The following is a 288358-nucleotide window of genomic DNA, read 5'->3' as shown; positions in this document are numbered from 1 at the left end:
AACCTACCTAAGACAATTGGCCAAAAAATTAAAAAAAACTATGTTATATGCACCCCAAAATAGTACCAATCAAACCGTCATCTCATACTGAAAAAAATGAGTCCCGAAAATGTAAAAAAAACTATGGCTTTCAAAATATGGAGACACTAAAAAAAAACTTTTTTTCAAAAATGCTTTATTATGTAAAACTGAAACAAACAACTCGAAAAAGTAGTTATATTTGGTATTGTCGCTTCCGTAACAACCTGCTCTATAAAAATACCACATCATCTAACATGTTAGATGAACACTGTAAATAATAAAAAATAAAAACAGTGCCAAAACAGCAATAGTGTAACCAAAAATCATATGTACCCTAAAATAGTACCAACAAAACTGCCACCTTATACTGTAGTTTCCAAAATGGGGTCATTTTTTGGGAGTTTCTACTCAAGGGGTGCATCAGGAGGTTTTCAAATGTGACACGGCAGCTCCAAAAACCATATGGCGTTCTTTTCCTTCTGCGCCCTGCCGTGTGCACGTACAGCAGTTCACGACCACATATGGGGTGTTTCTGTAAACTACAGAATCAGGGTAATAAATGCAGTACGCCAGCCCTGCAGGATGAGCGAATGTGAGGTCACGGGGGTAGTTAACAAACCGAGGGTTGCTCTTGGTACTCACAGTTTTTATATACCCTGGGCAGGCGTACAGCCGTGATGGAGAGGTTGGTACATGGATCCTCTGGGGCACTCTCTGTGTATAGGGACCAGGCCAGGTGGTAGGTGAGGTGCCCTGGGTGTTGTAGGTTTAGTGTGCCGGTGGCAAGATCAATTAAAGTTCGTGATGCCAGTGCCGGTAACGGTGGCACACCGATTTGTTGTAGGAATAATTGAGGTATACAAGTTGCAGTGAACCAGAACTTCTTTTTACTGAACAGTTTAACTATATACAGTCCTCAGTTAGTTCCATATGCATAATGTTGAATACAGGCAGGCTTGACATAAATGGCAGGCAAAGTCTTTGCAAGATACTCAGAGGGAAAAACACTTACAGATCAGGCTGCACTTTCCTCAGATCCTGTCTGGCTTTCACCAAGGCCCGTATGCCCTATTGCTGACTTTATCCTTGGGTAGGGAAAACTTCCTCTGGTATATATCTTCTTGCTGTAAATATCCTTCTGCCCTTCAGCTTTCAATTTCGCTGGATAAAAGTGGCTCTGCTCTGTGCTTTTAAAGGTGCTAATTATCCTCAGGTGGTAACTTCTTCCCCTGGTGGCAAGCTAGGAGCCTGGGCTATCTAGCTGCATGTCAGAAGCTGCTCCTCAGCTCCTGCCTGGCTGAAGTGACTCTTGGCTTCTGAACACTCCACACCCTCTCTGGTCTGGACCTGACTATATATACTAGGGGGTTCCCTAGCTCCCTCTACTGCCTAGGAGGAGGAACTACACCCCTAACAGGCCTGGTACAGAGGAGATAACATGACATTATAAATTACAATGCAATATAAAATACCATAACCATGTTCCACAGGAGGTGGAGAACAACGTGACCCAATTGACCCTTGAGTAGTGCCCACCCTTACGTAGTGTGACACTACATAAATATTGAGTTGTGTTTTGCTGTTAACCCTTGCTTTGTTACTGGAAAAAATTTATTAAAATGGAAAATCTGCCAAAAAAGTGAAATTCTAAATTTCATCTCCATCTTCCATTAATTCTTGTGGATCACCTAAAGGGTTACCAAAGTTTGTAAAATCAGTTTTGAATACCTTGAGATGTGTAGTTTCTAAAATGGAGTCACTTTTTTGGAGTTTCTACTTTAGGGGTGCATCAGGGGGTCTTCAAATGTGACACGGCAGCTTAAAATTATTCCAGTGAAATCTGCCTTCCAAAAACGTTCCTTTCCTTCTGTGCCCTGCCGTGTGCCCATACAGCAGTTTACGACCACATATGGGGTGTTTCTGTAAATTCCAGAATCAGGGTAATAAATATTGAGTTTTGTTTGGCTGTTAACCTGTAGAGGGAAGGAGTATTATGCAAATATATTTATATATGTCCTTTAATATATACATATACTGCCCACACAGGGCCAACATATACATGTGGGAATAGATTTGTATTCCCCCAGGTTGTGGCCATGCATTGCCAAAGGTATGTCTGGGTATATGTGTGTGTGTATGTATATATAGATGTATGTATGCAGTTATTGCATACATCTGTATATATATTTATATAATATACCCCAGGTTTATATTGGGTATATATGTATATGGATGTGCCCCAAGCATCCATATGGATATATATTTATAATTGTATAATTGTAGCCAATATGCCCCACTCACGGCACCTCCCCCTCCCCCAGCCTCCTCCCGCATTCCAGCTCCTGCAGGAGGTGGAGATGTCACCAGGCGGCTGGACAATTATGTCCAGTTTCTGGTGACTTCAAAAGGCAAGGGATCAATAGACCCAGTGCCTTTTGTTAACTATCTCCATTCTGCTGGGGATGTTTAACATAACATCCCCTCCCTCTGTTTGTTGCATATCCCCGATGCGGTAATTACAGCACCTGGGATATGCAGACGCTTCACAGGCGTGAGAATCAAAGAGATCCCCGCCTGGAAGCGCGCTGCGCAGTCTCGGAAGGCGCGTGCAGGGACACGCGGACTGGTGCGGTGACATCATATCGCTGCGCCAGCCCACGTGTCCTTGCCTGCAGGTGTTCATGTGCACGCCTGCAGAGCCGGAAACTGGAGCGAGCGCCGCAGGGTTTAAATACCCCAGCAGCGTGGTGCTCAGGACTTTTTCAGCCCTGCAACCCCCCCAGATGAGAGGAGAACACAGATCCTGGACACCCCCTGCAAGAGGCACAGAGCGCTGTGTGGCGCTCACGCCCCAGAAGGAGAGCGCAGCAGGCGCTCTGAAGAGAACCCCTACCGATTCGGCTCTCAGGAGAAAAGGAGAGTGTTGTGCTGCGCTCCGCTCAGCCCCAGAAGAAAGCGCAGGCAGCCATCTGCGCTGCGCTAGAGAGATTACCCCACAGCAGCAGCACTCACAAAGAGGCAGAGCTGCGCTGACTGAGCAGCCGAGGGGGAGGCATCACATGGCTAAGTACCCTTCCCCTACCCATTACCCCTTTTCCAGTTACCCCTGCATTCCCACTGCCCCCTGTACCCTTGCATTATTAACCCTTTCCTGGGTTACCCCTGCCCTGTATTGTTACCTCTGCAGCAGTAACCCCTTCACTGCTTCTGCCTTGTATCCCTACAGCAGTGTATTAACCCCTTCACTGCTGAATCCCTCCATCCAGGAACCCTTGCATTGTTAACCCTTTCCTGGGTTACCCCTGCCCAGTTAACCCTTGACACTAACCTACCCACAGCCTGCAAGTATTAACCCTTGCAGTACCACCATTTGTGTTTTACCCCTTGTACCTCCTAGGGACAGTGAATAGCCAGGTGGGTGAGTTGCTGGTATTAATATGTGTGTAAGTGTAATGTATAGATAGTGTGTGGGATAGAATTGGGAATTGTACATAGTGTAGTTAGGTTTGCATTGTTTATTGTAGTGCTATTATTGTATTGCGGTGTGTGCGTCTATATGTACAGTATATATATTTATAACCAATAAAATATAAATATATATAGATATAGCGTAATAGACTGTAATTGTATTTATGTAATAAATACTTTATTATTCATAATACAGTGTATAGTGTTTTTAGTGACCGCCGTAGTTCAGTGTAGTGTATAGGCAACAGAGAGGTAGCTAGTTAATTAGACAATTAGCTAGGTAACATAGTTAGTATTCCTATTTTAGGTATAAATTGGCGAAGTCATAACTAGACAACTCATGCCTATTTATGAATATTAATTATTGAGATTACCCTAAATTTCAATCATTGATATTTCCCTTAACATTGGCGAGCCAGGCCCACTGCTAGGAATTAGTTTTCTGTGTTCGCTTACGCTTTGAATTAGCCAGGCGGTAGGGACGCTGTCAGTGGATTCTGAGCATCCAGTGCCTGATAGTTCGGACAGGTAAAGCGTTTTGTTCAATTAGAACCAAACACAGGGCAAAATCCACAGCAGAGAATCTAAAATCTTTCTAATTTGTGTATTAACGATTTTCTGATTCCCTTACACGCCCACTGATCACTGGAGAGAAGTCGTCACATACGTCACTGAAGAGAGGACCATCACCGTTGGAGCTGAACAGAGAAGTCCTGCTGAACGGGAGAAGGCGTTCCGGATACTACAGGACCTTCTCCACCCAGCACACAAGGGACAACAAAGGACAGCACCAAGGAAGATGGCCTCTCATCAAAACGTAAGTATGGACACTACACCACCTAGCTAAGCACAGCACATTTAACCCCATCCTCCCCACCACTTACAAGTCAGCAGAAATGCTGTGGTCCGATTTGTTAGCACAGGCTTGTAGTTACGACAAGCTATGTGTTAACAAATGGTCGGTGTTAAACAAGGCCACCAAACGGCTTCGGATGCTAGCCAAACTTGTTCATACATTTGAGGTTAGCATCTGCAAGCCAAAGGAAGTTGTGCTGGTGTCTCGGTCAACTGAGACAAGTCCTCCTTCACTGCCAATGCTGTGCCAGTAATTCGGACCAGGTTTCGGCATTGCGGGCACAGCTGGCAGAGAATGTACAGTCTACCGTTGACCGAGATGTGCAGGTGGCTAGGATAGAGTCACAGTTAGTAGAGCTGCAGAGGCAGAAGGAGGAAATTGAGGCTAAGTTGACTCAGTCTTATGCTGAGGTCAGGGCCTTCAAGAAGCGGACTGCCTCTACTGATGTGACGGTAGCCAAATTGAAGGCTGAGGTTGCTGTAAGGTCCCAGCTAATGTCTGGCATGCAACAGGTCATCACCAATTTGGTGCCGGCCCTTTCCTTTTCCGTAAAGTCAGGGTCGGAATCTCCCAAAACTTTGCCCTGTGCAGGGCAAAAAGGGGGGAGAGTAGTCTGTGACCGGTCAAATCATCAGACCAAGCCTGTCCAGACTAACAGAGATTTGTCCCTGACTTTGGGAAAAAGAACTGTTGTGAAGAGTGCGTCCCTGAGGATTGAACAATTCAGGAGAAGGGAGCACGGCTGCAGTGTAGATGGACCTAAGCCATTCAGGGCAAACATCAGATGTTTTGCATGTGCTGGCTTAGGTCATGGGTCAAAGGTATTGGTGCTGGTGTAGGACAATTAACTGCACCGTGAGGGGAGAAATCCCCCAGGAGCGCCTGGTATTTTCTTCTGTCATAGGTGTGTTCACTATGGAGCAGAGGAAAAACCAAGATGACGCCACAGAAGAGACTAGCTATCCGCCCTGACACTCTTGTGAGGCTCCAGAGGATCCCACTAGATTTTGGCAGTCAAGCGCAAGAGATGGAGAACTCTACCACAATCCAGCAAGAGCATTACTGTATCTAATGCTCTGGAGAAAGACTTGGAGATGTTCGGGTGGAAGAGTTTATTCAGCTACGATCTCTTGTTTCACCCAGTGAAAGTTCTTCTGGTTCTGGTCATCATCATCTACATAGGACTGTGTATTGGAGGGTCAACGGACTTGCTGACCAGTAACGCCAGAACCAGACAGAACTTCACAAACTCAACTGTAGGAAGCTCAGGACATAACGCCCACAAAGTCCTGAAGCCAGGGACCTATTGGACATTTTGTATATATATTATTCATTTGTAGGTTTTTCTACTTGGTTTGCTATGAGGGTTCAGGATGTATAACTTATGCAATCCTGAAACCCCATAGTACTATCTACATATATTGATTTTGTATGTTTGTTGATTGTGTACCCATAGACACTCTAGGTACAAATGTGTGACAGCCTATACCCAGGGAAACTCTCCAAACGCACTGCGGCGAGTTATATTTGGCTGTACACATTTGCATACTATAGTCTTTTCCCATTGACACATGGGTCTGGGACCTACCTGTGTCTTTGGAGGTGTAGAGAGATATGCCAGGTTGCATGAGTCTCTATGGGTACACACACTAAATCTAATTTGGCGGTGTTGGGAGAGATGTGACCTGTTTTTGTGTGAATGGGGAAGAGTAGATTCCCTAGGTACAGGCCCCCTCCTTTACCAAGTTCATTTGCCACTTTAACCCAAGAACGGTGACGTTTGTAAGGGTTGGACTGAATGTTAGTAGTGCAGTGTTCTTTCCTGCAGTTAGAATTTAGGTACCATGACATCACCTGTTACTCAGAAAGACTGACCTGCCTTGTAAAGACCTACGTATCTATCCATGGGAGAACCTTCTCAACGACAGATTCTTCAATCAAGATGAAAGAAGAAATGTCGGATGGAAGTCGTGCCTAGGCTGAAAAGAACAATTAGTAAAAAAGCGATAAGGGTGGTCCCTCGGGGGAAAGGTGGTGCTGTCACACCTAACCCCGATACTGCTCGGCAATCTAAAATACATGAAACTAAAGGGGGCAGCAACATGTTTAAAAGTTAACATTTAATGATGTCAGTAAAAAATCCCAGGAGCGGGAAAATGGACCCCTTACAAACATGAAACACAGACAGACAACAAAGGACCTGGAATGCGTGTAACATACCAGGTCACCTTTGATGTGGTCCCTAGTACCACCCCTAAACAAGTTGGAATGGGTCTGACAGGACAAACCAAAGGTAGGTAAATGCAAGACCACAGATGTGTACTCAAAGAAGCTTGTAGTACCCTACTAGGTCTATTAGCATGCCAGACAGGCAGAGAAGGGTAGGTCTTACCGGGAGGAGGACAATCAAGACCGTCACACAGGTGCACATTCAGAGGTGATTCTTTAACTTGAGGAGGTCTTCGGGTAGACGGTCAACATAAAAAGGGAGGGCCTCAAGGAGAGGATCTGTCCCTGTTGAGCCCTTCTTGGCCTGTTGTACCCCGAAATAGCCTCCTAACACGGGGTCCTTGCCCCTCAAGGGGTGGCCCCGTCCAGAACCTAACCCTAAACTAATAAACCTAATTTGCCATTTAGGGTTATTAGTAGGGACAGTGAGTAGCCAGGCGGGTGGGTTGCTGGTATTAATATGTGTGTGAGTGTAATGTATAGATAGTGTGTGGGATGGAATTGGGAATTGTACTTAGTGTAGTTAGGTTTGTATTGTTTATTATAGTGATATTACTGTACTGTGGTGTGTAAATCTATAAATATATGCAGCGTACTCAAGTTGTGTGCAATAGGTGTTTCTGGGTGATGTAGTGCAATAGACACTAACCTGGTACGGCTGACTCTCTGCAAGGGCAGGTATAGGTAGAAATAGTTCGTGACGCCAGTGCCAAGTAAACGGTGGCACGCCGTTTGCGGATGCAGGAATAAATTGAGGAAACGTAGCTTTAAAACAGAACTTCAACTTTAGTAGTTTGCAGGCAGAGACAATATTGGAAACGCAGTTCCTCAGCATACAGTCGATTTTGCAATTCGGTCGATGCAGGCAATTCAGTACAGCAGGGTAATTACAGAGTGTTGAACACAGGATTTGCAGCAAAGGAGCTTGCACTCTAACTCTGTCTGATCCTGGAATGTAGCAATTCTTCACCAAGGCCCATTAACCTAAGTCTGGCTTTATCTCCTTGATTATGGCTTAAATAAGTACCTCCTCTGTTATGCTTAGTACCTCTGGCTCCTCTGATCTTTGCCTCAGTCTCTCCTAGCTTCTGAATGGTTCCTCAGGCCCTTAGGCTAAGATGTTCCTGCTTCTGCATATGGGTATTCAGGAGGGAATCTTCTCCTGAACAGCAGGCTTCAGGCCTGGACTTGTCTCAGACATTGTCTAATCTCCAACTGTAGCTTACTGAAACTAGACTCCGTCTCCCTTGCACTTCCCTGTCTGGCCTTATATAAACTAGGGCTCTCTAGCTCCCTCTATGGACTAGAAGCTGGAATGACACCCCTAGCAGGCCTGTAAGTGCAAGTTTCAGTGAGAGGAAAATACACACATTACATTACATTTTATAAAACTGACATATAACAACTTCCCCATAATTAGGAGGGACGACAGCACACCAAGCGACACTTTGGTAGTGACGGGTATTACAGTTCCCGTACACTACATACCCCACTGCTTTAAGCTGAGTACGGCCTCGTACTCCATCATGGGTCGCCCAACTGGAATCTCTACCTGAAACAGAAAAAAGAGACATGCAGGCATACATACATGTAATTCATCTGCATTTACATTCATATCAGGTCCAATTGGCAAAAGTGAAGGGTAGTGACAAGGGGCGTCGTTCTCTTCTCTCAGGATAGTGAATGGAACGGGGGCGCTGACCTGGCACAGCGTAACATTATAACCAGGATAGTCCATGACAATGAATAAGTCCACGATAGAAACAGTAGAAAACGGTATAAAAGTTCTTGGAGGCTCAAATAACAAACATGAGTCCGTACCCAGGTCATTTCTTATTAAATCACAGAGGCTCTCATGCGGTGGAGTCCATCTCTGGGCACAATACTTTTAAAAGAGTAAGAATCTCAGAGGCTCAGGTACTTTTGAGTCTGTCTCCGGGCACGGTTCCTTAGTATGAAGTTGCACAACAAAAGGACAGCAAAATAAGTGCTGTAATACCCCTGATCAACCTGAAAAGGGGGTGAAGGGTAAAAGGTGCAACAAAGGAACAGGCACAACTTGGCGTGGGTAGCAAAAGCAGGCAGGAGGTCCTGGAAACAAGCCTGGCCTTGCTGACTTTGTAATTTCAGTGGTCAACACCCACCACTGAGCCGTGGACAAACTGGCAGCCGCAACAAAGGACCAGGAAACGTAGGACTCCTGTCCTGGAAGGGTTAACATGAAACTTCAGAAGAAATAAATCAAAGGCCTAGCAGGCTGATTCACAGTGAAATATTGTAATCACTTGGCTCCGCTGGCAAGTACCGTCGGTAATAGTCCTCTACAGGAGGATGGGCCCACATAACTGTATCAGGGGGCAGCTGTAGAGTAAAGGGGCCCCTAATTGGTATTGGCCCCATAGGCCTAGGGGTGAACCCTCTGATGGACCGTGCCGGCCCTGGCATGATCACTGCAGGGTGTGACGTGCTTGGCACCGCCGCAGCAAGCGGTCCGGTGCTCTGGGTACAGCAGTTTACGGCAATCGCGGGTCCGGTCTGGGGCACTGACGGAGCGGTGACAACAGAAGGCGGTCGGCGGGTGGTGACAGGCACCCTTACCTCATCCTTCCTCGGCGGTGTCTGGATCCTGGCGGTGTAGGTCTTACGCAACTCCCGCAACTTCTCCTCCAGCCGGACGATCTGCTCACCGATACTCTCTGTGTCGGAGTCGCTGTCCTCTGCTGGCGCCGCCGGCGCAGGTACAGTCACCGATGATGCGGACTCGGCCTCTTCAGGTTCTGGACTTGCCTCTGGTCTCCGTCCCATCCGGATGTTCTCAAAGGTAGCACTAAGTCCTTTTAACTGCTCCAGCTCAGATATTGTCTTCTCCCGACGAGGCAGCTCGGGGGAAGGATAGGGGCTCACCCATTTCTCCAACACGGTTGGCTGCCAGAAGACGTTCGGCCCGATGAAGGAGCTCCGCTCCTGAAAGGCGTGATGGGCCGGCTCTGGAGAGCGTTCCGGTTCTCGCTCGCAGCCAGAGTAGTCTTCTCTGCCTTCTGCCTCCCAGTCCTCAGGTGCTCGCTTGGGACGGGTCACAGCAGTCGCATAAGGGCCTCGCAGGCCCTCGGCAGGGGTGTACTCCACTTCCTCTCCCTCGCGGAGGCTGTGCTGGTACGAAGGGAGGTAGTCTCTTTTGACAGACCTTCGATTGACATAGAGGTCTCTGCCAGTAAGATAGTCCTGAATAAACCCGTAGCCACGGGGTTTGTCAAACGACAGCACCACTCCCTTTCTCCTTTCCAGGCGGGGTTGGGTGTGTGTATGTTTCTCGTGAATGGTCTTGGTCAATTCCTCATACACGATCTTAGTCTTGGTATTTCGCTTGATAGCGGCCTCTCGAATCTCCGCCATCAGGGAAGACCATTTGAACGACGGCTGAAAAAAGTCCCTCCATGAGCCATAGTAGGGCTCGGGTTCTTTCTCCCTGGTGCGGCAGGCGGGTTGCTCCGGTCCCGGAGCGTAGGCCGGTGGAGCCTCCTCTGGCTCTACACCGGTGTCGGTCATCTTTTCAATCCTTGGTGCGGACGCTGCAGCAACACTCTGCTCACAATTCAACATGCTCGATCCTTCTGAGGAGAGCGATAGGGTCCCGTCAATTAGAGTAGCCAGCTCCTCCCACTGCACTGGGGAGCCGCCCCCCAGGTATTCCAGTATATGGAAGGCGGTGTCCATGCTGGCAGACATGCAAATGTCCAGATAAGCCGTGGCGCCTGCCCTTGACCTTCTTCCCGCTTTTTCCTCAGAAAGGCGCCAATTTTTCCCGCCTTTTCGGGATGAAGGTGACGCAGCAGTAAATTCAGCAAGCCCAGCAGCCATCTTTAGGTACAAACGCTGTCTATTCACTGACAGCAAGCAGGATTGTAAAAAGTCCACAAAACCACACTCCAATGCGGCGATTTTCTTCCTCTGGGTAGCGCAACACTGCACAGCGCTTTTTAGAGGTTTTTGGTACACTTTGGGTATGATTTTCAGTCCACAAAGTCCACTTGAATAAAACAGGTAAATTGTCACTTTGGTCACAGGGCAACTGTATAAGGCACAAAGTTCACGCTTCTTGCACTAGAAAGCGTGCGTATCCTGTTCGTGACGCCAAAAGAGAGGTGCAGCGTACTCAAGTTGTGTGCAATAGGTGTTTCTGGGTGATGTAGTGCAATAGACACTAACCTGGTACGGCTGACTCTCTGCAAGGGCAGGTATAGGTAGAAATAGTTCGTGACGCCAGTGCCAAGTAAACGGTGGCACGCCGTTTGCGGATGCAGGAATAAATTGAGGAAACGTAGCTTTAAAACAGAACTTCAACTTTAGTAGTTTGCAGGCAGAGACAATATTGGAAACGCAGTTCCTCAGCATACAGTCGATTTTGCAATTCGGTCGATGCAGGCAATTCAGTACAGCAGGGTAATTACAGAGTGTTGAACACAGGATTTGCAGCAAAGGAGCTTGCACTCTAACTCTGTCTGATCCTGGAATGTAGCAATTCTTCACCAAGGCCCATTAACCTAAGTCTGGCTTTATCTCCTTGATTATGGCTTAAATAAGTACCTCCTCTGTTATGCTTAGTACCTCTGGCTCCTCTGATCTTTGCCTCAGTCTCTCCTAGCTTCTGAATGGTTCCTCAGGCCCTTAGGCTAAGATGTTCCTGCTTCTGCATATGGGTATTCAGGAGGGAATCTTCTCCTGAACAGCAGGCTTCAGGCCTGGACTTGTCTCAGACATTGTCTAATCTCCAACTGTAGCTTACTGAAACTAGACTCCGTCTCCCTTGCACTTCCCTGTCTGGCCTTATATAAACTAGGGCTCTCTAGCTCCCTCTATGGACTAGAAGCTGGAATGACACCCCTAGCAGGCCTGTAAGTGCAAGTTTCAGTGAGAGGAAAATACACACATTACATTACATTTTATAAAACTGACATATAACAACTTCCCCATAATTAGGAGGGACGACAGCACACCAAGCGACACTTTGGTAGTGACGGGTATTACAGTTCCCGTACACTACATATATATATATATACACTGCTCAAAAAAATAAAGGGAACACAAAAATAACACATCCTAGATCTGAGTTAATTAAATATTCTTCTGAAATACTTTGTTCTTTACATAGTTGAATGTGCTGACAACAAAATCACACAAAAATTTAAAATGGAAATCAAATTTTTCAACCCATGGAGGTCTGGATTTGGAGTCACACTCAAAATTAAAGTGGAAAAACACACTACAGGCTGATCCAACTTTGATGTAATGTCCTTAAAAAAAAGTCAAAATGAGGCTCAGTAGTGTGTGTGGCCTCCACGTGCCTGTATGACCTCCCTACAACGCCTGTGCATGCTCCTGATGAGGTGGCGGACGGTCTCCTGAGGGATCTCCTCCCAGACCTGTACTAAAGCATCTGCCAACTCCTGGACAGTCTGTGGTGCAACGTGACGTTGGAGGATAGAGCGAGACATGATGTCCCAGATGTGCTCAATTGGATTCAGGTCTGGGGAACGGGCGGGCCAGTCCATAGCATCAATGCCTTCGTCTTGCAGGAACTGCTGACACACTTCAGCCACATGAGGTCTAGCATTGTCTTGCATTAGGAGGAACCCAGGGCCAACCGCACCAGCATATGGTCTCACAACGGGTCTGAGGATCTCATCTCGGTCCCTAATGACAGTCAGGCTACCTCTGGCGAGCACATGGAGGGCTGTGCGGCCCTCCAAAGAAATGCCACCCCACACCATTACTGACCCAATGCCAAACCTGTCATGCTGGAGGATGTTGCAGGCAGCAGAACGTTCTCCATGGCGTCTCCAGACTCTTCTCACACGTCTGTCACATGTGCTCAGTGTGAACCTGCTTTCATCTGTGAAGAGCACAGGGCGCCAGTGGCGAAATTTGCCAATCTTGGTGTTCTCTGGCAAATGCCAAACGTCCTGCACGGTGTTGGGCTGTAAGCACAACCCCCACCTGTGGACGTCGGGCCCTCATATCACCCTCATGGAGTCTGTTTCTGACCGTTTGAGCAGACACATGCACATTTGTGGCCTGCTGGAGGTCATTTTGCAGGGCTCTGGCAGTGCTCCTTCTGTTCCTCCTTGCACAAAGGCGGAGGTAGCGGTCCTGCTGCTGGGTTGTTGCCCTCCTACGGCCTCCTCCACGTCTCCTGATGTACTGGCCTGTCTCCTGGTAGCGCCTCCATGCTCTGGACACTACGCTGACAGACACAGCAAACCTTCTTGCCACAGCTCGCATTGATGTGCCATCCTGGATAAGCTGCACTACCTGAGCCACTTGTGTGGGTTGTAGACTCCGTCTCATGCTACCACTAGAGTGAAAGCACCGCCAGCATTCAAAAGTGACCAAAACATCAGCCAGGAAGCATAGGAACTGAGAAGTGGTCTGTGATCACCACCTGCAGAACCACTCCTTTATTGGGGGTGTCTTGCTAATTGCCTATAATTTCCAACTGTTGTCTATCCCATTTGCACAACAGCATGTGAAATTGATTGTCACTCAGTATTGCTTCCTAAGTGGAAAGTTTGATTTCACAGAAGTGTGATTGACTTGGAGTTACATTGTGTTGTTTAAGTGTTCCCTTTATTTTTTTGAGCAGTGTATATATATATATATATATATATAGACATAGATATATAGGTATTATTAGACTTATATAATTGTATTGTGTAATAAATATTCTTTATTTAGGCACAGTGTGTTGTCTTTTTGTTGTATTAGGCGCCGCAGCAATAGCCGCTGGTAGTTCAGTATAGAGTTGGGCAATCAGAGTGTATTTGTATTTAAGGTATAAATAGGCGGAGGCATCACTAGATAAATCACGCCTATTTATGAATATTAATTATTGGCATTATCCAAAATATCAATAATTAATATTTCCCTTAACATAACCCTTGCTTTGTTAGCAGAAAAAAATTGATTAAAATGGAAAATCTTCCAAAAAAGTGAAATTCTGAAATTTCATCTTCATTTTCCATAAATTCTTGTGGAACACCTAAAGGATTAGCAAAGTTTCTAAAATCAGTTTTGAATACCTTGAGGGGTGTAGTTTCTAAAATGCGGTGGTTTCTATTATGTAAGCCTCACAAAGTGACTTCAGACCTGAACTGGTCCTTAAAAAGTGGGTTTTGGAAATTTTCTGAAAAATTTCAAGATTTGCTTCTAAACTTCTAAGCCATCTAACGTCCCCAAAAAAATAAAATGGCATTCACAAAATGATCCAAACATGAAGTAGACATATGGGGAATGTAAAGTAATAACTATTTTTGGAGTTATTACTATCTATTATAAAAGTAGAGAAATAGAAATGTGGAAATTAGCAACTTTTTCGAAATTTTGGGTAATTATATATTTTTTTTATATAAATAAAAATGAAATTTTTTGACTCAATTTTACCATGGTCATGAAGTACAATATGTGACTAGAAAACAATCTCAGAATGGCCTGGATAAGTAAAAGCGTTTTAAAGTTATTACCACATAAAGTGACACATGTCAGATTTGCAAAAAATGGCCTGGGTAAAATGGTGAAAAATGGCAAGGTCCTTAATGGGTTAATGCTGTTGACCGGCCTGGATTTTTATGGAATGATGAACAGATTGGTAGTGGTGCTCCTCATTCCCTCGCTGTCTAGAACAGGTTTCCTATATAGCTCTCAGCCAGGTGGTGGAGCTCAGCTCTTTTCAGGGCTATAAAGGTCTGCACTATGAGCATGTATGTGTGTGGGGGACTGGTTGAACAGACTGTCTTTCACCATTGCTGCTGAAGTCTGCTAAAACGACAAAAAGGACACTGTAAGTTTACTTTGAATTGTGTTGTGTGGCTGGTAGTAGGCCGCCCTTATAGAAAGGGTGATCCTGTGTTTGGTTAGTGCTCAGCCGAGCAGGAATTTATTTTTATGTTTTTGTCTGAATGTAAAGGCCATATATTTTCGCTTGTGGATAAAAATAAAGAAAACAGGCAAATCCCTGTGTGAACTGTGTCGTTAAGTTACTGTCTCTGACTGCTATGCTTACCACTATTGAGCTGACCCCACATATGATGGATGATGCGGGCACTCAGATCCAAAATGCAGTCTTAAAGAGACAGACACCTAAAGAGTTTTTGCATAAAGTTGCCAGTTCACTTCAAGGCTGGTGTAATGGAGGACTTTGGAAAACAGTTGGCACAGGCCATCCTTCAACAGCTGATTTTGCAGCAGCATCAAGCCTTTTCACAGGCTGACAAGCGACAGCAACAAGCACAGGCCAGGCAAGACGAGATGAATCGACAACTAATGGAGAAAATGGCTGTGCTGAGTGAGGCAATGAGGGCTTTGCGACCTACCGGTAAAAACGCTGACATGCCGGGGAGCGTTACCAACAGCACGGGTTGCAGTACAAAGTTCACTCCAAAAGATGACGCCCACAGATGACGTGGAAGCCTAGCGTGAAAAGTTCATGGCCAACCACTAGGCAGATGTAGTGGCGCCTTTCTCGACTGGGGAACTGCAGAAGGCCTACTATGGTTTAGGTGAGCCAGATGCCAGAATTTTTCCAAAGCTTAAGGGTGAGATACTTGCTCGACTTGGAGTAAACATGTATGTGCAAGCAGGCAGTGTGCACAACTGGAAATGGCTGCAGCCTGAGGAAAGCACCCCAGTTCAAATTGTAGAGAGAGTTGTCCTGGATAAGTTCTTCAGGTCAGTACCCCCAAGTTCCAGCGTTGGGTTGGACAAGGAGGGCCTACAACTGCAGACACAATTGGTGAGTCTCGTGGAGAAGTACAGTGCAACAGAGCACCTACTCCAAGCATCTCCCAGATACGCCGGCTCCAGAAACAGCAGGTCACCAAAGTCTACTGGTAAGACTGTACCAATTGCTAGAGGGGTGAGAAATGCTTTAAGTGGAGATGGCTCAAAGGGGGAACAAGCAGGGCCATTTTTTACTGGGACCTAGAGGTCCAGGTCAGGAACCCAAAATGGGGACCAGGGCTGCTTACAATGCTGGCGGTGTCATGAATTTGGACATGTGGTTGCTAATTGCCCCCTCACAACTGAGCCAATGGAGTGCAATATTCCAGATGTATTTCGCTGTTTTCACAACCAGTGTATTCTGCAGACACTGTGTCTAAGTTAGAACCTCAAATGTGTACTGTATCCATAGGAGGTTGTACAGCTGAGGCACTGTTGGACTCTGGGAGCTTGGTGACCTTGGTGCATAGCTCTCTGGTAAACCTTGGGACATACTGTTGGGGTACTCTGCATACACGTGCAGCGTACTGGACAGCAGGGGCAACATGTGAGGCTACGGTGGGCTGATGGAGGTAGTAGTTCATTTACTCAGGGTTAGCAGAGCCTCCCTGGGCCACCAGTGCAGTGGAGGGAAGGACAGCACTAAATCCTCCGGGGCACTCTCTATTGCAGCGAACACCAGCCAGATGGAAGTTGAGGTGCCCTTGATGGTATAGATGTTTAAGATGCTTTTGTGGTTGGGCCCCTGTGTTTCTGACTCCAGTACTGTAAGGTGCAAATGTTAAGAGTAGTAGAAAGGATGAGGAGTTAGTTGTAGTAAAACAGTTGAACATTTACTGAATCAATTGTCTCAGGGAAGTTGTTACAGTTCATCAATACAGCAGAAGCAATAATCCAGATGTTAGTTTACTGGAATTCCTTATAACAGGTCTGGCAATTGTCAGTTGAGGCGTTCTCTAATGCTGTTACTTTATAGGCAAAGAATGGGAAGGCATTTAGTGGAAAAGGATAGTTCTGCGCACTAATCATCCAGTTGTGTCCAGGTACCTTTAAGTTCTTCCTGGTCACTGGTGCTGGTGAAGTCCCTTGGCTAGACTCAGCTCTAATCTTCACTAGACTTGCTTTATATTCATACTTAGACTTGCTGTCTTGTGCTGGGCTGCAGAAAACTCTTGGTTGGTCCTCTCCAGGCTTGATCAGGGCTCAGAGGAAAGAAAGACAGCTACATCTTGGACTGAGCATGCTCTCTTCCTCCAAACACTTCTTTCCTTCTACTACTTCCACTTCAACTTCAACTACTTCAACAAATTTTATTAGCAATACAAAGGAGAAAATACAGCCGGCACTACTGAACGTGGTACGGTGCAGGTAACTTGCTCTCAGCAACCATGTAAGAAACCGAGTGGTGCTCAGCCAAAATGAAAAACCAATAATGTCATCAAGGGTAGAAGAAAAAAGAGAAGGCGGCACTCACCGAATCTTCAACAAGTCGTAGCTTTATTTGGGTTAAAACATAGCGGGTGCGGGTCATAATTCACAGAAGAAAAAAGGCAACAGCCGTTTCGCGCAACAGTCACACTTTGTCAAGCCTCCTGTGACGTGAAAGGGGAGCGCCATATATACCTGTCTCCTCCCTGCACATCACTGCTAAACAGGTGCATCAATCAATTCTTCGGATCACCTTTGTGTAAAAATTAAAACATTAAAATCATACAAAGACAGCAAGGTCATTTTTATCGTTGAAGCCTAAACCTCCCATCGCATTAGTTTTAATAATCCATTGGGCTTCTCGTTGCAATAAAATACGCTTTCTATCGCCACCCCTAACTGGTAGGTTAACTCTCTCAATGCCTGTACACTTTAACACTTCTTTGTTACCTTGGTGCTCATCTTTAATGTGTTCTATGAGGCGCGTAGCCCCAATGCCTGTGACAATCGATCTTTTATGTTCTCTAAATCGCACGGGGTCTGTGAGTCTTACCGATATAAAATCTTTCGCATGGACAAAAAATCGCATACACTACATAAGTCGATTTGCAATTGATAAATTTCCTAATAGTATGTGCTATATGTCCGATCTGAACCTGTGTCCCTGTGCGTATGAAATTGCACATTGCGCAGTGTTCACATTTGAAGCTTCCCACGGGGCTCCATCTGTCCAACCAGGTATTACCTGTGTCGGAAAGATTAGTACTAGTGACAATATCTCCTATGGTTTTCATCCATGTTTAAAGCTGACAATCGGTTTATTTTTCACTTTATCGATTAAACAGAGCCTGGAAACTATAGGCCGGTAAGTTTAACATCTGTTGTGGGTAAACTGTTTGAAGGTTTTCTGAGAGATGCTATCTTAGAGCATCTCAACGGAAATAAGCAAATAACGCCATATCAGCATGGCTTCGTGAGGGATCGCTCATGCCAAACTAATTTAATCAGTTTCTATGAGGAGGTAAGTTCTAGACTTGACAGCGGCGAATCAATGGATGTCGTATATCTGGACTTCCCCAAAGCATTTGACACTGTACCACATAAGGTTAGTATATAAAATGAGAATGCTCGGACTGGGAGAAAACGTCTGTATGTGGTTAAGTAACTGGCTCAATGATAGAAAACAGAGGGTGGTTATTAACGGTACACACTCAGATTGGGTCACTGTCACTAGTGGGGTACCTCAGGGGTCAGTATTGGGCCCTATTCTTTTCAATATATTTATTAATAATCTCGTAGAAGGCTTGCATAGTAAAGTATCAATTTTCGCAGATGACATTAAACTGTGTAAAGTAATTTACACTGAAGAGGACAGTATACTACTACAGAGGGATCTGGATAGATTGGATGCTTGGGCAGATAAGTGGCAGATGAGGTTTAACACTGACAAATGTAAAGTTATGCACATGGGAAGGAATAATGCAAGTCACCCGTACATACTAAACGATAAAACACTCAGTAACACTGACCTGGAAAAGGATCTAGGAATTTTAATAAACAGCAAACGAAGCTGCAAAAACCAGTTTCAGGCAGCTGCTGCCAAGGCCAATAAGATAATGGGTTGCATCAAAAGGGGCATAGATGCCCGTGATAAGAACATAGTCCTACCACTTTACAAATCGCTAGTCAGTCCACACATGGAGTACTGTGTACAGTTCTGGGCTCCTGTAAACAAGGCAGACATAGCAGAGCTGGAGAGGGTCCAGAGGAGGGCAACTAAAGTAATAACTGGAATGGGGCAACTACAGTACCCTGAAAGATTAGCAAAATTAGGGTTATTCACTTTAGAAAAAAGACGACTGAAGGAAGATCTAATTACTATGTATAAATATATCAGGGGTCAGTACAGAGATCTATCCCATCATCTATTTATCCCCAGAACTGTGACGAGGGGACATCCTCTGCGTCTGGAGGAAAGAAGGTTTGTACACAAACATAAATAAGGATTCTTTATGGTAAGAGCAGTGAGACTATAGAATTCTCTGCCTGAGGAGGTGGTGATGGTGAGTACAATAAAGGAATTCAAAAGGGGCCTGGATGTATTTCTGGAGTGTAATAATATTACAGGCTATGGCTACTAGAGAGTGGTCGTTGATCCAGGGAGTTATTCTGATTGCCTGATTGGAGTCGGGAAGGAATTTTTTATTCCCCTAAAGTGGGGAAAATTGGCTTCTACCTCACAGGCAGTGGCGTAGGGATCGCCATAGCAACCATAGCAGTGGCTATGGGGCCCTACGCCACTGGGGGCCCGTCCGGACCGCATCATTTATTTTTATTTTTTTTATTAATACACTACACACAGGCAGGCCCGCCCAGTGTAGTGGGCGGTGATCGGGCGGTCCGCGGCTCGGGCCTGACTGGGGGGAAGGAAGGAAGCCAACAGGAACAGGAAGGAGGAGCTGTAGTAGGAGCAGGTGGGCCGGGGGCCGGGCGCACTGTCTGCCGCACGCACAAGGAAGGAGATTCGGAGAACATGAGGTAGGCGGTGGAGGGGGCCGGAACGGGGGCGGCCGGAACGGGGGCGTAGCCAGGCTGGCACCAGTGCCGCAGTGCGTGCAGGAAAGATTTCCTCCGGCTCCGCCTCCTAGAGTCCTAGTAACTAGAGGGAGTACTCAGGAGGCGGACTCAGGCGGTGGAGGGGGCGGGGCCGGGCCGGTGGAGTGACCTAACTTCAATTCCCTTATCTCCTGCTCATTAAATTGCCCTAGATAGCTAGTGCTCTGAATCATTCACTGAAGGGGCATCGTTAGGTCAAAACATTCGGGGCTTCAGCCCCGGATGTTTTGACCAATGCCCCGAATGTTATGCTGGCAGTCATTTCCACACAATCTCCTGCACAGCCCGGAGCCTGACTCCGCCCACTCATGTGACTGATCATGTGCTCCTGACATCATGCAAGGTCCTTTAGCCCACTAGGAACTATCATCTCCTGAGGTAGGACATGTGAATGGAGCATTTCTAGGTGCATGTTTTGGCTGCATTCTGCCCCCCTGCCCTGTACTGTACCCCTCTGCTGCACTGTGTATACCCCCTATGCTGTATTTTGCCCCCCTGCCCTGTACTGTGTACCCCATGCTGTATTCTGCCCCCTACCCTATGCTGCACTGTGTGTGCCTCCTGCCCTGTACTGCACCACCTATGCTGCACTGTGTGTGCCCCCTATGCTGCACTGTGTGTGCCCCCTGCCTTATACTGTACCCCCTATAATGCACTGTGCCCCCTATGCTGCACTGTGTGTGCCCCCTGCCTTATACTGTACCCCCTATAATGCACTGTGCCTCCTATTCCTCACTGTGTGTGTGGCTCCTGACCTGTACCCCCTATGCTGCACTTTGTGTGCCCCCTGCCTTATACTGTACCCCCTATAATGCACTGTGCCCCCTATGCTGCACTGTGTGTGCCCCCTGCCCAGTATTGTGCCCTCTATGCTGTACCCCTTGCCCTTTAGTGTGCCCCCTATGCTGCATTGTACCCCTACTCTGCACTGTGCGTCCCCCCTCTTGCCCTGTACTGTACCCCCTATACAATACTGTGCCCTGTACATTGCAGCCTCCCTTCTCTGTCTCTAGTGCTTGCCACTTGGCACTATCATAGCACACTAAGGCCGGTTTCACATCACGTTTTGCCATTCGTCTAATGCAGGGGTGGGCACTCCAGCTGGGCTTTGCACTCCAGCTGTTGTGAAACTACAACTCCCAGCATGCATTATTGCTCTTCTCATAACTCTCACAGAAATTAATGGAACATGCTGGGAATTGTGTTTCACAACAGCTGGAGTGCCGAAGGTTGCTGACCCCTGGTAATGTATACATAAAATGTATATGTTAACAGGTGACTCAGACTGACACCATCAAAAAAAATGATATGTTAATGTATACGTTTTTTTTTTTAACAGACTTTGCAGGATACAAAACCGTAGTGTGCTGCGCTTTTGTATCCCATTTTCCAATGTATACATCAAACGGATGGCAAAAATGTGATGTGAACTCTCCCTTACATATGCACATATAGGATACCAGGATAGTCATGGAGGGGGGCCCCATACAAAATTTTGCTGTGGGGCCCAGTCAGTTCTAGCTACGCCCCTCCTCACAGGTTTTTTTTTTGCCTTCCTCTGGATCAACTTGCAGGATAACAGGCCGAACTGGATGGATAAATGTCTTTTTTCGGCCTTATGTACTATGTTACTATGTTAATTGCTCATCTCTCTGGAGCATATGCCAATTGCTTAAAATTGCATTTTTGAGGATCTGAGCCATGGGAGAATATTCGAATGTGAACACTGCCCTAGTGACATCCTGCGCTATTTCTCAATGATGCATTTTTTTCTTTTTCTTCTTTTTCCATAGATCCTTGTTTAGCCTGCGTGCATGTGCTCTATTATAAGCTTTGTCAACTATGGAAGACGGATATCCACGCTGTATGAATCTACTTTTGAGATCTCTACTCTGATTCTCAAACTCTATCATTTTTAATAATCCTTGCAAGCCTAACAAATTGACCATACGGGACAGCTGCAGCTACGTGTGGCGGGTGAAAACTTATCATAATGCAAAAGAGAATAGGTTTTCTAAATATGGTTGTGTCAATTTCATCATTGATGATCCTAACTTGTACATGTAGAAATTCAATAGCCTGTTCTTCTATCTTGCTAGTGAAGCTCATGTTCATATTGTTATCATTCAGGTACTTAACAAACAGACTGAATTGATCTCGATCTCCTGCCCATATAATGAATACATCATCGATATACCTAAAAAAACTTTTGATGTACTGTACAAAAGGGTTGTTGATTGTGAATACATATTTTTCTTCAAATTGAGCCAAAAACAAATTGGCAAAAGTGCAGGAGACGGATGTCCCCATAGCAGTTCCAGATGTCTGGCTATACCACTGTTTATTAAACATAAACGTATTATTCTTCAAAACAAAAGACAGTGCTTCAGTGACAAACTCAGTGTAGGATCTATCTCTTCCTGTTTTAATCAATAAATCGCCAACAATTCCTACTCCTAGATCTTGAGGAATCTTTGTGTATAGGCTCTCCACGTCGATTGTTGCAAGGAAACCCTTTTGCCATGTAATTTCTCTTAGTGCTTCCAAAAAATCATTGATATCCTCTAAAAAGGATGGAACGCCTAACAATAGAGGGCGCAGTAGCCAATCTAGATACTGAGATAGTAGTTCGGTAAGAGACCCGATACCTGCAACTTTCGGTCGCCCAGGCGGATCTACCAATGATTTATGGATTTTAGGCCTGTAATACCAAACTGGTTTTACTGGATACAGAGGAAACTATTTTTCAGCTGTTTTATCAGACAAAACTTGACATGCAACATACTTCCAAAACTTGGCATGCAACAATCAAGAATGCCTTTAAGAAGCAGCTACAAGAAGAAACAAGTGGGATGGCGACGTTGAAGCCAGATGGTGGGTCTTGTTTGGACCTACCTTTGGGCTTCAACGTCGTGAATCTCAGTGATCGACAATTAGACAGCGATTGTCTGTCATTTCTGTCGAAAGGACTTAACTATAGTTTAGTTAATGTTTTTGATGAATCACAGTTTGAGGTGGATTTATTTAAAGGGGTTAGGAAGCTGAATCTCTATAGGCACTTTAAGAACACACCAGTTCCTGCCCAGAAAACGATAGTGGCAGAGAATCCTAATAGAATAGGCCCTTTGGGCATTCACTTTAATAAAGATATCGAACCCCTTGATAAAGAGATAGTCATGACGCTACTTGAGTTACAGGGCTGTGATATGAATATATCACCAGACTGCACTTCCAAACAAGACAGCTTCACTCGAGGCATTAAATCTACCTATACCCCACCCTTGTCAGCTGGAAGTGGCTTAGATCTTTTTCAAAGACAGGTCATTAAAGATATTAAAGTTTTACAATATCCTAAAGTGTCACCTAATTTGACCAAGGGTGAAAAATCGGCCCTTCAACGTATATCGAAAATGTCCGATATATAGTGAAACCAGCTGACAAGGGTGGAAAACTAGTAGTTCTAAACAAAGATCAGTACATAAGGGAAGCCGCACGACAGCTCAGTGATAGAACAATTTACTCTCCCCTTAAAATCGACCCAATATTTAAACTTCAGCAGTCTCTACGTTCATTGTTGTGGAAGTATGTTGCATGCCAAGTTTTGTCTGATAAAACAGCAGAAAAATTGTTTCCTCTGTATCCAGTAAAACCAGTTTCGTATTACAGGCCTAAAATCCATAAATCATTGGTAGATCCGCCTGGGCGACCGATAGTTGCAGGTATCGGGTCTCTTACCGAACTACTATCTCAGTATCTAGATTGGCTACTGCGCCCTCTATTGTTAGGCGTTCCATCCTTTTTAGAGGATACCAATGATTTTTTGGAAGCACTAAGAGAAATTACATGGCAAAAGGGTTATTTTCTTTCAACAATCGACTCAACGTCGAGCCTATACACAAAGGTTCCTCAAGATCTAGGAGTAGGAATTGTTGGTGATTTATTGATTAATACAGGAAGAGATAGATCCTACACTGTGTTTGTCACTGAAGCACTGTCTTTTGTTTTGAAGAATAATACGTTTATGTTTAATAAACAGTGGTATAGCCAGACATCTGGAACTGCTATGGGGACATCCGTCTCCTGCACTTTTGCCAATTTGTTTTTGGCTCAATTTGAAGAAAAATATGTATTCACAATCAACAACCCTTTTGTACAGTACATCAAAAGTTTTTTTAGGTACATCGATGATGTATTCATTATATGGGCAGGAGATCGAGATCAATTCAGTCTGTTTGTTAAGTACCTGAATGATAACAATATGAACATGAGCTTCACTAGCAAGATAGAAGAACAGGCTATTGAATTTCTACATGTGCAAGTTAGGATCATCAATGATGAAATTGACACAACCATATATAGAAAACCTAGCTCAACAAATTCTCTTTTAGATTATGATAGTTTTCACCCGCCACACGTAGCTGCAGCTGTCCCGTATGGTCAATTTGTTAGGCTTGCAAGGATTATTAAAAATGATACAGAGTTTGAGAATCAGAGTAGAGATCTCAAAAGTAGATTCATACAGCGTGGATATCCGTCTTCCATAGTTGACAAAGCTTATAATAGAGCACATGCACGCAGGCTAAACAAGGATCTATGGAAAAAGAAAAAAACGCATCATGGAGAAATAGCGCAGGATGTCACTAGGGCAGTGTTCACCTTCGAATATTCTCCCATGGCTCAGATCATCAAAAATGCAATTTTAAGCAATTGGCATATGCTCCAGACAGAGAGATGAGCAATTAATTGATAAAGTGAAAAATAAACCGGTCAGCTTTAAACGGGCAAAAACCATAGGAGATATTGTCACTAGTACTAATCTTCCCGACACAGGTAATACTTGGTTGGACAGATGGAGCCCCGTGGGAAGCTTCAAATGTAGACACTGCGCAATGTGCAATTTCATACGCGCAGGGACACAGGTTAAGATCGTACATATAGCACATACTATTAGGTAATTTCTCAATTGCAAATCGACTTATGTAGTGTATTTGATTTTTTGTCCATGCGAAAGATTTTATATCGGTAAGACTCACAGACCCCTGTACGTGCGATTTAGAGAACATAAAAGATCGATTGTCACAGGCATTGGGGCTACGCGCCTCATAGAACACATTAAAGATGAGTACTGAGGTAACAAAGAAGTGTTAAAGTGTACAGGCATTGAGAGAGTTAACCTATCAGTTAGGGGTGGCGATAGAAAGTGTATTTTATTGCAACGAGAAGCCCAATGGATTATTAAAACTAATGCGATGGGAGGTTTTGGCTTCAACGATAAAAATGACCTTGCTGTCTTTAAATGATTTTAATGTTTTAATTTTTACACAAAGGTGATCCGAAGAATTGATTGATGCACCTGTTTAGCAGTGACGTGCAGGGGGGAGACAGGTATATATGGCGCTCCCCTTTCACGTCACAGGAGGCTTGACAAAGCGTGACTGTTGCACGAAACGGCTGTTGCCTTTTTTCTTCTGTGAATTGTCACCCGCACCCGCTACGAGCTACGACTTGTTGAAGATTCGGTGAGTGCCGCCCTTCTCTTTTTCCTTCTACCCTTGATAACATTATTAGCACACCCCTGGCTATATATAATATGTGGCGCCAACACCACCTAGGGGCGAATAAATGTCATGACGATGCCAGCCTGATGTTAGGAAAATACAATACGTTAAATACAGATAATTATACAGAAATTTAAAGGGGGCCACTTGTACACACAAGTGGGATGCTGCATACCCCGCTGCTTAAAGATAAGTCATCCTTGACGTTTGACTTGCTGGATGCTGTGGATCTCTACGCCATCACCTGAAAGATATAAAACATACGCCACAAACACAAATATGCATATTTTCAATGCAAAGTACTTTTATGGCACTTCAATAACCTCCTGCAAATAAAGGGTTATGCATAACAGTACACATTTATTATAATATCTTTTCTCTCTCATAGCGCAAGGACATTGGGCGTTGTAATCTTCGGTGCTTGACGGTGACAAAAAGGGGCGGTGATCTCAAATAGGGGCAATACAGTCCATGGCATAGTACTAAGACAAAGTCCATCCCTGATTTGGGGTATAAATATTTTATAATCCAATAGTGAAAGGTGTAAAAAGATTTTGATTGGTAAGAGCATATGTGTTGCATAAGATAAGGCACAGAAAAGTCTTTCTGGGTACATTTCTTTGAACGTTGCATAAAACTTTCAAAGTCCCAGACAACCTGAGAAGAGGGTAGGAAAAGAATAAAAGGGCGGAAAAGAAGTGTGCAACTTGGGATTTTCTGCATGGTGGAGTCCATAATAGAGTCCTTTAAAAGGGCCAAAGGGCTCCACATTGGCTTGGAGAACTGCCACCACAACAGCAAACATTAGAGTCCCTTTTGCAATAGTGTCTCTGGCTCCATTTTAGTATTGGCCAACTGGCCTATTTAAGGATATGGGTCTGGTGAGCTGGGTACGGAACATTCTGGAAGAGTCTCTTGGCACTGCTGTATGGTCAACTGGATCAGACGTTGCAAGTACTCTTGACCTGCAGTATTGGTATAAACAGGTTCTAGTGATTCCTTAGGGCGTTGCAGTCTAGACTTTGTTTTAGAACAGTCTTCAGGGTCTTTAGTAACTATGGCTGGTTGCCACAATATATTGGTGCCAGCAAATCCAGTGGCAAGTTGACACTGATTAGATGTGGGTGGTATATACTTTTCAGTCAGTCGCAAAGTGGTACATGGTCTCTCTAGGTCCTCCTCACTTTCCAAGTCAGGATTTTTAACAGGTTTCTGTACCTCAAATGGCTGCCCAGGTCTTTTCACTGCAGTGGCATATGGTCCACGAGTGCCCTCTGCTGGCGTGAACTCCACTATCTCGTTGACATAAAGGCTATGGAGCCAGCTAGGAAGTTCTTTCCTTTCCACAGACCTGCAATTTACATAATAGTCTCTATCTGTCTCCAGGTCTCTGAGGAGACCCGGACCAGTCTACGTACGGGAACTGGGAGTGGCCCCAGGGGCTCACTCAACATTTTTCTGGTGGGCTCTTCAATGTACTCCTTCTTAACATTAACTTTCTGATGACTTACAGTTCGGAGCTCTTTCATCAACCGCTGGTCGGGTGAGTAAGTTGGTTCCACAGGTGCGCCAGGATCTCTATATGGTGGCCGCTCAATACTTCAGGCTCTCAGTCTTGCGACCCACAACCCGCTCCTCCTCGGACTTCTGGTTGGGGTCCGGATGGCTGGTTCTCTCTTGTCGCGTGGAGATATGGTCCGCCATGCTTTAATTCTCTGCGTCTTCCTCTCTTTCTCCGCAGCAAGGCACCTCCTCTTCCTCTGCTGGGCTGGCATACACAAACCCTCCAGGCCCGACCCCTAGGTCTGCTTGCATTAGGGGGCGGCATCACCAGGCGGCATAATGAAAAGTCTATGATGGCGCAGCAACAATTTATCTTCCCGCTCTTTTAAAGGGGGTCACTCAATTTTCCCGCTTCTGAGGGGGTGTCACTATCTTTTTCACAATGATGGCGCAGTATAAATAACAAGAAAGCGCTCAGGTGGCCATTTTTCAGTTCAATCAGAAAGGCCATTCACTAACAGCAAGCAGTTTTAGTGACACAAAAATAAGCGTTTTTCTCACTTTTGACACAGCGATTCAACAGTAGGAATCCTGTATAGTATGCCCATGCAATTTGTTATCCACAAAAACACTTTTGCGGCTCAATAAAGATGTTTAAAGTTTCCAATGTGTTAAAGCACATGTACAGTCTCTCAAGTAAACAAGTGGGGCTTAAGGCGCAGAGGAGTTTATATCCTGTTCGTATAATGTTCGGATAAGTCGCAAAGGATTTTGTATCCTGTTCGTGATGCCAATTTTATGCAGCGTACTGGACCGCAGGGGCAACACATGAGTTAGGGTTGGCCGATGGGGGTAGTAGTTGATTTTCTCACGGCTAGCAGAGCCTCCCTGGGCCGCCAGTGCAGTGGAGGTAAGGACATTAAATCCTCCGGGGCACTCTCTATTGCAGGGAACACCAGCCAGATGGCAGTTGAGGTGCCCTTCATGGTATAGGTGTTTAAGGTGCTTTGGTGGCTGGGCCCCTGTGTTCGTGACGCCAGCACCGCAAGGTGCAAATGTTGAGAGTAGTAGAAAGGATGAGGAGTCAGTTGTAGTAAAACAGTTGAACATTTACTGAATCAATTGTCTCAGGGCAGTTGTTACAGTTCATCAATACAGCAAAAGCAATAATCCAGATGTTGGTTTAACTGGAATTCCTTATAACAGGTCTGGCAATTGTCAGTTGAGGCGTTCTCTAATGCTGTTACCTTTGGGTAAATTTGCACTAAGTAAACTTTCTAGCACTCAGGTACTGAATATAATGATTTCCTATTGATCTTGAACAATCCAAGAAATGTACCTGTGGAGAAAATCTGACTGATAAGGTGTGCGGTTACCCCTGAACCATATGACCCAAATTCATATGGCACGTATATCAGTATACCGCAGCCAGATTAGTCCAGATGTGATGGTCAAAGCTGTGTAGGACTTAATGCCAATGACTTCTGATCGTTCACAGTTAAAGTCCAATTGATATATGCGGCACTAATAACAGTTCGTAACACAGCCAAAAGTCACCTGGTACATTCAAAATGCCATAATGGGTGCTCCCCAGGAGCTGGGTCTTACCCGTCTTCACTGCCTCTTTTGCAGCGCTGATTCCAGGCGGCCGCACACCAGCGGCGTCCCACGTGGTGTGCTAGACCTCAGCGTGGCGTCCCACGTGACCTGGTTACTTAGGAGACAGGGTAAAGCTGAGATGACGTCACTGATAGGCGACCCCTTACTCAGAATCCGGACAAAGCTGATTCTCCTTTATCTTCTTTTCTTATTGCAGATATTCAATGCAACGCTCACTCCTCACGCCAGACGCGTTTCGAGGTGCTGTACCTCTTCCTCAGTGGCCAACTGAGTGAGCGTATCCTCACTCTTATATATGGGACAACTACTCCCATAATGCTTCACATTATCATGCATTTACTTAACTCCAGAGTAGACCAGGGTCATATTTCTTCTTCCTACCATACTCCCTAACCACCTAGTATAGAAACGGCCTATACTACTGCCATCATCTTATACAAAAAGTTGCAATGCCTCCATGAGTAAAACATATGTATATATAAAACATAAATAATCACATATATATAAAATTATGTATAAAATTACATATAAAACATGCGATGCTATTTGCATCCACTAAAATAGGATCTGGAGAAATACGCAAGGTCACACAGTAACCTGCCCAACAAATGCACCAAAAACGCATAGGTGTGAACCTGCGTTTCTTGTGCGATTTATTCCTTTATCAAATGGGGTGCCGTGTGTGAATAGATTCATGCTTCCCCATAAAGGTGGCTATCCTGTAGATACTAAGAGGACACCTCAATATTCAGCCAGCATGTCAGTATAAGGACCCCAAAATGAACTATGATCCCAACTATATGTTGTTTGACAGGGACCCTCTGAACATGGAGATCCCAGGTCCCCAGAAGAAAATGAGGATGATGTAAAAGGGAGAGCTGTCCGACAGGGAGGGGAGATCGGAGTGTCGATAGACGACCAGACTCCAATGTCCCTTCACCACCAGGCAACCCCCCACAGGAAACCAAAGACCTCCATTTCAGCGTTCAAGCCCCTCGGAACAATCGTGTCATATTCAAAGATCCTTCGCGATTCCTGTCTAGACATGTGCGCTATATGGTTCCCCCCTCGCCAAAGCTTTTTAACCTTCTCAATCGCCGTAAATCTTAAACCGGTGGGGTCACAATTATGTATTAACTTAAAATGTCTCGATAGTGAATGTGTGTCCAGCCCTTTCTTGATGTTTGAGATGTGTTCCGCTACCCTCTTTTTGAGGGTTCTTTTCATTATCCCTATATACTGCTTTCTGCAGCTGCATTCCAGCAAGTAGATAACATCCGTGGAATCACATGTCAAACATTCTTGTATGTCCAGACTAAAGGAATTGACCGTTGACTCCACCTTAATGGTTTTCTTAGGGAAAGTAGGGATTCTACAATTAGCACATCTGCCACATCTAAAAAAAACATTAACCGCCATCCAATTTTCTTTACTCTGAGAATCCTTTTTTCTTTTCACAGTTGGGGCTACTTTTCCCGACAAGTTTCCTTCTCTTGTATAAGTGATCTTTGGAGTCTCACTCAAAAGGGGACCTAGTAGGTGACCCCAATGCCTCAGTATACTTCTTTCCATTATCCTGTATGGGGAATTAAATGGAAGAAGAATTCTCAAGGTTTCATCCTGTTGTTGGGGGGTACTCACAGAGAAAAAAAAACTTCCTTTCCATTTTTTTCACCTTTTCTAAAAAACTGTCTATTATCTGCACTGGGTAATCCCTTTCTAATAATTGTTGTCTCAACCCAGCAGCTTCATCCTCAAATTTGCTCTCTTCAGTACAATTCCGTTTCAATCTCCGAAATTGACTGGTAGGGACATTGATGAGTCAGCGTGGAAGATGACAGCTTGCAAACCTGATAAAACAGTTTTTAGTTACTGGTTTGAAGTATGTGTTACAACATAGTTTAACCCCATGTACACATATCTCCAAATCAAGAAACTCTACTCTTTCTTTACTTATATTTGGGCTGAACACTAGGTTCCTCTCATTGATGTTGATATTCTTTAAAAACAGATCCAAAGATTCAGGTGTGTCTCGCCATATGAACAAAATGTCATCGATATATCTCCGCCATAGCACCAGGCTCGCCCCCAGCTTGGGCATGATGACTTCCACTTCCCACTGGGCCAAAAACAAATTGGCATAGCTGGGGGCGAATCTGGTGCCCATGGCGGTGCCGGTTCGCTGAACATAAAATTCGTATTAAAATGAAAAATAATTGTGAGCAAGTATGTATTTCACTCCACCTAATAAAAATTCCAACTGCTCATTCGGCAGATTGGTGTCCCCCGACAGTTGTTCATAGAGCGCCTGTACACCCTGAGTGTGATCAATCACTGTGTACAGTGATCCGACGTCTAACGTCCCCAAAATCCACTTGTCTTCCCATTTGATTGTTTCCAGGCATTTCATAATATCTGTGGTGTCCCGAATGCAAGATGGCATCCGTTTCACATAGGGTTGCAACCACTGGTCTATATATTTAGAAAAATTGCAAGATATAGACTCTATCCCCGACACTATTGGATGCCCTGGGGGTGACTTCATGTCTTTGTGGATTTTGGGGATGCAATAGAACATCGGAATTCTTTTTTCTGTCTGCAAAATGAACCTAGCTTCCTGGTTAGAAAGAAAGCCTACCTTTCCCTTTGTTGCAATATTCCTTCAGTGTATTGTAATATGCATCTGTCGGATCCCCTTTTAATTTTTGATAAGTGTTTTCCTATTTTAATTGTCTAAAACACTCCTTTAAATAGGCCTCCGTGTTGAGTATCACTACAGCCCCCCCCCCTTATCTGCTGGTCTAATGGTAATTTCATTATTTTCTTGCAATGTTTTAATTGCCTTTATTTCTTCTTTACTCAGATTGGCACTCAATCTACGGCTTTTTGTTTTCCTAAGATCTCGTTCCACATTATTTTTAAACGTGGCCATCTCGCTACTAATTTCCTGTCTGGGGAATTTTTGGGATTTGGCTTTCAGATTAGTATGTGAATATTTGTTCACATTCACTACTAGATCAATCTCTCTATTTATGGGTTTCTTTATATAGTATTTCTTCAGACATAGACGTCTAATAAATTTTTCCACCCCAATGTATGTAACGAACTTGTCCAGAGGATTAGTCGGGGCAAATTTCAGACCCTTATTCAATAGTTGAACCTGAGTGTCTGTGAGTTCGATGTCACTGATTTTTTTACTATGTTGGACGTCGATTGTGTTGATTTGTGTAGTTTCTTTTTATCAGAGTGTCGTCCTCTACGAATCTTTCGTTGTGCTCCTGCCTTATTGTCCTGGTTTGTGCCGGAGTGTGATAGTGTTTTGAGTTCTGATATTGTCCTTGTTCTTGTCTCTGTGTCTGGTAATTCCCTCTGTTGTGAGTGTACTCCATTGGACGTTCCCTCAAATTGTAATCGTGTGAATATCCCTGTTTCCTGTGAGTGTGCTTCCTTGTATTTTGTCGTGGTGGAGTTGGAGTGCGTGTGGTACTCGTTCGTGTTTTGTGGTGAGGTGGGGTATAATCTAAAAAATGTGGTGTAGCCAATGTTTCAAATCTATTGGATACTTTAACATTATCCAAATCAATATGTGATCCCTGTGTATTTCTAATATCGATGTCACTCCGTAAGTGAACCTCAGTGACATCTTTCCTCTCCATATAATTGAGTTTTCTAGACTTTTTTTGTATAATTTCTTTTTCTAATGAGTCGAGATTTTTACAGATCCTATCCCGCCATTTTCGGGTATTGTCTGTATCTGGAAAAGTGTCAGTCTCTCTTTTTAGGGTATCTATCTGTCCTGTCATCTCCTCTGTCATTTCTATTCTTCTTTTAATAATCATTTGTATCAGGATTCCTCATTTTACAAGACACTGAAGGAATATTGCAACAAAGGGATAGAGGTAGGCTTTCTTTCTAACCAGGAAGCTAGGTTCATTTTGGAGACAGAAAAAAGAATTCCGATGTTCTATTGCATCCCCAAAATCCACAAAGACATGAAGTCGCCCCCAGGGCGTCCAATAGTGTCGGGGATAGAGTCTATATCTTGCAATTTTTCTAAATATATAGACCAGTGGTTGCAACCCTATGTGAAACGGATGCCATCTTACATTCGGGACACCACAGATATTATAAAATGCCTGGAAACAATCAGATGGGAAGACAAGTGGATTTTGGGGACGTTAGACGTCGGATCACTGTACACAGTGATTGATCACACTCAGGGTGTACAGGCGCTCTATGAGCAACTGTCGGGGGACACCAATCTGCCGAATGAGCAGTTGGAATTTTTATTAGGTTGAGTGAAATACATACTTGCTCACAATTATTTTTTGTTTGAACACAAATTTTATGTTCAGCGAACCGGCACCGCCATGGGCACCAGATTCGCCCCCAGCTATGCCAATTTGTTTTTGGCCCAGTGGGAAGTGGAAGTCATCATGCCCAAGCTGGGGGCGAGCCTGGTGCTATGGCGGAGATATATCGATGACATTTTGTTCATATGGCGAGACACACCTGAATCTTTGGATCTGTTTTTAAAGAATATCAACATCAATGAGAGGAACCTAGTGTTCAGCCCAAATATAAGTAAAGATAGAGTAGAGTTTCTTGATTTGGAGATATGTGCACATGGGGATAAACTATGTTGTAACACATACTTCAAACCAGTAACTAAAAACTGTTTTATCAGGTTTGCAAGCTGTCATCTTCCACGCTGGCTCATCAATGTCCCTACCCGTCAATTTCGGAGATTGAAATGGAATTGTACTGAAGAGAGCAAATTTGAGGATGAAGCTGCTGGGTTGAGACAACAATTATTAGAAAGGGATTACCCTGTGCAGATAATAGACAGTTCTTTAGAAAAGGTGAAAAAAATGGAAAGGAAGTTTTTTTTTCTCTGTGAGTACCCCCCAACAACAGGATGAAACCTTGAGAATTCTTCTTCCATTTAATTCCCAATACAGGATAATGGAAAGATGTATACGGAGGCATTGGGGTCACCTACTAGGTCCCCTTTTGAGTGAGACTCCAAAGATCACTTATACAAGAGCAGGAAACTTGTCGGGAAAAGTAGCCCCAACTGTGAAAAGAAAAAAGGATTCTTAGAGTAAAGAAAATTGGTTGGCGGTTAATGTTTTTTTTAGATGTGGCAGATGTGCTAATTGTAGAATCCCTACTTTCCCTAAGAAAACCATTAAGGTGGAGTCAACGGTCAATTCCTTTAGTCTGGACATACAAGAATGTTTGACATGTGATTCCACGGATGTTATCTACATGGTGGGCCATTTATATGGATACACCTTAATAAAATGGGAATGGTTGGTTATATTGACTTCCTGTTTGTGGCACATTAGTATATGTGAGGGGGGAAACTTTTGAAGTCGGCCATTTTGAATCCAACTTTTGTTTTTTCAATAGGAAGAGGGTCATGTGACACATCAAACTTATTGGGAATTTCACAAGAAAAACAATGGTGTGCTTGGTTTTAAGGTAACTTTATTCTTTCATGAGTTATTTACAAGTTTCTGACCACTTATAAAATGTGTTCAGTGTGCTACCCATTGTGTTGGATTGTCAATGCAACCCTCTTTTCCCACTCTTCACACACTGATAGCAACACCGCAGGAGAAATGCTAGCACAGGCTTCCAGTATCCGTAGTTTCAGGTGCTGCACATCTCATATCATCTGAAGGCAATCGTCTATGCTGTGAAGATACGAGATGTGCAGCACCTGAAACTACGGATACTGGAAGCCTGTGCTAGCATTTCTCCTGCGGTGTTGCTATCAGTGTGTGAAGAGTGGGAGAAGAGGGTTGCATTGACAATCCAACACAATGGGTAGCACACTGAACACATTTTATAAGTGGTCAGAAACTTGTTAATAACTCATCAAAGAATAAAGTTACCTTAAAACCAAGCACACCATTGTTTTTCTTGTGAAATTCCCAATAAGTTGGATGTGTCACATGACCCTCTTCCTATTGAAAAAACTAAAGTTGGATTCAAAATGGCCAACTTCAAAATGGCCGCCATGGTCACCACCCATCTTGAAAAGTTTCCCCCCTCACATATACTAATGTGCCACAAACAGGCAGGAAGTTGATATCACCAACCATTCCCATTTTATTAAGGTGTATCCATATAAATGGCCCACCCTGTACTTGTACTATATTGGGAGAACGAAAAGAACCCTCAAAAAGAGGGTAGCGGAACACATCTCAAACATCAAGAAAGGGCTGGACACACATTCACTATCGAGACATTTTAAGTTAATACATAATTGTGACCCCACCGGTTTAAGATTTACGGCGATTGAGAAGGTTAAAAAGCTTTGGAGAGGGGGGAACCATTTAGCGCACATGTCTAGACTGGAATCGCGAAGGATCTTTGAATATGACACGATTGTTCCGAGGGGCTTGAACGCTGAAATGGAGGTCTTTGGTTTCCTGTGAGGAGTGGGGAGGTTGCCCGGTGGTGATGGGACATCGGAGTCTGGTCGTCTATCGACACTCCGATCTCCCCTCCCTGTCGGACAGCTCTCCCTTTTACATCATCCTCATTTTCTTCTGGGGACCGGGTATCTCCATGTTCAGAGGGTCCCTGTCAAGCAACATATAGTTGGGATCATAGTTCATTTTGGGGTCCTTATACTGACATGCTGGCTGAATATTGAGGTGTCCTCTTAGTATCTACAGGATAGCCACCTTTATGGGGAAGCATGAATCTATTCACACACGGCACCCCGTTTGATAAAGGAATAAATCGCACAAGAAACGCAGGTTCACACCTATGCGTTTTTGGTGCGTTCTTTTGGCAGGTTACTGTCTGACCTTGCATATTTCTCCAGATCCTATTTTAGTGGATGCAAATAGCATCGCATGTTTTATATGTAATTTTATACATAATTTTATATATATGTGATTATTTATGTTTTATATATACATATGTTTTACTCATGGAGGCACTGCAAATTTTTGTATAAGATGATAGCAGTAGTATGGGCCGTTTCTATACTAGGTGGTTAGGGAGTATGGTAGTAAATGCATGATAATGTGAAGCATTATGGGAGTAGTTGTCCCATATATGAGTGAGGATACGCTCTCTCAGTTGGCCACTGAGGAAGAGGTACAGCACCTCGAAACGCGTCTGGCGTGAGGAGTGAACGTTGCATTGAATATCTGCAATAAGAAAAGAAGATAAAGGAGAATCAGCTTTGTCCAGATTCTGAGTAAGCGGTCGCCTATCAGTGACGTCATCTTAGCTTTACCCAGTCTCCTAAGTAACCAGGTCACGAGGAACGCCACGCTGAGGCCTAGCACACCACGTGGGACGCCGCTGGTGTGCGGCCGCCTGGAATCAGCGCTGCAAAAGAGGCAGTGAAGACGGGTAAGACCCAGCTCCTGTGGAGCACCCATTATGGCATTTTGAATGTACCAGGTGACTTTTGGCTGTGTTACCAACTGTTAATAGTGCTGCATTCATCAATTGGACTTTAACTGTGAACGGTCAGAAGTCATTAGCATTAAGTCCTACACAGCTTTGACCATCACATCTGGACTAATCTGGCTGCGGTATACTGATATACGTGCCCTATTCCCAGTGCTATATAATCGACATATATGGACCATCTTGTCTATTGATTAGCACGGGCTTTATTTCAACGGCACACATTACCCTGGAACGGGTGCATTGATATACGGGACTCATTCCTATCTATATAGAGGTCATACATCTGTTTATAGCCTGCATTTTATGTACATTTGATTTTAGAGGATATGTTTTTAGGTTGAATAAATTGTGCATCATTGTTCTTTCAAGTGAGCCCTTTTGAGTGTGCCCCTTCTTTGCTTTTGGTATCTACGATATTCAATTTTTTTTATGTTTAACAGACTCAATCTACTTTGTTGAACATCATTCAAACGATACATCAATTTGGAGAGGTCTCGAGTCTGGATGTAAATTGGGAAAAAACTACCCTCATGCCTTTCGATAATATGATTATGTGCTTAGATAAGCTTTTACTCCCCAACTAGGCCCCTATGAATACTCTGAAAATTTCTGACTCTCTTGGGTATTTAGGTATCATAATCTCTCCTAGGGTGGAAGGTTTCATCTCGCTTAACTTGATTCCATTAATAAATAAGCTAAGGTTAAAAATAACAACATGGCTCCGGTTATCTCTATCAAAAGCAGATAAAGTATCTCTAATTAAGATGGTGATTCTTCCCCAGTTACTGCATGTCTTTAAGAATTCTCCAGTTTGGATTGGGGATAGATTTTTTTAATTAATAGAAAGAATTATTAGGGACTTACTATGGGGGCGGAAACGTGTAAGACTTAAATTTGACTATTGGTATAAGCCTTTGGAGAGAGGAGGAGTTAATCTCCTAACCTTCAGGGGTTATTTCTTGGCTACGCAGTTCTGTTTTCTCTGTGAGCGGATTGATAGCCCACTCTGCAAGTATTTAGTGAATAAATCCCCTTATGACAATTTTTTTATGCTATTGGAATCGGATCATTTGACCGATTCCGATAGAGAATTTAAGTCCGCCAGGAATTTGATTATGAAGTCATGGTATTCGATTAGACTTTGGTATGGAGTGAAAGGTTCAATTGGATGTACTCCGTTGTGGTATAACAAGCACTTGAAAACTTTAGTTGAATTATGTAGAGATTTATATTGGCAAAAAGGTAATATTTAATATTTGACACAGGTAGTAGGAAGTGGGGATATTGCTTCGTTCACGGTACTATCACAAAGACAAAAATCACCGAAATTATCATGGTTTCGGTATCTACAGCTAAGATCGGCACTTTTAAGTATTAAAGAAAAAAATAGGCTAGAAATTCACACCGGTCCACAATTTAATAGAGAACTTGGGGCAAAAAAATAAAGATTTCTCAGCTTTATAAAAGTTTAATTACGGCATGATTTGTTGATATTTGGTCCCCGGGACACAGGGCTTGGCAAAATGAATGTTCAATGACACACTTGGAGGATCAGGAGAAGTTAGCTCAGGATCTAAAATTGGTATCACATAATTTTAATCACGTTTTGGTGCATTTTAATATTCTACACAGACTTTATGTTACCCCTCTCTGGCTTAATAAATGTGGTATTAGGAATTATTCTAATTGTCCTAGGTGTGATGTTCCTGAGGCGGACTATCTGCACATGTTCTGGTTTTGTCCAGAGTTGAAACAATATTGGGAGACTATTCACGACTATATAGAGAGAAAACTGAATGTGCGGATTCCTTTTATTGCTGAATGCTGGGTATTGGGGGATATTGCCAAGGTGGGCTGTCACCAATATAAAAAAAATCTTCTGTTTAAAATAATGTTTCTGGCAAGACAACTAATAGCACACTCTTGGTTTGCGCGAGAGGTTCCCAGTATCAATACATGGTTAAATTTGGTATATACCAACAAGAGATATGAACATATTCTGTATAAGCAAAGAGATACCGAGATAAAATGGAGTAGAATTTGGGGAGAATGGAATCTATAGAGCTCTCTCCGCTCTCCATCCTTCTCCATCATTCCTCAGTGATGTTACGGAGGGCTGGTGGAGAAGTAGGACACATCATGGGATGGGGGGGGGGGAGGATCTTGGGTTTGGAAAATGATGTTAATATTGATATGTGTTTATGAAATTGTTTGTTAATATTGGAATAAATAAAAAATATATAAAAAAAGAACATTTGGAGCAGACTCAAGAGGCACAAAGTCGTGTCTACAACTGGTCAGCTAAAGTTAGAACCTTTAACCCAGGTGACCTGGTGTTGGTTCTAGTGCCCACCGTAGAGAGTAAATTCCTGTGGGAGAGGTAAATTATAAAGTTTACCAGCCTGGTAAGAGAAAGCCTGAACAGTTGTATCATATAAATTTACTCAAACCTTGGAAGGACAGAGAGACTTTGTCAGCAGTGAGTTCCCGTGGCAATGTTGCCCCTAGAAATGTCGGCAAATAAGGTAAACACCCCTTGTAATATTACTGTAGGTGTGCATATATCAGAGTCCTTATCCAAGTTTCAAATGCAGGAGACAAAATAATTTGTCTCAAGAAACACTGATGTGTTCTCAGAGTTGCCTAGGCGGACTTCAGTCATCAAACACGACATAGTTACTGAGCAGCAGGTACGAGTTCACTTGAAACCATATAGGGTACCTGAAGCTCGGAGACAAGCTATATCTAAAGGAGGTAAAAAAAATGTTAAAGGGAACCTGTCACCGGGATTTTGTGTATAGAGCTGAGGACATGGGTTGCTAGATGGCCGCTAGCACATCCGCAATACCCAGTCCCCATAGCTCTCTGTGCTTTTATTGTGTAAAAAAAAGATTTGATACATATGCAAATTAACCCGAGTTGAGTCCTGTCCCTGACTCATCTCAGGGACGGGACTCATCTCAGGTTAATTTACATACAGTTGCAAGAAAAAGTATGTGAACCCTTTGGAATTATATGGATTTCTGCACAAATTGGTCATAAAATGTGATCTGATCTTCATCTAAGTCACAACAATAGACAATCACAGTCTGCTTAAACTAATAACACACAAAGAATTAAATCTTACCATGTTTTTATTGAACACTCCATGTAAACATTCACACTGCAGGTGGAAAAAGTATGTGAACACTTTGATTTAATAACTGGTTGAACCTCCTTTGGCAGCAATAACTTTAACCAAACATTTCCGGTAGTTGCAGATAAGACGTGCACAACGGTCAGGAGTAATTCTTGACCATTCCTCTTTACAGAACTGTTTCAGTTCAGCAATATTCTTGGGATTTATAAAAATAAATAAATAAGCCTCAAAAATACGTTGCTTGGTGGTGTCGCAGGTCCCGACGGTGAAGTGGGTACAGTTCACACAGGTAAAAGTGTTTCTTTGGATAGGACCGCGCTACCTCTGGAATCACAGAGAATCCACAATCGAAGCCAGCAAGATATTCACAAGCATGGGGAAGCAAACAGGCCAGTCAAAACCTCTCCTCCTCTCCTTTCCAGGCTTCTATGGAACACCAAAATTGCATCCAATAGTGAAGTACCGTCATGCAAGTCGGAGTAAAAACGGTTTTATTATACTCACAATGCACACGTATAAACAAGCAGTATACAATGGATCAAAATCACCCGACCCGGGTTTCGCTCGGTTGAGCTTCGTCAGGGGTATTCATCCCACCCACTTCAGGGCGGTCTTATAACGGGTCAGGTTGGTTTGCACCCGCCTACCCACACACATATGATCCAATCAATGGTAAATTAAATCATGCACATATACATCCTTTTAAAACAATATAAAATGCATAAAATACAAATACATAAAATACATAAAACAAGGACATCTCAAAATGAATCTATCATATGTCAGTATATAATCACTTGTGGCGATCTATGCCTACTTCTATACTGTCAGTTCCGTTCATGCTACTTCCTCTTTACTATACTCTAAACCTCCCAACCAATCACAGACCACATTATCCTTCACCCTCTTTTCTCCATTCATAAAAATGGCAACACCCCCATACCACATGATATCTCTTAGCCAGTCACAGATCAAATACGCCTAGGCCCGCCCTACTTCATTCATAAAAACAGCAACTCCCCCATATCACATGGTGCTGTCCAGCCAATCCAGTTCTACAACCTCAGAAGGTCCTTGCTCGATACAACACCACACTCACAGGTCCTAGATCAATCACGAACACTTCGTCGCTTCAGGTAAGACAAGGTTTTAAGTCAAACTCCACATTCAGACCTTTTGGTTGTAGCGTTCCCAGTTTGTATATCCATTCCACCTCACGTTTATTAATCTGTTTTACTCCATCCCCTCCACGCCAGTGGGGCTTAACTTGTTCCAACCCCACAAAGAACAAACCACTCGGATTTTTTTGGTGCACCAATTTAAAGTGCATCGAAACACTATGGGTCTCCAACCCCTTCTTAATGTTCCTCACATGCTCCTGAATTCTTACTTTGAGCTTCCTAAGTGTACGTCCCACATATTGGAGTCCACATGGGCACTCCAACATGTAGACCACCCCTACATTCTCACAAGTAATTTGCCCCTTAATTTTTATATCCACATTTTTTCCATTAGAGTGCACAGATTGAGTATGCATTTTTTTGTCTTCCCTTTTCCGATTTTTACATGGCAAACAGAATCCACACCAGCTAAACTTATTCCCTTTTGTTATCTTCTCTTGATGGTTGGAACTATGTACTAACTTAGTACGCAAACATGGAGCCTTTTTGAAAATAACTACCGGTTTTTGTGGAATATCCTTCCCCAGCACAGGGTCATTTTTTAAGGTGGACCAATTTTTCCTAATGGCATCCTTTATCAAACCAGCCTGCGTATTATATTGGGTTAAAAAGGAAAAGCGGAAATCTTTCTCAATCACCACCTTTTTCTTCTTCCCTTCAACTTCTTCCTCTATCATCCTGCTGCATTCGGCTAGTTCATCTGCCTGATATCCTTTCTCCCTGAACCGTTCCTTAATGACCTCACTTTGTATTCTAAAATCCTCCACTTTGGTACAATTCCTAAAGACCCTCTTAATTTGTCCCTTAGGAATATTTTTCAGCCACGGTGTATGGTGGCAGCTGGAGGTGTCTATGTAGCCATTAACATCCGTCTCTTTGAAGAAAGTTTTAGTTTTAAGCTGGGTACCCTCCACAAAAAGTGTCAGATCCAAAAAATCTACGGAGGTATCACTGACTGTACTAGTGAAGGATAAATTCCATTGATTGTCATTTAACTCCTCGATGAAATCTAAAAGGCCTTTTTGTATTTTATGCATTTTATATTGTTTTAAAAGGATGTATATGTGCATGATTTAATTTACCATTGATTGGATCATATGTGTGTGGGTAGGCGGGTGCAAACCAACCTGACCCGTTATAAGACCGCCCTGAAGTGGGTGGGATGAATACCCCTGACGAAGCTCAACCGAGCGAAACCCGGGTCGGGTGATTTTGATCCATTGTATACTGCTTGTTTATACGTGTGCATTGTGAGTATAATAAAACCGTTTTTACTCCGACTTGCATGACGGTACTTCACTATTGGATGCAATTTTGGTGTTCCATAGAAGCCTGGAAAGGAGAGGAGGAGAGGTTTTGACTGGCCTGTTTGCTTCCCCATGCTTGTGAATATCTTGCTGGCTTCGATTGTGGATTCTCTGTGATTCCAGAGGTAGCGCGGTCCTATCCAAATATTCTTGGGATGTCTGGTGTGAATCGCTTTCTTGAGGTCATGCCACAGAATCTTAATCGGGTTGAGGTCAGGACTCTGACTGGGCCACTCCAGAAGGCGTATTTTCTTCTGTTTAAGCCATTCTGTTGTTGATTTACTTCTATGCTTTGGGTCGTTGTCCTGTTGCAACACCCATCTTCTCTTGAGCTTCAGCTGCTGAACAGATGGCCTTAAGTTCTCCTGCAAAATATATTGATAAACTTGGGAGTTCATTTTTCCGTCGATGACAGCAATCCGTCCAGGCCCTGACGCAGCAAAGCAGCCCCAAACCATTATGCACCCACCACCATACTTCACAGTTGGGATGAGGTTTTGATGTTGGTGTGCTGTGCCTCTTTTTATCCACACATAGTGTTGTGTGTTTATTCCAAACAACTCAACTTTGGTTTCATCTGTCCACAGAATATTTTACCAGTACTGCTGTGGAACATCCAGGTGCTCTTGTGCAAACTGTAAACATGCAGCAATGTTTTTTTTGGACAGCAGTGGCTTCCTCTGTGGTATCCTCCCATTAAATCCATTCTTGTTTAGTGTTTTACGTATCGTAGATTCGCTAACAGGGATGTTAGCATATGCAAGAGACTTTTGTAAGTCTTTAGCTGACACTCTAGGATTCTTCTTCACCTCATTGAGCAGTCTACGCTGTGTTCTTGCAGTGATCTTTACAGGACAGCCACTCCTAGGGAGAGTAGCAGCAGTGCTGAACTTTCTCTATTTATAGACAATTTGTCTTACCGTGGACTGATGAACAGCAAGGCTGTTGGAGATACTTTTATAACCCTTTCCAGCTTTATGCAAGTCAACAATTCTTAATCGTAGGTCTTCTGAGAGCTCTTTTGTGCGAGGCATCATTCACATCAGGCAATGCTTCTTGTGAAAAGCAAACCCAGAACTGGTGTGTGTTTTTTTTAGGGCAGGGCAGCTGTAACCAACACCTCCAATCTCATCTCATTGATTGGACTCCAGTTGGCTGACACCTCACTCCAATTAGCTCTTGGAGATGTCATTAGTCTAGGGGTTCACATACTTTTTCCACCTGCACTGTGAATGTTTACATGGTGTGTTCAATAAAAACATGGTAAGATTTAATTCTTTGTGTGTTATTAGTTTAGGCAGACTGTGATTGTCTATTGTTGTGACTTAGATGAAGATCAGATCACATTTTATGACCAATTTGTGCAGAAATCCATATAATTCCAAAGGGTTCACATACTTTTTCTTGCAACTGTATGTATCAAATCATTTTTTTTACACAATAAAAGCACACAGAGCTATGGGGACTGGGTATTGTGGATGTGCTAGCGGCTATCTAGCAACCCATGTCCTCAGCTCTATACACAAAATCCCGGTGACAGGTTTCCTTTAAAACTTGGGGTGATTGAAGAATCGCAAAGTGAGTGGTCAAATCCCATAGTCCTAATCCCAAAGCCAGATGGTACAGTGAGGTTCTCTAAAGATTTCCGAAAGTTGAATGAGGTGTCAAAGTTTGATGCATACCCAATGCCAAGAGTGGATGAATTAATTGAGAGACTTGGCCATGCAAGGTATTTCTATACTCTTGACCTAACCAAGCGTACTGGCAAGTGCCCCTTACTGACAGTGCTAAAGAAAAAAACTGCTTTTGTCGTCCCAGAAGGCCTTTTTCAGTATGTCACTAGGCCCTTTGGGTTACATGGGGCTCCAGCAACCTTCCAAAAGTTAATGGATATCATCCTTAAACCCCATCATAGATATGCTTCTGCTTATCTGGATGATATCATCATTTTTAGTGATGACTGGGAAAGTCATTTATCAAAAGTGGAGGTGGTGTTAAATTCCCTCCGGGCATCTGGGTTAACAGCAAACCCTAAGAAGTGTGCTTTAGGTCTTGAGGAAGCACGCTATCTAGGGTATATAATTGAAAGAGGTGTAATAAAACCTCAGGTGAATAAGGTAGAAGCCATCCAAAATTGGCCCCAGCCCATAACCAAAAAACAAGTGAGAGACTTTTTGAGAATTGTTGGGTACTACCATAGGTTTATCCCCTTCACCAAGGGAAGTAAGTCGGCCATGGTAAAATGGAGCACAGAAGCTGAGAGTGCATTTCAGGAGTTAAAGTTTGCCCTTTGTAGACAACCAGTGTGTTATGCAAGCGGGTGCGGACCCACTGCACCTCGTACTGGGTATACTCCGGAGGGGCGTAACTAAGCAGCTACCTGGTATTCACTAGAGCCCCTGATGGTGGGGATAGGCTTGGGCTGTAGGGTAGCTGCCAGGTGCCACTCCAGAGTAGTCCCCAAGTCAGTGGCAGCTGACCAGGGGGTCAGAGTGCTCGGTGCAAGTACCAAGGGGACGTACGAGGCCTGGAGGTACGGGTCAGGACAGGCGGCAATCAAGCAAAGTCAGCAAACAAGATCCGAGGTCAGGGGCAGGCGGCAAACAGGCAAAGTTTATAAACGAAGTCCGAGGTCAGAGGCAGGTGGCAGAAAGCAAAGTCCAGGAGTACAATAGCAGGATTCAGTACACAGGAAGGCAGACAAGATAAACACCTTTGCACAGGGACTAGACAGGCTAGACACTGAGGTTTCTCAGGCAACTTCCTGTAGTAGGAAGTGCCTTTAAATACCTGCTGCAATCCAGCCATAGGCTGCTGAGACAGAGGGCGTGTGTGTGTTGCCTCTTAGGTGAAGAGAGACACACCCATGCAAGCTTCAACACTAATGCAAGTCTCCAGCAGGAAGGAAACTCTGGCATGGAACATATGTAGCAGAGTTAAGTTAGTTGCTGCCCGTGTTTGTCAGCTGGGCGGCAGGATGGAAAAGAGGGAGCCCAGCGCCCGTGCCTGCTGATAGGGGCAGCGGCGCCAGCACAGGCCGCTGGGCTAACACAGTGTTGATGACTCCAGATTTCAAAAAGCTGTTTACTGTACAGACTGACGCCTCTGATGTCGGTTTAGGGGCAGTCCTGTCACAGGAGGTTGGGGGAGAAGAACACCCCGATACATACCTGAGTAGAAAACGTACTTCCGTGGAGAAAAATTATAGTATTGTCGAACGGGAATGGGCTCTAGAGACCCTGAGATATTACTTGTTGGGTCGACAGTTCAGGTTGGTGACAGATCACTCCCGCCTTACATGGACGAGTCAGGCCAAGGAGAGAAACGCGAGAGTAACAAGGTGGTTTCTGACTTTACAAAACTTAACATTTTTGGTTGAGCACAGGTCAGGCAAACTGCAAGGGAATGAAGGCCACATCCAGAACACACTGTTTGGTGAGTAAAAGTGTTCGGCCCAACAGGTTTGAACAAAGGGGGAGGGTATGTGAGACAATGACTTGTCCGTTTTGCAGACAAGAAAAGGCATTCTTACAATGGTGCCCATGAAAAGTGCAGGTTGCACACAGACTGCATGTGTATTTTGCGTACCAGCGATTTCCATACCACAAAACGCATATGGTCGTGCGCGGTGCCCTCTGTACTGATGCACAATCCCATCTCCTGCTGCCCCTTTTAGCTGTCTTTAAGTGGAGCACCGTGCATGCACGAGACTTTGGCAATTGCGGCTGAACTGCAGGCTGTCACTCTCAGGCAAGAGGGGACGGTTAGGGTGTGTGGTTAACTTGACTTGAAGCAAGGAGGCCGCTGCCCTCTTAACTTTAAGCTGACTGGCAATATAACGCAGATGGAGAATAAAACAGCGTTTTTTGAGCCTATTCAGCATCAGACTACAGGATGAAGCATATGATTATTTTCAGACTTCGGGCTACTATGAGGTACTGCTGGCTGGTGTAGATGCATTTTTGAGGTGACAGGTTCCCTTTAATTTACATGTCTGCAATGGAAGTGCAGGGCTCATCACACATAGCACATGCCGGTCTTGATAAGTCAGGGCCTATGAGTCTGATAGTTCAGCTCATTAGAACCAGTGTAAAACCAGCCATTGTTATACAGCACCTGACAAACATACAGATTGACAATAATATTTTTTCTCCTACGCCCATGACAGTACCCTTGAGAGAGAGACCGCCTCCATCCAGGACAAGAAACAGGAAATCCCTGTGGAGAGCTTTAAAGGAGGTACCTTGCCCCCATAGCACCAGTTTTTTCCTGTCCTATGGTGTGCTTATAGGTGTTACCTGGTGCGGCATAAGCCTCCTCTAGGAGCAGCTTGGCAAGACTGGGCAATCCTTCTTGGTCCTGGACTAGTGTCGGGCGGACGTTCCTGGGCAGTCCCAGCATGACTGCGAGGTCATGTTGGCGCGCCAGGCCCTCTTTGCGGTGTTGAGGAGGTCCTGGGTCTATGCGCTCTCCTTCCCTGGCCTGCATCGGCGGGGTGGCAGGCTGAGAGGGTTCCTGGTGCAGCGTTTACGTGTGTACCGGATATCGCATATCGGGACTTCCGGTATTTGGAAAGCATGCGAGGTGGAACGCATACCAGAAGCCGGAATGGGATAATTGCTTCTGGTTTTGGCCGCTGAGACCAGGGCTCAGGGTTTTTAATAGGGATCGACCGATAATCGGTTTTACCAATATTATCGGCCGATATTCAGGATTTTGAAAGTTATCGGCATCTATTTTGCCGATAACGAATCAGGAACAAGGATAGCGCTGCTGACAGCGCAATCCGTGTTTCCTCAGCAGCACAGGGGAGAAGGAAGCAGTGTCTCCCTCCCCCTGTGCCGCTGCCACCAATGAGAGGAGGGAGGACAAGATGAGGGGAGGGGCTGTGGCCACTGCACCACCAATGAAGATAACTCTCTCATTAATTCATATACAGTAGGTGGGAGCTGGCTGCAGAATCACATAGCCGGCTCCCGACCTCTATGACAAGTAGCTGCGATCTGCGGTAGTTAACTCCTCAGGTGCCCCACCGCAGCTACCGCTCATAGAGGTCGGGAGCCAGCTTTGTGATTCTGCCGCCAGCTCCTGCCTCCTGTATATGAATTAGAGAGTTATCTTCATTGGTGGCGCAGTGCGCCCCCCAAACCCCAGTATTAAAAACATTGGTGGCGCAGTGCGCCCCCCCACCCAAGCCCCTCAGTATTAATCATTGGTGGCGCAGTGCGCCCCCCCCACCCCAGTATTAAAAACATTGGTGGCGCAGTGCGCCCCCCCCACCCAAGTCCCCCAGTATTAATCATTGGCGGCTGTGGCCACAGGGTCCCCTCTCCCCTCCTCCTCAGTGGCAGCTTCTGATCGGAGCCCCAGCAGTGTAATCCTGGGGCTCCGATCGGTTACCATGGCAGCCAGGACGCTATTGAAGCCCTGGCTGCCATAGTTAGATCCCTGCTGCTGTGTGCACAGAGCACAGAGCAGCAGGGACAGTGTGAAGTCCTATTCACCCTGATAGAGCTCTGTCAGTGTGAATAGGACAAGGGTTCTAGCCCCTAAGGGGGCTAAAAGTTAGTAAAAAAAAAATATATAAAACAAAAACACCAAAATCTGAAGTATAAATGAAAAAGAAAGATTTACAAAAAAAATAAAAAATACACGTTAACAATAAACATATTCATTTTCAGCAGATTTGTGTAGGAATTTAATTTTTTTTTAAAAAAAATAAATTCACTGAATATCGGTATAAATTATCGGCTATCGGCCTGAAAGTTCACAGATTATCAGTATCGGCTCTAAAAAATCTATATCGGTCGATCCCTAGTTTTTAAACCCTGTACTTTCTTCAGCGTGCTGCCAGAAGGATCCCAGCCAGCCTGAGGGTGTGTGTGGATGCTCTAAATGGAAAACTCTCTCTCATCATCTGGTGTTATGGAAGAAGAGAGTAATCAGCGCTCTGATGTTCAGGATGGTCATGATGGCAGACCGGTATTCCTGGTGGGGTAAGGGCGTTTGATCCCCATCTTTTTTGCTTTCTTCTAGCATGTAATGGGGCTTATTCTCTTGTCTGTTATAGAATACCAAAGAGGACTAAAGGAAAGGAGTGTGCAGTATGCAAGAAAAAAACTTGCTCCCTCCTGGTCCAAATTACTGTGTCAGCATTGTGTGAACAAGGTGGTTGAGGATGAATCCCCGTCCCTGCTCAGAGTATCAAGGACATTGTTAAATCTGAAGTCTTGGATTCTATGAAAGCGTTTAAAAAAAGCCTCCCTGCCTCTGCAATGGGCAAACAGAGTTGGTCCAAAACATTATATTTGGGGATTTGAGACATAAGCGTCCTAGGATCTTCCCATTAAATGATAATATTAAATATCTAATTCAAAAAGAGTGGAAGTAGCCTGATAAAAAATTTTTTATCCCTAGAAGTGTAAAGAGGTAATATTTATTTGATGAGGGTGAATCCTCCAGTTGGGATAGGCCTCCAAAATTAGACACAAATTCGGGAAAAAATTTGGTATTAAGGGAAGAATTTTTTTTTTTATTAAAAAAGGAAGTTTTAGTCCCAGTTCCAGGCTCAGAAAAAGGCAGAGGGTTTTACTTGTCCCTGTTTCTAGTCCCCAAACCAGACGGCTCTTTTCGGATGATCATAAAGTTGAGAGAAGTAAATCAGTGCCTCAAATACAAAAAGTTCAAAATGGAATCCATTCAGTCTACAGTAAAACACCTATTCAAAAACTGTGTAATGGCTACCACAGATATAAAGGACGCTTATAATCATGTTCCAATTCATGCAGATTTAAAAAATTAAAAAAGTGTCCTTAGAAGGTCAAATAACTCATCTACAATACAGAGCTCTTCCTTTTGGCATATCCCAGGCACCCAGACTTTTCACAAAGTTAATGGCAGAGGTGATGGCCCACATAAGAGAAAAATACATTTTAATTATTCACTATTTAGACGATCTCTTGGTGATAGCAGAATCAGTAAATCTTCTATCTTTTTGTATTCTAGAAGTGATAAAAATTCTTCAAAGGCTCGGTTGGCAGTTAAATTGGGAAAAGTCAAATCTGGTCCTCTCTCAGAACGGTGTCTTCCTGGGATTAATCCTGGACTTGTTACAACAGCGATGTATCCTCCCTCATCACAAGTTATCTCGCCTAGGGTAGGACTTTCAGGCTCTGGTAGCCTCAAAGAGGCAAACCATAAGACAGGGCATGTCTGTCTTAGACAGGATGACCTCAACAATCCCAGCTGTCGGTTGGTCCCATTTTCATTTCAGGATGCTTCAGTGGCAAATCCTGAAGGAATGGAAGGGTTCGTTGTCCCCTCTGTATGCACCTCTTCCCCTCACTCCTCAGTTATTACAGTCTCTAACCTGGTGGCAGGATCCTGCAAATTTATCTCAGGGGTTTCCGTCAGATCTACAAGAGCAGATAACGATTACCACCGATGCCAGTTTTGTCAATGGGGAGTTCTGCAGGGAGTCTGGAGTTTAGGGGAGAGTCAGGATTCACAAGAGAATTAAGAGCTGTTTTTCTAGCCCTGAAGGGGTTTCTACCCAAGCTTCCAGGAAAAGGGGTAAAAATATTTTCGGACAATACTACTGTAGTATCCTACCTGAACAGGCAGGGAGGTACCAAATCAGATCTAATGGCCTTAACAGTGGAAATCTTTTCTCTAATTCTTCTTCTTGTTCCCTTTATCAAGTAAAGTAAAAGGATCAGAAAACAAGGTGGCAGATTTTTTAAGCAAAAACCACCTAGAAAAAGGAGAGTGGTGTCTGAATCAAGAGGTCTTCGATAAAATTGTCCCACTTTGGGGTCATCCCCGGGTAGATTTGTTTGCTACCAGACAGACCAGCAAATGCAAAAAAAAATTCCCTAAACCCAAACAATCTTCCTTTAGGGCTAGACGCTTTTCTCTCTTCCGTGGCCAGATCAACTTCTGTACGCTTTTCCTCTGCTAAAACTACTCCCGAGAGTGTTACAGAAGTTGAGGCAGGAAAGAGGACCTGGTTAACTTGGCTGAGAAAGCTGTCCCTGACAGACCCCTGGATTCTTCCGTCAAGAAGGGACCTTTTGTTTCAGGAGCTGGTATTTCATCCGGAAGTGAAAAGCTTTCATCTAGCAGCTTGGTTTTTGAGAGTGAGATCTTAAAGCATAGGGGCTTGTCAGATGAGGTTATTTCGACCCTTTTATCCTGCAGGAAAACAGTAACCTCTTGCATTTACCTTAGAATTTGGAAGGCTTTCTTAAACTTCTCTAATGTCCAGATTGGTCCTTTAAGTCCTCCACCTAAGGCTACATGCACACGACCGTTGTGTGTTTTGCGGTCCGCAAATCGCGGATCCGCAAAACACGGATGGCGTCCGTGTGCATTCCGCAATTTGCGGAACGGCACGGACAGCCTTTAATTTAACTGCCTATTCTTGTCCGCAAAGTGCGGACAAGAATAGGACATGTTATATTTATTTTGCGGGGCCACGGAACGGAGCAACGGAGTGCTGTCCGCATCTTTAGCGGCCCCATTGAAGTGAATGTGTCCGCATCTGAGCCGCCAAAACTGCGGCTTGGATGCAGACCAAAACAACTGCTGCGTGCATGAGGCCTAAGTCTAGAGTTCTGGATTTTCTACAAAAAGGCCTAAATAAAAAACTTAAGACCTAGCACACTTAAGGTCCAAGTTTCTGTCTTTTTTGACTCCCCTATTGCGAATCATCCCTGGATTAGGCCGTTCTGTAGGGCCGTTAGTAGGATTAAAACCTTGAATAAATCTTCAGTTCCCCCGTGGGATCTAAATTTAGTCTTGTCTAGGATGATGGAGCCTCCTTTCGAACACTTACAGGATCTGTCTGTTAGAATATCCTTGAAGACAGCTTTCCATATTGCTATTACTTCAGCAAGGAGAGTTATAGAGATTTCTGAGTAAGGTTGGGCATCACTCAATATCAGGCAATCAAATAGACAAAATAGGGTGATGTCTGAAAATTATTTATATATATCACATTTTAAAATTTTCACATGTTGCATAAAAATCATTAAGATAAAAACAATACACACTAAAATATCACGTATCTAAAACTTCACCTAAAATAACAAAAAACAGTGCCACTGAGTCTCTGAGGCCCTGGTGAGCCTAACTGTTATCAATTGTCCTCAACAGTTTAGTTCAGAGGCATAGGTAGTAATCATCAGAAACTTGCATAGTGACTGTGCGTCACACAAATAATAAAAAAGTCGATAATATTTCTCTAATATTCGCAGGGTACTTTACCGCTCCTATGGGCCGCTTGTGCTCCGAAGATATTGCAATGTAACGCTCTATTATGAGCTGCAAGGACCTGTGAATCAGGTCTATCTGTGGAGATCTCCCGTATTCCTGGATATTCATTTGCAGCGATCTTGCCGCTTTGGCCTTCCAGGACCTGTTTGTGGCGTCCCTCGTGGTTTGCTGGATGGTCAGGTGATTTTCAGTTCCAAGCAGGGTTTTCAAATTTGTTTAGCGTCCAAATATAGTCTCTTCCTTTTATCGTCCCTCACTGTCTTTTTACCATACACGTTTCGGGGTAAAGGAGCCCCTTCCTCAGTGGTACCGACAGTGATGACCAAATGTCCTTTTTATATTATCATTAATTGGTAAATTGCATGCTGGGACAGTGAGGGACTTAGAAGACCTGGATATGGAATTGGAGTTTACAACAATTCAGATGTGTGCTTGTAGAGAGACGCATATGCGATTTCCATACTTTCAGTATATTTCCCTCATATATTATATAAGTCGCAGAGAACCGCATATGCGATTTTTTTCTCTTCTTTATATTTTCGATCCATCTTTTTAAACATCAACATTTTTCATAAAAACGTTTTTGCCTTATGCTGTACAGAGACTAATGTATGTTGCCATCAAGATAAATAGTCATATATATCAATAATTAGTATATTAAGACTTAAAACCAATTTAGATTTATTAAATTAAAAGACCGCATCACCATAATGTCAAAAAACCAAAAAACGCACCTGCGGTTTCAGTGCGTTTTCACTAAAATTGTTAAAAAAGAGAATAAAAATTGAAGATAAATACAATGGTAGACCGCAGGTATTATTCTAGGATGAAGTTTATATATTCAGCCTCATGTGCTGTTTTTATATTCATCCTCATATGCTGTTTTCTGTGTACGATGGAATGTGGGTATGGTGTGCGGGCCTACCAGGAAGGGGAGATCTGGGTGCTGATAACAACAGCCTGACACAGATGTCCCATTCGTGATAGACCAACGCCCCTTTATAGAAAACCCAAAGAGTTCCATGTCTGCATTCAGACCCCTTGGGATTAGGGAGTCGAATTTAAAGATCCTCTTTGATTCGTTTCTAGACATTCGGAGGATATGGTTCCCTCCTCTCCATGGGTATTCAACTTTCTCTAGTGCCATATATATAAGGCTGGATGGGTCACTTTTATGATAATCCCTATAGTGTTTAGATAGAGAGTGCAATTCGTATCCCTTTTTTATATTGTTAACGTGTTCTGATATCCTCTTTTTTAATGTACGCTTAGTTCGCCCTATATATTGTTTATGACATGGGCATTCTATTAGATAAATCACGTTAGTCGAATCACATGTCAAACCCTCTTTAATATCCAGAGAAAATGAATTTTGGGTTGAGGTTACCTTTAAAGTTTTTTTGGGAAATGTGGTAAGTTTACAATTAGAACAACGTCCACATCTATGGAAGCCTTTAAAGGATAGCCAGTTCTGTTTTTGTGTGCCTTGGTCTTTATTCTTTACGGAAGGCGCTACCTTCAGTCCCAAATTTGAGGCCCTGGTATAGGGGATCTGGGGTGTATTAGTGAGCATTGGTCCGATTATCTTGTCCCCAAGCAAATGATGCCAATATTTTCCAATGATACTCTCCATATTTTTGTACTGTGCATGAAATGGTAGGATCATTCGTATTGTCTCATCATTCAATTGTTTTTGCCTGGGGACAAAGAAATCATCCCTTTTCATTGTCTTAACTTCCCCCAGTGATTTTTCCAGATGGTGAACTGGGTATTGTTTATCAATGAATTGTTGTTTTAAATTCTCTGCTTCTATTTCAAATTGTTGGTCCTTAGTGCAGTTTCGTTTTAATCTCCTAAACTGACTCTTGGGAACATTAATGAGCCACCTAGGCAGATGGCAGCTCGTATACAATATGTAGCTGTTTTTGCTCACCAATCTATGGTATGTACTACATATTAATTTATTTCCATCCACCTTGCCCCCAGCTATGCCAACTTATTTATGGCAGAGTGGGAATCCACTGTTATCAAGCCCAGGCTGGGGGCGGGCCTGGTACTATGGCGGCGCTACATAGATGACATTGTGATTATATGGCAGGACACAATGACGGCCCTCACTGTCTTTTTAGAAGAAATAAATGTGAACAATTTGAATTTAAGATTTACTTCCACCATTGACACGAAGAATATACAATTTTTGGATCTTGACGTCAAGGTGGATGGAAATAAATTAATATGTAGTACCCTTTTTTATTATTTGTGTGACACATAGTCACTTGTCACGGCTGAGGATGGGGGAAATCCTCAGCCGTGCGATGGCAGTTGATGTTATGGCGGCTCGGCCAGGACAACAGGATTAGGGAGCAGGTCACCTCCTACAGCATCCCTAACCTGACCCTAACTCCTAGCTGCATGGGCCGACCTTAAAGGTAGGAGGACCCATGCGCAGGAACCTAGGAGCCCTGATGTCACGGGGTTCCGAAGGTGCACTCGGTCCCCCATTGCCCGCAGAACTGTTGCTTAGCTTTTGGAAAGAGGTTCTGTGTTTGACCTCATTCCCAGGGCGGCTTTACTAGCTGGGTGGCTCCCTGCTCCTAGTCTGCCTTGAGCGCCGAGCTGATCACTCGGTGCTCGACTGGTTGGTCTGTCGGTCATGTGACGCTGGCCACGTCACATGACCCTCACTCCCCACTATAAATACAGGCAGCCTGCTGGCTACAGGTTGCCTGTTAATTTCTAGGTTCCTGGCTATTTGTTGGACTGCTGAATACTTACCTGATCCTGTTCCCTGACCATCCTTTTGCCTGCTCCTCCTGTACTGCGCTTCCGTCCTGGTATTGTGACCTCGGCTCCCACCTGACTACTCTCTTAGGACTCCTCTTGTACTTCTCTGCTCTCCTGGTATTTATGACCCCGGCTTCTCCTGACAATTCTCTGCTTGCTCCATTTGTACTTTGCAGCTTTCCTGGTATTGACTCGGTCCGTTCACGTCCTGTTGTTTGTCTGTCTGTCATCCCTGCACTTACTCCAAGTTAGGGATTGCCGTCCAGTTGTCCCCTGTCATTAGGACTCGCGAGGCAAGTAGGCAGGGCCAGGGGTAAGGGTGGAGCGCAGTGGTCACTTCCCTCCCCTCTGTGTGTGTGTGTACACGACCGTTACAGATTAACAGGCCCAATAACCACTGTATTATGAATCCTCTGGTGACCCTGACTGACCATGTCTCTAATCTGACACAGAGGGTGCAGGAGTTAGGGGAAAAACTCAGTTCTTTTGAGTTAGGGCAAGGTTCTTCCACTCCTCAGGCCTCCAGTCCACATTTTGAGCCCCAGATTAAGCTCCCAGAACCCTTTTCTGGAGACCGGAGGAAGTTTCTCTCTTTTAAGGAGAGTTGCAAACTTTACTTCCGTTTGCGCCCCGTGTCCTCTGGCCCTGAGAGTCAACGCGTGGGCATTATCATTTCCCGATTACAGGGTGATCCCCAGGACTGGGCGTTCTCTTAAGCTGCTGGCACCAGTTGTTTATATTCTGTGGAGGGGTTCTTTCAGGCCTTGGGTACCCTCTATGATGAACCAGACAGGGCTCTAGTAGCCGAGACGGCTCTAAAGGCACTGGTTCAGGGCAATTTACCAGCGGAGGATTATTGCACCCAATTCAGAAGGTGGTGTGTCCCCTCAGGATGGAACGAACCAGCCCTGAAGAGTCAGTTCAGGTCAGGTCTGTCTGATAAATTAAAGGATCTTCTGGTCAGTTATCAACTTCCAGAGACCTTAGAGGAGATGATGACCCTTGTTGTCCGACTGGTTAGAGAGAGACGACAGGAACAACAGTTCTCTTCCCAGATGGTGGTCCAGCCAGAGGCCTATCCCAGAGACAATGCTGAGGTCTCCACCGAGGAACCCATGCAGGTTGGCATGACCCGAGGGAATCTTCGCCGCAGACGTGGAGAATACTTTTACTGTGGAGATCCTGACCATTGGATCAACCAGTGTCCTAAGAAGGTCCTCTCTGTCAAGTCTCCTAAGACAAGGCAACCTAAAGACCAGGTACACCCTGAATTTTCTAAATGTAAGTTTTCGGTACCCATTACGATTTCTCTGGGAGTAGATAAATGGCCGGGTAAGGCCTTTATTGATTCTGGCTCAGCGGCTAGCTTTATTGACTCTGAGTATGCTGTAAGATTGGGTATTCCTATGTTTGCCTTACCAACTCCTATCCATGTCATGGCTATTGATGCTACTCCTCTTATTGGTGGTACGGTGAGCTTATGTACCTCAGAGATTTCTCTAACCGTGGGTGTGTGCCACTCAGAGAGATGTTCGCTTCTAGTCCTGGAGAACCTACCTGCTGAGGTGGTACTAGGTTTGCCTTGGCTCCCACTACATAACCCCACTATAGATTGGTCCAATGGGGAGTTGGTGAGATGGGGGCCTAAGTGTGACTCGTGCTTGTCCGTGGTACAGGCTGGGGTCTCAGTAAAGTCTGATACTTTACCCTCTGTTGTTAGAGAATATTCTGATGTATTCTCATCACCAACCCCAGAGGTTCTACCCCCCCATAGACCTTATGATTGTACCATAGAGCTAGTAGAGGGGGCCAAGTTTCCTAAAGGACGAATTTATAATCTTTCTATGCCCGAACGCAAGGCCATGGAAGATTATATTAAGGAGAGCCTTGGTAAAGGGCATATTAGACCTTCTGTCTCTCCTATGGGGGCGGGGTTTTTCTTCGTTAAGAAAAAAGATGGTGGTCTTAGGCCATGTATCGATTACCGGAGATTAAATAAAATCACTGTCCAGAATAGATACTCCCTCCCATTGATTCCGGATTTATTTAACCAGGTTCTGGGGGCAATCTGGTTTTCCAAAATTGACCTGAAAGGGGCATACAATCTAATCCGAATCAAGGAGGGAGACGAATGGAAGACGGCGTTCAATACTCCGGTAGGACACTTTGAATATCAAGTGATGCCTTTTGGACTCAGCAATGCCCCAGCTGTGTTCCAAAACTTCATGAATGACATTCTTAGGGAGTACTTAGGTAAATTTGTTATTGTCTATCTTGACGACATTTTGATATTCTCTCCTGACCTCGAATCCCATGTGTCTCATGTTAAACAAGTATTAGAGGTGTTGAGGGAGAATCAGCTATCCGCTAAACAAGAGAAATGTGTCTTTGGTGTACAGGAGATTCTGTTTCTAGGGCATGTTCTGACTCCTCACGCCTTCAAGATGGATCCTGGTAAGGTACTAGCAATTAAGGAATGGGTAAGACCTTCATCTTTAAAGGCCTTACAACGGTTCTTAGGTTTCGCCAATTACTATCGTAAATTTATTATGAATTTTTCCGTAATTGCTAAACCGTTGACCGACCTTACTAAGAAAGGGGCGGATTTGGAGAATTGGTCTACTGAGGCCATTTCTTCATTTGAAAAATTAAAAAAGGCATTTAGTAGCGCTCCCATTCTGATCCAGCCTGATCAGGAGAAACCTTTTATTGTGGAGGTGGATGCGTCCGAGGACGGCGTAGGAGCAGTCCTTTCACAAGGTCCTGCTAGCCTCACTAATCTGAGACCATGTGCCTTCTTCTCCAGGAAATTCTCTCCCACGGAGAGAAACTACGACATAGGGAATAGGGAGCTGCTGGCCATTAAATGGGCATTTGAGGAGTGGAGGCATTTCCTGGAGGGGGCAAGACATTGTGTAACTGTTGTCACTGACCATAAAAACCTTATGTTTCTCGAGTCTGCTAAGAGGTTGAATCCCCGTCAAGCCAGATGGGCTCTGTTTTTTACTCGTTTTGATTTTTCCATCACGTTCAGGCCGGGAAGTAAAAATGTGAAGGCGGACGCATTATCTCGGAGCTTCCAGGCTTTTCAACCTACTGAGGTACCACCTGAATCCATCCTACCAGCAAAAATCTTCTTAGCAGCTCTTACCCAGGATATCTCGGTTCTCATTAGGTCTGAACAACATCTGGCACCGGTACCCACCCCAACAGATAAGTTGTTTGTTCCCGTACAATTTCGTCTCCAGCTGTTGGGTGAGTGTCACGATTCTGCCTTTTGTGGACATCCGGGTGTTGAGGGCACTAAGGATCTGGTTTCTAGATCTTATTGGTGGCCCACTCTAACTAGAGATGTCAAGTCCTACGTGTCAGCCTGTGAGGTTTGTGCCAGGTCCAAGACACCTAGGACTCGCCCTGCTGGTAACCTACGACCCCTACCCATTCCCAGTAGACCCTGGTCCCATATCTCGATGGACTTTATAACTGACCTACCGCTGGCGGAGGGTAAGACTGTGGTTTGGGTAGTGGTCGATAGGTTTAGCAAGATGGTTCATTTCATTCCCCTGTCTAAACTTCCGAATGCTAAAACCCTGGCGTCTATTTTTGTGAGAGAGATTGTTCGTTTACATGGCATCCCGGAAAATATTGTTTCTGACAGGGGTGTGCAGTTTGTGTCCAAATTCTGGAGGGCCTTCTGTCAAAGATGTAAAATTTCATTGTCTTTTTCTTCCGCCTACCATCCTGAGAGTAATGGGCAGACTGAACGCCTTAATCAGTCTGTGGAACAATTCTTGAGGTTGTATGTTGCTGATGACCAGCAATTATGGGTCAAATTCCTTCCGTTGCCTGAATTTGCTTTGAATAACCGTGTCAATTCTTCTGCTGGGGTCTCCCCTTTCTTTTGTAACCATGGTTTTCATCCCCGTTTTCATTCTGGGTCGTCCGTCTCCTCCTCTAACCCTGAAGCGGATAAACTCTCCTCCGAACTGTGCACAGTTTGGGCCCGGGTTCAATCGAACCTAGAAAAGGCTCAATGTTCTCAAAAACTCAAGGCCGATAGGAGACGTTCAAGGGGGGTAAACTTTCAGGTTGGGGATAAAGTATGGTTGTCCTCCAAGAATCTATCTCTCAAGGTAACTTCTAAAAAATTTGCTCCTCGTTTTATTGGACCATATAAGATCACGGAAGTGATTAACCCGGTATCTTTTAGGTTGGAGCTGCCTGAGTCATTCCACATTCATAATGTGTTCCATAAATCTCTGCTTAAAAAATATTTTGAACCGGTGGTACCATCAAAAGCCTCGCCTCCACCGGTTCTTGTTAATGATGCTGTCGAGTATGTGGTGTCTAAAATAGTGGATGTCAGGAAGGTGCGTAATTCCTTGCAGTACCTGATTCACTGGAAGGGGTATGGACCTGAAGAGAGATCTTGGGTACCTGCCAGGGAGGTTCATGCTCCTAGACTTGTTCGTAAATTTCATTTAGAACACCCTGAAAAGCCAACGCCTGAAGTCTTGGGTCCGGTGGCCCCTCGTAAAAGGGGGGGTACTGTCATGGGGTTCCGAAGGTGCACTCGGTCCCCCATTGCCCGCAAAACTGTTGCTTAGCTTTTGGAATGAGGTTCTGTGTTTGACCTCATTCCCAGGGCGGCTTTGCTAGCTGGGTGGCTCCCTGCTCCTAGTCTGCCTTGAGCGCCGAGCTGATCACTCGGTGCTCGACTGGTTGGTCTGTCGGTCATGTGACGCTGGCCACGTCACATGACCCTCACTCCCCACTATAAATACAGGCAGCCTGCTGGCTACAGGTTGCCTGTTACTTTCTAGGTTCCTGGCTATTTGTTGGACTGCTGAATACTTACCTGATCCTGTTCCCTGACCATCCTTTTGCCTGCTCCATTTGTACTTTGCAGCTTTCCTGGTATTGACTCGGTCCGTTCACGTCCTGTTGTTTGTCTGTCTGTCATCCCTGCACTTACTCCAAGTTAGGGATTGCCGTCCAGATGTCCCCTGTCATTAGGACTCGCGAGGCAAGTAGGCAGGGCCAGGGGTAAGGGTGGAGCGCAGTGGTCACTTCCCTCCCCCCTGTGTGTGTGTGTACACGACCGTTACACCTGACTTACCCTCCGTCCGGTCCCTGGGCTAAGGAGCAGGGTAAGACAACCCACTCCTCCTAGGCACGGAGGAGCAGGAGTCTCAATGGCCAAGCTGCTGGAAAAGGGGGAACATAAACAGCTCTATGGATATGGCAGGTGAACAAGGAGTTCCACCTACCTGCCACAGCCTTGCTGACTGGATCCCTGTCCTGGCAGGGTGCAGATCACAACGCATCCCCACACAGGGACCCAGATCCATAGCTGCACAAAATCACAAGGAAACATCAAATAGACATCACACATAACTAGACATAAACTTAAATGTGACATTATGGTTATGACCACAGGGGTGGCTCTCACTGGCAGGTAGAAAACACAGGAGGCTGCTCCAGCTAAACATGGCTGAAGCAACCTGCAGACCTGGGAAAACAGTGAGGCTTTATAGGCCAAGAAGCCACACCCCACAGTCGGACACACCCAGTGAAACACACACACACTGGGAAGGGAGTTAACCCTTCCAGCACCAAAGAAGGGAAACACACACTTAAAAGGAGAAGTGTCCAAACAACACACACACAGTGGCTGTTGCCGCAGGCAACGACATGGGTGGCACTCATGTCCTGGGAGTCAGCCCGAAGGCTGGGACACTGCCACCACATGTACACACAATGACCAAACGTTGCCACGGACAACCACAGTGAGGGGAAGATGTAAGTGCACAGCACACATAACACAGAGTGTACACAGACATACAAACACACACACCTAACAGAAAGATTGCTAGGTGCAACCGCATGCACAACATAGCAAGCTGAACAATACAGCTCAGAGTGCTATGCTGCCACATACATACCGTTGCCAGCGGCAAGCACAGGTGAGGCAAATACCACAGCCCTCACCTGTGATTGACAATCAAACTAAACCGCTGAAAACCGCATGCGGTTGAGGAGTCACGGTCATAGCCATGGCCAAGACACTCCCACCCCTCAAATCCCCCCTACCGAAAAAAAGGAAACTGGTGAGAGACTAACACAAGGGGATAGGAGAAGGGAACGTCCACTCTCAGGACATGGTTCCCAGAAAGTCGCTGTCAGCTGCATCCTCTCCCAGCACACAACACAGCCAGTCCGACGAGGCCTTCAGCCCGCACCAGCGACACAAGAATGGAACCACTGAGAGTGGACGAGGGGACTCTCCACTGACGTCCCCACTCCAGTCGCTGCCAGCAGACACTCCTAACCAGCACGCAGCCGGACCACTTACGGAGTGCTGCCAGCAAACGACCAGAGATGGGAACCTGGAGAGGGACGAGGGATCCCCAACACGGACACGGAAGGAAAGGTGGCGGGGAATAAGCCACCAACCGTGCCGTTAACGGAGATCCCCCCGGAACGCTCTCCCTCCGGAGAACGCGCATGCAGGCCACAAGGGAATGGCACTGCATGCTGCACCCTCTTTCGAAGGTATGCATACCGCATACCAAAGAAACACCACCGTGCAATAAAATCAGGGGGACGCCAAAACGAGGCAACGGTGAAGGGATGGCGGGGAAACGCCACTCACCGCGCCGTCAGAGGCGAAACCCCCAGACCGCTCTCCCTCCGAAGAGCGCGCATGTACCCCTTCCGCAGACGGCGGTACATGCTTCACCCTCTTTCGAGGGACAGATACTCCCATCCCTCAAAGCCCCTCCCAACAACAAAAGGGGAAGGTTGGTGAGGCACAAAAAACAATGGGAGGGGGGGAGGGGAATGACAAACAAGGAAACACCAGCACGAACACGGTGAGAAAGGAATGGCGGGAATGCCACTCACCGCGCCGTCACCGGTGATACCCCTATAACGCTCTCCCTCCGGAGAACGCGCATGCACCCCTTCCGCAGATGGCGGTACATGCTGCCCCCTCTTTCGAGGGACGCCACGTGAGAAGCGACTGTGGTCATACTGTCACGGCTGAGGATGGGGGAAATCCTCAGCCGTGCGATGGCAGTTGATGTTATGGCTCCTCGGCCAGGACAACAGGATTAGGGAGCAGGTCACCTCCTACAGCATCCCTAACCTGACCCTAACTCCTAGCTGCATGGGCCGACCTTAAAGGTAGGAGGACCCATGCGCAGGAACCTAGGAGCCCTGACTTACCCTCCGTCCGGTCCCTGGGCTAAGGAGCAGGGTAAGACAACCCACTCCTCCTAGGCACGGAGGAGCAGGAGTCTCAATGGCCAAGCTGCTGGAAAAGGGGGAACATAAACAGCTCTATGGATATGGCAGGTGAACAAGGAGTTCCACCTACCTGCCACAGCCTTGCTGACTGGATCCCTGTGCTGGCAGGGTGGAGATCACAACGCATCCCCACACAGGGACCCAGATCCATAGCTGCACAAAATCACAAGGAAACATCAAATAGACATCACACATAACTAGACATAAACTTAAATGTGACATTATGGTTATGACCACAGGGGTGGCTCTCACTGGCAGGTAGAAAACACAGGAGGCTGCTCCAGCTAAACATGGCTGAAGCAACCTGCAGACCTGGGAAAACAGTGAGGCTTTATAGGCCAAGAAGCCACACCCCACAGTCGGACACACCCAGTGAAACAAACACACACTGGGAAGGGAGTTAACCCTTCCAGCACCAAAGAAGGGAAACACACACTTAAAAGGAGAAGTGTCCAAACAACACACACACAGTGGCTGTTGCCGCAGGCAACGACATGGGTGGCACTCATGTCCTGGGAGTCAGCCCGAAGGCCGGGACACTGCCACCACATGTACACACAATGACCAAACGTTGCCACGGACAACCACAGTGAGGGGAAGATGTAAGTGCACAGCACACATAACACAGAGTGTACACAGACATACATACACACACACACACCTAACAGAAAGATTGCTAGGTGCAACCGCATGCACAACATAGCAAGCTGCAACAATACAGCTCAGAGTGCTATGCTGCCACATACATACCGTTGCCAGCGGCAAGCACAGGTGAGGCAAATACCACAGCCCTCACCTGTGATCGACAATCAAACTAAACCGCTGACAACCGCATGCGGTTGAGGAGTCACGGTCATAGCCATGGCCGTGACATCACTATGCAAGTTTCTGATGATTACTACCTATGCCTCTGAACTAAACTGTTGAGGACAATTGATAAGTTAGGCTCACCAGGGCCTCAGAGACTCGGTGGCACTGATTTTTGTTATTTTAGGTGAAGTTTTAGATACGTGATATTTTAGTGTGTATTGTTTTTATCTTAATGATTTTTATGCAACATGTTGTGAAAATTTTAAAGTATGATATATATAAATAATTTTCAGACATCACCCTATTTTTTCTATTTGATTGCCTGATATTGAGTGACGCCCAACCTTACTCAAATTCTTTTACCACACCAGCAACAGGGAGTGCTGAGAGGCAGTGCACCTTTTCCATTAGTGGACAGTAAGTGAGCCACCAAACTCTTGTTATTTGGAGAGATTTCTGCTTTCTCGGCATCTCCACCCTATACTAATATTTTGGAGGATAGAGTTCTCATTAGAACAGATCCTTCGTTCCGTCCCAAGGTGGTTTCACCGTTTCATAGCTCTCAAGACATTGTCCTTCCTTCCTTATGTCAACCCCCGAAGAATGAGAAAGAAAGGAGGCTCCATTGCCTAGACATCAGGAGGTGCCTCTCTGAATATTTGAAAGTTACTAGCCAGTGGAGAAAATCTTTTAGGCTGTTTGTGCAATTTGGAGGTAGAAGTAAGGATGATATAGTTCAGTGATGGCAAACCTTTTACAGACTGAGTGCCCAAACTGTAACCCAAAAGCCACATATTTATCGCAAGGTGCCAACACGGCAATTTACCCTGAATACTACAGTCCGATAGTATATGTTCCATGTACTTCATCATTTAGCTATATTAGCCTGCCTACATTTAGTGCGCTGCCTGTGCCGTTCATAGAGCGCCCTGATGAATGGCAGGAAAATTTTCAGGCATATTGGTACGCCTTAGACTTTTTCCAGGCGTGGGTGCCCACAAAGAAGGCTCTAAGTGCCACATCTGGCACCACTGATATAGTTTCTTCCAGAACATTAGCCAGATGGATTGTGGGCGCTATTTTCTTAGCCTATTCTGCAGCGGGTGAGTCTCCACCTTCGTGGTTTGGGGCTCACTTAACCAGATCCGTCTCTACCTCCTGGGTGGAAAGAGCTGATGCAACCTTAGAGCAGATTTGTAGGGAGGCCACCTGGAAGTCCCCTTGTACCTTTTTTTGACACTATAGACTGGACGAGTCTAATGAGCGCCTGTTCTTTGGAAGAAAAGTTTTACAGGCAGTAGTCCCCCCCTAAGCTAGTTCTATTCTAGTCGTCTCTCAAGGGTGCTGTCATGGGCGTAGGGGAAATTCAGGATTACACTTACCAGTAATAATTTTTCCATGAGCCCCTGGCAGCACCCAGGATTTATTCCCACCATATTTTTTGAGGTTTTTATAAAAAAATATATATATTTTAATAATAAATAAAAAAATAGAATTCTTAGAATTTTACAGGACGAGTTCTCGCAATTAACTGGTGCTATAGGGGCAAGATCCCTCCTTTAAAGCTCTCCACAGGGGTTTCCTGTCCTGGATGGAGGCGGTCTCTCTCTCAAGGGTGCTGTTATGGGCTCATGGAAAAATGATTACCGGTATGTGTAATCCTGAATTTTTTTACACTGTTGCAGAAAAGTTTTGGTCTACAGCCAACTATACATTAGACTCATATTCACACTAGCATTCTCGTCTATATCAGGCTATGTTAAGTTGTTCCAGATTTGTGGTGTGGTGCATCATATGTGGATGGGGGTATGAAAACCCTCTGCATGTCTAGCAGGTTCATTATGTTGTGGATTTTTACCATGGATTTAACCCCTTCAATGCACAGAAGTGAAGTTCACATTAAATCGACAACAAACTCCAGAGGTGACACATTTTGACTACTATGTCTGGATCCAGAGCTGTCTGTGTAATACACAACAGGAAGAGTTTCTATGTTGTTAAGGTAGCAGGCGCCACCTTGCCTATTGTATGGTGGCCTCCCGATTCTCCTCCGATGTATGGTTGGATTTCAGCTGCCTGATCCTTTTGTTCTTGGTGAGATAAGCGGCAGCCATAGAAGTCTGGCAGCTCTTTCTTCCCCTGTTCCTACACGTACTTGCTCAGCCTAGTCGAGTCGGCATTTGCATGAGGGGATCAGCAGTGATGGCAGCTATCTTCATACTTCATTTGTAGTGGAAACATAATACAATCATTATCTCGTTCACGGTGTAAACAAGATGTGCCTCTTTATTGTACAACTGCTTGTCAGAAAATAAAAGAAGCAGAGTTACAGAATTCACTTGTGGCAGTGCTCAATTACTGGGTCTTTTCAGAAGCCCTGATAGCAAAACAGCAAGAAGTGAAAAAAGTGGCTCCTTCACACTTGTGAAAAACATAAAGGATATGTTCATCTTCAGAGACATTTTTTTTTATCATTGTACTTTACTAATTTTGGGCTGAAAATAATTTTTTCATTTGGTCCTCCTTAAAAATGTTCAGCCGTCTTCGATATACAAGGGTTAAAATGTCTGTTTGCAAGCTATGATTTTCTGTTTTCTTTGAATCCTGTCAGTTGACTGCTCATGGGGTCTGATCTCCAGACCCCATAAACACTTATTATAGCTCAATTTTTATCAAGCTGATAATGATATAGCGTAAATAAGTGTTTATGAGTAGATCAGAGATAAGCGCTACAAGTGACCTTACTGGATTCAAAGAAAACAGAAAATCACAACTTGCAAACAGACAGATTTTTAACCCTTGTATCTCAGAAACAGCTGAACATTTTTAATAATACCAATTGAAAAAATGATTTTTAGCTGAAAATAAGTAAAATACAATAATAAAAAAAAAAAACGCCCCTGAAGGTGTACATAGCCTTTTAAGGGGGAAACTATCACTCTCTAGATTTTCCTAAAACGTGTTAGTGCTACTTTACTTTTTCATGTGAAGGTGATCCATTCATACAGACTGCAGATGCCACTGTTGCTATTGTGATAGACGAGGAGCGCTTGTTCAGCAAAGAAATGGATTCAGCAATAGCAGCTGTGATGCTTGCAGGCAGTGAAGATAACGGCAAAAAAGCAAAATGAAAAGTCAGTCCTGTGTCCCAACACCGACAAATTACTTGCGCTGCTGCTGGTCCCGGAGTAGTGTGGTAGGTCATACACACTGGTGAATACAATATGAAGGGTTTTGGAACCGCGCTGCTCTGGACCAAGTCTCCCGATAAACGTGAATGGCAGAGGATGAGCCCCTTTCTCCCAACACCCAAAGGATCCAATCTTCAAAAGATCTCCTCCTCTAAGGGTTTAAATGGGATAGGCAGAATAGTGAAGCACCCTTTGCAATTTTTTCTTAAAAGGTTTTATTATACTCACAAGAGTTGGTAGACAAAAAGCATATAATACAAGATATCAGAACGTCAGGTTCCTGCCATTTAAACCCTTAGAGGAGGAGATCTTTTGAAGATTGGATCCTTTGGGTGTTGGGAGAAAGGGGCTCATCCTCTGCCATTCACGTTTATCGGGAGACTTGGTCCAGAGCAGCGCGGTTCCAAAACCCTTCATAGTGAAGATAACGGCACCCACCAGAAACGTTAACATTAGTGGCCAAAAACGAAACCATACATCTTTAATGATATCTCATTATTTTTAAATAACATATTAAAAATATATATATGAATATATTTGGATGATAGTTTCCCTTTAAGTCTTGTACAGCAAAATTGATGCAGGAACATAATGTAAGCGACACCAGCTCTGCTCATTCCTTCAGTCAGAATTTGCAGAACTTATATGTCCTGATATATTCTTCTTTCACCCAGGCACCAAAACCAGCTCCTTTGCCCAGCTTTTTACTGGTTCTTTTATACTCCATACTTTCCACTAATTTGAGCACCGCATTACAGAGCACCTAAAACGTTCATTTCTCATGGAGAATTTGGTATTTTTCACTTCCACGCTTCTCGGAATGTTTGGCCTGTAGTGCGGCGTTGTACTGTGAGGATCTCAATGACTGACCTCCCCCTCCCGAAGTCCTTTTACGTAATAGTAGAATCCATTAGATAGGCGCATCATAAGAACGAGATCAAGGCTGCTGTGAAGACGTGTACCAGGACCCATGAAATGTCAGTAGATAAGCTGGTACAGTGAGACTCTGCTGAAGATGTACAAGAACAGACCTCGTACCCGTTCTCTGACCTGTTCTCATCTTGCTGGCCCTGGCTGGAATGGGCACCAGTCCGAATGGTTTCTGAACTTGGTCCGTCTGACTGCATATCACTGCATATTAGCCAGTCCCTTGCAATGGATTGTGGGTAGCCTTGCTCTGCCTCCATCTTATTGTCGAGGACTTTCCAGTACTCTTTTCCTTTGAAGAAATATATTGCACCTAAGGAATGAAACAAGGGTGTTAGCTATATTCCTTCTATTACATGCCAGAAGGGTAACAAGTTGTGCAGTTACAGTTATGTATACTTCAAAAGCATATTTCCATAGCTTTAATGTCTGTTTAGCTTTTTATTATGCTTCAGGCCCCTAAATCTTCTCACTCGTCACTTTAACATAGTTCGGTATCAAGAGTCGCACACTTAGAATGCTAGCAATTGCAATAGGGATTTTTATCAAATCATGTCAGCAGGCAATGCAAAATGTACTTCAATGGAGCATTAGTGAAAATCAAAAGGAGAGAACTGACAATTCTAACAAAATGGAGCCTTTATACGCTTTGTGCTGGCTTTCATAGCAGTATATAATGTCTAGTCACACAACGCTTTGAACGTTTTATACAATGTCAGGAATCTTCTGTCTTCACAGACTGGTTAGGGAATAAATTCATAGTGGGGACATTTTTTTTAGTTATAATTAGGGATGAGTGAATCGACTTGGGATGAAACATCCGAAGTCGATTTGCATAATACTTCATATCAATACTGTATGGAGCGAGCGCTCCGTACAGTATTAGAATGTATTGGCCCGTATGAGCTGAAGTTATTACTTCGTGAAGTCCAGCGAGACTTCGCATAATAACTTCATAAATCAATTTTTACTGTAAAAAAACATTGTATTCGGTATTATTAAAAATGTTCAGCTGTTTCTGAGATACAAGGGTTACCACTTGGAGACGAACCCGAGTTCGGGAAATGTTTTTTTTACAGTAGAAATTGATTAATGAAGTTATTATGCAAAGTCTCGTGAGACTTCCCGAAGTAATAACTTCAGCTCATCGGAGCCAATACATTCTAATACTGTACGGCGCTCCTGCTCCGTACAGTATTAGAACGAAGTTTTATGCAAATCGACTTCGGATGTCACTTGCAGAAAGCCACTTGCAATTTGGACATACAGTTACTTCCAAATGCGTGAAAGGATTAATGTATTACTACTTTAGTATTATAGTATCATTGTATTATAGTATGATAGTTTTTATGTTGCTGCATTCCAAGAGTATTACAGGCTTACTACCTTGTTAAAACATAGCCTTTAATATAGATTGGGGATAGGTGGGATAAGTGGCCCACTAGATAGATGACCTCTCACTAAATCATGAATAATCTACCACAAGCGCACAAAATAATAAACAGGCGTAAACCGAAAATGATAAACCCAGTGTGAAAAAAGAAACACACACTACTCCAAATCAGACACCTTTTTCCACAGTTGCCAAATTAATGGTATAAACAATGATACAGTATTATGAATGATATTGGTGTAGCAAGACCAAATTCTCGTAGTCCCTTTTCAGTTCCAACGCGTTTCGCCCAACTCAGTCTGGGCTCATCGGGGGACAGAACGGTGCACTTGAAATAGTGTCGCCAACATATGTTTCACAGACACGATTAATGGTTACTTAGTCATATATTCAACATAAATATCCCCCATCACAGTTAATACTGCAGATATCAAATTCAGTGTGCTGCCTTACATGAACATCAGATAGTTAAAACTGATTTACCACAATAATGATTCATGTATATACTGTCAGTCATTATAGCTCCTAAGGACTGCACCTAACGATAACAAAATAAATCTGCTATCTAAAGGCTACTTTCACACTCGCGTTTGGTGCGGATCCGTCATCCATTCTGATAATACAACTGTCTGCATCCGTTCAGTATTGTTTGTATTATCTTTGTATTATCTTTGACATAGCTGAGACGGATCCGTCTTAAACACCATTGAAAGTCAATGGAGGACGGATCTGTTTTCTATTGTGCCAGATTGTGTGATAGGAAACGGATCCGTTTTGGCTCAGTTTCGTCAGATGGACACCAAAATGCTGCAAGCAGAGTTTTGGTGTCCGCCTCCAAAGCGGAATGGAGACTGATCGGAGGCAAACTGATGCATTCTGAGCGGATCCTTTTCCATTCAGAATGCATTAGGGCAAAACTGATCCGTTTTGGACCGCTTGTGAGAGCCCTGAATGGATCTCACAAACGGAAAGCCAAAACGCCAGTGTGAAAGTAGCCTTAGGCAGATAGTCACAAGCTACTTGCGTATTGCCCATGAAAAGTGGCTGGTGCAGAAGATGGACCTCGGGGTGACATGGCAGCGGTGCCCAGATGGAGAAAAAGGTCCGCACTTTGGCGATGTCCGTTTTGTAATGGCGGATGCATTCCAAGAGCCATAACTTATTCATTTTTCTGTCAAGGTAGCTGAATAGGGCTTTTTTTGACAGGAAGTGAAGCAGTTTTCACTAGTACCATTTATGGTATATGAAAATTATTAATTTACATTATTTATTGTTTGGGAGGAATTGGAAAAAAAGAAATTATGTTATTTTTGCATTTTATATTTACATTTTTAACTGGGTGAATGAAAGGGGTTTTCTAAAACTTTTTTACTGAAGGCCTATCTTATGGTTAGGTCATCAGTATTTGATTGGTGGGGGTCCAACACCCAGGACCCCCGCCAATCAACTGTTTGAGGAGGCGCCAGTGCTCACATTAGCCCAGCGGCTTTCTCTCAGTTCACCAAGCACAGTGCTGTACATTGTACAGCATATGCTGAATTCAGGCCTGGGCCCTCCATTAGACTCCAGGCTGCCATATATAGACATCTGCACCCCACAATTAAATTCGCAAGGTGTTGATGGGAAACAGAGGAAGCTCCTTCCCTCTAAACCACTTAGATGCCACAGTTGCTATCCACCATGTCATCTAAGGCAGTGTTCCTCAACTCCGGTCCTCAGGGCCCACCTGCCGGTCATGTTTTCAGTTTTTTTTTAGTATTGGGCAGCTGATATAATTAGGATCAGTGCATCAGTACTTACCACTGGTATTCATTCTGTGGGATATTCTCAAATCCTGACCGGCAGGTGGGCACTGAGGACTGAAGTTGAGGAACACTGATCTAAGGGGTTAAATGGCCCAGATTGGCGCTTTAGCCATTCCAGATCCTTAGAGCAGGAGCCCAGCTATCATGTCAGATCAGTTCCCCCGCTGTCTGTTTTGTATCATCTCGGGGACACTTAGCTCTCCAGGATCGCCGTCTTCTCAGCTTAGATGGTTGGCACACCTCAAGAAGCCACTCCAACATTGCAGATTTGGGTGCAAACTGGCCACAATCAGCTTTATTGTCACTTTTACAGGCATCAAAAACATAACCTATAAACATAAATTTTCCCTCTCTATCAGGATCTGGGTCTACCACCCAGCTCCCCAAAACACAACTCAGTGCTTACCCCACACAGGTCAAAGGGTCCCACAGGCCTTGCTCAGCCTGCTCCTTCCCCAGACTGGGAGCCCTGATTGAGGAGCTCAACCCACATTAAGGGTCCATTCACATGTCTGCAACAGTTTTGCGGTCTGCAAATTGCGGATCCACAAAGCACGGACACCGGCCATGTGAGTTCTACATTTTGCGGACCGCACATGGCCGGCACTATGATAGAAATGCCTTTTCTTGTCTGTGGCTACGGAAAAGAATAGGACATGTTTTATTTTTTTGCGGGGCCATGGAACGGAAGTGTGGACAGCACACGGTGTGCTGTCCGCATCTTTTGCGGACCCATTGAAAGTGAATGGGTCCGCACCTGTTCCGAAATAGTATGGAACGGATGCGGACCCATTTTGACGTGTGAATGGACCCTTACCTGAGCTCTTCAGCTGGCTGCTAATTATCTTCATTACCAGCCTGGCTGGTGCAGACCCTATTTTCCTTTCTTGATCTCACCCAGCTTCCTCTGGGTGAGATACACCATTTTAATGGCTCTCATATGGCCCTCTGGCTGCTCCACCGCCACAGCTTATACCAGGAATGTGATGATAATATATGTGTGCATGTGTTTTTTGAAAAGTTTATGGAAAAAGTGCTTTAGATTAATTTTTTTAAACTTTTTTGAATCAATGAACTTAGGGGGTCATTTATTAAACAGAAATATGCCTATATTAGGTGTATTTCTGGCACAGATTGCGGTGCAAAGGTAATCTGTGAATTTTCCCCACTCACGCCAGGTCTAAAAAAGTGGGCAAAAAGTGTTTTGGCTTTCCGTTTGTGAGATCCGTTCAGGGCTCTCAAAATTCAGTTTTGCCCTAATGCATTCTGAATGTAAAAGGATCCACTCAGAATACATCAGTTTGCCTCCGTTCAGTCACCATTCCGCTCTGGAGGCGGACACCAAAACGCTGATGAAGAAGAGCCAAACGGATCCGTCCTGACACACAATGTAAGGCTACTTTCACACTTGCGTCAGGACGGATCCGACAGGCTGTTCACCCTGTCGGATCCGTCCTTCCGCTATTTCGCCATGCCGCCGCTCCGTCCCCATTGACTATAAAAGTCCTGCATGTCCGACTTTTTAGTCTGGCGGCTTCTCACCGCGAACTGCCGTACTGCGCCGGAGCTCCGCCCCCTCCCCATTATAGTCAATGGGGACGGAGCGGCGGTCCGGCGGCACGGCGAAATAGCGGAAGGACGGATCCGACAGGGTGAACAGCCTGTCGGATCTGTCCTGCCGCAAGTGTGAAAGTACCCATAGTCAATGGGGATGGATCCGTTTTCTCTGACACAATAGAAAACAGATCTGTCCCCCATTGACTTTCAATGGTGTTCAAGACGGATGTGTCATGGCTATAGAAAACATAATACAACCGGATCCGTTCATGACGGATGCATGCGATTGTATTATTGTAACGGAAGCGTTTTTGCAGATCCATGATCGATCCGCAAAAAAACGCTAGTGTGAAAGTAGCCTTAGGTTGTGCCTAATACATCTTTCAATAGAGTTAAAACATAACTGTGCAGGCAACTCATTTATATTCCACTGCTATATGCTGAGCTTTTCTTTTTGTGTCAGGCAGTTATGTGCCCGACTGCGCCTTATTATTGTAGCTAGATCAAAGAGGCCATTTGTAGCCTCTGTGGATCTCTGCTTTTGTCATAGGGTCTCCAATTCTTCATAGAAATGCATAGCCCTAAATTTTTCTCCCCATCCTACTTCTCTCCAATGTCTGTCTGGCTCAACATATTAGGTTTTATGCAGAATTGAATGCATTTTCATGTGGTTTGTGTATAAATAGCTCATCAAGCAGAACCTTCGCTATGGAGGTAGAACACGTCACTGCTACGAGAGGGGAGCTGCACTAAACTCTGTAGCGCCAGCAATCTGTGCCCACCAGCATCTCCCTTCTTCTGGCAGGCATGGCCACCAGATTACTCACGGTTTGGTGCCTGAATTGGTGGTCCATGTGTAACACCCCAGAGTTGTGTTACGAAACTCTTTTACCCCGCTACAACCTGTTAAGGGCATTCACATTGTCATCTCATGTAATTTCACATAACATCCTGACAAATGTGCATTGAAATCCTTGTTAAATGTATATTGCTGTGATTTCCATGTTCACCAGCAGGTGGCAGCAATGTTCTGGCAGTAACTTAAGCCAGTTTAGTGTTTCTAGACTGGAATAGTTCATTCCAGTTTAGCTCCCCCCTCTGTGAGCAAAGTGGCTGCGCCCACATCCTGCCTCATGGGGAGGGAAGGAAGTTAAGTTAGTGTGCCAGTCGGCCCAGCTAGGGGAAGGCTGTACATGTAGGAGCTCCTAGATATAGGGATCCAAAGCCAGGATCTTGTCTCGGCTGAGACATTGATCATCATGCCCAGTCTGAGCTTTGCAGCTCAGCTGGACGAAACAAAGCAGAAAGTTGCAGACCACTCCAGTTCCAGGAAGAACCATACCCTGTGAAGATAACTGTGAGTAGAGACCAGAGACCCCAGGAGAAGCCATATTCCTCCTCAGCAAGTCAGTCCCCAAGACAGCAGAATATAGAAAGCGCAGAAGCCAAATTCCTGCCACAGTTTAGAGCAACAAGCAGACATCCTTTTCCTGCAAAAGCTCCAGGTATATGAGAGAGCAGAAGCATAAATTCCTGCCAACCATTGCCAATACCTGCTAGGACCTAAGACTAATGCTGTACCTCGCTTGGATGAAAGTTACCATCAGTAAAGACAAGTTTGAACTTCACCCAAGGTCTGGATCTCAATTTCTGCTACAAATCCCTCTATTACTCCTACTATCACCACACTCAATTTATTGCAAGTTTGCCAGGATCCAGGAGTCCAGCCGTACCCAGGTAGGAGACACCGTTGACACTATTGCCACTACCACACAGAAACATTACACCACTCTGGCATTCCTAACCTGGTACGTGAGTTACAACACCCTAAAGGGCCCTGCATTAGTACCCTGTGCATGCTGCAATTGGCGTCACAAACTGAACTATAGACTATTATACCCATATCCTGACCCACTGCATAATATGGCGTCCGTATAACCGTACCACGGTCCGGCTCTATTGCATTTTTGGTGGAACAGGATATGAACTGAATTGTGTGCCATAACAGAATCAGATTGAATTGTGTGCCTATCCCTGCATAACCGGATTCAATTGTGTGCTACAACAGAACTGGATCCAATTGTGTGCCTTAACAGGATGCCTTTTACAGTATTGCAGGATCTGGGATTTGTGCCAAAACCCTGAAAATTGACTTTATTGCTTTATTGCTGTGCCAGAAAGCACTATGTGGTGCCCACGAGCACTCAAAGGGTTAATTCGCTGTATTCGCAAAATGGCGCCGCCTATCCATGCCTGTCAGAAGCGGGAAAACTCAAGAACGCCCTCTCAAGAGCGCGAAGATGCCGAATACGCCCCCCTAGAAGCGGGAACTCTAAAGCCTGCCCACCAAGAACTCTGTAATGCGAGCCTAGGGAGTGCAGACTCCTCCCTCTGGGCTCCACCCTCATGCTCTGTACTGAGTGAGAAGGGAGACGCAAGCAATATGGCGCTCCCATCACCAAAAGGGGACCAGATGGCGATACAGGGAGAACTTGTCTACGAGCCCACCGTACCTGAGATCCGAGTCTCCCAGCTCGTGAAGAGAGCTAGCCCCTGTACATTCAGAGCGTTACCAGAGCCTGCGCATGCCGCAACTAGTGGAGAGACAGCCGCCGCCGACCAAACTGAGATGGCTGCCGTTTCCGAACCCGCTCCCGCGGAAGAGGACGTCGCAACTCCGGTCCAGACCTCGGAGGCAGGGGATCCCTCCGCGGCTATCGACTCGGCAAACCAGACTGCTGCCAGCGCCGAGGACAAGACATCCCCCAAGATGGCCGCCAGCATCAAGCCTGCTCCTGCGGATACTACCGCCAGCCAAGCTGTCCAGGCCCTGAACATACCTGCGTCACCGACGGCATCTGCAACCTCAAAGACGACCCTGATGACGGCACCTATCGCGGAGGCCCCCGCGCACCACCACGAGGCATTGAAACCGGCCACCCGGCCGCGTCATCAGGTAGGAGCAGACACACTCCCTGAGGCCCAGGCCCGGTCCGAAGCTGCCCCTGCACCGCTCCCGGTGGGTCCCGATACCCCTGATAGGCCCAAGCCTGCTCTGCCATGCACACCTACTGGTGCAGCTGAGGCGGCCGGAACTTTCACTCCGCCACCCAGAGCAAATACCGCCAGAGCAGGACGCTTGAACCCGGAGGTCCCCACCGAGATCACTACCCATGCCCAGACGGCCTGGGAATATAAGTCAGCCGTGGAAGAATGGGTGAAACAAGTTATAGATGATCCCCAACCAGGAGACCCTAAGCTAACCAGACGCACTGGGACTGTGCTCTGGTTCTCCATTGAAAGAGGAGTGGGCTTCCTACAAGACAATCATTCTGGGGATATTTGTGGGCCACCGCTCTGTCAAGCGTCATTACTTGCCCCAGGCCGTCATAATCTGTACGCAGGGGATCAGGTGGAATACACCCCCATGCACTCAATCCAAGGCCCATTTGCTGCCGGAGTGATCCTGCTGGCCAAACCTTTAACCCCTGCCGTTACCCCAGAGACCTGGTAGGAGGACCCAGGCTATGCAAGGAAAGTGAGATGTCTGCAAAAGACTCAGGATGGCAGATTACGTTTCAGGGAACAGCCTGAGCCTGAGCCACTCATCCCTAACCTGGCTGCCCCACCAACACTGTGGGTGGGCCAGATAAACAACTCTGTTCTCACTTTTAACCCCAGGGTGCAGCCATATGTGTTACCATGGAAGCAGCCCCAGGCACCCTCAGTTTGCCTACCAGAACCCCTTCAGCCGGAGGTATTAACCGCCTCTGCACCGGCTAGGGATCCCGGCTTGCAGCATGTCACAGCTGCTTTCACCAGGCTGTCTACACAGCCACCACCAAAGGACACCACTAGAGGGCAGTGGCGTTTCTCAGGTTACTTGATAGCCCTATGGAACTACGGTTCTAAATATGCTGCTTTTAGGTGTTTTTATGACATTTTATATTTAGGTGTTTTTATGACATTTTATATCGCCTAATGGATTACAATTAACTTTATTATTCCTGTGGATTACAATTGACTTTTGCCTGTTTCCAGAGGATTCTACATCAAGTAAAAGGACTCAAGTCTTATTTGAGCATATTATTGCACTAATAAATTTGCACTGTTTTCCAAAAATGTTTACTGCAACGTAAAAAGCTTGCACCCAAAGAAAAGGCTCAAACGCATACCTGAGCTCTTTGTGATCTCTATTATTATATTTTGCCTAAATGTTTATATGTTATGCAACATTCAAGTATTATATGCCCATTGTGTGTATTCTCTTCTAGGTGCCGCAATGTGACCTTATTGCACTTATTGTGATAATTGCACTTAACTTTGCACTTAACCAGATATGTAGCAACTTACTCTTGTGTGCTTTGCTTTACAGCTCTTGTTCTCTCCCCCCTTTATACGGACTGCCTATATGGACGCTTACTACTAATGGCCTACATCTGGAGTCATATATCCCGGGTACCCAGGTAGGACCAGGTAGTGGTGAGTCCTGGCAGGTCCAGTAACTACACGGGTAACCCTGCTGCTTTGGGAATGGTTAGAGGAGTTTTTGACCCCTCCTTCCCGCTTGTTATTTGTTCAGGATTGCTCCCATCCTGAGGTGTCTTCCAGGAGTTTCATGGGATTATCATACCCTCCTCCTGTGACATTGCCAAAAGTGCATGGAGACTCTAATACCTCCCCTTCTGAGCCTTTGCCTAAGGTATGGTACCTCAAGCCTTAGTGCCATTTTAGTTACCCATAGTAACCATAGTGATCGTGCTTTAAGCCTTATATTTTGACTTTGGTGCAGGGAAGGGAATACAGGACAAAGCCACCCTTCCATTTGCGGGCATTCCATTACATAATGGCGGGACTACAGAGTAAACACACCCCCATGCTTTCTTTGGTGTTAACAGAGCTCAGAACACTTCAAAGTTAGTCAGTAGTGATTGATTAGTGCAGACCTTGGTTCACTGGTTATACCGAGAGGGAAACTGTTAATTAGGACATCCTACTCATGCGGGCAGGAACCTAGGGTAGCCGTTATATGTTTAGTCTATGTATGTCTTTATATGTAATACATGCAGCACTTTGTACTTATTTGAGTACCCCAGAGCTGGTTCCTCTCCCTCCTTAGCATAAGCCGAGGGCGGCTTAACTCGAAGTAAGGGGGAATGTAACACCCCAGAGTTGTGTTACGAAACTCTTTTACCCCGCTACAACCTGTTAAGGGCATTTACATTGTCATCTAATGTAATTTCACATAACATCCTCAAAAATGTGCATTGAAATCCTTGTTAAATGTATATTGCTGTGATTTCCATGTTTACCAGCAGGTGGCAGCAATGTTCTGGCAGGGACTTAAGCCAGTTTAGTGTTTCTAGACTGGAATAGTTCATTCCAGTTTAACTTCCCCCTCTGTGAGCAGAGTGGCTGCGCCCACATCCTGCTGTCACGAGGGTGTCAAGAGCCACGTCTGACTCCGTTATACCCGGGATCAGGAAGTCGCAGCGGGTGGCTGCGCGCTCTATGTCTAAAGATCGCACTGCTTCTTAGTGATAGCTTTCTGTGTTTGCCTTGCAATCCTTTTTGTCTCACTCAGGGATCAGTAGCTTCTTCCCCTCAGCTGTTTCTTGTCTGTCACTCCCAACCTCCTTATCTTCTCCCTCCCACTTCTCTGGTTGCCAGATATAGAGCTTCCTGCCTGAACTTCTATACTGAACCACTGGAGCTGTGTAGCTGTGATTCCTGGTTGTCGTTCCAGAGCGTTACCCTCCGGATCCCTGTTGGTCTTTTGTTGTCCGCTGTTGTCGCCCACCTGGGATTATATGTTTTGTCTGTATTGTCTGTCCTCTCTTTGGTGTTTTCCTTTAGTGTTAGTGGTGAGGACTAGTGTCCCCACCACCCTATTCACTACTTAGGGCTCATCTTAGGGAAAGCCAGGGTTTAGGCACGTGATCGGCGTACGGGTGAGAAACCCGTCTAGGGACGTCAGGGCAGTCAGGTGCCAGCCTCAAGGTGAGTTAGGGGTCACCACCTTTCCCTCTCCCTTGGACAGGGCCAGGTCGTGATACCTGCCTCATGGGGAGGGTAGGAAGTTAAGTTAGTGTGCCAGCCGCCCCAGCTAAGGGAAGGCTGTGCGTGTAGGAGCTCCCAGATATAGGGATCCAAAGCCAGGATCTTGTCTCGGCTGAGACATTGATCATCATGCCCAGTCTGAGCTTTGCAACTCAGCTGGACGAAACAAAGCAGAAAGTTGCAGGCCACTCCAGTTCCAGGAAGAACCATACCCTGCGAAGATAACTGTGAGTAGAGACCAGAGACACCAGGAGAAGCCATATTCCTCCTCAGCTAGTCATTCCCCAAGACAGCAGAAGATAGAAAGCGCAGAAGCCAAATTCCTGCCACAGTTTAGAGCAACAAGCAGATGTCCTTTTCCTGCAAAAGCTCCAGGTATATGAGAGAGCAGAAGCATAAATTCCTGCCAACCATTGGCAATACCTGCTGGGACCTAAGACTAATGCTGTACCTCGCTTGGATGAAAGTTACCATCAGTAAAGACAAGTTTGAACGTCACCCAAAGTCTGGATCTCAATTTCTTCTACAAATCCCTCTATTACTCCTACTATCACCACACTCAATTTATTGCAAGTTTGCCAGGATCCAGGAGTCCAGCCGTACCCAGGTAGGAGACACCGTTGACACTATTGCCACTACCACACAGAGACATTACACCACTCTGGCATTCCTAACCTGGTACGTGAGTTACAACACCCTAAAGGGCCCTGTGTTAGTACCCTGCGCATGCTGCAATTGGCGTCACAAACTGAACTATAGATTATTATACCCATATCCTGACCCACTGCATAATTTGGCGTCCGTGTAACCGTACCACGGTCCGGCTCATTGCACATGCTCTCCAGTATCTTCCTGTTCCTTTAAAAGGCATCAGAAGATTTGTACCCATGAAACTGGCTGACTTGTTGCATGTGCTCTTGGCAGCTGAAGGCATCTGTGTTGGCCCCATGTTTATATGTACCCGCATATATTAGTTTTAATATATACAAATGAGCATTGCCATTACTCCTAGAGGCTCTGCCTTCTCTGCAACTGCTGCACCCTCTTCACTTTGATTGATAGGACCAAGCAGTGAAAACACAATCACGCCTGGCCCTGTCAATTAAGAGGAGAGGGCACGGCAGTTGCTGAAAAACAGTCTATTTCGCGGCTACCCTGGCCACACCATAGTCAAAATTGGCAAAGACAGAGCCAAAGACAAACTGGACCAGATGAGGCACAACTGGGGTCCCTCAGACATGGAGAAACACCTCCACAAGAAAGCCACGGCGCTCCCAGACGGGCCCAACAAGATGGCGCCGGATGAACATGCAGAGTGGGAGGCACTTCCAGGCTTCGATGCTGACAATCTTCTAGAAGCTAGCCTAGCTATACCCTCCAACAACCCAGCTCCAGTCTCCTGCCAATTCCTGCAGCAAGACCTAACTCAAGCACTCGCTTCCCTTATGCAGGAATTCGCTGAAATTAAGAGTGACATAAAGCATATTGGGCACAGGGTGAATAATCAGGCCGCCATCCTCTCCTATAATCTGGCTCTGGGAGACAACTGCATGGCTCAGATGGACTCTCTTAATGTGGCCTTCGCCCTGATCAAAGATCAAGAGAATAGTAGCAGACATAAAAATATTTTGATGCCAGCTGTCCCTGAGTCCATATCCCACGAGTGCTTACCTACCACAGCCAGCGCCATATTTGCTGATCTTCTGGGTGAGGAGCGGGCTTCGGGGATCACAGTTGAACGTATTTATAGGTCCCTAAAGCCGAAGCCCAAGGAGGGTGAGCCACCGAGGGACGTAGTATATGGACTTCTTAGTTATCTAGACACCACAGCACTCCTCAAAGCTGCCAGGGAGAAAATGGAGGTGCGTTTGGAAGTTTCAAAAATTCTTCTATTCCATACACCATCAACACTCAAAAAACGCTGGGTACTGCGCCCCTTGACGGATCACCTTAAATCCAGTCAGATTGCTTTCAAGTGGCTGTTTCCCTTTGGACTCACCTTTGTCACAAAAGGTAAACAGTGCACCGTCCGTACGGATGGCGAGCTCCCTACAGCATGGTCGATGTTGTGGATCCCTCCTATGGAAATTCCCTCTTGGATGCCAGTGGCGACACTCAACACACCATTACCAGAGCTACCAGAGCCTGGCCCTTGGGTGAAAGTCGGGCAGAAGAAAAAACCAAGCTCCAAGACTCAGGACACTGGATAGCTAAGTATCGCGCAGTTTATGCCAAATGGAGGCAATTACATGCCTGGGCTTAATGCTTACACCTACATGTGAGCAGGAGAGTCCCCACCAGAGAACTCTAGTGTGCTCTTCCTCCATGCTGATGATCGCCTACTGGGGACACTTTTAAACTGGGACACTCTACGTTTAGAATTTACACTTTGGCTCCCGGTGCCTGTTTTATTTATTCTTTGCTGATGTTTTGCTGTTCCTATGTTCACCGCACTCGTGCCCCCCGCCTGAGGCCTTACCCTTTGGTGCATAATACTCCACCGGCCTCATGGTGTGGTGATATCAGGGGTGCCATTGATATTGCTTGAAATATCCTTTGTTTCTGCAGGTTGTGTTGCTACATTTTAGGACGTACATCAACATCTAGTTTTCCCCTCTCCTGGAGATGGGAAGCCTATGGCTATCTCTCGATGCAGGGAACTCTCCTTACGCTGCTATTGTACATCATACTGTCTACATACTTAGATAAAGAGTTTTGTTTATTTTTGTTTCTAGTTCTGACTTATCTACATTGTTTTATATGTACCCCCCATCCCTCCTTCCCTCCCCGAGTGGCAAACATTACTCTTGGGCAAAGTGGAGTACTTACTTTATTATGATGGCTTTTATTAAGTGTATTACATTCAATGTTCGGGGCTTAAATACCTCACAGAAGAGGTCTCAAATAATTTGTCTCCTGAAGAAGGCATGAGCTGACATCTGTTTCGTCCAGGAGACACACTTCAAAGTACTTCATTGCCTCGCTCTTATTTTCAGTCATGGTATCACAGCCCTTATGTAAAGGCATCTCGCGGGGTGGGGATTCCTGTCGCCAAGCATTTATCTTTTACGCATATGCTCACCCAGGCAGACCCCGAAGGTCGTTATATTTTTGTGAAGGGGAAAATAGGAGGAGATATGGTAACCCTGGCCAGTCTGTTCCAGCAATAGAGGCCAACAACAATGGCTTAAGTGACCGTGAATTGCTTTGATTAATTTGCCAAAGCCATCAGGTTGGTAAGAGGGGACCTCAATGTGGCACTGTCCCCTACCCTGGATACATCTGGAGGCTCCTTGGTTCATTCACAAGCTTCCCTGGGGCGCATTAACAAAATACCCTCAAACTCGTGCTTAGTGGCTGCTTGGCGAGACTATACTTTCTTTTCCATTCCAAATAACTTTTCAGAGATTGGATTATGTTTTTATATCTGACAGGCACATAGAAATGCTTCAACATGTAACTATTGAACCTATTACAGTGTCTGATCATGTTCCTGTCTCGGCCTTAGTGAACTTTCTACCATCCAGGCAACGGATGTGGCGACTAAATGAAACACTGTTAGATAGAGAGGCTGATCTAAAGTCTCTCCAACAGAGACTGCGGCTGTTCTTTCAGGAAAACACCCCTGCAGACACATCAGCAACTGTGTGGGGAGCTCATAAGGCAGTGATGAGGGGTGAGCTTATCGCTCTAGGATGTAAGATCAAAAAGGAGAGACAAAAATTACTCCACTCTCTGCTTTCCCAGATAGCAACTATAGAATCTCTGCAAATGGACAAAAACTTTACATGCCCATGCAAAGTTTCTGCAGCTGAAACGGGAGCTGACGGACCATCTTAATGTGTGCCATGCAAAAGCATACCAATATTCCTAAATACCGTTTCTATGCCCACGGGGATAAAGGCACCAAACTTATGTCCAAGCTCATAAAACAAAGGCGAGATTCCACCTATATTGTTTCTATTAAGCCAAAAAAAGTGGAAAACTAGTCTGAAAGACAAAAGATATAGCTTATGCATTCCAAGAGTTCTACCAAGACCTGTACAACCTGGGGAGCTATCCGGACCGGACTCTTGTTCAATTATGGACGGCAAACTACAATTACCCTGCCTATCCACAGATGATGCAGAGACCCTACTCAAACCAATTACGGATGAGGAGGTTGGGAAGATTATTAAATCGATGCTGTTGGGGAGGAATCCTGGTCAGATGGCTTCCCTGTGGGATATTATAAGAAGTTTTTGCCCATTCTGTTACCTCAGCTTACCAATATACTGCTGCATATCCCTTTTTTCTGGTTCACACCTTCACAAAAAATCCCTTGAAGCCATAATTACCATTCTGCCTAAAAAAGGGAATGATACGCAACACTGCGGAAGCTACAGACCTATCTTACTCCTAACTGTTGATGTGAAAGTTTGGGCAAAGCTGCTGGCCAAGAGGCTCAGCACCTTTCTCCCTAAACTCATACACCCTGATCAGGCAGGCTTTGTCCCAGGTAGAGAAGGGAATCAGAACTCCTGCAGGATTATTACAGCCATTCAAGTAGCCAAGAAGACATGTCAACCACTGGTGCTCCTAGGAATAGATGCAGAGAAGGCCTTCAACAGGGTTAATTGGGATTTCCTGCAGAAGACGTTGTTGCGTTTTGGTATATCAGAAAGATTCCGCCAGGCAATCATGACTTTATATGATGACCCAAGTGCAAAGGTTAGAGTTAATGGGACTCTCTCCCCCTCTTTCCCAATTAGGAATGGTACGAAGCAGGGGTGTCCCCTTTCTCCCACTCTCTTTTTTTCTTGTGATGGAGACTCTTCTCCAGGCCATTAGAGACCATCCCTGTATTTAAGGTATTCAGGTAGCGGACAATAAGACTTATTACACTAATGCAGCCTTTGCTGATGACTTGCTCATCATGATCAACAATACTGTCGAGGCCTTCCCGCACCTACTAGAGTTATTTAACCAGTATGGCCACCTCTCCAATTTCAAGGTCAATCCCTTCAAGTCTGAGGCCCTAAATGTTTCAGCCCCCCTGACAGCCTTAAGGACATCCACCCCTTTTAAGTGAGAGACATCTCATATTTCTTATTTAGGGGTCAATATCCCTTCTAAACTTGAAAGGCTATTTTATTTGAACTATGTCACTTTGCTTAAGGATATCCAAACACATTTAAAGTCCCTCAAGATCCCCTATGTCTCGTGGAAGGGTCGCAAAAACCTTTTAAAGACTTTCATCATGCCCAAACTCCTATATGTCCTACAAATGCTCCCTATCTTACTCCCCACCTCCTATTTCTCCCAAATAAGAAACATTTTTACAAACTTCCTGTGGAATGGGAAGAGATCCAGAGTAGCCTACAATAGATTAGTATTAAGGAAAGAACACGGATGTCCTCACCTAGAGCGATCCACTTGAAAAGGTGGCTCAAAATTCAAGTCCCCAATTATAGGGTCCTAGGTAATGAAGTGGAACTAACACATCTTACACATGAACAGAGAGTGGGCCTGTGGTGTCTTTCTGCTGCCACAATAGGGGACAGTCCTCTTGTTAGAAGAACAGTATCAGTTGTACGAGCCCTAAACAAATACTATGACTTGCTCAGTAGCCCATCCCTTGTAATGCCAGCAGGTCAGATCCCCTTTCTGGTGAGACCAGGGGTGACCGATCTCACACCAGTATTGGACAGGTTCCAGGACAGCACATTGGAAGATTTCCTTTGGGAAATGCCTAACCTAGAAAGAGATCCTCAATCTGCTTTTTTCACCTCCACCCGAGGTAATTTTCTTGATACCTCTGAGTTCCTTTCTACTTGCAGGCTATTATGTAAACAATTGGGAGAAGTAGGAGATAAAACATGGTTTGAATAGACAAGGATTGTCCCACCCAAATTGATCTCACTTTTGTACCGCGCCTTGTTGACACCAAGGAACAAAGTGACCCCTCAATACATAAAGACCTGGGCCACAGAATTGAACATCAATTTTTCTGAAATAGACATTCTGCGTATACATTCTCACTTTCATGGGTTCTCGAGATGCATACGGGTTCAGGAACACTCTTATAAAGTATTGACACAATGGTACAAAACCCCCAAGCAGATATACCTAAGGGGCCTACAGGATTCCGATGCATGCTGGAGATGTGGGTCTGGAGAAGGCTTACTGAGCCACATTTTCTGGTTCTGCCCAAAGATACAAACCTTTTGGTTGGACATTACGCACTCAATTAATAGCATATCCCCCATCCCTATTACTTTGACCCCAGAAGCTGTCCTCCTTTGTTTACCCACAACCTCTTGGCAACCGTCTAAAGGGGATTTAGCTACCCATCTGATTTAGGCAGCGAGGCTATTAATCCCATTAAAATGGTTGAGTAAGGACTCACCCATCATAGAACAGTGGAGGGACAAAGTAGACTAGATGTACTGCCTAGAAGAGTTGGCGAGTTGGGAAGAGAGGAAACACAAGAAATTCCTAAAGATATGGAATCCCTGAAGGACCCATGTATATTTGAATACTCGGAGGATGAAGGTGTGCCTACCTGGGGAGAGGACGGGGGATGACTTGTCCCTTTCTTTTCAGCTACCTCCCCACCCCCCCTTCCCACTACCCAACACCATACTATAGCTAGAGTCTGGCATGGTATCTAATCTACACCTGATACGTCATTGGAAATTTGCTGCTATGATCCATACCATGTTTCATAAATGGCTATGTCAACTCTGAACCTTCAGCTTTTGTACTATTTGTATGAGCCATGTATGTTTCACTTCTACCTTATTTAATAAAAATAAATGTGAAAGAAAAGCAGAGCCTCTAGGTGTAATGGCAATGCCCCATTGCTTCTAGAGACTCATTTGCATGTGTTAAAACTTAAGGGCACATATGAACATGGGACCAACAAAGATGCCTTCAGCTGCCAAGCGCACACGCAACAGGTCAGCCAGTTTCATAGGTACAAATCTGCTGACAGATGCTCTTTAAGGCACCTGCTGTAGCACAAGTCTTCTCCTTAATTCTCCTGTCTTTGCCGTTTGCTTCAGTACCCTGTACAGTCGCAGTACAGAAGTGAACTGCCAGCTATCCTCTTTCCTGTACTGCTCCTGCAATGGGTACTGGAGCGCACGGCATAGGCGCGATCATGGCATTTACTGCTGTAGATCTGGTGGCAGACGCACTTTAAAGAGCATCTGTCAGCAAGCTCAATCTTATTAAGATTATGTGTTCCTCTGTTGCACGTTCCTGAGAAATATAATTTTTCATTAATATGTAAATTAGGTTTTCTCCACTCTGCACTTAGGGCCACTCCGCCTCCTGGACTGACAAGGTCCAGGTGTCTTGGCCCAGTAATCTCGCACCTACACCATAGTCTACACTAACAGCACATGCACTCTGCTTCACCAGCAGTGCAAATGACTACTGCGCACCCAAATGAAGCAGAGACACTGCACATGCGCTGATAGTGTAGACTGTGGTGCAAGCTTGAGATTATTGGGCCACAGTGTGACTGCAATATCTTTACCTCCTATGCTGCTGCTGGTTATGTTTCTGCATGCAGGGTTCATTTCCATCTAGCAGTTGATTCGCCATTGTTTCATATATGTTTTGTCATGTCTTATAGGTTTTGTGTTGGACATGACTAGACTATTACATATGCTTGTACTCACCATCTGACCATCCCATTGCATCATCCAGAGTAGCAGGGATTCCTTTCCAGAAGGCAGTCTCTATAGGGAAGCCATCATCCATTCTGTGCTCCCGTTCATTGTAACACCAGAAGAGACTCTCCTTAAAGAAATAGGTCTTATCATTGTGGGGCCAAGGAAAGGCAGCATCCACACCCCCTAAGGGCAATCCATAGTCTGTGATGGGTCGGGGGTATCCTTCTTCCACATTATTATCTTTGAAAACCCAGTAACGATCTCCTAAAAGAGGTGGGGAGAGGAGGCGGAAATTGGCATAATTTGTAATTGTGTGCTTCTTACATATGGGCATCTGTGTCTGCCACAGAAAGATGGAAACGTCACTGACCAAACAACATCACCTTGCCCACCTCATCTGCCGATTTTACTACTCATCTGTCTATGGCATTATCAGATAACTTCATGGCTGTTTGCATCATTTTGTTGAGGGTGATGCCAATATAACTTTTATAAGTAAGTAATCAAGGAGTGCAAAGATTGGGACTATTTTACAAGGGTTATCTCAAAAATAGTATTTATATCCTATCGACAGAATAGGTGATAAACATTAGATTTCTTGATTTCTTGGAGGTTAACTGCTGGGAACCCTAGTGATCCCAAGAACTGGGATCCCCATATCCCACTCCTGAAAGGAGCAGTAGTTCCCCTACTTGAATGCACGTTTGTCCACCGATACGTTCTCTTTTATGGGACTGACAGAGCGCTGGCTACATTAGTTTCGTAGAAGTGAATGGAAAGTGAACCAACATGCACACTACCTCTCCAATTCAGACAGGGACCACCAGCAGTCAGACATTTATCCCCTATGCCATGGATTAGTGTGGTTTTAAGCCAATTTGTTGCAGATGTGAATGTGGCCCTAACATACCTAAAAATATGTGCAAATTCATGTATGGTATACGATGGATTCCAAACGAGTCAAAAGTCAGAAACAACTAAAGTATCTGGAATTTCAATGCTTAAATGGAATTGATTTAGTCAATACCATGATGTATGAGGCCTATAGCTACGTTTTAGGGCTGTATTACACTGGCCGAAGGGGGAAAAACCCTTTAAAATATATTCTTGCATTTCCTTTTGAATTAACAATTCCGAAGCATCTTTTGTCATAACTCTACATTGTGCTGTTCCTTTGCTATTCCTCCTGAATATTGATGAATACATTTACAGCTGGTTATTACTATTCCCTTATGAAAGGGGTGTTCCTCTACAGTCGGCACAGTTAGCACACGGACAGTGTCTGAGCCCCAACTGGTAACACCCAGTTGTCAAATTATTACTTTTCAAGGAGCAATAATAGAGGAGCAGCACACCACAGAGATAGTCCAGAATTGGTACTTCATGAAGAGTACAAGTATTAGCTAACAGACATGTCCGGAGTGAAGACGAGTTCTCTTTAATAAATAATAAAGGGGCCACTGCACTTCAGTTACCCCTTAAGTAAGGGTCCATTCACACGTCTGTAATTTGCGGACCCATTCACTTTCAATAGGGCTGGAACGGATGCGAATCCGCATTTCCAGGATCCGCATCCTTTTTTTTCGGGATCCGCATCCTTTTTTTTCGGGATCAGTTTTTTCGGGATCCGCAATTCCGTTCCTGAAAAAAATAGAACATGTCCTATTCTTGTCCGCAATTGCAGACCAGAAAAGGCATTTTCTATTATAGTGTCTGTGATGTGCGGTCCGCAAATTGCGGATCGCACATTGCAGGTGTCCGTGTTTTGCGGATCCACAATTTGCGGATCTGCAAAACACTTACGGACGTGTGAATGGACCCTTATACTAAGAGGCCATCAACTGGAAGTTGAAGACACCCCCTATTTAGGTATTTTTGTCACGTTTTCTTTGTCTTCTTTGAATGGAGCTTCTACACTTACCCTTAAAAAAGACAATTTTGTGGTCTGTGGTCCTCTCATAAACTGCATCCACACTATCCATGTTTAGCGGTAAACCTCTCCAGAATCGATGAATTTGAGCAGGCTGAAGGGAAACTAAATGCTTATTGCGGGTAAGTCTCCAAAAATATTTGCCTACATAAACATAAAAATACACACAGGAAATTAAAACATACAGCAAAGCAAAATGTGCCATATTACCCTGCCCTTATCATGTACCATTTATAATACTGGTATAGCGTTTGTGCGCCCTCAGGTATCAGTGTCCAGATACAACTACTACTTCTGCAGCCCCTGATGCTAATTTTGTTACAGAACCAATAATTCTCCATACCATGGAGTACTTCCAGTAAGGCTTCATGCACCCAGCTGTGCCTGTATTTGGGTCCGCAATATACGGGCACCGGTCGGGGGCACGCCATATCACGGATGTGGACCTATTGACTTGAATGGGTCCACAATCCGAAAGGAGCGGTGCAGAATGGAGGTACGGAACCCAACGGAAGAATTACGGAGTGCTTCGGTGGGGTTTCTCTCCGTGCCTCTGCACTGCAAAAAAATAGAATAGGTCCTATTTTTTGCGGTGCGGACGGATCATGGACCCATTCATGTTGCGGTCCCCAATGTACGAAATGGCCGACACACGTTCGCGGTGCATGAGGCCTAAGTCTCCATACAGGACTGGTCTCTATAAGGAGATTCAGCACCCTGCCTAAACAGACACATGACAACTATGACATTTTTGTATCCCACTGATGGGTCCTAGTGACTCACAATATAGCAAATGTTCAACCAGTTGTACAGTAAGGGTGCACTCACACTACTGTATGTATTTTGCGGTCCGCATAAAATGCGGATGTTGTCCATGTGACGTCCATGTTGGATCTGTTTTTTCTGCAGACCCATTGTAACAATGCAAATTCTTGTCCGCCAAACGGACAAGAATAGAACATGTTCTATCTTTTTTGTGGAGCTTTGGAATGGACATTCGGATTTGGACAGCACACAATGTGCTATCCGCATTTTTTCCAGCGCCAATGAAATGAATGGGTCAGCATCTAATCCGCAAAAAAATACGGTCGTGTGAATGGGGCCTTAGGGATAAGGATACGTCTAATAAAACATAAGTGCAGGGTGTAGGAGAACTGTCATCACAGTACAGTTTCTGTGAATTTATGTGGACACTAAGAGAGTTGCTGTTATGTTTTGGAGTAAGGGTAAATGCACAAAAAATAGAATACAATATACATGACCAACAGTGCGGATTTTCCGTACACAATACTGATCGTGTGCATTTAGCCTAAATCTCCAGAATTACAGTACAACCCTGACAAGTGCTGGAGATGGAGAATGAGACCAGCCTAATCTATGTATAGTTGCTTTTAGGCACTGTATGTATTGTCAGCATATTAACAGTTGTAATACCTCTATACCTATGCTGTTCTCAGCTACCGAATGCTAGTTTTATGAGGAATGGAAGGACAAAATAGCAAACAAAATACTAAAGGAGGAAAATGACCAACCATTAGAGCCAAACACTTCCACACACAAAATAATTTATGCCATCCTCAGGGACATAGCCATAAGGGAGGCAGAGGCAGCAGGTGGACATGGGCCCTGAATGGGGCACAATAACTACTCTGCTACATAAACAGCTAAATCCCTACTGTGTATATCAGTCTAGTTATCTCTGCACTGCCACATTACTGTGTGCATTATCATAGTGTTTAACACCCCGGTGTTGTGACACAATGAATTTTTTGTGTACCGAGTGGTCACTTCATGAATAAACCAAACTCATATACTACGTGTCCAGCATATTAGCCAAATGGCACAATATTTTTCCTGTTTTGGCTAATAGGAGAGTGGACCTGTCCCCATACAATGCTGCCTTTACACAAACCATCTTGTGTTTGCCAGCATAGAATATTTCGAACCTTTGAAGAAGAATGCTTCTCCACGTATCTGAGCTGCCGCATCGAAATGTGTGTTACATCGGTCAGGCTCATCTTTTCTTGGCCTAGTAGAAGAAATATATATTCATTATCCTTTAGTTACACAGTTTACCAACATCGGTACCACCCATGGGAGACAATAACTGTTCTTCTAAGGCCTCCTGCACACGAACGTGTGCACTCCGTGGCCGTATTGTGGACCGCATTTGCGGATCCGCAATACACGGGCACCGTTCTGTGTGCATTCCGCATCATGAATGCGGACCCATTCACTTTAATGGGTCCGCAACTCCGGAGATGCGGAATGGTGCGGAACGGAAGCACGGAACGGAACCCTACGGGAGCACTACAGAGTGCGTCCGTGGGGTTTCGTCCCGTACTTCCGTTCCGCAAAAAGATAGAACATGTCCTATCTTTTTGCAGAACGGCCGGAAAGTGAATGGGTCCGCGATCCGCTGCGGCTGCCCCGCATTTTGCGGGCCGCAGCACGACCACAGGGCGCACACGTTCGTGTGCAGGATGCCTAAAGGACATGTCCACCTTAGAACACAATTTATAGCTCACATTTAAAATAAATATCTAGATTTCTATATTCCATAACAATTTCTGCTCCATAGTTACGGTCTGTACTATAATCTTCAGTTGAATTCCAAATTCTGCAAGCTTCAGAGCAGAAAGCTTCTTGTTTTGCTTGCCTGTTAGTACAGATTACTTTTGCTGGGAGATCCTACTATGTGTTAATGGAGGTAGATGGCGGACAATAGATGGCGGAGGTGCAGTAGACATCGCTTATCTAGACTTCAGTAAGGCTTTCGATACTGTCCCACACAGAAGGCTTATCAATAAATTGCAGTCTTTGGGCTTGGACTCCCATATTGTTGAATGGATTAGGCAGTGGTTGAGGGACAGACAACAGAGGGTTGTAGTCAATGGAGTATATTCAGACCATGGTCTTGTTACCAGGGGGGTACCTCAGGGATCTGTTCTGGGACCCATATTGTTTAATATCTTTATCAGCAAAATTGCAGAAGGCCTCGATGGTAAGGTGTGTCTTTTTGCTGATGACACAAAGATTTGTAACGGTGTTGATGTTCCTGGAGGGATACACCAAATGGAAAAGGATTTAGGAAAACTAGAGGAATGGTCAAAAATCTGGCAACTAAAATTTTATGTTGATAAGTGCAAGATAATGCACCTGGGGCGTAAAAACCCAAGGGCAGAATATAAAATCAGTGATACAGTCCTAACCTCAGTATCTGAGGAAAGGGATTTAGGGGTCATTATTTCAGAAGACTTAAAGGTAGGCAGACAATGTCATAGAGCAGCAGGAAATGCTAGCAGAATGCTTGGGTGTATAGGGAGAGGAATTACCAGTAGAAAGAGGGAGGTGCTCATGCCGCTCTACAGAGCACTAGTGAGACCTCATTTGGAGTATTGTGCGCAGTACTGGAGACCATATCTCCAGAAGGATATTGATACTTTGAAGAGAGTTCAGAGAAGAGCTACTAAACTGGTACATGGATTGCAGGATAAAACTTACCAGGAAAGATTAAAGAACCTTAACATGTATAGCTTGGAAGAAAGATGAGACAGAGGGGATATGATAGAAACTTTTAAATACATAAAGGGAATCAACAAGGTCAAAGAGGAGAGAATATTTAAAAGAAGAAAAACTGCTACAAGAGGACATAGTTTTAAATTAGAGGAGCAAAGGTTTAAAAGTAATATCAGGAAGTATTACTTTACTGAGAGAGTAGTGGATGCATGGAATAGCCTTCCTGCAGAAGTGGTATCTGCAAATACAGTGAAGGAGTTTAAGCATGCATGGGATAGGCATAAGGCCATCCTTCATATAAGATAGGGCCAGGGGCTATTCATAGTACTCGGTATATTGGGCAGACTAGATGGGCCAAATGGTTCTTATCTGCCGACACATTCTATGTTTCTATGAGGTCATTGGTGAGGGTGACAGTGTCTGGGGCCAGGAAATCTATGGTAGGTAGAGGTGACTCGTACTTTTTGGGTGCTGGCTTTTTAAAGGGTACAGAGTAAGGCGCTTTATGCTTGGCGTGTAGGTGACATTGTTATTCGACATTTGTGTATAAAACTGGTTTGCAGGACATTTGTAGCTGACACTGTTGTCTAGACCTGTATGGGGCATCTGGAGCTGCTAGTGTTGTAGGGGGCACTTTGACTGTATTGGTGACATGACGGGCACTGTATAAGGACAAGGTAGATATCACTATTATGGGGGCATTATGGCTGTCAGTAAGATGGCAATTCATGTTATTTAGTAAATTACTAATATAACACTCACTTTCCTATTGAAAAACAGGTTCTGCAGCAGAATAGGTGTGAATTATAATGAATAATATAAGCCTTACTATTCAACATAATAGAAGTCACCTTGGAGTTCTGGGACATGTATGAAAGCACTTGGCCGGTGGCCATGTGCTGTACTTTCACTGTTATTATCATTTATCCCATACATGTAAGCTGCAAAATGATGCTGAAAGGTCATTTTGATACTAAATAACTGAAGGTGATACTAAATAACTGGGTACATTGCTTTACATTAAAGATCAAAAACCACTCAATCTGACAGATATTCAAAGGGAAATCTGCAAAAAGGCAATACTTTACAGCACTGTACATACAAAATGACATTTATTGCAGAGTTGGACCATTTACTTAAAAGCATTTCATAGATTTTTTCAGCTGTGACAGCAGAGTATCTGGATATAATGATACAAATAGATTGGACCCCTTATGGCGTTTCATAGGAGACACTCAATGTAGACTCTTGCAGGCATTACTTCATTGGCATCCAGATGAGCTTAAAAGACCAGATCCATGGAATATCTCACACTGAGAATGAAAATATCTGCACTGTCTATAAAACCGTCAACTGTGTTTGTGCTAGACAAATCAAATCTTAAAGGGGTAGAGTTTGTATTTGAGTGTCTATTTAAACCAGAACCTGTGGCATGACAGCTAGAAATGTCCTTATAACGTCTATATACGGTACATGGGCGTAGATACAGTGCTGACTCGATTTTGTCCACAATTTCGGCACACTTTGGTGCAAAAGGTCGCATTTCATGGTTTAGAATTATTATTTTTTTGCCATGCCTGACGAGGGGGCGTGGCTCAGTGGGAAAGGTTTAAACAAAAAATGGATGGTAGGACAGCACCACTTACTTGGATACACTCAAGAGACTTTGCGGCGGTGCTCGTGACGTCAGGTCTCGGCCTCAGAGACCCCCAAAATACCGGTAAAGATGAAGAAGGTCACGGCACTCCAAAAGCTTGTTCAATGTTCTTTAATACACCAAAAATTCAGCAGCAACGTTTCGACAATAGTCTTTATCAAGCTGTATGTAGCTTGATAAAGACTATTGTCGAAACGTTGCTGCTGAATTTTTGGTGTATTAAAGAACATTGAACAAGCTTTTGGAGTGCCGTGACCTTCTTCATCTTTATCAGTGGGAAAGGAGACATGGCATAAAATGTGACTCCAAATGCGTAATAAAATGCGCATAGTTAAAACAAAGTAAGTGAAACAAAGTAAGACAACTAAAAGTTATCTTAAACATTCAGACTGTCTATGGATGCACTAGATATCATGCAATCATTGTATCATACAACATGAGCCACCATGATAATTCTGAGACATTTAAAGAGAACCTGTCGAAAGTATTGTTTTTGTGTCAAAAATCAACGTTAAAAATGTATCTGACGTCATCACCAGGTAGCTCATGGAGTCATTGGGGCGTTACACTGCATGAGGCGAGTCATTCTCCTGTTCTCCCACCCATCTCGCTCTCCCCTATCCCTCTCACAGACAGCCTCTTGCCTTCCAGGCATCAGTGCCAGGCCGAGCGAAATCTCACCCCGACGCAGAAGAACTCCTTGCACTGCTGCGATCCAGGCATGCGCAGTGAGCAGCATTCAAGACTTCACTGCGCATGTGCCAGAACCTATATCAGCTGATCTAGATGTCTACCCATAGTAAATCTGGGCTCCGGTACCGACATAGGCGTAAGTGTGTACGTCTATACACACAAGTAGTATGTGGAGATATACATAAGGAGATAAATACTGCTCCCAATGTGTCCTCTTGGGGGCACACAGTATGAACTGTTTCAGAATATTAATTCTAAATGTGAATATTTTTTGCAGAACATATTGCAAGACCCTGGGATCAGCGGAGGATTGGTGAGTATCAATTCTTTTAGTTCTGTTTACAGCATTCTTAGTGGTTTATTATAAACCTTAATGACTGGACAACCCCTTTAAGGGGTTGTGGGAAATCATCTAGTTACCTGTCCTATTTACAAATGTATACCCATAGGCCTAGGTTGAAGTAACTAGTCCAACTTGAAATGGATAAACATAGCATGGGCTCTGCTCAGACCTCATTTTTCCTTCACAATCAGCAAGTGGCACCAGGAAAGCTCCTAGTACATAACTATAGGCCCTCATTCACCCAGTATATGTGAAAAGAGTGCCATTATGGTATATGCTACACCAGTATACGTCATGCAGAAAGGGGGAATGGAGTAGCAGTGTGCATGCTTTGCCTGCACCTCCATTAATACAGGGTCACCGAACCCCTGTTCTCGTAATCGATAGGGGCCACAGCAGTCTGACCCCCACTCATCAAATAAGCTTGTATTGTGAGAAAACCAATTAAAAGGATTAATGTGTATGATCATATTAAAGAGGTTGTCTGGGTTCAGAGCTGAAGCTGGGGATATCCCCATTTTCACCCAAGCAGCCCCTCTGAGATGAGCATTGGAGCTGTTTTGTTTACATGTTTCCACTGCTAGGTGGAGGCTTCCACCTAGCAGTGTTCCCGGTGATGTCACTGGCACTGATTTACAGGCTAGGGCAGTGCTTAAGCCCGCCCATTACTTTCGGTGACGTCACCGGGCTCACTGCTATGCAGAAGCCTCCACCTAGCTTACCCATCGAGAGCCCGGTATGTCACCAGATCTCCAGAAAAAGCTCTTGCCCTGCGCAATGCTCATGTCAGAGGGGTTGAGTGGGGGAAGATGGGGATATGTCCGGGTTCAGCTCTGAGCCCGGACAACCCCTTTAATTTGCCCCCCACCTGTACCTGTGGAGAAAGCCATACTCATCTGATCCCTGCCGCTCCGTTCTGGCTCCCTGGCTTTGTTCACTGATCTTTCAGTCCCCATCTGTCAACTTCTGAAAGGATGGGGGTCATAAGCTCTACTGCAGCCAATGACTTGTCTCAGTTGTAATGTGAACCAGCAGTGAGTACGACACAAATGAGGACAGTTATTTGCTGCAGAAGTGCACATCACCCAGTCCGTGTGAGAGTTGACAGACGGGGACTGGAAGAACAGTGAAGAAATAATAAATAATACAAATATTTATATAGCGCCACCATATTCCACAGCGCTTTACAGATTCAGAGGGTTCATGTACAAAACAAAAGACATCACAACATGACTGGCTAATATACAACTGAAAAACCTGCTCGCAAGAGCTTACAATCTATGAGAAAGCCAAGGAGCCGGAACTGAGCGGTGGCGAGCAGGTGATTTCTCCAGAGGTACAGCATTAATAATGATGGGAGCCCCATAGCAAACAAGGATTGTGGCTCCTATGACCAACAGCAGCATGGAAATGGAAGAGGAAATGTTATAAAAACCCCTTGTCTTTTCTATACACTTTTTTCGCAGGCTTCTCAGTGCCCTGTATTTTACTATGCATTGCCTTCTCTTTCTTCTGCACACTTTTTATAGTTCAGGTTGGCCGCTTCATATCATATTCACATCTGTGTACCTAATGGAGCCTCCGTGGCAGATTCCATCAAAAATGGGGGACAAAATGGCACAGCATGATGCACTATTCTTACTGTAAAATTTCAGGTTGCCTGACTAGGGCTGCCAACTGTCCCAAAACATGGACTATCTGATCAAGTAGGGGACTTTTTTCCTGTGTCCGTGAAAAAAAATTGATGTGTCTGTGATTTTTTTTGGAGGCAGGTGGTATTTTAGGCAGTTATTTTGGTGGTAATTATTATAATTTTACAGGTCCCGGTTAAGACTGTTAATGGGTTCTTAGCAGTATATTGAGCTACATAGACACGTAATACTTATACTCGTCATCATTCATTATGGTTTTCCAATTTGTCCATAAAAAAATGTTTGCAGTCTGTAATTTTTGGACAAGTTGTCCAGAGAAAACAAAAATTCCGATTGGCAACCCTGGGCATGACTGAAACCAGATGGACTCCGTTATAGTTAATGCATTGGGCGCGGTTCGTATCTGTCATGAGTGATCTGGCAGTTCCATTATTTTCCTATAACGGAGCTGAACAGTTGAGATAAAAACACCTATGTGAACAGGGCTTAAAGCTTCCAGCATTCATTTGCCATTACTACAGGTGAAACTCGAATAATGAGAATATTGTGCAAAAGTCCATTTATTTCAGTGATGCAACTTTAAAGGAATTGCATTAATGGAGCTTAAAATTAGAATATTGTGAAAAGGTTCAATATTCTAGGTTCAAAGTGTCACATTCTAGTCACCTAATTAATCCATATCCCCTAAGCAAAGGGTACCTGAGATTGGGACTTTGGGGTTTCATAAATTATAAGCCATAATCATCCAAATTATAACAAATAAAGGCTTGAAATATCTCGCTTGGCATGTAATTAATCTCATATGTTAGTTTCATCTTTTAAGTTGCATTACTGAAATAAATAAACTTTGCAGGATATTCTAATTTTTTGAGTTTCACCTGTATTTTATTGTCTCCTTTACTCCTTCCCGACTGCCCCACATAAATTTATGTTGGCGGAGGGGCATTTAAAAATGACGCCTGCTCACGAGCAGGCACCCAAGACTAGTGTATCTGATCGACGATAACGTCGATCGCATGCCTTTAACCCCTCAGATGCTGTGGTCAAATGTGACTACGCCATCCGGGAGGTTAAAGACCAGGAGTCGGATGTAGTGTGCGGCAGCCTCTGTACTCAGGAGTGGTGCCAGGCTGCTGCACATTAGTTCCTATGGAGAGCCTGCTTGTGGCATTTATCAAACTGCTGTAAAGTAGAACTGGCTTAAGTTGCCCATAGCAACCAATCAGATTACATTTCCCCAAAGGAGCTGTCCAAAATAAAAGGTGGAATCTGATTGGTTGCTTTGGGCATCTAAGCCAACTTTGTTAAATTACCCCCTTAGTGTAATTCTATTAGACATCAATGCAAATGCATTGCAGTCTATGAGAGAAGCAATTTACAGTAATGATTGCTTGTTAATGTTCCCTAGGAGAACTATTAAAAAGTTTTAAAAAGAGAAAAAAAGTTTTAGAAAATATAAAAAATAAAAAATATGAAAATTATCACCCCCCTTTTACCCAAATTAAACTAAAAATACATAAATAATTTTAAAAAATTAATACCATGGGCATCGCTGCATGCGAAAATGCCCTTGCTATTAAAATATAAAAATATTTATTGCATATGGCAAATGATGAAAGGGGAAAAAAAGTCAAAATGGATGACTAACTTTTTTGGTCACTTCGCCTCCAACAAAAAAGTGATCAAAAAGTCATACACACTCCATAATGGTATCAATAAAAAGTACAGATCGACCTGCAACAAATGAGCCCTCAAACAGCTCTGTACATATAAAATTTAAAAATGGCAATTAGAAAAAAATGAACCAAAAAAATCAGTTTTTTCCAAAGCTTTACATTTTTTTCCAGTATTAAAATGAAAGAAAAAGTAGCGGAATGTTTTTTTTTTATACCTCATTTTTTTTTTCCCCATTTGGAATTTTTTTCCCGCTTCTCACCACATTGTATGCAGATGTAAATTAAAAAGTACATCTTGTCCGGCAAAAAAAAAAAAGATGGCTTTAGGAGGACTGGGAGTTAAAAACAAAAAAACAAACAAACAAAAACCGCTGTGCACAGGTCACCTATGGCCAATTTCCTGTTGAACTAAAGACACCCAACCTCAAGAGCAGACTGTGGATTGTGCTGTACATAGTAATCAGAATTGCAGTCTGCCAAAATAAAGCAACCCAGCTGATTGAATATGAAAATGCTGTGTAAGTAGATACAGAATACGTGGCCATCTGTCCTGAACTAGTGACGTCTTACTGGATGGTAGAGCGGTTCTCGGGCAAATCAGGCAGAAAAGGATGTTCTTCAGCTCCGACCACCTCAGGCTTTGCTGTTGGGGACACAGACTCACGGACTCCTGGGGTGAGAGAGGGTGAAGGATTAGAGGCCATGTAGGACACTGGAACAGAAAATAAGACACAGCATCTTCCTCAAAAACTAATTTCACAAACCGTGCACCCAGACATGAAATGATGAGCTGATAACACTGCAGAGTAATTGGATTTCCCAGAACTGTGCTGACCCAATATGCAGCATTTTAATGTGCACACAGCTTACGGGAGGGTGAAGCAGCATATTTGTATATCATTTTTAGATTTGTTACACCAAAGATGTATTTTACAATGTTTTTTAACACTAAATCTTTTCAATAAAGGATTTACCAAATAAAAAAATGGGCATCTGAAATAGGACAGATACAAGGGGAACAAAGTAAACTATGTGCTCTCTGGATGGATGACTTTTCCATAGGTACTTTGTATTTCTGTAAAAATGAAGACCCTTTTCTCTAATCTGAGACAATGCCTTTATATCCACCTTACTGTTATACTAGTGTGTAACCATGCACAAAAACTTACCATACAGTTGCCAGATCCTGACTTTATCATCATAAGGCAGGGTATATTTCAGGGGGTCACCCACTGGACCTTGATAATATGGTCTCATTATAGATTCCATATCAGAAATATGAGTCAGTCCGATCGCATGACCAAACTCATGTACTGCAACAGCAAACAGGTCCATGCCATGCACATCTGAAAAAAGATTTGAAATATTTAAAGAAACACTCACATTTTTATTCTTTGACCTGTTAGAAAGGTACATGATGTAATCTGTAGTGGAGGTAAACTTCTCAGTTATAACCTCCCTTCTAAAACTGTCCCAACATACATGATTACTTATCAACTGGGCGACAGCTTAGGACAATGAACCATTAATACGCTTGGACAATGGCTGCAAATGAACTTACTGAAATCAGCAACGAATAGCTCCTGATCCAGACTGATGAATACTCTCTGCCATGAACACATCTAACAGCATATGATTCCATATGATCAGGGGCGTAGCTATAGGGGAAGCGGCTGCTTTGGGGCCCTGACCCAGAAGGGGCCCATCCAGGAGGAGGAGGACTAAAAGATTTTGTCAGGACCCCCTCAACAGTATTACACAATGAAATTATATACAGTGACAGTATAGACAGTGTAGAAACGGAAGGAACAGCTGCCGGGCCTGGTGTGAGAGAGCGATCTTTACTAGCCAGAGGAATGGGGGCGGCATGAACGTAAGGGGTTGCGAAAAAATGACTTGGGGAGGGGGGGCCCCATTCAAAAATTTGCTGTGGGGCCCATTAATTTCTAGCTACGCCACTGCTTCTAATCCTCAGCTGGACCATGTGACCAGCACTCTCATCTCCAAATGACACAGGACAGGAAATTAGTTACTTTTCTATTTATTTCTATGAGACTGACATTGAGGCTCCCATAGGAATACATAGAAAAACTGGCTTCCTGTCCACACATAAGATGCCGTGTTATTTGGAAAGTCACATGACACAACTGAGAATCAGAAGGAAGGGGATAACTCACACATACAGTGACTGGTAATAAAATTACCTTTACTACAGTTTACATCATGGACCTTTCTAACAGGTCAGAGAATACATTTTTTTGTGGGAGTGCTTCTTTAACTTGTAAATAAAATAAATTAGGTACTTATATCTAGAAAGTCTCTTTTTAACCTAATGTAGTCATGACAATTGTTTTAAAAGCTATGTACACACACTGTTTCTTGCCTACAGCTGCTATGCAGACCTATGCAGCTCCATGGTACCGTAACAGACGACAAAAAACTTTATGTAGTCTGATCCTGCCTTTATACTTCCTCCTATATGCATTTTATTATATTCAAATATATATTTGGTATATTATCAGGAAAAAGGTGACAGAAGAAAGGTATATGACTGCAGGATCTGACTATGCAGGTATTCTGATGTATGTGAAAAAAGTATCTGATGAGTGTGAGTGGCAATCTCTTATACAACCAAAGGAAGATAGTGAACTCACTATAATAAATCCTCTAGCGACACTAGTTGCATGTAGAATTCCATGGAGGGAGATGCAGTGGATATGTCTTTAAGTAATTTATTGAATGTACCTTGAGAAATCCTCTCTCCTGCTCTGTAATGAATGTCTGACAAACAGGAAAAGACTGAAGGACATTATGAGCTCACAGAGGAGGAAGAGTTACAAGATGAGTGACCTAATGAATTACATAGATAACTTTATAAACTAAATATAACAATGGCCTCTAGATTGCAGCAATGTACGCTAAACATAGCAGATAACACAATACAGTTATGATGAATTCTAACTGAGAGCCGTAGCTTGGACAACACAACAGGGTTTATTTGTCTTCTGTAACCATGGAGGCACAAAGATCTACATAGCAGTTGTACATGAAACAGAAGGACATGTTTAATGAAGTTTCTTCAGTTCACATTTTAGACACATTGGATGAGTAAAACATTGGTTGCAAGATTGCGCATAGCTTTTAAAGGGCATTTTGTAAAGAGTGAAAGAGTAAGAAATATAACAATAGTGAAAACTACTTGTACAGTTTATTGCTATATAACACAGAAGGTCTGACTAGTTTCTCAATATCCATCACCCTCCATGTTTTACATGAAATCAGCAAAGAGCTAGAGTAAAAAAAGCATGTTTAAATTGAAGTAAAATAATATTAGAGCTACATGCTGATGATAGAAATAGTCTTTCATTCTGACTATATTTTTACAGCTCAAATGCAAAACTATGGACTGATTGTTTCTCTTACCCTGACATACCTGATGATCTAAATGTCCATGACTCTTCGTCATCAAAGTGAGTGTCTCCAGAGGTGTGGTGTTCACCAGGGAAAAAAGCATGAGCTACAGTACCACCTGGTCCATCAAATGGGTAGCCATCATTGTGGTCAGCTCTGGAGAAGTCGATTTGAATGTCTGCATTATTTCCAGCCACTTCATGAAAGTTCAGTGGTGTGATATCACTCCACACCTTAAGGGCATAGTACATAAGAGCCCTCACAGTGTCATGACCCAGTGATGACTCTTTAGGGAATGTTCTAACCCTGCAAGAAACACGAAATGAAGACAATTACGGGAAACTATGAAACACATAAAATAAAGAACAGATCTATTGTCCTGAAACTAGGATGTTTGTTCATAAATGTAATTTTCCTGGCCACTTCTGGGTCTTCTATAAGTTAATATGTAATAATGTTATCCACCACTCTGGACCTTCAGTGTCAGGATGCCATGGTAGTATTTTATCTCTTTATATCTGTATATGTTATCTCCACAGTGGGGTATTATACTACATGGGAGTGAGTATTATATATATAATACCACTACAGGAGGGCATTATACTACAGGAGGACTATAAGCGGAAGAGCATTATATATATTACCACTACAGGAGGACTACAGGGGAGGGTAGCATTATACATATGCTACCACTACAGGGGAGCATTATATATACTACCACTACAGGGGAGCATTATATATACTACCACTACAGGGGAACTACAGATGGGTAAATGATTACCACTACATGGAGGCATTATACTACAGAGGGGAGAGCATTATATATATTACCTCTACAGAGGAGCATTACATATATTATCACTATGGGGGAATTATACCACAGAGTGACTATCCTTGGTTGCTGGAGCAGTATATATACTACCACAACAGGGTGGCATTATACTACAGGGGGACTACTGGGTGTTGGTGGTGGGGAGTATTATATATACTACTACTACTACAGAGGGACATTATATATATATATATATATATATATATATATATTGTTACTACTGGTGGTCATTATACTACAGGGGGAGAGCACTATATATACTACCAATGACAGGGGCACTATAGGGAGCATTATAAATACTTGGAGCTACTACAGAGGGCATTATAAATACTTGGGGCTGAAAGGGGGTGTCTTATAGAGGGTCCTTGTTTCTACTAGGGGCCTTATGGAGACACAGTAATACTGTGGGGACATAATAATTATTATTGGCCACAATATTGAGGGCATTACTACTAATTGGGGCCACTCTTGAGGAACATTCTGGCTACTGGGGTATTGTAAGGGCACTATTACTATTTAGGACAGCCTAGAAGCACTATTACTATGGGGGACTGTCATTACTATCGCATAGTTATTTCTGAAGTCATGGGGGCATTGGGGAGCACAGCTGGCACAGTATTGGGGGTAGCAGCAGGATAACAAGGCTGAGGCACTAGGAGGAGAAGTATGATGTAAAAGTGACAAATCTAGGGCTGGGAGGGAGGGTTTGGATTGAGAATTTGCCTTTTTTGGGGGGGGGGGGGGGGGGGGCGTAATTTCAATGTTTGCCTCAGGCAGCAGAAAGGCCTGGTGCACCACTGGTTACTACATTTTTAGGCCTACTACTCAAACCAAGGGACCATGTACCCTCACCACATAGGTGATATTGACAATGTAATAAATATATCAGTATATCTTGCTGTATACTGTTTGATTTCTGTTAATCAGAAGGTTAAAAACCTAATCAGTAATTTATAGATTATCCAGAATATTTATACTATATTTCTGCTCACAGTTTGAGAAGACTTAAATTACTAGTCAATTGTTTTCTTAGTTAAAATTATATAGGCCCATTCATACTCTTCTTCCATTGGGATTGTTAAAAATGTCTAAATTAATGAAGCGGTGCAAGCAAAATAAGTCTCCTTTAATAGGTTGAAATTTCAAATTGTAAAATCAGTGCCAGATAGATGCCACAAGGGGGCTCTCTTGCTATATAAACTCTTTTACAAATTAGATGCTAAGCACAGTTAAAGGGGCTGCTTTCTTTGACAGATGAAAATACAATTTAAAAACATAAAAGAAGACTCTATGAAGGGATGTATGTTAAATGTAAGAGGATTACTAAGGTAAAGGACTTGAATCCCCAGTGTACTTACATGAATGCACATTCCAGCCTAATATTTAAGTCTAAGAATACCTATTATGTATAGCAAACTGCAAACCATTTGGCTATAAAACAATAAATAAATAAAAAAAAACTCTATTATCCAATGCATCACAAAGAATCTAATTAAAAGCCTATTATTTTAGGTAACTGTTTAATTGAACTATAAATTCTGTTATTAAAAAATCTATTATAGATAAAGAAAAATTGTGTATATGCCAAAATCTGCAGCAGAATCCTACTGTAGCATCCCATGTACAATGAGGAGGGCTCTTACACCCTTAATGAGCGTGAGATGCCTCATACATTATGCCTATAATTCCACATGAAGTCTCACCTCTTTTAGACCTCATGCACACAAATTTTGTTTGGGTCTGTATCCGAGCCGCATTTTTTGCAGCTTGGATGTGGACCAATTCCCTTCAATGGGGCCTCAAAAGATGCGCATCCGTTGCTTCGTTCCATGGCCCTGAAAAAATAGAACATATCCTATTCTTGTCCATTTTGACAAGAACAGGCATTTCTATTACGGGTGACCCATTCAGTTCCGCAAATTGCGGCATCCGTGTTTTGCCGACTGCAAACACCGTACGGTCATGTGCATGAGGCCTTAGGAGGAGTATGTCCAGCTGTAGAAGAAACATAAAATAGTTATTTTTCTAGAAACAGCAATTCCTGTCCTCAGCCCATATCAGTTAATGTAGTTCAGCTACATTCACTTGAATTTGTAAATCCTGGACAACTCCTTGGGACCCATTTACTAAAAACTGGCATTTCACATGCCATTCTTAGTAAAAGGCCAGCTGGCATAAGATGTGACAAATGTATTAAGAAGGGAGGTCTCTTAATAAATTAGTCTTATCAGTGGTGTCCATACACCAGGAACTGAAACCTTTGTCAGCTTGGAGCCAGAGTAGATTTCAGTTATAATTTACGCCAGATTTCTTGTGCAAATTATAGTAAGTTAGTCCTGCTGTAGTGTCCCTACCAACTTCTGCTAGGCTCTGCAAAATTGAGAGTAAAAAAAATGCAAAAAGTCACAAAATGTGACTTATGCACTATTTGCTCCTCACTAGACAATTTTAAAAAGTGCCTAGAAAAGGGAGGCATAGCCTTGAGATGTCTTAAAATAAGCCAAATTGTGCCAAAATTGCACCAACATTTTGGCGCAATGCATTGGTCTAAAAGTCAACCAAGAGTGTCTAATATTTAGCAAGATGTGGCACATCTATCACACGGCCTGAGGCACTGCGATACATTTGGTGCATGTATCTAGTTTTACTGCCTGATCTAGTTTTAAAGGGTTTCTGTCACCCCACAAAACTCATATATTTTTTTTGGGATATTTAGATTCCTCATAGCGCGATATAGGAGAATATAATAGTCTTACTTACTTTCATGCGGCCGATTCTTTATAAAACGAAGTTTTATAATATGTAAATGAGGGTAGCCGCAGCAGAAAACCGCCCCCTCGCCGTGTTGATTGACAGGGCCAGCCGTGATCTCCTCCTCCGGCCGGCCCTGTCAGTAATTCAAAAATCGCGCGCCTCTGGTCATTCGGCGCAGGCGCTCTGAGATGAGGAGGCTCGTATCCTCAGCACTCCCTCAGTGCGCCTGCGCCGATGACATCACCGAAAGAGAAGACGTCATCGGCGCAGGCGCACTGAGGGAGTGCTGAGGAGACGAGCCTCCTCATCTCAGAGCGCCTGCGCCTAAGGACCAGAGGCGCGCGATTTTTGAATTACTGACAGGGCCGGCCGGAGGAGGAGATCACGGCTGGCCCTGTCAATCAACACGGCGAGGGGGCGGTTTTCTGCTGCGGCTACCAGCAAGTAGACGCCCTACTTGCTGGTAGAGACCGGATTTACATATTATAAAACTTCGTTTTATAAAGAATCGGCCGCATGAAAGTAAGTAAGACTATTATATTCTCCTATATCGCGCTATGAGGAATCTACCTATCCAAAAAAAAAAAAAAGAGTTTTGTGGGGTGACAGAAACCCTTTAAGCTCTGGTTTTAACGTAAGGACTTGCAGGACAATCAGGACCATTGATGCGGGTTGCAAGCTTGCGCATCTTGACCAAAATACTTTTTGACATGGCCAGGCTTTGTGATGTTTGAGGTGCCAGTACTTGTGGTGAGTACATATAGAGGTGCTGAGATGTCAGCGATTAGAGGGACACTTGTGGAAGCATTCGTTTTGCGGTAAAAAGACAGACATATATTTCAGATGTAGGCAGATAGCAGGGAGAGAAAAGGATTGCATTGCAAATGGTGAAAACTGCAGGTAAAACCTGCAAAATAAATGTAAATGTTGTGCACTGAAGACCCACAGTACAAGTCAGTTTATGCAGTGGGTTTTCTCCACAGTGTGTAGATAACATTTCTGAAATCTCATCTGCTATGGAGAATCAACAGCATTTACACCACATGTGGCTGAAACCTACAGAAGATGTAGCTGATGCAGGTTGGTACACCAATTAGTTACCAATTTAAATGTATTCCTGTGATTTCTTTAATATACATAGACCCTTATTTTTCAGGACCTGCGTGTGCTGCGTTGGTCTTAATAGGTCCTGCGCTGCCAGGGCAGGCATTCCATTTATGATGAGGCATAGGCCTCATCATAAATTAAATGCCTCCTCCTGCAGTCCATACCTGACTGAAATCTGCTTAATGTTACAATGGTGGTTCATGGCCACCGTTGTCCTGTTCGAACATGCATCGGCTTCCTGTGTGGGAATTAGGGCTTCTTTTCATTGTACCCCTGTCTGCAGCATGGCTAGGGTTAATCTTGTGCTCTGTGAACTGCTGCATGGCTGTGTCCAATTGCTAATCAGTTGGCTGTTTCCTTCAGTCCTTGCCTGAGCAATTGGTCTCTAGAGATCTTGCTAGATCCTATAAAAGAGCTATTATCTGTCTGCCTGTGTACCGAACTTGTCTGGTTCTTGGATCCTGATTCTGTGCCACCTGCCCAGAGCTTTGGATTGTTTTATGGATTTGCAGAAACTCTTCCAGCCCTGACCTCTACCTGTTTCCTGACTACAAGTATTGCCTGTTCCCTCAGTGACACGCACGGGTGTCTCTGATCCCTGTGGGTCAGCAGCCAACCATACAAGGACTATTCCAAGAGGTAGCGGCCTGATGGCTCCCCTGCAACAAAGTTAAAGGGTGAATAACAGGGGACCACCAGGATTACACCCTTGCATCTAGCCCAAAGTCAAGCTGGTTGGTTGGCACAGTGGTTCCACAGCCATTGTCAGTAACACTCCAGCTCGCAGTTGGTATAGACTTCAGTCATTATTTACTTCAGTTTCTGGCATATATAATGATAAATGTCCTGGAACTGATGGAACCCCCCTTATAAATCCCCCCATAGTCTACTTCACATAATGCCACCTTATGTGGGACATACCGTCACTAAAAGAACAAAACAGTGGTAACAAATCTGCAGTAACACTCTTCTTGCAGACTGAATTAAGGTTTTATCGCATTTAACCTTGTCAGTGCAAGGGTAGTGTGAGCGCAAATGGATGAGAACGCATCCATCGGCGCTCATTTGCACTGGCCTGATTACACAGGACAATGCAAACAGGATACGGGAGGAACTATTCATTCCTCCCTCATTCTGTTCTATTCATTGTTGGCAGCAGAACACTGGATTACTCAGGATCCTAAGGAAAGTTGCCCAGCATCCGATGAACAAGCATTTGCTCATCCATTGCCTAATTGACTGCTCGATTATAAAAACCATTAGGGACCTTCATTGTTCCTGCATGATGTGACACAATAGAGATGAGTGTGCCTCTTACCTCCAAGACAAATTTCTCCTGCTCCACTTTGTCACCGCCTGGACATTCCGCTTCTTCCTGGCAGCCTCTGATTGGGACAGGTCAGGTAAAGAGCAGCGAGGGGTTTTCATTAATTCCAAGGTGGCCTCATCTGTATGTCAGAGGACAAAAACGCTTTCTAGTAAAGTAATTGTCTTTCATTATTCATTGTTAATCCTTTTGCTAGACATTGTATTTATTGAACAGCACTCAAGTTTAAAAGAAATGAATGGACTTCCTGAGGGATTTGTAGACTCCTACACCAGCGAAGTATTCATATAGAAATGCTTTTAGATAATTATAGGAGTGGCTGATTTTACATAGGTTATAGATTTATAAACAATAAAAGCTTGTTAACATCATTCATCGGTAGAAAAGACCTTCTGGTCAATGAATTTGGACTGTAAGACATGTTGAATTGTATTAGCATGCAGTACACATAATTACAGCCATGCAGAATGGGCTTCGGTAACTCAAGGACATCTTCTTATACACACTGTAACTTTACACATGGTAACAGCACCATTTTTGGCACCAAGACCCTATATTATTTATGTGAATTGACACTTAAAGGGAACCTGCCAGGTTGAACATGTTGTATGAGCTTCAGGCAGCATGTTATAGAGCAGGAGGAGCTGAGCAGATTGATATATAGTTTTATGGGGGGAAAAATCTGTAAAACTTGAAATTTATATATTTAAATTCCTGCTCATTCGGTGCTTTGAAGTCCAGGAGGCGGTCCTATCAGTGATTGACAGCCTTCCCTCCATGACTGTGTATACAGAGAGAGCTGTCAATCACTGATAGGACCGCCTCCTGGACTTCAAAGCCCAGAATGAGCTGGAATGTAAATGAATGAAATACAAGTTATACTGAATCATTTCCTACAAAACTATATATCAGTCTACTCAGCTCCTCCTGCTCTATAACATACTGCCTGCAGATTACATTGCATTTTTCATGTTGACAGGTTCCTTTTAAGTCTATGTATAGTCAATGCTACTGGATTCAGTATAATGAATACCTCCATAGCTGCACTTTTTGTCCAGCAGTGGTCTTTGATATGTTTTTGGCAAAGGGGACAAAGCTAGGGAAGAAGAGCTGAGGGAGAATATTCATGCCTGCACCCAACATATCAGTCCTCCTGGTTCACACAGAGAGGTAGATGGCTGTCAGGACTCTACTCAGATTTTTTTTTATTACTGTTACAGGGGACTACCTATAGTGTGTTGTAAAATGTACACTCCTGAAGCCTATAGGGACCATCCATTGACACTATAATATACAACCCATCTCAAAGCAGTAACATCTTACATGTTAGGCTACTTTCACACTCGCGTTTTGGGCGTATCTGTCATGGATCTGCAAAAACGGATCAGTTACAATATCACAACCGCATGCATCCATCATGAACGAAAGTAGCCTTACCCTTTACACTTATGATACACATACTACACAGTTTTAGATTTGTAGCTGAGTCAGTTGATTTTGCTTTAACAGGAAACAGAAAAGGTTTCATATGCATTATAAGGTTTCATATGCATTATATTAATGTAAAATACAGTATGAGAAATGCATAATGATGTTTTGTAGTGTATTGAGGAAGGACTACCATTAAAGCTATAGGTGGTGATATCTGTGAGACCAGATCCTACCACCAAAACAACAATGACTTATGTGTAGTCCTGTTGTATTTGTGATGTCACATCCTATCATAAAAGTAACAAAGCGGTTCTCCCAGACTTCAGTATTGACGACTTATCCAAATGAATGGGAGCAGTGCTGCTGGAACCAGGCACAGCCACTACATAGTAGATGGGGATGAGTAGTTCTGGTGCCTGGTTCCAGTTCTAGAACTTCTGCAAACATCTGATCGGTGGGGCTGCCGGGAGTTGGACCTCCGCCAATCTGATATTGATGACCTACCCTAAGGATAGGTCATCAATACCTAAGTCCAACAGAACCCCATTAATTACAAAGATGTGTCCTTCCTTATTCATCTTATTGGAAGGAAAGATGTGTGGCTTGAGATGAAAAGCTTTGTTATATATGTCTCTGTGTTGCCAGTTATTGCAGAGTCTCAAGAGTTTTATATTGTATTGAATTTGTTTTGTGAGCTATTGGGAGTCTGTTAATTCAATGAATGGTTAGGGGGCAGTGCTGACCACGAGATGTGGATGAAAACCACAGTCTTCAGCAGGGTGTATACCAGGGGAGCACTTCATTTACTGATTGGGGGCCACATTGTCAGATTGAACCAATTCGAGGAGGTCGAAGATAAAACCTAAAGGAGTATTATCAACTGAAATACTGCATTTATGGCATATTGAAAATACAGTATATACTATAAATGTCTGATTACACTTCCAGGCCTCCATCTAATGGGAGAACACATGACATATACATGTAAGCAGTCACAAGACACAGACATACATGTCTTTTACAGACGGTTAGGGGGCCACACAGAATGGTATCGAGGGATGCAGGTTGTGCACCCCTGGTCTAGACAGACTGCCACAAAATAGCAAATGTGCCATACTGTCTCATGCTGAATGGGAATCAGACGGAGGCTGTATTTTCCAACGAACATCAAAGAGGAACAACCACATTATTGTAAATTTGTCATTAATAATTGAGAGAATTTCTCTCCGAAGGGAATTCCGCAGAAAGGGAACTTGTGGAGCAGCTGCTGCCTAATCCGTCTACAAAGAGTATAAGAAAAATAAGGTGTTTACAGTGTTGGGTCCAACGTCGTCATGTCCATATATCCTTGTTACATACAGGATTATACACTCTGATGTATGTTTGACACATTGCAGAGGCAGAGCTGGTTGTAAGGAAAGTCGCTATGTCCTTAAAATGTCCTTTTAATTTTCCTGATAGTTTTCCTTAGGTTTACTGGTCCAGATTTTCGACATATTGGTCAAATATTTAAATTCAGTTTTATAACTATGTTTTCTGGACCAGGGGCTGCCATAACGGTACGGCCATGTGGTCAGGTTTTCTGATGCAGTTTTCAAGTCAAAACCAGGAGTGAATAAAAAAAAATAGAAGTTATATCTGTCCTTTATACTTTCTGTCCTTTAATTATTCATTTGTTTTCCAAACCTGGAAACCTGGACTAATGGGCATACCCTAAGAGTTACATACTTCAGCCATCCCAATTTAAAATGTTCCAGCCTTATTTCCCTAAACAAGCTGCAGTCCACAACATTGCTCGCAACTCAATATATTCCTGTGGACTGCAGCTGGAACTTGTCACCATGAAAATGCTGTCCCATCAACTGGGATTATGTGAGACCGCAGGAGGAGTTTCATGTAAAAAGATTGAAGACTATGTACACCTAAGTGGGCAATATTTTTAATGATTGCATTTTGGGCTAAAGATTATTTTTTTCAATTGGTCTTTATTAAAAATATTGAACCGTTCTGTCACAAAGGGATAACTGTTCATCTAGCTGTGTGAATTGTACTTTTTACTTTCACTTTGTGTCGGTCATCTAATAAACCTTATTTCTAAATTACTGAAAGGTCATAAACACTTATTTAAGCCACATTCTTATCAGTAAGATAAGAAGTGAGCTAGAATGAGTGTTTATAAGGTCAGAGATTCAGAGATAAGGAGCCTTCAGCTGAGCTGCCTGATGGAACAGAGTGAAAATTCTGATCCTGCTACTAGATAAACTTAAGGCTGCACACAGACAGGGGTTACATTTTTTTTTAATAAAGACCAATACATTTTTTTTTTAGCTAAAAATGAATACTAAGTAATAATAATAAAAAAGAATTGGCCACAAAGGTGTACACAGCTTTAAGTAAAACCTGTGAAGCCTCATTCACACGTTAGTGATTGACGGACGTGTGCTGTACATCACCATTCATTTTAATGTGTGTATTTACACATCCATGTTTTAGCATAGTCCGTGAGTCTGTGGTTTTAAACGGATGCATGCTGTTTTGTCCGTCTTCACGGATCCATCATGCCCATTATAGTCTATTGATCCGTGACAAACATGGACACAACACAGATGCCATCCATGTTTCATCCATGTTTCATGGACCATTAGAAGGAGATGCAATGAAAGTTCATTTTGAACTGCACAGTGCATGCTGTTTTAAATTGCATGTACAGACGCATCGTGGTGCAAGTATAAATGCTGCCTGTTAATTAGCAGTTATCCACATCATGTACAGCCAGCCTTAGGGTGCATTCACACAACCATAAGTGTTTACCGTCCATTGTGTGTTCTGCATTTTGCGGACTGCACATGGCCAGAACTATATAGAAAATGCTTATTCTTGTCTACGATTGCAGACAAGAATAGGACATGCTCTACATTTTTTGCAGGACAACGGATGCGGACAAAATGTGGACCCTGAATTACGGTTGTATGAATGCACCCTTATGCATACACGTCTTTATAAATGGATGCGTAGTTGATCACTTAAATTTTAAATGATGTGTTTATTTTCTATATTAATTTCTGGGATGGCATTTTAATAATGTTGTAAATGATTTCTAGTTATTACATATACAAGATTGGCAGGAATAAATTCACTATGGACGCTATTCTCATCCACATATTCAAGAGTTAATTACTTTCCAATTCCTGTTTCTCTGTTCTGCAAAAAAACGGATCCGCAACATGTTGGGGTGGGGGGTTTATGATCTTTCATTCAAACTCTATATACCGGTAATTAAAAATACTGCTAGGGATATTCACTTAATATTTTAATCAAATATGTGGGTGTGTGGGTAACACAATTTTAGATATTAATAATAAAAGTTTTATTACGGTGAGGTGGACATAACATACGGTATTTATCTGCACACTAACAATTTTAAATGGATTTACCTTCCTACCTTCCTAGAGCCTATTTTTTTTGTAAAATTTCTACGTTAAATGCAAGAGCTGATTCAAAGGGAATGGAAAATGCAAAGAAAGGACTTATACTTTGCCTTCCTGCTCAATCAATTTCTGGCTTTAGTGAAAAACAAAGTGTATTAAGACTGCGTTTGTGTTTCTGGGGTATGTTCACCTGGTAAAAATACATACTGGAAAAATCCAATATGATTTTGCTGTGGAATCTGCGGCAGAAACCTAAGACTGACCATTGGATTTCTGCCATGGTTTTGCTGATTGAATGCCACGGATCAGCCAGCACATTTAGTCCCATTCAATGAGCCAAATTTTCTCAGAAAAATGGCTTTGTGCACAAACTGTAAAGGCCCAATTACACTGCCTGATAATCCAGCCTGTACCCAGTTGCACGTTAATATTATTTCATATACAGTGAAATCTACTTATTTTCTCAAATATTCATCCGTTTCTGAGCCCACCAGTCATGTTTTTCTCGTTGGCTTCTTCCTTCCTCCATTGATTAGTGCAGTACTTTGCCTAGTTCTTGTGAATGAATGACAGGTTACAGACCTATTCTCTGTGCCTATTTTGTAGGCAAAAGCATATATTACTCCCTCCAACCTGGTGATCCAACACATTTGGCTACTTTCACATTTGCGTTGTTAATTCCGGTATTGAGATCCAGCAGAGTATCCATTTTGATTTTGCACATCAGGATCCATCCGTTCTGTTAGGATGCGGTTGTGTGAAATAAAAACGAAAAAAAAAAAGGTATCCGTCACTAAATACATTGAAAGTCAATTGGTGACGGATCCGTTTTTTTTAGGCTCCTAAAATAACCGATCCGTCACCATTGACTTACATTGTTTTCAGTGACAGATCCGTGTCCAGAAAACCACTGCAGAGTCTATTTAAAGGGGTTGTCCCAGAATGCAGACCTACACCCTATCCAAAAGATAGGTGAGTGGTGTCTGATTGATGGGAGCTCATCGCTATCTTTGGCGGCCCCATAGACTTTAGATGGAGCTCAGTGCACATGCTTGACCACCTCAAAGATGCCCTCACAAGATGTGTTAACGCATGTTCTCCAAGAGATGAAACTATTCCAAACAATTTCAACTACCATGGAAAACCAATTTCTCCATAAAGCGATGGTTCCCTGTGCATGGAGACATTTCAATCACTATATATATATATTAATTTGTACCTAGTATTCCAGTAGGCTTTAGCCCACCAAACTCTTGCATTGCCTTGATTGCTTTGGACAACTCTTCCTGTGTCTGCAGCTGTCCTGTAACTGGATCGGATGGAGGCAGATAGCCGAATCTAGTCAACCAGTCCTGCAGGAGATGGATTACAGAGAGAGAAAATGTAAAGGCTACCACACAGAGCAATCATATCAGAAGTAGATGAAAAATACATATTTCTTATAAATTGTGTAGACATTACACAGGATATCGGTATCTCGTTATCGACCTAGTTATTTATTGCCCCAAGCTTGCAGGTAAGTAAAGCATTGGGAAGGATAAGCAAAGAAATAGCTGGAATTGGAAGTAAAGCTTCACCATTAGCAAACTGCCTTTACCGCTATTCTCTTAGGTATCTATTAGCTGATCGTTCCCTTTATAAGAGGAGCTAGTTGGGGAAAATTGAAGAGCCAGCGCTGGAAAATCGAATTCTTTATCGCGTCTCTTCCCAGCAGAGTTAACAGAGTTAGGTATTGTGTATGGCGTCTGTAGTCTGTCAATAGGGAGATGGAAGGGGCTGCTGTGATGCCATTAGCCTTTTCCTCTCTCCAATGACAGAATACAGACTCCAAAGCTCTGAAAATGGCCCCTGGATTTTACCGACGGCAATAAGAAAAGCGGCTGTCGGATTTTTAATGGCGCTTCCTTCGCTCATTTATTGTATATTTTATTCCTTATGTGAAGAAGATTGGAAACAAATGTCATTCTGCTGCTGTCATGTCCACATCTCTCTATAGTCCCAGAACCTTTATCTAACTTCTGACTAAGATGACATTCTGGGCACTAACACAAGATTTCACAGGATTTTGAAGGGAGCTATTGAAGCCGGGCAGATCACTAAATGTTATAATGGAACATGCATATAAATGATTCCTTAATATTTGAATCACTAAGTATAGCCAGGGGTGAACTGAATATCAGAATATTTGGAATTGCCTGTGCTTTCCAATGGACTTGCTAATATGCTACAGAAGAGCGTAGTGATTTTACTTGCAGATCAAAAATCCTTTTATAAGTAGTAGACTGAATAAAAAACAGAATCATTTTTAAATTATGTCCATTAAAGGGGTCGTCTCCACTTCAGTAAATGACATTTATCATGTAGAGAAAGTTAATACAAGGCACTAACTAATGTATTGTGATTGTCCATATTGCCTCCTTTGCTGGCTGGATTCATTTTTCCATCACATTATACACTGCTTGTTTCCATGGTTACGACCACACTGCAATCCAGCAACGGTGGTCGTGCTTGCACACTCTAGGAAAAAGCACCGGCCTCTGCGCATTCCCATAGTCCCAGCCACCAGAGAGGCCAGCGCTTTTTCCTGTAGTGTGCAAGCACAGCCACCGATGATGGATTACAGGGTGGTCATAACCATAGAAACGAGCAGTGTATAATGTGATAGAAAAATGAATCCAGCCAGCAAAGGAGGCAATATGGACAATAACAATACATTAGTAAGTGCCTTGTATTAACTTTCTCTACATGATAAATGTCATTTACTGAAGTGGAGACGACCCCTTTATATTGTATATATGTATTTAGAAAAGCTGCAATTTAACAGTTTTTTTTTGTAGCATGCCTTTAAAAGGAAAATGTTAATATGTGGGCTTAGAGAAAATATGTTTGCATTTCTTCAATGTTTAAAGGTAATTACAGACACACACACTGTAATTATTCAGATCGAAAACTTGATAAGAGCGGTATTTAAAACTTCCATCCGCATATCAGTAATAATAATCTTTATTTATATGGCATATACTGCAGCACATTACAAACTGGAAGGCACTCGTACTAACAAAGTCCGACATTGTATAGTAACAAACTAATAAACAACAGGAGTGAGCGCCCTGCTGACAAGAACTTACAATCTATGAAGAAGTAGAGGTGACACAAAAGATAAAAAGTGCTTGTTTTGTAGAATGGTCCAGCCACCGACCATTCAATCTTCTGATGTTCTAGGTAGCCGAGAGTCAGACTCCCACTCATCTTATATCCTTAGGATAGATCATCAGTATTTAAGTTATAGAAAACCCCTTTAAGCTGATAATAAAATATGCTCATGTAGAAATACATCGGTCCATATTTAACTTTGGGCTGTGCTTGACGCTTTTGGTGCAATTTGATGTACCACATTTTAAACATATATGTGAAGCAATTAAGCTGAAAATACTAATCCACTGTGCCTTGCCTTCAAGGGGGCATAGCTTATCAGGCAAGGGGCCATGCCTGAAATGCAAAATTTTGCTCCAAAATTCCTTTGCAAGGTAAGCCAACCAATGGGTGGTAGAAAGTTAAGGTGGATTTAGATGAACCAATAGTCGTCCACAATGACTCGTTCCCGATAATCTGCCGCTGTATATGTGCCGCTGATCACCTGATGAACAAGCAAAACTCTCGTTCATCGGGTGATCCTGTCGTTCGCGCAGGCGCCCCAGTCATCCTTTCTAGGCAGCAGATTGTGCTGTCTAAACAGGAAGCTGCCGCCCCGAAACCATGATTCTGCTTGGGGAAGAGGGATTGCTATAGTGATCCTTCATCCTCATACTGTGAAGGAGATCGCTGCATGTAAATGCAGAGGTCTCCTTCACTGAACGAGTAGCCGACTATCGAGAAAGAACTCTTCCTTCTCGACAATCGGCCTCTCCATCAGCCCATCTAAACCCACCCTTAGATTAGACAGTCTAAGGCCTTTTTCACATGACAGTATGGCTTTTTCAGTGTTTTGCGGTCCGTTGTTTCCGTTCTGTTTTTCCGTTCCGTTTTTCCGTATGCCATATACAGTATACAGTAATTTCATAGAAAAAATTGGGCTGAGCATAACATTTTCAATAGATGGCTCCGCAAAAAACGATTTGAGGGCAATAATAGGACATGTTCTATCTTTTAACGGAACGGAAAAATGGAAATACGGAATGCATAAGGAGTACATTACGTTTTTTTCGTGGAACCATTGAAATGAATGGCTCCGTATACGGACCGTATACGGAACGCAAAAAACAGCCCGCAAAACGGAAAAAAAAAACGGTCGTGTGAAAGAGGCATAAGGATGCTCCAAATTTATCGTCCAGCATCAGCCACTGTGATAAATCTGGCAACTTTTTAGACTGCCTATAAAAGAGGATTTGTAAATTGACCCCTCTGTATTAAGCTGTGATCCCTAAGAAGGGATGTAAATAGAGGAAAGCCCACCATAAAGCTTGAAATGGGGCCCCACATAACACTTCCCCACCCCTAACTTACTGAGACAAATTTGCCCCTTCTAAAGCTGGGATTACACGGGTCAAGGAGCAGGAAGGAAGCGTGCCTTCCTGACAACTGGCTGCTGGTTCAGAGGGTGAAGCGCTGTATTTACATGCAGCAGTCACCTGCACAGTATGAGGACGAGGGGTCGCTATTGCGATCGCTAGTCCTCATACAGCTGCATTGCTTCTGGACTGCAGATCGATGTTTAGATGTTAAGATCTGCTGCCCAGAAACAATAATTTAGTTGCCTGCATGAATAAATGTTACACCAGATGAACAAGCGTTTCGCTCATTCGTTGGGTGATCGGCTGCACCTTTAGGCTACTTTCACACTAGCGTTCGGGGCTCCGCTTGTGAGCTCCATTTGAAGGCTCTCACAAGCTGCCCCGAACGGATCCGTCCAGCCCTAATGCATTCTGAGTGGATGCGGATCCGCTCAGAATGCATCAGTCTGGCACTGTTTGTCCTCCGCTCAGCAGGCGGACACCTGAACGCAGCTTGCAGCGTTCAGGTGTCCGTCTGGCCGTGCGGAGGCAAATGGATCCGTCCAGACTTACAATGTAAGTCAATGGGGACGTATCCGTTTGAAGTTGACACAATATGGCTCAATTTTCAAACGGATCCGTCCCCCATTGACTTTCAATGTAAAGTCAAAACGGATCCGTTTGCATTATCATGAACAAAAAAAATAATAATTTTTTTTTTTTTTTTTTTTTTGTTCATGGTAATGCAAACGGATCCGTTCTGAACGGATCTAAGCGTTTGCATTATAGGTGCGGATCCGTCTGTGCATATACCAGACGGATCCGACCTAAACGCAGGTGTGAAAGTAGCCTAACACGTGCAGATTATCAAGAACAAGCATTCGTAGGATCTACAGTCTTGCACCTGTTTATTTTTTTTTTAAAGATTATCTACTTTAAAATATAAAAGGTTTTTAAATAACTTGTAATTGTTCATCAGCTTTAGGCCCCTTTTAATCGGGCGTCGCGGATTTTGTCCGGATACGTTGCGGGTGCATTGCGGGAAACCAGCACGAGTGCGTGCGCAATTTCAGTCAGTTTTGTCTGCGATTGCGTTGTTCAGTTTTTTCCGCGCAAGTGCATAGTGTTTGAATGCGTTTTGCACGCGCGTGATAAAAAACTGAATGTGGTACCCAGACCTGAACCCGGACTTCTTCACTGAAGGTCAGGTTTGGGTTAGGTGTTTTGTAGATTTTATTATTTTCCATTATAACATGGTTCTTTAATACAGAATGCTAAGTAAAATGTCCCATGAGGGTTAAAATAATAATAAAAAAATTACTCACCTCATCCACTTGATCAAGTGGATGAGGTGAGTAATTTTTTTAAAAAATTTTTTAACCCTCAAGGGACATTTTACTTAGCATTCTGTATTAAAGAACCATGTTATAATGGAAAATAATAAAGTGAATGGACCGCCACATCATCTCCTTAGCAACCATCCGTGAAAGTTGCAGAGCATCCGCACTTGCTTGCGGATGCTATGTGATTTTCACGCAGCCCCATTCACTTCTATGGGGCCTGCGTTGCGTGAAAAACGCAGAATATAGAACATGCCGCGATTTTCACCCAACACACAAGTGATGCGTGAAAAACATTGCTCATGTACACAGCCCCATTGAAATGAATTGCACCCGTGCGGAATTCTCGCTTGTATGAAAGGGGCCTTAGACTTCCATTTCCAAGCCTCACAATTCCTGAATCTGTCATTGAAATCAGACATCATACAGTTCATGACACTGTTTTTCCCCATTCATTATTCCAATTACATAGTAACATAGTTTGTTCAGCTGAAAAAACAAGACATCTGTCCATCCAGTTCGGCCTGTCACCCTGCAAGTTGATCCAGAGGAAGGCAAAAAAAAACCCTGTAAGGTAGAAGCCAATTTTCCTCATTTTAGGGGAAAAGAAAATCCTTCTCGACTCCAATCAGGCAATCATAATAACTCCCTGGATCAACGACCCCTCTCTAGTAGCTATATCCTGTAATATTATTACACTCCAGAAATACATCCAGGCCCCTCTTGAACTCTTTTACTGAACTTACCATCACCACCTCCTCAGGCAGAGAGTTCCATAGTCTCACTGCTCTTACCATAAAGAATCTTCTTCTATTTTGCATGAAACCCTTCTTTCCTCCAGACGCAGAGGATGTCCCTCGTTACAGTCCTGGGTATAAAGAGGTGATGGGAGAGATCTCTGTACTGACCCCTGTTCTGTTAGATTTCAATCTGGCAGCTGTTGTAGACTTCAGTCTAAACACACGGACTGTTAAATTCCACCCTAAAATCTTCCTAATTAGACAGGAACAGAGGGCAAATATTAAACCTTGTCACCAGAACATGAAACAAGCTCTCGTGTCTAGTATGTGACTTGTCACCTTTGGTTCCTGAAGTTTAATGTGATACTGTATATGTGACATAGACAGTCATTGATTGAATTACAGGGAAGCGCTCATCTGACCCTGGGAATCACAGCATTATCAACGACTGGGACGCTGTGCCCCCCAAAGAAAAAGGAGCATTGTTTCTATGAATTACCCCATTCTCCCAGTTGGCTACTATTTGTTCCACCCATGATAGCACCTCTTTCCTCCCAACTTTTAAAATATTTGTTCTTCCACTAAAGGTAAACCACAGAAGTATGAACAATACTTTTTGACTGTGATCCCCCACAGAAATGCTGATGTGACCTGGTGCTGCATCATGTGATGGTAGTATGCAATTTTATTATTCTATCCAGGCTGTAATGTATAGTTATTTTTTTTAAAATACATTATATATGCATGTACAGATATAGCAGATCTAAACTTAAGTGAGATATCATGTCTCACCGTGGTATCATGACACAAAGGCCATTAAAAAAAGGTAATTAAAGGGAACCTGTCATCATCTTTATGCTGCCCATACTAACGGCAGAATAAAGTAGAGACAGGTGAGTTGATTTCAGCGGTCTGTCCTTTATAAGTTCAAAGTAAGTGGTTGCCGAGAACCAACATCACAATCCTTGCAGACTGGGCCTGGAAAAGAGTCACGGCCACCTGAGAAGAGTCATGGTTATCCATGAATTCCTGCTCTCCCTGCCCACCTGCTGATGACTGACCGTCTTCTACCTAGTTTTCTCCCTTTCTCTCTGGGAGAGAACTGCCAACCATCAGCAGATCGGAGGGGAGAGCAGGAGATAAGGAATAACCAGGACTCTTCTCAGGTAGATTTGACTCTATTCCAGGCCCGGGCTGTAATGATTATGATGCTGGTTCTCAGCAACCACTGACTTTTAGCTCATGAGTGACACATCGCTGAGATCAGCATTTCTGTCACTAATTTATGCTGCCCTCAGTGAGGTCAGCATAAAGTTGATGACAGGTTCCCTTTAATATTTTCTTGGGATTGTTTACTTAATGTGTTGAGTCAAGATGTGTAAATTGCTCATGTGACTTCATGGGACAATGTGTAGCATGATTACATGTAACTGTCACACACTGCCTACTGCTGTGTAGCCCCAGCATCCTTTATACTGCCGTCATGAGTGCATTCAGTCATTCAGGTGCTAATATGAGGTGGTTGTTGAGTATTTATTTTAATGTTGGCAGTGTGCACCTGGGAAGAGTCATGTGCTACCAGAGAAGAGGCCAGCTTGTTCATGAGATCCCACCTGACGATGATTGACAGTTCTCTCCTAGGGAGAAAACTAATGATAGAACTGTCAGTTATTGGTGGGTGGGGAGAGAGGAGCTCATGAATAAGCTGGACTCTTATCTGGCAGACTGTGACTCTTCCCAGGGGTGCGCTGCCAGCATTAGACTGTAAGTCTTCAGCAACCACCTCATATCAGCACATTAATTTAGGCCTCCTTCAAAGAAGAAAGGGTGCAAATGAGCTCCTAACGAGATCTGCCTCTAATGCCACCAGATGTAAGGCAAATTTCTTAAGTCAATGTTCGACCCATTAAATAGGCCTTGAGACATGACTCGGATAATAAATAAGCCAGCATCTCATCTGCAGTGGTGCTGGCTTATTTATGATCAGAGTCATGTCTCAAGGCCTATTCAAAGGGTCGAACATTGACTTATATTATAGCTGCCTTACATCTGGTGGCATCAGAGGTAGAGCTTGTTAAGAGCTCATTTGCATCCCTTTCTTCCCAGAATTCCATGGAGGAATTCCAGAAGCATGTATGGCCTATAAGTCTCCTCAGGATGAAAGCGCTCTCAGTAAAAAGAGATAGTATCCCCCAAATCTATGCCTCCTTCAGTAATGGCAGCATAAAGCATGTGACATGTTCCCTTTAAAAAGAACAGAAGGTAGAGATGTTGGACTGAAGTAAAAGATTCAGAAGAATCTGATTTTACTGATCCATTAATTTATTCAGATTAAACTAAGCAGAAGTAGAATATGTGAAAAAGACTGATCGTTTTCACGCTATGGTGAAAGAAATATGTGTATTGTAGAGATTAAAAGGAGGAAAATGCTGAAATTGAAATGTAGAGGCTAGGAAGATCAGAGAGCGACAAGCAGCAGGATGGGTGCATTGAAATGACAGAAGTTATCCCCCCCATAAAGGAAGAAATGGATGTGTAAGATAGCTGTAATATTAATGGCTGAATCTGACTAAAGGCTATGGACACCTTCGAGGCAATTTTTATAATTGAATTTTACTTATTTTGGGATTAAAATAATGTTTTCAATTAATTGGTCTTTATTATACATTTTCAGCAGTTTTGGGGATACAGGGGTTAAAATGAGGTCAGGAGATCAGAGATAAGGCTTCACATGAGCCTGTCAGCAGGGACTGAGAAATGGTACTCTGCAAGCAGTCTGATTTTTAAACCCTGTATCAACAAAACTGCTGAAAATCTTTCATAACGACTAATTGAAAAATGAGTAAAATGCAATCATAAAAAAAATATGCCCTGCAGGTGTCCATAGCCTTTAAGTAAAACGTTGGACACTGCAGATGCCTCCAATGTAGCACCGTGTGGATGAAGGGTTGATGTCCCTGCAGTTACACCACAAATCTCAGTTTTATTTCTAGCACAGCTGACGGGGGACACGCTGCAGTCCCTGGAGGTTCTTTGATTCCTCCCTTTCCATAATAAATTCAACAAAAATTTGTATTACAGAAAGCTTTTGAATACCCTTTCATCTCACATAAAATATCCTGTTCTCTTGTATCTGCCCTTCTACTGACTCAACCAAAGATTCTTACACTTCAGAATGATTTACTTGGAATATTTCCGCCTTCGCTCTTTGGTTTTAGTGTCAACATAAAGATAAATGTTAAATGCATATTCCAAAAAAACAAAATTAGAATCCAAGGGCACTGAACCAGTTCCGGTTATAAAGAGCGCTCCCCTCTGTACATCAGTGTGCTGCACTGGGGGGAGGACTATGGAGGTTATGATACAGATTCAGTGAGAGCCTTTAATACATACACATAACTGTTATGTGATTGACATTATTATCCTGCAAAAACCAATGCTAAATGGATGACTCTTCCATTCTATCGATTATGCCCGTTATCTGCACAATTACCGAAATTTACATGAAAAACTGCGTGACCTGTGTGAGGTTCGATAACTATGGCTTCTTTCTTCCAGACACAGCCCATTGCTTTCCATAGGCTTCAAGTGAATGGATCAGAGCTCCTATACCACATATGCCATGGACAAGGGTGGCATGGTTCCTGAAGGAAGGCAGCCATTTTTTAATCACATAACTTGCATAGACTGGAGCCGTAAAGCCACAGTTTTAATATGTTGACTGCACTAGATTCCCTGTTTGTTCATACATTTGTAGGCTTCCTTATACATCTCAGGGATAGAAATGTTTTGAGTTTCAACTGGAATTGCACGTAATTAGCCATCAATTGAAAAAGACTAGGATTATTTATGCAAATCAGGTTTTTATGTTAAACTTTTTTTTTACATTTTTGATTTTTCAAAAACAAATTTAATGTCACTATCCATATTTGAAATAAATAATCCTAAAATCATGCAGTTTTCTCACTCTCCACTAAGGTCAGGACATCCTGTTTAGAGATATGCTTTCTAGCAGCCACATGGGCCATAATCACAATGGACCTCATTGACGTGTCATGTGACCTGTGCAGAGGTCATTGTGCAGGGAGGAAGGAGTAAATAAGTTGTGACAATCACCTATTCTGAATGTGTTATCTACACAGAGGTGTTACCTGTCATTCTAATCCTGCCTGTGATGATGAGATGACTGCTGACAAGTGACCACTACAGACCAGGAAGGGGCAGTGGCCAGTGGGAAAATTACAGAATTTTTGCATTTTTTTTAAAGATATATAGTGACATGGAAAACTTAAAACAAATTCTAAAATTTGCTGATGACACATTCCCTGTGTAACTGAGATTTGCAAATTCTGTATGAAACAAAATGCAAAATGCAACTATATAGCTGCAGAGATTTGTAATGTTTTCTGTTTTCTGACATCTGAATTGGATAACATACGGTAAATAAATTTAAGGTAGTTTCTTTTAAAGGGGTGACTGGTATCAGCGCTGACTTATCCCCACGCGTCCCATGACTCATCAGTGACGTGCTGCTTGGGGACATGTCACCGTTGAGTCCTGCCATTAGCTGCTGCAGTGCACATGACCCTGTCTATCTGAAAGTTTAAAGGGGTTGGCCACTTAACGGCTACTCTTGATCAATGTGTATGTTAAATGATTATATGACATTTAGGGTCCATTCACATGTCCATAAGTGCGAATCCGCAAAACACGGACACTGGCAATGTGCATTCCGCAATTTGCGGACCGCACATCGCCGGCACTAAAATAGAAAATGCCTAATCTTGTCCGCAATTGCGGACAATAATAGGACATGTTCTATTTTTTTGCGGAGGTGTGGATTCGCAAATGCGGATGCGGACAGCACATTCCAGCCCCATTGAAAATGAATGGGTCTGCACCCCTTCCGCAAAATTGCGGAACGGATGCGGACCCCTTTTAGGGACGTGTGAATGGACCCTTACTAGCATAGTCTTTGTTGATATTCTGTGGCATTTTCTATATTTCTTAAGGTATTCACCCTTGTTGGCCATGTCCTTTGTGCTGTCCACACAGAGACCTTGTCCATAAAATGGCTGCTGATGAAGGGTCATGTGAACAGGAAAATGACTGTCTCCTCCATTCAAATACAATACACCTGCACTAAATCCTCAAAATTGCGAGTGCAGATGGCAGATGTGATATATTTGAGTGGAGGAGACTGAGTGATGTGTCTGAAGTTATTTTTGCCTGGTCAGATGACCCTTCATCAACGGCCATCTTATGGACAGGACCACTTTGTGGACCCCACAGAAGATTTACCTAACCAGGGGACATGATTTATGAAATAAAGAAAACAGCACATCTTACTTGCACATTGGTCAAAAGTGGCCAGAAAGTGGCCAACCCGTTTAAAGATAGGGACCAGAAGAACAGTGAAGAGAGCCATGGAGCCGGAACCGAGAGGTGGGGACCAAGTGAGTATGGGTTTTTCCACAGCTTCTGCAGGCAGGGGCAGAAATGAAAAAAAAAAAATAAATAAATAAATTTGAAAACCTATTTAAAGTGTAAGTCAGCAAACCCTTTTTCTTTGTACACACTATATTATGTGTGCCGCTTATACAAATGTATAACGGTATTCCTGTGGAACACTGTGTACCAGGTAAAGATCTCTGTGCTCTGATCTGACAACGGTTTCTGCTGCAGAGACGGCAGAGAAATAGCTGCTTGGGGTCAAGTGCAACATCAGTAAGCACTCAGCCTCTGCCCTAAGGATTTCCAGGATCCAGGGCAGCCGCTTTCATTCACTTCTCATGACAGATGGGAGCACTGGGTTCCCAGTACACAAAGACAATCAGTTATGACATGCAAGTCGCTGACTGATCACCTTTTACTTCTACCTGTCACCTCATGTCTGAAATAACATTTATGGAAGACGTGAGCGCACCGTTTGACTGTTGGACTATTTCGTAATCCACAGGAACGTTCTCAGTTTTTATGACAGTTTAGTTGCTGGTAGAATTGCAAAGTGAAGGGAACAGTTGAATTACCATGAAGCCGGAGAGACGGACATTAAGAAGGACAGGGTTTACTTTACTACATGCAGGCTCTTAGGGATATTAGTAGATGGCCCCGTTTTATTGAGGATGGAAGGCAGGACAAGGTGTGCTACGGATCGAAGGATGATACTTCTGTATGACACTACCATTTATACATAAATGAATGTTACACACGCAAACCTTACAGGCCTGGTAATGGGCGATTAATGGCTGAATCACTGCTCAATGACAAGGAATCAAGTCAGGAAGGAAACATTCTGATTCCCTGCTTTAGCTTCATGGTCCCTGACAGAGTCCTGATGGACCACCTCATAGTTTGAGGGGTCTGTTGGGTGCCCATCATATGACAGATCCGGCACTGCTGTTTTTTGTTTTATCTGTTCTTTGAACAGAGCAGAAAACCAGAAAAAAAGGCAGATGTGAACATAACCTAGAGGAGCTTGTCTAGCCATTGGCCGGGTGCCTCGCCTTCTTTTGACCTTCATCATTTGACCTTCAAACACTTGGACCCTAGTAGTTGGTAGGATCTGGATTTAAGGGTCCTCTTCCATAACACTTTTCTAGAGGGGCAGGGTAGAGTCAGGCTCAGACTGACCCACTGGGGTACAGGTGAATCATCCGGTGGGCCCCTAGTCTGCCACCCCGGCACAAGTGGCACATAACACCGTACACTTACTGCACTTTATATAGATATATATATAGTCAATGTACAGCACCTCAACCAGCCTATGTTCATATAACAAACTTGATAGATTATTAAAGAAACTCCCCGGATATTATTGTAGACACTATCAGAGCTGAGATGACTTCTAGGTATAGAGGAAAGCTAGCCAGTATCCTCTTCTCCCCAGGACCTACCTTCTCAAAGTTCCTGCAGGGACCCCCATATTCAATCATCTGGTAGCATCTCGCTGCTGTGTGAGCTGGTAATATTTGAATGTATCCGTACCGTGGGCCCCCAAAATAAATGTAACTGGTGGGCGCTAGGCACCCCAGTCTGACATTGGGTAGAGTTGTGGTGGTAATTTCATTTCAGAGAGCACAAACAGCATATAGGCTGTACATAGATGAAAATGCAAATATAATGCTAAGCATAAATCCCCTAATGGCGTTACCTCAGTACCTTTACCCTGCAAGCATTTTAGAGATTTACGGTCCCGGATTGCCAATACATTTTATACATTTATCACAGAACACATTTAGGCTACGTAATGAATATACAAAAGGAACAGAATGACTGATGGCTGTCAACAGGCTTAGTTTTCTAGGAATATAAATGTATTTTGCATGGTAACATAGTGATAAGTAAGCAGAACATTCCTGAAGTTAGAGCATAATTTCAACCAGTTTTTTTACCCTGAGACGTCTCTGTGCAGCGGGCTCCTGGGAGAAGCGGAATGATAAGTGTTATACATCACAATGAGTCTCATATTTGCATAGTATGTTTGCTTCTAAGAACTCTGGTGAAAGGACTGATGCATAGCCAATTGTGAATGCATATCACAGGAGCATTGCATTTGATGGCAGATAAGAATCTAATAACCCATCCAGGCTGCTGATTTTTACCTAGCCGATTTGCAATCTAGAACTCACTAAATCCATGTTCGGCATAATGTTATGTCCATTTGAAACATTTCTTAACATCTTCTTGTAATACATTTCTATGTTTCCACAGTCTTCTGAGGTCGGCAAATCATTTTTCTGTTTCGCTAGTAATGCTGCTCTCTTCAACTGCTTCATTCACTGTAACATTTAAAGGTGTAGCTATGAGAGTATGTGTGTGTTTGTGTGTTTGTGTGTGTGTGTGTGTGTGTGTGTGGGGGGGGGCAGGCGATGTGGGGGTGCCAATGGGCCCGAAAGTACACAGATCTAATAGGCTGCAAAAAGTCCAATTGGATCCAGCGAGTAAAATGAAGAGATTTTTATTTCTCCCATTAAAAATACAAGTAATAAATCCTCCTACATAACAATCAACGCGTTTCAACCTTCAAAAGGTTTTCTTCATAGATTCATAGTATAACAATATTCAGCCACAGATGTGTTACTGATTTAAATACAAGGTGTGAGATCACATGACAGACCAGCAACTGTCATAAGGAAAAACAGAATTCAGAGTAAAGATCCAAAAAGCTTCCATTTCTAAGAGCAATTTTTTAAAATCTCCCCCTCTTTTATGTAGTTTCACTTTTTCTATACCAGTTATTTCAAGAGAAGCTACTGTGTTGTTCTACAAAATGCTTGGATCCTCCAGAGATGTTAAAAAGCTTCTGTCACCCCACTAAACTATTTATTTTTATTTTTTGTGTACTTATAATCCCTATCCTGCGATATATATATACATTATGTTATTAATCATTTTCGTTCAGTAGATATGTCAAAAAACATACTTTTATGATATGCTAATTACCTGTCTACCAGCAAGTAGGGCGGCTACTTGCTGGTAGCAGCCGCAGAAAACCGCCCCCTCCTCGTGTTGAATGACAGGGCCAGCCGCGATCTCCTCCTCCGACTGGCCCTGTCAGCATTTCAAAAATCGCGCGCCTGTGTTGATTCGGCGCAGGCGCTCTGAGATAAGGAGGCTCGCCTCCTCAGCACTCCCTCAGTGCGCCTGCACCGATGACGTCTTCTCTTTCGGTGACGTCATCGGCTGAGGCGCACTGAGGGAGTGCTGAGGAGGCGAGCCTCCTTATCTCAGAGCGCATGCGCCGAATCAACACAGGCGCGCGATTTTTGAAATGCTGACAGGGCCAGTCGGAGGAGGACATCGCGGCTGGCCCTGCCAATCAACAGGAGGGGGCGTTTTTTTGCGGCTGCTACCAGCAAGTAGACGCCCTACTTGCTGGTAGACAGGTAATTAGCATATTATAAAAGTAAGTTTTTTGACATATCTACTGAACGAAAATGATTAATAACATAATGTATAGATATATCGCAGGATAGGGATTATAAGTACACAAAAAAAAAAATGAGTTTAGTGGGGTGACAGAAGCCCTTTAAGATTCTTGTTCTTTTTGGTGATATAATTTAGATGTTCAAGAAACCGTACCTTCAATTTCCTAGTAGTGCTACCTATATATACTAAATTACAATGTGTGCATGTAATCATGTAGATGACACCTTCCGTATTACAGTTTATATCATTTTTTATTTGATATTTTATTACTTTTTGAGTATGTGAAATTTCCTTTGTTGAATGAACATACCGGTAAGTGCAAGTTTTGCATGGGTGATTACCACAAGGGTAAAAACCTAAATGGGAAAGCCATGTTGTTGGTTTTGCAATATCAGTTTTTAAGTCGCTGGGTGTGATTTTTTGACCTATTGGGGCCTTCCTATAAGATACTCTATAGCCCTCAGATAAAATCTGATGTCATTGGTATTGGTATTGGTATATATTTATGAAATAAAGTGCGTACTTGATAGTATACTGTAAGGTAACTGTCGGTATGGATTTATTGATATTTCTATTCCGTTCTTTTGTTTAAAGCTCTTGTCGCATCATTTTATTTACTCTGACATTAGCCTGTTTTAACATCCGATGCCAGTGTCTTTTGTTTAGTGTTCACTTCAGATTGGTAAGTTTCTTCAGTGCTGCAATTACATTTAGCTCTAATTAATTCACATGTGGGAATAGCCTTTAAAGTATGTTTCAGATGATAAGTATTTGCATGAAGAACTGTATTACCCGAAATGGGTTTTCTATATGTAGCTGTGATGATCGTTTGATCTGGTATACCCTGCAATTTAAGATCTAAAACTGTAATTCCATGTTCATTAACATTGTGAGTGAATCTGAGTTTACATTTGTTATTGTTCAAATAGGATATGAACAGGCTACACGGCAGATACATCTCCCTGCCATATAAATAGCAGGTCATCGAAGTATCTGCCATACCACCTGATATTGTTTAAATAAGGGTTGTTCTCATTATAAATATAGATTAATTCCCAATATGCCATAGCCAAATTGGCTAGGGAAGGGGAATATTTCACACCCATCGGGACACCAGTTTTTTGTAAAAAAAACTTTTTATCAAAAAAGAAAAAATTATTCCTGATTAAAAAAGTAGTGACTTCTAACATAAATTGTATAAGATCAAATGTATAATTACTATATTCTTTTAAATGAAATTCCAAGGCTTCCAGTATGAAGTTATGTGGTAATGAGGGATATAAAGCTGTTACATCGCAGCTGAGCCACCAATTGTTATGTTTTCAGATTTTATGTTATACATTATATAATAACTCCTTTGTCTCCTATAAATAGCCCAGTACTCTGCACACTAATGCGGTTGTAGTAGATTGTCTAACCATGCTCCCAAATTTTCACCTAGGGATCCCACCCCTGAGACAATAAGTCTTAATGGGGGGGAAGATCCCCTTGTGAACCTTCTGGAGCCCATAGACTATAGGTGTAATAGGTTCACTAATCATTTAAAAAATCACTCTGTTTTTGGCTGATGATCCACAATGCTAAACCTTCAGATAATATTGTTTTTGTTTTAATAATATTTGATAAGAATCATCAGTTAAAATTTCATATATGTCTGATTGACCTAACATACTCATGATTTGTTGTTTATACTGTAGCGTGTCATCACAACTACAGCCCCCCCTTATCAGCCATTTTAATGGTGATAGAGGTTTCATTTTGTAATTGTAATAATGCATGTCTTGTAGCTGTTCATAAGTTGTAATGGACAGCCGCATTGAGAATATAAATTCTTGATTTATCTGATCATGACTGTTTGGAATTTGTCCATGGATTCAACTCTTGATTGAATTGGGTAGAATCCCCAATTAGTTGTTTTAAGATCCAAGAACATATTCACACTTGAAATTAATTGTTGCAACACATCATCCAATTTTTCCAAATTTATAACAGATAACTGCTCTAAAAATTCCATATCTTGATATTGTGGGGACTCGCTCTGGTAAACAGGATTAGCGGACGCAGTATAGAGGCAACAACAAGTTCTTTGGATCAAAACAGTTCAGTGTTTTATTCACACTTTAGGCAAGTGACAAAACAAACAGTTATATTCAAACAAAAAGTCACCCTGCGGTGTTGGTGGTAATTCACACCATGCGGCAGTTCTGCCTCAAAGAGTCCTTGCTGACAGCAGCACCAACCTGTTTTCACGCCAAACAGATAGCAAGCCTTCATCCAGACACCAGGCTCCCAGATCACAACACAGAGACCTGGCTTCTGAGCCCAGCTGCCTATTTAAGGACAGCCAGGTGCTGCCAACACTCGGATGGGCATTTAAAATCCGCTCCGGTATTTGACCTCACCTGGCTGTAAATCAGCCCAGCAGCACTTGCTGGGAGGAAAATACCTGTTTTCCCAGACCAAACCTGTCACTGTGTCCCAATATACAGTCGTGGCCAAAAGTTTAGAGAATTACATAAATATTGGAAATTGGAAAAGTTGCTGCTTAAGTTTTTATAATAGCAATTTGCATATACTCCAGAATGTTATCAAGAGCGATCAGATGAATTGCATAGTCCTTCTTTGCCATGAAAATTAACTTAATCCCAAAAAAAACTTTCCACTGCATTTCATTGCTGTCATTAAAGGACCTGCTGAGATCATTTCAGTAATCGTCTTGTTAACTCAGGTGAGAATGTTGACGAGCACAAGGCTGGAGATCATTATGTCAGGCTGATTGGGTTAAAATGTCAGACTTGACATGTTAAAAGGAGGGTGATGCTTGAAATCATTGTTCTTCCATTGTTAACCATGGTGACCTGCAAAGAAACGCGTGCAGCCATCATTGCGTTGCATAAAAATGGCTTCACAGGCAAGGATATTGTGGCTACTAAGATTGCACCTCAATCAACAATTTATAGGATCATCAAGAACTTCAAGGAAAGAGGTTCAATTCTTGTTAAGAAGGCTTCAGAGCGTCCAAGAAAGTCCAGCAAGCGCCAGGATCGTCTCCTAAAGAGGTTTTAGCTGCGGGATCGGAGTGCCACCAGTGCAGAGCTTGCTCAGGAATGGCAGCAGGCAGGTGTGAGCGCATCTGCATGCACAGTGAGGCAAAGACTTTTGGAAGATGGCCTGGTGTCAAGAAGGGCAGCAAAGAAGCCACTTCTCTCCAAAAAAAACATCAGGGACAGATTGATCTTCTGCAGAATGTATGATGAATGGACTGCTGAGGACTGGGGCAAAGTCATATTCTCCGATGAAGCCACTTTCCGATTGTTTGGGGCATCTGGAAAAAGGCTTGTCCGGAGAAGAAAAGGTGAGCGCTACCATCAGTCCTGTGTCATGCCAACAGTAAAGCATTCTGAGACCATTCATGTGTGGGGTTGCTTCTCATCCAAGGGAGTGGGCTCACTCACAATTTTGCCCAAAAACACAGCCATGAATAAAGAATGGTACCAAAACACCCTCCAACAGCAACTTCTTCCAACAATCCAACAACAGTTTGGTGAAGAACAATTCATTTTCCAGCACAATGGAGCACCGTGCCAAAAGGCAAAAGTGATAACTAAGTGGCTCGGGGACCAAAACGTTGACATTTTGGGTCCATGGCCTGGAAACTCCCCAGATCTTAATCCCATTGAGAACTTGTGGTCAATCCTCAAGAGGCGGGTGGACAAACAAATACCCACTAATTCTGACAAACTCCAAGAAGTGATTATGAAAGAATGGGTTGCTATCAGTCAGGAATTGGCCCAGAAGTTGATTGGGAGCATGCCCAGTCGAATTGCAGAGGTCCTGAAAAAGAAGGGCCAACACTGCAAATACTGACTCTTTGCATAAATGTCATGTAATTGTCGATAAAAGCCTTTGAAACGTATGAAGTGTGTGTAATTATATTTCACTACATCACAGAGACAAAGATCTAAAAGCAGTTTAGCAGCAAACTTTGTGAAAACTAATATTTGTGTCATTCTCAAAACTTTTGGCCACGACTGTACACTCACCTAAAGAATTATTAGGAACACCTGTTCTATTTCTCATTAATGCGATTATCTAGTCAACCAATCACATGGCAGTTGCTTCAATGCATGTAGGGTTGTGGTCCTGGTCAAGACAATCTCCTGAACTCCAAACTGAATGTCAGAATGGGAAAGAAAGGTGGGCTACAACAGCAGAAGACCCCACCGGGTACCACTCATCTCCACTACAAATAGGAAAAAGAGGCTACAATTTGCACGAGCTCACCAAAATTGGACTGTTGAAGACTGGAAAAATGTTGCCTGGTCTGATGAGTCTTGATTTCTGTTGAGACATTCAAATGGTAGAGTCCGAATTTTGCATAAACAGAATGAGAACATGTATCCATCCTCTGATGGCTATTTCCAGCAGGATAATGCTCGAATCAAAGCTCGAATCATTTCAAATTGGTTTCTTGAACATGACAATGAGTTCACTGTACGAAAATGGCCCCCACAGTCACCAGATCTCAACCCAATAGAGCATCTTTGGGATGTGGTGGAACGGGAGCTTCGTGCCCTGGATGTGCATCCCTCAAATCTCCATCAACTGCAAGATGCTATCCTATCAATATGGGCCAACATTTCTAAAGAATGCTATCAGCACCTTGTTGAATCAATGCCACGTAGAATTAAGACAGTTCTGAAGGCAAAAGGGGGTCCAACACCGTATTAGTATGGTGTTCCTAATAATTCTTTAGGTGAGTGTATATTAACAGGTTGCATTCAAGTAAAATCTGCATCAGTAATTGTATCTTGTTTGTCAAAAAAATGCCTCCTAATTGTTAGAGCCCTAACAAATGTATTGATGTCCTTGATGATACCAAAAACAATGGGATTATTAGTAGGTGCAAAATATAATCCCAAATTTAGGACTTCAGTTTGATGTTTAGTAAATTCATAGGGAGACAAATCTATGACTTGGAATGTTGGCACATGATTCATCTCTTCTTGAGTTGCTGGCATGTGGTCACACGTCTTGCGTTTTCTGTGTTTACGTCCTGCTCTCCTCCATTTTTTGAAGCATTATTTGCATATTAGATGTATGAGTCTCTGGTGGTTTTGGATTTTTGTAATATGATAATCGCACATTAACTGGAGTTAAGAACAAGAATCGTAACATCTCTGGAGCATCCAAGTATTTTGTAGAACAACACAACAGCAGAGTAGCTTTTCTTAAAATAACTGGCATAGAAAAAGTGAAACTACATAAAAGAGGGGTGATTTTTACAAAATTGCTCCTAGAAAGGGAAGCTTTTTGGATCTTTACTCTAAATTCTGTTTTTCCTTATGGGATGAATTATCATACAGATATTTTATTGCATTATTAATATTTTTTGTATCATTATGTACATCGTGTTATCTTTCAGCCGGTGGCATGAATATAAAGGGTTAATATCACCTATAACTTATTCTACAGCTGAGTTGCTGGTCTGTCATGTGATCTCACACCTTGTATTTAAATCAGTAACACATCTGTGGCTGAATATTGTTATACTATGAATCCATGAAGAAAACCTTTTGAAGGTTGAAATGCATTGATTGTTATGTAGGAGGATTTATCATTTGTATTTTTAATGGAATAAAAATCTCTTGATTTTACTCGCTGGATCCAATTGGACTTTTTGCAGCATATTTGGAGGGTGTGAACACAGCCTGAGTCCGTGCAGAGCAGGTCAGAAGACCCAACCATCTGAGAGCCGGACTTCATTCTACTTACAGATCTAATAGGGCCTCCTATGAAAACTTAGTATGGACAACTGTGTTTCCCAGTAAGGAAATCCGCAATTTCTGATGAATGAAATTTTTTTTTTATTAGGCAGAACAAATTTAGAATTGTAATAAAAAATAAAAAAAAAATCACCCTTCACCTTACCCACTTCTGTGTTGGAAAAAGTGGAAGAGGTGATAAATTGATAAATCTGCTTCCCTTCTATCACAAATATGGCTGCCTGCAGCCACCACTAGGGGGAGCTCAGCATAGGAATGTATACAGTTGCCATTTACTGGATTAGAAGCTGAAATAATCTCTTTGAATTGAGCAGTGATTGCTGCATGAAAACACAGTGTTTTCTTGTTGGGAAATGAAGGAGTTCAGCGCCGGGCCCCCCTCTCTTGGCCCCTGTAGCCCCATAACAGTTGTGTGTTCTGCGCCCATTGAAGATACGCCACTGCTAGTGGGGCATATACATGTGATGGGGGATGGGTGACTAACTGGCAAAGCAAAAGCACAGTGCCTTATAAGAGGGGGTGCCTTGCTCCCCTTTAAGGTGTTTGATTTTGCTTTCCCCTTGTTTTTGCCTATAGTTAGGAGGGGGTGTTAGTGCTATACAGGTCGAGGCAGAGTTTGATGCTGAAGCAGGGGCAGTGTTGTGCTCAGCAGTGAGCCATGAGCTAACATTGGGAGAAGAGAGAAGAGGTCTTAAATCAGAGATGGAAGTTGAAAGTTGGTCATGTGCACACGTGACTGTGTGGGAATACGGAAGGACCCTCTGTGTGTGAGCAACCAGCAAATAATCTGCAGAAAAGACTCTTTGGTTTTTACTCTCCATACTGAGTGTTTTTGGTTGGGGGGGTGTGGAGCATTCTCTGAAATATTCCTCCTCCTTCTGACCATTATATACAAGTTGTATAGAAGATGTTTGGTAAGTTATCAAGCATTCTGCATCTACAAACCCGTGCAGTGACCCTTTTGCTATATTTTTCAAAAGAAATTATAGTATGCAGTCCTTAAAGAGACAGTAGTGGCACTGATAGGACTTTGGCTGGAGTCGTACTTTGTACTGTTTTGCCAGGAACTGTCCTCTTTATTTAGATAACTTGCCTATTGCACATCCATGGGAAGTAGGGATATATGAAAGTTAGTGGAGTAGTGGCAACCCAGTGACCTATAGAGGTGCAAAGCAATTCCCCCCAAAATGACTGCTGCACCCCCGATAGGTGTGATGATAGGATAGGCTTAGGTACAGTGTAGTGTCTCCGAGACCCCCAATAGCAGGGGGAAACAGGTTATGGAGCCCACAGTCACTGTGGTGCACTGCCGGGGAGACCCTCGTCTGTGTCATACTTCCAGATGGTCTCCTTCATTTATCATTACCATTTCATTTCTTGATCTTTTTTGTCTTCTTCTCATATAGTTAAGAAATCCTTTCTGGTGAGAACTTTGTTGCTCTCTTCCTTCTTTCTCATTTTCATCTTTATATAATTGTTCCTCCTAATCACTAGCTTTGTTTCATTTAACGCACAACAATGTTTCTCGCTATTTTCTAATTTTGCAGTAAGGCAATTGCTTACGGAGTTACTCAGAGAAATGTCAAATGTAACCCTTGTGACTGGCCCCAGCTGTTAACTTTATTCCATATCTCAAGGTTCTTATGCAGAATGTATTTCTGGGGTGATCAGCGCAGATTTCCCTGCTTCGCATTAACATTATTTATTTGTGATGTTATGTCGTTATGATCTTAATACACTTGTTTCCTTCCAGTAAATTCCAGTGGCATTTATGTAGTACATCACTAATGTTCCTGCTGTTGTCTGTGGAGAACAAAAATGCCATTTTCATTTGCTCTCTGTTATCAACAAGTCTTTGGCAGTTTCCATGGTGATCCAGATTGACAAATGCAGTTGAATGTCAATCAATTTAGTCCTTTATATATTGTTTCTTGTGTCACGACACATAGCTGCATTTTTTTTTTGCCCGAAATTGACTCCTCCACTTATATCCTCGTTTACGCATATGTGAAAGAACCGGAATTTTGGATGTTCATTATTTCATCCAAAGTTTTACAATTTTACTGTAATTGGTCACATTCCATTTTCAGAATATGAAACTGTTTGACTTATGGCAGATTTTTCTTTCAGCTTTCTTCTGAAACTGATATAGAAAAACTGTAAATCAGAAAATGTTAGGGGTAGAACTAAGCTTAGATCTGGTTAGAGAGGAGAATAGAGCCAGATCCCATTTACATGGGCAGATTATCGAGACAATTGTCAGGAATGAACAGTCCTTTGAATGCTCGTCCCCAGTAATTGGACCGTGTAAATGTACCGTCAAATAAAGGAGCAATAAAATCCTGTTTGTTGGCAGCTCGTAACACTGTATAAGGCTAATTTCACACGAGCAAGTTTTCCATCCAGAAACGATGCGCGTAACGAGCGCATAGCATCCGGACTGAATCCTGACCCATTCATTTAGTTATTCACGCATCAGTTTTGGGTTCAGGAAAAATCGCAGCATGTTCTATATTGTGCGTTTCTCACAGAGCTCTGGCTCCATAGAAGTAAATGGGGCTTCCGTGAAAAACGTAAGGCATCTGGATGGAATGTCTTCATGACTGATGGTTTCTAGAAGATAGAAGCAAAAGACCGGCACTCCAATATTGCACAAATGTAATGTGTGACCAATAAACTCACCGCATCAGCAATATTGGAGTGCCGGTCTTTTGCTTCTATTTGATATTAGGGTAACCGACCCTCTGACCGAGCACCCGCCTAACACAGTGCCGACCGAATTTGAAGATTCGGTTTCTAGAAGATGTCAAGTGTTATTCTTCAGTTTTTGTTCATATAAGAATGCATTCTTATAAGATGCATTAAAACCGACTGCATCCACACAGAAAAAAGCTGATACACTCAACGCAATAGATTCAACTCAAATGCAAAACCATCATTTTTACCCTGAACAGATCCTGATATATTCCATATCGCTCATGTGAAAGAGGCTTAAAAACCGATGTGCTGCCGACGATGATGGAACAAATGATTACAGTAACGATTGTTCATCCCATACAGAGGGGATGATTACTGCATGCAAATCATACTTGCCATTCTTTTCAGGATCTGGACACTTTTTTGGGGGTTGCCATGCCTCTATCTAGCAGCTGCACCCATTGTGGAGAATTGTGTGGCCATTGGCTGCTTCAAGTCAGTGTGACTTACCACATGCTGTAAACTGCATTTTCTGGTCTCACCCTCAATCTCAAGTAAAAAACTTCTGGGAATGATGGCCTCAAACTGATGTATAACTAGGGAAGGGTTAGGCTACTTTTACATCTGCGTTAGAGCTCTCTGGCAGCTGTTTCGGCAGAGAATGGCCTGCCGAAGCTCTTTGTGTGCAAAGGCTTTTATCCGGTAAATCCCATCATATTTGCCAGGTAGCGGTGGGCATGTGGAAACATCCGGCTATGCTGGACAGGAAGCTCCAGCAGGCAATTCTCTGCCAGAACAGCTTGCCACAGAGCTCTAACATAGATGTGAAAGAGGTCTTAGTGGTCTATGTTTCCTGGGTGCTTCGAGGGGCACCAACAAGCTACTCTGCCTTGGCCAGGTTATGAAGATACAAAGTTCGGGCAGCAAATTACATAATTGCATGGGTGAAGCATAGCCACTGCTCTGCTATATCATATATACTGGATCACTATTCCATCCAAAGTTTTAGAAGAATAAGTAAATTTTACTGAAATTGGTCAAATTCCATTTTCAGAATATGGATCTTTTTGACTTATTGGAGATTTTTCTTTCAGCTTTGTTCTAAAACAAGAGACAAGCTGCAAATCTTAAAATGTTAGCAGTAGAACACGGCTTAGATCTGGTCAGAGAGGAGAATAGGGCAGCAAATTGAATCATTGCGTGGGTGAATCATAGCTACCATATCATATGTACTGGATCTTCCATTTATAGCAGATAGAAAAATAACAATATAAACATGATAGCAGAAAATCGTTGGATATAAAAAGATTCAAACATGACATACTATAGATTTCTGTATTTGTTTTCAGAGTAGTTACTCCATGTAGCTGAATTGGAGAGAGACAAGGACATCTCCTTGGTGTACCATAGAGAAATGACGAGCCACTACTGACTCATAGTTTGTTTATAGGATCTACATATCTACTGAGCCCCGGTAAGATGGGTCTGCTTTCTTCCAGACACAGGAACACTCTTGACCATGGACTGTGTCTGGTATTGCAGCTCATCTCATTCACTTGCATTGCAGTCTATGTGAATGGACAATAGTGCTGCTGTTTCTGTAAAAATGCAGAACCTTCTTCCTAACCTTAGGCAACCAGTTTTTTCTTCCCTTGAATTCTGAGTATGATTAGTAAGAGGTAAGTCATTTTCCCTGATAAAAGGCTTTTTTTTTAAATCATGTGAAAGATTTTATGAACTGACACAGTTCTGGAGATACCTCAATAACAGATTCATACTTCATATCTTTTAACTAGAAAGGTGATTTATGAAGTATAATTTTCACACCTTTATGGGACTTACATAATTGAAAACTAACTGGACTGCAGAGGATTACTTTGCCTAACCTACCTGCAAATTAGATAACCACCTACTCAGCCTTCCAGCGCAGCATATTTGTATGCAGGAGGCATTTAACATTTGCATGACTCTAAAGAACTGAAAACATTCTGCTACTGTGGTTTCTGTGAAGCAACCAATTTGAAAGAAAGGTCCGTCCTTGTGCTGGGACAGTCATGTTTCGTCTTCGAGCAATGCTGATAATTTCTCCCTTTACACAGATTAATGAGCAGCCTGTAATGCCGTTGTAGAAATCTCCTGGGAATCGTTGCACGAAAAATAGTTCTGTTACCCACTGTTTATCTCACTGACAGCAAGAAAGCCAGACAATAAACCTTCATTTAAAAGTCAAATAAATGTAGATGTAGATTTATACGATACAGCGGTAACCTCAGCATGACCATGATGGAGGCCAAGTGATTAAGTGAGGTTTGCAGGCCATTTTTAACTCAAATTCCTTTGCTTTGAATGAGGCTGAGCTGCCATACAACAAACAACTCATAGCCAGGGGTGGCATCATTTTTGGACCCCCCTTTAAAGGCAAGATGTGACTAAGCTCTTCTCTTGGATGGCCGGCTTAGGTACTTTCACACTAGCGTTTTTCTTTTCCGGCGCTGAGTTCCGTCCTAGGGGCTCAAATCCGGAAAAGAACTGATCAGTTTTATCCCCATGCATTCTAAATGGAGAGTAATCCGTTCAGGATGCATCAGGATGTCTTCAGTTCAGTCTTTTTGACTGATCAGGCTTTTCAGAAAAACGTAGCATGTTGTATTTTTACCTCCGGCCAAAAATCCTGAACACTTTGACTGAACGCCGGTCTTTTTCCCATTGACTTGCATTAACGCCGGCGCTGTGTGTTCAGTCAAACCGGATCCGGCTTTTGCATGTTAAACCCGAAAAATGTGAAAAAAAAGTTAAAGTCCGTAAATGGCGGATCCGTTTTTTCCAATGCATTTTTTCATTGTGATCAAAATCCTGATCAGGATTCAAATGTAATCCGTTTTCACACGTTTTTCCGGATCCGGCGGGCAGTTCCGGTGTCGGAATTGAACGCTGTATTAAAACAACGCTAGTGTGAAAGTAGCCTTATGGAAACAGCCAAGCGGGCCGGCGCGCTACTGTTTCCTATGCTCTCACTGCAGTGAATGGAAGCTACGCAGCCTCCATACCTCTGGAATTTACGGAAGCTATGTAGTCTCTATAACTCCGGGATTTACGGAAGCTATGTAGCCTATTCTGCTCAGAGGCTACTTTCACACTTGCGTTCGGAGCGGATCCGTCTGGTATCTGCACAGACGGATCCGCACCTATAATGCAAACGCTTGTATCCGTTCAGAACGGATTTGTTTGCATTATTCGGTCAAAAAAAAGTCTAAGTCAAAACGGATCCGTCCTGACTCACATTGAAAGTCAATGGGGGACGGATCCGTTTTCAATTGCACCATATTGTGTCAGTGAAAACGGATCCGCCCCCATTGGCTTACATTGTAAGTCAGGACGGATCCGTTCGGCTCCGCATCGCAGCAAGCGGAATGCAAGCAGCGCTTTGGTGTCCGCATCCAGAGCGGAATGGAGGCGGAACAGAACCAAATTGATGCATTCTGAGCGGATCCCTATCCATTCAGAATGCATTGGGGCTGAACTGATCCGTTTTGAACCGTTTGTGAGATCCCTGAAACAGATCTCACAAACGGAATTGAAAACGCCAGTGTGACAGTAGCTTCAGCTGTTTGCATAATTAGCATTTACTACAATGCGAGGTACGGAAACAGCAGAGCACAGGCCTGCTCGACTGTTTCGGTAAGCCCAGCCACCTAGGGCAGGTGCATAGTCCTATTTTGTCATGGAAACGGTGAGATGGGACAACCCCTTTAAAGTTACCTCCCTGTCCTAGAATGGATTTTGCAGTAAATGATCCCATGCCAAACTTCATGATGATTTGGTCTCTGGACTAAGAGCAGGTGCCACTCTGTCTCAGACTTGAGGATTTTGAAAAGGTCTACTTGACAGAAAATCATGTTTTTTTTGGCTGAGTTGTCACATGGGAGAAATACAATTTGTACTTATCTATAGCTGTTCTTCATTAGCAGTTTTGCAGTTATTAAGGCGTGAAGGAGTCTTAAGACGAGAAGAGCTTTTGAGTGACAAACCGAAGTTCTTGACATTTCATTCCTACAAAATAATCCATTCATTAGCCTTTTGTATTCTACAATAACTGTGAATTGTGTGTAATGGAGCACAAGGGTTTCAGATGTGGAAGATATTCTTCTATGCCATTGGGTATACAGATTACCATAGTGCTATATCTAATTACTATTATATATTTCACATGCTGTGTTAAAGAGGACCTGTCACCAGAAAAATGCAGTGCAATCCGAAAGCACCATGATCTAGAGCAGGGGAAGCTAAGCGGATTGATGTATATTTTTGTGGGAAAAGATTCAGTAAAACTTGTAATTTTTACATTTACATCTGCAGCCTTGTGAATACCCATCGGTACAGGAGGAGGGGTTATCAGTGACTGACAGCTATCTCTGTATGGACACTTATACACACAATGCTATCAGTCACTGATAACCCCTCCCTCCTGTACCGATAGCTGTTCACAGGAGGTAGAGGAAGCAGAGATATACATGTATAAATTATAGGTTTTACTGAATCTTTTCCAACAAAAATATATATCAATCTGCTCAGCTTCTCCTGCTCGATAACATGGTGCTGTCAGATTGTATTGCAATTTTTGGGAGAAAGGTCATCTTTAAAGCACTTTCTAACTCATTGTTAGCAAAGCTTAATAATAATGAAAGGCTCTGCGACTTTCTTATAATACTGTGGATTTCTTATGTTCTCAAAAACCCAACAGCTTTATGAACAGCAGCAGGTCCTGAAAATGGTGAGGAAAGGAGGCATCTAGGGGGAGATTCATCTTTAAAGGGGTATTCCGGTTACCATAAATATAATGTAAATTTCACATATTCACTGTTCAGTAGTTATAAAAGTAGTTTTCTTCCTCTGCTACCCACTGTGTTTCCTCATAAATTACCATGGCATTGACCTGTAGTTCTGAGCCTTTGTTAGGTCGAGCATGCTCAGTGTGTTGCTGTCAATCCTCTAACGTAATGTCTTGTGAAACAAAGGGAGTGTTAGTGTTCTGGTGATTACTGAGTAGAGGGGACGTGAATGCACTGTATATCAGGCAGCCAATCAATAAACATCAACACTCACAGCAGGAAAGCTAGGGATTGTGGGAATTGTAGTTTTGTGAGGGAAGATCAGGCGCCATGATCCTCTCAGTGTGTTGCAGGCTCACACAGGAGCTAGACAAATGGATTATGTATGGGTTCTGGTTGGGTCACAGCTTGCAGCCTTAATGCAGTTTTTAAGTTATTTTATCGGAATACCCCTTTAAAGTCTCCTGTGCTGCCGGAGGATATGCTTAATTTATGGTGAGGTGCAGGCCTCCTCATAAATTAGGTGCATCCTCCGGCAGTCCATGCGCCAGAATGAAATCTGTGGCAGCTCAGACACGGCATACATTTTTGTCTACATATGTGCCTGAAAACTGGCGCAAATGAAGATAAATGTGGGGTACTGTCATGAGTAATGGGGAAGGGATAACACCAAATGACACACAGAAGGAGTAGACCGGAGTCTAGGTCTAAAAGCTAAGGGATAGGGATGGTGACCTCCTAGGAATCCCTAGACCTCTCCCTAACTACTGCCAGTATGAGTAGACCCTGAAGGTGGAAATACTCATACACCGTAACCTAGGCCCTGAAGACCATGGAAGGCCCTAGGAATGGTCGCAGGGAATGAGACTACTGGTTCCTTCCCAGATGAAGGAACCAGCGTCTCCCTGAGGCCTAGACAACAACACTCACAAGCGAACAACAAAATGCAAGACAAAATGCACTTAGCTTAAAGTAGAATAGAGGAGCAGAATATCCAAAGGAAGAACACACAAGATCAACCAACTCCAGCACAAAATATCAACTGTATGGTAAACAGTGTGAGTCAGAACTAAATAGGGCCTCAGTAATGACTACAAGCTGCACCTGACAAGAGGTGTGGTCATTACCAAACACAACACTGAAAGGAGAAAACAGAGAGACTGTCAGATATCCTCACGTGCCGCCAGTCTCTCCGATCTTCTCACCTCTGTCATGAGAGGGACCGTGACAGTACCCCCCTATACGAGTGACCTCCAGACACCCAGGGCCGACTTTATCAGGATGCGCCCTGTGAAAGGCTTCACAAGGCGACTGGCATTAACGTCGGTCGCAGGAACCGACTTTATTTCCCCTGGACCGTAATCTTTCCAGTGCACGAGATACTAAAGAGATCGACGGAGAAATTGTGAGTTCACTATCCTGGCAACCTGAAATTCAATATTACCATCCACCAAGACCGGAGCCAGAGGTAAGGAGGACGATTCAGCACGTTCGACATATCTTTTCAGTAATGATTTGTGAAAAACATTATGAAATTTTAAAGCCTGCAGAAGTTCAAGACGAAAAGCAACTAGATTAATAATGGAAGAGATCTTATATGCCCAATAAACCTTGGCCCCCACTTCCAAGTAGGTACCTTCAACTTAATGTTTCTTGTGGACAGCCACACAGAATCACCCACTCTCAGGTCCGGACCACTCATACGTCTCTTGTCAGCAATACGTTTATATTTTTTGCCCATTTTTTTTTTTATTGTTTTGAATTTTCCACCAAATAGATGACAACGAAGAGGAAAATCTTTCCTCTTCCGGTATACCAGAAGTCTCAGTACCAGAAAATGTGCCAAACTTCGGATGGAACCCATATGCTCTGAAAAACGGTGACTTATCAGTGGATTCCTGCCTACGGTTACTTATGGCAAACTCAGCCAACGAAAAAAATGAAGACCACTCCTCCTGATTCTTCGAGATAAAGCATCTCAAATAAGTCTCCAGATTCTGGTTAGTGCGCTCAGTCTGTCCGTTCGACTGAGGATGAAAGGTGGAAGACAAAGACAATTGTACCCCCAGGCGAGTACAGAACGCCTTCCAGAATCTGAGTCCCCCTATCAGACACCACATCAGAGGGGATACCGTGTAGTTTCACGATGTTATCAACAAACACTTGCTCAAGAGTTTTAGCATTAGGTAGACCTGATGATGCTATAAAGTGCAACATCTTGATGAAACGATCAACAACCACCAGAATCACAGTTTTCCCTGAGGAATTCGGCAAATCTGTGATAAAGTCCATTGGCAAGAGTCCACGGTTGAGACGGGATAGACAAGGGAAGTAGAGATCCTGAAGGCCGAGTATGTGTCACCTTGGCACGCGCACAAGTCTCCCAAGCTGACACATAGCCCTCAACACATTTACGCAATCCTGGCCACCAGAATCTCTGGGAAATGAGATCAACCATGGATCTGCTCCCAGGGTGTCCCGTAAGAACAGTACTGTGATGTTCTTGAAACATCTTGTGCCGTAGTTCCGAATGAACAAACAACTTCCCTGGAGGACAAGAATCAGGTGTATTTCCCTGGGCCTCCAACACCTCTGCCTCAAGTTCAGGATAAAGGGCAGATACAACCACCCCATAAGCTAATATCGGGCCAGGATCCTACGAATCCCCCCCCCCCCTACCGGAAAGCTACGCGACAAACCATCTGTTTGGACATTCTTAACCCCAGGGCGATAGGTGACAACTAAATTAAATCTGGTAAAAAAAAACGACCATCTGGCCTGCCTTGGGTTCAGACGTTTAGCCGACTCCAGATAGGCCAGATTTTTGTGATCAGTAATTACAGTAATGGGATGAATCGCTCCTTCCAACAAATGACGCCATTCCTCAAAAGCCAACTTATTGGCCAGCAACTCTCTATTACCTACATCATAATTTCTTTCAGCAGTAGAGAAAAATGCACATGGGTGCCATTTGCTAGGAGAAGGACCCTGCGACAAGACTGCTCCATCACCTACCTCGGATGCGTCAACTTCTACAATGAATGGCTGTGACACATCAGGTTGCACCAGTATAGGAGCAGAAGAAAAACATTCATTCACAGCTGAAAAGGCTTGTAATGCCTCATCAGACCAGACTGAGAAATCCGCACCTTTATTAGTCATATCTGTTAATGGTTTAACAACAGTCGAATAATTCAAGATAAATTTACAGTAGTAGTTGGTGAACCCCGAAAATCGCATGAGAGCTTTCAGATTTTCGGGTCGATCCCAGCCCAACACAACACATACTTTTCCAGATCCATAGGAAAACCTGAAGATGAGAGTAAGTAACCCAGGAATTGCACTTCCGAAACCGCAAATACACATTTCTCCATCTTAGCATACAATTTATTTTCCCTTAGGATCTGTAAGACCTGTCTCACACGATCCTGATGCTTCTCCATGTCGGATGAATAAATTAAAATATCATCCAGATACACCACCACAAATCTGCCTACCAGATGATGAAAGAAGTCATTGATGAAATGTTGAAAAACTGCAGGAGCATTGGTGAACCCAAAAGGAATGACCAAATTCTCCCAAATAGCCTTCAGGGGTATTAAAGGCCGTCTTCCATTCGTCCCCCCTCCTTGATCCTTACCATATAATATGCCCCCCTCAAATCTAATTTAGAAAACACCTTGGCACCGACAATCTGATTGAACAAATCTGGGATCAAAGGAAGGGAATAGGGATCACAGACAGTAATGCGATTAAGCTCACGGAAGTCCAAAAATGGCCTAAGGGTTCCATCCTTCTTTTTTACAAAAAAGAACCCTGCAGCCACTGGTGATTTGGATGGTCTTATACGACTTTTAGCCAAGCTCTCGTGATATATTCTCGCATGGCTACTCTTTCGGGTTCCGAAAGATTATGCAACCGAGACTTGGGCAAACTAGCTCCGGGAATAAGGTTGACGTGGCAATCATACTCCCGCTGTGGAGGTAACTTCTGGTCTCTACTTTCAAAGAATACATCAGAAAAATCCCAAATAAAAGACGGTACAATTTTAGTGGTTACAACAGAAAGCGACGTGCTAAGACAGTTGTCTATGCAAAAATCATTCCAATCAAGAATCTGTCTCGCTTGGCAATCGATGGTAGGATTATGTTTGGATAACCACGGTAAACCTAGCACCAGAGGAGCAGGCAAACCCTCCAGCACAAAACATGAAATGGATTCTCGATGAGAATCTCCCACCTTTAGGCGAATGTCCTGCACAATTTGTGACAAATACTTTTGTGAGTGGAGCGGAATCAATCGCAAACACCGAAATATTTTTGTCTAATGCGCTTGTTGTCAAACCATGCATACGAACGAATTGGCCATCCAATAGGTTAACCCTTGCCCCACTGTCAATAAATACTTCAATTCCCACAGTTTTGGAGTCTAGCGCCACCTAGGCAGGCAGGAGAAATCGGGTACTACCGGTAAATGACAAAAGTGCATTCTCAGATTCCCCACCACACTACCAAGAGTGAGAAGAGGACTAAACACATTAGTTTTCTTTCTCTCTTTTTCACCTTGACGTTTAATATAAGGACATATGTTAACAAAATGTCCCCATTTACCACAGAAAAAACGGTCTTTTCTTAACCCTAGTGTTTTTATCACCAGGTCCAGGAGTGACTTCCCCCCAACTGCATTGGCTCATCATCAGTCATGAGGTCAAGTGCCTCCCTACCCAAAGTGTTGGAAGAGGCCGTTTCCCCATATGATAGTGCGTCCCGAGCGAGAAGAACCTTAGATCTCTCCCTCAGGCGTCTATCAATACATACAGCCAGGGACATGGCCGCCTCCAATGACTCTAGATATTCGTGAAATGCCAATGCGTCCTTCAGGTTTTCGGATAACCCTTTACAGAATTGACTACGGAGGGCTGGGTCATTCCACTCAGTATCAGTTGCCCATCTCCTAAATTCAGAGCAATAGGACTCCGCACAACGCTCTCCCTGCCGTAAGCCACGTAACTTAGTCTCAGCCAGGGAGACCCAATCTGGGTCATCGAAGATAAGCTCCAAAGCTCTGAAAAATTCATCTACCGACCGGAGGGATTGTGATCCGGTCGGCAACGAAAAAGCCCAAGACTGAGCGTCACCTTTCAGTAACAAAATAATAATCCCCACTCTTTGACTTTCGTCCCCAGAAGAGTTTGAATGGATAGCTTCATTTGGTGTTGGAAGAGCTGGAGTGTGGTTCTAGTTGAAGTCCTGATCATCCATCATCCTTAGAAGCTGCAGAAGTTCTGAACGGGAGAACGGGGACTTCAGATTTGTGACACTACGTCAAAGGAACATTCAGGATGCAGTATAAATGCCACGAGGAAAGCAGAAGACAGCGCCAGCAGAGACACTGAAAGAATTTAAAGTGAACAATTGCAAGAAAAGTACCGTATGAACCGGAATGAATCCAGCAGCATGAATATATTTACCATCAAGCACGCCGACCAGTAAGTAACTGCTGGCTTTTTTACAAACCGGATTCCAAAAAAGTTGGGACACTATACAAATCGTGAATAAAAACTGAATGCAATGATGTGGAGGTGCCAACTTCTAATATTTTATTCAGAATAGAACATAAATCACGGAACAAAAGTTTAAACTGAGAAAATGTACCATTTTAAGGGAAAAATATGTTGAATCAGAATTTCATGGTGTCAACAAATCCCCAAAAAGTTGGGACAAGGCCATTTTCACCACTGTGTGGCATCTCCCCTTCTTCTTACAACACTCAACAGACGTCTGGGGACCGAGGAGACCAGTTTCTCAAGTTTAGAAATAGGAATTCTCTCCCATTCTTGTCTAATACAGGCCTCTAACTGTTTAATCGTCTTGGGCCTTCTTTGTTGCACCTTCCTCTTTATGATGCGCCAAATGTTCTCTATAGGTGAAAGATCTGGACTGCAGACTGGCCATTTCAGTACCCGGATCCTTCTCCTACGCAGCCATGATGTTGTGATTGATGCAGAATGTGGTCTGGCATTATCTTGTTGAAAAATGCAGGGTCTTCCCTGAAAGAGATGAATATATTTTCTGCATTGATGGTGCCTTTCCAGACATGCAAGCTGCCCATGCCACACGCACTCATGCAACCCCATACCATCAGAGATGCAGGCTTCTGAACTGAGCGTTGATAACAACTTGGGTTGTCCTTGTCCTCTTTGGTCCGGATGACATGGCGTCCCAGATTTCCAAAAAGAACTTCGAATCGTGACTCGTCTGACCACAGAACAGTCTTCCATTTTGCCACACTCCATTTTAAATGATCCCTGGCCCAGTGAAAACGCCTGAGCTTGTGGATCTTGCTTAGAAATGGCTTCTTCTTTGCACTGTAGAGTTTCAGCTGGCAACGGCGGATGGCACGGTGGATTGTGTTCACTGACAATGGTTTCTGGAAGTATTCCTGAGCCCATTCTGTGATTTTCTTTACAGTAGCATTCCTGTTTGTGGTGCAGTGTGGTTTAAGGGCCCAGAGATCACGGGCATCCAGTATGGTTTTACGGCCTTGACCCTTACGCACAGAGATTGTTCCAGATTCTCTGAATCTTCGGATGATGTTATGCACAGTTGATGAAAGATGCAAAATCACACCTTTCTGATATTGCTCCACTATCTTTCTGCGCAACATTGTGGGAATTGGTGATCCTCTACCCATCTTGGCTTCTAAGAGACACTGCCACTCTGAGAAGCTCTTTTTATACCCAATCATGTTGCCAATTGACCTAATTAGTGTTAATTGGTCTTCCAGCTCTTCGTTATGCTCAAATTTACTTTTTCCAGCCTCTTATTGCTACTTGTCCCAACTTTTTTGGGATTTGTTGGCACCGTGAAATTTTGAATCAACGTATTTTTCCTTTAAAATGATACATTTACTCGGATTAAACGTTTGATCTGTCATCTACGTTCTATTACAAATAAAATATTGACATTTGCCATCTCCACATCATTGCATTCAGTTTTTATTCACAATTTGTTTAGTGTCCCAACTTTTTTGGAATCCGGTTTGTATATATGCTCTTTTTTTATTAGACTTTTCCTGTTACAAATTTTTAGGAGACATTGAAACACCGGTATCTCTGCAGTATATGACAACTTTAGTCAGTGTATATCTCCAACCCACATGTGCTAATACTATTGATGCACCGCGGAGTTATAACTTGATACTTAGTCAGCGCGGGTTCTATTCTGCTTTTCTAATAATCTAAAATATATTTTGCACCACTCCCTGAACCGAGCAAAGTTGTCACTTCCCCCGGAAAACCTATCCGGGAGAGCGACCTTAGGTTCTGGGCAGGCCTGGTTCCCGCTGCTCGTTTCCATGGTTACAACTACCCTGCAATCCACATGGTGGTCGTGCTTGCACACTATAGAAAAATGAACCACCCTATGTGAGCTCCCATGCTCCTGGTCACCAGAGACGCTGGGACTTTTTCCTATAGTGTGCAAGCACAGCCGCCGCTGATGGATTGCAGGGTGGTCGTAACCATGGAAACAAGCAGTATATAATGTGATGTTAAAATGAATTCAACCAGCAAAGGAAGCAATATGAATAATAACAATACATTAGTAAGTGCCTTGTATTAACTTTCCTACTCGATAAATGCCACTTGCTGAAGTGACATAACCCCTTTAAATATGAAGGAGCCGTCCCACTGAAGTGATTAGGATGGTGTAATTGTAATTACACCTGCTCACCGCTGCGGTTGTGACGGCAAGCAGGTAAACAATGAAGAAAAGGCAGCCCTCGTACAAGTGCGGCCTTCTCTTCAAACAGCTGATCGGCGGGGTTGCTGGGAGTCAGCCCCCTGCCGATCTGATATTGATGACCTATCCTAGGTCATCAATATAAAAAAAAGTGAACAACCGCTTTAAGTGGAGCTGCAAAGTGTTTGATAAATACCTAATATTCATTTATATGCTGAAATTCATCAATCTAATATGTTTTATCGCTTAAATTTCTGAATTTCAGAACCTGTAATGAATATTTAATTTCTAGTGCTGTTTCCTCGGCAGAGCCCAAATATATTTGGGCTGATAGCTAGCAACAGTGATTTTCATGCTCCTATGGGAACCACTCTACTCTCCCACAAGTCTGTCAAAACTCCGGTGGTGCATTTTAATAATGTGCCGAGAGCACTACAGCACCCATGATTCTCCAGGGAAGACAGCTGCCAGTCTTCAGTGCTGGTCAGTGGACTATAAGAAAAAGTATATATTTTTTTAGTACACTGGACTGAATGCCGGAGTCTGTGTCTAAGAACAAGAATGAAATATGTCAAGAATTGAAACATTCAGAATAAGAGTATAAGCTGGCACTAGCATCCAGTGCTGGAATCGAACCTAAACACGGTGATGGACTGACTGGAATTGTTTAACTGGTTCCTCTTCTCCAATTCTCGTAAATAAAGAACAATGGGTGGGCTTCAATAAAAATTCATCAGGGAATTCATTATCTTTGAGAATATGCAGTCTACATTAATAATTCTACTGATCATAATCTCCCAGGCTTCATGAAGAGCTTTTCTTCACCTCAAAAGTTTAAAAGTTACTTTAGCCAAAGAAACATTATGGAGATTGAATTGTACATCATGTCTACATAAGAACATTAGAAAATGAGTTATAGGAGATGGACGATTATGATGAACGCAGGTCCACGAAATTGTCTGACTCCCTGCTGTCTCCCATTTGTTTATTTTACATAATGAAGCCATTTGTGTAGCTGTTCGCTTTGGAGATGAAAATAATCATCTGTGACAAGACTTTCCACCCATTTCCAGGCTCAGCTGGCCATTTCTTCTATTACTCATAGTTAGTGTCCCATGATGCTACACATAATTCTATGGTTCAGTGTCTTCTTTAGGACAAAAGTGTCCACCAAACCATCGTTATACCAGTCATGGAACCTCAGTTATACATCAAATGTATGTATTTTCCCCTCCATTTTTATAGTACATTATGTTAAAGATAGTGTAGAGCATTCTCTTCCCAGTGGCTTTACTGGTGATTTATGAGCTCCGTTTTGGTCACCAGTTATATCATGTGACCCTCGCTCTGACATCCTGAAACCTATAGGGTCTGCTGAGTAGACAGGAAGACTTACTCTCTGCATTCCTATGAGAGTCACTTTTGTTATGAACAGTGGTGTACCATCCATGGAGGCAGACCACGCAATTGCTAAAGGCCCAGGTGGAAGGGGGCACGGCAATAAGTTCTTTCTCCTGTTCCCAACCTGAAAATATGGCATTTTCAAGCAGCCACTATGGGGAGGTCAGTGCGAGGAGGTTATTAACGTTTCCAATGCATTCAGTGGTAACTGTATAAATTCCTATGCATTGAGCTCCCCTTAGTGATGGCTGCAAGATAAATTATCTGAAGAGAAGCAGTGATTTTGACCTGTATGAGGGAGATTTATCAATGTATTTAGTCTGGTATAAAATATATTGAGGAATAAAGTGTCAGCACAGTAGACTGGAACACACATAATGTGAGCCCTAATTGAAACCCTGCCCGCTTTGACTGCCTACTTGCAGTACAAGACCTAGATGCAAAGTCCGCGACTGGCCGAAGTTCCCTACTCTGCTAGGTGCAGGACTAAAACACACACAGAGAAGAAACTACACTAAGACAAAGTCGTACAGGAATGGGTCGGAACTGGACGGACAATGCATATGTGGGACCCCGACAGGTAAGTTTGTGACATATAGGGGGTCATTTACTAATCAGAAATACACCTAAATTAGGCATATTTCAAGCCCAGATGGTGGCTCAATGGTTAGTTATGCCGCTATCTGCGACTTTTCCCCGCTCATGCCAGGTCTAAAACTGTGGGAGTGGAAGGGGACTCATTCATCATCTTCTACGCCTAGTTTAGGCGTAGGAAATGGTCTAAATATAAGACAGCTCGGAAGATGTCTTACATTTAGAACTGGCGCTGGATAATCCGAAGTTATGGAGAGGCCGGATGCACCGCCAGCTATGGGCCTTTAGTAAGAACGGCATCTAAAACGCTGGTGTTATTAAATGTGCCCCATAGTGTTCAGAATGAGCACCACATTTTTGAAGCAACTGTTCCACTTTGACAAAGAAGTCAGATAGAGTGGGTAAAATGTATTATGCTTAAATAAGTACATTCATGAAAAATAAATATGGGCTGTTGCTCTTTGTGTTCTTCATTGGAGTTTTGCTATGGGGCCTTATGAGATCTGTGTATGCCCTTGTCCAAGAAGTTGAAAAACCGATGTTCAGTTTGAACTCCATTTATTCCAGAAGACTTATTCCAGACAGAATGATATACTGGAAATGTAGTGTAAATGAACCTGTTGATCCTTTGCACCACAATTATAACCTCCATAATCCACATCTGACTGATCAGAGCAGAACAGGATTATCAGCCTTAACAATGCTACCTAATGTCAGGTAAGGATATTTATTATTTTCCTTCCATATAAAACATTTTTACTGCATTTTTTATTTATTCCAAGATGTGTTCTCATGCCTTAACATTACTGAACACTATGTCCAATTCTTTTTTCTCTCTAATTGTTTGCATTTACAGACATTTTATAGAGGAACAAGTTATATGAACAACCCTAGTGGGTGGGGGGATTGTATGCGGGAGCGGAGTAACATGTGAATGCAGTAAGGATGAACCCGTTGCCATGTGTAAAAGATAATAACACAATTATCAGGTAAAAAGACAGAATTCTGTCACTTAAAGGGAATCTGTCACCACCATTCTAGACTATTATCGGCAGTAATACATAAGTAGCACTGCAGATATGGAGTCCAGATCACTTTTTTTTCTTACTGCCCCCTATTGCCCTGCTGTCAGCACTTAGAGCTGCATTGACATACATTGCAAGGACTGCTGTGCTCTTCTAACATAATGGAGATGATGTGCGTGTGTGTACGGCAGTCACATCAATGAGAGTCCCTTCACGGATTTTACTTGCGGATTGGCGCTTGTGGCGAAAATAACCTCGCCACTGGGTTTTGGAGGGGCCTGTTTGCCAGCCTTCTGCCTCAGGATTATGGCCCATATACTAAAACTTTGTTTTCTGTCAGTAAAAAGGCTTGTTCGTGTCTTTTTACTATGTGGTTCGGCAAATGGGATTTACAAACTACCGAACAAGACTCTTTCAACGGAAGTATGCAATTTGTGCATTCTTTGAAGGAGAAGGTAGACCGCCTGCACAGCCTAAATCTGTGGAACTGTTTTGGGCAGGAAAGCCATGCTTGCGGTCGGTCAAATGTGGCTTCCATGGAATTCGGGAACCCCTGCTAGGATCTGGGTGATTTCTGGATATGTTGTTCACCCAGATCAGAGCAGGGGTTCCCGAATTCCATGGAAGCCACATTTGACAGAGCTATCCAGGGATGTATAATTTATGGGGATATGTGGGTCTTTAGGGTGTTTTCTGTGTTTTGGGAAATGTGTGTTTTCTGCCGGTGAGTAATTTAAGAGCCCATTGTGTTTGTTAATTATATCACAGGCAGAGTCCATTGTGTTTGTTAATTATATAACAGGCAGAGCCGATTGTGTTTGTTAATTGTATCACAGGTGAAAAGGTGGGGGGGTAGGCTAATGTAAAAACTGTCTCAGTCTTCCACAAGGTCCCCAGGGGAGTGTCCCTTGCTGGAAGACCTGTATAAAAGGCTGACATGTAGCCCCATTAAAGTGTTTCTGTTTACCCTCAACATAGAGCCTCGTCTCATGTGTGTGGGGAAAAGGCTGCATCTATACTGGGGAATGCTATACGCTGTATACTCCCCTGGCTATATTCCCTGAGCTCTTTTAGCATGTTCCTGCATCGCTCTCTGAAGGAAGAGAGGGTCACCCACTGGAATCTGGAAACCTTGTCGTGGGTCCAGGGTGGGTAGAAGACAGTAAGATACCAACCAAGTTGCGGCGGTTCGTGGGGTTGGCAGTGCTTACGGTGTCGAGTGGTGTGCTTGGAGCCCTCAGGAAGCACTAGGAACATCCATCAACAGAGGTACCCAGTCAGGGTGCCAGGAGATCTGTCACAGCGCTACTACCACTTTGCAGGGAACTACAACACAGCCCGATTCACTTGAATTTAGTATTGCAATTGATTTTTAGGGCTCATGCACACGGCTGTATGGGAGCTTTATTTTGTATGGGGCTGTAATAGGGATTACAGAGTTGTACTTGCTCCAACTCGCAAATCATGGCATTCAGCATTGGACAAAGGTATTTTCCTTTGTCCAGTACTTTCCTAAAATATTTGTTTTGAGCCCGACAGAGCATGTACAGCAGGACATTACTGTATGGGCACAGGGCTCAGTTATGTGCATTAGTGCTTAACCCCCTAAGGATGTAGCCGGTGGCGTAACTAGAAATGTCTGGGCCCCACAGCAAATTTTTGAATGGGGCCCCCCTCCCCCAGTAATTTTTTCGCAACCCCTTCCTTTCATGCCGCCCCCGTTCCTCTGGCTAGTAAAGATCGCTCTCTCAGACCCAGGCCGGCAGCTGTTCCATCCGTTTCTACACTGTCTATACTGTCACTGTATATCATTTTATTGTGTAATACTGTTGAGGGGGCCCTGACAAAATCTTTTAGTCCTCCTCCTCCTGGATGGGCCCGTTCTGGGTCAGGGCCCCAAAGCAGCCGCTTCCCCTATTGCTACGCCCCTGGATGTAGCCTTTTTTATTTTATTTTAATCTCTGCATTTAAAAAGCCAGAACTTTATTTTTTCATTGACAGCTATACGAGGGTTTGTCTTATTTTAGGCAAATTGTATTTTTAATGCTGCCATTTTGGGGCATAGCAGGTAAACTGTTTAATGAAAAAAAATGTGGTTGTCATTTTATGATTTGCTACTTTTCAAAAAGTATAGTACAACATGCAGTACTAATCTTCCTGTCAAAATGAGCACTACAAACCCATCATATCCAGTGACGTCTCCTCTGATATACATGTTCTCTTTCTTCATCTTCTACATTCAGACCAGAATGCCATGATGACTTCTGTCAGCCATGCCTCTCTTCTGCATCACTTTCCCCACCTTCTGAACACCCCACTCTGCCAACCCTGATACTTTGCCTGATGTGCCCCTCAATAATATAATGCAGGAACAGATAGTCCCCCTGAAAATAGTAGTACCACATAGATAGTACCTTCTTCAATAATTATTTCCACACAGTGGCCACAAAAATAATTGCACCCAGCAAATAGTGCCCCTGATGATAGTAATGCTGTAAACATAGTGTCCTCCCAAAAAGCATTATGCTAAGTTAATACTGTGCCACGGTGCCAACAGCAATAGTGCTCCCAAAAGTCCCACCAATATTAATTATTCTCTCCCAGAGTGCCCTTAGTGGCAATAGTGCCTCTAACACTGCCCCTAATAGTAATAATGTCCCCCATTATGCCCCAGAAGTAATGATGTTTCCCATGGTCCATCAGTAGTAATAAATCCCACCATAATTCCCAAAGTAGTAACTATGCCCCCTTATAATGTGTGTCAGAACAAAAATGCCCCCTTATAATTGCCCCAGTACTAATGTCCCCTTATAATGTGTTTCAGTACAAAAAATATCCCCAATTTTTCGGATGACTGACGAGCCTGAACTTTTTCAGGTTAATTTTGGACGAATCCAGTAAAATGGTGCGTAGTGGAATTTTACTAAACATGTCAACGGCCAACTCAGGCGGCGTGATGGTGATGATGATGTCATCGTCCTGCCTGCACTGGCCTCTGATAGGCTACAGGCACTATACGTGACTATATCCGAGTGAACGGACGGGCAGGAAGACATATCTCCCATGCATCGCTGCAGCATTTAATCACTTCACAATCCTGACTACAGCAATACAATTGAATGAAACATTGCTGGCTGCCAGGGCAGTCTGACGTACCCTCTCACCCTGTAGTGCGTACCACAGGTTGAGAACCTTTACTTTAGGGCACCTGAACCTGTGATTTTTTTTTTTATAGCTTGCACTATATGCGGTAATAATAATGTCATACAGTGCATAGTAATTCTGACAGGCCGGCAGGCAGGATGTATTAGTGGACAGTAGTGGTTCCCCTGCAAATGGGTTTACATTCCATTTTTTATGTGTATGTTGCAAAACAAATATCTATATGTGCACCATAATTTACGACTTTTTAAGCTTCTCACCACTTTTCTTAAATGGAGAGAAAAGGGGACAGGGCTTAGCGAGGCCTTCCAGATTTACTATAACTTGCATACGTTATAGTTGAAGTATATGCCAGCCCCTAGCTGGCATACGCTGCATCTGCCTCTTAATAAATTAGGTGCATCTCACGTCAGTCTTGATATATGTCCGTCATTGTGTAAGAACTGCCAGTCCATGCATACTGAGAAGTGTGACTAATCTATCTGATCGTCTTCCTTCAGTAAAGAACCATTCTGTTGACATCACACTGCACAATCATCTTCAGCAGCCAAGGGACCCTGCCCTGGACCTCACATGAAGGGCCCCCTGAACCACCATCAGGCAGGAGAACCCTAAGCTCAGGGTGGGCCTCGAAGGGAAGAAGGGTGCACCCTTCCCATCACACCACCATTCTTGCTACTATAACTCCTATCCTCTGCCCTCCTCTTCTGGGCACTTGGTACTATGCCATTTCATTTGCTGGGCTCCGATCACAGAGCACAGAGGGAGCTTCAGATTATAAGTATTAGAGTCATCTTGGAGATGCCTTCTGTATATTATAACTGGCACATGGAAGTGTGATGGTGAGGGCCCAGCTCCTGAGCCCGCACCATGAGGTACCACCATGCCCACAGTAAGGTACAGTGCAGTGCCTTTTGATGTAATTGTATGTCACAGAGCGGGAACAGGTTCATCTTAGAATTCAGACTTAACTCATTCACCTCAGTGCTATTTTATTCTTTTTACCATGGCCCTGGGGTACTTCTGTAGTAAAGAGTGTACTCTTGTTCTGTCACCCAGGCGCATTGTTTGAGGCTCCTAGCATATCGCTCCGCTCTCTTCCATACAGCCGTGCATTTGCTGACAGCTTCCCTGATATGTGCAGCTAGCATAGAACCGCAATTCTAAAGCTGAATACGCATATTTTCAAGTGTGGGGCACCATTATTTTTTCAAGTGGCCATTCTTTGCATACAAAATCTCAGTGTTTCATGAAACACTGTGTACAAATGCGTTCCTCAAAAGTGATTGGTACTTCTTAATTCTGGGAAATCGTTTCTTCATGCTTCCTATGTACAACAATGGAGATAAGGGCCTCCTCTACTCTGAATAGACAGTTAGCCAGTGGCATAACCTTATTAGAGATGAATGGACTCTGTTCAAAGCCTTAAACAAAGCACTTTATGGTCTTCAACTAAAATAAGTGCGGATGCGCAAAGACATTAATGGATATACACAATAGCAGTCGGATCAATTCTGTTTTAATAATTATATTACTTGAAGTGAAATCTTTAAAGGCTATCCTAATTTTCCTTGATGAGCAATTAACTATAAAAGTAATTAGCGTGGAAATGACTTTAGCAAATAGAGGCAAATAGACTCTACTATTGTGTAATCATCAATGTATTTAGATTAACATGTACGGTAATTACTTTTAGCAAATTGTTATCTACCAACATAAAGGAGAAGTCATCCTTCCTGATAAGATGATGCAATATTGAATATTAGGCCAAAAAAGCTGGTTATGAAGAGGACAAAACTCCATTATGTAGCCTTTCCACGAGGCTGGTGTAGGTATGTGCAAGCTGCGCCATTGGAGTTTCACGTCACACCATATCTTTTCATGATTCGTATTCTGGTCAGTATGGTGACCATATTTGTTCTGTGAAAGTTCCATATGGAAAATACTGAACATTGGTAGTCATATGGCACTGGCCCCGATATAGAGCTGTCTCTATATCCATACATATCAGTCTCAATTAACTTTTAATGGGGAAAATCAGCCATTCAGCCAAACACCCAGATGAGTTAACATAAGCACTATCAAAGAAATTCTTGGTAAAATCATATGGTTTCATTCTGGTGCGATAACAAGTAGTATGCACGTTGGAGGGTGAGTGCAAATTCCAGCAGGGATTTCTGGAATGGATGAAGTAAAGAAGAACTTTACTGCAGATCATATTAGCACTTCTGAGAGTCAAACTGTGTGAAGACCATACCAGATGCTTGGACCAGGAGTTTGGATGTGTATGGGTATATATACACCTACTGTACCAACCTACTGTTGTATTCTCCAAACATCATAAAAGAAACATGCAAGTTCTCAACTCTTGGTAGCTCTTGTTCATTGAGGAAAATAGTAATACAATAAGACTTCATACACATGGCAGATGTGTTCAGTAGTCTGTACAGAGACGCATGGAGTCTCTCTCCATTCAGTGTGCTGCCATATGGTGCTCCATATGGCACTGTTGCCAAGCCGTTATAGGAGATTATCTCTATGATGCACTATGCTTTATTTAGAGATCCATTCAAATCCAAAAACAACAGGGAAAATGCACTTGAGCCTTGGACCTGCAGGGGGTCCTTGCTCCTAGCCGGCTAGTGCTTGTACTAAATAGCAACTATGTAGTATAGTGTAACCAATGACAAAAGTAGCATTCAGTCATGTGATGCATCTAAAAAAACGTGTAAGGTCATTTGACAGACACAATGTTATAGGCACAACAGACGACTTGTTACAGTGTGAACAAGGACTGAAACAATGTGCGTGAAACCATATGTACCAGATAATCATCTATATCTGTGTATGACATTTGGTCTCAAGTAGTGTTGAGCAAATCATAGTCAAACGAATTGACTTCGATCCGAATTTCAGGAAAAATTTGATTTGCTGCGAATCCGAATTTTCTCGTGCTTTCTGATAAAAAAATCAATTTTCCCTAAAATGCCAGTAAAAACAAAAAAAAAAAATACACACTCATCTCATCCATTTGCAAGCGAAGAGGCCGTCTTGGCCATCTTGATTAAAGATACCGCATGAAATCTCGTGCGCGGTGATGTATGATGTGAGATTTTGCGTGTTGTCTTCAATCAAGATGGCCGTGACGGCCTCTACCCGATCAAATGGACAAGGTGAGTATTGAATTTTTATTTACCCTGATTAACCCCTGATAGACCTAAATGGTAGCCTCAGATGGGGTGATCAGCAATGAATGGGGAATCTGAGGGGTTCAATGACGGGGCGGCTCAATAATTATGCCCACTACATACAAAGAAATGTGCTTTGTGATGAAGTAATTCATCACAAAGCAAATTTCTTTGTGAAATTGGGCGAAGCAGTCGAATCAAATTTTTCAGAACTTCGCTCATCTCTTCGCTCAAGCATATTGGGGCATATTTATCATTTTTTGCACAAGTGGTGTTTCTTTGTTGGCCTCATTACTGTCCTGAAAAGGGGGCTTGGCCAGAGGCCCCGTCACATTTATCATCTTTTACGCTTTTTCTGGTGTAAAAGTACACTGAAATCTATTCCAGCCAGGGCCTTGCGTAGATATCACTATAGGATCATGCACTGCCAGATAAGTTATGAAAAGGTAAACTCCTCATCATAAATTAGGCGCGCTCCTGGTTACGCTGCTGGTCTATGATAAACCTGGCCCACTGTTTTTAGTCCTTTATCACACTGTAACTAGATCGTGTAGATTATGCTGTTACATGTGTCTGTTACATGACCTTCCATGGTTTTGTAGGCACATCACATGACTTGAATGTAATTTCTTCCATTGGATATACTATAGCTTGTAGTTGGCTTTTAGTCTGAGCACTAACACGCTGTTTCTCTTGGATTTTAATGGATGTCTACATAAAGCCCGTATTTTACTTCAGTATGGATGCTGGACTTCTTTTGTGTACGTGATTTGTCCATGTATCCTCAGGCAGGGACAGAGATGGATTATGTACAATTGTACATCTATGGACATTGTATTAATATACAATGCAAAGAAAAAAAAAGCAGAAAGTACCATAGATGGGAACAAAAGCAGACAACATGAAGTCAACAAGAGGAGCGGCATACGTAAACCTCTAAAACAGCAGGAAGACATGAATTTTTAACCACAATTCCTCGCAGCAATGGCAAAGACAATCTTAACCCTGTGTAATGGAAAGCTATCATGGAGAAGCTGAGAAGAACCTCCTCACCATCTAGCAGTAGTGTAGCTGACAGAACGCAGGCCTGGACAAATCCCACAAGGCCAAATAGTCAATTGTGTGTTTAAACATGACTACCATCGACCACAGCGCAGCAGATGAAATGTGATCCAGCTGTTTCCTAGATTTGTCTGGCTCCTGAATTAGACCTACATTAATGCGTCTACTACTGGGAGACCATTATTTGATTATGTCCACTCCAATCTTTTCAGGCCAAGCTCAAAACAGGACTTCTATTACTTGGATTGGATGACTTTATAATTACCCAAGGAACGGAGGTCGCTGCTCAAGATCAATATCTAAGCTTACAAAAAACAGAATAGGAGTGCTGTGCTAATTTCATTGTATGCCAATCCTGTAGATATTTTAGCTCCTAGGTACGTGCACATGTTATTCCTACTAGAAATTTACAGATAAATGGTTAATTGGGTGTTACCAGGTGGGCGGGGTGTGGGCACACAGCGCAGTTGGGCAATGCGTCAAAACTGCGCTGTGTGCCATCAGCCTGACAGGCATACATTTCCAGGAGGAATAACACAATGCAAAGAGATAAAAAAAAGCTCCTTCCTAATTATTTAATGCAGAATGCAAATAGTTACGAAATAGTTAACACAGACATGGCAGGTGTGGTGCTAGGTCCTCTTTAAGGCGGGCCTGTCCGCCTATATCCCTCAATGTCTCTCCCCTGAGTAATCCGTTGTTATTATTTTCCTAATTCCCAACCCCTAAACCATTCCAGATGTAGCGGGGCTGGTAGCTCCTGATATTTAAAGGGCAATTCTCTGATGCTGTCGTCAGTCTGGACGGTATCAGAGCAGCCAGTGTAGCGGGATCTGGTGAGACCGCGCTGTGTTCTGACAGCATCAGGGATTGGAGCAGAGCCGGACTTTCATACTGGCTGTGCCGCTGACTGTGGAGCCTTGATAGTGTTTCTATGTGTTACTAGAGAAAATCTGTCACCACCATTCTGGACTCTGTTCTGCAGTAATACATGAGTAGTATTGCAGATTTTTATATTCCTACCGCTACCGCTCCTCTGCTGCAAGTGCTCAAGGTGGCTCTGAGATACAGTGGCGTAGCTAGAAATGACTGGGCCCCACAGCATATTTTTGAATGGGGCCCCCCTCCCCAGTAATTTTTTCGCAACCCTTTCCTTTCATGCCGCCCCCATTCCTCTGGCTAGTAAAGATCGCTCTCTCACACCAGGGGCGGCAGCTGTTCCTTCCGTTTTATACGCTGTCTATACTGTCACTGTATATCATTTCATTGTGTAATACTGTTGATGGGGCCATGACAAACTCTTTTAGTCCTCCTCCTGGATGGGCCCCTTCTGGGTCAGGGCCCCAAAGCAGCCGCTTCCCCTATAGTTACGCCCCTGCTGAGATACACAGTCAGGACTGCTGTGCTGTTCTGACATAATGGACTCCTGTGCACAACAGTCCTGACCGTGTATATCAGCACAGCCTAACATCCTGACAGTGGGGAAACAAGGGGCAGGAGGACAATGAATAACAGTGATCTGGACTCCTTATCGGCAGTACTAATCATGTATTACTGTATATAATACTCCAAAATAGTGATGACAGATTCCCTTTAACTCTGGTAGTTAGGGAAGATGTACGGCACATTAATCTATCTATATATTTATCTATCTAATTTCTATCGATCTATCTAATATATATTTATCTAATATCTATCTAATATCTATCGATCTATCTAATATATATTTATCTAATATCTATCTATCTAATATCTATCTAGTATCTATCTATCAATCAATCAGTTTATATCTATGGAATTAGTGCAGGTTCTTAATGCCGTTTCCCAGTAGGCTCATAGGAGAGACGGGGAGATGATCATTTCTTTAAACACAGTAACTACTGATCAATCCATTCTCGCATCTTTCTCTGTCCAGGGATGGATCTGAACTGGCAGTCAGTCAGTCTTCTAAGTGATTTTGTTCATTATGTTCAATTCATCCCCTTCAATACAACAAGCAGGCAGACCACTGGGAATCCCACTATTGCACTGGATAATCCTAACCTCAGTGTTTGGCGCCATTCAAAGCATTAAAGTGAATTTATATTATGCCCGAGCCAGATATACCATTCCTATTTATTGGGTTTGAGTAATTCTGAGTAAATGTTTGTTATATTGTGAGTATATCACAGACATTAGCTTCTACATTAGCAGCAATCTCCTCTCCTCTCATTACTTTCATGAGGACAAATTAATCCATGAATAAAATCATTAGCAAGCCTAGCGCATCTGCTGTTTAGAATGTGAGTATTCTGCAAAGCTCTTAACCTGTTTATTGCCAAGGACTCCCAACTACAGTATTTTATACCTTAGGTGTAACACAGCAGGTGTGGACCCACTGTGTTGCTGAATTGATGTGGCTTTGACTTATTCCTAAGGGCATTATCTAAGTGGTTCCTCTGGTTTTCACTCTTTCCTCCCCAGTACAGGGATCTTGTCTTCACTACAGGGGAACCGCCAGGCTGCTACCTCTTGGAGTAGTCTTCATTCAGTGACAGCTGACCCTGGAGGGTCAAGAGACCACGGTGTGATGCACCAAAGAAGACAGGTAGAATCCTAGTAAGTGGACAAGCTGAAGTAAGGGCAGCAGAGTTCGTTCAATCTGTTAAAGAGGCCAAAGGTCAAGGCAGGCGACACAGGGTCCTTACAGTAGACAGGGGGGTATGGAACAGGTTCAACACAGGGAACAGGCAAAGGTCAGGCACAAAAGATCAGATAATACAATACACCTTTGCAGCGACTAGGCAAGCTTGGAACCTTATTGCTCCAGTATCTTCCCATGGGGAAAGCAAGTCTTAGGCTGGGGACGGATTAGGGCACACGCAGTGACCCTGTAGGAGCTGGAGACAGAGACCTATGGGAGAAGAGAGCTGCCGCAAGGGAGCAGGGAGGCCATAAAAGGCCTAGTGTGGAATAGGCAGAACTCTGGTGACTGTGCCTGCTGGAAGGGAGCAGGGAGATACTGGACTGCTGGGCAAGCATCACGAGTAGTGAGTACTCCAGTGGGCATGCGTTCAGGGAGCGAGGAGATGCCAGCATGCATGGACCGCCAACGTTACATTAGGTAGCATTATAGTTCACTGATAAAGTCATAACACTTAATAACACTGGCTAATGGTGTACATTGGAAAGAAGGGGCCCCATGGCAAGAAAAAATAGGCTAGGTTTTGCCAACCTGGACATAATTGCTGGGTGTTTGTGCCATGAACACTCACTGCTTTTGTGTAACACTCACTGCACTACTTTATTACATTTGTGCCCAGGTTTAAAGGGGTTGTCTCACTTCAGCAAATAACATTTATCATGTAGACAAAGTTGATACAAGGCACTTACTAATGCATTGTGATCGTCCATATTGCTTTCTTTGCTGGCTTGATTAATTTTTTCCAGCACATTATACACTGCTTGTTTCCATGGTTACGACCACTCTGCAATACAGCAGAGGTGACTGTTCTTGCACAATCTTGGAAAAAACGCTGGGCACTAAAGAGGCCAGCACTTTTTCTTATAGTGTGCAAGTACTACCACCACTGCTGGATTGCAGGGTGGTCGTAACCATGTAAAATGAATCCAGCCAGCAACGAGGCAATATGGACAATAACAATACATTAGTCAGTGCCTTGCATTAACTTTCTCTACATGATGAATGCTATTTGCTGAAGGGACACAACCCCTTTAAGTGTGCCTTGAAAGCGCATTTATTTAAAGGAAATGTGTCATAAAATGACCCATTGTTTAAATCATGTTTTTAAGAATTTTTGATGATGTTAATTTTCCATATCAATATCTACTGTATATTTAAACAAAAACATAACATCCTGCAGTTTTCCCACTGGCCACTAAGCCTAATAGGCGCCACTTCTTGGTCTGCAGATCACTTTGCTGCAGTTACCTGCTTAACTGTCATTGTAATCCTATCTGTAATGATATCAATTCTGTGTATAGATAATACAAGATCCATCATTCACAATAAGTAATTGTCAAAGCTTATCTACTCTTTCCTTGTACAATGACGTCTGCACAGATCACAGAGCATGCCAAGAAAACTCTCCCATAGAAGTCAATAAAGGTCCTCCAGACTAGTCTTTAGCCCATGTGGCTGCTGTAAAGCTATTTTCTTAAAGAGTAACTAAACTTTTATACTAAATTTTAATTTCTATTTTTACCGTACTTTTTCATCCCTAAAGCGGACCATTCACTGGTGCGCCAAAACTCAGTTCTCCTTACACCGCGGAGCTGTGCGCCAAAACTCAGTTCTCCTTACACCGCGGAGCTGTCAGCGGTGTACGGAGTACAAAGTACTCCTTTTAGAAATGGGTAGCAGCAGCGCAGAGAGTACAGGCAGGAGCGCATATTGCTGCTCCTGCCCGTGCTCCCTGGACTATTACTAACTGCATGCATAGCACATGGGTACCCTGTACCCATCTACCATGCCAGGATTAGTGGAGCGGGCTCCTGCTTCTGCCTGCACCACTCAGCTAAGAGAACTGCATGTCAGCTCTCTTAGCTGACCGGTGCTGGCAGAAGCCGGAGCCCGCTCCACTAATCCTGGCATGGTAGATGGGTACAGGGTACCCATGTGCTATGCATGCAGTTAGTAATAGTCCAGGGAGCACGGGCAGGAGCAGCAATATGCGCTCCTGCCTGTACTCTCTGCGCTGCTGCTACCCATTTCTAAAAGGAGTACTTTGTACTCCGTACACCGCTGACAGCTCCGCGGTGTAAGGAGAACTGAGTTTTGGCGCACCAGTGAATGGTCCGCTTTAGGGATGAAAAAGTACAGTAAAAATAGCAAATTTATAAATAAAGTATATTAGAAAAAGATTTTTTAGGTGGTTAGGGACAACATATTAAAAGTTAGTGTAAAAGTTTAGTTACTCTTTAATGCTTTCTAAATGCTGTTAAGAACAGCTCAGGCAAGATGGCCGCCCGCATAATTAGGTTAAAAAATAGAATAAATACATCTGCAATCAGAAAATAAAAAGAGATTGGAAAAAAGGGGATGTATTGTTATGTGGTTTTAACTGGGAGATAATACTTTTGGTGACACATATCCTTTAAAGAGGCCTATGTCCCATAACAATGTTCTGTGGCCTGTACACAAGCAGACCTGTTTACAGATATCTCCATCCCACTCTTTCTTCCACTATGTAGTCTCATCTCATCAATCTATACTTCCCTGGACAAAATTAGCACCATGTTACTATTCCCATTTAGACTGTAAAGGTTGTATTACGCAGGCCGATTGAGCAAGTGATTGTCTGGAGGGAAGCGTTTCCTCCCGGCAATCGCCTGCTTGTTAGTGGAGGAGACTGCTGCTATTACATGAAGGGGGGGGGGGGTTATCACTATGCCATCGCTCGTCCCCATACTGTCTAGTGGTTTGCTGGTGGCAAATTGTTATTAGACAGCATGATCTGCCGCAGCATGCTTAAAAATCTGAGATGCCCAATGAACTTTTGCTCGTTCATCAGGCAATTGGCAGCAGTATTACACTGCAGGATGGTCGCTTTAGCGATTATCGGCCAGTGTAATACAGCCCTAAGACCCTATGGGCTGGCACTTCTCACCATTTCCATCTGACGGTTCATTGTTGTCATTTTCTACTTGCTTCTTACTTCCAAAGTTCTATTAATATGTTGGTCCTATGTAAATAAAAATGACTAAAAGGCAGGTCCTTTGGAAGGGGAAGTCTCAGAGTTTCTAGCCACCAAGTAGCAAGGAGGATGGGACCAACCTCTCCCCAAGGGATCCATAGCAGCCACCTGGTCTGCATATACGATATGTATACCCTTGTATATGTATACCCTCACACTGTTTGGCGTCTACTACTAATTGATTCTGTTTTTCATCTTATCACTTTCCATGCAGGCCAAGATGTCTCTTTCATACCAAATGGCCTAACCAGTGAAATAGTAACATGTCAGAAGGTAGCAGGTAATAACGTAATTGAAATCCGATTGAAACTGCATTGTTCATCTTTTTATAAATGTATCATTATTTTCTTACCTTGCATCAATAAGTGCAACCCTGTTTTAACCTCCTGATAAACCGTGGCCAGGGACAACCAGGAGCGGCCAAGGACAACCAGCGAGTCCACTGGTAGGAGGTCATTTGATCCATCTTACCGGTACTAATTGTTCCTAACATTATCCTCATCCTCTCTATTTTTAGTGTGAATATTAAAGTGCCTTTTCAGCGAGCCCGGCAGGAGCAAGTGGTAGTAGCTCTGGTAAGGATAGCTGTACACAGATCTCAATGGCAATCCTCACACCCATACACTCCTAGGGCTGTGCCATGACAGTAGGCACCCTTTTCTTTCCTTGGGGCACACCCTGATGTTGGGGCAGCTTCCTGGTGGTAGTTGGGTTGCCCTTGGTGTTAAGTGTTAGTCCAGAGATGTAGGTGCAGTGGCTGGTGTATGGAGTTGTAAAAAAATAAGTCTGTTTTTACTAAAGTGCAGGATAGGAGTAGTTGTATCCAACCGTACCAACGAAATCTTAGTGCAGTTCTTCCCCAATAGCAATGTATGGATAGCAGCAATGATGGATGTTGTGTTACTCCTCTCTGCAATTGAGGTGAGTATATGTTCTGTAATTCCCAGGCTGATGGGTACAGAATTAGGAAATGGCTGGCCAAACCATCTCAAAGTGTGGAAGGGTGTGTTACCAATGCTCCCTTTCACATCAACAAAGTCTCTCTCTGCTATAGACATCCACAATATCTTGCTGTACGCCTGCCTGGTAGATTCTCTCTCTGGAGTACTTTGGTGTAGCAATGGCCTCAGAGATGAAGGTTCTCTGAGCTCAGGCCTAGCTCTGAGGAGTAAGCACATGTAAATCTTCTCTCTTCCTCAGCTAGGATACACTGTCTAAACCAGGCATGCTCAACCTGCGGCCCTCCAGCTGTTGTAAAATTACAACTCCCACAATGCCCTGCTGTAGGCTGCTAGCTGTAGGCTGTTCGGGCATGCTGGGAGTTGTAGTTTTGCAACAGCTGGAGGGCCGCAGGTTAAGCATGGCTGGTCGAAACTAACCGACCAGGGGGTTGGCCCAGGTGCATCTCCTAGCAAGCAAAAGGGGTTGAGCCAAGTTGTTAACCCTGACCTATCCATACAATGCTGTTAGGTATACAATTACAGTAAAGTAGAACATTTTCCAGCAATACAACATTACAACAATTACTCTTTTGCAGTGACTCTGTTCTGGGGTGCTGCACTTTGTATATACATTTCCTACTGTTAAACTACATACAGCCTACAGGCAGGATTCAGTGTGGGATCACCCTTTTCAGGGTGGCTATTTCACTTTAGACAGGGCACAAAAATTCTCATTTAAGTAAGGCTATCAGTTTCTGTATTTATTTATTTATTTTTTTACAACCGACTGCTTTTACAACCACTTTTATTGTAGCATATCATATATCAATTGTTTTATTCCTTTGGGTATTTTAAAGGTTAATTTTTATCTGGCAGTCATTCTGGGACTATACTAAATTAATACTGGGCACTTTTTGCTTACGTATAATTTTATGCCCAGTGCAGTGGTTTTCAGAATTACATTGCACAAGGCTACTACGTGTAAATATCCTACATTTATTGTTATAAAATCTGACATGAATCCTCAGTTTTACTGAAATATGAGTCATATCCCTGATGAGAATACTTATGTATTCTTATGATGTTAAATATATTCATTCTAAGCATAATAAATTGTAAATCTGGATATTTATTACTGCAGTATCACACATTCCAGCCTATACTCTGCTCCAAACAAGAGAACAGCTGACTGTGAACAGTCTATTGGGTCAGAAAGGGGAACGAGTAATGCATACTATTTTTCCATCAGCAGAATACAGGCTGTGTTTACATTAGACTGGACTCTGTTAATGGACTGGACAGAAAGGCTGCTGTCATCTGCTTGCATTTATAACTGTAATTCCTTCTTACAAAAGGTGCAATAGTATTAATATCATTTTATTAGAAATTGATGATAATTCACCTCTAGTCGTGCCCCTATGCAGTATAGCCACACCTAAAACAGTGGGGCTTAGTGGGAGCAGTGGGGCCAATCACGGCACAACAGATTTACTATATTTATGCCAGAAATTGGTGATTATAGATCAAATCTATGGCAGTTCTTTTCTAAAATGCTGAGTAAAAGTTAGAGTAAAATTCACAAGAAAACATTTTTTTTAAGACAGAAAAATAGTTTGATAAACTGTCTCCAAGTCTCCACTGAAGGTAATGCTTCTATGACATGGGAGGATAGACTGGTATATAAAGTGATGGCCATCTCCTGTGTGCCATCCTCCTTAAATGTGGAGTTGATCTAATCTAAGGATTTTATTCGGCCAACAGAGTTTAGCTATGGGGAAATACTTTCTGATGTAGGTATTTTGTGTTTAGTATGTAGTGTATGGGCTGAACATTTCTGGCAGCATACTGACCATTTATTTACACTGCAAATAAAGCCCCGATTGTGAGTCAACCTAAAGTGACCCTGGGAAAAAAACTAAAAGTGGCCTCATGTTGTAGGCGGGTCCAAACTGATAGAAGGCAGGACAATAGAAGTAGGCAGGGCCAGCTATACCGTAGTACCACCCCAGCAGAACCAAATACCACAGTGCAGCACAATATACTGCCCTAGAGGAACCAGATACCACAATGCAGCACAATATACTGCCCTAGAGGAACCAGATACCACAATGCAGCACAATGTACTGCCCTAGAGGAACCAGATACCACAGTGCAGCACAATATACTGCCCTAGAGGAACCAGATACCACAGTGCAGCACAATATACTGCCCTAGAGGAACCAGATACCACAGTGCAGCACAATGTACTGCCCTAGAGGAACCAGATACCACAGAGCAGCACAATATACTGCCCTAGAGGAACCAGATACCACAATGCAGCACAATATACTGCCCTAGAGGAACCAGATACCACAATGCAGCATAATATACTGCCCTAGAGGAACCAGATACCACAGTGCAGCACAATGTACTGCCCTAGAGGAACCAGATACCACAGTGCAGCACAATATACTGCCCTAGAGGAACCAGATACCACAATGCAGCACAATATACTGCCCTAGAGGAAACAGATACCACAATGCAGCACAATATACTGCCCTAGAGGAACCAGATACCACAGTGCAGCACAATATACTGCCCTAGAGGAACCAGATACCACAGTGCAGCACAATATACTGCCCTAGAGGAACCAGATACCACAATGCAGCACAATATACTGCCCTAGAGGAAACAGATACCACAATGCAGCACAATATACTGCCCTAGAGGAACCAGATACCACAGTGCAGCACAATATACTGCCCTAGAGGAACCAGATACCACAGTGCAGCACAATATACTGCCCTAGAGGAACCAGATACCACAGTGCAGCACAATATACTGCCCTAGAGGAACCAGATACCACAATGCAGCACAATATACTGCCCTAGAGGAACCAGATACCACAATGCAGCACAATATACTGCCCTAGAGGAACCAGATACCAGAATGCAGCACAATATACTGCCTTAGAGGAACCAGATACCACAGTGCAGCACAATATACTGCCCTAGAGGAACCAGATACCACAGTGCAGCAAAATATACTGCCCTAACACAACAACATACCACAGTGCAGCACAAACTATTTTGTGAATTTTGGTGCCTGATGGTCCTACATTAAATAATGCAGAGAGTATCAGGTTTTTATGTACCTTGCTGATGGCCAAGAGCAGGGATTTACGGTCCCCCTGGGCATTGGGCCACCAGGAAATTTCCCTGTAGGGTATATGGCTAATCCTCCTATGGAAGAGGATATCAGGAATTGGTAGATCTGCCACTGAAAAGGACGGCAAAATAAAAGTATTCTGTTTCCCAGATGATGTAAATTTTTTTTCTTGAACTGGAGGGTAACTGCTTTAGAACATCCTCAAAAGAATTTTGCAAACGTGAGATTTGCACTGGATTTTAGTTCAAGCTGATAATACCTCTCTAAGATGTAATAGTAGCATTCTTTATTGAACATATATAGCTCAGGAATCCCCAGACAGATGGCAAATCTGGCAAATCGATTCTTAAGACACCCAACTAACATCTATTAGACATAATCCAGGTGTATCTACTCTTGTAGTAACCTCTGCTGTGCCCCCGTGAACAATAGTGCATTCCAAGACAGATGGGAAAAAAAAAAAAACGGTGATCAATGTGAACTTGCATGTTTCATCTTCACATCATAGCCATGAAATAGAAAAAAAACAGCATGGGGTTGTCTCTAGGGAATCTGCTATTATTATTTGTGAAATGAGTATTTCATTGATTCCTGACACCAGGAGATATGAGCGGAGCCAAGCATGAGACACACAGCTTATTGATTGGTGGGGGGGGGGGGGGGGGGGGGGGTCCCGCATGCATTATAGCACTGTGTAATATCCCTGAATCTGTAACTAATGACTTTTATGACCCATTTCATAAATGCACTAAATATGACAACCCTGCCCGGCCCCAAACACGTTCACCTCAATGAAGACAACAATGAGAACCTCTAAAGGTGAATTGGTCCGAGCAGGTTGTTCAGAGAACAATACCATTCTTCTCTATGGACCAGCAGGGACATTAGGTTTCCTGGATATTTGCTACATTTATCAGCCTATAGACATGGCTTTGATGTTTCCAATAGCATCCTAATCATAATTTTGTTTCATAAAGTGCTTCTGCTATACATATTAATGGAGCACAACACAAATTGTAGCCCTGAAGACACTATACGTAAACCCAATGACACTTGGCTTTCATGTCTGCATTACATAATGCACACGTCATAGGGAAGACATTGTTCTTCTCTGCAGTAATAGCTGTCTTAATAGATTTTCAGGACCTTGCTAAAAAATTGATTAAGCGATATCATCGATAAGTCAAATTTTAATTCAGGATATTATTATTTTGGCATCTTTGCTTCCATGGGCAACTTTTTCATTGTCATGTTGGCATAAACCCATAAAAGGTTGATGGCAATGCTGTAAATTGAAGCAATAGAAAGCTGACAGTGTTTTCAGCCACTACTTCATCACACTGTGACTTGCACTCTTCGACCTATCATCGACTATTGAGTTTTATCATGCTGTGTAGAAGCACTAGGTGGAGGGATGTTAATCAAGCCCCGCTCTCTAGAATTCTACCTTCAAAAAGTCACAAAATAGGTATTTGCAATTTTTTTCAAATTATTTGCATTAAAATGTTGCAAGATCTTGAATATTAACACCACTTTTCCAGTTTTGAAATGTGGGTATGAAAGTTAGTGTTTTTAAGTAGGTATGAACAAAGTTTTGAAAAATCTCATTCGCCAACTTTGCTGAAGGTAGCCAAGAAATTTGATTCATTATGATTTCATTCTTCACGAATTGCTATAAATCAGGTACGGTATACCCAGGCCACTCTGCCTTAGGGTACTGCCACACAGAGCGGGCGTACTGTGTGAAGAACCACACAGCCAATTAACCCACAGCTGCCTTTCATTTAATAATGAAGACTGCACTGTATAGACCTTCATCACTGTTAATGGCTGCATGACACCTTAAATGTACCTTTAAATAGGGGCTGTTGTTGGTATGGGGTTTGGCTGGTTAGGTAGGGGGACAATTTGCCTATTATTGCTGCTCTTGCCTGCGATCTCCTGTAGGTTATTAGGTAATAAACACAGAATATTATTCAGCTCTCTCCAACCCCAGCACTCTTCTGCCCTACAGGTGGGAGCCCTTCTTCTGCCATCTGCTTTTCCTGCTTTTTCTCCTTTTCCACATCATCTAATACTGATGAGAATATGTCATCAGGAACATCCAGCTCCTCCTCTCTCTGCGTCCTCCTCTCTTCTAAGACATGGAGACTTTGAAGGTTGATTTGGAAGAAGTAAAGGCAGCAAAAGATGAGGATGGTCATCATTAAAGGGAATCTGTCACCTGCTTTTACCATTTTAAGCTGGCACCATCGCTATGTTGACTAAAGTACCTTATTTCCAGCAGTCTTCTTTTTACATTATTTCGTTTTGTAGTTTTGATATAAAAGCGCTTTTTATGTTATGCTAATTAGGGTCCAAGGTGCCCAGAGGGGCGTTTTTTTTCACTCCCCGGTGCCCAGTGACGCCCCCCCCCTGCAGTGCCCAGCCCGCCTTAATTTGAATTCCAAGAACGCCTCCTGATCATCAAATAACATCCCACAGCCCCACCAAAACGGTTCCGCCCCCTCCCCACGTCATAGTCTACCTTATAGAAATGCCCCGTCCTTCTTCCTGTCTGCGGCCAGAAAACTTGCGCAAGCGCAGTACTGCCAGCGGCCTGCGCAATCATCAACCTCCTGAGGGCAACAGCGCTCAGATTATGTCATTGGGCTCGGCGCATGCCCAGTGAGACTTTGAGGCTGTTGCCCTCAGGACGTTGATGATCGCGCAGGCCGCTGGCAGTACTGCGCCTGCGCGAGTTTTCTGGCCGCAGACAGGAAGAAGGACGGGGCATTTCTATAAGGTAGACTATGACGTGGGGAGGGGGCGGAACCGCTTGCCGGGGCTGTGAGAGGTTATTTTATGATCAGGAGGCGTTCTTGGAATTCAAATTAAGGCGGGCTGGGCACTGCAGGGGGGGGGCGTCACTGGGCACCGGGGAGTGAAAAAAAACGCCCCTCTGGGCACCTTGGACCCTAATTAGCATAACATAAAAAGCGCTTTTATATCAAAACTACAAAACGAAATAAAGTAAAAAGAAGACTGCTGGAAATAAGGTACTTTAGTCAACATAGCGATGGTGCCAGCTTAAAATGGTAAAAGCAGGTGACAGATTTCCTTTAAGACCTGGCCTCCCCAAGGGGTGCAGACTGGATGGTATTGGTTGGCACGCTGGCACCAGAGTAATAAAGGCTTCCATCTTATTTATATAGAATTACATATCTTAGTTCACGGCTGATGTAGGAATAAGTAAATCTAGGAATAAATAAAACTCATGCAGAATAAGTCTCCCTGCATTCTGTCTGCACTCTCCCTACATTCTCCCTCTCCAATATTCTTCTATTAATCATTTTCAGTAACACTCTCCCTAGCGCATGAGCGCTTGCCACATCTCCACCTATGCTCAGCTCACAGGACAATGGCGGAGACCGCGCAGGATGAGGGTTTTATAACCATCACAGAGGATGGCTAGATGTGGATTGGCTGGCTGCACAGCATTATGGGTGATCTTTGTAACGCGTACAGCCACCATAGTAGGAAAAACTGATTCATTACCACAAAGCAAGAGGAAAATTGGATTTGTTGCGAATCAAAGTTTTACTAAACTTTGGACCGAATTCCGCTTCGAATACTTCACTTCGCTGAACCCTAGTTTTGTGTTTTAGTTTCACTCCAAATTTATAAAGTGCAAATTTTTAAAAAGTTGCAAATATTGTTGCAAACTCACTCCAGTAAAGTGGTGAAATAGAAAGTGGAGTAACAACTTGAGACAGAAATGTTAGACTCAGGCTACTTTCACACAAGCGTTTTAGTTTTACGGTATTGAGATCCATCATAGGGGCTCAATACCGGAAAAAAACGCATCAGTTTTGTCACCTTTCATTGACAATGGGGACAAAACTGAACTGAACAGAACGGAATGCTCCAAAATGCATTCCGTTCCGTTTAGTTGCGTTACCAACGGATGAACGGATCCGGTTGTATTATCTTTAACATAGCCAAGACGGATCCGGCATGACCCCCAATGCAAATCAATGGGGACGGATCCGTTTTCTCTGACACAATAGAAAACGGATCCGTCCTCCATTGACTTTCAATGGAGTTCATGACGGATCCGTCTTGGCAATGTTAAAGATAATACAACCGGATCTGTTCATAAAACGCTGGTGTGAAAGTAGCCTTAACCCCTTCAAGGCCAAGCTAGTTTTTACCTTCAGGACCAGGCCATTTTTAGCAAATCTGACATGTGTCACTTTATGTGGTAATAACTTTAAAACGCTTTTACTTATCCAGGCCATTGTGAGATTGTTTTCTCTTCACATATTGTACTTCATGACAGTGGTAAAATTGAGTCAAAAAATTTTTATTTATAAAAAAATACCAAATTTAACAAATATTTGGAAAAATTAGCAAATTTCCAAATTCAAATTTCTCTACTTTTATAATAGACAGTAATGCCTCCAAAAAGAGTTATTACTTTACATTCCCCATATGTCTACTTCATGTTTGGATCATTTTGTGAATGCCATTTTTTTTTTTTGGGGACGTTAGAAGGCTTACAAGTTTAGAAGCAAATCTTGAAATTTTTCAGTAAATTTACAAAACCCACCTTTTAAGAACCAGTTCAGGTCTGAAGTCACTTTGTGAGGCTTACATAATAGAAACCACCCAAAAATTATCCCATTTTAGAAACTACACCCCTCAAGGTATTCAAAACTGATTTTACAAACGTTGTTAACCCTTTAGGTGTTCCACAAGAATTAAAGGAAAATGTAGATGAAATTTCAAAATTTCACTTTTTTTGGCAGATTTTCCATTTTAATCCATCTTTTCCAGTAACAAAGCAAGGGTTTACAGCCAAACAAAACTCAATACTACCCTGATTCTGAAGATTACAGAAACAACACATTTGTGATTGTAAACTGCTGTACATGGCAGGGCGCAGAAGGAAAGGAATGCCATATGTTTTTTGGAGGGCCATGTCACATTTGAAGACCCCCTGATGCACCCTAGAGTAGAAACTCCAAAAAATGACTATGGGATAAGGTGGCAGTTTTGTTGGTATTATTTTAGGGTACATATGATTTTTGGTTTCTCTATATTACACTTTTTGTGAGGCAAGGTAACAAAAAATAGCTGTTTTGGCACCATAGAGCAGGTTGTTACGGACGCGACAATACTAAATATGACAACTTTATTTGGTTGTTTGTTTCAGTTTTACATAATAAAGCATTTTGGAAAAAAAATAATTTTTAGTGTCTCTATATTCTGAAAGCCATATATATATATATATTTTTGGGTGACTGTCTTATGTAGGGTCTCATTTTTTGCAGGATGAGATGACAGTTTTATTGGTACAATATTGTAGTGTGTATGACTTTTTGATCACTTGGTATTACACTTTTTGTGATGTAAGATCACAAAAAATGGCTTTTTTTACACAGTTTTTTTTATTTTTTACGGTTTTCATCTGAGGGGTTAGGTCATGTGATATTTTTATAAAGCAGGTGATTACGGATGCGGCGATACCTAATATGTATACATTTTTTATTTATTTAAGTTTTACACAATAAGGCCTCATGCACACGACCGTTGTGTGCATCCGTGGCCGTTGTGCCGTTTTCCGTTTTTTTCGCAGACTTTTTTTGACTTTCAATGGGTCCGTGGAAAAATCGGAAAATGCACCGTTTTGCAGCCGAGACCGTGATCCGTGTATCCTGTCCGTCAAAAAAATAGGACCTGTCCTATTTTTTTGACGGACAACGGTTCACGGACCCATTCAAATCAATGGGTCCGTGAAAGAACACGGATGCACACAAGATTGGCATCCGTGTCCGTGATCCGTGGCCGTAGGTTACTTTAATACAGACGGATCCAAAGATCCGTCTGCATAAAAGCTTTTTCAGATCTAAGTTTTCACTTCGTGAAAACTCAGATCCGACAGTATATTTTAACACAGAAGCGTTCCCATGGTGATGGGGACACTTCTAGTTAGAATACACTACAAACTGTGTACAAGACTGCCCCCTGCTGCCTGGCAGCACCCGATCTCTTACAGGGGGCCGTGATCAGCACAATTAACCCCTTCAGGTGCGGCACCTGAAGGGGTTAATTGTACTATCATATCCCCCTGTAAGAGATCAGGGCTGCCAGGCAGCAGGGGGCAGACCCTCCCCCCCTCCCCAGTTTGAATATCATTGGTGGCCAGTGCGGCCCCCCCCCCTCTATTGTAATAATAGGTTGGTGGCCAGTGCGGCCCCCCCCTCCCTCTATTGTAATAATCCGTTGGTGGCACAGTGTGCGCCCCCCCCCCCTCCCTCCCTCTATTGTAATAGTTCGTTGGTGGCACAGTATGCGCTCCCCATCGGCCCCCCCTCCATCTATAGCAAGCATGTCAAACTCAAAGGCTAACATGGGCCAAAAAAACAAAATTTAAGTTTATGTGGGCCTCATCAAAAAAAATATAAAAATCGTACATTTTCATAGAACAACATTGTTGTTTCATGACTGCTGACCCCCAACATCCCGTTGCCCAATAACACAAGTGAGACCTATATATATATATACAAATATTAAACTTCACTATAAGACGCACCTAGGTTTTTGAGGAGGAAAATAAGCAAAAAATATTTTTAACCAAAAGTTGTGCTTTTGGTGGGCTTTGAATTAATGGTGGTCTGTGCATGACACTATTATGGGGGATCTGTGGATGACGCACTGTCATGTGGGGGATCTGTGGATGGCACTGTTATGGGGGACCTGTGGATGGCACTGTTATGGGGGATCTGTGGATGGCACTGTTATGGGGGATCTGTGGATGGCACTGTTATGGGGGATCTGTGGATGGCACTGTTATGGGGGATCTGTGGATGGCACTGTTATGGGGGATCTGTGGATGGCGCTGTTATGGGGGATCTGTGGATGGCGCTGTTATGGGGGATCTGTGGATGGCGCTGTTATGGGGGATCTGTGGATGGCACTGTTATGGGGGATCTGTGGATGGCACTGTTATGGGGGATCTGTGGATGGCACTGTTATGGGGATCTGTGGATGGCACTGTTATGGGGATCTGTGGATGGCACTGTTATGGGGGATCTGTGGATGGCACTGTTATGGGGATCTGTGGATGGCACTGTTATGGGGGATCTGTGGATGGCACTGTTATGGGGGATCTGTGGATGGCACTGTTATGGGGATCTGTGGATGGTACTGCTATGGGGTGGGATATCTGTGGATGGCATTGTTATGGGGTGGGGGGATCTGTGGATGGCATTGTTATGGGGTGTGGGATCTGTGGATGGTGCTGTTATGGGGGATCTGTGGATGGCATTGTTATGAGGTGGGGGATCTGTGGATGGAACTGTTATGGGGATCTGTGGATGGCACTGTTATGGGGATCTGTGGATGGCACCGCTATGGGGTGGGATATCTGTGGATGGCATTGTTATGAGGTGGGGGGATATGTGGATGGAACTGTTATGGGGGGATCTGTGGATGACACTGCTATATGTCATCCACAGATCCCCCTCATAACAGTGTCCCCCAATACACCGGCCCTCTGCTCACCGAAGTATTTATAAACGTGAATCCTTATCCTGTTATTAAGTTGAACTAACGCTGCCCTCTCCCATGTTCCCATGTTCCCCTGTATCCCCATAGCACTTACTTAAGCTTCCATAGCAGGCAGAGCGGACGGCAGCAGTAAAGTCACTCACTGACGTCGAGCGCCTGCTCCGCCCACTTTATGAATGAAGCAGGCGGAGCAGACACGTGACGTCAGTGAGTGACGTTACTGGTGCCGTCCGCTCTGCCTGCTATTGAAGCTTAAGTAAGTGCTATGGGGATACAGGGGAACATGGGAACATGGGAGAGCGCAGCGTTAGTTCAACTTAATAACAGGATAAGGATTCACGTTTGTAAATACTTTGGTGAGCGGCGGGGCCCGGTGTAAGAGTACAGTGACTGCACCGGGCCCCGCCCCTAGTTACGGACTCCAGCCCCTCCTCTCTCCCGGCTCATACATAGCAGTCTGCGATGTTGCATCTTTGCCGGGCCGCAAAGATATTCATTGCGGGCCGCATGTTTGACACCCATGCTCTATAGCATTAACAACATTGGTGGCCAGTGTGCGGCCTCCCATCTCCCCCCCCCCCCTATCATTGGTGGCAGCGGAGTTCCGATCGGAGTCCCAGTTTAATCGCTGGGGCTCCGATCGGTAACCATGGCAACCAGGACGCTACTACAGTCCTGGTTGCCATGGTTACTTAGCAATAGTACAATAGTAGAAGATTCATACTTACCTGCTGCTGGCTGCTGCGATGTTCGTGTCCGGCCGGGAGCTCCACCTACTGGTAAGTGACAGGTCTGTGCGGCGCATTGCTAAATGAACTGTCACTTACCAGTAGGAGGAGCTCCCGGCCGGACACAGACATCGCAGCTCCCAGGTAAGTATGAATCTTTTACTATTGTACTATTGCTAGTAACCCGCTGCCACCAATGATCGGGGGGGGGGGGGGGGTTGGGGGAGAGATGGGAGGCCGCACACTGGCCACCAATGTTGTTAATGCTATAGAGGGAGGGGGGCCGATGGGGGGCGCACACTGTGCCACCAACGATTTATTACAATAGAGGGAGGAAGGGGGGGGGGCGCACACTGTGCCACCAACAAATTATTACAATAGAGGGAGGAAGGGGGGGCGGGGGGACGCACACTGTGCCACCAACGAATTATTACAATAGAGGGAGGAAGGGGGGGGGCCGCACTGGCCACCAATGATATTCAAACTGGGGAGGGGGGGGGGTCTGCCCCCTGCTGCCTGGCAGCCCTGATCTCTTACAGGGGGATATGATAGTACAATTAACCCCTTCAGGTGCGGCACCTGAGGGGTTAATTGTGCTGATCACGGCCCCCTGTAAGAGATCGGATGCTGCTAGGCAGCAGGGGGCAGTCATGTAAACAGTTTGTAGTATATTCTAACTAGAAGCGTCCCCATCACCATGGGAACGCCTCTGTGTTAGAATATACTGTCGGAAATGAGGTTTCACGATCTAACTCATATCCGACAGTATATTCTAACATAGAGGCGTTCCCATGGTGATGGGGACGCTTCAAGTTAAAATATACCACCGGATTGGAGAAAACTCCGATCCGATGGTATAAAAGGGACTCCAGACTTTACATTGAAAGTCAATGGGGACGGATCCGTTTGAAATGGCACCATATTGTGTCAACGTCAAACGGATCCGTCCCCATTGACTTGCATTGTAATTCAGGACGGATCCGTTTGGCTCCGCACGGCCAGGCGGACACCAAAACGACTTTTTTTTCATGTCCGTGGATCCTCCAAAAATCGAGGAAGACCCACGGACGAAAAAACGGTCACGGATCACGGACCTACGGACCCCGTTTTTGCGGACCGTGAAAAAAAACGTCCGTGTGCATGAGGCCTAACAGCGTTTTTGAAACAAAGAAAATCATGTTTTAGTGTCTCCATATTCTGAGAGCCATAGTTTTTTTATTTTTTGGGCGATTGTCTTAGGTAGGGTCTCATTTTTTGCGGGATAAGATGACAGTTTGATTGGTATGATGTTTGGGTGCGTATGACTTTTTGATCGCTTGGTATTACAGTTTTTGTGATGTAAGGTGACAAAAAATGGCTTTTTTACACCGTTTTTTTTATTACGGTGTTCACCTGAGGGGTTAAATAATGTGATATTTTTTATAGAGACGGTTGTTACGGACGTGGCAATACCTAATATGTCTACTTTTTTTTATTTATTAAAGTTTTATACACTTAAATTTTTGAAACAAAAAAAAACATGTTTTAGTGTCTCCATAGACATAATTTTTTTTTGGGCGATTGTTTTAGGTAGGGGCTCATTTTTTGTGGGATGAGGTTAGATTGGTACTATTTTGGGGGGCATACGCCTTTTTAATCGCTTGGTGTTGCACATTTAGTGATGTAAGGTGACCAAAAAATTTTTTTTTTGCAGTTTTTATTAAACTTTTTTGACAACATTCACCTGAGGGGTTAGGTCATGTGATATTTTTATAGAGCCGGTCTATACGGACGCACCAATACGTAATATGTCTACTTTTCTTTTTTCCCCTAATTTTTACAGGTTTTTTTTACTTTATTTTGGAAAAAGGACGCTTTTTTTTACTTGAAACTTTTATTTTTTTATTACAAAAAAAATATGTTTTTTTCACTTTATTTTGCTTTTTATATTTGTCCCACTGTGGGACTTCATCTTTTCAGGGTTTGATCCCTGTTTCAATTCAGTACAATACATTCTGTATTGTACTGAATTGAACTGCCAGCGCAGCGCGGGGGGGCGATGGGGTCAGAGGGAGCCTCCTCCCTCTGTATACCCCGCACGTGCTGTGGTCATTGCTGACTGCCGCAGGTGAAAAGGGTTAATCCGCTGGCATCACCGCACACACTGATGCCGTCGGATGCAGCAGGGCGCCGTGCTGCGGATCGGGCAGGTGCAGCTCCTGCACCCGCCCGATCCCTTCATGTACATGCATGTGAGGATGCAGCAAGGAGCCGCATTTGCTCACATACATGTATGTGATAATGCGGGAAGGGGTTAAAGGGTGTGTGTCATCAGAAAATACCTATTTTTTATTTTTAACTTTCCCATATCAATATCTATTTAAAAAAAAAAATACTGCAGTTTTTGCACTGGCCACTAAGCCGAATAATAGACACCACTTGGTCTGTACAGATCACTTTACTGCAGTTACCTGCTTCTCATAACTGGCAGGATGACAATGACAGATTAGATAGATAGATAGATCCCTAAATGCTGTTAGGAACAGCTCAGCCAAGATGCCAGCCCTATAATTATATTCAGGAAATAGAATAATAAAATCTGCAATCAGAAAATAAATAACTGGCAGAAATTTTTTTTATCGACACATTCCCTATAAATTCCACCCAATACAGGGAATTTATCACGAGGATAATATTTGAAGTCAGTTTTGCTTGAGACTGTGTGGATGTAATTTGTGCCAAATTGATGACCTTACTTCACCGGAAATCGTTCTTTGCCTGGTAACATCTGTGTAACTAGCACTTAACAGTAGAATTCATGTTGCCTTTGGCAAGGACAGAAGTGTGACCATGAAATAAGCCTAGTGAAATGATGAAGTCTGTTACAGACAACACAAGCAGAGAAAACTGAAACAATCAATGGAAAAAAAAATCAGATTTCCATTACAGAAGATTATTGAGTCTTATAGCCTGTGATTGTTTGCAGGTCTGTTTGTAGCTCATTTATTCACTGACACAGCAGGCGATGGCAGGTTCTCTATAAGAACATAAACTGTTTCCACTCAATGGAAATGTATGTTCCTCCACACAGTGGGGGTCACGTATAAAAACTGACTAACTGACATTGCACCTGAGGATCTTTATTTATGCATCCTCCGAGGGCAGGTCCTAGCGATTTGGTGCACCACAGTTCCATCCCTCTTCTCAGTAAGGCCCTCCTTTCCCTTGTTGATTGACAGGGCCTTCTATCAGAATCCTGCCCAGTCTGTAAAAACAGGGTGTTTTCTTCTGCCATCTGTAGCAGAAAAAAAGCCTATCTGTGAATCATCTTCAGTTTTCATGAATACTGTGGTTCAATGCAGGCACCGCCTGTGATGTACAGTAGGCCACGGGCCGCTTCCTGGCCAGCCTGCAGCCTAATGTTACGGTAGCTCTGTCCCAGGGCAGGAGGCACACCGCGTGATCATATCATCAAGTCTGCGTGTTCTCAAAGAGATTGGATGGCACGCTGTCGCCAATGGGACAGAGTCAAGTAAGGCTGCAGGCTGGCTAGCAGAGGCCTGCGGGCTGCAGCCTACATCATGAATGGCAGCATGGAGAAGGAATCAGGTAAGTATTTTATTTTAATTTTATTTTCACTGCTGAGCTACAGACCATTAGGGCACTATAGGGGGCTATCTAAACTACTGGGCACACTATGGGGGCTATCTAAACTAAACTACTCAGGGCACTATAGGGGACTATCTGAACTACTGAGGGTACTAGAGGGGACCGTTTATGCTACTGGGGGCACTGCAAGGGGTACTATAATTACTGTGGGCAATATAAGAGATATAATTACTGGGAGCACTATAGTGTGGCTTTATTATTTCTGGGAGCACTACTGGAGGCACCATGAGAAAAAAAAATTATATTATGGGGAATTATTACTACTATTGGGGGTGTTAATTATTTTGTTCATAATTTGGTACAATATGGAGGGCACTACTGCTAACACGCCCTGGTGTAATTCAGCTTGAGTCCAGCTTGAAACAGCACCTCCCCCCATGCTAAATTATTAACCTAACCCCTTCCCTCCTGCCAGAGGTGTAACTAGACCAGCATGCACTTTCTATAATACTGTTGTCTCCTTATGCACCAACTCAGGCTCCTGGGCCCGGTAGCGACTGCTACCTCTGCACCCCCTATAGCTATGCCCCTCAGACTAGAGTGGAAGCTGAATTGATTTTGTTCCATATGCTTCTGCCATATTTTATTTTAACTACTGGACAGTCCTCTTTATTCTGGGGTGTTTTTGATTCAAGGGCTTTTTGAGGGTGTGGAAAGGGGGCGTGTTCTCTAAAAAGGGGCGTGGTGTATGTCCGTAAAAAATGTGGGTCTCCCGTGAATTTTGGTTCAATTGTCTAGAAAAATTTGAAGGGAAGGTTGGCAACTCTGATCCTGCCCTCACCTGGCCCTGCAATCTCGCTCTTCTGCTGTGTGCCAGAATATCAGCGCATGCACAGTACATGTCTTCTCTCCAGTGCAGGAACAAGATGCTGTACTACACAAGCGCCAATAACCTGGCGCAAGACAGAGGCATAAGATTATGGGTTCAGACAAGAGCAGCATACAGATGCCTGATCCGGTCAATCAACAAGGCAAAGGAGGGGCTTACTGAAAAGAGGGATGGATATATTGTGCACCATGGGATTGGGACTCACCCTTGGTGCTATGAACATTGCAGAAGGGCTTCTTTTGCTAAATGCAGCCATGGTTTTCAAAAGATTTTAAAAAGACAGCATCAGATTCTGCTTAATTGGCAAGGCGGCTGCCACAAAAATAATCGCTGAAAGCGTGTTTTCTTGTACATTGTATCCTGCATACTGTGCCTGAGCTAAAATATGTCCATTTTTCACTATTCTACCTCATAGATACTAAAAACTACTTGGATTCAGTTTGATATCCTAAATGTTAATGCTAAATGGGCATATCTCCAAAGCCTGAATATTGGCCATCAATCTGTAAAGTGGATACAAATCTTCCTCCGTGTTCTTGCTTCAGTAAAGCTCTTGGTAAGAAATGTCTCTATGATCGGTGATTCATTTCATTAGATACTTGCCATATTCTAAAGGAAAGACATCAGCTATAGAGTCGAGCAATATCATTTCTTATTTATGTGCTTTTGTGCACAAATAATAAGGTAATGTACAGCTCCAAGCCGGCAACCTGTAATGACAGACGATATCTGTTCATAGGAAGAATGGCAGGCACACGTACACAAATCTAATGGATGGATAACTGCTGCGAGTTAAGGCCACTCTTACCCCACAGATTTTGGTTAGTATTTTGCACTTGTAGTGAAGGCATGGAGTCGATCCTAAGCACAGGAAAAGTGTAATGGAAAGATAGGCACATATTCCGTATTCCTGGTTTTGGTTTTTATGGGGGCAATTTACTAGCACTTTATGGCTGGCTTCACAAGTGACTGAAAATCCAGCGGAAAAATCATCTGTGGGTTTTGCTATGTTTCCGCAGTAAAAACCGCAACAAAGCCGCATTGTTTTTGTATGCAGCGTGTGGATGAGAATTCAGAAAAAAATTAAAAAGCGCTTAAAAATCTAGTGTTGTCATTCAATTGGAGGTATGTGTCACGGCTGAGGATGGGGAAAACCCTCAGCCGTGCGATGAGCGAAGATGGTGGTCGCTGCTCGATCAGGACGACAGAATTAGGGAGCAGGTCACCTCCTAATCGCATCCCTAATCTGACCCTGACTCCTAGCTGCATGAGCCGACCTTGATGGTAGGAGGGCTCATGCACCGGAACCTTGAAGTCCCTGCTAGCCCTCAGGATGGCCCTAAACTAGGAGCAGGGTAAGACAACCTGTTCCTTCTGGACACGGAGGAACAGGAGTCTCACTGGCCAAGCTGCAGGGAAAAGGGGAACACAAACAGTCCTATGGATATGGCAGGTGAACTGAACTAGTTCCACCTACCTGCCACAGCCTTGCTGACTGGATCCCTGTGCTGGCAAGCTGATGTCCACACAACATTAAATGAACCCAGCACACACACAGGAACCCAGATCCATAGCTGCACCAAATAACAAAAGGAAAATATCAACTGAACATCACACAGACAAACTTAATGAGACATTATGGTTATGACCACAGGGGTGGCTCTTACTGGCAGGTAGTAAAGACAGGAGGCTGCTTTCAGCTAAGCATGGCTGAAGCAACCTGCAGACCTGCAAAAGCAGTGAGGCTTTATAGGCCAAGAAGCCACACCCCACAGTCGGACACACCCAGTGCACACACACTAGGAAGGAGATTAACCCTTCCAACACCAGGGAAGGGAAAACACCACTTAAAGGAGACGTGCACACAATAACATAAAAAGCAAGTGCACACATACACACATCACACAAAACCGCATGCACAACATAGCAAGCTGCAATGGCACAGCTCAGACTGCTACGCTGCCACATACATACTGTTGCCAGCGGCAACCACAGGTGAGGCAAATACCACAGCCCTCACCTGTGATTGACAACCAAAGAAAACCGCTGACAACCGCATGCGGTTCAGGAGTCACGGTCATAGCCATGGCCGTGACAGTATGTACACAATATGAGGTAATAATAAAATGAGATTGCTTCCACTTTCCTGCATTTCTAACCAGTCTTCTCTCTGGTAGATAAATGGAGACTATAGAAGCCTCACGCTGTAATGAAGAATCAGGTGTGAACTGTGTATTAATGATAGCTATTTACACATCCTGTCAGGCATGGGAATTTTTCTAAGATGTTAGTAATTGACGTACTAAATATGTTCTGAGCTTTCATAAACGGATAGTCCCGTTTCTCGGAGGAGAACATATATAGTTAACATTTTGTAGATATGAAAACTGCTGTCGGTAGAGTGGATGGAGGCAGGTGGGCAGATGAGAAGCTTTTGACCTTGCTTGGCCACCTTTGTCATTAAGCTTCACAATAATCAAGTCTCTGGATCCTTTTTTTAAGCTTCTGGCTCCAGGCAGTGCTGTGCTGATATAAAGGAGAAAGAGCGTAGCCCCGAGGCACCAGTTGCTTGATTGACAGCCATGCTTCATTGTGCTGAGAATTCAGGTGGGCGATCTCTGTAGGGGAGAAGATTATAGGATATTGCTATGAAGAGCATGGCTGCCATGTCTGTGAACTGGTCAGAAAACTACAATAGGCGGAACTGAAATGCACTGCAAGCACCTCTGAGGGGCCATCGCTTATCATAGATAGTACAGGTGCACTATACAATGCACATAATGGCCTTCCTCGCAACAGCTTATGGAGACGGCTGTGATGTTCTTTTCTCATATCATGGCTGCTGTATATTTCTGACAAATCTATTTTGTAGTATTATTTTAACTTTCAGCTCCAGCTGTTGTCATTTTTAACTCTCATGACACAGGCTCCGTCAAAGAGACGGTGGCCATAAATTATGTTTAGCTTTAGAGTTGCCAACCATAATTTTTATTTATTTCTGGACAATTTATCCCAAAATCAGGGACAGACAACATTGGAAAACCATAATGAATGAGAAAGGTTATAAATAATACATGTCTATAGCTCAATGTATAGATAAGAACTAATTACCAGCATTTACTACGAGATGTAAAATTATGAAAATTACCACCAAGTTAAGTCAAGTACCACCAACCTCAAAAAAATCACTGACATATCTTTTTATGGGTGGGAAAAAAGTCACCTATTTTTACGGACTGTCCAGAAATTTCTGGACGGTTGGCAACATGGCAGGCTGAGGATCTTCCAAAGGCCCCCAGAGGCCATTAAAACTATTCACCACCCCACATTTATGTTCACAGGGTGCAGATTGGAGGATAGATGGAGCCTCTCCTCTGTCCAACCGTTCAACTGCCATGGATTCTATTGACCGTGGCACCTAAGAACAAACTGCCAGAATCAGAGTTATCGCCGGGCAGTAAGAACATGATGGGCATAGGTTCCAGAAATTACTACCAAGACCAGTTAACTTCTGAATAACATTTATTAAGGAAATTATGTATCAGTATTTAGAGAATGTGGAGATAAAGGCTGCAATGGTAATTCTTTAAATAACTAATAAACTGTTTAAATAGAGATAATAATAAACAATACTTCCACTCAATTAATGAGCAACTTCACCCAATGAATCTAACATCGCAACAATATAAGGGGGGGAGCGACTTCACCCAATGAATCTAACATCGCAACAATATAGGAGGGGGGGCGGGAACTGTTTGTTGTCTGGCGCTGTGAATGCGCACTGACCGTTATCTCCTTCTTTTACAGGTACCTGGAACATCCATTGAAGAGAAGGACCAATCACCATTCTCCAAGGGGCACCTGCAACTTTTCCCAGACGTCATTCGCCGATGACTTGACCAATCAAATCCTGATGCCAGGTAAGAAATCAATAACTTTATTATACACCACATACACCTAAACAATGAACTGAACCATGCCATCATGTGTTCCCTTCATTGTATACACACTTCCGGGCCAATACATGATGGGCATAGGTTCCATAAATGACTATCAAGACCAGTTAACTTCTGAATAACATTTATTAAGCAAATTATATATCAGTATATATGTGGAGGTAAAGGCCGCAATGTTAATTCTTTAAAAACCTAATAAACTGTTTAAATAGAGATAATAATAAACAATACGTCCACTTAATTAATGAGCGACTTTACCCACAAGCCATGTTTCACATGGCACCCCCCAAACATCGCAGACCTTCTTATATCATGTTTTGGAAACCCACATTAAGAATATAATTGCCTATATTGGACAAACGCCAATAGTCAAAAGTGTAAAGACCTCCAGTAAATTCTTTGAGTTCCATGTGTCTGTATGAGAAACCATTCAACTGAGGTAAAATTTTATTCATCTGACGATTAACTTTTTTCTTGATTTTGTCTAAGAAACGAAGATCTTTGAGACCAGTTGTACTTCGGAATTATTTCTGAGAATGTAAGGACAGCATTAGGTAACAAAGAACAAATATTCCTAAACGTAGATGTAAAGTTATTAAATTAATTCCAGAGAATTAATACGGCCTAAGTCATTTTCACCAAAATGTAGAATAATGAGAACTGGGAGAGGTAAGTAATGATAGGGAATTACATAAAGATCACACGTTTTTAGATTTTAAATCCGATCGTGCAGACCAATGAATATGAATATTAAATTTTAGACCAAGGTCATTTAAAAACTTTCTATGGTAAGCTCGATTTAATGCTCTATTAACGATGTGGTTTCCAACTATCCAAATCTTGTGATAACCTGTAAAGCAAATGAAACTAATCTATTAACAATTCCGGACATATGTAGATCTTATACCTATTGGATTTCCATCTGCCCAAATTTTTTTTATCAAGGAAGCAGACAAACCTTGTTGAGCAGCTAAGGTGGCTGCTCCTAATTCGAAATGAATGAGCAGAAATATTATATTCGTGATAACTAGAGTTGAGCGAACACCTGGATGTTCGGGTTCGGCAGGTTCGGCCGAACTTGAAAAAAAAGTTCGGGTTCGGGACCCGAACTTGACCCCAAACCCGAACCCCATTGAAGTTAATGTGGACCCGAACTTTTGGGCACTAAAATGGCTCTAAAATAGTCCTGGAAAGGGCTAGAGGGCTGCAAAAGGCATCAAAATGTGCTTAAGAGCATGGAAACTGTTCTGCAAACAAATGTGGATAGGGAAATGACTTAAAATAAGATAAAATACTGAAAAATTAAAAATAACAATCTGCATCTAGGAGTAGGAGGTTGAGGAGGAAGCGGTGGATGTGTAGGTTGACGTGGCAGTGTAGGTGGAAGCGGCTGTGAAGGAGGAATAGGTAGCCAACACTGATTTGTGTTATTTTTATTTTTAAATTGGGGTATCCCCCAAAATATTGGGACATATAACAAAATAAAACAAAGAATAAGTGCACTTGAGTACAAGAATGGATGGTTGAGGCTGGTATAAATGTCTATTCTGCACAAGGTACGGACAAGTCCTGTGGGATCCATGCCTGGTTCATTTTAATAAACGTAAGCTTGTCCACATTGGCTGCGGCCTGTGATAATGCTCTCTGCCGTGCTAAACACTTGTTCACACTATACACTGGCTGCAGGGCAGGTCAGCACCTCCAAGGCTGACAAAGCTTTTCCACATTTTGGCCATGCTAACCCTGCCTTCAGGTGCTGGCGGTGCCCCAGATGCGTTGGCGACCTCTTCCTCCTCCTCTGCCTTCGCCTTGTGCTTCCACTGTGCCCCCGCTGTCAGGTGGGAATGCCATCAGCAGCGTGCGCTTGTAGTCGCGCATCTTCCGATCAGTTACAGATGTTTTCAACAAATTTAGTTCCCTGTCAGCAATGCAGAGCAGGGGTTCATTCACGGCAAAAGGGGGTTCATGTCACCCAGTAATAGAACAGAGGATTTTGAGAGATTTAGGCCCATGTCACCTAGGCACAGCAGGGGTTCATTCACGGCAAAAGGGGGTTTATGTCACCCAGCAATAGAACAGAGGATTTTGAGAGATTTAGGCCCATGTCACCCAGGCACAGCAGGCGTTCATTCACGGCAAAAGGGGGTTCATGTCACCCAGCAATAGAACAGAGGATTTTGAGAGATTTAGGCCCCTGTCACCCAGGCACAGCAGGGGTTCAGTCACGGCAAAAGGGGGTTCATGTCACCCAGCAATACAACAGAGGATTTTGAGAGATTTAGGCCCCTGTCACCCAGGCACAGCAGGGGTTCATTCACGGCAAAAGGGGGTTCTTGTCACCCAGCAATACTACAGAGGATTTTGAGAGATTTAGGCCCCTGTCACCCAGGCACAGCAGGGGTTTGTATACGCCAAGAATTGTAAAATGTCACCCGACAATTGAAAATAAGAAATTTTTCAATTTAGGGCACTAAAATTGGCACTTTTTTTTATAAAAATGGCTCTAAAATAGTCCTTGAAAAGGCTAGAGGGATGTAAAAGGCAGTAAAATGTGCTTAAGAGCATGGCAACTGCTCTGCAAACAAATGTGGAGAGGGAAATAACTTAAAATGAAATAAAATAACTAAAAATTACAAATTATTAACCTGCAACTCAGAGAAGGAGGTGGATATGGAGTCGGAGGTTGAGGAGGCGGTGAATGTGGTGTTGTAGGTGGAGGCAGCAATGGAGGAGGAGGAGGTAGCCAACAATGTTTTTTTTTTTTTTTTTATTGGGGTAGGTAGCCCCCAAAATATTGGGACAAATAAAAAAAACAAAAACAAAGAATCATTGCACTTGACTTGAGTACAAGAATGTATGTTTGATGGTGGTATAAATGTCTATTCTGCACAAGGTACAGACAAGTCTTGTGGGATCCAAGCCTGGTTCATTTTAATGAACGTGAGCTTGTCCACGTTGGCTGTGGACAGGCGGCTGCGTCTGTCTGTAATGACGCCTCCTGCCGTGCTAAATACACGTTCAGAGAGTACACTGGCTGCAGGGCAGGCCAGCACCTCCAAGGCATACAGGGCAAGCTCTGGCCATGTGGACAATTTGGAGACCCAGAAGTTGAATGGGGCAGAACCATCAGTCAGTACGTGTAGTTGTGTGCACAGGTACTGCTCCATCATGTTGTTCAAATGCTGCCTCCTGCTAACACGCTCCATATCAGCAGTTGGGGCCGGCTTAGATACACGACTCTGCATACAGTATCACACAAAATAGGATTAGATACACAGCTCAGTAGGCAGTATCACACATGATAGGATTAGATACACAGCTCAGCAGGCAGTATCACACACAATAGGCTTAGATATACGACTCTGCAGACAGTGTCACACATGATAGGTTTAGATACACAACTCTGCAGACAGTATCACACATGCTAGGATAAGATACACAGCAGAGCAGACAGTATCACACAAGGTAGATTTACAGAGGTAGACGGCTCCGCAGACAGTGTTACACATGATATGATTAGATACACAACTCAGCAGGCAGTATCACACACAATAGGCTTAGATACACGACTCTGCAGACAGTATCACATATGATAGGATTAGATACACAGCTCAGCAGGCAGTATCACACATAATATGATTAGACACGCAGCTGAGCAGACAGTATCACATATGATATGATTAGATACACAGCTAAGCAGGCAGTATCACACATGATATTTGGATTCTGGATTTAGTGTTCCTTTATTCTCATGTGTTTGACTTTCGCACATTTAATATTCTCAATAGATCTCACCAAATCTAGCTAGGTCTGCCGCTAAATATCTCATATTTGAGGCTAGCTTCTCTGCAGCTATATGTATATATATATAATAAGCTAAATGAGGAGCACTCACCGCCCAGTGGTTGTGATGTGTACTGCAGATTTTTTGAGTTTAGTGACAGTCTCGCGATATGATGTTTTGCTGTCAGAACAAAATTTACACCACTTCCAGTTTGGAGATCAGGTAAGAGAGGACACTTCTGTATTTACAATTTGAGGCCTATTTACATGTATTTTCATTAAATGCAAAGCAAATGCCTCGTTTGCTACTTTACTGACGAAAATTAGAGTTCTTTTGAGGTAACATAAGATCTAGCCATAGGCCAACATCCTTACTTCCCCATTGCACATTCGGATAAACCGACAGTTTCTGTCTGAAAGACTCGTCATAATAATTCCAAGCCATTCCGCCAAAACTGTGATATGCTTCTAAAATAGAATCCATGTGGTAAAATAATACGCAGCATAGCTCAGGTTTATGTTCTCAGATGACAGCGGCATAAATGCAAAATGCCTGTAACCAATTAAAATCAGATTTTTTCTTGGGGAGCTTTGTCAATATCCTTACTTTCTTTTAACCTCTTAAGGACACATGACGTACCGGTACGTCATGATGTCCTGGTACTTAAGGACACATGACGTACCGGTACGTCATGTGTTGTTCCGATCACTGCCGCCCGGCCGGCAGTGATCGGAACCCGGTGCCTGCTCAAATCATCGAGCAGGCACCTAGGCTAAATGCGCGGGGGGGTCCCGTGACCCCCCCATGTCGGCGATCGCGGCAAACCGCAGGTCAATTCAGACCTGCGGTTTGCTGCGATTTCTGCAGTTTCTGATCCCTGCGGTCCCTGACCGCGGGGATCAGAAACTTTAGTATTCCTAAAATAGATCTGTATCCCTCCCCCTGCACCCCCCGAGTGATTTTAGCCCGGTGGGAGGTGCAGGGGGAGGGTTGCGGGCAGTGTGGGTGGTGCGGGAGGCGGGCGGTGCGGCAGGCGGGATCGCGATCCCCCGCCCGCCTCCCCTTGTATAATCGTTGGTTTCTAGTGGGGATACCAGGGTGCCAGCACATTGCTGGCACCCTGGTATAAACGGCTGACATCTGCGATGCGATGTCAGCCGTTAACCCTTTCCATACAGCGGTCCGTACGGACCGCTGTATGGAAAAGGTTAACAGCGCAGGGAGCTCCCTCCCTCTCCCATCGGGGGGCTGCTGTGCCTTTGCAGCCCCCCGATGGGAGAGGGAGAGAGCCCCCAGAGAGCCCCCCTCAGCCCTGTGCTAACCCTTCCCCGTCTGCGCAGTTCTGAGCAGACGGGGAAGGTTCCCATGGCAACAGGACGCCTCTCAGGCGTCCTGCTGTCCATGGTGCTGAACAGATCTGTGCTAAAAGCATAGATCTGTTCAGTGTAAGTAAAATACAGTACAGAACAATATATATTGTACTGTACTGTATTATACAGACATCAGACCCACTGGATCTTCAAGAACCAAGTGGGTCTGGGTCAAAAAAAAAGTTAAAAAAAGTGAAAAAAAAGTAAAAATCAAAAAACACATTTATCACTGATTAAAAAAATAAAATTCCCTACACATGTTTGGTATCGCCGCGTCCGTAACGACCTGATCTATAAAAAGGTTATGTTACTTTACCCGAACGGTGAACGCCATAAAAATAAAAAATAAAAAACTAGGATGAAATTGAAATTTTGCCCACCTTACTTCCCAAAAAAGGTAATAAAAGTGATCAAAGAAGTCGCATGTACGCCAAAATAGTACCAATCAAACCGTCATCTCATCCCGCAAAAATCATACCCTACCCAAGATAATCGCCCAAAAGCTGAAAAAACTATGGCTCTTAGACTATGGAAACACTAAAACATGATTTTTTTGTTTCAAAAATGAAATCATTGTGTAAAACTTACATAAATAAAAAAAAAGTATACATATTAGGTATCGCCGCGTCCGTATCGACCGGCTCTATAAAAATATCACATGATCTAACCCCTCAGATGACCACCGTAAAAAAAAATAAAATAAAAACGGTGTAAAAAAAGCCATTTTTTGTCATCTTGCGTCACAAAAAGTGTAATAGCAAGCAATCAAAAAGTCATATGCACCCCAAAATAGATGCCAATCAAATCGTCATTTCATCCCGCAAAAAATGAGACCCTACTTAAGATAATCGCCCAAAAACTGAAAAAACTATGGCTCTTAGACTATGGAGACACTAAAACATTTTTTTTGTTTTAAAAATGAAATCATTGTGTAAAACTTACATAAATAAAAAAAATAGTATACATATTAGGTATCGCCGCGTCCGTGACAACCTGCTCTATAAAATTACCACATGATCTAACCTGTCAGATGAATGTTCTCAATAACAAAAAATAAAAACGTGCCAAAAAATCTATTTCTTGTTACCTTGCCGCACAAAAAGTGTAATATAGAGCAACCAAAAATCATGTACCCTAAACTAGTACCAACAAAACTGCCACCCTATCCCGTAGTTTCTAAAATGGGGTCACTTTTTTGGAGTTTCTACTCTAGGGGTGCATCAGGGGAGCTTCAAATGGGACATGGTGTAAAAAAAAACTGTCCAGCAAAATCTGCCTTCCAAAAACCGTATGGCGTTCCTTTCCTTCTGCGCCCTGCCATTTGCCCGTACAGCAGTTTACGACCACATATGGGGTGTTTCTGTAAACTACAGAATCAGGGCCATAAATAATGAGTTTTGTTTGGCTGTTAACCCTTGCTTTGTAACTGGAAAAAAAATATTAAAATGGAAAATCTGCCAAAAAAGTGAAATTTTGAAATTGTATCTCTATTTTCCATTGAATCTTGTGCAACACCTAAAGGGTTAACAACGTTTGTAAAATCAGTTTTGAATACCTTGAGGGGTGTAGTTTCTTAGATGGGGTCACTTTTATGGAGTTTCTACTCCAGGGGTGCATCAGGGGGGCTTCAAATGGGACATGGTGCCAAAAAAACAGTCCAGCAAAATCAGCCCTCCAAAAACCAAACGGCGCACCTTTCACTCTACGCCCCGCTGTGTGCCCGTACAGTAGTTTACGGCCACATATGGGGTGTTTCTGTAAACAGCAGAGTCAGGGCAATAAAGATACAGTCTTGTTTGGCTGTTAACCCTTGCTTTGTTAGTGGAAAAAATGGGTTAAAATGGAAAATTAGGCAAAAAAATGAAATTCTCAAATTTCATCGCCATTTGCCAATAACTCCTGTGCAACACCTAAAGGGTTAACGATGTATGTAAAATCAGTTTTGAATAGCTTGAGGGGTGTAGTTTCTTAGATGGGGTCACTTTTAGGGAGTTTCTCCTCTAGGGGTGCATCAGGGGGCTTCAAATGGGACATGGTGTAAATAAACCAGTCCATAAAAATCAGCCCTCCAAAAACCATACGGCGCACCTTTCACTCTACGCCCCGCTGTGTGGCCGTACAGTAGTTTACGGCCACATATTGGGTGTTTCTGTAAACGGCAGAGTCAGGGCAATAAAGATACAGTCTTGTTTGGCTGTTAACCCTTGATTTGTTAGTGGAAAAAATGGGTTAAAATGAAAAATTAGACAAAAAAATGAAATTCTCAAATTTCCTCCCCATTTGCCAATAACTCTTGTGCAACACCTAAAGGGTTAACAACGTATGCAAAATCAGTTTTGAATACCTTGAGGGGTGTAGTTTCTTAGATGGGGTCATTTTTGGGTGGTTTCTATAATGTAAGCCTCGCAAAGTGACTTGAGACCTGAACTGGTCCCTAAAAATTGAGTTTTTGTAAATTTCTGAAAAATTTCAAGATTTGCTTCTAAACTTCTAAGCCTTATAACATCCCCAAAAAATAAAATATCATTCCCAAATCAATTCTAACAAGAAGTAGACATATGGGGAATGTAAAGTCTTTACAATTTTTTGGGGTATTACTATGTATTACAGAAGTAGAGAAACTGAAACTTTGAAATTTGCAAACTTTTCCAAATTTTTTGTTAAATTAGGTATTTTTTGGTGCAAAAAAAATAATTTTTTTGACTTCATTTTACCAGTGTAGTACAATATGTGATGAAAAAACAATCTCAGAACGGCCTGGATAAGTCAAAGCGTTTTAAAGTTATCAGCACTTAAAGGGACTCTGGTCAGATTTTCAAAAAATGGCCTGGTCCTAAGGTGTAAAAAGGCTGTGTCCTTAAGGGGTTAATTCTGATTTATTAATAGAAGATGGGAGTAGGCAATATAAATCAATGTATTCCCTATTCCATATTTTATCTTTTACCGAGCCAGACAAGTGGTATCCAAGTGGAGAAATTTGAACTAATGCCTCCTTGAGGCAGGATTGTTTAACACCTTCCCACCTGATAGGCTAAGGGTTAAAAACTGAGGTAGAATCGTTATTCATGCCTATGATTTTGTTAGAGCCTAATTGAGTATTAATGGTTGGCTTGTCGACCCAAACCTCAGTTAAGGAGTGAGAATCCTCCTTAATTGTAAATGACATAAACCTTAAAAACTACTGGAATAAATAAAGTTTGTCCTGATTAAAATCGATGTATTAGATTGACAGTTTTGACCGTTGTTCTTACCATCACTGTTAGGTCCAACTGACTGTGGCGCGTGGGAGGCTAAATGAAGACCTGTATCGCCAAATACTTTTGAAGACGGCTTATTAGGTGAGTGACTGCATTTCTTCTCAGGTCTTTTCTTCTTTTCCAGCGGCGGAGGAGGAGAGTAATTCCTTGGTTCCTGGGAACTCCATTTGGAAGGTAAGGTTTCCTTTTCAGTGTCATTGCGCATGTGCACGCCAATGACGTCTGAAATCTCGACCAACTCTGGGCTCGCACACTGGGCTGCGCAGAAGACTAAAGAAGAAGATCCAGGAGCTTTATCTGAACAGGTAAGTTCGTCAGATAAGCATTTTTGTAGCCAGGTGATTCCTCCTTTCGTTTCAGCCTTCAAGATAAGCTGTTTTAGAAGATCCTCCATGGTATGGTGTAGGTCCTAACTGTTTGTTGTCCAGTGCCGTGAATGCGCACTGACCGTTATCTCCTTCTTTTACAGGTATCTGGAACATCCGTTGAAGAGAAGGACCAATCACCATTCTCCAAGGGGCACCTGCAACTTTTCCCAGACGTCATTCGCCGATGTCTTCACCAATCAAATCCTGTTGCCAGGTAAGGAATCAATAACTTTATTTTACACCACATACACCTATACAATGAACGGAACCATGCCATCATGTGTTCCCTTCATTGTATACACACTTCCGGACCCATACAGGGTGCCATCTTTATAATACAGAAGGCACCTGGAAGCGATGCAGTGGGCCATGCTCCTGAGCCACCTCTGTGATGTAATATTATGGCACTGACCAGTGAGAACATACAGTGTCATAACAGTATGCCACTGAGAGGGAAAGAATTAAAATATAAAAGATAGGTTACATTTAATGCAAACATAGAAACATAGAATGTGTCGGCAGATAAGAACCATTTGGCCCATCTAGTCTGCGCAATATACTAAATACTATGAATAGCCCCTGGCCCTATCTTATATGAAGGATGGCCTTATGCCTATCCCATGCATGCTTAAACTCCTTCACTGTATTTGCAGCTACCACTTCTGCAGGAAGGCTATTCCATGCATCCACTACTCTCTCAGTAAAGTAATACTTCCTGATATTACTTTTAAACCTTTTCCCCTCTAATTTAAAACTATGTCCTCTTGTAGCAGTTTTTCTCTTTTAAATATTCTCTCCTCTTTTACCTTGTTGATTCCCTTTATGTATTTAAAAGTTTCTCTCATATCCCCTCTGTCTCGTCTTTCTTCCAAGCTTTACATGTTAAGGTCCTTTAATCTTTCCTGGTAAGTTTTATCCTGCAATCCATGTACCAGTTTAGTAGCTCTTCTCTGAACTCTCTCCAAAGTATCAATATCCTGGTCTCCAGTACTGAGCACAATACTCCAAATGAGGTCTCACTAGTGCTCTGTAGAGCGGCATGAGCACCTCCCTCTTTCTACTGATAATGTCTCTCCCTATACACCCAAGCATTCTGCTAGCATTTCCTGCTGCTCTGTGACATTGTCTGCCTACCTTTAAGTCTTCTGAAATAATGACCCCTAAATCCCTTTCCTCAGATACTGTGGTTAGGACTATATCACTGATTTTATATTCTGCTCTTGGGTTTTACGCCCCAGGTGCATTATTCTTCCATATTTATCAACCCCTGAGCCCTTTTTCTGACACCTGTGAAGTAAAGAATAAAATAGAAGGGGCAACTCTAGAGACTTATAGATTGTGACCTATTTATAATGAAACACCACCACTTTTCCAATCAGAAGCATGGCAGCGAGCTATAACAGGTAAGAAGACCATGTCGTGGCTCATTAGCTGCATTGAAGTCATCAACATGGCAAGTGAATAATGTGCATGCCGCATAGAAAACTGATACTAAGGTCTCATTCAGATGGCCATAATGCTGACGCATTTTAGCATCCGTAAGGTGGCTGCAAGACCCAGAGCCTCCATGATTTAAGTGAACTAACTGAAAAGATTTTCAGATTTCGAATTTAGGTAATTCTGGGTCAATAGCATAGGGTCCCACACTGAGGACCAATAACTACTGTATTAGGCAGAGATAAGAGTGGCTACAAAGAGCATTTCTCACCCTGGAGGACCCAAGAGGTCCATGGACAGCACACTGATTTAAATGGGAATTATGTAATAGTTTATTTTCCTTTTGGTGGTGCTACAGTGAAATCGCACACTTGCTACCAGGTTCCCCTACAGATTAGAACTGACTGGTGGGTGTCCAAACTGTGGGACATTAAAAGATCAGCCTATCATCCGGGTACTCTACTAATAAAAAGCATACATCCCCTTTAAATTATATGGTGATCTAAAGTTCAGTTCACTTTAAAGCATCTGCATTATGACCATCTGAGGCCTTAGTAAATAAGGCAATTATCTCACATTTAACAAGAAACACTTTTGTAGATAAAAACTTGATTTAAAAACTGGCCATTTATGATGGCTAAAACCCGTCTTTTTGTCCATAGCAACCACAGTGCACCTTTATTTTCATACTGGTATACGAAATTAAGGCTACATTGTGATTGGTTGTTATTGGCAACAAAGAGTTTTTCTTGTAGGCAGTTTTACCAATCTCACGCTTTTCTGCCTATTTACAGTACATCAACATTTTATGTTCGTGCTTTTGCTCTCTGTTCTTTGCAGCTAAACCTCGCATTCTGGTTTCTAGAAAATAATGAGACCCAATTTAGGTTGCAGATTTGTCCTTACACAGAATGTTTAATTTCCACTTACCTCTGGTTTAAAGGAAAAAGTATACATATATATTCAGATTCGTGTCACATAGAACTGCTCATGTATAGATATACTTGGAATGATATATTTTACTGTATTGTAAATATAATTAACACTTTCCAAATAGCATGTAATCCATTCCTGACAATACAACTAATGTGATTATGTTCCTTTAACCAACTGCTCATCATGTTCTTCTACTAAACGTCCAACTCTAAATTCTTGTTCGAAATCGTCTGATCTTTTATTACAAATCTATTTTGCTTATCTTTTTTATTTTAGTGCTGATCACCACTAAGCCTCTTTCTACATTGCTGCAATAGGTCCCAGTGTACAAACAGTAGACAAGACGACAGACTAACGGCTGGAGCTTTAAGATAATAAGAACAAAATGTTCTTATTCTAAAAGATCAGTGACCGAGATGAAAGCAGTCGGTGTCCGGCTGCGAATGGATGATTTACCAGCCTCTTCTCATGCTGGATAACGCTTTCCGATTTTCATCTTTGGTATTGCTTTCAGATCTGCATAATCCATATTAGTCAGGAAACTGAAGTATGATCTGGATTTAAGTATGCGCGCGTAATACACTCTGCCTCCTACAGAAGGTTGGGGATTACTCATTTGCTAGAATTGAAGCTTTTCCCTTGTTCCTCTACATTGTCTTATTTCATAATCTGAATTGAATAAAGTCCAGCCAGCATGGTAGGAAATTCTTACTGATGTCCAGAGTGACTGGGCGAGGGGATGGGATAGCAGAGGTGAGAAGTGAATTGCAGGGTTTCAATGATGAATGGAGGCCAAGGCAAGAACAAAATTGGAATTGTAGAAGGGAAGGATGGACGCCGGTGACACAGAGACTATCTGACTGAAGCCCATTATTAGAATACAACAGAGATTCAGTGTGACCGATGAGACTGGGGAAGAGCACAAAACAAAAGAGAGGAAGGCAAATGACTACTAACTAACTCAAAAGGGAACAGCCAAAGCAAGAAATAAGGTGATGACAGGCAGATGAAAGACAGTTGATAAGAAAGGTCAGTGTGGAAACTCAGGTAGGTGACACACAAACTGCGTAAAAAAAAAAAAGGGATATTGGAGGTAATTTATTATACTGAAATACGCCTATATTAAGCGCATTTCAGGCACAGATTAACCGTTGCGCCGCTTTCTACGACTTCGCCCTGCTCATGCCAGGTCTTCATACTAAAGGGAATGTGTCATCAGAATGACCTATTGTTTATATCATGCTTTTATGTTTTTAAAGAATTTTTGGTGGTAATTTACATTTTTCAAGTCAATATCTATATTAAGAAAAACATAAAATTCTGTCGTTTTTGCACCGGCCACTATGTCTAATAATAGGCAACACTTCTTTATATAGATTACTTTACTGCATGACAGTACTTTCGGTCTGCATCTAACCCTGCATATTTTGCAGATCCCACGTAGATCAATTCATTTCTATGGGACCAAGCCGCAAATTATAAAACATATCCCGTTTTGCGGACAAGAATAGGCATTTTTTCAATGGGGTCTGTGAAAAGTGTATTTTGCGGACCCACAATTTGCAGACTGCAAAACGAATACAGTGTGAATGCACCCTAAAAGAATGACGGATATCACATTCATATAGATAACAGTAGGTGATATCACAGCTTCTCTGCTCCCTCCTGACCTCTGCACAGGTCACAGAGTATAATGAGGTCCACTCCTATCCACTGTGTCTATGGCCCTTGTGACTGCTGTAACGCATATCTCTAAATGCTCTTAACAACAGCTCGGGTAAGATGGCAGCCTCAATAATCATGTTCAGGAAATAGAATAAAAAAATATGCAATGAGAAAATAAAAACAAATTAGCAAAGAATGTGTATCACTATCTGGTTTTGACTGGCAGGAAAATATTTTTGGTGACACGTTCCCTTGAATCTTAGCCATTTCCAGTTTAGCATTATTCATTTCATTTAATCGGGCCATCACAGAGTGGTCTGTACATGTTGGGCCTGTAACCCCACATAATTATGGAAGATTAAAGCTGTACGTTCCCCCAAAGTTTCACATACAAGAATGGCATCATTCCATAGATCCTCTAAGATGGCAGCAAAAACCTGTAATGTACATTACAACATGACATTGGAGCAGCATGGCCGTGAGTAGAGATGAGTGAAATTTTGAAAAATTTGATTCGGCAACTTTGCAGAAGTTAGCCAAGAAATTTGATTGGTTACGAATTAATATCACGAATCTCCATAAACCAGGTATACCCAGGCCACTCTGCCTTAGGGTATGGCCACACGCACTGTAAAGTCGGTCTTCATTGTTAATGGCAGCATGTCACCTTTAATGCCCCTATAAACAGGGGCTGTTGCTGGTATGGGGTTTGGCCGTAACAGCCCCTGTTTGATATGCATTAACAATGAAGACCCATTCTACAGTGCGTGTGCCGTGCCCCAAGGCAGAGTGGCCTAGGTATACTTGATTTATAGTGATCCGGAACAATATGCATATTATTGCTGTTCTTGCCTGCAGTCTCCTGCAGGTTATTAGACAGTAAACACAGAATATTAATCTGCTCTGGCATACCCACTTCTCCATCCCCGGCACTCTCCTGCCCTAAAGCCTTTCTTCTGCTTTTTCTCCTTTTCCACATCATCTAATATCGAAGAGAATATGTCATCAGGAACATCTAGCTCCTCCTCTCTGCATCTTGCTGACTTTTCTAGGAGATGGAGACTTTGGAGGATAATTTGGAGGAAGTAAATGCAGCAAAAGATGAGGATGGTCATCCATAAGACCTGGCCCCTCTAAGCGGTGCAGACTGGATGGTATTGGTTGGCACGTTGGCAGTGAAATAATAAAGGCTTCCATCTTATTGGTATTGAATTACTTATCTTAGTTTACGGCTGATGTAGAAATACGTAAATGTAGGAATAAATAAATACAACTAATGCAGAATAAATCTCCCTGCACTCTGCTTACACCTTCTCTGCAGTCTTCCTGCACTCTCCCTCTACAATATTCTTCTATTAATCATTTTCAGCAACACTTTCCCTAGCGCATGAGCGCTTGCAATATGTCTCCCTATGCTCAGCTCACAGGACAATGGCGGAGACCGCCTGGGATGAGGGCTTTATAGGGCTGTGACATCACAGGGGATGGCTATCTGCTGATTGGCTGGCTGCACGGCATTATGGGTGATCTCGTATTCCTGGGCTACTTACACTTTGTAACATGAGCAGCCAACATTTTAGGAAAAACTGATTCGTTACCACAAAATGCGAGGAAATTTGGTTTCATTGCAAATTCGGCTTCAAATGCTTCGTTTCGCTCAACACTAGTCATCAGTCTTCCATGGAGAGCAGGTAAACAGTGAAGAGAAGGCAGGGCTTGTACGAGCAGTGCCATCAGTCCCTGAGGATAGGTCATCAAGGTAAAAAGCAGACATCTCCCTTTAAGTATATGGAGACCACTGTGTTCTTGGGAACTTTCAGTGCAGCAGAATATTTTTGTACCCTTCTCCAGATCTATGCATCCACACAATCCTGTCTCTGAGCAGTACAGGCAGTTGTTTTCTCCTAATAACTTGGTTTTTGCTTTGATATGCATTGTCAGCTCAGCTTTGAGACCTTATATAGACTGGGCCATGTCCAACCTTAATTTACAGTACCAAAGGTGGACTCTAATCAAGGTGTACAAACATCTCAAAGATGATCAAGAGAAATGAGCCAGAGCTAAATTTCAAGTGTCATTGCAAAGGGTCTCAATATTTTCGTTTTCTAAAATTCAGTTTTCATTTTTGTTATTAAGGGGGATTGGGTACAGATTGATGGGGGGAAAACTAGATTTTTAAAAAAAAATGTAATGTTAGCACAGGCTGCAACATAACAAAATATGAAAAGGGTCTGTCTGAAGATTTTCAGAAGCACTACAGATATTGACTGGTGACTGGCTCATGCAGCTTATTAAGGGTCCATTCACACGTCCGCAAAATAGGTCCGCATCCGCAGGTGCAGACCCATTCATTTTTAATGGAGCCAGAATGTGCTGTCCGTATCCGCATTTGCGGATCCGCACTTCTGTTCCGCAAAAAATAGAACATGTCCTATGCTTGTCCGCAATTGCGGACAAGAAAAGGCATTTTCTATGAGAGTGCCGGCGATGTGCGGACTGCAAAATGCGGAACGCATATTGCCAGTGTCCGTGTTTTGCGGATCTGCAAAACACATACGGACGTGTGAATGGACCACTGCACAAACACTTTTTGTGTCACCCCTATCTCCTTATAGATTGTATGCTCTTGCCACTAGGGACTTCACTCCTCTTATTTTAATTCTTGACTTTAGTTTTTTTTATATGTAATGTATGATTTTGTTTGTACATGAACCCTCTGATTGTAAAGTGTGGCCGAATAAGTTGACGCTGCAACTAAAAAGATGAAAAGGATGGCACTAGCTAGATGTTCTGTTCATTTCTCAATCTATGTGAAGCGGATGGTTGCTGGCATGTTTTGGGCATGAGTCCTTCATCAGGCTTAACAGGATGAGTGGCCATGATGGCACAGTGGTGGATCAAACTTCTGTCCCCATATATAATGTGTGTTGTCTTCTTTCTGGGCACCTACTGATAATAAAATTCCCAGATTTCAGTTATTGTACTTTATGCTTCTTGTTCCTACTACTTTCTACTTACTCGTAATGCTAATTTCCACACAAATCAGCTGCAACTAATGACAGGGGGAAGTAAGCTTCCTCCATCACTTGAAGTCCAACCTCTCTCCCAGTCTTACTTCCTCTAAGTGTAGGACATTTGGTGCATCATTATTCTTGATTTTTCCATCTTCTAGTAGTGCCTTAACTAAAGTGCAATCCATACAATTGTTCCACAGATAAAAGGAAAAAAAGACAGACATACTTTTAACATAATTATCTGAATCCTCTTGAAGAACAGGTACAGAGAGATTCTTTCTCTTCAATGCTTAACTATCATAAAACAAAATGACTTTAAAATGCAAAGGAAAATCCAGTCTAGTTGATATATACACTGCTCAAAAAAATAAAGGGAACACTTAAACAACACAATGTAACTCCAAGTCAATCAGACTTCTGTGAAATCAAACTGTCCACTTAGGAAGCAACACTGAGTGACAATCAATTTCACATGCTGTTGTGAAAATGGGATAGACAACAGGTGGAAATTATAGGCAATTAGCAAGACACCCCAATAAAGGAGTGGTTCTGCAGGTGGTGACCACAGACCACTTCTCAGTTCCTATGCTTCCTGGCTGATGTTTTGGTCACTTTTGAATGCTGGCGGTGCTTTCACTCTAGTGGTAGCATGAGACTGAGTCTACAACCCACACAAGTGGCTCAGGTAGTGCAGCTTATCCAGGATGGCACATCAATGCGAGCTGTGGCAAGAAGGTTTGCTGTGTCTGTCAGCGTAGTGTCCAGAGCATGGAAGCGCTACCAGGAGACAGGCCAGTACATCAGGAGACGTGGAGGAGGCCGTAGGAGGGCAACAACCCAGCAGCAGGACCGCTACCTCCGTCTTTGTGCAAGGAGGAACAGGAGGAGCACTGCCAGAGCCCTGCAAAATGACCTCCAGCAGGCCACAAATGTGCATGTGTCTGCTCAAACGGTCAGAAACAGACTCCATGAGGGTGATATGAGGGCCCGACTACCACAGGTGGGGGTTGGGCTTACAGCCCAACACCGTGCAGGACGTTTGGCATTTGCCAAAGAACACCAAGATTGGCAAATTCGCCACTGGCGCCATGTGCTCTTCACAGATGAAAGCAGGTTCACACTGAGCACATGTGACAGATGTGTCAGAGTCTGGAGACGCCGTGGAGAACGTTCTGCTGCCTGCAACATCCTCCAGCATGACCGGTTTGGCATTGGGTCAGTAATGGTGTGGGGTGGCATTTCTTTGGAGGGCCGCACAGCCCTCCATGTGCTCGCCAGAGGTAGCCTGACTGCCATTAGGTACCGAGATGAGATCCTCAGACCCCTTGTGAGATCATATGCTGGTGCGGTTGGCCCTGGGTTCCTCCTAATGCAAGACAATGCTAGACCTCATGTGGCTGAAGTGTGTCAGCAGTTCCTGCAAGACGAAGGCATTGATGCTATGGACTGGCCCGCCCGTTCCCCAGACCTGAATCCAATTGAGCACATCTGGGACATCATGTCTCGCTCTATCCACCAACGTCACGTTGCACCACAGACTGTCCAGGAGTTGGCAGATGCTTTAGTCCAGGTCTGGGAGGAGATCCCTCAGGAGACCATCCGCCACCTTATCAGGAGCATGCACAGGCGTTGTAGGGAGGTCATACAGTTGGATCAGCCTGTAGTGTGTATATACACTGCTCAAAAAAATAAAGGGAACACAAAAATAACACATCCTAGATCTGAATTAATTAAATATTCTTCTGAAATACTTTGTTCTTTACATAGTTGAATGTGCTGACAACAATATCACACAAAAATAAAAAAATGGAAATCAAATTTTTCAACCCATGGAGGTCTGGATTTGGAGTCACACTCAAAATTAAAGTGGAAAAACACACTACAGGCTGATCCAACTTTGATGTAATGTCCTTAAAACAAGTCAAAATGAGGCTCAGTAGTGTGTGTGGCCTCCACGTGCCTGTATGACCTCCCTACAATGCCTGTGCATGCTCCTGATGAGGTGGCGGACGGTCTCCTGAGGGATCTCCTCCCAGACCTGGACTAAAGCATCTGCCAACTCCTGGACAGTCTGTGGTGCAACGTGACGTTGGTGGATAGAGCGAGACATGATGTCCCAGATGTGCTCAATTGGATTCCGGTCTGGGGAACGGGCGGGCCAGTCCATAGCATCAATGCCTTCGTCTTGCAGGAACTGCTGACACACTCCAGCCACATGAGGTCTAGCATTGTCTTGCATTAGGAGGAACCCAGGGCCAACCGCACCAGCATATGGTCTCACAAGGGGTCTGAGGATCTCATCTCGGTACCTAATGGCAGTCAGGCTACCTCTGGCGAGCACATGGAGGGCTGTGTAGCACTCCAAAGAAATGCCACCCCACACCATTACTGACCCAATGCCAAACCGGTCATGCTGGAGGATGTTGCAGGCAGCAGAACGTTCTCCACGGCGTCTCCAGACTCTGTCGCGTCTGTCACATGTGCTCAGTGTGAACCTGCTTTCATCTCTGAAGAGCACAGGGCGCCAGTGGCGAATTTGCCAATCTTGGTGTTCTCTGGCAAATGCCAAACGTCCTGCACGGTGTTGGGCTGTAAGCACAACCCCCACCTGTGGACGTCGGGCCCTCATATCACCCTCATGGAGTCTGTTTCTGACCGTTTGAGCAGACACATGCACATTTGTGGCCTACTGGAGGTCATTTTGCAGGGCTCTGGCAGTGCTCCTCCTGTTCCTCCTTGCACAAAGGCGAAGGTAGCGGTCCTGCTGCTGGGTTGTTTCCCTCCTACGGCCTCCTCCACGTCTACTGATGTATTGGCCTGTCTCCTGGTAGCGCCTCCATGTTCCGGACACTACGCTGACAGACACAGCAAACCTTCTTGCCACAGCTCCCATTGATGTGCCATCCTGGATAAGCTGCCCTACCTGAGCCACTTGTGTGGGTTGTAGACTCCGTCTCATGCTACCACTAGAGTGAAAGCACTGCCAGCATTCAAAAGTGACCAAAACATCAGCCAGGAAGCATAGGAACTGAGAAGTGGTCTGTGGTAACCACCTGCAGAAACACTCCTTTATTGGGGGTGTCTTGCTAATTGCCTATAATTTCCACCTGTTGTCTATCCCATTTGCACAACAGCATGTGAAATTGATTGTCACTCAGTGTTGCTTCCTAAGTGGACAGTTTGATTTCACAGAAGTGTGATTGACTTGGAGTTACATTGTGTTGTTTAAGTGTTCCCTTTATTTTTTTGAGCAGTGTATTTTTCCAAGGCTGGCTTCACACATAACTGTCTTTACTGGCATTTTTGCTATGTTTTTAGGCATGTTAGTTGTAAGGCTAGGACCAACAGAGATATGAACATTGTAATAATGCATTGCAACATCACATCTAAAAATTGATGAAGAGGTCAGGATGCGACATTTGTGAAAATTTCCTGCAACTTTTCTTTTTAGATGAGTTTTTGTAGACAAATCACAGCACTGACGGCAAGTTGCAGAAAATTGCACAAATGTTTATGTTGACTTGTCATGCGACACATGTTCTTGTATAACCCCAACCCGACCCCATGCATTTGCATTCCTTCCTGTGAAATATATACAGTATATATACTGTATATAAACTTACATATATATGTACGCAGACATATATACACACACATGTAAACTTTAGCTCTTCTGGTTAAACAACAGTTTTGTAGTTAGCTATACACATGACATAGCTGACTGAACAGCCACAATGATTGGGCATGTTGATATCCAACATGAACAATCCTTGTTCCTCTTATATCTGCCCCCAGGGGACAATTGGAATCAGACACATCAGACTGATGATGAATCATGTATACAGGCAGCATAAGATAAGGCACAGACCTTGGTGAGGACCAGACTTTAAAATCATAGGTAGTAGCAACAGACATACATAGCTGTCAGATATTGTAATCATATTGTTGTGGCTTGTCAGAATAAAATCTGGCTACATATGTACATTAAGTTTACCCCCCCCAAGTTCTGTTAAATGAAAGTAGGTAAAATGTTTAACCCGTTCAGGACCCTGCCATTTTTCACCTTAAGGACCTCCAAAAATAGTCTACTTCATGTTTGGATATTTTTGTGATTGCCATTTTATTTTTTGGGGACGTTAGAAGGCTTAGAAGTTTAGAAGCAAATCTTGAAATTTTTCTGTAAATTTCCAAAACCCACTTTTTCAGTACCAGATCAGGTAGGAAGTCACTTTGCGAGGCTTACACAATAGAAACCACCCAAAAATGACCCCGTTTTATAAACTACACCCCTCAAGGTATTCAAAACTGAATTTACAAATTTTGTTAACCCTTTAGGTCTTCAACAAGAATTAATGGAAAATGAAGATGAAATTTCAGAATTTCACTTTTTTGGAAGATTTTCCATTTTAATAAATTTTCTTCCAGTAACAAAGCAAGGGTTAACAGCCAAACAAAACTCAATATATATGGCCCTGATTCTGTAGTTTACAAAAACACCCTATATGTGGTCGTAAACTGCTGTAGGGACACACAGCATTCCGCAGAAATAAAGGAACGCCATATGGTTTTTGGAAGGCAGATTTTGCTGGACTGGTTTTGACACCATGTCCCATTTGAAGCCCCCCTGATGCACCCCTAGAGTAGAAACTCCAAAAGAGTGACCCCATTTTTCGAAACTACGGGATAAGCTGGCAGTTTTGTTGGTACTATTTTAGGGTACATATGATTTTTGGTTGCTCTATATTACACTTTTTGTGAGGCAAGGTAACAAAAAATAGCTGTTTTGGCACTGTTTTTATTTTTTATTTACAACATTCATCTGACAGGTTAGATCATGTGGTATTTTTATAGAGCAGGTTGTTACGGATGCGACAATACCAAATATGACTTTTTTTGGTTGTTTGTTCCAGTTTTACATAATAAAGCATTTTTGAAAAAAAAAAGGATTTTTTAGTGTTTCCACATTCTGAAAGCCGTAGTTTTTTTTTTTTTTTGGGCGACTGTCTTGTGTAGGGGGTTATTTTTTTTTTTCGATGAGGTGATGGTTAGATTGGCACTATTTTGGGGTGCATGACTTTTTGATCGCTTGCTATTATACTTTTTGTGATGTAAAGTCCCAAAAAATAGCTTTTTTGACACCGTTTTCTTTTTTTACGGTGTTCATCTGAGGGGTTAGGTCATGCGATATTTTTATAGAGCAGGTTCTTACAGCCGCAGCAATACCTAATATGTCTACTTTTTTTTATTTATGCAAGTTTTACACAACAATATCATTTTTGAAACATAATAAACAAAAACAAAATAATCATGTTTTAGTGTCTCCATAGTCTGAGAGCCATAATTTTTGCAGTTTTTGGGAGATTGTCTTAGGTGGGGTATCATTTTTGCGGGATGAGATGATGGTTTGATTGGCACTATTTTGGGGTGCATATGACTTTTTGATTGCTTGCTATTACACTTTTTGTGATGTAAAGTGACAAAAAATGCCTTTTTTGACACAGTTTTTTTTTTTTATGGTGTTCACCTGAGGGGTTAGGTCATGTGGTATTTTTATAGAGCATGTTGTTGTGGATGCGGCGATACCTAATATGTATGCTTTTTTATATACTTAAGTTTTACACAATAACAGCATTTTTGAAACAAAAAAAATCATGTTTTAGTGTCTCCATAGTCTGAGAGCCATAGTTTATTTTTATTTTTTGGGCGATTGTCTTAGGTAGGGTATCATTTTTTGCCTTCCCTGCAGCACGGGGACCTGATGGAAGCTCCGATTGCCGTGCGGACATCGCACGTGCCACAGTTAGCGCTGACCACGGCACATCAAGGGTTAATGTGCCAGCATCTGTGATTTCACCGATGCCAGCGCATGCAGCAGTGGTCCGGCTATCAGTGACTGCCGGACCCCTGCCGAGGATCGGGCGGGCGCATCTTCTGCACCCGCCCTATCACAGCGCCGTACATGTCAAGGACATCTGCGCCGTACATGTACGGCGCGGGTCCTCTACGGGTTAAAATAAACTCTCGTTAAGAACTAGTCAAGATTTGTTTCGGGTCCGGTGCGCCGAAGTTATGAAATTGTTTGGTTCAGACCTGAATCAAAGTTGCTCCAGTTGCCCTGAAAGTTGGTATAACCCCCTCTATCCTCCTAGGACTCTATGCTCCTAGGATAATTTTTAGGAAAAGTTGTTATCTCTTCGTCTTTTATTATTTTTTTCCCTCCACCCTCCCCAAGCTCCCCAAAAAATTTAACTCCAACCGTGTGGAAGTGAAATTCACGGAAACGGACGATTGAGGCCTGACACTTAGTTTCTCCTTAATACAAACTGGTAAATTGCTACCACACCTTTGGTAATGCTGCAGTAATCACGTATATATACAGCTTAATTAAATTAACCCACCCAAAAATATATTTTTTAATTGCAACCGCGTGGAAACTGAATATACGTAAAAGGACGATTGAGGCTTGATGCTCAATTTTACCTTAATAGACAAACCATTCTCATTCACCGCCCAGCCTAGAATGGCGTTCTGCTCATGCTAGGGCATTTCCTTGCCTGCTGCACCACGGATTGGCTCGTCCAGTCTGTTAGCCTGGGAGCCAATCAGGGCAGGCCCTCTCACCCACTTCCTCCCAGGGTCATTCTTCTTCATCTCTAGTGCTTTTTTCCTGCCAACATGTGCATTAAAATGGCGCTATGCACTTTTAGTAGATTCGTCCGAAACAAAGATGAAAATATTCGGGTTTGTCTGCCGTCTGAAAAATAGCAAAGTTCGGTCCGAACTGGTTCCCTCATCCTTATTAGGAACTACTTTTATACATAGCTATTGCATCTATATAAGTCTTAGAGGCTGGTGTATTATACCCCAGTCATTCTCCAGCATAGCAGGAATAGGAAGATCAGCCAGCGTTAAAAAAAAACTCATTAGGTAGTTTAAGCCTCTGCCTGATAATTTATATCTATAAAAACTTCAGTTTTATTGCGGTTTCCTTTAAACACAAATCTCCCGCTACATGTCTATGTAAAATATTTTATTTTAGAATCAATTTATCTTCTGAAATACATTTCAAAATTGCATTACAATTCATTTTACGCAACAGTGTACCTTGACAGTTTTTGGCTTTTAACTAGATAAAAAAAAGGCTTTGGATAGATATTTCATTTAGGATGCTATGAAGCACAACAAGAGGTAAACCTGACTTATTAATTCTGCACAGATCTCAGCCCAGAAGACGTTTCATGTCCATGTCAAATTCTTCTGATTGAAACCATTTAAAGTGATCTCAGAGTGCATTATTTCTCAGCATTTTCACAATATCTTCTAAGAAGTAATGACTCTCCTATCATTCAGACACTACTCTTTTTATCTCCCCCTCCCCCACACTCCAGTAAAAATATTGTAGACCTAAGTATGTAGACCTATTTATTATGGATATAGTCTACTTTGATAATGATCAACTGTTGGACGATGCTTTTTACCATCATTCTGTCATCTAATGATTCAATGCTCACATTTTAGGTATGGTCCACGCTGCAACCTGCAGACCATGATAACATTCAGTTTCCCTTTAACCCCTTAAGGACACAGCCTTTTTACAGCTTAGGACCAGGCCATTTTTTGCAAATCTGACCAGAGTCCCTTTAAGTGCTGATAACTTTAAAACGCTTTGACTTATCCAGGCCGTTCTGAGATTGTTTTTTCACCACATATTGTACTTCATGACACTGGTAAAATGAAGTCAAAAAAATTATTTTTTGTGCACCAAAAAGTACCTAATTTAACAAAAATTTGGAAAAATTTGCAAATTTCAAAGTTTCAGTTTCTCTACTTCTGTAATACATAGTAATACCCCCAAAAATTGTGATGACTTTACATTCCCCATATGTCTACTTCATGTTTGAATTGTTTTGGGAATGATATTTTATTTTTTGGGGATGTTATAAGGCTTAGAAGTTTAGAAGCAAATCTTGAAATTTTTCAGAAATTTACAAAAACTCTATTTTTAGGGACCAGTTCAGGTCTGAAGTCACTTTGCGAGGCTTACATAATAGACCCCATCTAAGAAACTACACCCCTCAAGGTATTCAAAACTGATTTTTCATACGTTGTTAACCCTTTAGGTGTTGCACAAGAGTTATTGGCAAATGGGGAGGAAATTTGAGAATTTCATTTTTTTGTCTAATTTTTCATTTTAACCCATTTTTTCCACTAACAAAGCAAGGGTTAACAGCCAAACAAGACTGTATCTTTCAGAAAATAAAATAAAATGAAGTCTCTGTAGAAAATACTCGTCCTCTCTAGCGCTGCAAATCCAAAGACAATGTGGGAAAAGTCCGTTGTATAGGAGTATATAGAAGGATTGCGCTGCAGGAGAGAAATCTTATTTGTGTGAATAAATGTTCCTTTTATCAGTCTTCAACCAGTGTGAACACAGGCCAACCTCACAATCCGACACTGGTATGGAGACCTGTGGTGTAATAAAAAGCGCACTATGGTGTAGCAAATTCCAAGCACTTAACGCACCATGTGAATAGATTATACTCACAGGATTTCCAGTGGGTAAATGCGTGTAGAAAACTGGATGGTATCTTCAATTGGATTCTGCTAAAAGAAGAGAACTATAGCGTAGTATGTAGTGACACTTAATGCGCCTGCAACAAAATTCTACTCACAGAACTTCACTGGTAAAGTGCATGGAAAAATTCTCTGCGGAGTCTTCACAGACAGCTGGGCAAATGGAACAGGCACGAATCAGGACACTTAGGCATGAGAAATCCTAAAAACAGTCCAGCAGATGAAACGCTTCTACACCTAGATGGCAATGAACCACAGCTTCCAAAAAGGACTAGCAGGTAGGATGGATACGCACCAAAGGGTCAGATAAAAAATTATTTAATAAAAGCCAAAAATTACAGCTTTAAAACATATATTAAAAATCTCTGTAATGCCCGACCCGGGTTTCGCCGTGATGCTTCGTCTGGGGCGTTGATGAGTAATTGAATTCCACAGAGTTTAAATTACCAGGAGAACCTCCCCTATACCACGTCATAGACACATCCACAGAAATACAAAGTAAGAACAAATGCATACAAGCAGATAAAATATAATAAAAGGCTAATTAGCTAATGGCAAATATATTAAAATAAGCAAGCATTAACGTCACACTCTATATTTAACCCTTGAGGCTGAATTGTTCCCAAGAGGAACATCCATTCAACCTCTTTTTTATTTATTAAAGAAATAAAATCCCCTCCACGGGTGGGTGTGTGCACTAGTTCCAGACCAAAAAATCGCAGACTTCTAGGGTTTTTATTATGATGGATTTTAAAATGTAACGAGACGCTGTGGGTCTCGAGACCTTTTTTGATATTGCGTATGTGTTCCTGCACCCGAGTCTTTAGACTCCGTGTAGTCCTACCGACATATTGGAGGCCACAAGGGCACTCCAAAAGATAAATTACGCCAACATTATGGCAGGAAAATTGGCCCCTAATTTTCAGGATGGTATCCTTTGTTTTATTACTGGTGATTGTATCCACAAACCTGCCTCGGTCTTTTAGGATACGGTTTTTGCAAGGTAAGCAAAAGCCGCACCATGTGAACCCACCTTTATCTGTGCGAACGCGTTTTTTACTAGTGGCGAAACTGGCACTGCGGACCAATTTATTGGTAAGATTGTCGGCTCTTTTAAATATTACAGGAGGCCTTTCTGGCAGATCTTTGCTGAGTACAGGATCATTTTGAAGGATATGCCAATTTTTGCGAATCATGTTTTTAATACAACCCATCTTACTATTAAATTGGGTCAAAAATGTGTATCTGAAATCCTTCTTATGTTCTTTACTATTAATAGTGGTCTGTGAAATGGTGCGCTTTTGTTCTATTTTGTCTTTGCAGTGATCTAAAAATTCATTTTCATATCCTTTTTCCAAGAATCTATTTTTGACCAACTGTCCTTGTTCTCTGTATCTTTATTGCCCTGACTCTGCCGTTTACAGAAACACCCAATATGTGGCCGTAAACTACTGTACGGCCACACAGCGGGGCGTAGAGGGAAAGGTGCGCCGTTTGGTTTTTGGAAGGCTGATTTTTATGGACTGGTTTATTTACACCATGTCCCATTTGAAGCCCCCCTGATGCACCCCTAGAGGAGAAACTCCCTAAAAGTGACCCCATCTAAGAAACTACACCCCTCAAGGTATTCAAAACTGATTTTACATACGTCGTTAACCCTTTAGGTGTTGCACAAGAGTTATTGGCAAATGGCGATGAAATTTGAGAATTTCATTTTTTTGCCTAATTTTCCATTTTAACCCATTTTTTCCACTAACAAAGCAAGGGTTAACAGCCAAACAAGACTGTATCTTTATTGCCCTGACTCTGCCGTTTACAGAAACACCCCATATGTGGCCGTAAACTACTGTACGGCCACACAGCGGGGCGTAGAGTGAAAGGTGCGCCGTTTGGTTTTTGGAGGGCTGATTTTGCTGAACTGTTTTTTTGACACCATGTCCCATTTGAAGCCCCCCTGATGCACCCCTAGATTATAAACTCCATAAAAGTGACCCCATCTAGGAAACTACACCCCTCAAGGTATTCAAAACTGATTTTACAAACTTTGTTAAACCTTTAGGTGTTGCACAAGATTTAATGGAAAATAGAGATGCAATTTCAAAATTTCACTTTTTTGGCAGATTTTACATTTTAATATTTTTTTTCCAGTTACAAAGCAAGGGTTAACAGCCAAACAAAACTCATTATTTATGGCCCTAATTCTGTAGTTTACAGAAACACCCCATATGTGGTCGTAAACTGCTGTACGGGCACACGGCAGGGCGCAGAAGGAAAGGAATGCCATACAGTTTTTGGAAGGCAGGTTTTGCTGGACTGTTTTTTTTTACACCATGTCCCATTTGAAGCCCCCCCTGATGCACCCCTAGAGTAGAAACTCCATAAAAGTGACCCCATTTTAGAAACTACGGGATAGGTTGGCAGTATTGTTGATACTAGTTTAGGGTACATATGATTTTTGGTTGCTCTATATTACACTTTTTGTGCGGCAAGGTAACAAGAAATAGCTTTTTTGGCACCGTTTTTTTTTTTTGTTATTCACAACATTCATCTGACAGGTTAGATCATGTGGTAATTTTATAGAGCAGGTTGTCACGGACGCGGCGATACCTAATATGTATACAATTTTTTTTATTTATGTAAGTTTTACACAATGATTTCATTTTTAAAACAAAAAAAATGTTTTAGTGTCTCCATAGTCTAAGAGCCATAGTTTTTTCAGTTTTTGGGCGATTATCTTAAGTAGGGTCTCATTTTTTGCGGGATGAGATGACGGTTTGATTGGCATCTATTTTGGGGTGCATATGACTTTTTTATTGCTTGCTATTACACTTTTTGTGACGTAAGATGACAAAAAATTGCTTTTTTTACACCGTTTTTATTTTTATTTTTTTACGGTGGTCATCTGAGGGGTTAGATCATTTGATATTTTTATAGAGCCGGTCGATACGGACACGGCGATACCTAATATGTATACTTTTTTTTTATTTATGTAAGTTTTACACAATGATTTCATTTTTGAAACAAAAAAAATCATGTTTTAGTGTTTCCATAGTCTAAGAGCCATAGTTTTTTCAGTTTTTGGGCGATTATCTTGGGTAGGGTATGATTTTTGCGGGATGAGATGACGGTTTGATTGATACAATTTTGGCGTACATGCGACTTTTTTGATCACTTTTATTACCTTTTTTAGGAAGTAAGGTGGGCAAAAATTTCAATTTCATCATAGTTTTTTATTTTTTATTTTTATGGCGTTCACCGTTTGGGTAAAGTAACATGACCGTTTTATAGATCAGGTCGTTACGGACGCGGCGATACCAAACATGTGTAGGGAATTTTATTTTTTTCATTTTTAATCAGTGTTAAATGTGTTTTTTGATTTTTACTTTTTTTTCACTTTTATTCACTTTTTTTTTGACCCAGACACACTTGGTTCTTGAAGATCCAGTGGGTCTGATGTCTGTATAATACAGTACAGTACAATATATATTGTACTGCACTGTATTTTACTTACACTGAACAGATCTATGCCTTTTAGCACAGATCTGTTCAGCACCATGGACAGCAGGATGCCTGAGAGGCGTCCTGTTGCCATGGGAACCTTCCCCGTCTGCTCAGTACTGGTCAGAACTGCGCAGGCGGGGAAGGGTAAGGAGGGGATCTGTCGGGGGGCTCTCTCCCTCCCCATCGGGGGGCTGCAAAGGCACCTCAGCCCCCCGATGGGAGAGGGAGGGAGCTCCCTGCGCTGTTAACCTTTTCCATACAGCGGTCCGTACGGACCGCTGTATGGAAAGGGTTAAACGGCTGACATCGCATCGCAGATGTCAGCCGTTTATACCAGGGTGCCAGCAATGTGCTGGCACCCTGGTATACCCACTAGAAGCCAACAATTATACAAGGGGAGGCGGGCGGGGGATCGCGATCCCGCCTGCCGCACCGCCCGCCTCCCGCACCGCCCGCAACCCTCCCCCTGCACCTCCCACCACGATAAAATCATTCGGGGGTGCAGGGGGGGTGAATAAAACGTTATTTTAGGCATATAAAGTTTCTGCGGGGATCAGAAAATGCAGAAATCGCAGCAAACCGCAGGTTTGCCGCGATCGCCGACATGGGGGGGTCACGGGACCCCCCCGCGCATTTAGCCTAGGTGCCTGCTCAATGATTTGAGCAGGCACCGGGTTCCGATCACTGCCAGCCGCACGGCAGTGATCGAAAATACACAGGGCGTACATGTACGCCCTGTGTCCTTAAGAGGTTAAAGACTAGCAGGACTCAAAAGACCCTGATGTGATAGGCCTTGTTTCACACTTGCGTGAAACAAGCCTAAGGAAACCTCTTCTCTTAATACACGGGTCAAACCCCTACAGGAAACAGTAACTTGATTCTCACAATTCTAAACATTAGAAATTAGAAGATGGCATCAATAGAGCAGCAGGCATTAAAGCAGCCCTGTAAGCATGATGAACCCTTTTCGGGCATGTTGTCTGGTAGGGTTGATCGTGCTGATTAAAACAATATATTTTTTTATTCTGTACCTGTTAGCATTGGTGAGATAAGTGGATTTGTATCCTTATGCAAAGTAGCATTTGGAGCACTGAGGGGTGGGCTTAACTCTTCAAGACAGCTGCAGAGCCACAGTATGGAGCCACCAATAACATAATTGAAACCAGAATGTCTCTGAAGCCACCAGCGCCGCCACTTCTGGGTTCAATTACATCATCGGCGCCTGTGCACTATGGATCTGTGCTGCTCGGCAAGCAGCAGCAGATCTATAACACAGACACTGATTGGTGAGCCACAGAGCAGGCGCAGAAGACAGGGCAGGATGAGATGTCTTGCCCTGTCTCTGTAGTGGTGCTTAAAGTGCTACAGCCTGCCCCTCAGTGCTCCAAATGCTAACTTTCATATGGACAACAGTCCACTTATCTCACTAACACTAATAAGTACAAAGTAAAGAAATATAAAATTTTAATCAGCATGGTCAATCCTGCTATGCAGTATGTCTGGTTTAATAGGGTTGATCATGCTGACAGGGCTGCATTAAGCTGTCACTTTACTTTTTTGTTTACTTAAAGAGGGTCAATTATCAAGTCCAGCATTTTTACTCTGGTCTTGATATCCTCTGAGGATGCGCTTCATTTTGGATGAAGACTCAACGTAAACTTAGTGCATCCTCCGATAGTCTGTGTGCCTAAACTGAAATCTAGTTCAGCTTGTAGCTGGAATAGATTTCAATTATCATTTATGCCTGTAAACTGGCATAAATTATGGTAACTGTATCAGGGCTGATGTCCACATCCACACCACACTCACATTTAAAAAAGCGGCGTTGGCACTTAGGCGATGTCTCATTAGGTACACAGTAATTTTACTGTAAACCACTGCAGTCTATGGTAGAAGTGTTATCTGATGATCGCATGTTCAAGTCACCTAGAGAAGCTAAAAATTAAGTTTAGAAATTTTCTTCTAAAGTTTTTAAAAATATAAAAAACTCTAAAAGAAATAAAAATTCAAATTGACCCCCATTTACCATACAAAATATGCCCCCCAAAAATTAACATAATTGGTACAGACTTGTCCGTAAAATTATTTATCCCATTTAGTGAATAACGTAATAAAAAAAAATCAAAATGCCCTCAATGCCTTGCAAAAAGAATTGAATAAAAAGTAATCACAAAATCATACATGCCCCAATTGGCATCAATAAAAACATACATATATACAGTACAGACCAAAAGTTTGGACACACCTCATTCAAAGAGTTTTCTTTATTTTCATGACTATGAAAATTGTAGATTCACACTGAAGGCATCAAAACTATGAATTAACACATGTGGAATTATATAGATAACAAACAAGTGTGAAACAACAGAAAATATGTCATATTCTAGGTTCTTCAAAGTAGCCACCTTTTGCTTTGATTACTGCTTTGCACACTCTTGGCATTCTCTTGATGAGCTTCAAGAGGTAGTCCCCTGAAATGGTTTTCACTTCACAGGTGTGCCCTGTCAGGTTTAATAAGTGTGATTTCTTGCCTTATAAATGGGGTTGGGACCATCAGTTGCGTTGAGGAGAAGTCAGGTGGATACACAGCTGATAGTCCTACTGAATAGACTTTTAGAATTGGTATTATGGCAAGAAAAAAGCAGCTAAGTAAAGAAAAACAAGTGGCCATCATTACTTTAAGAAATGAAGGTCAGTGAGTCAGCCGAAAAATTGGGAAAACTTTGAAAGTAAGGGCTATTTGACCATGAAGGAGAGTGATGGGGTGCTGCGCCAGATGACCTGGCCTCCACAGTCACCGGACCTGAACCCAATCGAGATGGTTTGGGGTGATCTGGACCGCAGAGTGAAGGCAAAAGGGCCAACAGGTGCTAAGCATCTCTGGGAACTCCTTCAAGACTGTTGTAAGACCATTTCAGGGGACTACCTCTTGAAGTTCATCAAGAGAATGCCAAGAGTGTGCAAAGCAGTAATCAAAGCAATAGGTGGCTACTTTGAAGAACCTAGAATATGACATATTTTCAGTTGTTTCACACTTGTTTATTATGTATATAATTCCACATGTGTTAATTCATAGTTTTGATGCCTTCATAGTCATGAAAATAAAGAAAACTCTTTGAATGAGAAGGTGTGTCCAAACTTTTGGTCTGTACTGTATATAGATTTTTTTTTATGTAACATAACAAAAACTATATATGGAAAATTTGGTATCACTGTAATTGTACTGATCTGCAGAATAAAGTTAACATGTCATTTTCAGAAACTAAAACTTACAGAAAATGTTAATTGTTTGCAACAGGAAGGGGTTAATAAAGAATTAAACACAAGAACAAGAGGGCACATTGTGAAATTAGTTGGGAGAAAGATTAGAAGCAACGTCAGAGAATATTATTTTACCGAAGGTAATAGATGCTTGGAACAAGCTTCCAGCAGACGTGGTTGCCAATTTCACAATACATGAATTTCAATAAGCCTGGGATAAACATATATCATCTTATGTATGGACAGGAAGTCAGTTTCAGTATTAATTCATATGAGACTGTCATTGAGGCTCCCATAGGAATCAACAAAGAAACTGACTTCCTGTCCCCACATAAGACACCAGAGGAGACTTATCCGTAAAGAGAAACTGGCTTTGTTAGCCATAGCAACCAATTAGGTTCTAATTGGTTGCTATAATCTGATTGGTTGCTATGGGCAAGTTTTCCTTTACACCAGTTTTGATAAATCCTCCACACTGTATCAGTTGGAGAGGCAGAGTGTTGGTCACATGACACAGCTGAGGACCAGAAAGGAGGCTATAACTCACAAATACAGCCACCGATAAGATTACCCTCACTACAATTTGCAGGAAACAGAAATTTTGTGGGAGTGCTTCTTTAAGAGAAAAATATAAGGGGGGACCAAGTTTCTGCCGTCATTCTTCTATCTTTCTAGGTTTATCAGAATCCTCGAGTAGAATAATAACAGTTTGTGATCTTGTGCCATATTATGGAGGTATTCTCTTCTTCTGGGGTAAAATACTGTGCCGCACGGAGGCACTAAATGGCAGCACATGGGCTTCATATGAGTCTGTAATACGGACCTGTACTGTCATGTACATGAGCCCGAAAAGGAAATAATAACTTATGCCTGTGGCTATAGCTAGATAGACAATATGATGTTACGATTCTGATAGTTTGCAATTTACTGAAGTTTCTGAAGTTGGAACATAACATTTTATATAGTGCTGTCATTTCTCACGATTGCAGGAGTAGTACAATGAACTGGAACCACCAACGCAGTCAAACCCTTAGTACTCACATCCCCTGCTGCCACCGTAATTATTTTAGCAATCAAATGTGAAAAGAACATTTCAAAGGTTTCCAGATTAGTTATCCCTTGAACCTGTAGGTGTTAATCTAGATGCATTATAAACTGTTGGGAAGAACTTCATTCAGGGCATTTGTGCCTATGTAGGTGGCTTTTAGATTGACATTTGTAAGTAAATATAGCTTTTATGACCATAACTGCACAACATCTACTATATGAAATAATATAGATGAGTTCATTTTAGGATTTTAGTGAACTAACACAAATTCACAAAAACACAAATTCAGTTTGTAAAGAGGGGGTCAGGCAGTTCAACCAACAGGTAGAGTTGGGTATGTGAATGGAGCTCTGCAAAAGGAAATGCAGGTGGTGCTCAGCACGAAAAATCAGAATCCAGAACTATAAAGCGGGAAGGTAGAAACAATGTAGAAGCACTCACCAGTCCTTGAAATGTCCAAGCTGGTGACACACAGTGTTTGAGGTGACCACCGTTTCTTGTGAGGACACATTTATTTTGGACCTACATAACCTAACCTAAATTCTGCCTTGATTTTCTTCCTGGTGATACTTTGAAGAGGACCACTGCTCACATGTGTCTTAGTCAATAATTGCCTATGAATATATGTACAACTGGGTTTTACCAGTGGAGGGTGTTTCCCTTCATAGTCAGACACTGTACAAACACTGCTGCCAGCCGCAGGTACAGTGTGCAGGGACACCCCCCCCCCCCCAACTGGTAATACACAGTTGTACCTTCATTCATAAACTTCTAGCCGGGATAATAGAGGAATATCATATCATCCTGTCATATGAAGAGATGATCCAGCATTATTATTGCATGAAAAATACAAGTAGTTACTAAAACTGACATGTCAGGAGAGGTTACAGGTCATCTTTGTCCCCTTCCCTGCCATGGACTACTTATCTCATACCTCCTTGCTGAGTGGCACTTTAGTAGCCAAGGATATATCTCATAGGTCCTTGCTATAGATGACAGTATAGATAGGTCTTGTTTTACAATGTTTGACAATCTAAGAGTTAAACCAAAACCAGCATACAGTGCCAGCTGCAATATAAACCAAGATACAGCCTTTAGAAATGTCTAGGAGTCTAACTCCTAAAACAATTTGTAAAGGCTGTATCTCTGGATGTATCGTGGCTAGTACTTGTAGAGGCTAATGATTGGCACTTTAAAACAAGACCTACAGCTCTAGCTGCTATACAGCCTGAGATGACTCCCCCGGCTTCAGTCAACTGTAGTCTTAGCCAAAAAGGGGAGAATTGGGGATACTGAAGGACCTTGGAGACAGATGGTAGATCTAGTAAGGACTACACCCAACAGAGGGAATTTGTAGCACCACATTGTAAGAGCTAGACCTCATGCACACAAATGTGTGCCGGCTGGGCCCGTATTGCGGCCCGCAAACAGCAGGTCCATAATATATGGTCACCGGCTGATTGTGCACCGCATCACAAATCTGGAAGGAGCGGTGCGGACCAGAGGCATGGAACCTTATGGAAGCACTATGGAGTGCTTCTGTGGGGTTTCTCTATGTGCCTCCGCGGTGCGGATGGATCACAGACCCAGTCAAATTGAATGGGTCTGCATCCGTCTGCGTAAGCTGCATGGATTGTGCCCGTGCATTCGGTCCCCTATGCACGGAACGGCCAGCACACGTTTGTGTACATGAGGTCCTAAAGTGAGAGTGCAGGAAGTTGAAAAGAGAAATATTGTACCCCTATGTCTGGATGCTTGAGCTTGTGAGAAAAGTGCAGTGTTGGGAATGGGAAGATTAAATCAGAGAGAAAACAACTTGGCCTGCAAACCATATTTGCAGCCTGTGAAACTGTAAGACCCATGAAAAATTCAGCAGCAGGTGGTTGCATACTTGGACTGCAATCTGTTACCCCAGATCCAAGATTCCCTGGACTCCTGAGCAGGCAAACTTGAATTGTAGACGCAACTGGCCGAGTTTGCCCTGGGCAAGCTTCCCTGCCCAGCCAGTACTGTGGCATCAGAGCAGGTATTTAGTGGGGTGGCATAGTTACCCCAAAAAGAACTCACCTTTCAACACAAAATGAATCAGGCCTGGATCAACCAGGATTTCCAGACACCGAAGCCTGATACAACAGAATAGATCTGGCAGTAGTGATCTGACTGTAGAGTGCTGCCACACCAGAACATTGCGAGAAATGGCGCGTTACTTCTGCCCACGAGTTGCTGCCACTATTCAGATGCTGTCACACGCCTGATGCCACACGGCTGCTGCCTCTACTGCCATCTGTCCCTACTGTGATCTGCCACCATCTTGTGCTGTTACTGCCACTGATGTTTCCCTCCCCTCCCCACTCTGTTACAGGGCCACTATAGTGACTCCTCATGCTGTTGCCACCCTCACCACTCTGTGCCGAGGCCACTATTGTTACTCTTCATGCTGTTGACTTGCCACCCCCACCAGTTTGTTAAGGGGACACTATTGTGACTCTTCATGCTATTGTCACCTCCCCACGCTGTTACGGGCCCACCATTGTGATTCTTTATTCTGTTGCCACCCTCACCAGTCTGTTATGGAGCCACTAGTGTCCCTGTTTGGCCACGTTGATATCACCATTTATTTTTCCATTCTTGTGATCCAACAGAAGGACTCTATCACACCATTGGTATTTTGTATCAGGATTTGATCATAATTTGGAAACAAAAGCAGGAGTGGGTTCAAAACACAGAAGACATGCAAATATTTCCATCACATGTTATCTCTGTTTGGACCCACTCTTGTTTTTGCCTTACCAATACTGATCAAATGCTGACCAAATACTGATGGTGTGAAGGCGGATGCTCAAACTACAGGATCCCCTTTTTTGGGGATGTTCTTCTGACGGATCAGATGAACCAAAAAATAAACAGTGATGTGAACAATGCCTTTCTGTTGACTCCGTCCCCACTGTCATGGGGCCACTACTTGACTTTTGGGCCACTGCATGTTTCAGTCCAAGCCGATAAATTAGACCTGACGCTGGCATTGACCTGTAAGGCGGAGTTCACACTTCTGTTATTTGGTCAGTTATTTCCATCACTTATTGTGAGGCAAATTCAGGAGCCAAGCCTACTCTTGGATTAGGTCCCATGAACAGATCTGCACCTGTTCTGTGGATTTGACCGGCACCTTCTTTGGGTTGACAATAACTGACCAAATAAGTCATGTGTGAACTAAGCCTAATAGTGACACACAGTCACTACATTTAACAGAAGGGATTCAAACTGCCATAACATGGATTAAAATAACCTTTTATTTTATTTATTTTTTTATACTACTTTATTGGCACTATCTCCATGTACTTATTTTGTCCACCAAAGAGTCATTGGGACACCTGCAGGGGTACGCTGAGTTTTTTTTTCTTTAGTTAGGGATGTTGTATGCTTTTTTGGGGGGGGGGGGGGGGGGGGGGTTAGCTAGGAATGTTGGTGGCCTGCACAATAATGCGCGCATCTATTTATGTGACTTGCCTGTCATTCGGACGCACAGTAACTGTTTTGCTACCAGAAAAGACTAGCTATGCATGTTGATACACTGCACAGTGATGTAGAACAATATACATTCTCCCTAAAGTTTAACTGAAGGCTGGGATAGACCTGATTTAACGCGCTTCGTGACTAATGAATTCGGATCAAAGCAAATATTTTGGAAAAATTTGGCGAAGAAAATCTTTGAAAACTTTGCTCATCTCTAGTCCATAATATGGGAGCAAAAGAGCACTTGCATTATGCCCGCCTGAAGCAGCTTTAGTTAACAAATTAGGTTTATTTTATTGGAATTACAGTTTGATTTTTCATGCATTTTTTTTTTGCTTAGAATCACTGTTTGCTACATGAAGGTGTTTGTGTGTATTCTTATTTTAATTTTCTATATATGGTATGCTGTGTGCTCTCTGAAAATGCAGATCTTAGTAGTACAGCAGATATCTGCAGTGTACAGTATATATTTTAAACACTTGTGGTTGGTGGGCAAATTCTGCATAGCCTCTGCTTCAATATTTTCATAGAGCACATGCTGTTGTTGATGTATACACTTATGATTTATTTGAGCTTTGCACACCTTGATATATTATTTTACATTATTTTTATGTGTAAAGTTCTGTTTGGGTGTTATTTTAATTGCAAATATTTGATTTAATTATTTTTTTAATAATTCCATTTTGTCACAAAGTTACATGAACATTGATATGGCTTTCAGCAGCCCATCAAGACAACTACAATCATCAGGTTGTCCTCCTTCAGGAAATATATAGGTTTTGGAGGAACAATTCCTGTATTCTTTTTAGGATTTCCAGCTTAAAGAGGACCTTTTTTGTGTTGGACTTTGTTAACTAAGTAGCAGGACATGTAGAGCTGCGCCCAGGGATCTCCCTGCACTTACTATTAGTTCTGGGCGCTGCTCCATTCACCTGCTGTGGCCCCCGTTACCGTCTCCCACGCTGTATGTTAATTACTACTATCGGAACACCAGGGAGGAGACATCAGCTTTTCTCCCTGGGCGTTCCTTCTCCCTGGCGTCACAGCCAGGGAGAATAAAAAAACTCACCTTCTCCCTGGCTGTGACGCTCTGCGCTGTGATTGGACAGCGCTACAGCCAGGGAGAAAGAACGCCCAGGGAGAAAAGCTGATGTCTCCTCCCTGGTGTTCCGATAGTAGTAATTAGCATACAGTGCAGGAGAATATACCGAGGGCCACAGCGGACGAACGGAGCAGCGACCAGATATAATAGTAAGTGCAGGGAGATCTCTGGGCGCCGCTCTACATGTCCTGCTACTTAGTTAACAAAGTCCGGACCCATGAAAGGTTCTCTTTAACACCAGATTTTTGGTCTTTCCATTTCCGATGACTTTATGAACAAAAATTACAGTATATGGACAAATGTTTTGGGAAACACCTCTTAATCATTGAATTTAGGTGTTTCATTCAGTCCCATTGCTATAGGGATAAAAAAACAAGCACCTAGTCATGCAGTCTGCCGTTACACATGTGAAAGACTGGATTGTTCTACAGAGCTCACTCAATTTCAGCGTGGTCCTATAATAGAATGTCACCATTGTAACAAGTCAGTTTGTGAAATATCTTCTCTCCTAGATATATAACTTCAAAGTGCCAATCCTCCTCTGGCTTTAACATCAGCATCAGCAAAAACTGTGCATCAGGAGCTTCATGGAATGGGTTTCCATGGCTGAGCAGCTGCAAAAAAGCCATCATCACCAAGAACAATGCCAAGCATTGGATGGTGTGGTGTAAAGCATGCCATCACTGGTCTGGAGCAGTGGAAATCTATTCTGAGGAGTCATGAATCACGCTTCTCTATCTGGCAGTCTGATGGATGAGTCTGGGTTTGGCAAATGCCAGGAGAACATTACCTGCTCGACTGCATTGTGTGAACTGTAAAGTTTGGTGGAGGAGGGAAAATGCTATGGGGATGTTTTTCAGGGGTTGGCCTAGGTCCCTTAGTTCCAGCAAAGGGATATCTTAATGCCTCAGCACACCAAGACATTTTGGACAATTGTATGGTTCTTCTAACTTTATAGGAACAGTTGTGCCCAGTGTACAAAGCAAGGTCCATGAAGGCATGGTTGGGTGAGTTTGGTGTAGAAGAACTTGAATGTCCCATAAAGAGCCCTGACCTCAACCTCATTAAACACATTTGGGATGAACTAGAATGGAGATTGTGAGCCAAGTCCTCTCGTCCAACATCATTGTCTGACCTCAAAACTTTTCTTCTGGATCAATGGGCAAAACATTCTCACAGACACAGTCCAATATTTTAGAAAGTCTTCCTAGAACAATGGAAGCTGTTTTAGCTGCAAAGCATGGACCAACTCCATATTACTGCCTAGGGATTTAAAATTGGATGGCTCCTGTTAACAAGGCAGACATAGCAGAGCTGGAGAGGTTTCAGAGGAAGGCAACTAAAGTAATAACTGGAATGGGGCAACTACAGTACCCTGAAAGATTATCAAAATTAGGGTTATTCACTTTAGAAAAAAGACAACTGAGGGGAGATCTAATAACTATGTATAAATATATCAGGGGTCAGTACAGAGATCTCTTCCATCATCTATTTATCCCCAGAACTGTGACTGTGACGAGGGGACATCCTCTGCGTTTGGAGGAAAGAAGGTTTGTACACAAACATAGAAGAGGATTCTTTACGGTAAAAGCAGTGAGACTATGGAACTCTCTGCCTTAGGAGGTGGTGATGGGGAGTACAATAAAGGAATTCAAGAGGGGCCTGGATGTATTTCTGGAGTGTAATAATATTACAGGCTATAGCTACTAGAGAGGGGTCGTTGATCCAGGGAGTTATCTGATTGCCTGAATGCTCCTTAAGTGGGAAAAATTGGCTTCTACTTCACAGTTTTTTCTTTGCCTTCCTCTGGATCAACTTGCAGGATAACAGGCCGAACTGGATGGACAGATGTCTTTTTTCGGCCTTATGTACTATGTTACTATAAAATCTCCTGTAGATGTAATATGTACCGGTATGTATCCCAATAGTTTTCTCCATATAGTGTATGTGCATGTAAATTAAGGCATGTATAAACTCTGCATATGTTGACCGTTTATTTTTAGGAGGTGCAGTGTGTATAACTTTCTGCCTGGGTCATTTTACCCACTAGTATCAACTTTTATGGGTGTAGAAAGTGCTGAGTGGCATTTTCATAATGTGGTAGGTGTATACTCCAGAAAATATATAGTTATGGGGAGTTATGTGAAGGTTCTCATTTATCCAGGTCATGGTATATCTGTAAAGAATAAATCAAGGCAACTGGACTTACTGTAGACTTCTTGAAAACGTTTTCAAGAAATCTACAGTAAGTCCAGTTGCCTTGAATTATTCTTTACAGATATTTATGGGGAGCTAGTATGATTTTTTATTATAAGTTTATTTGTACATGTCAAAAGTGTGCAAATTGTCCCAGTTACCAGAGGTGCAAAATGTCCAAAAATCCCTAGCAGCGAAAGGGTTCAGTGACTCATTCTTCTATGGCTGAGGGTTCCGCAGTTGCAGTGAAGAAGTACAATTGGAATGGTTTCTACTACTGAGAATAAGCATTGTAGTTTGTACTGCTGCCAAACTCTGAATAGATTGGCTGAGTCTGCTGTTCAAAGAATTTAAAAGTCTTAGAGTAGTTCCCTGAAGAGTGGGTAGTACACACTGGCGTAACTATAGGGGTCGCAGTTGCGACTGGGCCCCTAATCTTATAAAGGGAATACTAGTGAGGGCTTTCATAATGGAAGCGCTCACTATTCTGCATGCAGGAGGAGGGGGGAGAGAAACGCTGTCAGTGCTGTAGAGTACTTACCCCTCCTCCTGCTCGCTCTTCTCAGGGCCCGCACTGCTGTGTCCTGTCTGCTTGCAGCGTCAGGACGTACAGAGCGCACTCTGAACTGACGCTGCAGGAGGTCAGGTGACTGCAGTGCTGGCCCTGAGAAGAGAAGACAGCCAGGACAGGGAGAGTGGCGGCAGGAGAGGTAAGTTACTTTATTATTTTACAGCCTGATCTGAAGTCTGATATGGAGGTCTAATGGGGCTCTAGAGTGGTCTATGGGGGGTCTGGAGGTCTGACTGGGGGGGTCAGGAGGTCTGACTGGGGGAGTCAAGAGGTCTGACTTGGGGTGTCAGGAGGTCTGACTGGGGGGGTCAGGAGGTGTCATGGGGGGATCTGGAGGTCTGGCTGGGGGGTCTGGAGTTCTGACTGGGGATCTGGATGTCTGACTGGGGAGTCTGGAGGTCTGACTGGGGGTCTGGAGTTCTGACTGGGAGTCTGGAGAGGTCTGACTGGGGGTCTGGAGAGATCTAAATGGGGTCTGGAGGTCTAATGGGGTCAGATATGGGGTTCTGGAGGTCTAATGGGGTCAGATATTGGGATCTGGAGGTCTAGTGGGAGTCTGGAGGTCTAATGGGGGTCTGGAGGTCTGATATGGGGGTCTGGAGGTCTGACTGGGGATCTGGAGAGGTCTGATGGGGGTCTGGAGAGGTCTAATTAGGGGTTTGAAGGTCTGATTGGGGGTCAGGAGGTCTAATGGGGGTCAGATATGGGGGTCTAGAGGTCTAATGGGGGTCAGATATGGGGGTCTGGAGGTCTAGTGGGAGTCTGGAGGTCTATTGGGGGTCTGGAGGTCTGATATGGGGGTCTGTTCTGAGGTCTGATATGTGGGTCTGGAGGTCTAATGGGGGTCTTATCTGTGGTCTGATATTGGGTCGGGGTCTTACATGGAGGTCTAATGGGGGTCTGAGCTGAAGTTTAAAACGGGGGTCTTATATGGGGTCTGACATAGAGTTCTAAAGGGGGTTTGGTCTGACATGGGGGGATCTCTTTTAGGGTATTATATGGGGGTCTGATCTGAAAGGAAGGCGGGATTTTTTTGTACTAGTGCACAATATAAAGGGGTGTTCTGTGTGGTACCAGTATTTTCAGGGGGACTGTTTCTGCAGGAAAGTATTGGGGAGCACAGTGGACACAGTATTGGGGGTGGCAGGATAGGGTGTTGAGAAGTTGAGAAGGTGGGAGGATGATGGAAAAGTAGGAAAGTAAGATGTCTGTTTGTTAAACTCTGCAGAGACGAGGCACATCTGAAAGAAGTCACTATGCTGTTCTGGTCTAACAGGAGAAGAAGAGGAAAGGGAATATCTACATCAGAGAGGAGACGTCACTGGACATATGTGGTGCTGTATGACCCTGTATGTCATGCTGTATGTAGTGCTGTATGTAATGTTTTCCAAGTATGTATTTAAAGTGGTTATCCGCTTTTTTTTTTTTGTATGAGCGCTACCTTCTCTGCTCTGTTTACCTGCTCATCACTGCACTCTGTAAACTGAAAGTTGTAACATCTGTAGACCCCTAAAATCAAATCTCAAATGTTATTTATTACCCAAACTTTACACAGTACAAATACTTTGTGATCCCTTGGGGTTAGTCAGCTCAATGGAATTGCCAACTTTTCAGTTTAAGACCGCTGGTACATGAAGAAAAGGTTGCAGTGCACACAGGATTTCGATGCCACTGGCCTTGGACAGTTTTATTATCACAGTTCACATACACAAAAACACCCAAAGAAAATCCTAAACAAAACCCTTAGCCTTACCCAAGCTCTAACTAAACAGCAGTCACCTGGCACAACATACAGACATAACCATACCACCTTATGTCCAGTAGCACTACGCTCCCAAGGGCTGGCAATGTGGGAAAAGCGAGGCTAATCAGTTGTCTATGTATCAGAGAGAAAAAACCAACTTTCCCAGACTTTTCTTCCCCACCCAGCTTTCACTGAGTAAGACAGGCACAAATATGCCAATCTATATAGAGTGCGAGGCAAACGTCTGGGCACACCTTCCAGTGTGTGAAAGTATTAAGTGGGAGGGAGGCTGCATTATTTGGTGCTGGAATCGTTTTTTGGCTGTCATTTTGAAATCTGCCATATTGAATTCAGCTCAGGTTTTTCCAATGGGAAGGGGGTCATGTTATATATCAATCTTGGTTAGAATTTACTCATAAACACAGTAGAGCTATCTGTTTTTAACCTATCTTTACCTGTTTAGCAGTTAAGTGAGATCAACCTTTCTTAAAGTGCTTTACATGACTTGTTCTGTGTCCACCATTCTGCCGGATGCACATGGTCAAACATTTGATCTAGACTTTGTGAACACACTGAACAACCTCAGGTGATACTTCTTCATAGCACTGTAAGGTTCGCCATTTTAGGTGAGCCATACGCAATATAGCTTACCTGAAATATATACTCTTTAGGAATTGTTCATTGTCCAAAGCCACTTTATGTACAGATAATAGATAATATTGTTCTCCTGATGTTATGTCCATATCATCACATGAAATACCGAAGTCCCTGCATTATCTATTAAATCAGACACCTATGAGAAGGCCTAGCATTGCATGCGGATGGGCAGATTCATTATGGGTGGAATTCCTAAGAGACTATATATTGACAGCAATGAGAAGTGTTCCATAACCTGAACGCCTAGAAAGGCAAGAGAAATGAGGCAGCACCAAGAAGACCTTGAAGGACCATTCTGAAAGAGAAAAGCTACGAATGCCTGTATTTTGTAAATATGATGTATGCATTTTCATTAGTGCTGAACCCGTTCATGTTGAATGTGCAATGTAAGCCCTTATTCACATGTCAGTGTTCGGGCAGTGATTTCCATCAGTGATTTTGAGCCAAAACCAGGTGCAGCTCCAAACACAGAACAGGGGCAGGTCTTTCCCTTATACCTTATGTCTGTGGAGGCTCCAATCCTGGTTTTGGCTACCAGTCACTGATGGAAATCACTGAGCAAACACTGACGTGTGAATAAGGCATAAACCAGGCAAAATATGGCTTGAGAGTTTCAAGACTTCAAACAAGATCACATTACCCTTGTCTAATAAAAGTCTGTAACATAGCTTTCTGGCTAGTAAGTGGTTCCTAATTCCTTATGTATCAAATGTATAAACAATTGCTATTAACATTATTCTTAATCTCCTTCAATTTTTCTTGTGTGACCAGGATGGTGATATTTTAAAAATGTACCTCGTTTCAATTAGAAATGGGGGAGTTTGCACCATTTTATATAAAGTCAGTATAAGGCCTCATGCACACGATCGTGCTGTTTTTTTGCGGTCTGCAAACCGAGGATCCACAAAAAACGGAAGCTGCCCGTGTGCCTTCTGCAATTTGCGGAACGGAACGGGCGGCCCATTGTAGAAATGCCTATTCTTGTCCACAAAACGGACAAGAATAGGACATGCTATATTTTTTTTGCTGGGCCACGGAACGGTGCAACTCCGTGTGCTGTCCGCATCTTTTGCGGCCCCATTGAAGTGAATGGGTCCGCACCCAAGCCGCAAAAAATGCAGCTCGGATGCGGACTAGAACAACGGTTGTGTGCATGAGGCCTAAACATTATATGTCTAAAAATGAATAAGTAAAACTAGGAAGTCACCAGAAAAAGCCGGCAAGCAAGGAGAACTTCATTTGGAATCACTTTGCGCTCTGGGCAATCACAAGGTGGAAGCATTTTGGAATTGGTTGAGACTTTGGTGAAGAACTACAGGACACGGTATCCTTTAAAGTCCACCTCCTTGGTTCTCATCTTGATAAACTTATGGGGACCATGGGAGTGTACTTGAAGGAGCAAGATTAGTGTTTCCACCGGGATATCGCTAGTGATGAGCGGCATAGGCAATATTCAAATTCGCGACATTTCGCAAATTTTTGGCCGAATATTCGCCATAAATTTGGAAATTCGAGAATTCGTGATCTCCAGTCAATGTTTACTTGATTGCGAAAAATCCTCAATGTAATAAATTCGCGATAAATTTGCGATGAGTATATTCAACACTATTCGCGAATACGAATATATAGCACTATATTCTAAATATTTGCAAATTCTTGAAGTGGCGATATTCGCTATTAAAATTTGCGATTCGAATATTCGCGCTCAACACTAGATATCGCATGTCACTACTAAGTACCAGATAACAATGGGACAATACATTTGAAGGTTGATAACTAAATCTTGGTACACTACTCACTTCCATATGTCATTTTATGTGTATAAGAATATTCAGCCACTCCCTGGAATTCCTCTTACGCAGGCTCATTCCCCTCTGTATATGGGAGGCCATTGCCTCATAATCTTTTTTATCAATAGTAGGTTACTAGTCTGTACTCTATTATCATTCAGCCCTAACTCATAGAAATCTGATCTCCTTGCAATGGCTTCCAGATGACCCTGTGAGAGACTTAGATTATATACAGCAGCCAATCGTAGGAGACAGAACTGTAGGAAAGGAGAGCAACCTGAATCAATGATGAGACAAGGGGTGTGTCTACGACTACCTCTGACTCCCTGCAGGCAATGTAGTCAAGTAGTAGTCACAGATCATCCCCCTCTCCCTTGATGTAGCCCAGTTAAAAAGCAAACAAGCAAGAAGCATGTAAGCATCACCGGACTTACATGACTGGACAGTCACTTAAAGGGGGTTATCCCAAGATTAATATAAAAAATGAATATCCAATATCATATAGTACGTGGCAGTCTCTAACAAACTTACCACCAACCCTGTATCTCACATGGATCCAGAGATCTCACCATGCATTGCTCCAATTGCATAGCTGGATTTATTGCAAGCTGGCAGTTTAGGGGGCATGCACTTTCTCAGGCGGCATGTCCTTTCTAATGCAGCTGGTTTCAGTTGAGGGATGGAGCTGAGCATGTGCAGGACAAATAAATTAGAAAAAGAGAAAACAGCAGGTGGCGCTATACAGATACAGTGGGATGCGAAAGTTTGGGCAACCTTGTTAATCGTCATGATTTTCCTGTATAAATCGTTGGTTGTTACGATAAAAAATGTCAGTTAAACATATCATATAGGAGACACACACAGTGATATTTGAGAAGTGAAATGAAGTTTATTGGATTTACAGAAAGTGTGCTATAATTGTTTAAACAAAATTAGGCAGGTGCATAAATTTGGGCACCACAAAAAAGAAATTAAATCAATATTTAGTAGATCCTCCTTTTGCAGAAATTACAGCCTCAACGCTTCCTGTAGGTTCCAATGAGAGTCTGGATTCAGGTTGAAGGTATTTTGGACCATTCCTCTTCACAAAACATCTTTAGTTCATTCAGGTTTGATGGCTTCCGAGCATGGACAGCTCTCTTTAAGTCACACCACAGATTTTCAATTATATTCAGGTCTGGGGACTGAGATGGCCATTCCAGAACGTTGTACTTGTTCCTCTGCATAAATGCCTTAGTGGATTTTGAGCAGTGTTTAGGGTCGTTGTCTTGTTGAAAGATCCAGCCCCGGCGCGGCTTCAGCTTTGTCACTGATTCCTGGACATTGGTCTCCAGAATCTGCTGATACTGAGTGGAATCCATGTGTCCCTAAACTTTGACAAGATTCCCAGTCCCTGCACTGGCCACACAGCCCCACAGCATGATGGAACCACCACCATATTTTACTGTAGGTGGCAGGTGTTTTTCTTGGAATGCTGTGTTCTTTTTCCTCCATGCATAACGCCCCTTGTTATGGCCAAATAACTCAATTTTAGTTTCATCAGTCCACAGCACCTTATTCCAAAATGAAGCTGGCTTGTCCAAATGTGCTTTAGCCCACCTCAAGCGGCACTTTTTGTGCTGTGGGCGGAGAAAAGGCTTCCTCTGCATCACTCTCGCATACAGCATCTCCTTGTGTAAAGTGCGCCGAATGGTTGAACGATGCACAGTGACTCCATCTGCAGCAAGATGATGTTTAGGTCTTTGGTGCTGGTCTGTGGATTGACTCTGACTGTTCTCACCATTCATCGCTTCTGTCTATCTGAGATTTTTCTTGGTCTGCCACTTCGAGCCTTAACTTGAACTGAGCCTGTGGTCTTCCATTTCCTCAATATGTTCCTAACTGTGGAAACAGACAGCTGAAATCTCTGAGACAGCTTTCTGTATCCTTCCCCTAAACCATGATGGTGAACAATCTTTGTCTTCAGGTCATTTGAGAGTTGTTTTGAGACCCCCATGATGCTACTCTTCAGAGAAAATTATAAGAGGAGGTAAACGTACAATTGACCCCCTTAAATACTCTCTCATAATTGGATTCACCTCTGTATGTAGGTCAGGGGTCACTGAGCTTACCAAGCCAATTTCAGTTCCAATAATTAGTTCTAAAGGTTTTGGAATCAATAAAATGACAACAGTGCCCAAATTTATGCACCTGCCTAATTTTGTTTAAACAATTATAGCACACTTTCTGTAAATCCAATAAACTTCATTTCACTTCTCAAATATCACTGTGTGTGTCTCCTGTATGATATATTTAACTGACATTTTTTATCGTAAAAAACAACGATTTATACAGGAAAATCATGGCGATTAACAAGGTTGCCCAAACTTTCGCATCCCACTGTAGATTTCAATTAATAACTTACTGGCTATACTATATTTTTAATTACAAGAAATTATAAAAGTATTCAGATCCAAGTGCTGGTTTGAAAACTGTAGAATATTTTTCATGGGACAACCCCTTTAAATACAGTAATAAAATGATGAAGGGATTATGTATTACATTTCCACAAGCCTTGGTTTCCTGTAAACTGGTAAAATACGTAAGTATTCACATTTGATTAGGTGTAGTAAAAATTAAGCACTGTTCTTTACTGTATTAGAAAGGTGTTTCAGGATCTAGTTGTGAAGGCTATTCGTGTCAGATATAATATGGCAGTGTAAATTTTTTTTTAAGTAAAAGGATGGTCATGTGTTTGACTGACGCAGATGTGCATTCTACATCTGAATGTCACTCTCCCAAGTTTTTTGAGGAGAAACCTATTTGAAATTCAGCGAACAAAAGGCTAAACACTGATTATACAAAGAGCTTCCTGTGCTTCACATCCTGAGTAACAGTGACAGCTCAAGAGACAAAAATAAAAGATCCCGGCTTCAAGGCATATGTGTTGGGAATATAATCTAAAATGGAACAGGTTGATGCTAGAAAATTACTTTGATGATATCATTTTTTTGACCACTAGAGGGAGCTGTGGTAATATAACTTAAGCTGCAGCCGAACGCTATTGTTTAGTCACGAAGGTCACAAAATACTGAATCAAAAGATAATTTCAAAAATATTAAAAGAATAAAAACGCGCTTAAATGTAGACTGCATATGTAATTCTAAATGTCAAGAAAAATGAGAATATTGTTTTGGCATTTAATGGCAATTAATTAAAACAACATTCTCAATGACTGCTGGCATGTTTAATTCCTGCCCCACATTTACTAATGCTGTTTAATACTTAGATGCTGTTTTTGGCAGGATCGGCCAACCATCCCATGTGTATGGGGTTCTCCCAACTCTCCACCTATGGAAGATGTCGTGAGCAAGTTGGATTTCAACATGACCCAATCCTTTTCTTCTCAGGGAGATATCAGTGATGTTTGGCAGTGGCTGACTCACCTCTCCTTATTGAGAACACAAGTATGCTCAGCCAAGCCATGCATGCAAGTATCTAGGGGGTTGTGGAGGGGCAGAAGGATTCTAAGAGGTTTGGCCATCTTAATATTATTCCAGTAAAAAGTCATGTCTTCAAGTTTATCTGGACAAAACATTACAAGCACTGATATTGACTTGGCTTGTGTTTGCATTGGATTGTTGGATTTTGATGGCTGTTGGTAAAATGCTACAGAAGTCAAGATAGGGTCCTGTCTAATGAACACTCTATACCACAGGTCAGTTTTGACAGTCTGGGTGTTGTCCTTGAGTTCGATAACGCTGGAATTACTTAATTCTCAGTTGTGATGGAATCGTGGTGTCTGGGATCACAGGATCATTACCTCATTTTGTCATTGGTTTGCCTTCTGTTTGTTCGAGAACACTAGCACGATTTAGAAAAAGTCCTGTAGTGAGTAAGTAGTAAAACTGATAAGAACACCAGTGCAAATTTTTACTTAAACACTCACCAAGGCAACTTATTTTCTAAAACGAACCTAGTGCAGGTCTGGCTTCTCTAACCTCAGACGATCAGCTAGTATCTCCTAGGGAAATCATGTCTGGCCACTCCGCTGGCTGCCAGGAAAAATGTGGCATTACATGGTGGCCAGGTCCACCATAGTGTGAGCTGCTGTAACGGTACTGCTCTTCCTCTATGATGTCCATATGTCCTAATAGCACATAAGAGCCACAGTAATATTAGGCGACAACCTTTCTCAGATGTTTTATTTAGGAGATCATTATTGGCTTCATGTTTGGTGTCGTTGTCCTCCTGCTGAATAAATTTGAAGCCAATCAGACGCCTCGCTGATGGTATTGCATGAAGGATAAGTATCTGCCTATATTTCTCAGCATCTAATTGGTTCCGAATTCAGTCGGGGGCAGGACAGCGACCCCAATCATACTGCCCATGATATTAAGCACTATCTTCAGGGTAAAGAAGAAAAAGGAGTCCTGGAAGTAGTGACATGGCCCTCAAAGAGCCCCAATCTCAACATCATCCAGTCTATCTGGGATGACGTGAAGAGACAGAAGGATTTGAACAAGTAAGGATTTCAGATGATCTGTGGTTAGTTCTCCTAGATGTTTGCAAATTACTCAGTATTAAGTTATGTTTGTGTCTCACTTGTAAAGTATTACTCACTGCCTGAAGAGAACGCTAAAAAGAAAATATATCCTCTTGCATACCGTTAGTCCCTAGACCTGTCAGTTGCACCTATAGGCTGTGTTATGGTATCTAGGCTCAATATATGAATGCCTATATATACCAGTACAGCCTGGAGAGGCACAGAATAGCATAATATTTTCAGTCTGGCTATAGTGGCTATAGATTGTAATGGCACCCTTAAACAGGGAGCAAATCCTACAGCTGAATGCACTGAAGAGTTGTTGGGTATATAAAGCAAATGCTTTATATATAAATTTAAAAAAAATTAACAGATCAAAAGAAAAATTGTGCAAACGATATTGACCCGCGATATGGACATAAACATCTCAAAAAGAGTTCAATCGATAACCTGATTATTTTTTGCAATCAGTAAAACAGGGTACAAGCGTCTATGCAAAAATAGAAATGGTTTATTATACAATAGTTTAAAATACAATAAAAAATTAATCAACATAAATTTTTACGGTGCCAACAAAACACTTCTCAACCAACACAAGAATATTATGCAATACGGCTGTAAAATTGTGAGAGATATACAATCAATGGATTATGCGGAAAAACGCAATCAAGAAAATGACAGATATGAGCCCTTGCTCTGCCCAAAATGATGACCAATCTCAGATATGGGGTAGTATTGCAACAAAACTTATAAATTATTGGCTTGATATTAAACTAGGGAATATTAACATTCCCAACAGAGAGTTTCTCCAATATAATCCCCTTTATTCAGTTATATGCATCGTAACTGAAATCAGAGAAAACATTGATGTAGCAACTAACATTACACGTCCGCAAATTAGCGGGTATCTGGCTAATTATCAAGCCAATTAATTTAGATCAATACTACATAAAACAAAAATATACATTACCCAAGGGTCAAGTAATGTGCAGAATCTTGGGGCAGTCAGCTATCTTTCCGATAATCCAAATGTTTCTCCAGAGATCTCCCTTTCTTTCTTTCTTTCTTTGTTTTTTCTTTCTGTCCCTTTTTTTTCCTTCTTTTTGGTATCTGGTTTCTTAACCCAAAACTTATCAGATGAACACAGCCTCCTAGTTTGGAACTTTCCAATCATTGATGGATGGGTGTGTGCATTGATAAGGAACGTGACGTCATAATGCTAACCTTAATGCACTTTTGCTACTGGTGTAGTATTAACTGCTCATATCTAGGTGGCACTGTTGTATAAGCATCATACCATTAAGGGTTAACTCATACATGCCTGATATTTTCAACACTACACACCTCTGACATCTGGAGGCCTTGTCTTAGAACCGAGGGACAAACTTTGATACATGAATGTATACTTTGAGGAACATTTATATAATTCTCACACTGTGGAATTCATGTCCAGATAACAAATACAATAAAGCCTCTAAATCTGCAGGTGCCGTGTATCTTCTAACTGTCTAAATGTATAATATATTGTTTCAATAACACTAGCTTTTTGAACGGCACAGTAATCTTCCCATGGACTTACTTTGGCCTACATGAAAATCCATACAAAACAGTGAATATAAATCAACATTGCTCTTAAAGGCAATGAATACCCATTATAATTAGCATAAGTAGATATAACTGTTTACACTTATGAAAAAGCACAACAGAGTAGAGATCCTGCTCTATACATTTCAACAGTATTGATTTTTGTCACGGCCATATCAACTGGACGCACGGCGTCACATTATGAGCTGCAGCCGCGTCTTGCAAACAATATCTATATATTCTACCCCAGAAAGCTCCTGATGATAAAGTCAATTCTGATGAAATGTATAGAGTGGGATCTCTACTGTGCAGTGCATTCAGCAAGTGTTATGCCTCATTCACACAGTCAGTGTTCGGTCAGTGATTTCTAAACACAGAACAGGCGCAGATCTTTCCCTTATACCTTATGTCTGTGGAGGCTCCATCCTGGATTTGGCTCACAATCACTGAAGGAAATCACTGACCGAGCACTGACTGTGTGAATGAGGCTTTACATGTGATTCACCAGTTCAGGCTGTAGGAACTGGTCCCCGTTTAAGGGAGGCATTACAGTCTATGGCCACTACAGCCTAATTGAAAATATTGCACTAATCCAAGGGTGCACAACCTTTTCTGGTTGGGGGCCACATTGTCAGCCTGAACCAATTCTAAACGCCCCCAAAAAAATTAAAGGGGTATTACCAACTGAAATACTAGATTTATGGCATATTGAACATACAGTACACAGTCAGGTCTATAAAAATTGGGACATCGCCACAATTGTAAAGTTTTTGGCTCTATACACCACCACAATGGATTTGAAATGAAACAAACAAGATGTGTCTTAACTTACATCCAAATCAGGTGAACGGTGTAGGAATTACAACAGTTTGCATGTGTGCCTCCCACTTGTTAAGGGACCAAAAGTATTGGGACAATTGGCTTCTCAGCTGTTCCATGGCCGAGTGTGTGTTATTCCCTCATTATCCCAATTACAATGAGCAGATAAAAGGTCCAGAGTTCATTTCATGTGTGCTATTTACATTTGGAATCTGTTGCTGTGAACTCTCAAGATGAGATCCAAAGAGCTGTCACTATCAGTGAAGCAAGCCATCATTAGGCTGAAAAAGCAAAAACATTACGCGTGGCCAAAACAACTGTTTGGGACATTCTTAAAAAGAAGGAACGCACCAGTGAGCTCAGCAACACCAAAAGACCCGGAAGACCACGGAAAACAACTGTGGTGGATGACCGAAGAATTATTTCCCTGGTGAAGAAAACACCCTTCACAACAGTTGGCCAGATCAAGAACACTCTCCAGGAGGTAGGTGTATGTGTGTCAAAGTCAACAATCAAGAGAAGACTTCACCAAAGTGAACACAGAGGGTTCACCACAAGATGTAAACCATTGGTGAGCCTCAAAAACAGGAAGGCCAGATTAGAGTTTGCCAAACGACATCTGAAAAAGCCTTTACAGTTCTGGAACAACATCCTATGGACAGATGAGACTAAGATCAACTTGTACCAGAGTGATGAGAAGAGAAGAGTATGGAGAAGGAAAGGAACTGCTCATGATCCTAAGCATACCACCTCATCAGTGAAGCATGGTGGTGGTAGTGTCATGGCGTGGGCATGTATGGCTGCCAATGGAACTGGTTCTCTTGTATTTATTGATAATGTGACTGCTGACAAAAGCAGCAGGATGAATTCTGTAGTGTTTCGGGCAATATTATCTGCTCATATTCAGCCAAATGCTTCAGAACTCATTGGACGGCGCTTCACAGTGCAGATGGACAATGACCCAAAGCATACTGCAAAAGCAACCAAATAGTTTTTTAAGGGAAAGAAGTGAATGTTATGCAATGGCCAAGTCAATCACCTGAACTGAATCCGATTGAGCATGCATTTCACTTGCTGAAGACAAAACTGAAGGGAAAATGCCCCAAGAACAAGCAGGAACTGAAGACAGTTGCAGTAGAGGCCTGGCAGAGCATCACCAGGGATGAAACCCAGCGTCTGGTGATGTCTATGCGTTCCAGACTTCAGGCTGTAATTGACTGCAAAGGATTTGCAACCAAGTATTATTAAGTGAAAGTTTGATTTATGATTATTATTCTGTCCCATTACTTTTGGCCCCTTAGAGGGAGGCACATATGCAAACTGTTGTAATTCCTACACCGTTCACCTGATTTGGATGTAAATATCCTCAAATTAAGGGAGCATTCACACGACCGTATAAATGGATCCGCATCCGTTCCCATTCATTTATGGGGCCTCAAAAGATGCGGACAGCACATCGTGTGCTGTCCGCATCCGTTGTTCCGTTCCGTGGCCCCGCAAAGAAGAAAGAGCATGTCCTATTCTTGTCCGCGGTTGCGGACAAGAATAGGCATTCTCTATATAGCGCTGGCCATGTGTGGCCCGCAAAATGAGGAACGCACACAGCCTGTATCCGTGTTTTGCGGATTTGCAGACCGCAAAACACTTACGGTCATGTGAATGCTCCCTAAAGCTGACAGTCTGCAGTTAAAGGGAATCTGTCACTAGCATATTAGCAAAATTTTTTTTTAATGAATCCATGTGTAATAAAGTACCTTATATCCATATGTCTTGTTCTTTTTATTCTGTGTCTTGTCATTTCTTCAAAAAAATGCTTTTTATGATATTCAAATGAAGCTGTAAGGAGCCCAGAGGGGCGTTATTCTTTGTCCACGGTGCCCAGGAACGCCCCTCTGAAGTGCCGTGCCCGCCTAAATTTGAAAACTAATAACTCCTCCAAGATCGCCTAAATCGCCTCCCAGAGGCGAGGCTAAGTGCTCCCCCCCCCCAGTGCTGCGCTCTGCGGTAAACACCCCTGATCCTCCTCTCGCCTGCATCCGAAATCCCGCGCAGGCGCAGTGCCGGTGACTGAGGGCAACAGCTTCAACAGCGTCACTGGGCATGCGCCGATCCCAGTGACGTGTTCGCTGTTTCCTCAGCCAGCTGGGATCGGCGCATGCCCAGTGACGCTGTTGAAGCTGTTGCCCTCAGTCGCCGGCACTGCGCCTGCGCGGGATTTCGGATGCAGGCGAGAGGAGGATCGGGGGTGCTTGCCGCAGAGCGGCGATCTTGGAGGAGTTATTCGTTTTCAAATTTAGGCGGGCACGGCACTTCAGAGGGGCGTTCCTGGGCACCGTGGACAAAGAATAACGCCCCTCTGGGCTCCTTACAGCTTCATTTGAATATCATAAAAAGCGTTTTTTTTTTAAGAAATGACAAGACACAGAATAAAAAGAACAAGACATATGGAAATAAGGTACTTTATTACACAATATGCTAGTGACAGATTCCCTTTAAAGTTCATCTTGTTCGTTTCATTTCAAATCCATTGTGGTGGTGTATAGAGCCAGAATTGTGTTGATGTCCCAAAATTTATGGACCTGACTGTATATCATAAATGTCTAGTTACAGTTCTAATACTGCCATCTAATGGGAGAATGCATGAAAGATACATGTGAGCAGCCACAAGACATAGACATACATGTCTGTGACCATATGGGTGGGGGCCGTACAGAATGGTATCAAGAGCCGCAGGTTGTGCACCGCTTCACTAATATGTGCCTCTGCAGGCTGTACTGGTAGATATAACAGTATATAGGCGTTAATATATTTAGCCTACATACTATAGCACAGCCTATAGTTGCAACTGACAGGTCTAGGGACTAGCGGTATACAATAGGGCAGCCTAAGCACCTTGTATTGCCTAAGCACCTTGGTTGTTTGGAACAACCGTCCTGCCAAGTTCCTTCATAAACTGTGTGCAAGTATACCTAGTGGAAATGATGCTGTTTTGACGGCAAAGGGTGTTCAAACCAAATATTGATTTAACTTAGATTTCTCTTGTTCATTCACTTTTCATTTTGTTAAATGATAAATATAAACTACTAACAGAATGACCTGTTTGTGTGTGAGGCTTTGACCTCCACAGCAGCCCACCGCTTTAACAGTGACCTCTGCAGTGCCCCACCCCGTTAACTGTGACCCTTAGCCCCTCGCTCCCATAACAGTGTCCTCCACAGCGGTCCGTCCCTTTAACACTGACCATCCACAGAACCCGAACCCTTAACATTGACCTCCACTTTGAAATTCACAGCAGCCTACCCCCTTAACAGTGACCTTCACAGAGGCGCACCTCCTTAACAATGACATCCACAGCCCCTCGCCCCTTAACAGTGATCTCCAAAGTGTGCGGTCCCTTAACAGTGACCTCCACAGCAGCCCGCCCATTAAACGGTTACCTCCACAGAACCAAGGCCCCTTAAAAGTGACCTTCACAGTGGCTCACCCCCTTAACTGTCAGCCCCACAATGCCCTGCCCCCTTAAGAATAACCTCTGCAGCGCATTGCCCCCTTGAGGACTTGTTCACATCACCGTTATGTATTCCGTTATGGCTTTCTGTTATAACATGGTTATAATGGAAAATAACGGAATCCAGAAGACGGAAATCAAAACGAAAACCTTTAGAAGCATTCCATTTTGATCCGTCATAATAGAAGTATATGGGCAAGCATAACGTATCCGTCTGGCTTCCGTTATGCTGAATGGAAAACAAAGTTCTGTCAACCAGATATTTGAGAATATCTCAGGAACGCTACGTCCTAGAGAGCTGAGACCTGGTCTAAAACCTTTCCGGACACCTGATGTACCCATGTACCAAATTTGGTGCAGATCGGTCCAGCTGTTTGGCAGTGCATAATGAACAGACAGAAATTCATTTTTATATATATAAGAGATCAATACTTCTATTTTTAAAAGCATTCTTACGTTGCAGCATTTTTTATCTACACCTGCCTAAAACTTTTGTGTTGGATTTTCAGCATTTCAGTATACGTTTCCCATCAGTATAAGGGTCCATTCACACGTCCGTTGTTTCTTTCCTGATCTGTTCCGTTTTTTGCTGAACAGATCTGGACCAGATCTGGACCCATTCATTTTCAATGGGTCCTGAAAAAAAATCAGACATTGAGCTGTCCGATTTTTTTCAGGACCCATTGAAAATGAATGGGTCCAGATCTGGTCCAGATCTGTTCCGCAAAAAACGGAACAGATCAGGAAAGAAACAACGGACGTGTGAATGGACCCTAAGGGTACTTTCACACTTGCGGCAGAGAGATCCGGCAAGAAGTTCCGTCGCCGGAACTGCCTGCCGGATCAGGCAAAACGTATGCCAACTGATGGCATTAGTAAAACTGATCAGGATCCTGATCAGTCTTAAAAATGCCTGATCAGTCGAAAAAATGCATTGAAATGCCGGATCCGTTTTTCCGGTGTCATCCGGCGAAACGGATCCGGCATTTATTTTTTTCACCTTTTTTTCAGTCTGCGCATGAGCAGACCGGAAGGACGGATCCGGCATTCCGGTATTCTGAATGCTTTGAAATGCCGGATCCGTTTTTCCGGTGTCATCCGGCGAAACGGATCCGGCATTTATTTTTTTCACCTTTTTTTCAGTCTGCGCATGAGCAGACCGGAAGGACGGTTCCGGCATTCAGGCAAGTCTTCAGTTTTTTTCGCCGGAGATAAAACTGTAGCATGCTGCGGTTTTCTCTTTTGCCTGATCAGTCAAAACGACTGAACTGAAGACATCCTGATGCATCCTGAACGGATTAGGGCTCTTTCACACTTGTGCTTTTGTTTTCCGGCATAGAGTTCCGTCGTCGGGGCTTTATGCAGGAAAAATCCTGATCAGGATTATCCCCATGCATTCTGAATGGAGAGAAATCCGTTCAGGATGCATCAGGATGTCTTCAGTTCAGGACCGGAACGTTTTTTGGCCGGAGAAAATACCGCAGCATGCTGCACTTTTTGCTCCGGTCAAAGATCCTGAACACTTGCCGCATCGACGGATCCGGAATAATAGCCCATTGAAATGTATTATTCCGGATCCGTCCTAACATCTTCAGTTGTTACGACGCAACGACGGATCCGGAAGTTGCGTCTGCGCCAGGAAGTAGGAAGGACTTGGCTGGCGCGAAAAGAGACTGATCCGGAAATCCTGAAGCCAACATCAACTTTTTTTTCCGGATCCGTCGTACGGATCCGACCCCATACCGGATCCGTACGACGGATCCGGAAAAAAAACGTTGATGTTGGCTTCAGGTTTTCCGGATCAGTCTCTTACCAAAAAAGCCGGAAAGACGCATCCAGAAAGAAACAATTATGCATTCTTACGCGTTTTTCCGGATCTGGCGTGTAATTCCGGCAAATGGAGTACACGACGGATCCGGACAACGCAAGTGTGAAAGAGCCCTTACTCTCTATTCAGAATGCATGGGGATAAAACTGATCAGTTATTTTCCAGTATAGAGCCCCTGTGACGGAACTCAGCGCCGGAAAAGAAAAACGCTAGAGTGAAAGTGCCCTAAGTTGCAGTTAGTGCATATATTGTAACATGGCTGCTCAGGGCACAGCTCAGTTTCATACGTCCAAGCGGCTGATTTGGCGCCAGTTCAAGCTGCAGCACGGATCTGCATTTGATGCAGTCTTCTATTGTACAGCAATGTAAATGTGAACTGTTCAAGGGTGGCTAGGACACATTCTGAATGGAGGAATTCCCACAAAAGAACTCTTTATTGAGATTTTTCTTTTTCGTTCCTAGACGCATAATGTCTGAAAACAACTTCCAAGGGCAATTTCCTGCCAGCCTAGCAGTGCACTGCATAGAGATATCTAATTCTAGATTTCGCATCATGACATGATCATGACTGAACTTCAATGATAAATCTTAATGTATAAATCAGACACTGTGAGACCAGATAGCGAGAACTGAATCTGACAGCACAAGAAACATGACGTTCTGCAGTTGATCTCAATAAAACCCAGGGACAGTTCTAACACGAAAAAATATCTAAGCACAAGTGCCGATGTCACTAGAAATCAAAGACGAGAAGTTAGATCCCCTTTAGGCACATAAAAATTTAAATATCCTTCTGGTGCCTCCCATCAGTGCTAAGAAAATGGGTACATATGGATAAAGATATTATTCCACCTAATGTTTCCAGTAAGTAAAAGCTTAACCGCGACGTTTAGCTGAATACTAATCACTGACGATATGTGACAGCCATACAGTGAGGCAAGAAAGAAAACGGAGAATGGGGAATGTTGGAGAGCTTTTCACAGAATTTGGGAACTAATAAAGACAAAACATTTGTAGAGCCAGTTTCGGCAAGAGTTCATTATGTTTTCTAGAATGGATACTAAATTCTTTTAAGGGAATACACAGGACTTTCTGTCTTATTACAAAGTATAAAAAGTTCAGGCTCTTCTCTAATAATAGAAAGTTTCAGTCAAGAATGACCAAGCCAAGTTATGACCCATCATCCATAATGTCCTTGTATCTCTGTTCATACAATCCGATTCTCTATTGTGTGACTCTTTGGATACAGCTGTCTAAACTCGGCAAAGAGGTCAGGGAGAATGAGCTAATGCGAGCACTTTAGAGCAATCGGTGGCATGTAGGAGGTCTCTGAAGCTTTATGCATTCAGTACAAGGACGGTTGTCGCTAAGATACTGGTGAGTCGTAGATACATAGTAATACATAGTAAACCCACCAAAAGTACGGTCACAATCCTCCTTTCATAGGACCATGTCCAGGGTTCATTATCAGCACACGGAATGAGATGCAGAGCCACAGAACAGTATAGTAATTATTCCTCATGGCTGTATATGTCAATCAGAGCGCCAGTCATACAATGAGCAGCTCAATAGCTGCAGACAGTGTTACAGGAGATCAGACAGGATCACTCAGACCCTGGGAGAAGATGGGTACAAGACTCCATTTATAGCAAGCTGATGACATTTACATGAAAAGTGAAGACAACAAGACGATTTGATCAAAATCACTAAAAGTTTCCAAACAAAAAAAAAAAAAGTCTGTCCAGTCATTTTCCATAAGGCACAGAATAGGGCAAATGAGCAATCCTTTGAATCCAGAGGGAAAAAAATCAGCAGTCTGGTATGACGTTGTCTGTGAGCAGACTAAAAATGCAAGTTTGGGAGCGTTCGCATGTTTGATTTCAAGTGTGTGTTTGTATAAAGTGACTTTAGATTCAGGGGCTTTAGAATGGGATTACAGTAAGGCTACTTTCACACCTGCGTTCAGGTGTCCGCTCGTGCGCACCGTTTGAAGGGGCTCACGAGCGGTCCTGAACGCAGCCGTCCGGCCCTAATGCATTCTCAGTGGAGGCGGATCCGCTCAGAATGCATCAGTCTGGCAGCGTTCAGCCTCCGCTCCGCTCAGTGAGCGGACACCTGAACGCTGCTTGCAGCGTTCGGGTGTCCGCCTGGCCACGCGGAGGCGAGCGTATCCGTCCAGACTTACAATGTAAGTCAATGGGGACGGATCCGCTTGAAGATGACACAGTATGGCTCAATCTTCAAGCGGATCCGTTCCCCATTGACTTTCAATGTAAAGTCTGAACGGATCCGCTCAGGCTACTTTCAGACTTAGAAAATTTTCTAAGTTATAATGCAGACGGATCCGTTCTGAACGGATGCAAACGTCTGCATTATCGGAGCGGATCCGTCTGATGAAACATCAGACGGATCCGCTCCGAACGCTAGTGTGAAAGTAGCCTTAGTCAGTTGCTTTTCACTGCACTGTATTATTGCATTTTTTATTTTTGTCTTGTGTAATTCCCATTAGTATGTGTTCCACTATTGAAAAGGCAGTCCAGTGCACATCCAATGTATGCAGTCCTGGAACAGCCGTTTGAGGGTGTATAGCTTTGTTCAAAATGTGAGGAAATTGTGCATTTGGAAAGGAGTTTGCTGCTCACTGAGCAGGCACTCTATGGGGTAGATGTGGGGGAGGGTGGTAGTATGGAGGATCAGGAAAATGAGGTAGCTAGCTGGGTAACAGTTAGAAAGTGGGGTACAGGAAAGAGTGCCAGGGAGGCTAGCCCTGATCTGACACACCCCAACAAGTTTGCAAGGTTGGCAGATGAGAGGGATATCAGTTTAGGGACAGCACTGCTGCAGCCAGACATTTCCTTTGCCAGTCAGGGGAATGTCAGCTCCAGTAAGCAGAGGACTAGGAGAGCAGGGCAGGCCAGACAGGTGCTGGTAGTGGGAGACTCAATTATTAGGGGTACAGACAGGGTGATCTATCACAAAGACTGGGATCACTGAACCGTGTATTGTCTTCCTGGCGATTGAGTTTGACACATCGCGGATCGGATTGATAGATTACTGGGGGGGGGGGCTGGAGAAGATCCAGCAGTCATGGTCCACATTGGAACCAATGACAAAGTTAGAGATAAGTGGAGGGTCCTTAGGTTTTAGATCGGGTCTCAGGTCTCTAGCACGTACCGTTCCTGAGATATTCCCAAAAAATGTCCCTTATCAGCCAATAGAAGCTCGCAGGTCCTTAGTCTGCACATACACACAGTTTTACACCAGGTTTCCCAGCCATTTTTCTTCACTGCTGTAGGTCAGCATTAAAGGGGCAGGGCGATGTGGATGACACTGTTAAGAGAGCGAAGTGCTTTGGAGGTCACAGTTAAGGGGGCAGGTAGGGTGGCCATTCAGGCCACGCTCAAAAGATGGACTTAAAACCCCACCCCCAGGTCCACTAAACCACGCCCCTGACTTGATTAGGCCATGCCCCCTCCCACTCCGCAGCCAACGGGTATTGAAAAAATAAAGGTAAAAATCTACTTGTCAGCTGCAGGAGTGGGAGGGATGGTGACTTTCTCCCTGCAGCTCATGCTCAGACAGCACAGTGCTGCTGTCTAAGAGTGAGCTGTTCTAAAGGACAGTCCTGTGTCCGTCCAGGCCCTGCACTGGATGGAGGACAGGAAATCTGAAAGCCGGACTGTCTAGAAACGGACCTCTGGCTACTCTAGGGGCAGGCTGCTGTGGAGGTCACAGTTAATGGGACGGTCCGCTATGGAGGTCAGTGTTAAGGGGCAGATTGCTGTAGAGGCCACTGTTAAGGGGGCGGGGTGTTGTGGAAATCACTGTTAAGGAGATGGGGTACTGTGGAGGTCACTAAGAAAGGGGCAGCTGCTGTGGAGGTCACTGTTAAGGGGGTGAGATGCTGTGGAGGTCACTGTTAAAGGGTTGGGCACTGTGGAGGTCTCTGTTAAGGGGGCAGGGAATGGTGGAGGTCACAGTTAAGGGAATGGTCCGCTATGGAGGTCAGTCTTAAGGGGCAGGGTGCTGCAGAGGTCACTGTTAAGGGGGTGGGGTTTTGTGTAAGTCACATTTTAAGGGAATGGAGCTCTGTGGAGGTCACTATTAAAGGGGTGGGGTACAGTAGAGGTCACTGTTAAGGGAGCAGGGTACTGTGGCAGTCACTGTTAAAAGGGCAGTCACTGTGGAGGTCTCTGTTAAGGGGGCCGGGAATGGTGGAGGTCAGTTAAGGAGACTGTAACCTAAAGTCAGTGTTAAGGGGCTGATGCTATAGAGGTCACTGATAAGGGGGTGGGCCCCTGTGAAGGTCACTGTCAAGGGGGTGGTGTGCTGTGGAATTCACTATTAAAAGGGCAGGCTGCTGTAAAGGTCAAAGTTAAGGGGGTGGGCTGCTGTGGAGGTCCCATTTTAAGGGGGAGGGTCAGTGTTAAAGGAGGGGGGGGGGGGGTGTGGATATCACTGTTATAGTGGATACTGTCAATATCTTTTAACAACATACCCAAACATTAAATGAAATGTATAAGATATAATTGAGGGAAATGAACATAGAACAATAATAAAATACTAATAGGAGTTTGTTTTAAGCCACCTAATATAACAGAGTCCACATAAAATCTGCTACTAAGGTAAACAGATAAGGCAGCAAATCATAATGAGGTCATTATTATGGGCACTCAACTATGGGCACTCAACTAAAGAAAATTTACTTTTCCCAACTGGTTCAGGATCTGACTAGAGGGACAGCCATACTGGACTTAGTATTAACCAATAGACGTGACAGAACAACAGATGTGCAGGTTGGGGACACCTGGGAAATAGTGACCATAAAATAATAACCTTCCATAATAATAAACTTTGTCATTCAAAAGAGTGTTTCTTCAGGGAGGCACAAAAAAAACAAACTTCAAAAAAGCTAAATTTGACCATCTAAGAGAGACCATTAGCCTCACTAACTGGGACAACATCCTCAAAAATAAAAATTACAGCCACAAAATTGGATATTTTAAAAAGCATCCTAAACTCTAATTGTGAGAGGTACATACCTTATAGGAATAAAAGGTTAAAGAATAAGAAAAAAATCAATGTGGATAAATAGAAATGTAATGGAAGCAATAAATTACAAAAAGAAGGCCCTTTACAGAGTAATGAGGGGGGAGTTGCAGACAGCAAATCTATTAAATATTTTTTTCTCCACTGTATTCACTAAGGAAAATAAACTTTCAGATGAAATGCAGAATGTAAAAGTAAATTCCCCAATAAAAGTGCTCTGTCTGACCCAGGAAGAAGTACTGCGGCGTCTTAAAAAGATCAAAATAGACAAATCACCCGGACCAGATGGCATACACCCCTGTACTCTAAGAGAAAGGGGTCAAACACAGAGCGCGGAAACTATAGGCCGGTATGTTTAATATCTGTTGTGGGTAAACTGTTTGAAGGTTTTCTATAAGAGGCTATCTTGGAGTACCTCAATGAAAATAAGCAAATAACACCATATCAGCATGGCTCATGAGGGATCGGTCATGTCAAACTAATTTAATTAGTTTCTATGAGGAGGTAAGTTCTAGACTTGCCCAGGGTGAGTCAATAGATGTCGTATATCTTGAATTCTCAGAAGCATTAGTATAAAAGGTTAGTATACCGTATAAAATGAGAATGCTCGGACTGGGAGAAAATGTCTGGATGTGGGTAAGTAACTGGCTCAGTGATAGAAAATAGAGGGTGGTTATTAACGGTACACACTCAGATTGGGTCACTGTCACTAGTGGGGTACCTCAGGGGTCAGTATTGGGCCCTATTCTCTTCAGCATATTTATTAATGATCTTGTAGAAGGCTTGCACAGTAAAATATACATTTTTGCAGATGACACTAAACTGCCTAAAGTAATTAACACAGAAGAGGACAGTATACTGCTATAGATGGGTCTGGATACATTGGAGGCTTGGGCGGAGAAGTGGTAGATGAGGTTTAACACTGACAAATGTAAGGTTATGCACATGGAAAGGAATAATGCAAGTCAACCGTACATACTAAATGGTAAAAATCACTGACATGGAAAAGGACTTACGAATTTTAGTGGATAGCAAACTTAACTGTAAAAACCAGTGTCAGGCAGCTGCTGCCAATGCCAATAAGATAATGGGTTGCATCAAAAGGGGCATAGATGCACGTGATGAGAACATAGTCCTACCACTTTACAAATCATTAGTCAGACCACACATGGAGTACTGTGTACAGTTCTGGGCTCCTGTGAACATGGCAGACATAGCAGAGCTGGAGAGGGTCCAGAGGAGGGCAACTAAAGTAATAGCTTGAATGGGTGTACTACAGTACCCAGAAAGATTATCAAAATTAGGGTTATTTACTTTAGAAAAAAGACGACTGAGGGGAGATCTAATAACTATGTATAAATATATCAGGGGTCAGTACAGAGATCTATCCCATCATCTATTTATCCCCAGGACTGTGACGAGGGGACATCCTCTGCGTCTGGAGGAAAGAAGGTTTGTACTCAAACATAGAAGAGCATTATTTACGATAAGAGCAGTGAGACTATGGAACTCTCTGCCTGAGGAGGTGGTTATGGTGAGTACAATAAAGGAATTCAAGAGGGGCCTGGATATATTTCTGGAGTGTAATAATATTACAGGTTATAGCTACTAGAGAGGGGTCGTTGATCCAGGGAGTTATTATGATTGCCTGATTGGAGTCGGGAGGGAATTTTTTCCCATTAAATGAGGAAAATTGGCTTCTACCTCAAGGGGGTAGCAAACTATGTTACTAAGAGAAAAGTAGGTTATCAAGGACCCAGTTTCTGAAACACAGCTCTGCCAAGTATTCTACATCTTCAAGAAAAACGCTCCCTACCAAGGACGAACATGACGGGTGACAGTGTATTCCGTCATTTTAGTTATCTTTCATATAATAAATGCATGCATTGTATGTAGCACTATATTCTATATGTGCACAGGATGCTAGACTATAGGCATCTACCCAACAAGAAGGCATCTACCCAACAAGAAGCTTTACCTTCCGCTCATTGCTGTGAACCATAGTATTCTGGTAACAACTGTTCATATTCAGACCACTTGGAACATTAATTGCATTGAGCACAGAATGCTATCATTTCCATTCGTTGTTTCGATAGGAAGTACATTGATTTCTACAAGCTCAATTCTGATAAATGAGACCGTTGCAGAAATTTCTACCACTATATAGGTTTTCCAAGACTTCAATACTGATTACCTAGCTTCAGGAAAATCAATAACTGATCAAAATCAATCAATATCTGATAGTTGGGGAGTCCAACAACACCTTGCACCCCCGCAGATCAGCTGTTTAAAGAGGATGCAGCTCTCACCAGAGCTAACCAAGCACAGCGCTGTACGTTGTATAGTGGTTGTGCTTGATATTGTACCTCAGGCTCATTCAGTTGAATAGGACTGAGCTGTGCCTAGGCCAATAAACATGATGCCACTGGCCTAGGAAAAGACTGCAGTGCTCACTGGAGTTCCGCAGCCTCTTCAAACAGCTGCTCGGTGGGGGTTCCAGGAGTCAGAACAACACCGATCAGATATCCATGACCTATTCTAAGGATATAGCATCAATATATGAATCCCAGAAAAACCCTTTAATTTTTAAACAAAACTTTGTGATTTGAAAATGTTAAAGATTCTCTGTACTTTCACAAAATTTCATTTAATTTAATAGGGAATGGTGTAACTAGCAGATTTACCGAAAAACCGAAAAACTTTGCAAAGTCATGGCCACTAGGGATCTCTCTTCTACCTAATTTGCAGTCTACTCCCTGTTGTCAAGAAGATTCACAGGAAGTGGGGGAGTGTGAGAGATAGCTCAGCTTCTGAGCCTGATAGCAGCACTGCCTATACAGTGCTTCTGAAGAGCTGAGAAGCTCCTATGTGTCTGTAAGTCTCTCTCCCTCCTTATCATCTTTCTGAGCATCCAAAAAGAAAACACCAATAGTGGAAAGCAAGGGAAATGAGGTTACTGCATTCAGTAATGGCAGATTCAACAGAAGGGAGACACCTACAGCTTCTGAGTGAAATGCATCTAGCTGTGCAGCTGAAGCAAGGAATAATATGTCTGAAAGAGACTTTAGGCAAACGCAAAATACACCAATTCTTTCACAGTTTTGACTGTACAAAGAAGCACAGCCATTATGCAAACTTTTTTTTTTTTAACTCAGGTACGCTATAAGCACCTGATTTCCTACAATAGTATTAGAATATAATTGTAAGTAACTCTGCGCATGCATCAGACAACACTTATCTTTTCCCTAATTGTTGACTCTATTCCTAAATGCTTAGTGCAAGGAATCTTTATTCAGGGCATAACGGGGTCAATGACAGCGCTGGCATTGCTTTTGGGCTCAGCCATCTGCTGTTTCCAGCATTACAGCGATTTCTCTTTCAGAAAATAAATGGCTTGACATATCAAACATGAACTGGATATATCTAGCTTGTTCGGATCACGCAGCATCAATAAGGGAGCCCATAGCCCAGAGGTCGGTACTTACTGGTAATGCTGGCTTTTGTTTAGAGACTCATTTCCTGTCAATCCTGGAACGTGTCGAGGCTCTGACTGGACAGGGCTCTATACATGCCAACACACTGCTGTTGCAACCTGCTAATGTTTTGTGGTTTTCCATTAGCAGTGTTTGAACAAGCACCTTCCGCACTGAACAGATCGCTTGGCAAGCCACAGGCTAGTAAAAGCCACCATACTCTGAGTCCTGCCCTTCTCTCGTGCCTGGGGCATGTTGCCAACAAGAGTGCAATCAACCTTGGCTGAGGGAGACCATGAAATTTCCAGCCTTCATTTTCTGCATTGGAAGTGGCTCCTGTAGGAGACATCACTAACGCCTGACAGATGAATTTAATTACACAAAGTGCAAGCCAATACATCTGGCACCTGTTTGGAAAGAGCATCTTCTCCCAGATGGACAATGGGAGTTTAGCTAAGCAAGCATGACTGCATAACAAATGAACGCGTCTTGCCACCGATAACACAGGTCAGAGATGCTGGGGTTGCTTAAAGCCTGACGGAGGCACCATGGGGAGATGCCTTTTTGTCTTTCTTAAATGACAAACCATTTTGAACCCAAATCCAATTATCCTATATCCTGGGCCTATTCATATGCGAGGCCTAAGGTAGCAGCATTAACCCCTGAGACAACGAACCACTTACACTGTCAAAATTAAATTGTGGGGTGGAGGAGCTGTCACATGAAGGCTACTATGGTCAGAAGATTCAGCATGCATTGTGAGATGAGCTAAATGACTCCAGGGAGAAGAAAGGGCTTCTATCTATCTGTCCCATAACTATCTATCTATCTATCTATCTATCTATCTATCTATCTATCTCCTATCTATCTATCTGTCCCATATCTATCTATCTATCTATCTGTCCCATAACTATCTATCTATCTATCTATCTATCTATCTATCTATCTATCTAATATCTATCTATCTATCTCCTATCTATCTATCTAATATCTATCTATCTCCTATCTATCTATCTATCTATCTCATATCTATCTATCTATCTATCTATCTATCTATCTATCTATCTCCTATCTATCTATCTATCTATCTAATATCTATCTATCTCTCTATCTATCTATTATCTATCTATCTATCTATCTATCTATCTATCTCATATCTATCTATCTATCTATCTATCTTATATCTATCTGTCTATCTATCTATCTATCTATCTATCTATCTCATATCTATCTATCTCATATCTATCTATCTATCTATCTCCTATCTATCTATCTATCTATCTATCTATCTATCTGTCCCATAACTATCTATCTATCTATCTATCTATCTATCTATCTCCCATCTATCTATCTATCTCTCTATATATTATCTATCTCATATTTATCTATCTCTCTATATATTATCTATCTATCTCATAGCTATCTATCTATCTATCTATCTATCTATCTATCCCATATCTATCTATCTATCTATCTGTCCCATATCTTTCTATCTATCTATCTATCTATCTATCTCATATCTATCTATCTCCCATCTATCTATCTATCTATCTATCTATCTATCTATCTATCTATCTATCTCCCATCTATTTATCTATCTCTCTATATATTATCTATCTCATATCTATCTATCTATCTATTATCTATCTATCTATCTATCTATCTATCTATCTATCTATCTATCTATCTATCTCCTATCTATCTATCTCCCATCTATCTATCTATCCCATATCTATCTATCTATCTATCTATCTATCCCATATCTATCTATCTATCCCATATCTATCTATCTATCTGTCCCATATCTATCTATCTATCTATCTATCTATCTATCTATCTCATATCTATCTATCTCCCATCTATCTATCTATCTATCTATCTATCTCCCATCTATTTATCTATCTCTCTATATATTATCTATCTCATATCTATCTATCTATCTATCTATCTATCTATCTATCTATTATCTATCTATCTATCTATCCCATATCTATCTATCTATCTATCTATCTATCTATCTATCGCCCATCTATCTATCTATCTATCTATCTATCTATCTATCTATCCCATATCTATCTATCTGTCCCATAACGATCTATCTATCCCATATCTATCTATCTGTCCCATATCTATCTATCTATCGATCTATCAATTTATCTATCTATTTATCTATCTATCGATTTATCTATCTCATATCTATCTATCCCATATCTATCTATCTATCTAAAAAAAAAAAATATATATATATTTATCTATCTATCAATTTATTTATCTGTATCTCTGTATCTATCTATCTATCTATCTATCTATCTTTTATATTTATCTATCTATCTAGTGAAGAAGGTAACAAGGCAGCACTCCGGTCTTCGGTGAAAAATATGGATCTTTATTACACCCAATGCTAATGCAATGTTTCAGCTCATCTCTATGAAGCCTTTGTCAAGCAGTGAACACAGTGCTCTAAACTCACATATAAATAGGGCAGTGTACAGGATCTACATGATAACACCAATTTGTGAATAAACATGATTTAAGAAAATATAGATCGTGATTCCATCTCTTCCTGTTGCCACAAATGAAGCCACTTAGCTTCATAAATATGTTGACATGGTAAATGTTAGCCGTATTAGGTTGGCAGACCACTAGTATTTAAAATCCTTATAATTCACCATTAAAGGGTTGTCCAGAATTTAAAAAAAAAGTATTTTCCCCCCAGAAACAGCACTGTCCGTGGACTTTGGTGTTTAGCCGCATTCACTTACATGGGAAAGAGCTGCAATATCAGACACAGACAGGGTGCTGTTTCTGGACCGAGCATAATCTATAAAGGGGTTGTGTCACTTCAGCAAGTGGCATTTATCATGTGGAGAAAGTTAAAGAGGTTCTGCACTTTGTTTAAACTGATGATTTTTCCTCTGGATAGATCATCAGCATCTGACCGGCAGGGGTCCGACACCCGGGACCCCCGCCGATCAACTGGCCTGGGCGTGGCTAAGCTATGTTCACTTGAATGGAGCTTAGCCCCGCCCAGGCCAGTGATACTAGTCGTGATGTCACTGGGCCAGCGGTAAACAGTGAGAAGGCCGCGGCGCTGCTGGAGCGCTGCTGCCTTCTCAAACAGCTGATCGGCGGGGGTTCCGGGTGTCGGACCCCCACTGAATAGATGCTGATGATCTATCCAGAGGATAGATCATCAGTTTAAACAAACTGCAGAACCTTTTAATGCAAGGCACTTACTAATGTATTGTGATTGTCCATATTGTCTCCTGTGCTGGCTGGATTCATTTTTCTATCACATTATACACTGCTTGGATCCAGGGATTATGGCAGCAAAGGAGGCAATATGGCCAATCAGAATACATTAGTAAGTGCCTTGTATTAACTTTCTAAAAATATAAAGTCTCCCCAGTTAGGCTACTTTCACACTAGCGTTTTTTGCGGATCCGTCATGGATCTGCAAAAACGCTTCCGTTACAATAATACAACTGCATGCATCCGTCATGAACGGATCCGGTTGTATTATGTCTTCTATAGCCCTGACAGATCCGTCTTGAACGCTATTGAAAGTCAATGGGGGGCGGATGCATTTTCTATTATGCCAGATTGTGTCAGAGAAAACTGATCCGTACCCATTGACTTACATTGTGTGCCAGGACGGATCCGTTTGGCTCCGCTTTTGGTGTCCGCCTCCAGAGCGGAATGGTGACTGATCGGAGGCAAACTGATGCATTCTGAGCGGATCCTTTTCCATTCAGAATGCATTAGGGCAAAACTGATCAGTTTTGGACCGCTTGTGAGAGCCCTGAACGGATCTCTCAAACGGAAAGCCGAAACGCCAGTGTGAAAGTAGCCTTAGTCTACCAATGTTCATTTTCTTCAAACTTCTTTAATAGACAATACTACCGTAAGTCCCAACCTTGTTACCATGGAGGTTCCTGGGATCCCCCTATTACCTTTACTACCTCAAAAACTCTTAATGTAGGAACAAAATAATAGAATTCTGTCTCAGATGTATTGACCGTTTTCCAAGTATCTGGTTGAAATCAGTTTTCCATCCCTAATGTAAATGTGACAGGTCTTGCTGTTGCCTAAACCTGGCCCCAAGCAGGTCCCAAGAAGTCCTATGGTATTTGGGTTGGAAAGCCTTGCTATAAAATAAAGCAAATATTGCATTACGAAAAGTTACCGATCACAAACAGTCAAGGTTGTGCTTACCATATAGTAAAGTGATGTCCCAGTGGAACGGTTACCTCTGTGAAATCTTGATTCAAATGTTAAAGGAGCCGAATGCAGTTAAAGAGTGGCTGCCATTTCATGTTTTTCCATGATTTTACCCATGCCTCGGACAGCGCTGTACATAAGATAAAAAAGGCATCCAACCTGCGTACCTCAGCTCCCTTCTAGTGCTGAAGGCCTGGTCCTGTCTGGTAAGGTCCCTTGGGTGTAAACTTACGGAGGGGTCACACATGTGTCACTGAGGCCAATCTCTGGCCTCAGTGGTGATGTGTCCTCATGTCATACATCGCCGCTGGGTCACGTGCCGCTTAAGGAAACATGACTAATGAAGCCAATGACTGCCCATAGTGGGGCATCTGAACCATCCATAGGTTTAGCTGCCAGGGACTGGAAAGAGCAGGATTGGACCTTTAGCACTGGAACGGAGCTGCAGGGAGCAGGTGAATGCCTTTTTTATATACCTGAGGCATACTGTAGGTAAAATTGTGGTAAAAGCTGGACAAACCCTTTAGGTTATAAAAGCTGGAAAGTTCAGTTTCCATAAGGGATGAGATCCATAAAACTGTGCTTATGCTGCATGAATCTATATGTGTTATACATACATGTTATACAGTAGCTGGTTTTGATGTAAAGTGGTCTAGAAATCTGAGAAGTTTCTAATCCTACATCAATTATAGATTCATTTCATCATCACATACCACAAACATAATGACAGTGTTGCAGATCAGAAAATCCTGTGGATCCCTCTATTATATCTGCACTCAGATCACATTGCATAGTCCTGCATGGAGCATATCCCATTAAATGCCACCCTACTTTATATCTGCTAAATCCAACCACCATTGTTTCTACTGTGTCCAGGCTTCAGACTTGTTATAATAATTGAGTAGCACATGAGGTGGGGACGAGATCTTCACACATTTACTGAACCTGCATCTGTATAAAGGGCCGGCTTCATGTTTATAAAGGAGGACATAAGAGCGCAATACCCCTAAAACACCTCATTCACCTAAGCAGTACCTTGCTCTGTACTGATAAGAGGCAAGATACTAGAAAAAACACCTGAGGATAGGGTACTCTACCCTTTGGACGAGTCGTTAGCTGGTTAAAGATAGTTCTCTTTTCTTTTGGAGGAGAGCTAATTAGCATACCTTTCCCACGGAACATTGTCTGAAAATAAGTCTCCATACACCAGCTTCATCTCTTCATTGAGAAGCAATGGTCCTATCTAGCATATCCCATTCAGTCAACCAGTACCCTGCTCTGTTCTGATGAAGGACAAGAACCCCAAAACAGCTGTCTGCAGATGGGTAGCTCTTGCCTGAAAATAAGTCTCCATAGGCTAGCTGCATCTCTTCAGTGAGAAGCAGTACCCCCAAACACACTTACACACACTTTATCTGTATCTAAGATGCCTCATTCAGTCACCCTGTACCCTGCTCTGTACTGATAAAGGACAAGAACCCCAAAACAGCTGTCTGCAGATGGGTATCTCTTGCCTGAAAGTAAGTCTCCATAGACCAGCTGCATCTCTTCAGTGAGAAGCAGTATCCCCACACACACCTGATCTGTATCTGATGCCTCATTCAGTTAACCAGTACCCTGCTCTGTTCTGATAAAGGACAAGAACCGCAAAACAGCTGTCTGCAGATGGGTAGCTCTTGCCTGAAAATAAGGCTCCATAGCCTAGCTGCATCTCTTCAGTGAGAAGCAGTACCCCCCCACACACACACACTTACACACACCTTATCTGTATCTAAGATGCCTCATTCAGTCAACCTGTACCATGCTCTGTACTGATAAAGGACAGGGACCCCAAAACAGCTGTCTGCAGATGGGTAGCTCTTGCCTGAAAGTAAGTCTCCATATACAAGCTGCATCTCTTCAGTGAGAAGCAGTACCCCCACACACACTTACACACACACCTTATCTGTATCTAAGATGCCTCATTCAGTCAACCTGTACCATGCTCTGTACTGATAAAGGACAAGAACCCCAAAACAGCTGTCTGCAGATGGGTAGCTCTTGCCTGAAAATAAGACTCCATAGACTAGCTGCATCTCTTCAGTGAGAAGCAGTACCCCCACACACACTTAAACACACCTTATCTGTATCTAAGATGCCTCATTCAGTCAACCTGTACCATGCTCTGTACTGATAAAGGACAAGAACCCCAAAACAGCTGTCTGCAGATGGGTATCTCTTGCCTGAAAGTAAGTCTCCATAGACCAGCTGCATCTCTTCAGTGAGAAGCAGTACCCCCACACACACTTACACACACCTGATCTGTATCTAAGATGCCTAATTCAGTCAACCTGTACCATGCTCTGTACTGATAAAGGACAGGGACCCCAAAACAGCTGTCTGCAGATGGGTAGCTCTTGCCTGAAAGTAAGTCTCCATAGACCAGCTGCATCTCTTCAGTGAGAAGCAGTACCCCCACACACACTTACACACACCTGATCTGTATCTGATGCCTCATTCAGTTAACCAGTACCCTGCTCTGTTCTGATAAAGGACAAGAACCGCAAAACAGCTGTCTGCAGATGGGTAGCTCTTGCCTGAAAATAAGGCTCCATAGCCTAGCTGCATCTCTTCAGTGAGAAGCAGTACCCCCCCACACACACACACTTACACACACCTTATCTGTATCTAAGATGCCTCATTCAGTCAACCTGTACCATGCTCTGTACTGATAAAGGACAGGGACCCCAAAACAGCTGTCTGCAGATGGGTAGCTCTTGCCTGAAAGTAAGTCTCCATATACAAGCTGCATCTCTTCAGTGAGAAGCAGTACCCCCACACACACTTACACACACACCTTATCTGTATCTAAGATGCCTCATTCAGTCAACCTGTACCATGCTCTGTACTGATAAAGGACAAGAACCCCAAAACAGCTGTCTGCAGATGGGTAGCTCTTGCCTGAAAATAAGACTCCATAGACTAGCTGCATCTCTTCAGTGAGAAGCAGTACCCCCACACACACTTAAACACACCTTATCTGTATCTAAGATGCCTCATTCAGTCAACCTGTACCATGCTCTGTACTGATAAAGGACAAGAACCCCAAAACAGCTGTCTGCAGATGGGTATCTCTTGCCTGAAAGTAAGTCTCCATAGACCAGCTGCATCTCTTCAGTGAGAAGCAGTACCCCCACACACACTTACACACACCTGATCTGTATCTAAGATGCCTAATTCAGTCAACCTGTACCATGCTCTGTACTGATAAAGGACAGGGACCCCAAAACAGCTGTCTGCAGATGGGTAGCTCTTGCCTGAAAGTAAGTCTCCATATACAAGCTGCATCTCTTCAGTGAGAAGCAGTTACCCCCACACACTTTATCTGTATCTAAGATGCCTCATTCAGTCAACCTGTACCATGCTCTGTACTGATAAAGGACAAGAACACCAAAACAGCTGTCCGCAGATGGGTAGCTCTTGCCTGAAAGTAAATCTCCATAGACCAGCTGCATCTCTTCAGTGAGAAGCAGTACCCCCAAACACACTTACACACACTTTATCTGTATCTAAGATGCCTCATTCAGTCAACCTGTAGCATGCTCTGTACTGATAAAGGACAAGAACCCCAAAACAGCTGTCTGCAGATGGGTAGCTCTTGCCTGAAAGTAAGTCTCCATAGACCAGCTGCATCTCTTCAGTGAGAAGCAGTATCCCCACACACACTTACACACACCTGATCTGTATCTAAGATGCCTCATTCAGTCAACCAGTACCCTGCTCTGTACTGATAAAAGACAAGAACCCCAAAACAGCTGTCTGCAGATGGGTAGCTCTTTCCTGAAAGTAAGTCTCCATAGACCAGCTGCATCTCTTCAGTGAGAAGCAGTACCCCCAAACACACTTACACACACTTTATCTGTATCTAAGATGCCTCATTCAGTCAACCTGTACCATGCTCTGTACTGATAAAGGACAGGGACCCCAAAACAGCTGTCTGCAGATGGGTAGCTCTTTCCTGAAAATAAGTCTCCATAGACCAGCTGCATCTCTTCAGTGAGAAGCAGTACCCCCACACACACACCTGATCTGTATCTAAGATGCCTCATTCAGTTAACCTGTACCCTGCTCTGTTCTGATAAAGGACAAGAACCCCAAAACAGCTGTCTGCAGATGGGTAGCTCTTGCCTGAAAGTAAGTCTCCATAGACCAGCTGCATCTCTTCAGTGAGAAGCAGTACCCCGAAACACACTTACACACACTTTATCTGTATCTAAGATGCCTCATTCAGTCAACCTGTACCATGCTCTGTACTGATAAAGGACAGGGACCCCAAAACAGCTGTCTGCAGATGGGTAGCTCTTTCCTGAAAGTAAGTCTCCATAGAACCAGCTGCATCCCTTCAGTGAGATGCAGTACCCCCACACACACACCTGATCTGTATCTAAGATGCCTCATTCAGTTAACCTGTACCCTGCTCTGTTCTGATAAAGGACAAGAACCCCAAAACAGCTGTCTGCAGATGGGTAGCTCTTGCCTGAAAGTAAGTCTCCATAGACCAGCTGCATCTCTTCAGTGAGAAGCAGTACCCCCAAACACACACACACACACACACACACACACACTTTATCTGTATCTAAGATGCCTCATTCAGTCAACCTGTACCATGCTCTGTACTGATAAAGGACAAGAACCCCAAAACAGCTGTCTGCAGATGGGTAGCTCTTGCCTGAAAGTAAGTCTCCATAGACCAGCTGCATCTCTTCAGTGAGAAGCAGTACCCCCCCACACACACACACCTGATCTGTATCTAAGATGCCTCATTCAGTTAACCTGTACCCTGCTCTGTTCTGATAAAGGACAAGAACCCCAAAACAGCTGTCTGCAGATGGGTAGCTCTTGCCTGAAAGTAAGTCTCCATATACAAGCTGCATCTCTTCAGTGAGAAGCAGTACCCCCCCACACACACACACCTGATCTGTATCTAAGATGCCTCATTCAGTTAACCTGTACCCTGCTCTGTTCTGATAAAGGACAAGAACCCCAAAACAGCTGTCTGCAGATGGGTAGCTCTTGCCTGAAAGTAAGTCTCCATATACAAGCTGCATCTCTTCAGTGAGAAGCAGTACCCCCCCACACACACACACCTGATCTGTATCTAAGATGCCTCATTCAGTTAACCTGTACCCTGCTCTGTTCTGATAAAGGACAAGAACCCCAAAACAGCTGTCTGCAGATGGGTAGCTCTTGCCTGAAAGTAAGTCTCCATAGACCAGCTGCATCTCTTCAGTGAGAACCGGTATCCACTCACATGCTACATTTAACACACCTCCTTTAGCTAACCAGCACCCTGATCTGTACTGATGATGGGCAAGAATCACAAAACAGCTGTCTGATGTGTTCCTCTTCCTTTCACAAATCTCCCTGGTTTGGCTGGTATGAGATAGTCTTCTTTCTTTTGGAGGAGAGCTAATTTGCAGCAGTTGAACATTAATGGGAGAGAGGACATGCTGCTGTCCAAGTCTGTGAGAATGAACAGCTATGACATTCAGCATTTACCCTGCTCGCAGAATCTATTGGCAGCAGAGCTGGAAGATTTGCATCCTTACAGTTTCACGTCTTCCCCTTCAACTATACTTCAAAGCAGAGTCACGCCATCGGAAGTCATTTCCAGGTACGGTGGACCTGGGGTTTACAGGGCTGACTAGCCCATTGCTATGTAATGGGTTCAGTTCAAGACTATCACCCCTTTATCTTGATCTTCAAGAAACAACCAAATACAGCCTACCCTAGACCATTCGGTCTTGAAGGGCTCTCTGACACAGCGCTCTGATCTTGCAATTACCATCCAGCACAGAACGTGTCATTCTCCATCTCTAATTGAATCTCTCCACATGCAATATGTTACTTGATTCAGCGGCTCATCCGCATGCTTCTGCTCTACATCTGCACGGAGAAATATAGAGATGTTCCTCTTTATATGCCTGGCTCTTCACAAACAATTTCATTTTTTAAGGTCATTTTTTTTCAGGCTTTTTACAAAATGGCTGCAACTTGTTTTTTTTTCATTCTTGTATGTTATAGAATGGGCTGCGTCGGTGACCTCCTCTTTTTCATTATTCCAACTGCATGGTAGTAATGTTTTAACCCCTCTGTAGCTGTAATCGCCATTATTTCAATGTATCCCAATGTCTCGCCATTCCCTTGGGCTTCCATAGAGTTTAATGAACTGTGATTGATATCTGAAGGAGCTAGAAGGACCGCGGTGAGGTTTTAACCAGCTGTTACTAGGCACATGATGGGATACTGATTAGGACTGTGCAAAGCTTCATTTGGCCTCCAATGCTATAACACGTTTCTCCAAAAGAAAAACTGCAGGGTACCTACCAATCATTGGCAAGCAGAGCTAGCTATTCTCCAAGAAAACCTTAATCCAGTGACATCTGAAGGTGAATGGGTGTAGTGGTGGCTCATATTGTATGCCCTGGGTGTCTCAACCTAAAACATCCAATTTCTGAACTGATAAAAAGACTGGAATTTCTATGAAAGCAAAAACACATCTGAGGAAATCTCTGACAGCTTCCTTGGCTCAGTCTCTGAAAATCCTACAAGAAAGTGGAGGACAGACAGTCTCACCCAAGTCAGATGTGCCTATCAACAGGGTTTGTACTCCATCTAGCCACCACTCACCATCGGGAGGAACATCATCGCTATCTAGACTCGGTATGGAGGATCCTTCTTGTAGTTTACTATTTAGTGTCGTATGGTGGCCAGCAAGGGGCCACATTTTATATAGGAAGCTGGTCCATTCACTTTTTTCTCTGGTTTCTTCTTGATTAAATCACTTCCATCTGTTACTCAGCCTCCAATTATGGAAACTCTGCATGGCACTGATAGAGTCAGCTTGACACAGGACCTCCCTAGGAAGCAATGCAGAAGAGTATAGACAAAACATATCTCTCGCCCTGCCCTTTTATTACTGGCACTAGAGCCTCCAGCAACATGTGGTCACAAAAGTCCGTCAGAAGAATCTCTTGATATCTGGTTTCTGACCAGTGACTTCCCCACAATATCCAGGAACATTCTAGGTTCTCTCAAGCATATCTTCATATTTAGCTGACTATATCAAGTTGGAGAGTTTCTGCCACTTGTCTATGCCACTGTGCTCCTTCTACAAATGCTCCAGACTATTTTTTTTAAGGTGTACAAGCTTTAAAAAAGAATTTTAGGCTTTCAGTATTTCTTTAGAAGTACTCATAAAGATCCTGCATGGCATGCCATTGAAAGGGCGGACGATTTCAAAATGTATGATTCTGATACGAAATAAAAGCTTGAGGGACATCAACGTATTAACCCTTGGATGCCAGTTATCACCTGTGGGCATGGGCAAATTATCATTCTTGTTTGCGATGGAGACAATTATGACGGGACAGGTTTGATTTCATAGCAGGGTAAATCCAGGTGAGGTCAGTTGTGGTCTTCGGGATGTGGTAGTCACGTTATGCCCAATCTACCAAGAGCTGTCTGGGCATGTTAGGTCTTGGTCTAGAGTATTCGGCGACACAGGTCTCTTAGGTGATAAAAGATTAATGAACTCCAGGACCACAGCCTGAATGACATTTGTTGTGACCTACATTACACGGTTCTGGCCAGACTACATGGAGGAATAATCAATTTGATCTTAGGGCAGACTACAAGGGTGCTAATCTTTAACCACGCTTTAACCTCTACCCTTGAGGATGGTAATGCATTCTGAATTTATTAATTTTACTTCTCCATATCTAAAAAGAAAATCACTGTAAAGAACCCACTAGTGCAGAGCCTTTAAGTGTCTATCCACAGGCACAGCCCAGGAACGTACCCCCTGCGGGTACTGAGCAGCGCTAGCATTAATTACATGAAATTCCCAGGTAATACTGTGCACTAGACACATACAACCATATCAAGTATCAGTCCTAATACTACATGGACTTTTCCTATAATCAGTAGTATCTGGAAGAGGAGGATTACAGCATCAGTCAGTGGTTCTGAATAACATCTATAGGCTGATGGTGAAGGACTTATTGTTTCCTTAGTCAGGGGCCTGAGGGCAGCAGCCCAATTTCAGGATGTGATCCCATCTCTGAACTTTCAACGTGCCACCCTTTGTCAGTGAAATTGTCTCTGTGATGTGCTGAAGATGAATTGCTTGGTAATAACTCAGGGCATCTTGATGTTAATGAGAAGTAGGCAGTGCGGGAACATATCCTAAATTCAGTGTGCCCTCTAGTATACTCACAAAGCATCTTATCAGGATGACCGCACAGTTACATCATCCTCATGAGGCTTCATGTAATCAGAGAGATGTGTGGGAGAAGTGGACTACCTGCACAGCCGCCATAGGCAGGACAGGGGTATGGGTGGCTTCATAGGGTTAAAATGGTAACTTTCCTCCAGTACAGCACTGACCTGGGGCCGCGCAATGATGCCCAAAAACTACAGCTGCATGCTCACAAAGGGAGGTGAGATTCTACATGGATGTGTTATGGAGTCATAGATAGATAATAGATAGATAGATAGATAGATAGATAGATAGATAGATAGATATAGATAGATAGATAATAGATAGATGATAGATAGATAGATATGATATAGCTAGATATGATATAGATAGATAGATAGATATAGATAGATAGATAATAGATAGATGATAGATAGAGAGATAGATAATAGATAGATGATAGATAGATAGATAGATAGATAGATAGATAGATAATAGATAATAGATATGATAATAGATAGATGTATAGATAATAGATAGATAGATGATAGATAGATAGATGACAGATAATAGACAGATAATAGATAGATAGATAGATAGATAGATAGATAGATAGATAGATAGATAGAGATAGATAGATAGATAGAAATAAGTGATTGATAGATACAGATGAAACTATTTATATTGTAATTATATCCATTATAAGAAAACTGATTCAGGTTACATAATAAGAAAACACAAAGATAGATAGACAGATAGATAATAAATAGATAGATAGATAGATAGATAGATAGATAGATAATAGATAGATAATAGATAGATAATAGATAGATAGATAATATATAGATAGATAGATAGATAGATAGGAGATAGATAATAGATAGATAATAGATAGATAGATAATATATAGATAGATAGATATAAGTGATAGATGCAGATGAGTGATAGATGATAGATAGACAGCTATAGAAACATATAGATCTAGAGAGATAGAAATAGATGAGAAATAGATAGAATGAGATATATATATATATATTTTGGATAGATAGATAGATAGATAATATATATATATATATATATATATGATGGATGGATGGATGATAGATACATTAGATAAGAGATAGATAAGGGATAGATAGATAGATATTAGATAGATAGATAATAGATAGAATGATATAGATACTAGATATGATATAGATACTAGATATGATATAGATACTAGATATGATATAGACAGATATGATGTAGATACTAGATAGATATGATATAGATAATAGATAGAATGATATAGATACTAGATAGATATGTGATAGATAATTAGATAGATATGATATAGATACTAGATATGATATAGATACTAGATATGATATAGATACTAGATATGATATAGATACTAGATATGATATAGACAGATATGATGTAGATACTAGATATGATATAGATACTAGATATGATATAGACAGATATGATGTAGATACTAGATAGATATGTGATAGATAATTAGATAGATATGATATAGATACTAGATATGATATAGATACTAGATATGATATAGATACTAGATATGATATAGATACTAGATATGATATAGACAGATATGATGTAGATACTAGATATGATATAGATACTAGATATGATATAGACAGATATGATGTAGATACTAGATAGATATTAGGCAGAGGCTGCTGTGTGTATGTCACCCTGTGGGTGCTTGCTCCCGCCGTCTGATTTAACCCATTGTCCCCCGCGTCCGGTGCCTGCAGGACCCGGCTGCACAGGCGGAGGAGATGTGTCCCATGCCTTTGCCCCCCTTGCCCTCGCCCTCGCACCACAGCCCCCGGTTAGCCATGCCAGGCCCCCGCCATGTGCCGGTCACTTACTACTCCGCGGTTGAGGTCCTCGGCTGTCGGGGTCGGTGCGGCCGTAGATTCCCTCAGAGCCAGCAGCAGAGCGATCAGAAACATCTCCCGAGGCCACGAGCAGTCTCTGGAGAAGACCCAGCACATCCCTCGTCTTGCTCCTCAGCCCTCCTCACATCTCAGCAGCTCGCACCCACACTCCCGGCTGCTGACGCCATAACAGCTCCATGGTCACCTCTGGCCACATCCAAGGAAGTTTTGCAAGATTCAGCCCAACAGGTCAAAGTGTCCGATTTCAGCACCTGGGACAGCTCCACACACTGGCTGAGGAGCAGGAGCAGGATGGTGCAGCCTGGGGTGGAGGAGACCACCTCCCTAGTGAGGTCCTCAGCAGTGGTCGCCCAAGCCTCCTCAGCTCTGGAGCTCAGAGGACTCTGTGCTGCCGAGTTGGATATGGAGAAGGAGGAGTTGTGTGTGGGAAGGGAGGCCCAGCAGCCTATGAGGGCAGCCGGGAGAGGCTCGCAGAAGGGAGGGGGTCCTAATTAATATTTTGTCTGGATTCAAAGCAAGTAGCTGATAAGCTGCTGCCATCCAAGTGGACGACAGAGGGCAGAGTTGAGCCCTGCAGGACAATTTCCTTCTGGACCTGAGGTAAGATCCCTGGGCATTGCCTGAGAGATATCACATTTTTCTACATCAGATGTGCTCTGTGTTCCAGCTACATTTGATCTCCAGCATGAAAACTTCTTTAAAAGCGTATTTTACATTTTCTGTTTTGCTGCCTTGTGATTTTCAAAAAGCTTTGGCTGTGTAAGTAGCTGGTAGAACACAATATCAGAACACCAGAAGTGACCTGTAGTCATATACTGCTATATACTCTGCCCAGTCAGTGCGGTTACCCTTAGGAAACCCTCCATGTTCTTCTGTACTGTAAGGAGCTGTTCACACTGAGGATCCATTTGGTGCCGATTCCACGCCCAAAAGCCACTAGGCAGCCATGTGGAAACTGCCTTCCATTGTGTGTAATGGGAAGCCACGATCTATGACCACGACTGAGCCAAGAAAGGACGTGTGCATACTTGCTAAACCACAGCAGCTCAGCTTTTCACTGAAAACAGTGGGAAGCGGTTTCTCCGTGGTCTCCAAGTAGCTTTTTGGAGTGAAATCCAAGCAAAATTCAGCCTGAAAAGTATACATATAGTATACATATTGGGGAACATTTAAAAACACCCGTCTTAAAAAACACCCGTTATAAAGGCTATTTATAGCTTCGAGGGAAAAAAAAATTATGATTGCATTTTACTCATACTGGGCTAAAAATCAGTTTTTCGAGTGGTCTTTATTAAAAATATTGAGCCATTCTGTCACAAACAGTTAACTGTTTCTCTAACTGTGTGACTGGTGCTTCCACTTTGTGCCAGTCATCTAATAAACCTTCCCTCTAAACTACTAAGAGGTCATAAACACTTATTTAAGCCACATTCTTATCAGTAAGGTAAGAAGTGAGCTAGAATGAGTGTTTATAAGGTCAGAGAATAGGAGCCATCAGCTGAGCTGCCTGACGGAACAGACTGAAAAATACTACTACTAGACAAACTCAAGACATGGGATGCCCTGACATGGGATCGCGCAGTAAAACAGAGGGCACCGCATATGCGCGAGACTTCGGAAAGCGAAGCCGAATTGCGGCCTGTCACTGAAAGGTAAGGGCGTGGTTACCTTGACTTGAAGCAAGGAGGCCGCTGCCCCCTTGACTTCAAGCTGACATGCAAATTAGCGCGGACGGAGGATAAAAGATCGTTTTCTGACCTTATGCAGCATCAGACTGCAGGATGAAAAGTATGATTAGTATCACACTGCGGGCTACCCTGAGGTACTGCTGGCGGGTTTACATGCATTTAGGAGGTGACAGGTTCCCTTTAACCACTTTTCTGGTATTTACACCAGACCAATGGCATGAATACGCTCATCAATCCCCCCCATACGGCTTAAAGTCTGCTTCCCCTCTCATAGTACGGTGGTCCCTCAAGTTACAATACTAATTGGTTCCGGGGCGACCATTGTAAGTTGAAACCATTATAACGTGAGGCCGCGGTGCTTTATTATGGGTTATGTAAATAAATTATACCATAAATAATAAATTAATAATAAATAAGCCATTTCAAAAGCCCATAAAAAACATTTAAAACCATCTAAGGACCTTGTCCAGCCAGCACAAGCTGGGCAAATATCCAATAACAAAACTTCCGCAACAGCCTGGGAGGGGGGATGGGGCGCTGATAACGTCTTCTCTTTGGAGGGCACAAACCACACTTTTTACCTGTTTAAAAGAATTATGTGAGATGTGCCATGATTCCATGCGGCCACCACTTCCGGGATCACATGCCATACACTGAGCATGTGATCCTGCCTGCCGTTAGAACTCGCAGAGCATGCACTTCGGCAAGAGAATGAGACTCATGCTTGCGCTGCACGTTGAATCAGACTCCCACTTGCACTGCAGGTTGTAATCCCAGGCTGGGATCACGTCTACGACACATCATCCCAGAAGTGGCGGCTGTAGGGGATTGTGGTGCATCTCAGATAACCCCTTTAAATACACCAGATTCCCTTTCAGAAAATTGGTCTAATTATTGTTACATGCTTTGTAATTTGCTTACCTTGGAGGATTTATTCCTCATACATGATGAAGACATCATTCTCATCAAGGCATTCTCTAGATTTATGCTAATACGTACTTTATATTTCAATAAAAAGATATTGAACCATAAATACACCAGATTCCCGCCAGAATGGAGATCTTCACCTGTACGAGAACTACCAGAACCAACTGGAACCTACGCCTGATATCATCACTTATCTCCAGATGACACAGGTAAGAACCATGGAATAAGAAAAAAAAGGGGAGAAACCATTATTTGAACCCCAAATTCAGCCCCCCACGTGCAAATGACACCATGAGGCCCATAGCTTATATCCATTCCATGGGCCTGTGCCAGACAGAGAGGAGTACAGAACATGTAGAACCACTCTGTACTGTAAAGATGAGCTGCTAGACAACCAATACAGGTGTTATACCTGAGAAATACCATGGTGATCACATGCTGTAATTTGCCCACTGGCTCCTGGTACTATCCATACGGTACAGGTAGGTTTAGCATTAGGTCCCGTGCCACTTGAGAAACCTTGGCGTGGTGGGCGGGCTGAGGTGTGTCCTTGATATAAGGATATACTGGCTAATGTCTTATTTTTAACATCAGTGTGAGGGTTAGTCAGATGTTACTGTTTGTATCCACCACAGTAGTGCACCTAATCTTATAACTATTTATTCTATGTATTATTCTACATCCACACATTTTACCATCTGGTGTAGGATGTCTCTTCGGCACTTGTGGTCTGCTGCGGGCCTCCTCCATTGTATGCATTTTTTGCTGGGGATCGCCCTTAGCAACAGACCACAAGCTCAGTGTCTACTTCCCCGAGCATAAATGCACAACTGCATTTGGGGTTGAGCATTTCCTGCCTTTTGAGACCATGTATTTTTGTCATTTAAATCGTATATCTTGATAGACCACTGTATATTGCAAAACTGGCTGCCCAAAGCTACCACTAGTGGGAGCTCACTGCATCGGAAATAATAGTTACTATTGCACTCAGTGGAAGCTGTGAAATCTCTATACACTGTGCTTCCACTAGTGGCAGCTGCAAGACAGTGCCATATATCTAACTAGTGGATGGTAGAGATCGTTCAGTGTCATCCCCCCTTCCCCCTAGGCAACATAGCAGTCTTATGGTCTGCCTCCATGGTAGATATGCCCCAGGAAGGCCTGGTACAGAACAGTCTTGGTACCACGGGCGAATCTAAATCCCCCTCGGTCACGAGGGGAATATAGAGACAAAAAGAGAGAGGGGTGGGGGGCGCACAATAGGGTAGTACGTTCAACACAAACTAAATTGTTTGACAAATAGAGGTGCTCACCTTTAGGGGTTGTGCAAGTATAGACACAACTCTATTGTAGATTTGTAGGTAGTTTATAGACCTTTAGGATCCGTGAATGCAGCCGCAGAAGGAATGTCTTTGGGATCGGATGCCCAATCCCCCAAAGGATGCTTGCAGTAGGAGAAAATTCTGATCAGGCGCAAAATCACTGGTTCCAATGAGTCTCTGTTGGTGAATCTTCTTTATTTACATAATAAGTAATTATGCATAGAACAACGCGTTTCGGGGCTCAAACTGTCCCCTTCATCAGGTTAGCATATGGTCACAATATCTAGTGGTAGTTATGGGTTTATATAAACAGAAAAAAACGCCAAAAAACGGGTTACCTGGGAGCTGCCCACAGCTGGGAGGGGCTAGCCCCAGGTGTACTATCATATATTCCATCAGCATGTCAAAATGTCAAATAAACAGTATATATATCCTTAGCTAATGCGAATAGCAGATTGGTAAAATGATACTGGTATTATGAGTGATTTTGGGAAACTAAATACATAAATACATAAGATCTGGCCAGCAGACTGGAGTCACATGACCGCTACACTGCGATCATGTGATGTGGGCAGGCCGGATACTATGTGCGGTGAGCGTCCGGTGTGTGCGCTCAATACCTCTGTGTTACTGGTGTGAGCCGCCCGGTCATGTGATCGCTGGACTTGCGGTCACATGGCCGGTTTCCATGGTAGCAAAGACGCTGGTGAGCGCTTCAACAGAGCGCAGTGCCTGGGAGACCATCGGACACAGCGCAATAGGGTCATGAGGGATCCATATATAAAGATTGATGGCTACATTATATCTGGAGGTATGCTATCACATGGATAAAAGTGCATATGGTGCGATCATTCTGGCACTGATTAAGACAGTTAATTCAATAAATAAATAGACTTATAGAAAATATATATATAAAAAGATATGAAATATAAATAAATAAATAAATAAATAACATATGCAGCTAAATTGCTTCTGGAAATATATGTACCATGTCATGCACATAGTACACACCCCTTCCTGCGTCTGATATATAAAGAATCTTGTGTATATATGATCACATAAGAATACATACAGAGTATACATGTAAAACAATATCTATATATAAAAATATATATTTAAAAATATATATTTAAAAAAGACCTATATCCATATATGTGTCCATAAAAAGTGGTGATATTGCAATAAATATGGTGTTAAAATATCAGCGATAGGTAAAAATAATTGCGTAAAACATGGGGGGGGGAAGGTATACATAAATATTAATTGCTATTACACCTAAGCTTTTATAAATTGATCTCAAATGCTTCGTTAAGGCCATAGGGACTCAAACTGTTCAATTTAAAAATCCAGTACATTTCCCTGCGTCTAATGTACTGAGTATCTTTATATAGGTGACTTGGAATTTGTTCGATAGGGGTTACCTCAAAACCGGTTGAACTACCCTCATGGTGTTCTGCCGCGTGTCTTGATACACTGTGTTTCCAGTATTTTTTCTTGATATTAGATCTGTGTTTATTTAATCTGTTACGCAGTGCTTGAATCGTGCGCCCCACATACTGCAGGCGGCATGGGCATTCCAAAAGATATATTACGTGGTTAGATTCACAATTCAGATTACTCATGATGGGGAATGACTCCCCACTAGCTCGGCTATAAAAAGTGGATTTTTGGCATATGCTGGAACAGCATAGACATCTTTTATGTCCACATCTAGAACTGCCTTTCGGGACAGTGGTGTCATGATTTTCAGTGTGATATATAACTGGATTGAGTTTACTGGGGCAAGAATATTTTTGAGGGTACGGGCTCTCTTATACGTAAGTTTCGGAAGCTCAGGAATAATTTGATTTAAAACGGGATCCCTTTTCAAAATATGCCAGTGTTTTTCCAGAACGGCTTTTATTGACAGATGGTTTTGGTTGTAAGTGGTAATGAAATTACAACTATATCTCTCAATACTATTATCTTTCTTCTGTTTGGGGGCTGGAATCAGACATTCGTCTTGAGTGAGTCCCGCGGCCTTAGCTCTTGCTCCAACAATGATATTGGTTGGATAGCCTTTTGGGCTAAACTTGGAGGCCAGGGCATCACATTGTTTGTTGAAATCATCTCCGCGAGTACAATTTCGTCTTAGTCGTTTAAATTGACTGAAAGGGATGTTCATCTTCCATTTTCTATAGTGTGTGCTCTTGAAGTCTAGATAGCTGTTACTATCAACTTTTTTAAAAAAGGTCCGCGTATTTATTCTGCTGTCCTGGATGAAAATTTCTAGATCCAGAAACTCAATCTTTTTATTATCGTATGTGCCAGTGAAGGAGATTCCCCAATCATTGGTATTAAGATGTGAAATAAAACTGTCGATAGATGCTGGGTCCCTATTCCAAATGAAAATCAGGTCGTCAATATATCTACGGAAAAACACGATGTTGTTGTTGGCCCAGAAGCTTGAGTGATATATGAACCTCTCCTCGAACTCCCCCATAAATAGATTCGCAAAACTGGGCGCAAAACGTGTCCCCATTGCGGTCCCACGTATTTGTTTGTATATATCGTTTTGGAATGTGAATACGTTGTGCGTAAGTATAAATTCAATACCCCTCATGATAAACGCTTTTTGTGTAGTCGGCATTTCTAGATCTTTATCCAAAAAACTTGATGTGCACTTCATGCCCAAAGTGTGGGAAATGTTCGAGTATAATGCCGAAACGTCCAGGGTCACCCAGTGGTAGCCATCCAACCACTTGATCTCTTTAAGCAGAGTAATCAGGGAAGCAGAATCTTTCAGATGGGATTTCAGATTGAGAACATGTTTTTGTAAGTAAATGTCGATATAGTGTGACAAATTCCGAGTGAGGGAGGAGACTCCCGATATTATAGGTCTACCCGGCGGGTTCTGGATATCCTTGTGGATCTTAGGGAGGTGGTAAAATATGGCTGGTGCAGACTCTTTCACCATAATATACTCCCTTTCCTTCTTATTTAGGCAGAGATCTGCGGATTTGATTAATATCTCAAATTCTTCTTTGTCTCTTTCAGACGGATCACAGTCCAGGGGTATATAGTATTTTTCATTAGATAAGATATTCAGAGCTTCTCTCACATAGTCTTCACGATTCTGGATGACAATGCCCCCCCCTTTATCGGCGTTTCTGATAACTAGATTTGTATCTGATTGTAGCTTCTTTAGGGCTATTTTCTCTGATGGTTTCATGTTTTGCTTCATTTCTGATTTACGGTTGATGTCCCTAAAATCATTAGAAACCACAGAATAAAAGGTATCTAGGAAATTCCCTTTGTGATGGATGGGATAGAACGTGGATGGTGGTTTTAGACCAGAGGGTATGGTCAGAACCTGAGTCATGTCGAGTGATGTGGTGTTTGGCTCTGGTGTTGGCCCAGTATTAGAATTTTCTTTAATTTTAAAGTGTCTTTTTAGGGTAAGTTTCTTTATATACTTGTTCAGATCGAGGAAGAGATCAAATTCTTTGATCTTACTGGTGGGACAAAAAGAGAGTCCTTTGGATAACACTGCAACCTCATTTGATGTCAATACATGACTAGACAGGTTAAAAATACCATGGGAGAGGGGAGATGTGTCTGATTTGGGGGTTAGTATTGACTTCGAGGGGTGGGAATTTTCCTTTTTGCTTTTACCTGCTCTACAGCCTCTCCTTGTTTTTTTCTTTTTACAGATTTGTGGCCTAGTGGGTGAAAAAAATTGGCTATATTGCTGGTTTTCGGACTTTTTGGAATGGAATAAACAGCTGTGGGGTGGATAAGGGGAGGGAGGTCTAAAAAAGATACCATGGATGTGAAGGGACCAACTGTGAATGGTTCTATAACCGGTAAACCATTAGGATTATCAGAATCGATGTTGCCGGGGCTGATAGAATGTATACTGACAGGTGAATTGCTGTCAGTTTGCAATACGCCCAATTTAGGGGTTGATGGTGGGGAGGTGCTCACATGGATAGTAAGGAGAGAGTCAATCTCCAAGTCAGAACAGACTGAAGGAGTAGGGGAGCTAGATGAAACTGAGGGATGTGTTTCAGGATGGATAGAAAATTCAGTAGGTGGCAAATTGAGTGGACCACATGTATTGAGTATTTCAGTGGAAAAAATTGAAGACGGAGAGGTAAGTGTAAGTGTAGTGATAGTAGTGGGAGGAGCCAGTACTCCACCAGGAGTGAGTAGAGGAGTCTGGAAAATGGAGACTTGGGATTCCTGGTTAGGTGTATCCTTTTGTAATCCATTAGTGTGAGCAGATCTACCAATGGGAGTATAACAAACACTAGAAGGTGCATGTAGATCAGAAACGGAGGTTGATGTCTTATCAGCTGGTGTTTTATTGTATTTAGGTGTATACTGGATCTGTGATCCAGGATACTTATTAGATCTATTATTTTGTGAGTGTGATACTTGATGGTTATTGAATCTATTTCGGTTGGAATATGACACCCATGGTTTGTGAAATTTTTTGTATTTCTGGTCTTGTTTGTGGAGGAGAGGCGGTCGGATCTCAGCCCCATTGGCACTGTGGGGATGTGTGGCCAAAAGGGGTGTGTTGTTGTTCTCTATGGAGTTTACCTCTGGAATGGAATTTGCTGAATTTGGTTTGGTAAGGTTATTTGGTATATGCCTAGACATGTCAGGTTTCAGCCAGTATTTGATATTATTGGTGGCAAAATCTTGTCTGTCTCTGTTGAGTTTATTGCTTTTCTTGTATAATGTATCTTTTTCTACTGATAGGATCCTAGATGTAATCAGACGATCAAATTTGGTAAAGGCTGGATGTGATTTATGTTTGGATATATTGTTATGACATTCAGATATTTTCCTACCACATTCCAAATATAATAACCGTCGTTTTTCTATCAGTCTAGTGATAAGTCCATTTGCACATTCAAGCAGATAATTGTCCCATTCTTTGCAAAACTCAATGTCCTCCTTAAAAGAATTCCCAAACCGTAGTCTCAGACCACGGGTAACAATTTTCTCCTTGAGATAAATCTCAAGAAAAATGGCGTCTAATTGATGTTGTATTTCGTCCGACATAAGTTTCTCCAAATCATGAAATAAAGTTAGTAAAGTTTTTTCATCAATACTTGCATTCGGTTCCTGATTTGGGTTACCGTGATGTTCTGTGGTGCTCCTTGTACATTTTAATAAAGTTGATAGTAACAGCTATCTAGACTTCAAGAGCACACACTATAGAAAATGGAAGATGAACATCCCTTTCAGTCAATTTAAACGACTAAGGCGAAATTGTACTCGCGGAGATGATTTCAACAAACAATGTGATGCCCTGGCCTCCAAGTTTAGCCCAAAAGGCTATCCAACCAATATCATTGTTGGAGCAAGAGCTAAGGCCGCGGGACTCACTCAAGACGAATGTCTGATTCCAGCCCCCAAACAGAAGAAAGATAATAGTTTCGAGAGATATAGTTGTAATTTCATTACCACTTACAACCAAAACCATCTGTCAATAAAAGCCGTTCTGGAAAAACACTGGCATATTTTGAAAAGGATCACGTTTTAAATCAAATTATTCCTGAGCTTCCGAAACTTACGTATAAGAGAGCCCGTACCCTCAAAAATATTCTTGCCCCAGTAAACTCAATCCAGTTATATATCACACTGAAAATCATGACACCACTGTCCCGAAAGGCAGTTCTAGATGTGGACATAAAAGATGTCTATGCTGTTACAGCATATGCCAAAAATCCACTTTATATAGCCGAGCTAGTGGGGAATCATTCCCCATCATGAGTAATCTGAATTGTGAATCTAACCACGTAATATATCTTTTGGAATGCCCATGCCGCCTGCAGTATGTGGGGCGCACGATTCAAGCACTGCGTAACAGATTAAATAAACACAGATCTAATATCAAGAAAAAATACTGGAAACACAGTGTATCAAGACACGCGGCAGAACACCATGAGGGTAGTTCAACCGGTTTTGAGGTAACCCCTATCGAACAAATTCCAAGTCACCTATATAAAGATACTCAGTACATTAGACGCAGGGAAATGTACTGGATTTTAAATTGAACAGTTTGAGTCCCTATGGCCTTAACGAAGCATTTGAGATCAATTTATAAAAAGCTTAGGTGTAATAGCAATTAATATTTATGTATACCTTCCCCCCCCCCATGTTTTACGCATTATTTTTTACCTATCGCTGATATTTTAACGCCATATTTATTGCAATATCACCACTTTTTATGGACACATATATGGATATAGGTCTTTTTTAAATATATATTTTTAAATATATATTTTTATATATAGATATTGTTTTACATGTATACTCTGTATGTATTCTTATGTGATCATATATACACAAGATTCTTTATATATCAGACGCAGGAAGGGGTGTGTACTATGTGCATGACATGGTACATATATTTCCAGAAGCAATTTAGCTGCATATGTTATTTATTTATTTATTTATTTATATTTCATATCTTTTTATATATATATTTTCTATAAGTCTATTTATTTATTGAATTAACTGTCTTAATCAGTGCCAGAATGATCGCACCATATGCACTTTTATCCATGTGATAGCATACCTCCAGATATAATGTAGCCATCAATCTTTATATATGGATCCCTCATGACCCTATTGCGCTGTGTCCGATGGTCTCCCAGGCACTGCGCTCTGTTGAAGCGCTCACCAGCGTCTTTTGCTACCATGGAAACCGGCCATGTGACCGCAAGTCCAGCGATCACATGACCGGGCGGCTCACACCAGTAACACAGAGGTATTGAGCGCACACGCCGGACGCTCACCGCACATAGTAGCCGGCCTGCCCACATCACATGATCGCAGTGTAGCGGTCATGTGACTCCAGTCTGCTGCCAGATCGTATGTATTTATGTATTTAGTTTCCCAAAATCACTCATAATACCAGTATCATTTACCAATCTGCTATTTCGCATTAGCTAAGGATATATATACTGTTTATTTGACATTTGACATGCTGATGGAATATATGATAGTACACCTGGGGCTAGCCCCTCCCAGCTGTGGGCAGCTCCCAGGTAACCCGTTTTTTGGCGTTTTTTTCTGTTTATATAAACCCATAACTACCACTAGATATTGTGACCATATGCTAACCTGATGAAGGGGACAGTTTGAGCCCCGAAACACGTTGTTCTATGCATAATTACTTATTATGTAAATAAAGAAGATTCACCAACAGAGACTCATTGGAACCAGTGATTTTGCGCCTGATCAGAATTTTCTCCTACTGTGGTACAGAACAGTGGCATAATACAGTACAGTACTATGTACTACAATATTATCAATATTATCTCCAGCTATTGTGAACTACAACTCGCATGCATGTCAGAAAAGGTCATTTGTAAGTCCCTTACACCGCTCTTGTGGCGTAAAAAAGTTGTGACTTTTTTAGGCTTCTCACCACTTTTCGATGTGGTTGACGTGTCCCCGTCAGATTTACTAGAAGCTGGCATAAGTATAGCTGAAGTTTTAGCCCGCCCCTGGCTGGCATAGACTTCATTCTCTGGCACACGGCAGGACAGAGATGCAAGTACCCGCAATTTATTAAGAGCCATCTGACTCCTAATAAATTAGGTGCATCTCATGCCAGTGCAGGGAGATTAACACTGGTGTATTCTATCTATGGATCTATCTATCTATCTATCTATCTATCTATCTATCTAATATCTATCTAATATCTATCTATCTATCTATCAATTATCTATTATCTATCTGTCTATATTATATATCTGTAACTTCTATCTATTCTAGCTGTCTCTCTATCTATCTATCCACGCAACTATCCAAGTCAGCAAACCCAATCTATGGCTCCATGTTGTGCCATTCCTTTTATTATTTCCAATAGAAGTTATGGAATAGTTGCTAGCAGTCTGCAGTAAGGGTACAGAGGTGTGGTAACCAGTTGGGGGGTGTACCTGCACAGTCTGAAAATGGCAGCACTGTTTGCGAATAGAGTGAGTCTGTGCAGGTACAACCCCCCACCAACTGGTTTAACATCCCTCTGTACCCTACTGCAGACTGCTAGCAATTCATTCATATCTTCTTAGTTCAAATAATAAAAGAATGGGCGACAACATACAGCCAAAGAATAGATGCTCCAGAAGTGTTATTACATGGGTAATAGAAGTAGCTATTAAAACAGGCATGTCAGAAGTGGGGGCAAGTCCTCTTTAACCCCTTAAGGACGCAACCATTTTTCACCTTAAAGGGCTTCTGTCACCCACTAAAATGATTTTTTTTTGGTGGCTAGTTAAATTAGTTTATATTGCGATCTATGAAAATATAATGGGTTACTTACTTTGATCCCAGCAGTTTCTTCCAAAAACAAAGTTTTATAATATGTAAATTCAGTCTCTACCAGCAAGTAGGGCGGCTACTTGTCTGGTAGCTGCTGCAGAAAAAACCGCCCCCCCTCGTCGTGTTGATGACAGGGCCAGCCGGGATCTCCTCCTCCGGCCAGCCCTGTCGGCATTTCAAAAATCGCGTGCCTGTGTTCATTCGGCGCAGCGCTCTGAGATGAGGAGGCTCGTCTCCTCAGAACTCCCTCAGTGCGCCTGCGCCGATGACATCACCGAAATAGAAGACGTCATCGGCGCAGGCGCACTGAGGGAGTGCTGAGGAGACGAGCCTCCTCATCTCAGAGCGCCTGCGCCGAAATGAACACAGGCACGCGATTTTTGAAATGCCGACAGGGCTGGCCGAGGAGGAGATCCCGGCTGGCCCTGTCAATCAACACGACGAGGGGGCGGTTTTCTGCAGCAGCTACCAGCAAGTAGCCGCCCTACTTGCTGGTAGAGACCGAATTTACATATTATAAAACTTTGTTTTTGGAAGAAACTGCTGGATCAAAGTAAGTAACACCATTATATTTTCATAGATCGCAATATAACTAATTTAACTAGCCCAAAAAAAATAAATCACTTTAGTGGGGTGACAGAAGCCCTTTAACCACCTCAGCCCCCAGTGCTTAAACACCCTGAAAGACCAGGCCACTTTTTACACTTCAGCACTACACTACTTTCACCGTTTATTGCTCGGTCATGCAACTTACCACCCAAATGAATTTTACCTCCTTTTCTTCTCACTAATAGAGCTTTCATTTGGTGGTATTTCATTGCTGCTGACATTTTTACTTTTTTTGTTATTAATCGAAATTTAACTATTTTTTTGCAAAAAAAATGACATTTTTCACTTTCAGTTGTAAAATTTTGCAAAAAAAACGAGATCCATATATAAATTTTGCTCTAAATTTATTGTTCTACATGTCTGTGATAAAAAAAAAATGTTTGGGTAAAAAAAAAAAAATGGTTTGGGTAAAAGTTATAGCGTTTACAAACTATGGTACAAAAATGTGAATTTCCGCTTTTTGAAGCAGCTCTGACTTTCTGAGCACCTGTCATGTTTTCCTGAGGTTCTACAATGCCCAGACAGTACAAACACCCCACAAATGACCCCCATTTCGGAAAGTACACACCCTAAGGTATTCGCTGATGGGCATAGTGAGTTCATAGAACTTTTTATTTTTTGTCACAAGTTAGCGGAAAATGATGATTTTTTATTTTATTTATTTTTTTCTTACAAAGTCTCATATTCCACTAACTTGTGACAAAAAAATAAAACTTCTATGAACTCACTATGCCCATCACGAAATTACCTTGGGGTCTCTTCTTTCCAAAATGGGGTCACTTGTGGGGTAGTTATACTGCCCTGGCATTCTAGGGGCCCAAATGTGTGGTAAGGGAGTTTGAAATCAAATTCTGTAAAAAAATGACCAGTGAAAATCCGAAAGGTGCTCTTTGGAATATGGGCCCCTTTGCCCACCTAGGCTGCAAAAAAGTGTCACACATCTGGTATCTCTGTATTCAGGAGAAGTTGAGGAATGTGTTTTGGGGTGTCCTTTTTACATATACCCATGCTGGGTGAGATAAATATCTTGGTCAAATGCCAACTTTGTATAAAAAAAATGGGAAAAGTTGTCTTTTGCCAAGATATTTCTCTCACCCAGCATGGGTATATGTAAAATGACACCCCAAAACACATTTCCCCAACTTCTCCTGAGTACGGAGATACCAGATGTGTGACACTTTTTTGCAGCCTAGGTGGGCAAAGGGCCCATATTCCAAAGAGCACCTTTCGGATTTCACAGGTCATTTTTACAGAATTTGATTTTAAACTCCTTACCACACATTTGGGCCCCTAGAATGCCAGGGCAGTATAACTACCCCACAAGTGACCCCATTTTGGAAAGAAGACACCCCAAGGTATTCCGTGAGGGGCATGGCAAGTTCCTCGAATTTTTTTATTTTTTGTCACAAGTAGTGGAAAATGATGATTTTTTTTTATTTTTTTTTTTCATACAAAGTCTCATATTCCACTAACTTGTGACAAAAATAAAAACTTCCATGAACTCACTATGCCCATCAGCGAATACCTTTGGGTCTCTTCTTTCCAAATGGGGTCACTTGTGGGGTATTTATACTGCCCTGGCATTCTAGGGGCCCAAATGTGTGGTAAGGAGTTTGAAATCAAATTCTGTAAAAAATGACCTGTGAAATCCGAAAGGTGCTCTTTGGAATATGGGCCCCTTTGCCCACCTAGGCTGCAAAAAAGTGTCACACATCTGGTATCTCTGTATTCAGGAGAAGTTGGGGAAATGTGTTTTGGGGTGTCTTTTTACATATACCCATGCTGGGTGAGAGAAATATCTTGGCAAAAGACAACTTTTCCCATTTTTTTTATACAAAGTTGGCATTTGACCAAGATATTTATCTCACCCAGCATGGGTATATGTAAAAGACACCCCAAAACACATTCCTCAACTTCTCCTGAATACAGAGATACCAGATGTGTGACACTTTTTTGCAGCCTAGGTGGGCAAAGGGGCCCATATTCCAAAGAGCACCTTTCGGATTTCACAGGTCATTTTTTACAGAATTTGATTTCAAACTCCTTACCACACATTTGGGCCCCTAGAATGCCAGGGCAGTATAAATACCCCACAAGTGACCCCATTTTGGAAAGAAGAGACCCCAAGGTATTCGCTGTAGTGAGTTCATGGAAGTTTTTATTTTTTGTCACAAGTTAGTGGAATATGAGACTTTGTATGAAAAAAAAAAAAAAAAAGAATTCATCATTTTCCACTAACTTGTGACCAAAAAAAAAAAATTCTAGGAACTTGCCATGCCCCTCACGGAATACCTTGGGGTGTCTTCTTTCCAAAATGGGGTCACTTGTGGGGTAGTTATACTGCCCTGGCATTTTCCAGGTGCCCTAATGTGTGGTAAGTAGGTAAATGACCTGTAAAAATCCTAAAGGTGCTCTTTGGAATATGGGCCCCTTTGCCCACCTAGGCTGCAAAAAAGTGTCACACATGTGGTATCGCCGTATTCAAGAGAAGTTGGGGAATGTGTTTTGGGGTGTCATTTTACATATACCCATGCTGGGTGAGAGAAATATCTTGGCAAAAGACAACTTTTCCCCATTTTTTTATACAAAGTTGGCATTTGACCAAGATATTTCTCTCACCAGCATGGGTATATGTAAAATGACACCCCAAAACACATTCCCCAACTTCTCCTGAGTACGGCGATAGCAGATGTGTGACACATTTTTTGCAGCCTAGATGCGCAAAGGGGCCCAAAATTCCTTTTAGGAGGGCATTTTTAGACATTTGGATACCAAGACTTCTCTCACGCTTTGGGGCCCCTAGAATGCCAGGGCAGTATAAATACCCCACATGTGACCCCATTTTGGAAAGAAGACACCCCATAGGTATTCAATGAGGGCATGGCGAGTTAATAGAATATTTTTTTTTTTGGCACAAGTTAGCGGAAATTGATATTTTTTATTTTTTTCTCACAAAGTCTCCCGTTCCGCTAACTTGGGACAAAAATTTCAATCTTTCATGGACTCAATATGCCCCTCACGGAATACCTGGGGGTGTCTTCTTTCCGAAATGGGGTCACATGTGGGGTATTATACTGCCCTGGCATTCTAGGGGCCCTAAAGCGTGAGAAGAAGTCTGGAATATAAATGTCTAAAAAATTTTACGCATTTGGATTCCGTGAGGGGTATGGTGAGTTCATGTGAGATTTATTTTTGACACAAGTTAGTGGAATATGAGACTTTGTAAGAAAAAAAAAAATAATTCCGCTAACTTGGGCCAAAAAAATGTCTGAATGGAGCCTTACAGAGGGTGATCAATGACAGGGGTGGTGATCAATGACAGGGTGGTTGATCAATGTCAGGGGGGGTGATCAATGACAGGGGGTTATCAGAGAGTCTATATGGGGTGATCACCACAGTCATTGATCACGCCCCTGTAAGGCTCCATTCAGATGTCCGTATGTGTTTTGCGGATCCGATCCATGTATCCGGGATCCGTAAAAATCATACGGACATCTGAATGGAGCATGACAGGGGGGTGATCAATGACAGGGGGGGGTGATCAATGACAGGGGGGTGATCAGGGAGTCTATATGGGGTGATCACCCCCCCTGGAAGGCTCCAGGGAGACGCCTGTATGTGTTTTGCGAATCCGATCCATCTATCAGTGAATCCGTAAAAGTCATGCGGACATCTGAATGGAGCTTTACAGGGGGTTGATCAATGACAGGGGGGTAATCAATGACAGGGGGGTGATCAGGGGAGTCTATATGGGGGTGATAACCACAGTCCATTGATCACGCCTCTGTAAGGCTTCATTCAGACGTCCGTATGCGTTTTGCGGATCCGATCCATCTATCAGTGGATCCGTAAAAATCATGCGGACATCTGAAATGGAGCTTTACAGGGGGTTGATCAATGACAGGGGGGTAATCAATGACAGGGGGGTGATCAGGGAGTCTATATAGGGTGATACCACAGTCATTGATCACGCCCTGTAAGGCTTCATTCAGACGCCCGTATGCGTTTTGCGGATCCGATCCATCTATCAGTGGATCCGTAAAATCATGCGGACATCTGAATGGAGCTTTACAGGGGGTTTGATCAATGACAGGGGTGTAATCAATGACAGGGGGGTGATCAGGGAGTCTATATGGGGTGATAACCACAGTCATTGATCACGCCCCTGTAAGGCTTCATTCAGACGTCCGTATGCGTTTTGCGGATCCGATCCATCTATCAGTGGATCCGTAAAAATCATGCGGACCATCTGAATGGAGCTTTACAGGGGGTTGATCAATGACAGGGGTGTAATCAATGACAGGGGGGGTGATCAGGGAGTCTATATGGGGTGATAACCACAGTCATTGATCACGCCCCTGTAAGGCTTCATTCAGACGTCCGTATGCGTTTTGCGAATCCGATCCATCTATCAGTGGATCCGTAAAAATCATGCGGACATCTGAATGGAGCTTTACAGGGGGTTGATCAATGACAGGGGTGTAATCAATGACAGGGGCGTGATCAGGGAGTCTATATGGGGTGATAACCACAGTCATTGATCACCCTCTGTAAGGCTCCATTCAGACGTCCGTATGCGTTTTGCGGATCCGATCCATCTATCAGTGGTATCCGTAAAAATCATGCGGACATCTGAATGGAGCTTTACAGGGGGTTGATCAATGACAGGGGTGTAATCAATGACAGGGGGGTGATCAGGGAGTCTATATGGGGTGATCAGGGGCTAATAAGGGGTTAATAAGTGACGGGGGGGGGGGGGGTGTAGTGTAGTGTAGTGGTGCTTGGTGGGACTTTACTGAGCTACCTGGTCCTCTGGTGGTCGATCCAAACAAAGGGGACCACCAGAGGACCAGGTACCAGGTATAATTAGACGCTGTTATCAAAACAGCGTCTAATATACCTGTTAGGGGTTTAAAAAAAACACATCTCCAGCCTGCCAGCGAACGATCGCCGCTGGCAGGCTGGAGATCAACTCTTTTACCTTCCGTTCCTGTGAGCGCGCGCGCCTGTGTGCGCGCGTTCACAGGAAATCCCGGCTCACGCGAGATGACGCGTATATGCGTCGCTGAGCGCAGGGCTGCCACCTCCGGAACGCGAATCTGCGTACAGCGGTCCGGAGGTGGTTAAGGACCAGGCCATTTTTAGCAAATCTGACATGTGTCACTTTATGTGGTAATAACTTGAAAACGCTTTTACTTATCCAGGCCATTCTGAGATAGTTTTCTCGTCACATATTGTACTTCATGACAGTGGTAAAATTGAGTCAAAAAATTTCATTTTTATTTATAAAAAAATACCACATTTACCCAAAATCTTGAGAAATTATCAAATTTCAAAATTTCAATTTCTCTATTTTTATAATAGATAGTAATAAATAAAAATATTTATTACTTTACATTCCCCATATGTCTAATTCATGTTTGGATCATTTTGTGAATGCCATTTTATTTTTTGGGGACGTTAAAAGGCTTAGAAGTTCAGAAGCAAATCTTGAATGGACTTGGCCATTTTTTGCAAATCTGACCAGTGTCACTTTAAGTGCTGATAACTTTAAAACACTTTGACTTATCCAGGCCATTCTGAGATTGTTTTTTCGTCACATATTGTACTTCATGACACTGGTAAAATGAAGTAAAAAAATAAATCATTTTTATTTATAAAAAAAATACCTCCAAAAATAGTTATTACTTTACATTCCCCATTTGTCTGCTTCATGTTTGGTTCATTTTGGGAATGATATTTTATTTTTTGGGGATGTTACAAGGCTTAGAAGTTTAGAAGCAAATCTTGACATTTTTCTGAAATTTTCAAAAACCCAATTTTTAGGGACCAGTTCAGGTCTGAAGTCACTATGCAAGGCTTACATAATAGAAACCACCCCAAAATGACCCCATTCTATAAACTACACCCCTCAAGGTATTCAAAACTGATTTTACAAACTTTGTTAACCCTTTAGGTGTTCCACAAGAATTAATGGGAAATAGAGATACAATTTCAAAATCTCCCTTTTTTGGCAGATTTTCCATTTTAATAATTTTTTTCCAGTTACAAAGCAAGGGTTAACAGCCAAACCAAACTCAATATTTATGGCCCTGATTCTGTAGTTTACAGAAACACCCCATATGTGGTCGTAAACTACTGTATGGGCACACGGCAGGGCGCAGAAGGAAAGGAATGCCATACGGTTTTTGGAAGGCAGATTTTGCTGGACAGTTTTTTTTGACACATGTCCCATTTGAAGCCCCCCTGATGCACCCCTAGAGAAAAAACTCCATAAAGTGACCCCATATAAGAAACTACACCCCTCAAGGTATTCATAACAGATTTTACAAACGTCGTTAACCCTTTATGTGTTCCACAAGAGTTATTAGCAAATAAAAAAAAGTGGCCCCATTGTAGAAACTACGGAATAGGGTGGCAGTATTGTTGGTACTAGTTTAGGGTACATATGATTTTTGTGGGGGGTTCAGTCAGCACAACCCTGTATGCAGGTGCACATCGCTATGGCGAAATACACATACAAACGCAAAAACACAAATGCAATAGCACTCTGCAACCAGCACTCTGCCCTGCCTCTATGCTGGATGTTGAATGAGGCATTGGAGTACATTTTGGCCAAAGCGTAATAAGCCACTCACCACGTCAAGGTCGCCTCTATGAGTGGTCCCTAACACTAGTACCTACCTGTTATGAGCCATGATAGCCACACAAAGTCCAGGGAGCGCAGTTACAGCATGCACGCCAGGCACACTCTGCTTTTAACCCCGTCCGGTGCCGTGACAGCTTTCATCGGATTCAGGGATGCAAGTACCAACATGCATGCTGAGCCCACTATGTACTTCTCCTGGAACCAAATGGCTACTGGTAGGCGCTGTAAAAGCAGACTCAGTTTTATACTGACTTTAAAACGAGCCTCCAGGGCAGACTAACTGGTCAGGTGTGCATGACTGCATGGAGATCGCCACGCCTCCAATATATACTACAAAGAAAAAATTTGGGGGGTTCAGTCAGCACAACCCTGTATGCAGGTGCACATCGCTATGGCGAAATACAAATGCAAACGCAAAAACACAAATGCAATAGCACTCTGCAACCAGCACTCTGCCCTGCCTCTATGCTGGATGTTGAATGAGGCATTGGTGTACATTTTGGCCAAAGCGTAATAAGCCACTCACCACGTCAAGGTCGCCTCTATGAGTGGTCCCTAACACTAGTACCTACCTGTTATGGGCCATGATAGCCACACAAAGTCCAGGCAGCGCAGGTACAGCATGCACAGCATGCACGCCAGGCACACTCTGCTTTTAACCCCGTCCGGTGCCGTGACAGCTTTCATCGGATCCAGAGATGCAAGTACCAACATGCATGCTGAGCCCACTATGAACTTCTCCTGGAGCCAAATGGCTACTGGTAGGCGCTGTAAAAGCAGACTCAGTTTTATACTGATTTTAAAACCAGCCTCCAGGGCAGACTAACTGGTCAGGTGTGCATGACTGCATGGAGATCGCCACGCCTCCAATATATACTACAAAGAAAAAATGTGGGGGGTTCAGTCAGCACAACCCTGTATGCAGGTGCACATCGCTATGGCGAAATACACATACAAACGCAAAAACACAAATGCAATAGCACTCTGCAACCAGCACTCTGCCCTGCCTCTATGCTGGATGTTGAATGAGGCATTGGTGTACATTTTGGCCAAAGCGTAATAAGCCACTCACCACGTCAAGGTCGCTTCTATGAGTGGGTAGGGTATGATTTTTGCGAGATGAGATGACGGTTTTATTGGCACTATTTTGGGGTGCGTGTGACTTTTTGATCGCTTGCTATTACACTTTTTGTTATGTAAGGTGACAAAAAATGGTTTATTTAGCACAGTCTATATTAAAAAAAAATTACGGTGTTCATCTGAGGTGTTTTATAGAGCCGGTCGATACGGACGCGGCGATACCTAATATGTATACTTTTTTTTTATTTATGTAAGTTTTACACAATGATTTCATTTTTGAAGCAAAAAAAATCATGTTTTAGTGTTTCCATCGTCTGAGAGCCATAATTTTTTCAGTTTTTGAGCGATTACCTTGGGTAGGGTATGATTTTTGCGGGATGAGATGACGGTTTTATTGGCACTATTTTGGGGTTCGTGTGACTTTTTGATCGCTTGCTATTATACTTTTTGTTATGTAAGGTGACAAAAAATGGTTTATTTAGCACAGTTTATATTAAAAAATTACGCGGTTCATCTGAGGACTTAGGTCATGTGATATTTTTATAGAGCCGGTCGATACGGACGCGGCGATACCTAATATGTATCCTTTTCTTTTATTTATGTAAGTTTTACACAATAATATCATTTTTGAAACAAAAAAAAAAATCATGTTTTAGTGTCTCCATATTCTGAAAGCCATAGTTTTTTCAGTTTTTGGACGATTATCTTAGGTAATTTATCATTTTTTGCGGGATGAGATGAGTTTTTATTTTTTATTTTTTACGGTGTTCATCTGAGGGGTTAGTTCATGTGATATTTTTATAGAGCCGGTTGATACGAACGCAGCGATACCAAATATGTATACCTTTTTTTTATTTATGTAAGTTTTACACAATAACAGCTTTTTTAAAACAAAAAAAATTATGTTTTAGTGTCTCCATATTCTGAGCCATAGTTTTTAAATTTTTTGGGCGATTGTCTCAGGTATGGGATCATTTTTTGCGGGATGAGGTGACGGTTAGATTGGTACTATTTTGGTGGGCAAACGCCTTTTTGATCGCTTGCTGTTGTACTTTTTGTGATATAAGGTGACAAAAAAATTGTTTATTTAGCACAGTTTTTATTTTTTACTTTTTACGGTGTTCATCTGAGGGGTTAGGTCATGTGATATGTTTATAGAGACAGTCGATACGGACGCGGCGATACCTAATATGTATACTTTTTTTCCCCCCTATTTTTTACCCATTTTTTTTACTTTATTTGGGGAAAATTACGTTTTTGTATATTTTTACTTGAAACTTTTAATTTTTTGGGGGAAAACTTTATTTTTTCAACTTTTTTTTTCACTTTATTTTTTGTCCCACTTTGGGACTTGAACTTTTGGGGGTCTAATCCTTTACAATGCATTCCAATACTTCTGTATTGGAATGCATTGGCTGTATGAGTAATACTGTGTGTATTACTCATACAGCTTCCGGCCTGTGAGATCCAGGGGGCTGGATCTCACAGGCTTGTCACCGGAAGGCAGCGCAGATGCCTCAGGAAGGCATTGCGCTGCCTTCCATGCCATCGGGGCCCCCCCACAGCCCCATGGGGACCCGATGGCACCACCGCCGCCGCAACAGGTAAAAACCGCAAAACGCAGGTCTGAATTGACCTGCGGTTTGCGGCGATCTCCGACACGGGGGGGTCACGGGACCCACCTGCACATTTAGCCGAGGTGCCTGCTCAATGATTTGAGCAGGCACCTTGTTCCGATCACCGCCGGGCGGCGGTGATCGGAACAACACATGACGTACGTCATGGGTCCTTAAGGACTCGGGAACCATGCCGTACCGATACGTCATGGGTCCCTAAGGGGTTAAGGACCAGTTCAGGTGTGAAGTCATTTTGTGAGATATACATAATAGAAACCACCCAAAAATGACCCCCTTTTACAAACTACACCCCTCAAAGTATTCAAAACTGATTTTACAAACTTTGTTAACCCTTTAGGTGTTCCACAAGAATTAATGGAAAATGGAGATGATATTTCAGAATTTCACTTTTTGGGCAGATTTTCCATTTAAATCAATTTTTTTCCACTAACAAAGCAAGGGTTAACAGCCAAACAAAACTCAATATTTGTAAAAAATAGAAGTGGGGCACTCTCTTAAGCAAAAAGGGATCTTTAATACATATAAAATACAGTAAATTCACAATAAAATAGATATCTTCACAATAAAATTATACGGTTATTCTGTAATAGCAGCGGATGATAAATAAGATAGAAATCCTAAGATATGGTTAAGAAAGCAAAAAATACTTTAAAAATACATTAAATTACAATCAGCATAAATATAGATCCCAAAGGGTATTCCAGTTTTTGAATGTTCAATGTTGTTCAGAACACATATTAACCGGAATTCCTTTATATTTTTTCACATTTAAAATATTGAAGCGGTAGTATGTTCAAATAAATCCAAATTAGGAACCAGTCTCCAATATGTATCACAGTCACTGAGTAATTCTAGAGCTCTCAAATTATGGACAATCACTGGCTGTGGGTAAATGAACTTGCAATTTGTATCACAGTCATGAGCATATAATGGTCAAAGTTCAAAAAGATGTAACTTTCAGCCTTATACTTTGTATCAAGTGCGTCTCATAATAGAAGTTCCAAGCCGATATGGCTTTCAGTGATCCATACAGACAGTATAATCACTGCCGATGCGTGCAGCGGCGTCCCGCTGTAGTTAGGATAAAGCGATCGCTTGAATAAGATATAGGATATGTGCACTCTTACCCGGTGGTCTTTGAGCTGGACGGAGAGCCCTCGACTCGGTGAGTTGAATAGATGTGCTCCGTCTCAAGGGCTATTATCTCAAATTTGAATCCTGGCGCCAAATGAATTTGTTTGTTCCACGTGGTTTCTATGTCACCAGTAGCGTGGTCAGTTGGCTTGCGATTCTTTTATTCTTATAGCGATGTCCAAGCTTCACCGGAGTAGCAGTATCCTTTCTTCTTTAAAGGGGGGATCCACACCAGAACCATTTCGGGGATTTTAATTGACCCCTTCCTCAGTGGTTAACATCCCCCCGATGTTGTTCCGCTTTTATAGTTGCTCAAGAATATGTGAAAGGACTGGACTGGAATGGCAATTGTTCAAGGATTGGGATCCACAGATATAACTTTCATTATAGTGCTTCCACTTAGAATTAAGTGTGTTAAAAACATCATAATAACAATGTATAATGTGGGAGAGCTTGCCGGTAATTGATCACAAACCTCCCTGGAATAAAGTATCATAAGAAACGCACCGATGTCGCATACAATTTTAATGCGACATCGGTGCGCTTTCCCCAATTAGTATACATTTTTAGGGGATTCATCCAAGCCTCCTATAATAAATCCGAAACATAAGAGTCATAATAACATTAAGAACATTAAGAACTTGTGAAGCTTTTAAAAAACTTTAAGAACTTTAAATATACTGCATTCCTGACATCAACTAGTTTGTGTAAAGAGGCCTTCAATATTTGATTGGTATGTCTTTCAACATCATCATGTTATCCAAAAACGCATCGGTATCGCAAAGAGTTTTAAAGCGTTTCCGGTGCGTTTATCTGGCAGATAAATTTTTCAGTATATTTCTCAAGGAAATCATATTTCACTTAATTAAAGTAATTCCAGGGCATGGGGATATTCGGAATTAGCCAAACATTGAGTGAAGATTTTATTCTCTACTATTGTGTGGTAATGGGGTGGGGGCCAAATGTTAGAGGAAAACTGGAACCAGTTTTAAATATAGTCCAGTTGATCATCGACAATTGGCGCCCATCCTATAGAAAGCCAAATAATTCAAAATCTGCGTTCAATCCTGACGGTTGTAAAAGTATTTAATTCGTAAATTCTTTTGTTTCCAACCGTGACATCTTTTCCACATGATTTCCACCTCTCCAATCTTTCTGTACCCTATCAATCGCTATAAATCTCAAACCTGAAGGGTCTTTGTTATGTGTCATTTTAAAGTGATATGATAGGGAGTGGGTTTCAAAACCTTCTAAATATTAAAATAGCCCCTACTGTCCGGAAGAAGAGTACATGTATCCCAACGGTTCAGTCCTGGGCAAATATTCTGGGTTTTTTCCGTTGCGGTGGTTGTAATAACTGCAAGCTAACCTCGTTCCCTAAAAAAATAACTGAAGTCAGATCAACTACTAATAAGCATTGTCATAAAATTAATGAATTTCTCACTTGTAGTACAGAAGAACGTAATTTAATGTGATTGAATGCCCATTTGGGCTGCAATATGTAGGGAGGACCAAGAGGACGTTGAAAAAACGTATTGCAGAACACATCAGCAATATTAAAAAAGGTTTTGAAACCCACTCCCTATCATATCACTTTAAAATGACACATAACAAGACCCTTCAGGTTGAGATTTATAGCGATTGATAGGGTACAGAAAGATTGGAGAGGGTGGAAATCATGTGGAAAAGATGTCACGGGTTGGAAACAAAAGAATTTACGAATTAAATACTTTACAACCGTCAGGATTGAACGCAGATTTTGAATTATTTGGCTTCTTATAGGATGGGCGCCAATTGTCGATGATCAACTGGACTATATTTAAAACTGGTCCAGTTTTTTCCTCTACATTTGGCCCCCACCCCATTACCACACAATAGTAGAGAATAAAATCTTCACTCAATGTTTTTGGCTAATTCCGAATATCCCCATGCCCTGGAATTACTTTAATTAAGTGAAATATGGATTTCCTTGAGAAATATACTGAAAAAATTTTATCTGCCAGATAAAACGCAACCGGAAACGCTTTAAAACTCTTTGCGATACCGGTGCGTTTTTGGATAACATGATGATGTTGAAAGACATACCAATCAAATATTGAAGGCCTCTTTACACAAACTAGTTGATGTCAGGAATGCAGTATATTTAAAGTTCTTAAAGTTTTTTAAAAGCTTCACAGTTCTTAATGTTTCTTAATGTTATTATGACTCTTATGTTCGGATTTATTATAGGAGGCTTGGATGAATCCCCTAAAAATGTATACTAATTGGGGGAAAGCGCACCGATGTCGCATTAAAATTGTATGCGACATCGGTCCGTTTCTTATGATACTTTATTCCAGGGAGGTTTGTGATCAATTACCGGCAAGCTCTCCCACATTATACATTGTTATTATGACGTTTTTAACACACTTAATTCTAAGTTGGAAGCACTATATATGAAAGTTATATCTGTGGATCCCAATCCTTGAACAATTGCCATTCCAGTCCAGTCCTTCACATATTCTTGAGCAACTATAAAAGCGGAACAACATCGGGGGGATGTTAACCACTGAGGAAGGGGTCAATTAAAATCCCCGAAATGGTTCTGGTGTGGATCCCCCCTTTAAAGAAAGAAAGGATACTGCTACTCCGGTGAAGCTTGGACATCGCTATAAGAATAAAAGAATCGCTAAGCCAACTGACCACGCTACTGGTGACATAGAAACCACGTGGAACAAACAAATCATTTGGCGCCAGGATTCAAATTTGAGATAATAGCCCTTGAGACCGGGAGCACATCTATTCAACTCACCGAGTCGAGGTCTCTCCGTCCAGCTCAAAGACCACCGGGTAAGAGTGCACATATCCTATATCTTATTCAAGCGATCGCTTT

The 288358-nt window shown here is 42.8% G+C and overlaps 1 protein-coding gene across 1 annotated transcript; it reads right to left on the bottom strand.

Moving 5' to 3' along the window:
* Positions 1-65384: 65384 nt before the first annotated feature.
* Positions 65385-262462, bottom strand: MMP17 (matrix metallopeptidase 17). The gene is made up of 10 exons (XM_040420234.1): positions 262083-262462; positions 110902-111034; positions 104815-104944; positions 98826-99109; positions 96562-96738; positions 95963-96062; positions 87799-87881; positions 85844-85996; positions 83929-84186; positions 65385-65756 (listed from the first exon to the last, which is right to left on the bottom strand). The coding sequence occupies exons 1-10, from the start codon at positions 262206-262208 to the stop codon at positions 65440-65442; spliced, it is 1761 nt and encodes a 586-aa protein (XP_040276168.1). The 5' UTR covers positions 262209-262462; the 3' UTR covers positions 65385-65439.
* Between the last annotated feature and the right edge of the window lie 25896 nt (positions 262463-288358).

Source organism: Bufo bufo, chromosome 2 (assembly GCF_905171765.1).
Source record: "Bufo bufo chromosome 2, aBufBuf1.1, whole genome shotgun sequence".
Classification (NCBI taxonomy): Eukaryota; Metazoa; Chordata; class Amphibia; order Anura; family Bufonidae; genus Bufo; species Bufo bufo.
This window is presented reverse-complemented; position numbering and strand designations above follow the sequence as displayed.

Coding starts and splice junctions, on each gene's coding strand:
- MMP17 (XM_040420234.1), bottom strand. CDS start 262,208: ATGTGCTGGGTCTTCTCCAGAGACTGCTCGTGGCCTCGGGAGATGTTT. Junction 111,035..262,082: donor AGGACCTCAACCGCGGAGTA/GTAAGTGACCGG, acceptor CATCTCCTGCAG/GACTGGTTGACTAGATTCGG. Junction 65,757..83,928: donor TGCAATGGGATGGTCAGATG/GTGAGTACAAGC, acceptor TTCATTCCTTAG/GTGCAATATATTTCTTCAAA.